This window comes from Lissotriton vulgaris, chromosome 1_1 (assembly GCF_964263255.1).
Source record: "Lissotriton vulgaris chromosome 1_1, aLisVul1.2, whole genome shotgun sequence".
NCBI classification, from domain to species: Eukaryota; Metazoa; Chordata; class Amphibia; order Caudata; family Salamandridae; genus Lissotriton; species Lissotriton vulgaris.
Window position 1 is genome coordinate 1,405,719,455 of NC_141685.1, and position 288,358 is coordinate 1,406,007,812.

Consider the following 288,358-nt stretch of genomic DNA (forward strand, 5'->3'; position numbering starts at 1 on the left):
GACTACACTGGACAGATCACAGCTGCGTCCACTTCAACTTCAGGAGAACCACGACCCACCACCACTCGCAACAGGTTCCATGCCGAAGCTGGAGCAAGATCACCGCCGACCAGCTCACCACTTCCCTCAGCCAAAACCCGCCCACCAACTCGACGGACCCCAACCAAGCAGCCCGCAACCTCACACAGTAGCTCACCAACTGCGCCGACGAAATCGCACCAATGAAGAACCCCCCCCAACAAACCTGGCAACAGGAAAGCCTCCTGGTTTACCAACAACCTAAAAATCTCCAAGAAAACCTGCCGCACCCTCGAGAAAGCCTGGAGCCACGACCAGACAGCAGAGAACATGACAGCCCTCAAGAACGCCACCCGCAAACACCACCAACTGATCCGCATCACCAAGAAGACAACTTACAAAGAACGACTAGACAACAACACCCACAACAACAAGGAACTCTTCAGCATCGTCAAAAAGCTCTCCAACCCCAGCACCTGCAACAACGACATCACGCCCTCGCAAGAACTCTGCGACTCACTCGCCTCGTACTTCCACCGCAAGATCGCCGACATACACAACAGCTTCGGTGCACAGAACACGCACCCAATCACCGAACCAGAGCCCCCCACCAACACCCTCTGTACCTGGACCCCTTTCAGCACCGAAGACACCACCCACCTGATTAACACCATCCACTCCGGGTCCCCTACCGACCCCTGCCCACATCACATCTTCAACAAAGCTGACTCCATCATCACACCCCAACTCCAGGACATCATCAACAGCTCCTTCGCATCCGCCACCTTCCCGGAGAGCTGCAAACATGCCGAGCTGAGCGCCCTCCTGAACAAACCCACTGCGGACCCCACAGACATCAAAAACTTCCGCCCCATCTCGCTCCTCCCCTTTCCAGCCAAAGTCATCCAGAAGACCGTCAACAGACAACTCTCCGCCTTCCTCGAGACCAACGGATCCCTCGATCACTCACAGTCCGGTTTCCGAGCAAACCACAGCACCGAGACCGCCCTCATCGCAACCACCGATGACATCAGGTCCCTGCTTGACAACGGGGAAACTGCTGCCCTCATCCTCCTAGACCTCTCTGCAGCCTTCGACACCATATGCCACCGCACCCTGATACAGCGCCTCAGCAATACCGGAATCCAAGGAGCGGCCCTGGAATGGATCATCTCGTTCCTCGCCGGTAGAACCCAGAGAGCCCGCCTCCCCCCGTTCCGATCCGCAGCCTCCGAAGTCATCTGCGGCATTCCGCAAGGATCCTCACTCAGCCCCACCCTCTTCAACGTCTACATGAGCCCTCTTGCAGCCATCGCTCGTCAACACAACCTCAACATCATCTCCTACGCCGATGACACCCAGCTGATCCTCTCCCTCAACAACAACCCCGCCACCGCCAGAGCCAACCTCCAGGAAGGAATGAAAGACGTCGCAGAATGGATGAAGACCAGCCGTCTGAAACTGAACTCAGACAAGACGGAAGTCCTCATCCTGGGACCATCCCCCTCTGCCTGGGGTGATTCCTGGTGGCCCCCTGTCCTGGGCACCGCGCCCAAGCCAACGGACCACGCACGCAACCTGGGCTTCATCCTGGACTCCTCCCTCACAATGACCAAGTAAGTCAACGCCGTCTCGTCATCCTGCTTCAACACCCTGCGCCTGCTCCAAAAGATCTTTCGATGGATCCCCACCAAAACCAGGAAGTCGGTGACCCAGGCCCTCGTCACCAGCCGCCTGGACTACGGGAACACACTCCACGCTGGACCCACAGCCAAACTCCAGAAAAGACTGCAGCGCATTCAGAACGCCTCAGCACGACTCATCCTGGACATCCCTCGCCACAACCACATCTCCGCCCACCTGAAAGACCTGCACTGGCTCCCAGTCAACAAGAGGATCACGTTCAGACTCCTCACCCACGCACACAAAGCGCTCCACAACACGGGCCCAAATTACCTCAACAGCCACCTCACATTCTACACACCCACCCGCCAGCTCCGTTCCGCCAGCCTCGCCCTCGCCTCTGTCCCACGCATTCGCAAATCCTTCGTCGGAGGAAGATCCTTCTCCTACCTGGTGGCCAAGACATGGAACTCCCTCCCCACTCACCTTCGGCTGACCCTGGACCATCTCTCCTTCAGGAAACAACTCAAGACCTGGCTGTTCGAGCAGTAGCGATCCCTCCCCCTCAGCGCCTTGAGACCCTTACGGGTAAGTAGCGCGCTTTACAAATATTGTTGATTGATTGATTGATTGATTGATTTTCTTAACATATAACAGATTCAACCTTACTAAAATTGCCGCTAGAGAATTCAACACAAAGATTTACTTACACAAGAACAATAAAATATAACACAAAGTAAGTATATAACTTCACCAATAACTAACATGAATTAGTGAAAAGTATTAAACTTTATAAAAGTGCAAAACATAGCTAACAAATGTTGCTTTTTTTTACAGCTTCTACAAAAATCGACAAATCACATCTAACAAGAACACTCCATCAAAAAAAAGAGTTAGTATATTTATTTAATTAAGAATAATTAAATATAAAACTAAATAATAAAAATAATAAAATGGATTAAATTTACAATGTATCTTTTATGTTTCACAGATTATACTTCACAATAACTCAACCCAAAAACCCCAAAACAAACATTACGTTCAGTAAAAAATACAAAATCAAAATAAGATAAAAATATAATAAAAAAGTATATAAATTAACCAACAAATAGACCTAACTGAAAAAATGATAAATGTATTTAAAAACAAATTATTAATAACAAATACTTTTCTCTTAACAAAATTCAACAAAAAACAACACCAACGAAAGAAACTTCACCAACTGCATTCAGTAAGTATATGCGGCGAAAAGCAGAGAAAGAAGAAAACACAGCTCCGTCAGGAATGAGTGAGTCAGCGGCTCACTCCGAGGGAAAATGAATAAGCAAAGCCTACGGCAGTAAGAGGTATAGAAAAACAGACACAGCCAGGCTTCCGATGCCGTTTTCACCTCGAACAAGGTTTCCACAGGAAGAGCGGCTTCGAAGGGGCATGGTCACGATCCAGGAACAGTGAGCCAATCAAGGGCTTGTTCCTGAGACGTGACTTTTAACCTTGGCTTAAGGGAGTGAGATTAAATGTTGTTTTCCACATAAAATTGTACAACATTGTATTTTAGTTAACAAATGCGCAATAAGGGATCTTGGGCCATATGTATCATAGTTCCGTTTTGCGATTTCTAAATAGCGATTTTTAAGGAATCGCTATTTAGAAATCGCAAAATGGTATGTATGTAAAAAATCGCATTTTTTTTGCGATTCCTTAATCTTCCTTATTTGCGAATTTGCAAGTTGAGAATTCGCAAATAAGGAATCATTTCCCATTCATTCCTATGGGCCAGGAGGCCCATAGGAATGATTGTGAAATGGATTTCATTTTGCGATTCGCAATTTGCTAATCGCAAAATGAGATTGATGTCAAGGGTGCAGGGGTGTCTCAAGGACACCCTGCTGCACCCCTGAAATCAGCATGTGTGTGCATATGGAGCACATACATGCCCTATGGGCATGTATGTGCGTCACATGCCACATTCAAAAATGCCAATTTGTGCATTTTTACAAGAAATCGCAAATTACCACCAATTGAAAGTTGGTGGCAAATTGCGATTTCTTAAGCTTAATTTGCTATAGAAAAATGCTTCATACATAGCATTTAAGGAATCGCAAAATTGCGATTCCTTAAATGCTATACCAAAATAAGGAATCGCAAATTTATGCGATTCCTTATGATGCGATTTTTTAATACTTATCAAAAAATGCAAAACAGCCTTTTGCGATTCGCAAAGGCCGGAATTCGCCGAATTCCGGCCTTTGCGAATCGAAAAAGGCTTGATACATATGGCCCCTTGTCACTATAATCATACAAGAATTGCACTAAAACATTCAAATCCTGTAACAAACTATTGAACAGGACACCTGAGGCCTGACATTTCTCCCACCCAAAGGACTATTTATTGGGAGAGGTTTCTCAGGATGAACGGCGTGAAACCGGCTAACCAAAACAAGTGCATGTACCTGTTCTGCAGGTTCCCATGATCTGCCTTCTGGGGAATATCCCGCCCAATCTATGAGATATTGCAGTTTGCCTTTGTGTCTTCGGGAATCAAGGATGCGTTTCACTTCATATTCAATTTCACCTTCTACAGTGTTTGAAGGTTTTGTTTGAAGGTTTTATATAACGCGAACAAGACCCTTGCGGGTATCAGAGAGCTTTACATGGCACAAGACAAAAACAGGTACAGGCATAAAAATGTTTAATATAGGTGAGTCCAATACAAGGTGCTCAATAATACAGACTAATGATTATATTACAGTAATAAGTAAGTAAATCAAGTGAATTTAGCCATGAGTATCACTTTCACTTCTTTTTAGGTCTCGCCTACTCAACGCGTATGCGTTGCATAGGAGGGGACCTCATGTAATCGACTTGCTTTTTGGGCCAAAAACGTGCACGCATTGCATTGCCTTCAATGGCAACGCGTGCACGTTTGGCTATTCCCTTGCGGGAGCGAGCTATGGCAACCTATGTTTGTAATTAACTTACAAACACATGGTGCCCCTGGCTCGCTCCCACGAGGAAATCACGCAGGCCCCCTCCTCTCTCCCCCCCTGCTGCCAGCGCGATGTGCATGCTTTTTTTTTGTCAGTTCTCCTGGGGCACAAGCAGGCATCCACCTCTGTCCTTTTGCTGCCAGCTGTAATGACAAAAGTGGATGCCTGCCTGTGCCCCGTGGGAACTGCAGGACAGCCGAGAATCTGTCCCAAAACGGCGAACTTTAAACCGATGCGATGCCACCATCCCCTTCATTGAAGCTACGGTCTGTCTTCGCTATAGGTGCGGTGGACAGGTCACCATGACATAGCTGCCAAGGTTTAAAATTGCCATATGTGAAATTTGTATAATTTTGGTGCAAATATGAGTGACATTTTAACAACTGAGTGACACCAAACCTGAAAATTAGGTCAGTTGCCAAACCCGGGAGATAGCGGCGCCAGCGATCACACCGGCTGTCACGGACCTAGTGTTACTACACTATGCTCCTTTCCAGCTGATTTATGTGACGTTGCTGTTGGCCGTGCTTAAAGTAATTTGTTTGACGGGCACACCAATCCACTGTTACCGGCGTGGCGCACTGCGGCTAGCGCCAAAAACAAAATTAAAACTCAACAACCAAAGTGAGAGTTCACTCATCCTGGCACTACTCACTTGCTTTGGCTGTTTAACGACAATTACAGGCCGCCTCGTCGTCACAGCTGCACGGCTCCTGAGACAAACGCCGGCCCGCATAATTACAAGGCGCATCAGCAGGCCTGACTGCACAGAGCGTGATGTTTACTCAGCCGCTGGCTGGTGGTGAGGTGGACCAGACGGTTCCTGTCGCCGCGGATGAGCCACTAATACTGCTGTGCAAGCAGTTACACGTGCTTGTTAAAATGTGAAAAAAGGCTTGTGAACAGCTGGTGGATATAAATATACTCGCTAGAAGGTGTGAAGGAAGAGAGTTACTGGTTTATCGGTTTGTTATTAGTCCTATAGCCCACACTGCAGTAGTGACCAGTTTAAAATTAAATACCTGTAGAGGTGAGGCAATCTTCAGCCTGTCTCCTCTGTAATCAACTGGTCGCTCCAGTGCCCCTGGTTGCTGTAACCACTCACCTGAACCCCACCCATCCCACTTTCAACCACAGTGCCCTGTTCCTTCTTCCATGCCCTTTTGCTACACACGTGTTTCCTGCCACTACAGGTGCGCTATTATGCGTGAGACGCTGCCGGCAGAACGAGAAGCTCTGAGCTCTAATCCTGGCTCTCCCCACTTAACCATGCTGTGTGATATTGGGCAAAACCATTTATCTGCACGTGACGCGGTTCTGTCACATGTCAAAACAAAAACGGAGTGGTGGATCAGATGAGGGAATATAGGGCCATATGTATCAAGCCAATTTTCGCGTTTGCGAATGAAAATTCGCTATTCGGAATGTATGAAGCAAAAGTGCCTCGCAAAACAAGAAATCGCAAAAAATGCGATTCCTTAATTTGCGAGCATGGAAAATCTGCAAATTTCTTGCGATTTCCTATTTTTGCAATTTCTCAGTGTGCGAAATTCGCAAACGGGAAATCGCAAATCAAGAAATCGCAATGGAATGTATGAAAAAATCGCAAATTGCGAATTTCAGAAATTCGCAATGTACAGAATCACAATTACCACCAAGTAGGAGCAGGTGGTAACCAGGTGCAAACTATTTAAGGAGTACCAGAATGCAACAGACTTTTTTCCACAATGACGGGGCTTTACGTGCTAGACAGGAGGATGCGACTCAGAGCTGCTGCACAGCGGAGGAGACGCCAGGAGAGGATATTCCGTGCGCGCATTACCCTCTACCAGTGCACTGAGGAGGACCCTACAGACTGGATGAAGACAGTATCCATGATTTAATTGAGGAACTCAGACCCTTCCTTGAACACCCCACACGCGGGACACATTCCATCCCCACTCACATCCAGGTCCTGTGCTCACTACACCTGTTGGCCCCAGGTAGTTTTTAGGGGTGATAGCCACAGCAGGAGGGGTGTCACAAAGTGCACTTTCGCGCTTTTTCCACGCGTTCCTTGATGCCATGGTACAGAGGATGAAACACCACATTTACTTCCCAAGCACCCCACAGGCACTAGACCAGACCAAGCAGGACTTTTACCAAATTGCCCAATTCCCCCACGTGATAGGATGCATAGATGGTACACATGTTGCAATATCCCCTCCCTCAAACAATAAGTACATGTTCAGGAACCGCAAATGCTATCATTCACTGAACATACAGGTGGTGTGTGATGCCAAACACATCATCACAGACATAGTTGCAAAATATCCAGGCAGCACTCATTACGCTTTCATCTTCCGTCACAGTGGGATATACCGTAGACTCACAAGTGGGGAGTTTGGCGAGAGATATCTACTAGGTAAATGCATTTAAACATAGTCCACATTTGTTCTGACTACCATGTGCAGTACAGTTCCTAACCATATCCATCCCACCCCACAGGTGACAGTGCATTTGCAGTCCAGGATTTCATTCTGATGCCCTACCTGAATCCTGCTAACGCTGGGGAGCGGCGATACAACAGAGCACACATAGCAACCAGAGGCACCATTGAACGCACATTCGGGATACTCAAGAGCAGATTCTGCTGCCTCCACAAAAGTGGAGGTGCACTACAATACAGCCCCCAGACATGTTGCAAGATAGTGGTAGCATGTGCCATGCTGCACAACATCGCCACCAGGAAAGGCACACCAGTGGAGCTGAGTGAATCCGAATCCTCAGACGTGGAGGGGCCTGGCCCAGGAGGTATGGCAGCTGGTGTAGCTGGTGCAGCAGCAGGGCGCCAGAGGCAAGATGAGATTACACACAACTATTTCTAGGTAAGAAAAAATGACACAATGCCATATCTTGTGTGTGTGACTGTGTTTTAATTCCTTAAATGCAGGATCAATTATGTCACACAGCCTGAATGCCAACTAGTCACACTCCATTTTTCATGCACATGTTATTCTCACAGTGCAAGACTGTAAACAGGAGTTAGTGTACAAGTCAAGTTTGTAGCTGCCCTCTCCCAGTGGTCACAAACTTAGCACCTCACATGCGGCGCTGGCGAGCTGAGGCCCCTGTTGGTTGCTGCACAGTGTTATCCTCATTAGACATTGTAGGCCTACTGTTTCGGCCACTACGGCGCCTCTCCATGATGGGTGGTGGGTTGTTGCTGCTCCTCCCTGACAGTGCGTCCTCTTCAGTGGGAGGTAGGACTCCTGGCCGAGTAGTACGAACTGCCCGCAGCTCGTCTACAGCAGATGTAACCTGCACCAGTGCCCTAGCTACATCTTGGCTACCGTGTGCCATCTCCCGCTGCATGTGTAAGCTGCGCCTGGAGAGGATATTGATGGCAGAGGCCAGGCGGTTCACGGCCTGTGTATATAGATCCAGGCAGTGCAGCTCTCGGCACCTAGCAGCACGGTCTGCTCGTAGTTCTTCACAGAGTGCCTACATGGCAACCCTCATTTCACCCGTCATGCCCCTGAAGCCTGACCTCACCTCTCTCTGTAACGATTTTATGTTTTTTGCTTGCAGGTGCTGCACCTGCAACATATGCATTTCCAGGCCGGCAAAGACTGTTCCCTCACCCGGATCTGCAGCACTGCTGGTTGTGCGAGGTCTGTGCCTGGTTGTGCCTTGTGGGAGTTGGTGAGTACGTGCACGGACTTCTTGCTGTGGCTGTGGGGGCTCGGAGTGCACATAGACATCGCTGTCATCTGCCTCGCCCTCCAATGGGGGTAGTGGGCTGAATACATGTCTGCTGCATTGCTTCGGAGGGATGAAGGGGCAGTCGTCCCCATCTCTGTTCACCTCATGCCCTGCGTCTCCTAAGTTTGGACGTTCAACCAATGTCCCACTGCCTGTAGGCTGTGTTGCAGATGGTGTTGTGGACAGAATAGCACACATTTATTAACTGTACTCACTTGCACTTGGCAATTAATACATTTCACAGTTTGGGATTACATGTGTCAAGTACTTTCCTTTCCTGACCTGCACATGCTATTGGGGACTCGCTGGCTGAAAATGCATAACTTTAAAGTTCATGTGACTACATCTCCCATAATGCATTGCTGTGTGTGCCTGTGTACCTGCTCTGGACTACAAATCTTTTTTCCTGCCCCTAGGTTGCTGCTGGGGGGTGTTTGGGGGGTGTCAGTGGTGTGATGGCATTCTTCTTACTCCACTTCTGTGGAGAAGCGTGGCTCAGTGGTTAGAGGCGGCAGACCCGGAAGCTGAGATCGGCCGTGGACCAGGGTTCGATTCCCCGCCTCGGCGGGTCTCGGGCTCAAAAATTCCACGGAGTCGACAATTCTCGCTCCGGTGCCTACTCGACTCACAGGGTCACACTCTGCGACTTTGGGCAATAGCTTGCTTAATCTCCACTACGGCCCCTCGCGGCGGGATGCCTGGCTTTCACCTTGTGGATACCCGGCCGGGATATCTCACAGGGGAATACCAGGACGGGTTCCCTAAGCAAGCGCCTTGGGACCCCTGGGTTAAAGTGCGCTATATAAATCGAAACACATTTACATTTACATTTACCTGGTCCAGATACTGGTTGCTCGGAGCTGGCTAGATCAGCCACGCCCATAACACTTTCTGGTAGCAGGGTCCCCTCCACCACTTCCTTCAGAGGTGTTGAGTCCGACACTGTTGAGGTCCCTCCACCGGTGCACCTGGACTGCTCCAGCCTGGCAGCCAACTTCTCCTTCGAGCGCTGGCGGAGATCATACCATCGCTTTCGAAGTTCATCCACAGTCCTGTGTGTCACCCCCACTGCATTAACTTTCTGCTGTATATCAGCCCAAACACACCTTTTGCGGGTCTCTGGCACCTTCAAAGATTTTTTGCCAAACAGTAGCTCATGATTGAGCACCATTTCCTGGATTACTGCCTCCAATTCAGCCTCTGAGAATTTCTGTTTTCTCTTCCTTGAACCTTCCCCCTGCTGCTGTGTTTCCTGGCTGGGCATGTCTCCAGTTTCAGCCATGTTGAGGAAAATGCAGAGTTCCCTCTCCACCACTCCTTCACTCTGACTCTGACTCAGCAAGCTGAGTTTCCAATTAGCAGATTTGCGAAATTCGCAAATTTGCGATTTTTTCCGTTAATAAATCGCAAAATTGCAATTTCTTATGGTTAAGGAATCGCTTTTGGGAATCTCACAATTAAATAGCGATTTTTACTGAATCCCTATTTAATTGCGACTTGTTACATACATACCAATTTGCGATTCTGAATCTGCGATTCGCTAAAAATCGCAAATTCAGAATCGCAAATGGGTACCTTGATACATATGGCCCTTACTGCTTTAGCAGTGAGGTTTGAAAAAAAGGATCAGTACCCATCTCCTCAGGTAGGTCTAGATTTTGAGTAAAATGAGAAATACATTTCTTTACTGGGTAGGGTGTTATATATCTGAGTTGAAGTATTCTAGGACCCTCTAATCTCAAATTTCTAGTGGCTAACCAGACTTGCTCTCCTACCTCATATGGTGAAGCAGGGCATCAGTGTTTGTCTGTCTGTTGTTTCATTACATCTTTGGTTCATTGTAATTCATTTTTCACTTTATCCCATATCTTTAAAAGGGTGTCATGATGTGTCTTAACAGCAGGTATGTCGATTAAGTGCATGGGCAGAGAGAAAAGTAGGAATCTGGGATGGTGTGCATTAGCGAAGTAAAAGGGTGATACCCAAGTGGAAGTATGTGTGGTGTTATTGTAAGCAAATTCTGCCAGTGGAAGAGCCTGAATCCATTCACTTGTGATAGAAGTTAAAAGGCAGTGCAGATGTTGTGCTACGGTCTGATTAGTTCTCTTGGTTTGACCATCTGTCTGGGGATGGTATGCCGTGGATAATCTATGATCAATGTCTAGAATTGTACACATCCCTTGCCAAAATCTAGACACAAATTGTGTCCCTCTGTCAGACACAATAACTGAGAGTATCCTGTGTAATCTTACTATTTGTTCAATGAATACAGTCACCAGTTCTTTAACCGTAGGGAGCTTTCTTAGTGGCATGGAATATGCCATCTTAGTAAGTATATTCACTTCAACAAAAATAGTATTACACCCTGGAACCATTTGAAGATCAGTAATGAAGTCATGCTTATGGAATGCCATGGTATCTGAGGAACTGATAAAGATTGTAATAAGCCTGCAGGGGCACAATGAGAAGCTTTTTGTCTAACACAGATAGTACAGGCCTCCACATAAGTTAGCACATCCTTAGCCATCTTGTCCAACCAAACCCACCTTTGGCATGTTTGTAAGGTCGTCTCTCCCACTGGATGTCCTGCTAAGGAGCTCTAGTTACACCATTGTAAAATCTGACTTTTTAACCCCGCTGTTGGAACTAATAACTTATTGTCATGATAGTATAGCCCTTCTTTTATGCTATTTTCAGGGTTCTCTAACCATTCTAGTGTAGAAATCTCAGAACAAGCCAACACCAATTGCTCCAGAAATTCAGCAGAATTTTCCACCCTTCCATCCCCTACTTCAATGATTTTCTGTCTCGGAATAATGGGAGGACAAACATCTGAATCAAACTTGTTCTCTTTACCTGATATAGATATGGAGTCCTCCTTTCCTTGTTATGCACCAGGACGATATGTGATGATGAAATCGTATACACTAAAAAATAGAACCCATCTCTTCTGCTTAGGTGAGAGTGCTCTGGCTGACCTAAAGAATTGTAGGTTTCTGTGATCAGAATAGATAGTGATAGTGTGAGGTGTTCCCAATGGATAGTGTCTCCACTCTTGAAAAGCGAGCTTGATTGTCAATAACTCACGTTCCCCTATTGTGTAGTTCTGTTCAGCGTGTAGAAGTGTCTTTGAGAAATAGGCGATAGGATGTAGACAACCAGTATTTTTACCCCTTGGTGATAAAACCCCTCCCACCGGAAATTGAAAAGCGTCCGCTTCTACGTAATAAGGTTGTGTGTAGTCAGCGTTTCAAGACAGGAGCGGTGGTGAATCTTTCTTTAAGTTTTACAAAGGCTTGTTCGGCTTCTTGGGACCACTCAAAAGAACTACCCATGCAAAGCAATCTGGTGATGGGACAGATTATTTTGGAGAAGTGATCAATAAATCTCCTGTAAACGTTTGCAGATCCGATGAAGGATTGAACCTCTCTCTTGGTACCTGGGCTCAGCCATTTCACCAAGGCTTCTGTTTTCTTGGGATCCATGTGGACCCCTTCAGAGGATATCACGAATACAAGAAAATCCACTTGAGAGGAATGGAAGGTACTTTTGTCTAATTTAGTGAATAATTAATTCTCTCCGAGTTTTCTTAGAATCTTCTTTACATGGACAACATGTTCTTGTTCAGATTGGGAATATATCAGTATATCGTCAATATAAATGATAATGAACATATCTAGGTACTCTCTGAGGATTTCGTTAACAAAGAAATAAAACGTAGCAGGGGCGTTACAAAGGCCAAAAGGCATCACACAATATTTGTAGAGGCCAAATTTAGAACGGAATGCTGTCTTCCACTCATCACCTTCTTTTATTCTGATCAAGTGATAAGCTCCTCTGAGATCAAGTTTGGTAAACACTTTCGCTCCCCTCAGTTGATCAAGTAACACAGAGATGAGTGGAAGAGGATATTTGTTCTTGATGGTTACCTTGTTAAGAGAGCGGTAATCCAGACAGGCACGTAATCCTCCATCTTGTCTGGAAATAAAAAAGATTGGTGAGGAAACAGCAGAGGTGGAATGTCAAATGAAGAGACAGGGAGAGACAGCGACAGACAGAGACAGATAGAGGCATAGACAGGGACAGGGCAGACAGATAGTGGACAGACAGAGAGACAGAGAGACGGAGAGGGAGACAGAGACAGGGACAGACAGACACAGGGACAGACAGACAGATTGAGGAAGAGACAGAAAGAGGCAGAAGACAGACAGAGAGACAGAGAGGGAGACGGAGGGAGAGAGAGAGGGAGGGAGAGAGAGGGAGACAGGGGGTGACAGAGGGAGGACGACAGAGAGAGGGAGACAGAGAAAGGGAGACAGAGGGATACAGAGAGAGGGGGCAGAGGGATACAGAGAGAGAGAGGGAGGGAATCAGGGGGAGACAGAGGGAGACAGAGGGAGACAGAGGGAGGGAGTCAGGGGGAAACAGAGGTAGGAAGAGGGAGACAGAGAGAGGGAGACAGAGAGAGGGAGACAGAGGGAGGGGGACAGAGGAAGACAAAGGGAGACACAGGGAGACAGAGGGGGAGAGAGGGAGAGAGAGGGGGAGACAGAGGGAGACAGACAGACAGAGGGAAGGAGACAGAGGGTGACAGAGGCAGGGAGCCAGAGGGACAGAGACAGTGGGACAGACAGAGGGAGGAGTGAGACAAAGGGAGGAGTTAGACCGATGGAGGAGGGAGAAAGAGGGAGGGAGACAGAGGAAGCGAGACAGATAGAGGGAGACAGATGGAGGTTGAGAGACAGAGATAGAGAGCGAGAGAGGGAGACAGACAGAGGGAGACAGACAGAGAAGGAGACAGACAGAGGGAGACAGACAGAGGGAGGAGGGTGACAGAGGGAGGGAGAGAGAGGGAGGTAGAGAGACAGACAGAGACAGGTAGAGACAGAGGGAGGAGACAGAGGGAGGAGACAGAGGGAGGGAGACAGAGGGAGAGAGAGGGAGGGAGACAGAGAGAGACATAGGGAGGGAGCTACAGAGAGGGAGACAGACAGAGTGAGTGAGACAGAGGGAGACAGAGGGAGAGAGAGAGAGAGAGAGAGAGAGAGAGAGAGAGAGAGAGAGGGAGAGGCAGAGAGGGAGGGAGAGAGGGAGAGGGAGAGAGGGAGGGAGACAATGAGAGCGAGGGTGAGATAGAGAGAGGGAGAGAGACAGAGCAAGAGATAGAGAGAGAGAGAGAGAGAGAGAGAGAGAGAGAGAGAGAGAGAAAGAGAGAGATGTGTGTATGCCGGGTCCGGTGACTCAGTGGACGAAGGCGTCCGCTGCAGGGCCTGTGTTCAACCTCATGGTCACGTTTTTTTTTTGCTCTAGCCCCGCCCCCTCTCCCACAGACCCCGCCCCCACTGGTGCGGCCCTCAGCCACAAACCACATTGCAAATTTGGCCTCCGAGAGAAAGTTTGTGCGTACCCATGCTCTGGAGGGTCAACAATTTGGGATAAAAGGTCTTTTAATTCATCGCATTTTCCTCTATAGAACAGGGAGGTTCTTTTATCCTCAGGCCAATGAGTCTCTGCAATCAACCGATTGAAACTGGTAATATGCGTGAGCAGATCCCTAGAGCCTTGTTTGAGGCCCAATAATTCATTGTCACTAGCCTGCATGAACGTGTGTTTTGCAAATAGACTACGCATCTTGTCTTGAAACAGATTAAAGTCATATAACATGGGGTCATTATTTTCATCCACGGCTGCTGCCCAACTGGCTGCATTGCCTATCAGATAGGATATGGCAAAGCAACTTTTGCAACATAATCAGGGAAAGAAGCAAACTTACATAAGAATTGGAGATGGCACTGATTCATAAATACACTGTACTTGGAACTATCACCGTTGAATCTTTCGGGCATAGCTAAAGGAAGAGGACTAGGTGTATGAACAGTGAGATAAACAGGTGGCACAATCTCCTCTTCTCTTGTAGGAGCGGTAGCATGGGCTGTAGGGACAGAAACATGTGCAGGCTGGATATAACTCTTCTTATTCTTTTGTATGGCACCAGTAGTTCTAGAATCTGAGGGTGTATGAGTTCTGACCTGTAGTAATTCAGAATGGAGACGTTGATTCTCTGCCCTTACCATTCCTACTTCTGATTGTAAGTCAACTAACGCAGAGGCTAATTCCTCTAAAGTGGGATTAAGTAGTCCAGATTGAAAGGCTGAATATAACATAGGAGAACAAGCTCCTTTTGTGTTCATCTTTGTTCAGGTGGAAGCGTATTCGTGGGCTTGGCTTTCTGTCACTCCCAGAATATCCACTAACCTGGGGTTTACCAGAATCCACAGGAACGAAGAGGAGTCCCCGTCGCTCCCAGAAGGTAGTGCCACGAGGAGGCAAAAAAAGCTACTCCAACATACACCACTCTCCTCTGAGAGACGGGGGAAAAAATTCTAGGGAAATCCCACACCGCTTCCACACAGCCACAGAAGCGGATCACATCTGGTGGTAGAGCATAGGAAATTCGTAAGTGTATGGGAGAGAACCAGACAACCTATTAGTACATTCTAATACCCCCTTATGGCTACTAATATTGAAATTCAGTGCAATTCAGGTATGAGAGACGATCCACTTACCCAAATCACTTGTCTCTAACTCCTTCCTAGAAGTGTTGAAGGTAGGAGTTATCATCACTCCTGGTAGAACAGTTATTGTCAGTGATAATAATTCTCACGTGTTGAGCAATAGTTTGGAAGGCTTTGAAAGTCCAAAATTATAATAACAAAAGGAACGCAATAATTTTTTGCCCAGAGAATTGTCTGATGAAAAGTTATTTCTCGTTGCGTAAGCTCCTGCTTACGACTGACACCATTAAATAGATAAGAAAGGGAGTCTTTAAACAGGTGCCGCTCCGACTCGTAAAAACTTAACGGCTGGGAGCACACAACAAGAATCCATAGTTCTCTCGCAGTGGAGAAGCCTCTTAAATCCAGAGTCGGCTAGTAAACAACAATGCCTGTCCTCTGCGGTGGAAGACTGAGAACGAAGAAAACTCAGGAACGGGTGAGTCAGCGGCTCACTCTGGGAGAAAAATGAATAAGCACAGCCTATGGCAGTAGGAGAAATAGAGGAACAGCAACAGCCAGGCGTCAGATGCCGTCTTCACGTCAAACAAGGTTTCCGCTGAAACACCGAACCCGAAGGGGTGTGATCATGATCCAGGAACAGTGAGCCAAGCATGGGCTTGTTCCTGAGACGTGACTATTAACCTAGGCTTAAGGGAGTGAGATTAAATGTTGTTTTTCACATAAAAACGTACAACGATGTATTGTAGTTAACAAATAAGCAGTATTTATTTATTAATTTCATTTTAAAGGTTTTATATAGCGCTGGCTAGACCCGGAGGTATCAGAGCGCTTTTCATGAGCATCAGATCGTAGTTACAGGTTACATCGTTACAAAGGTTACACAGTTATTAGAGCAAAGCAACATAGTTACTTGTAAGGTTGAGATAAACAATAAGCACAAATACGAAAGGGGAAAAGCAAGCAAGGGGAAAGATTCAGGGGAGAGGGAAGGAGCTGGGGAAGTAGATAGGTAATGAAGGCGGGAAAGAGGAGGGGAGGGTGAAGGACATTGCAAGGAAAGAGGAGTGGAAGGGCGACGGGGACGCAAACCGGTAGACGAGTCAAAGCAACGTCCAAGGTCCAGTAAGCTGTGATCCCAGGGGAAGTGGTATCACTTCCCTATCTCTGATGCGGGAGGCTCCCTTTACGCAGTTGACTCTCTCAGAGGGGTCTCTGAGACTCCAGGCCTACATACTGGATCCTTCCCCAAAAAGAGGAGAGGCAGTGCTTTGGAAAGGAGTGCCATACCATACCTCAGCTGTGAGGGGCTCCCTTGGCGCAGTGGACTCTCTCAAAGGGTACGCTGAGACTCCAGAGTATAAATATTGGATCTTTCCCCAACAAGGGGAGAAGGAGTGATTAGTCAAGGGCACAAAGGACAGGGGGCTAGGCAGAATAGCAGGTAAGGTGAGAGATTCAGGGGAGAGAGGATAGGAGCTAGGGAGGAAGACAAAGGGTGAAAGAGTACTAAATGGGAACAAATTGAATTAATGAGTTATTATATAGCGCTGGCTAGACCCGATGGAATCAGAGTGCTTTACATGCAAGAATTGCACTAAAACATTCAAATCCTGTTCCAAACTATTGAACAGGATGACTGAGGCCTGACAGGGGGGATTCATTTGAAGGTCTTGAGAAGTATGCTGAGGGTGTTGAAGCAAGTGGAGGACATTGATCTGGTGGTTCATGGTCAGTGAAGAGTTGAGTATGATGCTGAGGTTGCGTGCGTGGTCCGTTGGGGTGGGAGGGTTTCCAAGGGTGGGGGGCCACCAGGTGTTGTCCCATGCGGAGGGGGTAGAGCCGAGGATGAGGACTTCTGTTCTCTGCGAGTTGAGCTTCAGGCAGCTGCTGCTCATCCAGGATGCGTCGTCTTTCCAACCTTCTTGGAAGATGCGCCTAGTGATGTTGGGTTCCTTGGTGAGGGAGAGAATGAGCCGGGTGTCGCCTGCATATAAGACTATGTTGAGTCTGTGTTTTCTCACGATTGATGCGAGGGGGCCATGTAGATGTTGAAGAGCGTGTGGCTGAGGGAAGATCCTTAGGGTACTCTGCATCTGATATCTGTTTGTTCGGAGAGGAAGGGCGGGAGTCTTATTTTTTGTGTTTTGCTTGAGAGGAAAGATCGAATCCAGTCTAGGGCTGTCATGGAGTCTGGTGGCTTGTGTGCGGTGGGAGACGATGTTGAAGGCTGCTGAAAGGTCCAAGAGGATGAGCGCTGTTGTGTGGCCTTAGTCGAGGAGGGCGCAGATGTCGTCAGTGGTGGCTATGAGGGCGGTCTTGGTGCTGTGGTTGCTGCAGAATCCAGCTTGAGAGGTGTCTAGGATGTTGTCGATTTCTATGAAGTGTGCTAGCTCGGTGTTGACGGCTTTCTCTATGACTTTGGTGGCGAAAGGAAGCAGTGATATGGCTTGAAGTTCTTGAGATCCATCGGGTCTGCTGAGCGCTTCTTAAAGAGGGGTTTGACTTTGGAGCGTTTCCAGTCATCGGTATGTGGTGATCTAGTGGTCTCGAGGGAGTAGTTGATAGTTCGGTATTGTTTGGGGGCGATGGTGGTGCTGGCCCAGTAGAAGATGTGCAGCGGGCAGGGGTCAATAGGTGCTCTGGAGTGGATGCTTTTCATTGTCTTTGCAGTGTCTTCTGTGGTAAGAGGGGTCCAGGTGAGGAGGGTCTGTGGGATGGTGTCGCTGGGGGGGGTGGTTGTTGAGACGGTGCTGTGGTCTTAGTCTTTGAAGTTGTCGTAGAGCGTCTTGATCTTGAGGTGGAAGAAGGAGCTGAGTTTGTTGCAGAGGTCTTGTCAGGGAGGGACATCAGTTGTTTCGCTGTTGGGTCTGGCGAATTCTTGTATGATGGCGAAGAGTTCCTTGGAGTTGTGGGAGTTGGAGAGGATTCTGTCTTGGATTAAGTTTCTCTTAGTTGATTTGATGAGTTGGTGGCGTTCCGTGGTGGCCGCCTTGTAGGCGGAGTATGCTTCGGGGTTTTTGCTGTTTCTCCACATTTTCTCCAGTCGACGGCAAGAGCGATTGGATTTTCGGAGGTCATTGTGAACCAGGTGTCTTTCCTGTTGTGTCGTCTCGTGGTGTTCTGGAGGGGGGGTAAGAGTGTTGATGCAGTTGGCGATCCATTGGCGGAGGTTGCTCACTGCTGTGTTGGCGTCTGTCATAGTAGGGGGAGGAGTGCAGCTGATAGCGCAGGTGAGTAGTTCTTCAGGGACTTTGTTCCAGTTTTTGCGTGGGAGGCTTAGTGTGCGGTGAGTTTTGTGAAAGGAGAAATGTATGCAGTGATGGTCTGTCCAGAGCGGTTCTGTGGTGAGCCTGAAACAAATGTTGTTTCCTCCGGCGAAGATGGGGTTGAGTGGGTATCCTGCTATGTCAGGGGGTGGAGACAAATTGCTTCAGTCCTATGTTGGTAAGGTTCTCCAGGAGGGCGGTGGTTTTGGGATCGCTGAGGTTATCTAGGTGGAAGTTCAGGTCTCTGAGCAGTACGTAGTCCGAGGAGTTGAGGGCTTGGGGGGGGGGGGTGTACTCTGCAATGACATTGGTGAAAGGGGTGCGGGGTCTGGGAGGTCTGTAGGCGAGTGTTCCGTGGAGCGTCCTTCTAGGGTTGGACCAGATCTGGAAGTGGGTGTGTTGCATGAGGAGCGAGGCCTCATCCGAGTTTGTGGTTGTTAGTCGGAGGGATGGTACTTCTTCAGGATCTTGCACCCGTCGGGGATGGCGGTTGCGATGTCGGGAGTGGAGCTGGCGTTGGTCCAGGTCTCTGTGAGGAAAGCGACATCGGGAGAGTGAGAGTTGAGGAGGTTCCAGATTTCGACAGCGTGTCTGTGCAGGGAGCGTACATTGAGAAGGATGCAGCTCAGTGGCTTGTGTACGGTAGCATCCGGTGGGTTAGGGGTGGTTGTCTGGGTCCAGAGGTGGGTGAAGGTGCGGCAGCAGTGTCGGCAGGAGAGTCTCCCTCTGACAGCTGATTTTGCCTATCCCAGCATCAACTCAGTTGAGATTTCCTGGCATTGATGGAGGGACCGTGGCGTTTTTCGTCTATAGACCCACTAACATCTAAATAGGGCAGGTGGACCGCCACGTTGGCGAATGGGAAGATTGCCGAAAAAGCAACCGGGAGACCGATTCTGCTAAGATCAAAATCAGGCCCTAATACTAAAACACCTAAACCCCTGCTAGTCTCTGTATTTGTCAATTTGTCCCATTCACTAAACCCATTTTAGGAGTAGGTAAAGCTTTAAGGTCCCTAAGATCCTCGTCGGCTGTTTTCTATGTTGCTTCGTCCCATGTACTTGGCCCTAGGTGCTTTTTAACTATGTTTTTTTTTTATTTAAAACAATACTGTAATTAGCTACACAGAAAATGTGTCAGACATTGCATAGATAATACAATTTACATTTTCTATGTCTTTTTCGAAATATTATTGGGGCTCTTTAACACTCACTGCCTGTTGTGTCTGGACATCTGGATCGCATTGTATCTTATGCCAGACTGTAAAGGCCGCACATATATTACACACTCAAAGAAAATAAGAAGAGAAGTTTTTCTAAATGAGGTTGCAGGTTGTCATCTTTCTATTGTAATTCCTATTTGACAATGTTTTTAGTAACTTTATGTAAATCAACTATATTTACATTGAAAAAGAAAAGGGGGGGCCAATCGGCCCCCACGCAGGCATGGCAGGGCCCGGCCCCTCCCATATCCCGGCCCCTTCGTGGTGGCTTGTCCCGCCCCCTTGCCCCGGAAGTAGTTTTGTGCTTCCGAGCCGGGGGGGGCGGGGCCGCGACCACGAAGGGGTTAAGAGCCTGGGGAGCGCGGGAAGCGGCCTCTTTGTGCCCGCGCTCCCCAGGCTCGCTCATCGCCCCACCGTGGGGCTCTTTAATTTTCCCCACCCTCCATCCCCTTGGTTAGCGAATTGGGTAATGACAATGGTAGGTATACTGTTTAATGTTGTCACTTGATCATAAGAATGGTATGATTGCTGCCTCGGGCGTTCCCCCCCCCCCTTTCACAGGTGGGATGTGCAGGTATATATGCTTGGTGCTTCGCTGTGGTGTTCACTTATTGTCTCCTTAGGCCTTTTTTCCCGTTTACAGGAAAATGTACAGATGTAAATGTTGTGTGCTTTGCTGTGGTTTTTTAACTAATTCTCTCCTTAGGCCTTTTTTACCGTTTTACAGGAAATGTACAAATGTAAGATGTTGTGTGTGTTGCTGTGGTTTTTTAACTAACTTTCTCCTTAGGCCCCTTTTTCCCCTCTTAGAATAGCAATGTCGTATTTATTATGTGGGTCTGGCGGTAAGGTCATAATCGGTGAGCAGCATTTTAAGGTCCTTGGGGGGGGGGGGGCCCATTCACGAAAGGGCCGCCCGTCGGGAGGGATTGGTCTCTCCCAGAACTTCAGGGGCAGGATATGATATCCATTACTTAGAAGGGTGCGGGGGAGGGAGTCCACGCTTTCCTCAGGCTGGTAGCCACCCCTCACAGACACTATGACGTCATCAAGGTGCGCAAGTGTGGGCCCTCCTGTTATGGTTTAATGGAGTTCAGAGCGCACGGGGTGAAACGTGCCCTGGGTTGCGCATGCGCATCTCGAACGTGAGAGCGTAGCTGTAAAGGATCTGACACCGGTTAGCGACCTTGCCGTCCGACTTAATTGTTAGAATGCTTAATTTTCAGAATGTTTAGATTCGGTTAGGAAACACGCTGTACTAGATATTTGTTAAGGTTAGCCCATCTTACAATGTCAAAATCGATGTAATCTAATGTTCTGAAAGGTGCATTCAATAATTGTCAAATGTTTATTTTATTAAAATTTTCATTTTATTTTCATATTTTAATAAATACGGCCAGGGGTCCCTTGACCCCTGCCTTCCAAAGACCCATGTGTTGACTTGCTGAATTAAGTAATGCAATTTGTGTAGTAGGGAGGGGGGTGGCCGGTAGTCCCAGACCATGCAATTCCGTACTATAAAACGGTAAACACGCGCTGTGCCTGTAACATCAGGAAGTAGATTCTGAGATGCTAAAATGAGCAATTGATTGTTTGATCAACGTGGTGAAAGCTTCCTTCCTGGCAACAGCAGCACTTCCTCTACTACAAATGGATACAAAAAGCAGAACAAACAATGCAGACAGGCGGCTGACAGGCAGTCTCACCAGAGCACAGAGCACGAGACAGGGCCCAGCTATCGCTACAGATGTCCCTTCAGCTCTACCGGGTTGTCCTCTGCACAGGTAAACACTGCCGCGCGCACGTCTTCAAAGTGGTGCAGGGCCTCTGAAGCAGGAGGCCCGCCTGTGATTGGTTGTGAGAGAAGCTGCTGGCCGGACTCCGGCCAGCCACCACCGGACAATAAATGGTGCAAAGTGTGTGCTCTGAGGCGAATGAATGCGCGTCTGCTCACCCTCCAAGAGGGTAGGTAATGTGTGAACTTGATCACGTACGTGAGCTTATAAAGGGAGCTAAATGTAAAAGTCTGGTGGCAGGAAGCAGGGCATTGTCAACTTCCGCACCCGCCGCAACAGACGGCTCTGTTTATCGTAAAATATGTCTACGCTGCTGCGGCGCCCATAGGTGGTATATTGTGGAGTTTCACTGCGTCACAGAAATGTTAAATTATACTAACTTATTATGGTCATAGCCAAAGCCGGGTTCTTTGAAGTGGTTATCTGCATGTGAGAGTTTTGAAATGTAGCTGATGAAACTGGGAGTTCGTGTACCCTTCCAGATGGCGCTCGGTGGGTGTCATTTTATACTGCAAGACGTTTTAAATTACATCCTGCATGGTGAGTGACACCGCATTGATAATGAGGTCAGTGTTTGCGAATTAGCCGTTCTTGTTTTTGTTCAGCTGAGCCAGTCAGTCGCCTGGGACGCTCGTGGCAGTCTTTACCACACAGGTCGCCCATTCACTGCCTCCTAGGAAGAGACTAACCAAGTTAGGCAGTATGCAAGTTTGAAGTTTGACATCATGGCGGTTGTCATCATAGTGTACGACCTTAGGTAGCGTGACATTGCAAGTGGCATCACAGGAAGTGTCCTCACAAGAACTGACGTCAGACATTGAGACACCTTACACATGTAAAGCCGGTCCATCATGAGTACATTTAACAAACAAGATTTTGCTCCAGGTTGTGCCAAAAAAATGAGGTCTCAACGAATACATCAATTTAAATTTTTTGTTAAACTGTAACAAAGAAATTAGCAACTAGGAGAAACATGCCAGTAGATCTGTTAGGCTTAATTGGTTCCAAAGTCTGCATTTTAAAATATCTTGTGGGGTTAAGGCACCTGCTGAAGAGTCTTTGCGGCCCAGTAAATATCAGGAAACATTGACAAGATAAATCTTGGGGTTAACGCTTTTGCTGGAGAGATCTGTGTTTTTTCTAGTACTAGATTTGATTCAAAGTAGCATAGAAGGTTAATGCGTTTACCTCAAAGCACATTGGGCCTAATTAGTATGTCGGTCGGAGTTTCCTCTGAACATCATCCCTGCGATTTCGAGACTGACCTTGGGTGCGGTCGCAGAGTCCCATTTCCCTATCGGAGATTGTGAAGCAGTCAGAAACCGGCCGCAGCACAAGCTTCCATTGAGAAATGGGAGTCTCTGTAAATCCCTGCACCGTGTGGCAGGCACTCGGTGCAGGGATTTACAGGGGGGCACCATAGGCACCCCATCTGCCCCAACCGGAGGCCGTGGAGAGAAGGGGGCCCTGCTAGGGGCCCCCAAAGTCGCTTTCTGACAGGCTTTCCATGTTGGAAAGCCCTACATGGAAAGCCGGCTGGAAACCAACATCAGAATCCCTTTTTTTGGATTCAGACTGGCCGACAGGCTCCATGAGCCAGTGGAAGCCAGCCGGAATGACCGCCTGGTTTGAATTCCGACCGCTGTAAACGTAATACAGGGGTCGGAATTGAAACCAAGGATGTTGGTCGGAAAGCCTAATTAGGCCCGTTGTGTAACATGCATATGACAGATTTTTATTTTATGTAGTAGGTAAGCGGGATACTGCTTTTAAGACAGAGATCATTTTATTACTTACATTTCATAAATTGTAATCCTTCTAATATAGCACAGTGAGCTATGAAGGACATGTGACTCCTACACTTCTCACTATCTTATGTAACACATCTTGTACATTGATTTACACACCTGCATGATTTATTATCACTGTATAATGTATATGTCGCGTACAGCATTGGGATGAGTAGTGCTATAAAAGAAATAAAATAGTGCCATTTAAATTGTTATTTCTGCAAATACTGGGACAGACCAACACATCTGGCATTCTTACAATGCACGCATATTTCTTTTATACAGGGACTGAACAAAGTCAAAAGCATGCCTCCCTTAAGTACATGTAAACAGTGCTTAATTTGTAAAATTATAAGAACCAGGGCCCAAGGTAGTCACAGGTTACCTCACACTGTAGGGATAGCTTCCCCCCGGTGGTTTTATGGCTACATGCATCAACCAAAAAAACGGTCATAAACAGGCAGATTCGCAGAATCTGCCCCTTTGCAACCAGTATTTTTGCATTTGAGATACATCATCCCAAATGCAAAAATCGCAATTTAAGGAATTGCAAAATTTGTGATTACTTAAATTGCGATTGCATTCAAGGAATTGCAAATTACGATTCCTTAAATGCAATGCATTAAAGTAAAAAAATTGCGATTTTGCAAATATGAATTGCAAATTACCGTCAATCTAAGTTGATGGCAATTTGCGATTTCTTTGAAAAACGCACCAAAGTGCCTTTTTCAAAGTCCCATGTTACACACACTCATGCCCCTGTGGCGTGTGTGTGCACAAAATGTGAATACATTTTAATTTCAGGGGTGCAACAGGGTGTCCTTTTGGCACCCTTGCACCCTTGAAAGTGCATGTGCGGTACTTTCAAATTGTGCATGCAATTCCCATTCATTCATATAAGCCTCTAGGCCCATAGGAATGAATGGGAATCAATCCCTTAATTGCGACTCGCAATTTGCGAGTCGCAATTAAGGAATGTGTAGGAATCACAAATTTCTTTGCGATTCCTACATGCATAGCCAATTGCGATTCTTTAATTGCAATTCCCTAATAATCGCAATTAAAGAATCTCAATTGGCTTTTTTGATGCATGTGTACCTTACTTCCTTAGGTATATTAAACACCTTTTCATATTTATGAGCTCTGTTCCAAATTTGACAATGCCACCATGTGGAGAACTGTCATAATTTAGTGCCGGTGTTTAGAAACAAGTGCTGGTGCTAAGCACTGCAAACACCAGCACAAATTAAGCACTGCCTGTAAAGTGATAACAAGCTGTGTACCTTTGTTTTCCGCCCATTGCATTTGCATCTAAGTGTAAGGCTCCAGACCGGGGCACACTAAGATCTTATGGGCATAAAAGGAGGCCTCATTGCCCCTTAACTTCAGCCTTTATCTTTGGCCCAGCTGGAGGTGAAAATAAAAAAGAACCCCCTCTGCCTGCATGTTGCTGCTGGGAATGGAAAGCAGACAACATGCAGGCACTGCTAAACATGCCCCGGTGTCAGAAAAATACACTGGGACAAGTTCAGCATATTTCAGTGGGGCCCAACTTCTTGGCAGGGTGGACGGCTGACTCGTGCCCAGGCCCCAGGTGTTCTTAGACAATAGTCTAGAGATAACCCGATGGTGAATGAGCTTACTGTCTTGGTCTTTGCGTACCTTGAAAGTCATTCGTAGGAGTCAAACACGGGCTGACTCAACCTTTCATCTTTCCACTTTAGCTCAAAGGACAAAAACAGACCTTAATAATACGTATACTTGTTGTTTGCCTCTTGAGTTGGAGGTGCGGTCCTCAGGGTATGTTATTTGATGTTTTGGGACTATATCCCCAGTACATGATAAGCAGTGGAGCTGCTCTAATTTTGGGGTGGTGGGGCAATGTGGGGGTGAGGTGAAATAATAAATGCAAATACTTACCTGTCCCTGCGGCCACCACCTCACCGTGCTCGTCTCCTGGCGCTGGTCACTTTGCACAGGCTCCCAGGGAGCAATCACCTCACTACTGTCATGCTGGTAATACTATTTACCAGCATGATAGCAGCGCCTGTGATTGGCCAGAGCGGGCTGACTTGAAGTCTGCTCAGGCACAGGGAACCTGTGGTTCTTCTCCAACTCAGCTGTGAGTTGGAGAAACATAAGTGTGCATGTCTGTTTGGCAGGTCTAATAAGGTCAGTCAAACTGACATGCACACTTGCAAGAGCCCAACACACCTACCTAATGTGGCGCGATCCTTGTCTGGATGGCCCCACCTCCGCCCTAACCTCAACTGGCAGTAAGAAAAAGAAAATGATAATAAAATTGTTTTATTATCATTTTATTTTTTAGTGGGGTGACGCTCCTCTACCCTAACGGAGGAGCCGCTCCTGAGGTGCGACTTGTAAGCGGTTGCACTGGGACAAACGGGGTTGGTTCAGTCAAAACGTAACCAGTTGCAGATTATTTTTCACCACAACGCTAGTGTCCCAATTTATTGTTCTTAGAAAACTAAACATATGCAGATGCCCCATGTTCCCCCCTAAGGAACTAAAATATTAGAAGTGCTGAGCGAGGGTCTTCTTAAATTCTCACAGATTGCAGCTGTGGTCGGTCGGTGGGCCTGTACATTCGCTTCTGGGAAGACATTTCTTTGTCGCACGGGGGTTCTTTCAGAATCGCATGTTGTTAAAGTCAATAAGTCATAGAGTAAATAAAAGAAAGCAACAATGAGAATTTGTGCTTCAAAGATCTGCACTGTGCAGCATGTGATTACTTCTTTGCTCACAAATGATGGGTTAATACACCCTTCAAGATTAGAAATGACCCAGCCATCAGATCTTCAGAAACTTACTGAAAGGTCCTCAACTGCAGAATAAATTCTAACTTACCTTTGGATAACCCAGGAGTAACAATGATGCTTTTACCTAGCTTCCTCCTGGTCATATGTCACTGCCTCCTCTTATGGAGACGACCCAAAATCTACTTCTTCCATCTCCTGCGCTCCTATACTCATCATTCTATCTATGTGACACCTCTCCTTTACCAAGGATTGCCTCTTAACATTTATCTCATGTTCCTACCTACTTAGTCATACTACATTTCATTGCTTCATTTTCTTGACCAGTTGGGGCCCCTCTACTTCCTCTATTGATAGTATTTACACAAACATTGTCTTAACATATCCCGCTATTCAAAAATGTAAACAAAATACTGGTGAAGCTTTTGGGACTGATGTTTTCTAAATATTCCTATAGTTATTTTATTTCCCTAAGATTCTATGGGAAAGTGTCTGGGCTATATAAAAAAAATATTACATTAAATTGATTGAGTTTCCATTCATCTTTTGATTAGATTTATTGGTCCATTTTGAGAGGGTGACATCGGAGGTTGGTGGCAGGATGAAGGGGGACGGGAATGCATGCATGGGTTTATTATCTATTGACCTCTGTACATGTCAATGGAGGCAAAGTTAAATGTTCTTACCTGGAATATATGTGACATGGCAAATCCGGTTATGCATCATTTGGTCTATGCCTACTTCAGGCTACGGCACATACACATAGCCTGCATACAAGAATCCCACCGCTCAAAAGCAGAACTCGTAAAGGTGGTTAGGAAGTGGAGCGTTCAGGTATATGGGACTGGGAACTCAGTGTATGAGAGGGGAATCCTCATTTGGGTAGCCTCAAGGTTCTCCTTTATGCACAGCAAGCTGGTAGTCATCAGAGGAAACATAAATGATGCTAGAGGGGAAACTAGATGATAGACCTATCTCAATTGTAGTTGTCTATGCCCCAAATGTGCTGCAATTGCAAGCTCTTTGATACCCTAGCTCCAGCATTGCTCGGCCACACTCCCAAGCTTTGAGGATATGGACAGGGGACTTCAATTGCGTACATAGCATGGAAATGGAACAGTCGGTACCTCCCCTTCCAGGGACACAGGGCTTACGTGTAACATGGCACTTTCAGGAGTGGGCGGTAACAGGTCGGCTTTATGATGTATGGTGACTGGGGCAACCGGAGAACTTGGAATTCTCCTATTACGCCCGGGCCACCAGGTGCAGACTAGGCTGGACTACATCTTTGGGAACTCCAAGTTATGCAGAAAGTGGCTAACTCTGAATGTTTGGTCGAAACTTTGTCAGACCACAGCCTCCTGCATGTCTTGTTCCGCTAGGTAGGGATGTTTACCCTAATATTCACATGGAAGCTGCTCCAGGAAGCCCTCCAGGTTGCAGCTTTCCGCAAGACCATTGGCTAACACATACAACATTATTTTGAGGATAATAAGCGCTTGGTGGAGAGTAGGGGGTCAGAATGGAAAGCCCTAAAGGGGGTCATGAGGGGGCATTGTTTCAAAAACACATAGGGGGACAGATCAGTGCTACTCCACTTTTTGCTGACTCTGGAGCACCAGATGCGAATGTCTGACAGGGAGGCGGTGGCTGACCTGGGACCCCTGGCCCATCTCAAAATCTTGCAGAAGCAATATCGAGATGAGACACACCGGCTTAGTAAAATTGACCACGTATCACACCTCGCTAGGCAGCACGCGGAGCAAGACAAACCAGGGTGTATTCTGGCATGGCTGTTGCAGTCCGAAATCCTCAAAACTGCGATAGGGACGATTCACAATGCTAGTGGTCTCACTGTTAATACACAGGTTGAAATTAACCAGGTATTTGCAGACTGCTATGACTTGCTGGCTACCCTCCCAGGGGCCAGACAGAGACCAGGTTCCGGCTTATGTGCGGTCAACTGCCCTAATGCAGTTGAATCCACTACAGAGGCAGCATCTGGAGAAACCCCTACAACTAGAGGAGATAAAGTGCCAGGCACAGATGGGTTCCCCGTGGAATATTATGCTGCGTATAGACGGGCGTTTGATTCCAAGTTACTCAAGGTTGATCACAAGGCATACCGATGGAATATTGCCAGAATCTCTCCACAGTGCCCTTATCGTTGTTCTGCCCAAGCCTGGTAGGGACCCTTCCAAGGTGAGTTCATACCACCCACTGTCAATGTTGAACACTGATTATAAGATTTTGGGTAAGGTCCTCAGAAATAGACTGTTGCGTCTGTCATGAACACTGGTACATCCTGACCAAAATGGCTTCATACACCAGAGAGCAAACTTATACAACACCTACAGACTGTGCCACATTATGGGGGCCCGTGAAGGGGCTGTTGACCTTCCAATAGCGGTATCATTGGACATCGCAAAAGCTTTTGACACCCTGGGCTGGTCCTACCTGTTGTTTGTACTGGACGGCCTGGGCTGGGGACCTGAGTCCCTGGCTGGGTCAAATTACTGTATATAGCCAAGCGGGAAAGGGTGTAAATAGGAAAGCATATTTCATGCAGGTTCCCGAAATGCCGGAGCACCTGCCAAGGTTGCTCCCTATCACCCATAATATTAGCCCTGGCAATGGAAGTCCTTGCCTGTCTGCTGAGGGTGCAGGGACCAAGCTGTGGCGAAGCCGTGGGGAGGACCTGGCTCATGATATCCCTTTAAGCCGATGATGCCCTGATCTATGTCCATGACTATTAACGGGTGTTAAATGCAAAAACAACAGTTGATGGACAGAATGCAGAACAATGTCATACATTCACCCCAGTACAGATATCTGGGCGTAAATCCATTGTTGTTTTGCACTTCACACCACCCCAGTTCAGACATGGCCATATGCAAATCAGCCTTGCCCCTGTGCCTCAAGGGAACAGTCCAGCCCGAACTGCCAAGCCATGTCTTTCCTGGACCGGAATCAAGCATCCTAGGACTGGTTCTGGCTATCAGCCGTCTTCAGCCAGGATAGCTTGACTCCAGTGGTGTGGAGAGCATGGGACTCACGTCTGAGCATACCCATCCCACTCGGGGTGACAAATGCAAAAACAACAGTTGATGGACAGAATGCGGAACAATGTCATACATTCACCCCAGTACAGAGATCTGGGCCTAAATCCATCATTTTTTTGCACTCCACACCACCCCAGTTCAGACATGGCCATATGCAAATCAGCCTTGACCCTGTGCCTCAAGGGATCCTTCCAGCCCGAACTGCCAAGCCAGGTCTTTCCTGGACCGGAATCAAGCATCCTAGGACCGGTTTCTGCTTATCAGCCGTCTTCATCCAGGATAGCTTGACTCCAGTGGTGTGGAGAGCATGGGACTCAAGTCTGAGCATAACATCCCACTCGGGGTGACAAATGCAAAAACAACAGTTGATGGACAGAATGCAGAACAATGTCATACATTCACCCCAGTACAGAGATCTGGGCCTAAATCCATCGTTTTCTTGCACTCCACACCACCCCAGTTCAGACATGGCCATATGCAAATCAGCCTTGACCCTGTGCCTCAAGGGAACAGTCTAGCCCGGACTGCCAAGCCATGTATTTCCTGGACCGGAATCAAGCATCCTAGGACCGGTTTCTGGCTATCAGCCGTCTTCAGCCAAGATAGCTTGACTCCAATGGTGTGGAGAGCATGGGACTCAAGTCTGAGCATAACATCCCACTTGGGGTGACAAATGCAAAAACAACAGTTGATGGACAGAATGCAGAACAATGTCATACATTCACCCCAGTACAGAGATCTGGGCCTAAATCCATCATTTTTTTGCACTCCACACCACCCCAGTTCAGACATGGCCATATACAAATCAGCCTTGACCCTGTGCCTCAAGGAAACAGTCCAGCCCGAACTGCCAAGCCATGTCTTTCCTGGACCGGAATCAAGCATCCTAGGACCGGTTTCTGGCTATCAGCCGTCTTCAGCCAAGATAGCTTGACTCCAATGGTGTGGAGAGCATGGGACTCACGTCTCAGCATACCCATCCCACTTTGGGTGACAAATACAAAAACAACAGTTGATGGACAGAATACAGAACAATGTCATACATTCACCCCAGTACAGATATCTGGGCCTAAATCCATCGTTGTTTTGCACTCCACCCCACCCCAGTTCAGACATGGCCATATGCAAATCAGCCTTGCCCCTGTGCCTCAAGGGAACAGTACAGCCCGAACTGCCAAGCCATGTCTTTCCTGGACCGGAATCAAGCACCCTAGGACCGGTTCTGGCTATCAGCCGTCTTCAGCCAGGATAGCTTGACTCCAGTGGTGTGGAGAGCATGGGACTCACGTCTGAGCATACCCATCCCACTCGGGGTGACAAATGCAAAAACAACAGTTGATGGACAGAATGCAGAACAATTTCATACATTCACCCCAGTACAGAGATCCGGGCCTAAATCCATCATTTTCTTGCACTCCACACCACCCCAGTTCAGACATGGCCATATGCAAATCAGCCTTGACCCTGTGCCTCAAGGGAACAGTCTAGCCCGGACTGCCAAGCCATGTCTTTCCTGGACCGGAATCAAGCATCCTAGGACCGGTATCTGGCTATCAGCCGTCTTCAGCCAGGATAGCTGGACTCCAGTGATGTGGAGAGCATGGGACTCACGTGTGAGCATACCCATCCTACTCGGGGTGACAAATGCAAAAACAACAATTGATGGACAGAAGGCAGAACAATGTCACACATTCACCCCAGTACAGAGATCTGGGCCTAAATCCATCGTTTTTTTGCACTCCACACCACCCCAGTTCAGACATAGCCATATGCAAATCAACCTTGACCCTGTGCCTCATGGGAACAGTCCAGCCCGAACTGCCAAGCCATGCCTTTCCTGGACCGGAATCAAGCATCCTAAGACCGGTTTCTGGCTATCAGCCGTCTTAAGCCAGGATAGCTTGACTCCAGTGGTGTGGAGAGCATGGGACTCACGTCTGAGCATACCCATCCCACTCGGGGTGACAAATGCAAAAACAACAGTTGATGGACAGAATGCAGAACAATGTCATACATTCACCCCAGTACAGAGATCTGGGCCTAAATCCATCTTTTTTTGCACTACACACCACCCCAGTTCAGACATGGCCATAGGCAAATCAGCCTTGACCATGTGCCTCAAAGGAACAGTCCAGCCCGAACTGCCAAGCCATGTCTTTCCTGGACCGGAATCAAGCATCCTAGGACCGGTTTCTGGCTATCAGCCGTCTTCAGCCATACCACTCTCAATACAGCAAATCACTCACCCATACAAACATTCAGACACCCACACAACCCCTTACATACCCATTCACACATCCATACAAGCACTCACACATCCGCTCACTCACCCATATACCCATTCACACCGATACTTACTCTCCAATACAGCCACTCACACACCAACTCACAACCACTCAATCACTCAAACAGCCACTCACTCACCCATACAGTCACTCACCGAGTCATTCACTCATACAGCCATTCAGACACCCACTCAATCACCCATAGAGTCACTACACACACACGTAACCACCCATAGAGCCACTCACATCGCCACTCACTCACCCATACAACCACTGAGACAACCACTCACATACCTACTCAGAAATCCACTCACAGACGCGGCCGGCATTACTTGCGGGTGGGGGGCAGGGAGGTTTTTGCGGGGAGGGGGGTCACGCGGGGGTAATTTAATTGAAAAAAAAGTAAATTACCTTCCTGCCGGCCGGGTCCTGTGCCATCTCTGCTTCTGCTCCTGCTCTCCTGCCTCTGGAACAGAAAGGAGGCAGCCAGCCTACCACCCTTAAGCCAATCACAACACTGCAAGCAGCGTTGTGATAGTCGGGACGCCGCCCGGCCCTGTTCTCCATGTAGGCTGCATTGCAGCCTGCATGGAGAAGGGTAGAGTGCGCATGACCGGTTTGGTAGGCCCCAGAGGGCAATCAAACCAGGCATGCGCACTCAGGAGTGGGCACACCAGTTCTCCCATGTCCAGCCCTGCTCGCAGAGCAGCCCCGACCGCAACCAAACCCTTCTGCTATCTCGCAGTGTGAGAAGCAGAAACATAAAATGGTAGTTATTACCACTTTATGCTTCTGTTTCTCGCACTGCGAGAAAACAGTGGGCGATGCTCTTCCACCCTTGTGGAGGAGCCGCCCCTGCTCACTTACCCATAGTCACTCATGCATGCATTCACACACCCACTCAGAACACACATGTTAGATAGTATCACTCAGTAGGGCAACTAGTATAGTAATCTAACTTTTAGTAGTAGGTTAGTGCATATCTTTAAAACCCATAAACTCTTAAAAACACTTACTCTCACTGGACGATGTCATCAGTGATGTCATTTGAGATGTCATGAGTGATATCACTGAAGATGTAATATGTGAGGTCAGAATGTGGCCTAACGGCTAGGGCTGTTGACCTCAGAGCTGGTAAGTAACCGGTTGGAGTCTCGGCAGGGATGCTCAACATTATGTGAATCTGGGCAAAACACTTAATCTCCCCATGATTAACAAAACAAATGAATGTGTCCATCTGTAATGTAACTGGTGCTCATGTAAAGTGCTCTGATACCTTCGGGTCTAGTTTGTGTTATTAAAACGCCACAAAAAAAACCCATAAAAAAATAAGCAGTGCATTAAGGGGGCTTAAGTTATAGTTAGCTCAGGTAACTATAACTGCTGAATTTCAATGGTTTTGTATGAGTGAAATCTGAGCCTAACCATAACGTCCCTGTTTTTTTCAGTGAATTTCTAAGGTTTTTCAAATTCTATTTCCTAACTAGAAGGTCCCTTTAAACTTTGTTTTTTTAGGTGAAATTCTAAGGTTTTTAAATTCTATTTCCTAACTATAACGTCCCTACAACCTTTGGTGTTTTAAGTGAATATCTATGATTTTTTAACTAGTAGTTGTGCTTGCAGAGTGATGGAGAAAGGGAGCGGCCTCTGACAAGCTCTCAGGAATCCCGCTGTATGGGGCTTACTGGTGGTAACAGGAGGGCTTCTTGGCCCCCAAGGCCCCTCAGCATCCAATAGGACTTTATCCCCCAACCAGTAGTGCACAAGGAGGGGCGTTTGCAAAGTGGTGAAGAAAGGGGGCATGGCCGCCAAAAGACCTCTCAGCAATCGCACTGTGTGGGACTTACTCGAGGTAGCAGGATGGGTAGTTGGCCCCCAAGGACCCTCAGCAGCCAAAGGGAATTCATCTGCCAACTAATTGTGCGCCAGGAGGAACATTTGCAGAGTGGGAAAGGGGGCATGGCCTTCCATAACCTCTCTGTAATCCAGCTCTGTAGGACTTATTGGAGGTAACATGGGGTAGTTGGCCCCCAAGGATTGTACGGAGTAAAGTGGACTTCATTCCCCAACCAGTAGTGTGCCAGGAGGCTTGTTTGCAGAGTGGTGGAGAAAGGGGGCATGGCCTCCAAAGGCCTCTCAGCAATCCCGCTATGCAGGACTAACTTGAGGTAACAGAAGGGGTTCCTGGCCCTGAAGGACCCTCAGCATCTAAGGGACATCATCCCCAAACTAGTAGTGCACCAGGAGGCATGTTTGCAGAGTGGTGCAGAAAGAGGGGGCTCCAATCACCACTCAGCAAACCCTCTATGTGGGACTTACTGGAGGTAACAGGAGGGTGGTTGGCCCCTAAGGACTCTCTGCAGCCAAAGGGACTTCATCCCCCAACCAGTTGTGCTACAAAAGGTAAATTACTATACTTTGTGTACTGCTAATGAGTGATAATATTTATTTTTCCCCTCGAAAAAGGCCAACACCGAAACGCGTTGTGGTGCACGATAAATCATTGTATAAAGTCCCCTGGTGGACCGCTTTATCATTTCTTCCGGAGTTCTGGAGGAGATCGCGTGGTGAGGAAATTAAGACAGGGACTGCCGCCATAGCAGGCACCGACAACGCTGGACGGTGAACTGTGAATAGCAGTAAACAAAGAGCAATATATGTATACACATGGGTCCCTGCGGCGAACTACAGTATCCAGCATGCAACAGAGGAGCAGGCCCAGCGCAAGGAGATTCACACACCTGTGAGGCATAGAAGGGGCGTAACCACGTGACTTGGGAGTGGCCACAGCAAGATAAAACTTTACAGCAAAGAGCCCCTCAAAGGAGAACAAACTGAAACAGGCACTGAAGAGTCCCTTCCAAGGACGAAACGCGTCTGCCAAGCGTTTCAGCAATTTCCTTTCAATGCTTGCGCAACTTTATTCAAATAAAGCAGCTTTTCCAGTCCCCCGGAGCATGGTCACACTCTTTTCCAAGGCTTGGGAGAGAGATTGGTGTGTATATATATATATATATATATATATATATATATATATATATATATATATATATATATACATATACATATACATATATACAGTATATATACGGTAATTTCAATAAACAAGTCCAAAGTACTGTAGTGCGCACTCAGGCAAGGCACAGTAGTATTAAATCAAAATTGGGATTTAATAATTCATAAACCCTGCATGACGCATTTAGACCGTGTCACGGTCTTGTTCACAAGACCTTGAACAAGACCTTTACACGGTCTAAATGGTCATGCGGGGTTTATGAATTATTAAATCCCTATTTTGATCTAATACTACTGTGTCTTGCCTGAGAGGGCGCTACAGTACTTTGGACTTGTATAAGTATATGTATATATACGAAATTGGAGAAAAAACATAGAGATATATATAGCTACCTTGAATCTACCCTTAAGTTGGCATTGCAGAAAGCAAACAGTAGAACTCGTGAATCCTTGCTAGACCAGACACTTTACATCAGGTCTGGGAGTGTCCCTGATGATAACACTGAGGCACCAAGACTCATAACTGCCTATAGCAGGCAAGCAAGACAAATAAGATCTATTGTGACACAAAGGTGGCCGGTTTTATTAACTGACCAGGTGTTAAAACCTAGACTGCCTGATGGTCCCACTGTGACCTTTCGGAAGGGCCCTTCCCTTAGATCACATATCTGTCATGATTTTCCAGAACTTAGGAAGAAACAAGAGTGGATGAAATCTCGCTCTGGTTTCAAACGCTGCACCTCCTGCAGGGCGTGCAAATTTGGCAAAACTACTACTCAGTATTACACACCCTTTAGTCCTGACCCAATTAACATCAGGGGTCAGTTCACCTGCAAAACTGAGTTTGCCATATATGTCCTGACATGCACATGTGGACTTAGATATGTCGGCAGTACACGACAACCTGTGCATGTCAGGATTCTCCAGCATCTCCGTGCCATCGTGAACAATGATCCATCATATTCGGTGGCCAGGCATTTTAAGAGCAGTCACAAAAATGATTTACAATGCCTAACGTATTTTGTCATCGCCTCAGTGGACAAGCCTGTGAGGGGCGGGGACAGGGACAAGATGCTTAGGAGACTTGAGTCCCAATTCATTTTGGAATTAGACAGTAGATTTCCAAATGGGCTCAACAATACAGAAGATTTGCACGTTTTCCTGTAAACCTTTGTTGCTCAATATACTGATTACTGAGATGATCATCTGCCAGTAATATCCTTGGTTTGATATAATTTTTGTATACGGAATTTCTTTTATACACTTTATCATTTTCCCATTTTTCCCTATCACATATTGCTTCATGGTGGTCACCATATAAGCTTTTTCCCACTTTTATTATTTGGGTTACACTTTCTTACTTTATCTGGACATAGCCACATGGGACTATTTGTTAATGTCTGTTTTCTCCACCTAAAATTACATTGGGAATATCCTATAGTGGTTTATCTAATATTGATCCATTTTCTTTTTTAAGATACCATTTTTGGCCTTTTGCATTTCAAGCATTCAATTTCCTTGTTGCCATGTTATATAAGAAGACATATAGAACCCATTCATCTTGGATTTTATCCAATTGTTTACGTCTTTGCATTTTTTGCACAAATTGCATTTTTTTCACTTTATAATGTTTACATAAAAAGCATATATTTGCACGTTGCATTTGCACTTTATTAGGATATTAACTAAAAAATTGCACATGATTGCGTAATTTGCACAATGAATGGGTTTTATCCAAAAGATTGCATTGTTTTTTAATGGATTTTAACGTGGCTCTATTTGCTTGATTTTGCTAGCATTATATGCAATTATATTATATGCGTCGGATTATATTATGTTTGACACATTTTTTGGCCACTAGATGCACTTTATTATGAATAATGGATTCAAGTTATTCTTTTTTGATATTGTGGATTTTAACCAATTCAAAGGCAGTAGAAAACAACTGCTGGTATGATTGTTTGGAAAACAGACTTCCTAGTGCTCAGAATGGAGTATGTCCTCTTTTTCCATGATCACATGGTGTAATGTTTGAAAAAAAGAAAAAAAATTGTCAATTGAAAGAAAACAACTGTGAGGCACTGGGTATTTAAATGTGAATGTCGCATTAACTGACTGTCTGTGAGCAAGGGCGGATGCCCAAAACGCATCAGATTTTGTTGGACTCAAGCTTTTAATAAACTCTGTGCCTTTATCTACGTTGGATTCGTGTGGTTTTCCTGGGTCGATGGGAATGCGGAGCCTTTGGAAACTGCTGTTGCTGCATATATATATTCTTAAGAAGTCCTGTGTGTCCCTAAAATAGGAACTCAAGTCCTTTACTAATGGTGCTATGAAATTGTCAATATACATAGAGGTTTTCTCCAACAGGCTATCTATTGCCGACACTATAGGTCGTCCGGGCGGCCAAATTTTACTCTTATGCACTTTTGGCAAGTGATAGAATGTGGCTAATTGTGGATGTTCATTTTTCAAATTCGTCCAATCCTTTACATCCAAAATTCCCTTGTCCTTCCACTCTGCAATTAGAGTATGGAACCTCGTTATACTCCCAGCATATTGTTCTCTTTTGATGGGAGCGTAATGTTCTGGTTTTCTTAGTTGTGAGAAAGCCTCATCCTCGTATTGTTGTTTGTTTAGCAACACAATATTTCCCCCTTTGTCACTGGGTTTGATGACTATTTTCTCGTCATCCCGTAGATTTTTAATTGTGTTCCATTCCAGTTTGTTAAAGTTTCTTTTAGCACCATTAAATTTCCTTTTCTGTAGGTCCTTTAATTCTTCAATGACTACTTCCTGAAAAGTATCTATCGCATCATGTGTACCCTTGGGATTGAAATGTGATTTTATTTTCATGCTGCTCCTGCAGCCTTTCTGGACAATTCCCCCTTCTTCCAGGAATTGTGTTAGTGATTCCCTCGGATCCTCCTGCGAATTGGTATCTTCCATTAGTCCATGTGCTGTAATCAGTGCTTCCATATCAGTACCTACTAATGTATTTGTACTTACATCTCCATCTGTAGTCATTGGTGCTGTATCCTTGGGATGAAGTTTAAATATCTTCGTTAGCTTAACCTTCCTTACAAATTTGAAAAGGTCAATGCGGGCTTGTGTATAGTCAAATGCTGGAGTGGGGCAGAATGTTAATCCCAATTGTAATAAGCTGCTCTCTTTTTCTGTCAGTACCCTATCTGACAGATTGATGATTGTTTTCTCCGTCAGCTTCTTTGTATCATTGTTTGCTGTTACCATCTGCCCCCGCGTTTGCTGCGGGTCATTATCGGGGTAGAACGGCCCACCTCTGCCTTTTTTGCCCCTCCTTGTCTTCCTCTTGCCGCCGCTGGTGGATGGGTTCGTGGTGCCGGTCTTTGTCTTAGACCACGCATCAACTCGTACTCTTGAAAAAAAGTGTTTGAAGTGGATAGTTGCTCCTTGCACCGGTGTCCTTGCACCAAATCGTTTTCCCTGTTGTACAGATTCATCTTCGGATACCTCTGATTCCTCTGTGCTTATTTCCACAACAGATTGAGGTTGCTTTTTTGCCAATTGCTGATTCTGGCGTGGGACATCATATTTTTTCGCAAACGTTAGGATGCGGCCATTTGAGTAATCCTTCTCATCTCGAATAAACTTCTCCTGTTTCCTTATTTTGATTGTGTTTTCATAATCTATTAACCGCTGTTTCATCTGCTTGTGAAGTTCTTCACTTTTTTTCTCATCTTTATCCTCATTAATCTTTTTCTCAATTTCTTTGATTTCTTCCTGGAGTTTCGCTCTATCTCTCCATGCGTGCTTCACAAGAATTTTGAGCATTTGATGCGTTGTCCCTGTCATAAACTCCGACCATTCCTCAAGGAGTTCCTTGTTCGGATTTTCATACGAAGGGACGATAAATATTCTCAGCCCGCTCGGGACTCTACCGACTTCCAGGTATTTTTGGAGGCTTGTTGCCTCCCACCACTTACGAATCTCCTTTTCGTATGTTTTTTCCAAAGTGGCGAATAGATCTTTTAATGTGCCTGGTACATTCTTTTCTTTTGATTTCTCCTTGCTTTTCCCAATTGCTTTTAGGTCAAATAAACTGCCTGCTGCTTCCTCCCTTTCTCCATCCGTAAACATCTCTCAGGTGTGCACGCTATGATTTGCCAACACAGCAGAGAACTCAGATTTTGTTGGCTATACGGGATCAACCAGTGTCACAATAACGGAGTTGTTAACTCACCAGCTCCGCGTTCTGTCAGCCCTCGGAAGCCTCCTCAAGCTCAGTCCACGTGATGCCGGTATGCCACAGTCCTCCTCTCTCCGTGTTACACAATTGTGAGCGATGAATTACTGATAGACAAGGTCAAGAAAACAGATATGACATTGAGACTTACTACAAACTTCAATGACAAATCACCAGAGATGTTCCAAATTCTGCGAAGAAATTGGAATATACTCAAATCAGATGGTGTGGTGGGAAAGTCTTTATCTGACTACCCACTGGTAACATATCGAAGAAGTCATTCACTTAGAGACCACCTAGTGAACAGCCATCATGAAGTTAAGAAAAAGAAGAAAGCCCCAGTATTGGGTTTTTACCCATGCATGAAATGCAAGGCCTGCAGAAATTCCCAAAAGGTCAAGGAGTATGAGGTACCAGGAAGGGGACAGAAAAGACAAATCTCCAAACTACTGAACTGTAACTCAGAGTTTACAGTATACTGCTTGGTGTGTCCATGTGGCAAGAAGTACGTGGGCAGCACCACCAAACAGACCAAACTGAGAATCCTCGAACATATGAGGGCTATTAATTTGAAAGATCAAACCTATCCAGTGGCCCGGCACTATGAGAAGGTACATCAAAGCAATAACAATCTGCTGTCCTTCTTCATATTAGACCAATTGGTAAGAACAGAGAGAGGAGGAGACTGGGTCAAGAAGTTAAGAATGTTGGAGTCTCGTTATATTATCATGCTCCAAACTAAAAACCCAGTAGGTCTGAACAACGAAGAGGAAATGTGGGTACATTTACACTAACCCACACAACCAGAGCAGATAATACTGAATAGTGAGCCTTCTTTTCCATCCCCCCTTCCTCTTCTTCCCCCTCCCACCATTGATAATTGATAATGCTTATTTTAACTTTCCTGCTGTATTTTTCTCTCCTCCCTTTCCCCATCACCGTCCCACCCTCTTTTTTGCTCCCCTATATGTTTGGAGGAATGTGTCTATTCGATTAAGATGTGAAAGCCCATTCAGGGCAAAATAGTATTGAAAAAAGAGGGTATTATGAGGCACTTTCTGAGATGAGCATAGTTGTCCAAGATATTAGTAACGTACCGATGTACTCTGAATAAAGAGCTCGTCGTGTGACAAGCCCATCCAGGGCATGATATGTTGAATGAGGGTGGAATGTACACTCTTTCAAACTGAATATAGTGAACTTAAGTCATTGCTATGTAACAGTAAGATTATATGGTAATAACATATCTCGAACTGTGAGATTGCGGAGATAAAGAAAAAGGAAAAAATAGCCCACTCAGGGTTGTGTAATATAATGTTGGATTTACATGAAATGAATTATTCACTCCGCGTATTATTTGTTTAAAACTTATGCAATGAACTTAAGGCAAATGTGATTTAACATTTACACCGATCTGAGACGTTACAAGATGGCCGCCAAAAATGAATGAACTATTGTGCCTCTTTTTATGTTTACTTTTTAACATGTGATGTGTTGATGATTGAAAACTTTATTTAAATGAAAAAATGTCTCTGTCAGCCAGCACTGACGAAGGCGGCAACGCCGAAACGCGTTTGTTTGTTGACTGAGTGTGCGCGCGAAAATAAACTAAGCGCAGAGACAAAGAAAATTGGCTGGAGTGTCCTTACTTGTTGAACAGCTCGGGGATTCGAGCTATGTGTTTGGAGACATTTTACGCACTCCACCGTGCGTTAAGGAGGCACCTGGGAAAATGAGGAGCGGCAGATGGTGGATGTGAGTTGTGGATATATATATATATATATATATATATATATATATATATATATATATATATATATATATATATATATATATATCGTGTCCAAGGCTTCCTTTCCCAGTTAGAAAAAGATGAAGGGACGCGGCAGGGTTTCACGGGATTTTTCTATTGGTGTACGGCATGACACGTTTCGGCGGTAGCCTCATCAGATGCCTCCGTTGTTGTACTCCCAAGAATGTCTTCTCTTGTTTTATTCGTTATGCCCCTCCTCTGAAGTAGTGAGGGGCTCACCTGCACCGCATCTCGTACCTGAGCACTCCTCCCAGTTCATGGTTAAGGACTGCATGCTCCAGCATGCAGTTGGTTCTCAGCATGGAAGAGTGCTCACCACACAGCCAGAGTGTTTTCTATTCTCAATTGAGAGGCTGAGTTAGAGGGCTGTCGGCTTGGGAGGGTAAAACTGTGTCGAGTGATTGTTGATTCCTACCCCTGCGCTTCCAGCCTCGCAGTTCCTCCGTTGGCTCGGCTTGGAGACACCGTTAAAGTAACGTGTTCTCTCCGTGTATGTCACGGACTGTTAGCTGGCAGCAACGCCTTCGCTTCCGTCGGGTGCGGGGTGGTCTGGGTTACGCCAATGAACCCTAAACACTACCGGAAGACCACTTAAGGAAGGCTCCCCTCTGCGTGTCATTGGTCTCACGCTATTATGTCCAAGGCTTCCTTTCCCAGTTAGAAAAAGATGAAGGGACGCGGCAGGGTTTCACGGGATTCTTCTATTGGTGTACGGCATGACGCGTTTCGGCGGTAGCCTCATCAGATGCCTCCGTTGTTGTACTCCCAAGAATGTCTTCTCTTGTTTTATTCGTTATGCCCCTCCTCTGAAGTAGTGAGGGGCTCACCTGCACCGCATCTCATACCTGAGCGCTCCTCCCAGTTCATGGATATATATATATAATCGATTGGAATGACACTTTAAAAGAAATTGAACAACTGAATAGTGATTTGGAAAAACATGTCAACAAAGAGTCCATTAAAAAATATAGGGATGAAATTGATGCCCGGTTACTCAAGCATGAGGAAACTATAAGGACACGCAAGCAGTACAAATTCGCACGTGACAAGTGTGATTATGAAACTGGCAGGATATTCACGTTCGCACGCAAATATGACACGGTTAAAAGGCAAGTGCTGGCACCTAAGAACAGTGCACAGCCCACAATGGATATGCCCAATATAGAAAATTCAGAAATCAAATTTAGTTCTGCAGCAAGTAGTATTGACTCAGATGACCGCAATGCACGAACATCTAATCAAACTCTGATACCGACCAACTACTCTCCATCAGAAGAGCTGGGTTTTTTATTAGAGGACAGGCGCAAAACGCTTCGACCACGGACCCAGCAACAGCAAAAGAAAAGCGAAGCAGAAATAACAAAAGGCGCAAAGAAAGGAGGGAATGTAGGAGGGCGAGGATTCACAAAGAGAGGCAGGGGAAAGAAGTGGTAACTGAACCTCCCCAAAGTTTGTAACATAGGGGTCGCCTTTCTGATGTCACTCTATCCAAAGCCGAATTGCAACTGCTATCCCTTGGTTTGTCATTTTGTCCAAAGAATTCATTCAATTATGTGCAAACTCGCATTGATGTTTTTAAATTTATTCGGAAATTGAAGCTAAAGAAGCATTTCAAATTAGCCAATGTGCAAGATCAGGCCACCAAAACAATTAGGATGTTGCAACCCACTAGTAAATTCCAAGTAGCGGACACTAATGCATTAAGGTTAGCACAGGCCCTGGCTACAGATGATGAGAACGATGGGAGATCTACACAGGAGTATTTGCAAGCTATGGGCATAAGTACCAATCATCTGTGTGTTAGCCATTTTAAACCATCATCCACTTTCATACCACTCATGCCGAAGGATACAATAGATGCCTTCAATTACATTGTAATTGAAGATTTAAAGGAACTACAATGTGTTACTGCCAGAAAAGTGAAACGACACAAGTATATGGAAAAGCAATATGCAACCCTCATGAAGAAACTCCGAAACAACGCCAACCTTATAATAAATAAAGCAGATAAGGGAGAGAACATTGTTATATGGCCCCGTACAATGTACATGGAGGAAGCAAATCGGCATTCGAGTGATGAGGAATGTTTCAGGAAGAGCACTTTTAATGACATCAAATGCCTTAAAGAAAATGTGCACAAAGAACTAAATCAATGGAAGAGGGATGGATTACTGAGTAAGCAGGAACACAACTTCCTTAAAAATGACTTCCCAGTGACCCCCACCCTTTATTTCTTTCCAAAGATCCATAAACAAGTTATACCAACGCCTGGGCGACCAATCATTTCTGATCAGAGAAGCCTTCTAGGAGCAGTTTCCAGATATGTTGTCCACTTCCTGCATGATTTTGTTGAGAACTTACCTTCTTTCATAAAGGATACCGGACATTTCCTATCTAAACTTAACAACATTGAATGGAAGGCAGACTATGTTCTCATTGCTTTAGATATCAGTACCCTTTACACTAGTATTCAACATGCGGATGGACACAATGCTGTAAAGTATTTTCTAGATCAACGTAGTATTGTGTATAGACAACATAATGTTATGCTTTTAAGGATGATACAATTGTGTCTTACCAATAACTTTTTTCTTTTTCACAAAGAAATCTTTCAGCAGCAGAGGGGTGTCGCTATGGGGGCATGCTTCTCCCCAATCTATGCATGTTTACATGCAGGGGGGTGGGAGGAGCATGTCCTCATGGGGACACACAAATCACTTTTTGAATCAAACGTAGTCCAGTTTTGGAGATTTATTGATGATATCTGCATGATATGGAGGGGGACAGAGGAGTCGGCCAGAAACGTTGTTAGTACAATTAATGAAAATGATCTTAACCTCCAATTTACGGCAGACATAAGCAAAGTGAGCATACAGTTCCTTGATGTTGAGATTATGTGAAAGACAACGCAATCCAAACCAAATTGCAAAGAAAACAAACTGCTGGGAATGCAATTTTACACGCCAAGAGTGTGCACCCAGGGCACTTGAATAGAAGTGTACCTTACGGGGAATTCCTCAGAATGCGAAGAATATGTAGTTCTGATTTAGACCTAGAGGTTTGTCAAACAGAAGCGCATAAGAGATTCCTTGCCCGTGGGTACTGCCCAAAAGAGTTAGAGCATGCAAAGATCAAGGCCAATAGCCATAGCAGAGAGGAATGTTTGGCTGGATCAAGAAATAAAGACAGGTTGAGAGATAACCTGGATCCCACCACAAATCAAGAACAGATTAGCCTTATAACCACGTTCAACAAGGAAGAAAGGAAAGTGAGGGGGATCATTAAAAAAACATTGGCCATTGTTAAGAACTGATATCACCCTAGCTCAATTGCTACTATAAGAACCATCTATCACCTTTAGAAGGGCTCCCTCTATATGGGATGACTTAGTGAAATCAAGTCCGGAGGTAGTTAGCTCTAAGAACTGGTTATCGAGTAAGACAGGGTTCCACAAGTGCATATCATGCAGAGCGTGCAAATTTGGCGTAAATACTAGTGAATACTGCACTGCTTTCGATACTAATCCTATTAAGATCCAAGGACTATACACATGCCGCTCAGAATATGTGGTGTATGTATTGCAATGCACCTGTGGGCTAAAATACATAGGCAGCACGAAGTTGGAAGACTTCAACCGGATTCTTCAACTTCTACGGGCAATTGTAAACTCGGATGAGAGCTACCCAGTAGCCCGTCATTTCAAGTTGGTACATGATAAAAACTTGAATGACCTTAGTTATTATGAAATGAAATGAATGAAACTTATATAGCGCACGACTTACCCTGGGGCATCTCAGCGCTTGCTTAGGGAACCCGTTCTGGTATTCCCCTGTGAGATAACCCTGGCAGGGTATCCACAAGGTGAAAGCCAGGCATCCCACCGCGAGGGGCCGTTGTGGAGATTAAGCAAGCTATTGCCCAGAGTCGCAGAGTGTGAACCCGTGAGTCGAGAAGGCACCGGAGCGAGAATTAACGAGTCCGTGGAATTTTGAGCCCAAGACCCGCCGAGGCGGGGAATTGAACCCTGGTCCCGGGCCGAACTCCAGCTCCAGGTCTGCCGCACATGATATACAGCCATATGTTATGAAAGAAAAGGATTTTTTATATGAAAAAAATACTTTATGAAGATGTTTTGATAACAAACAAATGAACTTCATGAAATGTCTATTGTGCAATTTGTTTACTTTTTATGTATACGTCTACCCTATATTTATATTAAAGTGTATTTTTTTATATCATTTCAGTCCATTGCTTAAATCATTTTTTATATCAATTTTGTGCTATTTTAACATTGTTTATACAGTCAGCCAGCTTGTGTCTTTCTTCAGTCTGCCTGGGTTTTTATCCCTACAAGAAAAAAGCCTCTAACCCCTGAGCCACACTTCTCCTATATATCATTGACTCAGTGCCCAAGAGTATAAGGGGAGGCAACAGAGAGAAACAACTCAGGCAGCTAGAATCCAAGTACATTCTTTTACTAGATACAAGGATCCCAAAAGGTATGAATATGGGGGAAGACCTACACAAGACCTACACAATTTTCTTTAAAACTACTGGTAGGTTAAGTTTTATAACCTTTAAAATTATAACAGCTTTAGAGTTAGTACCCCACAGATCCCAATTGATTTCTGAATTTTAATGTAAGAATGTTTCAGCTGCCCAGTTGCACCAACTAATCTATACCTCTGGAACCTACACTAGGTATAGACAATGAACTTTATTACTCTAAGTGAGCTATGACAATGGTTTGAATCATTGTATCACACTAAGATAGGTAAATGGAAAGAGAAATAGAAATAAAAATGGAAAATGGAAATTGAAAAATTGAAATACCAACATAGGACTTGGCAATGTACAAATCACAGTTAAGATCAAGACAGTTAAGGGGTTTTCTACATATAATGCACTTGCACTTGAATTTATTTATATATATGATATAATATCTTTGGAGGTCAAACTATAATGCAATGAATTTTAGCAATTTGTCCGCTCATGCATTCCCGGTATCATACTAATTTTTATATGATTATTTTTTAGCCTGGAAGTTTGATATTCTATTTCAATATCATTTTATCTGAGGTATTTGCACTTTGCACTATTTTGCACTTAATCAATTCCTTGCACTAGCACTTTATCTTTCTGAGCAAAGCACTTTAGGCGTGACATGATGATATAGGATCGAGAGTAATGGATTCACACTAAGCAGTTAAGCCACTTGGCCTAATTTGTAAATAGATGCTATGTCGTGTCTTCATTGATTTGGAGAGAAAAAACAGGGCTTAGACACTGTCAAATATTGTTGCTGTATATTGCTAAATATGTTGTGGGTATATTTAGAAGAATTTTTAATTATATATATACAACGTATTTTGCACTGATAGATCCTTTTTAATACTATTGTTCATAGACATAGTATTTTGTTTAGTTTTATGCACCATGTGACATGCTCAGCCAGGAAATCACTATTTAAGCACTTTAATTGTATTCGAAAAGTCATGTGAACAAGGCTGCAGTGACGCAGCCGAAACGCGTCATGCTGGAGACAATCGGAGAAATAAAATAATAATAATAATAATAATACATTTTATAGAGCGCCTGGTTACACTGAGGCCAGTGTGTCCCCGCGCTATGATGTGGCTAGCAACAGTTAGTCAGGCATGTCTTCCCCTCTAACTCCTCACATGCGAGCCTCTCACTCTCTAATCAGAGGGAAGTCAAGTATTTAAAACCAGTGAAAAGATCCTGACAGAGGTATTTGCAGGGTTAACTGGCTCGCCACCAACAGCTATGGGGAACACATTCACCGCCCGCCTTCGCCGTAAAGCACTAAATATCAGATTCTATTGCGCCATTGTGGTCTGTACCTGAGTATGCTGCGGTGAATATGCTGTAGTTCAGGACTGGTTGGTGGAATATATCTATATATATCTATATCTATATCTATATCTATATATATATATATATATATATATATATATTGTTTACTTCTCACGGCTCTTTTCGGTGAAACCTCCCATGGTCCGGTGGCGCGTTCACGGCTGGCAGAGCCCCGCCAGCCAATTATTTTCCATACAATCCAAAATTAGACGCGCACTCAGAGGTAGAGTGAAACAGTGTCGCTTTATTTGCTGTTACGCGTTTCGGAAGCCAAAACTCCCTTGCTCACACAGCAAGTCGTTAGCTCTCAACCAGTTACATACACATGGCGAGATAGCCATAGAAACAGGACTGCACACATTTCATTTCATTTTGGCTGACATTTTGGAGTGTACTGTTTGAAACTTCTATTGTGCATAGTGTCTCATGTTTACACAACCATTTGTTAATGAACGTGATTAAATCAATACTTCTTTATACACATTTCCTTCGCCACAGTGGCTGCTTGTACAGTCATTATATCTAAACCTCTCTTCTTTCGCCTAGTGGCTTAATAAGGGTGCAATGTCTCTGGATAAAGCTTTATCTTTAAAAACAAATTAAAGTGCAAAAACGTGAACTATAAGTGAAAAATTTAAGGTGAAGAATTTTTCTACTTAGTGAAGAAGTCTTCTACTCTATTTTCGTGAATCTTCAGGGTGACAGGCTCAATTCCTCGTGAAGTGCACGTGATCCCTAATATTTCATCTCGATTTCGCCTGTTAGAGTAAAACAAAAATTTAAAATTACATTCTTATTCTCATTAAAACATTTTTACCAGCTTAGATGTTTAAACCAACATTCCTACATTGTGACCACCTTTGTACTTGTACATTTCTTTTTTACAGGATTCTTATTACATTTTATGAGTCATATAAATGAACTATCAGTTCCTCATGGTCGTTATGCCCATTCGGCTGTCTTGTTTCTAGTTCTAGAATCCATTTGGACTCTTTTTTCCTCAGCTGTATCTCTCTGTTACCCCCTCTTTGGTTGTATCTCACCTGTTCAATAGCAAAGTATGTTAACAGATTGCAGTTTGATCTGTGATACTGCGCAAAATGTCTTGCGACTGGGTATTGGGGGTCTTTATTGGTGATCGCCCTAAGGTGTTGCATCACCCTATTTTTGGCCATTACTGTGGTGCTGCCCACATATCTTTTTCTGCATGGACATTCTAGCACGTACACCACATGGGTGGTGCTGCATGTCAGGAATTGAGTTATCTTTCTTTTGGTTTTACCCTGGGGGAGTTCAAAGTCTTTTCTCATAGGGCTATGTTTACAGGCCTTACAGTGCCCACACGGAAAGAAACCTACCAAATTATGTTGGTTCCTATCTTTGTAGTTTGTAATGTCTCCCTTCGTGAGTATATCCCTCAGGCTATGACTCTTCCTGTAAGTGATGGCTGGTTTGTCACTTAGTTCAGGGCCAATGATAGGGTCGCTTTTAAGGATATTCCAGTTTTTTGTGATTATTTTTCTTACTTTGTGAGACCCCCTATTGAATGTAAGAATTACCCTGGTGGTCTCATTTTCTTGCATTTCCTTTTCTTTAGTTATTAGAGTGCTTTCTCTCGTTACATTCTCCATCTTTGCTAGGGCTCTATCTAGAACCCATTTGGGGTAACCCCTTTCTCTGAATCTCTGTATCATTACCACACTTTCTTTTTCGTACTCCTCTGTGTTGGAACAATTTCTCCTTGCTCTTAATAGTTCCCCATAAGGAATGCTCCATTTTAGGGTGTCTGGGTGGCTGCTAAGAGCATGGAGGACACTGTTGCCCGCAGTCTCTTTCCTGAACAGTTTTGTTCTTAAAGCCTCTCCTTCTGCCCTCACTTCTACGTCTAGATATTCAACCTTCTGATTGCTCTTTTGATGAGTAAGTTTTATGTTATACTCATTGGTGTTTAAAAGTTTCACAAATTCATCAGCTTCTGCATCACTCCCACTCCACACCACAAACAGGTCGTCTATGTACCTAAGCCATACTATGACCTTTTCAAATGCCTGATTGTATTGGGGGTTGTCTCTCATCTCCTCTTCCCATTTGCCCAAGAACAAATTCGCAAAGCTCGGCGCAAAGCTCGTACCCATGCAAGTTCCAGTAGTCTGCTTATACAATTCACCATTAAACATAAATACATTATTCTCCAAACATATTCTTATCATTTCCTTTAGCATCCTTGTGTGCTCAAGGTACATTATGTTCCGTTTACTCAGATAATGCATGCATGCTTCTATACCATGTTCATGTTCAATGATCGTGTATAATGCGTTTACATCCATGGTTATTAGTATGTACTCTGCTTTCCATCTTATAGTGTCAATCTTTTTCAAAAAGTCTTGGGTGTCCTTCACATAGGAAGGTAGCTCTTTCACGTGTTCCTGGAGGAAGAATTCCACATATTTAGACACATTTTCGTATACACTACCTATAGATGACACTATGGGTCTCCCTGGTGGTGTGAGTGGGTTTTTATGTATTTTGGGAAGAAAATAGATTATTGGTAGTTTAGGATAATCTATTTTCAGGAAGGTAAACTCTTCCCAAGACAAGAGACCTTCCTCCTGCCACTTGCTTAATTTGGACCACATGGTTAAGATGTTATTTTTATATACGCTGCCATTGCTTTTACAGTAATAATTTTCATTATTTAGCTGTCTTACTGCTTCAGCTATGTATGCCTCCCGATCTTGTATCACCACATTTCCTCCTTTATCAGCTGGGCGTATTATAATGGAGGAATCATTTGCTAGGGATTCAATGGCTTTCTTTTGTTTGGCATTCAGGTTGAAACCTCCTCCCTTACCTCTTGGGCAGTGCTTGTATTCTATGAGTGCCTTGGTAGTTACATCATGAAAAGTGTCTACATTATCGTGTGGGAGATTGGGGAAAAATACAGATTTAGGTTTAAAACTTGTCATGGCGGCTCTATCTGTAGTTAAGTTTAATCGTTCTGCACCTCCCTCCCTGGTTTGTGTTCCTATGGTATCTCCTTCATATACTAGGTCCTGCGCTATTTGGATGGCATAAGCGTCCCTTACCTCCAATGAGGGCTGACTAGGGGGTATGCTTTCTTGTGTGTTCCGATTGCTAGTGTTGTTTTTTAGAGCATGCCATTTCCTAAGTTTTAATTTTCTTATGAACCGAAACATGTCAATTCTGGTCTCACTGTAGTTAAATAATTCTGTCGGGCAGAATGACAAACCCAAACTCAAAGTTTTCTCCTCAACATCAGTTAATTCTCTACTCGATAAATTTACAATAGTTTTGTTTACCATGTCATTGTTCTCCATTACTGCTTCCGTTTCTTGTAGCCCCCACGCCTGGTTCCCATTGGCTCGCGTTCCACTTCTTTTCCTCTTCCTTTGTTTCCTTCTTTTCCTGCGTTGTTTGCTTCGTCCGATCCTCGTCCGGCTCCTCTTGCTTTTCCCCGGGGTCTCCCTCTCGTGCCTCTGCCCCTTTGTACTGGAGGAGGTGAGAATACTCCCGACTGCCGCCCCCTCTTCAGCGCTCGGAATTCGTCTAAATACGTCGGTTTTGATGTGATTATGTCCATCTCAGCAATAGTACTCGTGCTGTGTATCGATCCCTCCGTATCTGATCCATCTGCAGTACCTATGTCTGGTCCCGCTCCTTGGTTCTGGGGAGATTTGTTGGATGATGCGGGTTGTTGCATGTCATATAGGTGGTCATACTTCTTGCTGTATGTTAAAATCCGTCCGGAGTCATAGTCATTGCAATCTCTATGCAGTTTTCTTTGTTTTCTTAATTTTATGTCTTCTTCATACTGGACTAGTCTGGCTTTCATTTCTTCTTTGTATTTCTTTATACTTGTCTGATCACTTTCTTTACCCAGTTCTTCCTCTAGCTCCAGTATTTCTTTTAGAATTCGGTCTCTATCCTCCCAGGCGTATTTCACCAATATACACAACATTGTTTTGGAACTGCTTGTTGAGTTTTCAAACCACTCTTCAAGCATGCGTGGGTTTGGGGACTCGTGAGAGGGTGTTATATATATTCTCAGTCCTCTCGGGATCATGTTTTTATCTATATAGTCCTGTAGAGATACTGCCTCCCACCATTTAGATGTTTCATTCTTCTTAAGTTTTTCATATTTTCTTAGTTTGCCTATTAATGAGGTTTCCAACTGCTTCTGGGCACCTGCTTGCTGTCCTTTTCCTGGTGCTCTAGCCAATAGTGTCTGTGCAACGCGTCTGCGTTGTGCATCTTCTTCCATTCTTTGTTAGATTTAATTCCAACTTCTTTCAAAGTTTGTCACAACTAGGTTAGTTTGGCGCTGGTGAATAGCGTGATCCGAAACCAGGTTTGTAGTCACCTAGCTCCGAGATCGTGTGCTCACGTTTTACAGTCTTAGTAGATATTTTAAAGCGTATCTGTATCACTTTAGCCTCCCTCCGTAGTTCGGAGTTCCGGATGCCCCTTTTAAACAAAGTTCTTTCTTTAGAGATTCGCGCACTCGTGTCTTTTTCAATGCGCGTTTACAAGCGTGTAATTGTTCCTGGTCTTTGTGCCATCATTCACCCTCCGGTGCCCTTATGTTTTTGCCGTGCCTCTTGAACACCCGTCGGCTCCCCCGTCCTCTCGGCTTTTCCTTCAAAGGGCTTCGCGTCTCCACGCTCCGTCCTTGAGGTTCCGGCTTCGAAGTCTGGGCTTACCTTCAGCGTGTTCGCTCCGGCTTTTCGAGGGTTTGCTCCGCTTGTTCGTCTCTTGTAGGCGTCGATCCAGCCTCTGTTCAGACGACTTGCTTTCTTCAATACGGGCCGGCAGTTTCACTCGATTCAGCTGTTTACTTCTCACGGCTCTTTTCGGTGAAACCTCCCATGGTCCGGTGGCGCGTTCACGGCTGGCAGAGCCCCGCCAGCCAATTATTTTCCATACAATCCAAAATTAGACGCGCACTCAGAGGTAGAGTGAAACAGTGTCGCTTTATTTGCTGTTACGCGTTTCGGAAGCCAAAACTCCCTTGCTCACACAGCAAGTCGTTAGCTCTCTGGTTGAGAGCTAACGACTTGCTGTGTGAGCAAGGGAGTTTTGGCTTCCGAAACGCGTAACAGCAAATAAAGCGACACTGTTTCACTCTACCTCTGAGTGCGCGTCTAATTTTGGATTGTATGGAAAATAATTGGCTGGCGGGGCTCTGCCAGCCGTGAACGCGCCACCGGACCATGGGAGGTTTCACCGAAAAGAGCCGTGAGAAGTAAACAGCTGAATCGAGTGAAACTGCCGGCCCGTATTGAAGAAAGCAAGTCGTCTGAACAGAGGCTGGATCGACGCCTACAAGAGACGAACAAGCGGAGCAAACCCTCGAAAAGCCGGAGCGAACACGCTGAAGGTAAGCCCAGACTTCGAAGCCGGAACCTCAAGGACGGAGCGTGGAGACGCGAAGCCCTTTGAAGGAAAAGCCGAGAGGACGGGGGAGCCGACGGGTGTTCAAGAGGCACGGCAAAAACATAAGGGCACCGGAGGGTGAATGATGGCACAAAGACCAGGAACAATTACACGCTTGTAAACGCGCATTGAAAAAGACACGAGTGCGCGAATCTCTAAAGAAAGAACTTTGTTTAAAAGGGGCATCCGGAACTCCGAACTACGGAGGGAGGCTAAAGTGATACAGATACGCTTTAAAATATCTACTAAGACTGTAAAACGTGAGCACACGATCTCGGAGCTAGGTGACTACAAACCTGGTTTCGGATCACGCTATTCACCAGCGCCAAACTAACCTAGTTGTGACAAACTTTGAAAGAAGTTGGAATTAAATCTAACAAAGAATGGAAGAAGATGCACAACGCAGACGCGTTGCACAGACACTATTGGCTAGAGCACCAGGAAAAGGACAGCAAGCAGGTGCCCAGAAGCAGTTGGAAACCTCATTAATAGGCAAACTAAGAAAATATGAAAAACTTAAGAAGAATGAAACATCTAAATGGTGGGAGGCAGTATCTCTACAGGACTATATAGATAAAAACATGATCCCGAGAGGACTGAGAATATATATAACACCCTCTCACGAGTCCCCAAACCCACGCATGCTTGAAGAGTGGTTTGAAAACTCAACAAGCAGTTCCAAAACAATGTTGTGTATATTGGTGAAATACGCCTGGGAGGATAGAGACCGAATTCTAAAAGAAATACTGGAGCTAGAGGAAGAACTGGGTAAAGAAAGTGATCAGACAAGTATAAAGAAATACAAAGAAGAAATGAAAGCCAGACTAGTCCAGTATGAAGAAGACATAAAATTAAGAAAACAAAGAAAACTGCATAGAGATTGCAATGACTATGACTCCGGACGGATTTTAACATACAGCAAGAAGTATGACCACCTATATGACATGCAACAACCCGCATCATCCAACAAATCTCCCCAGAACCAAGGAGCGGGACCAGACATAGGTACTGCAGATGGATCAGATACGGAGGGATCGATACACAGCACGAGTACTATTGCTGAGATGGACATAATCACATCAAAACCGACGTATTTAGACGAATTCCGAGCGCTGAAGAGGGGGCGGCAGTCGGGAGTATTCTCACCTCCTCCAGTACAAAGGGGCAGAGGCACGAGAGGGAGACCCCGGGGAAAAGCAAGAGGAGCCGGACGAGGATCGGACGAAGCAAACAACGCAGGAAAAGAAGGAAACAAAGGAAGAGGAAAAGAAGTGGAACGCGAGCCAATGGGAACCAGGCGTGGGGGCTACAAGAAACGGAAGCAGTAATGGAGAACAATGACATGGTAAACAAAACTATTGTAAATTTATCGAGTAGAGAATTAACTGATGTTGAGGAGAAAACTTTGAGTTTGGGTTTGTCATTCTGCCCGACAGAATTATTTAACTACAGTGAGACCAGAATTGACATGTTTCGGTTCATAAGAAAATTAAAACTTAGGAAATGGCATGCTCTAAAAAACAACACTAGCAATCGGAACACACAAGAAAGCATACCCCCTAGTCAGCCCTCATTGGAGGTAAGGGACGCTTATGCCATCCAAATAGCGCAGGACCTAGTATATGAAGGAGATACCATAGGAACACAAACCAGGGAGGGAGGTGCAGAACGATTAAACTTAACTACAGATAGAGCCGCCATGACAAGTTTTAAACCTAAATCTGTATTTTTCCCCAATCTCCCACACGATAATGTAGACACTTTTCATGATGTAACTACCAAGGCACTCATAGAATACAAGCACTGCCCAAGAGGTAAGGGAGGAGGTTTCAACCTGAATGCCAAACAAAAGAAAGCCATTGAATCCCTAGCAAATGATTCCTCCATTATAATACGCCCAGCTGATAAAGGAGGAAATGTGGTGATACAAGATCGGGAGGCATACATAGCTGAAGCAGTAAGACAGCTAAATAATGAAAATTATTACTGTAAAAGCAATGGCAGCGTATATAAAAATAACATCTTAACCATGTGGTCCAAATTAAGCAAGTGGCAGGAGGAAGGTCTCTTGTCTTGGGAAGAGTTTACCTTCCTGAAAATAGATTATCCTAAACTACCAATAATCTATTTTCTTCCCAAAATACATAAAAACCCACTCACACCACCAGGGAGACCCATAGTGTCATCTATAGGTAGTGTATACGAAAATGTGTCTAAATATGTGGAATTCTTCCTCCAGGAACACGTGAAAGAGCTACCTTCCTATGTGAAGGACACCCAAGACTTTTTGAAAAAGATTGACACTATAAGATGGAAAGCAGAGTACATACTAATAACCATGGATGTAAACGCATTATACACGATCATTGAACATGAACATGGTATAGAAGCATGCATGCATTATCTGAGTAAACGGAACATAATGTACCTTGAGCACACAAGGATGCTAAAGGAAATGATAAGAATATGTTTGGAGAATAATGTATTTATGTTTAATGGTGAATTGTATAAGCAGACTACTGGAACTTGCATGGGTACGAGCTTTGCGCCGAGCTTTGCGAATTTGTTCTTGGGCAAATGGGAAGAGGAGATGAGAGACAACCCCCAATACAATCAGGCATTTGAAAAGGTCATAGTATGGCTTAGGTACATAGACGACCTGTTTGTGGTGTGGAGTGGGAGTGATGCAGAAGCTGATGAATTTGTGAAACTTTTAAACACCAATGAGTATAACATAAAACTTACTCATCAAAAGAGCAATCAGAAGGTTGAATATCTAGACGTAGAAGTGAGGGCAGAAGGAGAGGCTTTAAGAACAAAACTGTTCAGGAAAGAGACTGCGGGCAACAGTGTCCTCCATGCTCTTAGCAGCCACCCAGACACCCTAAAATGGAGCATTCCTTATGGGGAACTATTAAGAGCAAGGAGAAATTGTTCCAACACAGAGGAGTACGAAAAAGAAAGTGTGGTAATGATACAGAGATTCAGAGAAAGGGGTTACCCCAAATGGGTTCTAGATAGAGCCCTAGCAAAGATGGAGAATGTAACGAGAGAAAGCACTCTAATAACTAAAGAAAAGGAAATGCAAGAAAATGAGACCACCAGGGTAATTCTTACATTCAATAGGGGGTCTCACAAAGTAAGAAAAATAATCACAAAAAACTGGAATATCCTTAAAAGCGACCCTATCATTGGCCCTGAACTAAGTGACAAACCAGCCATCACTTACAGGAAGAGTCATAGCCTGAGGGATATACTCACGAAGGGAGACATTACAAACTACAAAGATAGGAACCAACATAATTTGGTAGGTTTCTTTCCGTGTGGGCACTGTAAGGCCTGTAAACATAGCCCTATGAGAAAAGACTTTGAACTCCCCCAGGGTAAAACCAAAAGAAAGATAACTCAATTCCTGACATGCAGCACCACCCATGTGGTGTACGTGCTAGAATGTCCATGCAGAAAAAGATATGTGGGCAGCACCACAGTAATGGCCAAAAATAGGGTGATGCAACACCTTAGGGCGATCACCAATAAAGACCCCCAATACCCAGTCGCAAGACATTTTGCGCAGTATCACAGATCAAACTGCAATCTGTTAACATACTTTGCTATTGAACAGGTGAGATACAACCAAAGAGGGGGTAACAGAGAGATACAGCTGAGGAAAAAAGAGTCCAAATGGATTCTAGAACTAGAAACAAGACAGCCGAATGGGCATAACGACCATGAGGAACTGATAGTTCATTTATATGACTCATAAAATGTAATAAGAATCCTGTAAAAAAGAAATGTACAAGTACAAAGGTGGTCACAATGTAGGAATGTTGGTTTAAACATCTAAGCTGGTAAAAATGTTTTAATGAGAATAAGAATGTAATTTTAAATTTTTGTTTTACTCTAACAGGCGAAATCGAGATGAAATATTAGGGATCACGTGCACTTCACGAGGAATTGAGCCTGTCACCCTGAAGATTCACGAAAATAGAGTAGAAGACTTCTTCACTAAGTAGAAAAATTCTTCACCTTAAATTTTTCACTTATAGTTCACGTTTTTGCACTTTAATTTGTTTTTAAAGATAAAGCTTTATCCAGAGACATTGCACCCTTATTAAGCCACTAGGCGAAAGAAGAGAGGTTTAGATATAATGACTGTACAAGCAGCCACTGTGGCGAAGGAAATGTGTATAAAGAAGTATTGATTTAATCACGTTCATTAACAAATGGTTGTGTAAACATGAGACACTATGCACAATAGAAGTTTCAAACAGTACACTCCAAAATGTCAGCCAAAATGAAATGAAATGTGTGCAGTCCTGTTTCTATGGCTATCTCGCCATGTGTATGTAACTGGTTGAGAGCTAACGACTTGCTGTGTGAGCAAGGGAGTTTTGGCTTCCGAAACGCGTAACAGCAAATAAAGCGACACTGTTTCACTCTACCTCTGAGTGCGCGTCTAATTTTGGATTGTATGGAATATATATATATATATATATATATATATATATATATATATATATATATATATATATATATATATATATATATATATATATATATATATATATATATATATATGAATATGAATATGAATATATATATATATATATTCACTGAAAAAACCATAGGTTTCAGCCACATTATAGTTAGGAATTAGCATTTAAAAAAACCTTGCAAATTCACTGAAAAAAAACATAGGTTTCACACATGTTATAGTTAGCTGGACATTTCACTCATACAAAACCATTGAAATTCCCCCGTTATAGTTAGTTCAGCTAACTATAACTCCCGCGCCCGCAATGCACTGCTGATGATGTCACATATTACATCACTCATGACATGGTCAGTGACACCACTCATGACATCACTGATGACATCTCAAATTACATTACTGATGACATCACTGATGACATCATCCAGTGAATGTGTGTCTTTCTGAAAAATTAATATTTTTATATATGTATATCTAAAGGTTGATGGAAGAATAAATGGGTAAATAAGTGTCTAAATGTTTTTTTTTTGTAAAATTGATTGTATAACTGACCTATTAAGTATATCTTAGTGAATACATGTATTAGCGAGTAATGTTTAAATATGTAAATATCTGTATCAGTGTCTCACTTTGTGTATAAGTGGCTGCATGGGTTAGTGAGTAGCTAAATGAGTGTCTATATGGGTTATTAGCTGGTTTTTTGAGTATCAGAATGAGTGTCTTTATGGTTTGGTGGGGGGTATTACTTAGCGCACAGATGCATGAATGACTGACTCACTGTTTGTATGTGTTTTGAAGACAGCATGTGTGCAGGACTGTATGGGTGGATGAGTGTGTGTATGGGTGTGTTAGTGAGTGAATGACTGCCTCAATAGTGTCTTTATGAGTAAGTACATATGTTTTAAACTAGTATATGTGAGTATTGAAGTATATAAGTAAGGATATATGACAGTGACAGATTGGAAGAGTTCCTGTACAAATAAGTATGTGTTTCTATAACTGATTGTTTAAGATATTAAGTATGTGTACGTTTCTGTATAAATAAGTGCAGTGGTGTGTGTAGAGCTGTATATGCAAGTAAATGGATGTTTGATAGTTTAATTGCATGTGTGAGTGTATGTGTGAATAACTCTATGTATAAGTGTAGGTGTGTAACAGGATGTATAGGTGTATGAGTACATGATGAGTGAGTACATGTATGAGTGACTATATAGAACTATTGGTGAATGAGTGGATGTGTATGTAGATTTTGGAATTACTGAATAGGTTGTTCTAACTGGTATTGGTATCTTCATTTTTTTGAAAATTTTAGGTTCTATTTTTGAATGTGTTTATCGAAGGTTATATTAGGGTTAGGTGAGGTCTGCCACTCTTTCACAAGGATGATGTCATCAGTGATGTCATTTGAGATGCCATCAGTGATGTCATGAGTGATGTCACTGAACATGTCATGAGTGATGTAATATGTGACGTCATCAGCAGTGCATTGCGGGCGCGCGAGATATAGTTAGCTGAACTAACTATAACGGGGAAATTTCAATGTTTTTGTATGAGTGAAATGTCCAGCTAACTATAACATGTGGAGAATTTCGCGAAGATTCGTCCACCAGCACCAAAGTTATTCCAAATAGAATGTTGAGGATTTCCTATGGAAACTAGGTCCTAACTATAACTACCTACTGTTGACCGCCAGTAGGTAATATATATATATATATATATATATATATATATATATATATATATATATATATATATATATATATATATATATATATATATATATATATATATATATATATTTATACGAAAACAAAGGAGGTTCCTTTTTCCCTGGCTTCAGGCGCTTCATGCAAAGTGCGTTACTCTCGCGGTTGAACCAAACCGCAATTATATGCAAAACACACCTTCGAAGGAAAAGTGTTCTTTTCCAAAGATTAATTTATTCTTGAATCATTATCGAATACCAGCATAGATTAACCCAGCGTTCCGGTATATTCATATACCGTGATCAAGGGGGCCCTCTAATCTCTTTCTGGCGACTGAAGAATAGTTCCCTGCGTCCCTTGCTGGCTGCTACCTAGGTGCGGACACAAAGACACCTGGACTCACCTTCACTATGCCCTGGTGGGACTCTTAGTCCCAGGGTGCATCGCTCTGCCCTGGCCGCTGCCTGACAGCCTAATTGACCACAGCTGCTGTTACTGGGGGAGGTGCTGCCATCGCGCTTAAAGCGCCGCCTTCCCCTACGCAACGCGGGACACGCGCGGGCGGCGCCAGGAGAAGCCCGGGACAAGGGCGGGGCTGTCTGCGGCCGTCAGAGGCCAGAAGAGGCCGGGCTGGGCCACCCCACTGATTCCTTCAATCCCGAACTGTAAATTCTCTTAATCTGGACTGCTGCATTTGGCTGCAGGGGGTCTGACAGTGGGTTATTAGTATCCAATTGAAAACTTTATCATGAACAAAAGGAAAGTGGGGGACAGGGTGGTGGGTACCCTTGACGCTTTCCTTATAAGAGCAGAATCGGTACTAATTCATGAGATTGAGGCTACTGAACCTAACACCAGATGTAGCTGCTTCCAATGATCACCCCTCGCCAAGGTCACCAAGCTTGCTCCCCATTAGCCCAGAACAGCCCACCTTACAGTCCCAGAGTAGCGTGAGTAGCCCGGCTATGGTAATGACAAGAGGGATGAAGGCTTTGGGTGGCATTAACAAAGAACCTCCAAACAAAAAAAGGAAGGGGCGAGGTGCCAAGATACAAAAGTCTCCTTTAGCTCCCTGTGGCTCGAGCGGGGTATTCGTTTTTGGTAATACTAAATCCAACGCTAACCCGCCTATGGATCTCACTACCCCTCCGTTGAATAGTAGTGACATCAGTACTATATTAAAGGAGCACCTTTCAGTTCTCCTTGAGCCGCTCCTTAAAAGATTAGACTTGGTTGATCTTAGACTATCAAAGATTGAAGTGGCACTGACACGTCCGATCCAAGCGACCCCGGTTCAGCCTAGTAAGCAGGTTCCAACAAGCGCTATTCCAGTTAGTGTTGGGGAAATCCACAGGAATCATGGTGGGGGGAAGGCGATTGCTCAGATACTGGTGGGAGGGGTTCACACTGCTGGGAGTACTACTACTAGGAGCATTCCGCTGTTGTTGCAAGTATCGATAAGACTCTGCCCAAACGAAGGCCCCTTGAGATAGAGGGTACATGGAGGCTGGATGAAAATGGTAATGATGGTCGGTTAGAGAAGCACCCCCACCTTCATTTGCCACCTGAAGCAACCCCTTATACAGTAATTTTAGCGAATGCCCCCCCCCTTGCTCAGGGTTCTTATGAGCATTGGTTATCCCTTAAAAATAAGGCCCTTCACTATTTGAATAAAAAGACTGGCATTGTGGATGTCCTACTACAGGAGTTTAAAATGGTGAGACGTATTGAATGGGTTGGACACTCCTCCAAAACCATTCCTGGAGACTGTGTGGTCCGGAGCTTCAGGTCACCTGGGTTGGTCCGTCATATTTTTGAGACGGTTGGTCACAACCCACTCGATAGGGCTACCATTGGCATACTCCCCCTTGGTTATTTCTACAAACAGCATTTGCAGCCTAGACTGAGGGATACTCGAGTCTTACAAGGGGATTGCCTCAGGCCCGATTTTACTATTCAGCTCAATAATCGTTTTGAGGCTTTCTCCTCACTCGAAGAAATTGATTGACTGGGGATGGATGCATAGGGGGGTTTAGCTAGAAGAGGCATTAAGGATGGTGTAGGGGTCCCTACGATGTTCGCCCACCACCCCTAGCAGTAGTTAAAGCCCAAACCCCTCCCCATCCTCCGGTGGCATTGGTGCCAGATAACAACTCTTTGGAAACAGTAGCTGTTATCGGGTGTTATGACTCTGCACTTCAGAAGAATCCCCTGTCTATCTCTTCATGGAATAAAGCGGGTTTGGAATCAAAGGTTGTATCAGCCGATTGTATATCCTTTATTGAAGGTGTAGATATTTGGGCATTTCAAGAAACATGGTCTCCAGAGACTGTGTTCCAGGTTGGTTTCTTAAATTTCTATAAACCTGCAATAAGGGGCCCTAGGGGGAGATCACAGGGAGGGTTAACCTGCTGGGTAAGGCAAACCGAGGGGATAACCGTCGATGAGATTTATCTAGATAGCCCAGATATCCTGGTCATTAGAGTTAGATCTACAAGAGGTCTAGGTCTACTCTTGTTTAATGTCTATGCTAGGGGCCAACTGGGTGGTAGGAGTTCTCAGGCTATTGCAGCCCTTGAGACGTTTTTAGTTGAAGGTGCACTTAATGCAAATGTAATTATTGCAGGAGATTTTAATACCTGCTTTGAGCCCCTGGACACTGAAGATGGCAGGCTTGGTGATGAGGTGGATGCGATCTGGGGTGTGCCACAGTTGGACTCCCAGCCCATTAAAAAATGGACCGTGGCAGCCCTCCAGGTTAAAGGAATGTGCCTGGAACGGGGTCTCAGGGCAGTTAACGGTAAGACAACGTCTGATGTCATGGGTGCGGTGACTTTTGATAATGGGTGTTCTAAAAGCGGCATAGACTACATTCTAGTGAATGTGGAGATTTGGCCCTTAGTTTTAGATATGGAAGTCAAATGTAGCCCGAAAGCGATCATAACCCCCTGGTCCTTACTCTGAATGACAGGAGTTTCTGTGGTACGCCCACTACGGAGGGGCACACATGCCCCGACCAAGTAATTCTGGCAAACTATTTGAGAAGGGTTCGATGGGCTAAGGTGGCCCTCGACGAAAAGAATGTGTTAGAGATTAGGGCACTAGTATCAGGGTCGCTAAGGAAACTTGAGGAATGTGGTTCACAAGAGGTCCTTAACGTTAAACTAGCTGGGATCCACAATGAGCTCTTTACTGGGCTGAAAAGGTTTTTTATTAATACCAAGCCAGCCAGGAAGGTTATTAAGCTAAAACCAAATTCATGGTATAATGACTCGTGCAGGCCTGCACATAAAGCTTTAGTGGTAGCTATCAAATCAAGGAATCACCCCAATATCCAACAGTCTAGAACACTTTATAAATCCACCTTAAGAAAGGCAAAGAGAGATTGGGATGAGGGGCGTTGGCAGGACCTGCTACTAGCATGCAAAGGTAGGAACATGACCCAGTTTTGGGACTTAATAAAATGGGAAAATGGGCAGAGGTCGATCATCCCAAACAATAATGTGGAACCACAGCAGTGGGTTGCCTTTTTTGAAGCCCAATTCCAGAGGGGCAAGGAAAGCGATGCCCCAGACCTGCATATTACTTCAGACGTGCCTCTGATATTTAGCACCAAAGAGGTCGAGGCAGTGTTGAAGATCATCCCAAGTGGTAAGGCACCTGGGTCTGATTGTATTCCAGCTGATCTTTTTAAGCAGGACACCGACCTCTGGATTCCATATATTGTGAACCTAATTAATTCTTTAGCAGGGGGAGCCCCAATACCCGCATCTTGGCTTGGTGCGGAAATCATCCCGATTTATTTGTAGGGTGATCGTTCCGTACCGGCCAATTATAGGCCAAAAAGCCTTATCGATGCCTTGCAAAAAACTGTAGCACGAGTCCTACTGGGTAGGTTCCAGTGTTGGATGTCTGAAGCGAATATCCTTTCCCCATTACAGGCAGGGTTTCGGGCCCATATGGGGACTTTGGATCAAGCCTTTAGATTTGTTCTGCTTTATTGGAAGGAGGTCCTGTTGGGCAGGGGTATGATCTTTGCTGCATTCGTGGATCTAAAATCCTTGTTTGATTTAGTTCCAAGATCTAAACTGTGGGATGTTCTACTTGGATTGGGGATGCCTAAGGAATTGGTTGCTTTTGTGGTAAGACTCCACAGTTCCAATTATGCCCAGGTCCGCTGGGGGAAACCGGGGGAGGTCACTGAGAAATTCACAGTGGGGAAGGGCGTCCGTCAAGGGTGCGTGCTGGCTCCCACCATATTCTCACTATTTATAAATGGGGTGGTGCAGTACTTCGAAAATTACCCTACAGAAGCGCCTACGCTAGCTGGCCAAAGGGTGCCCCTACTCATGTTCGCAGACGATACTTTGATTTTATCTAAGACGAGGCAGGGGCTTCAGCTAGCTCTGTCTCGTTTTGAAGAGTTCTGCTGAGATCATGAATTTATGGTCAATGTAGAGAAGACCAAATTTATGGTATTTAATGGGGCCAGGCCTGTCACATCAAGAGTTTTCATGAGCGGAAAACTCTTGGAGCAGACCAATGTTTTTACCTACCTGGGGGTTATCTTTGGTGAAAAATTGAGCTGGTCTCCACAATTGAAGCTACTTGCGTTGAAACACTCTCAATTAGCGGGAGCATTGATAAAGGAACACAGGCAATCACAGACTAAGCCGATAGCCCCCGTTGTTAAAATGTACTGCGCGGAAATCATTCCAGCAATTTTATATGGTGCTGAGATTTGGGGATTTAGTAATTTAACCTATCTAGCATTAGCCCAGAATTTTTTTTTAAGGTCAATTGTGGGTCTCCCCAAATCTACTCCGCGCATCCCCCTCCTATTAGACCTTGGCTGCCATGCAATTAAGGATATTGCACGGTTTAGGATGTTGGCTTTATGGAGAAGGATCTGGATTACTCCAGAATTACATTTGTTTGCAAGGGGCCTGATTGAAGTAAGGGGACTGGATCGCTCGAACAAGATTACATGGTTAACTAGTTTTAAAATTATGCACCCTGATATGGGGATGAGAGATCTGTGGGACAATCCAGAGTCTGCTGAATTCCCACCAAAAGTTATATACAGAGCAGCCTATTGGAACCTAATTAAAATTAGGAGGTATTCTGCTTTGATTAGCTCATCCTTGTCTAGAGATTTTTGTGAGCTTAAAGATAAACCTTGTATGGAAAGCTATTGGGATCTAATAACGAAACCCAGAGACCGCAAGCTTTACCACGAATTCCGTGTTGAGACTCTTCCGTTAAGGAAGTTTACATGTAAATGGCCTTCAGGTGCTGGAGATAAATGTCCATTCTGTCCGGATAGCATAGAAGATATTGACCACCTCCTATACGTATGCCCTGCTTACCAACAACCTCGTAGTATGTGGCTCAAACCCCTATGCAGAACCCTGGGAACTAGCTCTGGGCAGATTGCTAAAAGGCTACTGAAAACTGGTTGCAATGACCTTGCAGTCATAGGGGTGGCTAAGTTCCTGAGCTGGTCTTGGGCCCTTCGGGATACAAACGGGGGGTCCTAATAGCTCGTTATAGATATTACTCAGCAAAGTATGGTGTAAAATGGAAATTTACTGGTTTTTACTTTTTGTCGATTGTATATAGATGAAAAGTCTTGTGCGCGTGATATATTTAATCCTGTCTTATGAATCGTTCTTAAAATTGTAAATATATGTATTTATGTTTTTATTATGAATGGTAAACTTGTAATGACAGATTTTATGGTGTAGCTATGGTTGCGCCTAGCTGTACCTTGTTTTTATTATATCCTCTGTCTTTTAAGATGAATAATCGCAATAAATACTTTTTTTAATTGAATTGATCATGGTATATGAATATACAGGAACGCGTGGGTTAATCTGTGTTGGTATTCGATAATGATTCAAGAATAAATTATCCTTTGGAAAAGAGCACTGTGGATGTGCGGCTCTTACTTCCTTTGGAGGTTTGTTGTGCATATATATATGTGTGTATATATATATATATATATATATATATATATATATATATATATATATATATAAACTTATCTGATATGTATACATTTTTCGTTGTAAAGGCATGCATGGTAAAGACATATGCGTGGTTATGACTTGAGTGGTGAAGGCAATGCTTGGTAAAGGCATTGCGTGGTAAAGGACGCATAGTAAAGCATGCGTTGTAAATAAATAAATCCCTGCACATGTATTTTCAGGCATTTTTACCGGCCCAATAGTCTAACTTTGTATGGCCTTCATTATGAGAGGCCTGGTGGAGAACAAGTTATGGACCTGCTTGCCTTGCTCCCAGGCTATCCAAAGGTCAGTTGACTGACTTCCTGCATGGTCAGTTGTGACACAACCAGTTTTAGAAGCCTCACTGCAACTTCCCAGCTGCAACTGGACCTTCCTGTATCTGCATGAGCTGTGATGCTGAACTCTGCTGGAGTGAGTCCTGATCCCATAAAGGTGCCCCTGAGTTCCTGGACCCTTGACAGGCATTATTGGAAGCTCTTCCAAGTAGAGAAGGTGAAAATTTGAGGTTTGGGCTCCTCGCAAACTGGCAAATTCGGGCCGAAACTCTACTGCCCGTCACAACCGCCAGTGAACAGCTCCAGTAAGAACTGTTCTCCACGACATGGGCCCCGAATACCTCAACAACCGCCTCTCGTTCTACACTCCCACCCGCCAGCTCCGATCCGCCAGCCTCGCCCTCGCCACCGTCCCACGGATTCGCAGAACCACCGCCGGAGGAAGATCGTTCTCGTACCTGGCAGCCAAAACCTGGAACTCCATCCCCGCACACCTACAAATGACCCAGGACCATCTCGCCTTCAGGAAACACCTAAAACCCTGGCTTTTCGAGCTGTAGCAGCACCCCCCCTTCAGCGCCTTGAGACCCTCACGGGTGAGTAGCACGCTCTATAAATGTTTGAATGATTGATTGATTGATTGCACCAACTTCCACTACAACTGGCAGCACCAGGCTTACATTTAACTCTAAAGCAAGGAGAGCCCGCAATGACCACGAGAGCAACGCTCCAGTGATGTCCGGATCTGCGCGCAATAGCAATACCAATGCGATGCTTGACCTGTTCTTTGTACTGAAAGTCTCTTCCTCGTGGCCTCCTCCAATGTGAACAGAACTCTTTGCACCAGACTTGAGAAGGTAAGTATTCAGCTGACTAACCTGATCTCCATCACGGTCCATCATAGCCGGTCTGAACTTGTGACTCCTCCCACGAGGGGTCTAGTGTGACCAGATGACCATGAGTGGCGCTTTCTGCTTCTAAGCTCTATTTTCAATAAAAACTTTTAAAACATTCAGTTCTACTGATTGGGTTTTTGTTATTCCGGTATCTTTTTATTTATTACAAGTTACTCTATATATTTTGAATTGGTTTGGGATTGGATTTCCTTGTGTTGTGTATTCACTTCATTACTGTTTCTGTGTTGCATACATACTTTACACATTGCCTCCAAGTTAAGCCTGACTGCTTTTGTGCCAATCTAACAGAGGGTTAAACACAAGTTAAATTAGTGACAAGGATTGTGTTTGTTGTATGAGTAGGGATTTCACCTCCCTCAACCAATAATACAGTTTCTTACACTTTTCCTGTCTTAAGCTCTATTGGTTAATTAGCATTAGGTTGCCTACAGATGGCCCCCTGTCAGTTCTGCCTTTGATGAGCTGTGAAAAACTACTCCAAGAGCAGAGCATATGAACCTACCTAATTCGATCTCCTGTCTTGAAAAAGAAGCTTCTCCTTAAAACACATGTTGGCTATTCACGTGAGTATATGTAAGATTTAAACACAAACGTCAAATAAAGGATTGTACATCTTCATAAATGTTACCTAAAGACTTGCTGGATTAATGTATTCTGCTGAATTGAATGTTTTAGTAAAACCTCCCATGGGACGTTTTCAAATTTATGTAAAGACAACTGATAGGATGTGCATAAAGTTTTCTGTTAAGAATAATAATCAAATTAATTATCGTGCTATTGTGCAATTTCCTATCAAAGTGTGATTTGGAAACACAATACTTAACATTGGTGTGGCCTGTGGGATGACTATACGACTATTCTAGTTGTAGTACATTTCTGATGTTAAGATTCATTAAATGGTGCAAAAATAGAAAATGTAACTGCAAAAACAATCTAATACAATCCATAAGGGTGGGGATAAACAAAATAACAGCTCTTAGATAAGTGTTGGAGCAGCCAGCAGCTCTGGGCAAGTATGCGTTTTTCAATTCAGAGGAATAGTTTTATTTAGACTCATACTTCTATAGCAAATTGTAAGGCACTGATATAGATGGTGCTCCTATCAGAGTTACTGTATTTCTCTGTGAACGTGCCTATCCATCTGCAATGGACATTTTTCATTAGTCTTCAAACCCTTATGATTAAATTGCCCTGGTTGGTTGACTAGCTGCAACAAATGGTGAATGCTGGCATTACCATACAGTGTGAGGGGTGGGCTGAGGAGGGAGGCTTTCCAGATACAGATTTCGAGTTGTATTATTATGTCATTCAGGCATATTTCATATTCAGGCATATGTCATATTTGGCATCATCCCCTGTCTCCTTGCATCTGATCATGGAGAGTGATGTGGTGTTACCTGTTCCTTTCAGGCCAATACCGTGCACCCCGCTCAGTAGGCTGTGTTTTGAAAAAGATATGGGGCCCTATTACACATAGGCAGCACTTTCCCTGTTTGCGACACTACGCACCTCAAAGCAGGTGTGCCGTGCACAAACAGGGAAAATTGGCCCCATTCCATTGAATGAGCTGCCCTCAGGGGGACCGCAAAGTTGTGCTGCCCTAGGGGCAGCGCATTTAAGTGGCATATGGAGCGGCTTTCAAGCAACTGCCCTGTGTTTCACTGTGCAGGCGGCAACCCGCCTGCTCTTTTAAGAGGGGAGAGGGATCCCCTTGAATGTGCAGTGAGTGACTGCACCCTCCTGCACGAGGATGTCTAGGGGGTCCATGGAAACCCCTTTCATCACTTTAGAGGGCGCCAATTTGAAGGTGCACTGAAAGTGCACTACCTTTTTGTCACACACTTTCAGTGCGCCTTCTAAAGCCATGTTTGCCTCTGCGTCCCGTCTACAATATACAGCGCAAGCACATGGGCAAAGGGATTCCCTCATTTGCATGGGACCATGCCACCATGCAAATGAGGGAACACCCTCTGGGGATAGGGCTGGTGCTATATGTGTGCTAGAGCTGTCTGTATTAGCCATAGGACCCCCTTCCCCCTCCACAGGGCTGTCATTAGGTCACGCACTGACAGTGCGCCCCCTGACAGCTCCTTTGCCTCTACGCCTGCGTCTATAATACGGCCCAGGTGCAGAGGCAAAAGGATTCCCGCATTTACATGGGGCCATGCTCCCATTCAAATGAGGGAACGCCCTATTGAGAAAGCACTGGCACTGTATGTGCACCAGCGGTTTCAGTATTACAGAAGGGGGCGCACAAGCGTCTGCGGCCTCTTCTGTCATAGCAAAGTGCCCCGAGGCCATGCAAAGTGGGCTCAAACGCCTGTTGCGTGCACTAGTTATGTTGGGCCTGTTGGCTCATTGGACTAATGCATTCATTGCAGGAATCTTTGTTTTGCTGTATTTAGAGCTTTGCTGGAAAAGATGCAGTATAATGATACACAGAGGTACATTCAGCATATTTTCTGTGCATTTTATACCAGTCTTTAGCTGGAGTTAAACATTGCTGATGAATACTGTGAGGTCTCAGAGTAATTACTGTTGATGTTTAAATATGGTGGAATATTACAAATGTCTGGTAATCGAGTCGCCAAAGATTTTTACTACTCCACCTTATTTCCGGCAGGTTATCAATAGTGCAGCAACAGGTGCAGTGGAACAAGGAATACTCTGCATCCCCTTTTTGGTTGTATTCTACTACTGAACTAGGAGTAGGAGGGGCCGCTTTTCCTTGCTTGCACGAGGGTCCACATCACCCTTACTGTGTCGCTTATCAAAATCATTTCTATTAAGTCCATTTTCACTTCACCTGAGATTGGTGGAGGCACAGCACTCTGGATTATGCCAGCTCAGGGTGACCTCATCTATGCTCACCGGTCGTTGTGTGCTTTCACTTTAGCTGTCCTGCTTTCCTCTGAGCTTTGTAATTTTACTGAGAGAGCTCTCATCTATAGTGATATTCCCCAAACTGCACTACCCCTGCGCCTGAAACTATAACAAGGTTTTGAAAATGGTGCCTTCCTTATGACGTTTCAACTTTCTGGTCAGCAAAGAGGCAACACTTTCCAACCTTTCATGAAGTTCCCCTAAAAATGAACAGTTAATAAGGTAAAAGAGAAAATTATACAGATAGAGATGTATTGTTAAGTATACAGCATGTGTATTTAACAGTAATCATTAAATGCAAAAGTATCAGAATAAAAATAAAAATCATGGCAAAATGATTACATACAAAAACTGCAAAGATGACATCAAGAAGACAAACCACTAAGCGGAGGCCAAAGGCCTAAAGAGATTGCGCATGTGGATCACTCTCAGTGGTAGGTATATTAAAATAGAAGGCCTCAGGAAATATTCTTATCATATATGCGAATGCCCATGATTTAAATTCTTTGTATTTCGTTTTAACGTTAACCAAGTTTGCTCAAGATAACTATAATTTGGATAGAATCAATTTCTTAAGTTCTTCATCCCTGTGTGTTTTAGAAGCATATCATGTGATTTTCACCATTGTCTATTTGTTTAGCTTGCTTCTGGCATGGAGCAGGAAAACTGTGAACAGCCCGTTGTTTTGAGAGAAGAAAACAAACGCCGCAGAAGGAAAATGAAGCCCCACACTGCAGCCAGCCATTTATCGTCCATGGAACTCATCCAGATAGAATTTATTCTTCCAACAACTGATAAACTCACAAAGGCCCAGGAAACGATGCTTCTCGACGTCGCCGGGAACTGCACAGTGGAGCAAATGAAGGCTCAGGTCTGGCTGCGTGCTATCGAGACCAGTCTCAACGCAGACTTTTACCGCAAATTTTCACCGGACCTCTGTCTCCTTCACTATCAAAAGAAAGGGCAGTGGTATGAAATTTATGACCGACACCAGGTCATTCAGACATTGGATTGTATTCTGTACTGGAAGGTGCTGCAGAAAGACAAAGGCAGGATCCACGTTGTCCAGAAGCAGAGCACCCGAGACGGCATCCTGGAGTTCCAGAGGCAGCTGAACTACCTGATCGGCTCTGACGTCACCGACGTCAGCAACGTCCATGACGATGAGTTGGAATTTACCCGCCGTAGGCTGCTGACGCCACGCGTGATCGAACTGACAAAACGTGATCCCACGCTGTATTCAATGGACCCCTGGGTCACGTCCAAGCCGCTGCCTGAATATTTGCTGAACAAGATAATGACCAATAACATTTTCATAATCCTACACAAAGGAACAACCAGTCAGACCATCAAAGTGTCGATCGATGACACCCCGGACGTGATCCTGCAGAGTTTCTTTGCAAAAATGGCAAAAAAGAAGCTGTTGCTCGACATTTCCGAGGAGCGGAGTGAGCTGGATTTTGTGCTCCGCGTTTGTGGCAGAGACGAGTATATAATAGGAGACACTCCAATAAAAGACTTTCACTGGATCAGGCAGTGCCTGAAAAACGGGGAAGAAATCCACCTTGTTCTGGAGTCTCCCCCGGACCCGGCTCTAGATGAAGTTGTGAAGGAACAGTGGCCCCTCGTCGATGACTGCACAGGAGTCACTGGGTTTCATGAGCAGTTGACAATTGAAGGGAAAGACCATGAGAAAGTGTTCACAATCTCCCTGTGGGACTGCAACAGGAAATTTAGGGTTAAAATCCTGGGCATTGATGTGCCGGTGCTGCCAAGAAACACTGAACTTACTGTCTTTGTTGAAGCCAATATCCAACATGGGCAGCAACTTCTAGCTCAGAAAAGGACCCCTAGCAAGCCTTTCTTGGAAGAGGTACTATGGAATACGTGGCTTGAATTTGATATCAAAATTAGAGATTTGCCCAAAGGTGCACTCCTGAATCTTCAGATATATTGTGGCAAAGCACCACCATTGTCTACAAAGACCAGCCTGCAGCCACGCGATTCTGCAGCAGCAGACTACAAATACAAGAACCAGCTTCTGTATTATGTGAATCTTTTGCTAATAGACCACCGTTTCCTTTTGCGGCAAGGGGATTATGTGCTCCATATGTGGAAAATCCCAGGCAAAGGAGAGGAACAGGGCAGCATCAATGCTGACAAACTGACATCTGCCACAAACCCTGACAAAGAGACGTCTATGGCTATCTCTATTGTCCTAGACAAATATTGCCACCCTATTGCCTTGCCTAAGCACAGAGCAACAACAGACCCTGAAGGAGATCGGGTCCGCACGGAAATGCCAAATCAGCTCCGCAAACAGCTCGAAGAGATTGTAGCTACAGACCCACTTAACCCACTTACCCCAGAGGACAAGGAATTGTTATGGCACTTCAGATACGAAAGCATCAAACACCCCAAGGCGTATCCCAAGCTGCTTAGCTCCGTAAAATGGGGCCAACAAGAAATTGTTGAGAAGACGTATCAGTTGTTAACAAAAAGGGATGCTTGGGATCAAAGCATGTTGGATGTTGGACTAACCATGCAACTTCTGGATTGCAATTTTTCGGATGAAAATGTGCGTGGAATGGCAGTTCAAAAGCTGGAGACCTTACCAGATGACGACGTCCTGCATTATCTGTTGCAACTGGTGCAGGTAAGAGACCTTTTCAGAATATTAATTTCCACCCCCCATAAAAAAACACTATGATGCAAACATACCATGCCACTAACACATTACCAGTATTAAAATTACCGAATTTCCATATGTGCTGTGTCTGGTCACCATCAATGGAAAGTAGAGAACCTGAAAGAAAATATAAGTCATTGTACAATAGTAAATATCACAAGGCAGGCGGAAATTATAGTGCGATCCAGCAATAGTCATTTAGCTGTTGCCTAAAACAGATGCTACATTACTCAGGGAAGGGACTTTTTTACATTGAACAATAGTGTATTTGACATGGGCATGCCTGGCAGTGGTCCAGAGAGTTTTACAAAGGTCTATTCATAGTCTGAGATCACTTGGCTTGTTTGCCTAAATTGCAAATACACATACATGCGTCAAGCATTCTTCATAAAGCCAATGAGCTATGCAGATCATTATCAGGCTTGTGTTCAGTACTATCTAATGATCCTGCATGGCACCTAATATTTGAAATAACACATTGTATCTTTCCTCTATCTTTGTGATACTGTACTGTATGTGCATCCTTGCAAAGGTTTTAATCAACCAAGCAAATAAAGTTACTTACTATCATTGTGATACAAATGTCAGTCATGTGACAAGTCAGTCAGTCAGTCAAAATACTTTATTCGATAATTCAATATCATAAAAAGACAATGATGAACAAAATACAATCAATTACACTCACATATTTTAAATATATTAAAAAGTACAGCCAAATTTAAAAAACGTTAAAAATTCAAAAGCATTAAAAACGATCAGTTCACAGAGTGGTAACTGTTATGATAGGACACTTATTTAAAAAGACAATATATACAAAAAAGTGAATTTTTTATATGAGTACATTTAAGCACGAAGTTTCATTATCTTATTTCTCTCCCTCGCTGCCCCTAGCAAAAAACTAGCGACATGAGAAATAACCCTCGGGCTGTTTAGTAGTTGCAGGTATAGGAGTGCGGGCCTCACTTGAATGAAGCCTGCCTCCCTAAGGATAGGCACAAGAAACTTCCTCCTTGCGGCTAAATAGTGGCCACAGAACATTACAAAATGCATAGTGTCCTGCATTGAAAAATTATCGCAGGAACACGGCGGTGCCTGATCAGGAGTATTCCATTCCGTGAGTTGACCCAATGTTAGATAAATCAAATTTAAACGAAAACGCGTTAAAAGAAACCTATGATAGGGTTGATTCACTAAAACTAAGTAAAGTTCAGGGCCAGGGGGATTAGCAACCATAATAAAAGATCTAACAGTGCTTTTTCTGAGCTCCCTTTCCTCCCTTTCCAGAGACAGCATCTGTAACATAGTCTCCTTCGTAAATGCTATGTCCCTACGAATTATACTTTCCGGGGAGTGAAAAAGCTCAGGTCTTCCAATTTTCTGAAAGCCCTGTTTGACGTAGGACAACCACTTAATTTGTCATGTGACAAGATCCTGCTATCACTTCCTGCTTTTTGAAACAGTTTTATTGTCTTACGCAGGTAGCTTAAGCTCTGACCCAATGAACTCTACTTGCCACACACCCTGCTCGCTCAACGAGGGGGATTTCCTCTTGAATCAACACAGACACAGAAGTTGTAGTTGTGCAACATTTTGTGGAGCCCCCTTTTCAGAGACAGTGCTTTTGTCTGTAGGCTCAGAAGGATAGCATGCTTGAAAGCCAACTGTGTTTGTTTATTATACAGGATGTGTGGTTGCTGCTACACAGTTCAGTTGATTTAGCCCATGTTTCCAGATATTATAGACATATTGAGGTCCGGCCACAGACAGCTTCAGCTGGCAATGCTATCAATTCTTTAATAAAGTACAGCAAGTAGTCAAATGGAGAGACAACGTTGGATCTGGGTCATCCCCATTCAGCCACTGGTTTTCAGGTGTTTTTCTTGGTAGCCATTGCATGGACGAGCTAGTCATCAGGTCCATTGCATTTCGTGGATGTTCCATTTAAGTTCCCATTAGGTTTTGGCGAGGGAGCATCAAGTAGTCCTTTTTACTGCAGATGCACCATTACACACAGGTTGTAAATGAGACACAATGTGTGTGCTCTTTGATGTATTTGCTTTGCTAACACAACACATTTTCTTTGTTGATTCATAGCTTTTTTCCTACTTGGAGGTTTCTGACACTGTGATATTGATTATTCGCCCTTACATTCGGTTTCACATTGATGTCATGATAACTTGTTGTTGGACTTACAGCTATTGTCATAATGTAAACATTGTACTCACATAGGCTTTGATAAAGCTTTTTACATTTTTAATTCCACTTTCACAATTTCTGCTTTTTTCCTGATTGACTAAAGTCTGATCAGACTTTTTCATTGATACAAAAAGACAGTATATTACAAGTTTCTTCAAGTGTCTACAGCAATGCTATTACAAAAGGTTGTATATTTTCTGACAAAGTTACCTACCATTATGTACATCCTCCCTTGTGTGGCACAGATATAGCCATGCTTCACGAGGAGTCCAGTACCATGCAAGTGCTAGGTGTGGGCACGCCTGTTTAAAAGTCGTCTTTGATCTCTCAGTGAGCTTAGCCAAAATCACTGTAGGCCTGATTCACAAAGGGCCTCCTCACTCGTGGGGGAGGCCCGAGGTCGTGGAGGAGCCTCCGCACTCGGGTCGCAATGAGAATTCTCATTACGAAGATTCAGCCCTGAGTGCGGAGACAACCCCACAACTGCGGGTCCTCCTCCGCAAGTGTGGAGGAATTTATGAAGCAGGCTCTGTGTTTTAACACCCTTGCCACGCATTTGGGGTCTGAGTGCTTCCTTCTTTTCCTTTGTACATGTGCCACAGGAGGGTTTTTCCAGGTGCTTTTAATTCCCCATGCTTTGTGACTTTCTGAAGGAGTGGATACAACTGGCACATCCTGCAACCTTCTCAAATAGAACTTTTCCTTCTGCGCACAAGTATTTCTCCATTCCGTTTAACTTTGTTTCATTGCATGTTTCTCTGTGTGTTGCTGTGAAAATGGCTTGCTCTGGTTCGCTTTCCTATTAATTACTGCCACGCTTTAACTTGATGCTTCTCATATTGAAAACTCCTGTGAGATTCAGCTTTTCTCGCTCGAACTAATCAAATCTTTTTGGATGCTTCCAGGTTCTGTACGCAGGTATTTGCATTCACCAGACTTCAAAGCAGTTATACAATGGCAAAGGTATACTTCAGTTTGCTGTAGAATTGGATTTATTTGGTACTTACCACACTTGACTAGGCATTGAAGTGTTTGCAGCGAGCAACACGCAGTTCCCGAAACCAAGGTTAGATGTGAATAGGTTAGTAATATGTGCTACCTTGTCCTAGCAGAATTAGTTGTGTCACAGGTGTTATGTTTGTGATCTTCAGATCTCATGCATTAGTATGGGGGTGGTTTGAATATGGATAGATTAATTGAAGATGAGTATTTAATGGGAGATGTTATTGGGAAAGGTGGACATATGTGCCTGTTACTTTGATAAATTGGATAGAAAAGTGGGAAGATTCTGGAAAGCATGTTTGGGAGTCCATAGTAGACACAAAGGTATTGGTTGAGTCAGAACGTGAAGGGAAAGGAAGAGGTAGAAGTTTTTTTAAATGATTTTATACGTTACACATATATGTATGTATATATATATATATATCCAAACTAACAGGCACCCCATTGAAGAAATGGCCACACGAAGGTAAGTTCAAGCTCATCTTTATTGGCCGACAGCCTGCCAGCAGGAACCATTGTGGAGCTGCCATATTCAATTTGTGACATGCCAGAGGCGTTTCAGGTGTGACTCTTCCCTCAGTGACATTTCTGTAACAAACGGCGGCATGCGCTGCTGGGAGTTAGCAAAATAGTTCCAAAACCTCCCCAGGTTGGCGGAGCCATTCACATTGCATTGTTGGTGATGTAGTGTACTCCAAATACTTCCAAGTGGATGCATTGCTGCAGTCTTGTAAATGTCAGTAAATAAATGATGCAGCCTCCAAGGTGGGACCTGCCCTGCTTAGTGACTGCAAACCGGAGCTTTTGGAACAGGTTCCCCCTCTGTGTAGAGGCGCCAGTTCCTTCTTCGTTCAAACGCTATAGCACCCTTGTGGTGCTGTCGCAGACCCGCAGCAGCGGTGGGCATTTCTTCACAAAGCATGCAGCCGTTTGTTACCGAAATGCCACTGAGGAAAGGATCACACCTGAAACGCGTCTGGCATGTCACAAATTGAATATGTCTAGTAAAAGAGAGAGGGACCCCAGGACCAAAGGGATAGGGTTCCACAATTGACACAAGTCAAAATATAATTCCCTTTGGGCGAATTACAGTAAAGACATAAAAAATTACAAACACATAAAGATTTACCAATATCAGACCATAACAAGGAAGCAATAAAAATAAATTTAAAAAACAGTGAAAACACTGTTGTAAAAGTGGATCTGTACAATTTATTTACATACATTATATTTTGTTAAAAAAGAGAGGGAAACATATACAAAACGGAACACTATAAAATAAATAAATCAGACATTCCTATTAAAAAAGGAAGTACAGGAAAAGGACTAAATTCCAACAGAAAGCTTAGAATTTTCCTTAGTTTTTTTTTTTCTGTATTGCTCCTTGTGCATCGACGCGTTTCGGTAGTATGTTTAATATTTCACCACCTTCTTCAGGACAAATACAATACATGTTCCCCAATAATTCTCAGTTATTTTCTATCAATAAAATATGATCAGGGGTACTCTGCCTCCTTATCGGTTTCAACGAATATTCGTCCAGCGAATTTTCTTTTCCCAATTAAAATAATGTTGTTCTCATAGTGTGTTTCAGGAATAATCAAGCGACCACAACAATTACGGTCTGCGTTGTTTCAAGAATTCATATCTGACAACATGTGTCAGTATATCTGTGGATATATAAAACCGGGTTTCAAAGACCAATGAGAATATCTACTCCTAGTGGTCCGATATTGTCACGATTCACCTACCCCCGACCTCTGGTAAATCACTGCCGGCCCTGTCATGAGAAACGGAATGGGAAACTACATATCCCATGATCCTTCGCGCCGCGCGCTCCTATGACGCGACGCGACGCGACTAGGGATTATCAGGAAGTCTCGAGGAAGACGCGCTGCCGATTATTCCTGCTTGTGTCGTGGTTCGTGTACTTTGGATTCGTGATTCAGGATTCTTGGAGATCAGCGGAGGCAAGGCTTGGCTCGCGCTGAAGGGACACGCCGCGTTCAGCGTGTGGGTTCAGCGGTCCGTGTTTTCAGAACCTGTTTGTGGATTATTCTGGTGGGGCTTAGGAAGCGCCTACAACGTGGTGTTCTTTGGTGTGGTGCCGCTCGAGTGTGGAGTAACCTGGAGGGGCTTAGGAAGCGCCCGTGTATTACCATCATTCCAGCAACAGGTTTTCTCGGAATCGAGTGGGGCACTTACATTCCTAGTGTGTTTACAGAATCCGTTTGTTGTGTACTTTCAGGGAGCGTCTTGCTCCGGTTAGCGCAGGACACCTGGGTATAGGTGCCGCCTTACCTTTTCAGTACTATTTACTCACTTTAAAGCGCTTACAGAGCAGGATCTGTAGAGACGCTATAAACATACTGGAAGCTGGGCATATGATTTGTTTTCCTAACTCTTACCTTATAGGGAATGTGAGAGAGATCTGGGGGTAGTCGCGTCTTGCACACCCTGAGGTCATTATTCTAAGCATTTCCTCGGAGGAGAAAGACCTTTTGTTATTAACCACCGTGATCATTGTTTGTTTTCATTTATTGGTGCTCTGGGGCAACTTTAAGTTATCTTTATCCTACACAAGGGTAGGTGTTCATTGCTGACCTAAATCTTTCAGAAGTAAGGAAGGGAGGGAACCTGGGGGTTTGCTAATGCTCTCTGTATTATATTTTCCAGTAGTATACCAGGGGATATAGAAGCCGCCCTTAGATCCTTCCTGCATACAGGCATACCTGTGGGATATACAGGTGAGGTAACAGGCGTTTTGTTACGTAGTATATGTTCCAGTTTAGGGTTCTGTGGTACTTATCCCTTGTTTCTGTGGTTACAGGTTACGGTTACAAGTGCCCAGCTGTTCTCCTCCGGACACAACTTTTCCCCCGCTTGATCGCCTTAACAGTCTGGGCACATTTACAGTCAGACTTGGGTTGATCTAGAGGTGGGCCCCCTTATAGCATCGACCCCATCCTGAGGAGCATCCAGAACGGACCTGACAGAATAATCGGCCTAAAAGTTCTGCTCCTCCTGGTTGGGTTGATACAAAGAATGGCTACCTTAGATGAGGTAGTGGCAGCCTTAGGCTTAGTTCAGGCTGAGTTGGCCGCCTCTCGTCAGGAAACGGCTGCGTTGCAAGCACGAATGGATGCTATGCAGCGGAACCCGTTTGATGCAGGGAATCCTGCCTCTCAGCCAACCTCGTTGGTAGTAGAAATGCCTTCTCCAGTTCCTTTGGCTCCCCCCGAAAGGTTTATGGGAGATAGAAAGAAAGTGCAGGTGTTCATGACCCAGGTGATGATGCACTTCACCTGTAAACCTAAATGTTTTTTGACCAATCAATCACGTGTTTCCTTTCTGATCTCCTATTTAGGAGGAGAGGCAGCCCAGTGGGCTGTACCTATAGTCAGGAATAATGATGGGATCCTTTATGATTGGGACCTATTTAGAGCCGAATTTGAGAAAACATTTGATAGGAGAGCTGAGACCTTCTCAGCTGATAAGGAGTTGCTTGTTCTTAAACAAGGCAATTCGGATATAGTGACCTACCTAAATCATTTTAGGAGATTGATTGCTGAAACTGATTGGCCTGAAGCCAAACAGATGGTTCTGTTTTACCAAGGGCTCACAGACAATCTCAAAGATGTAATAGCACAAGTTGAACCCCAGCCTACCACATGTGCAGCCTTTATCGATTTGGCGTTACGCTTGGATCACAGATTGAGAGAGAGAAAGGGAGAGACTGGAAGAAGAGACAGAACCCTGGTGTTCGGGGAGAAACCAACTGGCGGGGATAAAGCAGAAGGGAAACCCGAACCTATGGACATTGGGGTGGTGAGAGCATCCCTCACTACAAGTGAAAGAGAGCATCGTCGCAAATATGGGCTGTGTTTGTACTGTGGGAAGAAAGGCCACTTTTTACGAGAATGTCCGGTGAAACCGAAAGGAGGACGCTATCGTACAGGTCAAGGAGCAGTATCCACTGTCGATAAGGGTTCGGAAAACTCCGATGCTTGAGTTCTAAGGAAGGGAGGGACTCAAGTGCACATTTCATCCCTTCAATAACCTAAGAAGAACGAGGGGGAAACCAGCTGTTCTTTGTGGACATTGAATTATGGATTGATCACGATCCTAAGTATGTTCGTGCCATGGTCGACTCCGGAGCGACAGGTTGCTTCATGGATTTGACAGAAGCACAGAAGTTGGGAGTAACCCCGGTGGATAAAACCGTTGTAGAAGAAGTGTTTGCAGTAGACGGTCATGTGTTGGAATCCGGTCCTATCACCCAACATACCCCGGAGTATGAGATGTGGTATGGGGGTTATCATAAGGAGCAGCTGTCGTTTAACCTCATCCATGCCCCGAATTATGGAATAATATTGGGACTCCCGTGGCTGAAAAAGCATGAACCCGATATAAAATGGAAAGAGCGATCTTTGGAATTTTCCTCCTCATATTGCCACGACCATTGTATCCAGGAGAATCCCCAACCATCTATGATACTGGCTGTTACTCACACCATTTCCACTGCCGCGGAAAAAGAAGTGGAACTACCTCAGTGTTACCAGGAGTATGAAGAGGTCTTCAGTAAAACTAAAGCAGAAGTACTTCCTCCCCATAGGGAATACGATTGCCGCATAGATTTAACACCAGGGTCTGTGGTTCCATGTGGTCGTATCTATGCATTGTCTCAACCCGAAACGAAACACCTGAGGGAATATTTGGATAACCTACTTGCGTTAGGATTTATCAGACCATCAAGGTCCCCAGCAGCTTCCCCTCTTTTCTTTATTCCAAAGGCCAATGGGGAATTACGCTATTGACTACAGGGCATTAAACACTATCACCACCAAAAACCAATACCCACTTCCTTTGATTCCTGTATTACTGGAACAAGTGAGATCGGCCAGGATTTATACAAAATTGGATCTTAGGGGAGCCTACCATTTAGTACGCATACGATCAGGCGATGAATGGAAAACCGCTTTCAAAACCAGGTATGGGCTCTTTGAGTATCTTGTGATGCCCTTTGGGCTATGCAACGCCCCAGCCTCATTCCAATTTTTTCTCAACGAGGTGTTGCGAGACTACCTGGACATCTTTGTAGTCGTCTACATTGATGACATTCTTATATACTCTAATGATGAACCGGAGCACATCCAACATGTGAGGCAGGTGCTGGAGGCTCTAAAACAAAACCAACTGTACTGCAAGTTAACGAAATGTGAGTTTCACGTCACAACTGTGGAATTCCTGGGAGTCATGCTCACTCCGTCAGGGCAGATAATGGCTGAAAGGAAGGTACGAGCCATTGTGGAGTGGCCACAACCCACCACGGTCAAGGATATCCAGAAACTTCTGGGTTTTGCTAACTTCTATCGGAGGTTCATCTCTCACTTTTTGGATCTGGTGGCACCTCTCACACGATTAACTCGGAAGAACACCCCTTTTTTATGGGGAACCGATGAGCAAACAGCGTTTAATCAGTTGAAAACCGCGTTCACATCTGCTCCAATCTTGGTTCGTGCTGACCCTAACCTCCCTTTCGTGGTAGAGGCTGATGCGTCAGAACTAGCGGTGGGGGCTGTTCTCTCGCAGAGGAGTGAAGATACAGGTCACCTACATCCCATCGCCTTCATGTCACGCAAGTTAAATCCTGCAGAACGCAATTATACTATTGCAGAAAAGGAATTGCTAGCAATAAAAGACGCCTTCACAGAGTGGAGGCACTGGCTGATGGGTGCCACGCACCAAATCACGGTTTATACAGACCACCGCAATCTCCAGTTTCTGAGAGCCGCTCGCCATCTCACACCCAGACAACTGAGATGGATGCTCTTCTTTTCTGAGTTCCATTTTATGGTCACCTTCCGTCCGGGATGTGACAACCGGAAAGCTGATGCTCTCACACGTCAAGAAAGTCACCCCACATTGATGGAGTCTCTTGAAACCAGCATCATCAAACCTCAACAGGTGGTAGGGATGGTCCATACGGAAGAATTCCTACACAAGGTCAAGAAAGGCATCCAGACCTTTGCTTGGAAGACTTGGATTCGGTTACACCCGGAATGGAAAATTCGTCAAGGGTTGCCAAGGAAGGGGTCTCAATTGCTTCTCCCCACTCTTGCATTGAGACAACAAGTATTTCAGTGGTGCCACAATCTACCATGTGCAGGACACACTGGAGGGAAGAAAACTCTGGAAAAATTGCTACGTACTTACTGGTGGCCCACCATCCGGCCGGATGTGTTTGCTTGGGTTCAACGATGTGCAGTCTGTTCGCAGGCCAAAAGCGATCATAGACCAACACAAGGGCTGCTACAACCAATGCCCACGCCTGTGAGTCCTTGGGAAAGCTTTTCAGTTGATTTTGTGGTGGGACTCCCTCAGGATCATGGAATGTCAGCAATAGTGGTAGTCGTGGACTATTTGACCAAGATGGGCCACTTTATTGCCTGTAGAGGGGTTCCCACAGCTAGTCAGTTAGCCCAGTTACTGCTCATACATGTTGTTCGGTTGCATGGCCTACCCAAGGTTATCGTGTCAGATAGAGGGGCACAATTCACCGCCAAATTCTGGAGGGTCTGGTGTGATCGATTGGGCATTGCCTCTTCCTTGTCCACCAGCTTTCATCCGCAAACGGATGGGCAGACCGAAAGGTTGAACCAGACCCTCAAACAGTACCTGAGGTGTTTTGTGGATACCTCCACTGAAGCTTGGGTGGAATGGTTATGGTCGGCTGAGGTAGCATATAATGACGCAATCCATTCCTCTACGTTGTGTACCCCGTTTTTCTGTAATTATGGGTTTCATCCCAGATTCGTCCCTTTGAGTGTGCCAGGAGTTGAAGCACCAATTCCACAGTTACAGACAAGATTGGTGCAGTTACGGAAGACTGTTAGGCAGGCCAGAAACAACCTTGTAAAAGCTAAGCTTAGGTACAAAGCTCAGGCCGATAGACATCGTAGGCCTTGTCCTGGGTACAAGAAAGGGGATTGGGTGTGGCTGTCCACTCGGAACATTCGTTTCAAAAGGTTCAGTGTTTTCAACCCCCGATTCATCGGTCCTTACCAGGTGATTCGTCATGTCAACCCCGTAGCGGTGAAACTAAAACTCCCCTCACATTTCAGAATACACCCTGTGTTCCATGTCTCACTGATCAAGCCTGCACGGGGTCCAAGTCTTACAGCGCCTGCGCCGGTGAGGGTAGAACAGGAAGTGGAGTACGAGGTGCGGCGCATCTTGGACTCTCGTAGAGTGAGGGGGAGGCTTCAGTACCTTGTGTCTTGGAAGGGTTATGGTCCTGAGGAAGACTCGTGGGAACCTGTGGGGGCGGTTCATGCGCCTAGACTGGTGCGGAGGTTCCATTTGTCACATCCTGGTAAACCTGGTGGCTGTCAGTGAATGTTGTGAGAGGGGGTGTACTGTCACGATTCACCTACCCCCGACCTCTGGTAAATCACTGCCTGCCCTGTCATGAGAAACGGAATGGGAAACTACATATCCCATGATCCTTCGCGCCGCGCGCTCCTATGACGCGACGCGACTAGGGATTATCAGGAAGTCTCGAGGAAGACACGCTGCCGATTATTCCTGCTTGTGTCGTGGTTCGTGTACTTTGGATTCGTGATTCAGGATTCTTGGAGATCGGCGGAGGCAAGGTTTGGCTCGCGCTGAAGGGACACGCCGCATTCAGCGTGTGGGTTCAGCGGTCCGTGTTTTCAGAACCTGTTTGTGGATTATTCTGGTGGGGCTTAGGAAGCGCCTACAACGTGGTGTTCTTTGGTGTGGTGCCGCTCGAGTGTGGAGTAACCTGGAGGGGCTTAGGAAGCGCCCGTGTATTACCATCATTCCAGCAACAGGTTTTCTCGGAATCGAGTGGGGCACTTACATTCCTAGTGTGTTTACAGAATCCGTTTGTTGTGTACTTTCAGGGAGCGTCTTGCTCCGGTTAGCACAGGACACCTGGGTATAGGTGCCGCCTTACCTTTTCAGTACTATTTACTCACTTTAAAGCGCTTACAGAGCAGGATCTGTAGAGACGCTAAAAACATACTGGAAGCTGGGCATATGATTTGTTTTCCTAACTCTTACCTTATAGGGAATGTGAGAGAGATCTGGGGGTAGTCGCGTCTTGCACACCCTGAGGTCATTATTCTAAGCATTTCCTCGGAGGAGAAAGACCTTTTGTTATTAACCACCGTTTTCCAGGAATGTGATCATTGTTTGTTTTCATTTATTGGTGCTCTGGGGCAACTTTAAGTTATCTTTATCCTACACAAGGGTAGGTGTTCATTGCTGACCTAAATCTTTCAGAAGTAAGGAAGGGAGGGAACCTGGGGGTTTGCTAATGCTCTCTGTATTATATTTTCCAGTAGTATACCAGGGGATATAGAAGCCGCCCTTAGATCCTTCCTGCATACAGGCATACCTGTGGGATATACAGGTGAGGTAACAGGCGTTTTGTTACGTAGTATATGTTCCAGTTTAGGGTTCTGTGGTACCTATCCCTTGTTTCTGTGGTTACAGGTTACGGTTACAAGTGCCCAGCTGTTCTCCTCCGGACACAACTTTTCCCCCGCTTGATCGCCTTAACAGTCTGGGCACATTTACAGTCAGACTTGGGTTGATCTAGAGGTGGGCCCCCTTATAGCATCGACCCCATCCTGAGGAGCATCCAGAACGGACCTGACAGATATAATCCTATTACATATTGTACTTACAACACTGTGAGATGATAGAGCCACGTACGCGGTACTGCTATAATCACTCTGCCAGGGTAAAGCTGGAAACGTTTTTTTGCCGTTTCCAGCTCTATCTACGAGTACGCGGGACGCTTTTGTTTGAGCGCCAAACGGGGTCTGCACACTGGTAATCTCACGTGTGACCTACGATGCGTCTATCCTGTGACAGCCGAATAAACAGGGATCTTTAACTATATACCCTGGCAGAGTGATTATAGCAGTACCGCGTACGTGGCTCTATCATCTCACAGTGTTGTAAGTACAATATGTAATAGGATTATATCGGACCACTAGGAGTAGATATTCTCATTGGTCTTTGAAACCCGGTTTTTATATATCCACAGATATACTGACACATGTTGTCAGATATGAATTCTTGAAACAACGCAGACCGTAATTGTTGTGGTCGCTTGATTATTCCTGAAACACACTATGAGAACAACATTATTTTAATTGGGAAAAGAAAATTCGCTGGACGAATATTCGTTGAAACTGATAAGGAGGCAGAGTATCCCTGATCATATTTTATTGATAGAAAATAACTGAGAATTATTGGGGAACATTTATTGTATTTGTCCTGAAGAAGGTGGTGAAATATTAAACATACCACCGAAACGCGTCGATGCACAAGGAGCAATACAGAAAAAAACAAACTAAGGAAAATTCAAAGCTTTCTGTTGGAATTTAGTCCTTTTCCTGTACCTCCTTTTTTAATAGGAATGTCTGATTTATTTCTTTTATAGTGTTCCGTTTTGTATATGTTTCCCTCTCTTTTTTAACAAAATATAATGTATGCAAATAAATTGTACAGATCCACTTTTACAATAGTGTTTTCACAGTTTTTTTAATTTATTTTTATTGCTTCCTTGTTATGGTCTGATATTGGTGAATCTTTATGTGTTTGTAATTTTTTATGTCTTTACTGTAATTCGCCCTAAGGGAATTATATTTTGACTTGTGTACAAATTGAATATGGCAGCTCCTTGATGGTTCCTGCTGGCAGGCTGTCGGCCAATAAAGATGAGCTTGAACCTAACTTCGTGTGGCGATTTCTTCAATGGGGTGCCTCTTTGTTTGGATTTAAAGGAGGCCCTTACCCCGTCGCGAAGAAAAGCCCATCTCTGCTGCAGGTCAGCGACAGCACCACGAGGGTGCTGTAGCGTTTGAACGAAGATGGAGCTGGCGCCTCTACACAGGAAAGGAACTTGTTCCAAAAGCTCCGGTTTGCAGTCACAAAGCAGGGCAGGTCCCGCTTTGGAGGCTGCATAATTTATTTACGGGCATTTACATGACTGCAGCAATGCATCCACTTGGAAGTATTTGGAGTACACTACATCACCTACAATGCCATGCAAATGGCTCCGCCCACCTGGGGAGGTTTTGGAACTATTCTGTGTACTCCCAGCAACGCATGCAGCCGTTTGTTACTGAAATGCCACTGAGGAAAAGGTCACACCTGAAACGCATCTGGCATGTCACAAATTGAATATGGCAGCTCCTTGATGGTTCCTGCTGGCAGGCTGTCGGCCAATAAAGATGAGCTTGAACTTACCTTCATGTGGCGATTTCTTCAGTGGGGTGCCTGTTTGTTTGGATTTAAATGCGGCCCTTATCCGGTCGCGAAGAAATGCCCACCGCTGCTGCGGGTCAGCAACAGCACCACGAGGGTGCTGTAGCGTTTGAACGAAGATGGAGCTGGCGCCTCTACACAGGGGAGGAACCTGTTCCAAAAGCTCCGGTTTGCAGTCACAAAGAAGGGCAGGTCCCGCCTTGGAGGCGGCATCATTTATTTACGGGAATTTACAAGACTGCAGCAATGCATCCACTTGGAAGTATTTTGAGTACACTACATCACCTACAATGCCATGCAAATGGCTCCGCCCACCTGGGGAGTTTTTAGAACTATTTTGTGTACTCCCAGCAGCGCATGCAGCCGTTTGTTACTGAAATGCCACTGAGGAAAGGGTCACACTTAAAACGCGCCTGGCATGTCACAAATTGGATATGGCAGCTCCTTGATGGTTCCTGCTAGCAGGCTGTCGGCCAATAAAGATGAGCTTGAACTTACCTTCATGTGGCGATTTCTTCAATGGGGTGCCTGTTTGTTTGGATTTAAAGGCGGCCCTTACCCGTCGCGAAGAAATGCCCACCGCTGCTGAGGGTCAGCGACAGCACCATGAGGGTGCTGTAGCGTTTGAACGAAGATGGAACTGGCGCCTCTACACAGGGGAGGAACCTGTTCCAAAAGCTCCGGTTTGCAGTCACAAAGCAGGGCAGGTCCCTCCTGCGAGGCTGCATCATTTATTTACGGACATTTACAAGACTGCAGCAATGCATCCACTTGAAATTATTTGGCGTACACTACATCACCTACAATGCCATGCGAATGGCTCCGCCCACCTGGGGAGGTTTTGGAACTATTTTGTGTACTCCCAGCAGCGCATGCAGCCGTTTGTTACTGAAATGCCACTGAGGAAAGGGTCACACCTGAAACGCGTCTGGCATATCACAAATTAATATGGCAGTTCCTTGATGGTTCCTGCTGGCAGGCTGTCGGCCAATAAAGATAAGGTTGAACTTACCTTCGTGTTGCGATTTCTTCAATGGGGTGCCTGTTAGTTTGGATTTAAAGGCGGCCCTTACCCGGTCGCGAAGAAATGCCCACCGCTGCTGCGGGTCAGCAACAGCACCACGAGGGTGCTGTAGCGTTTGAACGAAGATTTATTTATTTATTTATTTTAAGAATTTGTAAAGCGCAGCTGTCACCATTGCAGGCATCCTGGCGCTGATAAAATCGGAAGAAGCGGAAGTGATCACGGGGAGTGTGAGCTTTCAGGCGGCTACCTTGGGGAATAGCCAGGTTTTAATCCTTCTTCTGAATGGGAGGAGTTCAGTAATGTGCCTAATCTCCACAGGGAGAGCATTCCAGAGTTTGGCAGCTGCCACCTCAATGGATCTGCCTCCGGCTCTGACTTTGCTGAATCTGGGTACCACTACCAGCTTGGCCTCAGAAGATGAAAGCTGTCTGGTTGGAGTATACCAGGCAAATTTCGATTGTAAGGGGGCTGGGCCAGTTCCATGGAGAGCCCTAAAGACTATGCAAAGGGCCTTGAATTGTATCCTCTGTCTCACCGGCAACCAGTGCAGTTTGCCCAGAGCGGACGGCCCATGAGATCTTCTCGGAAGCCCCAAGGCCAGCTTAGCAGCTGCTGATTGAACCCTTTGGAGCCTGTCCAACAGGAACCCAGGGGACCCAAGCAGAAGGGTGTTACAATAGTCCAACCTACTGAGGATGGTACACCTTACCACATGGGTGCGAGCATGGGTTGGTAGGAGAGGCAGGACTTTCCTCAAGGAGCGAAGGATGGCAAAACAGCAGGCAGACGTCTTTTGTACATGCGTCTCCATACTGAGCCTTTGATCCAGCATGACCCCTAGATTGCGGACTGATTCCACCGGCCGTACTTTGGTCCCTGTTTCCGGGGGCCAAAAGTTGGTTGGAAACGGCCGGGAAATCTTAGTTCCGGCGCTAAAGAGCACCTCTGTCTTCCCTGCGTTAAACTGGAGGGAGTTGTCCTTTAGCCACCGAGACGTATCACGCAGACAGTTGTGGAGAACCTCCACAGATGTTGAGTCCTCACCTTCCAAGGAGAGGATCATCTGCGTGTCGTCAGCATAGTTGACAATCCTGATGTTAAAGCTTTTGATGAGTGAAATCAGAGGTCTGAGGTATAGATTGAAAAGGATTGGACTGATTGCTGAGCCCTGGGGCACCCAATGCGATATCAGAGTAAAAGCTGACTGAAAAGGTGGCATGGACACTGCCTGCTGCCTATCCTGCAAGAATGATTGGAACCACTGCAGCGCTGTACCTCTCACTCCCGCCTCAAACAGCCGCCTCAACAGAATCTTATGGTTCACCGTATCAAAGGCGGCAGACATATCAAGCAGGATCAGGTCGCTGCCTGCCTTCTGTCTGCACGCCTTTGAAGCTCGTCCATAGCGGTGATTAGAGCTGTTTCGGTTCCATGGGCAGGCCGGAAGCCAAATTGATCCCCATCTAGTAATTGATGACATTCCAGATGGTTGGAGAGAGTGTTGCTAACCAAACGCTCGAGTTTTTTGAGCAGTCTGGGTCTAGAGAAGGCTTTTTTAGCAGAGGAGATACTAACGCCCGTTTCCATTGAGATGGAACGGTACCAGTCACTAGTGATTGGTTAAATATTAGGTGGAGTGAGGGGAATAATTTGTCCTCAAATTCCTTCCAAATTTTAGGAGGCACAGGATCCAGAGGAGACCCAGATGAAATCCCTCTGGCTAGCTTCGTGAAGGCCTCGTACGTAAGGGGTGGGAACTCAAGTAACATTTCTTTTGTAGCCTTGGCTGGGCCAGTCATCCGGTCCCCAGGAGAACCAAGTCTAAAGTCGGAGGGAGGGACAAAATCCGGGGGAGTTTCCAAGTCCCTAAGGATGAGTTCAATTTTTTCCTTGAAAAATACAGCAAGGTTATCGCACAGATCTTGGGACGGGACGATAGCGTTCCTTGAACACTCAGGGTTAGTGACACTATTTAGAATGTTAAAAATGCTTCTGGAATTGTTGGTAGAGTTACAGATCAGAGAGGAATAGTATTCTGCCTTAGATTTTTTAATCAGGTTCTTATATGCTAGGACCTTATTTTTCCACACCTCCTTAAAGGTTTCTTTATAGTCACGTCTCCACCTTCTCTCAGCTTGTTTGCATCCCTGTTTTAGGTTTTTTAGATTGTCATTAAACCAGGGGGCAGAGTCCTTACCCTTACAGCTACGTGTTTTTAGAGGGGCATGAGCCTCAAGGACAGCTGTGATTCCAGTGCAAAGAGAGGTATCATTTTCCTCTATTTGCTTTTCCCCATTAAAGAGCTGCTCCATATGGAACACCTCACCAAGGGAGTGCAGACGTGCAAGAGCCCTCCAGTCTCTGCACTTAAATTCCCTATTCGTCGCAGGAACCTTGTGAAGACCACCGTTCATGTGTATAAAAAATTTAACAAGTGAGTGGTCTGTCCACTCCATAGGTAAGGTTTCCCCCATAGCCACCAAATAAGGAGCCGCGAAAACCAGATCTAGAAGGTGTCCCGCTTTGTGGGTAGCCCCAGTAACCAGCTGGGAAAGGCCGAAACTTTCGCAGGCTTGAAGTAAGTTGCAGAGACCCAATTCAAGGGCGCCATTGCGCCAGAGATTAAAATCACCAAGGATAATCAGCTTGTGATGAGAAAAGGCGATATTAGTCAGGGTAGCCAGTAACGCTTGTTACTGCTGAAGGCTGAACACCCCTGGCGGGCGATAGCATACTACCCCAGTGACAGTAGTCCCGGAGTGGGCCTGAATTAATAAGCCAAAAAGCTCAAAGCCCACAGTAGGGTCTAAAGCAAAGAACTTAATGCTGCAGGACACTCTAAAAATAACTCCTACCCCCCGCCTCTCCCATTAGGCCTAGGAGTATGAAGAAGTTTAAACCTAGGAGGACACGCAAATCCTGGGTCAACCAAACAATCAGGACGAGTCCACGTTTCCGTCATGAAGAGGATGTCTAATTCATGAGTTTCAATCAAGAGCTGGATCTCTGTACTGTGCTTAGGCAGGGACCTCACATTCAGAAGCCCTCATTTTAGAAGGTCGTCACTCAGAAATTCAGCTCGTGGGAGTGCCGTATGTAACAGAGTAAATGTACCTTTATCCGCATGGTGCTTACCAATTTGTATAAGTGTCTCTCTTGAGTAGGGGGGCCCAGAAGGTAGCTGACCAAGATCTGTTAAGCCATAACAGGCAGCATAGCTGGCACAAGGCGCTACCTTGGCGCGGACGGGCGCAGACGGGCTTGCCTTCGGCGCACAAACGGCGCGCCCGCTGCGCTCGTCCGCTGCGCTTTCGGAAAGTGCACATAATTTTTAGGGTGGAGGACGGCAGTGGGGAGGGCGTGGCCTCAGAAAAAGGGCGTGGGAATGGCGGCAAGAGTTTGTTGTGATTCTTCCGCGGCAGCGCTGAAATCCGCTGTGCGGCCTGGACAGGAGCAAGCTAGTGCCCTGATAGGGTGCCAGGAGGGGAAGAGGGGTAAGTTACAAAACACACAATAAGTGACTCTCAAATTAAAAAAATTAATCAGGTCGCGCTCCCGGCTTCCGCCTCAGGAGATCTATAGAGTGATTCTAAAAGGCGCTTCTACTCAGCGACTTTTGTATGGGCTCGGCGGTGGGCATGGCCTCAGGGAAGGAGCGTGGCCTCAACGAACGCCGAGAATGGCGGCAAGAGTTTGTTGTGATTCTTCCGCGGCAGCGCTGAAATCCGCTGCGCGGCCTGGACAGGAGCAAGCTAGTGCACTGATATGGTGCCAGGAGGGGAAGAGGGGTAAGTTACAAAACACACAATAAGTGACTCTCAAATTTTAAAAATTAATCAGGTCGCGCTCCCGGCTTCCGCCTCAGGAGATCTATAGAGTGATTCTAAAAGGCGCTTGTACTCAGCGACTTTTGTATGGGCTCGGCGGTGGGCGTGGCCTCAGGGAAGAGGCGTGGCCTCAACGAACGCCAAGAATGGCGGCAAGAGTTTGTTGTGATTCTTCCACGGCAGCGCTGAACTCCGCTGAAATCCGCTGAGCGGCCTGGACAGGAGCAAGCTAGTGCCCTGATATGGTGCCAGGAGGGGAAGAGGGGTAAGCTACAAAACACACAATATGTGACTCTCAAATTTTAAAAATTAATCAGGTCGCTCCCGGCTTCTGATTCAGGAGATCTATAGAGTGATTCTAAAAGGCGCTTGTTCTGAGCGACTTTTGTATGGGCTCGGCGGTGGGCGTGGCCTCAGGGAAGGGGGCGTGGCCTCAACGAACGCCGAGAATGGCGGCAAGAGTTTGTTGTGATTCTTCCGCTGCAGCGCTGAAATCCGCTGCGCGGCCTGGACAGGAGCAAGCTAGTGCCCTGATATGGTGCCAGGAGGGGAAGAGGGGTAAGTTACAAAACACACAATAAGTGACTCTCAAATGTTTTAAAAATTAATCAGGTCGCGCTCCCGGCTTCCGCCTCAGGAGATCTATAGAGTGATGGAGATGGAGCTGGCGCCTCTACACAGGGGAGGAACCTGTTCCAAAAGCTCCGGTTTGCAGTCACAAAGATGGGTAGGTCCCCCCTGGGAGGCTGCATCATTTATTTACGGACATTTACAAGACTGCAGCAATGCATCCACTTGGAAGTATTTGGAGTACACTACATCACCTACAATGCCATGCGAATGGCTCCGCCCACCTGGGGAGGTTTTGGAACTATTTTGTGTACTCCCAGCAGCGCATGCAGCCGTTTGTTACCGAAATGCCACTGAGGAAAGGGTCACACCTGAAACGCGTCTGGCATATCACAAATTGAATATGGCAGCTCCTTGATGGTTTCTGCTGGCAGGCTGTCGGACAATAAAGATGAGCTTGAACTTATCTTCGTGTGGCGATTTCTTCAATGTGGTGTGCCTGTTTGTTTGGATTTAAAGGCGGCCCCTACCCAGTCGCGAAGAAATGCCCACCGCTGCTGCCGGTCAGCAACAGCACCATGAGGGTGCTGTAGCGTTTGAACAAAGATGGAGCTGGCGCCTCTACACATGGGAGGAACCTGTTCCAAAGGCTCCGGTTTGCAGTCACAAAGCAGGACAGGTCCCGCCTTGGAGGCTGCATCATTTATTTACGGGCATTTACAAGACTGCAGCAATGCATCTACTTGGAAGTATTTGGAGTACACTACATCACCTACAATGCCATGCGAATGTCTCCGCCCACTTGGGGAGATTTTAGAACTATTTTGTGTACTCCCAGCAGCGCATGCAGCCGCTTGTTACCGAAATGCCTCTGAGGAAAGGGTCACACTTGAAACGCGTCTGGCATGTCACGAATTGAATATGGCAGCTCCTTGATGGTTCCTGCTGGCAGGCTGTCGGCCAATAAAGATGAGCTTGAGCTTACCTTCGTGTGACGATTTCTTCAATGGGGTTCCTGTTTGTTTGGATTTAAAGGCGGCCCTTACCTGGTCGCGATGAAATGGCCACCGCTGCTGCGGGTCAGCGACTGCACCACAAGGGTGCTGTAGCGTTTGAACGAAGATGGAACTGGTACCTCTACACAGGGGAGGAACCTGTTCCAAAAGCTCCGGTTTGCAGGCAAAAAGCAGGGCAGGTCCCCCCTGGGAGTCTGCATCATTTATTTACGGACATTTACAAGACTGCAGCAATGCATCCACTTGGAAGTATTTGGAGTACACTAAATCACCTACAATGCCATGCGAATGTCTCCGCCCACCTGGGGAGGTTTTGGAACTATTTTGTGTACTCCCAGCAGCGCATGCAGCCGTTTGTTACCGAAATGCCACTGAGGAAAGGGTCACACCTGAAACGCGTCTGGCATATCACAAATTGAATATGGCAGCTCCTTGATGGTTTCTGCTGGCAGGCTGTCGGCCAATAAAGATGAGCTTGAACTTACCTTCGTGTGGCGATTTCTTCAATGGGGTGCCTGTTAGTTTGGATTTAAAGGCGGCCCTTACCCGGTCGCGAAGAAATGCCCACCGCTGCTGGGGTTCAGCGACAGCACCACGAGGGTGCTGTAGCCTTTGAACGAAGATGGAACTGGCGCCTCTACACAGGGGAGGAACCTGTTCCAAAAGCTCCGGGTATCAGTCACAAAGCGGGTCCTGCCTTGGAGGCTGCTATCATTTATTTACGGATATTTACAAGACTGCAGCAATGCATCCACTTGGAAGTATTTGGAGTACACTACATCACCTACAATGCAATGCGAATGGCTCCGCCAACCTGGGGAGGCTTTGGAACTATTTTGTGTACTCCCAGCAGCGCATGCAGCCGTTTGTTACCGAAATGCCACTGAGGAAAGGGTCACACCTAAAACGCGTCTGGCATGTCACAAATTAAATATGGCAGCTCCTTGATGGTTCCTGCTGGCAGGCTGTCGGCCAATAAAGATGAGCTTGAACTTACCTTCTGGTGGCGATTTCGTCAATGGGGTGCCTGTTTGTTTGGATTTAAAGGCGGCCCTTACCCGGTCGCGAAGAAATGCCCACCGCTGCTACGTGTTAGCGACAGTACCACAAGGGTTTATTTATTTATTTATTTGCTGGTTTATATAGCGAATGAATCAACTCTAGCTGGAGTATCTCTGCGCTTTTGGAACCGGTAAAACAGAAGGCGTGAGATGGGTGAGTGGAAACTAGATCTCGTTTTTGAACAGTGTGGTTTTCAAAAGTTTCCGGAATGTAAGGTGTTCTTTACATTGTCTCAGAGACAAAGGGAGTTTGTTCCATAGACTGGGTCCAGTAATGGATAGAGCTTTACACCCGTGTCTGGTTTTTTTGGCACAGGGAACCACTAGAAGGAGATTGTTACTGGACCTGAGAGATCGTGTTGGGACATAAGGGACAAATTTCCGCTCGAGATAGGCGGGCCCCAGTCCATTCAGGCATTTGTGGATCAGGCTGCAAATTTTAAATTTGGCTCTTTGTCGGATTGAGAGCCAGTGCAGCTGCTCAAGGAGCGGTTTTGAGGCAGTTCTCGGGGGGGCGTTGAGAACAAGGCGAGCTGCCGTGTTCTGAATGACCTGTAACTTAGCCAACACCCCTTCGTTGGCAGAAAGCAACAGGCCATTGCAGTAGTCGATCCGACTAAGGATCAGTGCCTGAACAAGGGTTTTCCTAGCAGAGTCAGGTAACAAAGGGAAGACTTTACGTAATAGGCTGATAGTATGGAAGCATATTCCTGAAATGTAGTTCGCGTGTTGTTTGAGTGACAGATCTTGGTCAAACCGAATCCCCAGATTCTTCACGACCTGTTTGGGTTCAGGAACTGCTCCTAGGTCTAGTGGCCACCACTCCGGAGTCCATAGCATTTTAGCCTCCCCAAACAACATTACCTCCGTTTTGCTGACGTTACATTGAAGGCAGTTGGAGGACATCCAGTTTGCCACTGCCTTCATGCCTGAAGAGAAAGAGTTCCTGACATCAGCGGAGAGAGTCTTAAAAGGGAAGAGGAGCTGCGTGTCATCTGCGTATGATACGGGGATGAAGCCATACCTGCGCATCACTCCTGCCAGGGGTGCCACGTAGATATTAAAAAGGGTAGGGCTCAAACAGGAGCCCTGTGGCACCCCCTTAGAGATCTCTACTTCCGCTGAGCGATACGCACCCATGGTGACTCTCTGGGTGCGATCAGATAGGAAGCTCTTCAGCCAGTCAAGGGCTTTGTTCCTAATGCCAGCGTTCGACAACCGCTCGGTCAAGATGGTGTGAGACACGGTGTCGAACGCTGCCGACAGATCTAATAGAACCAAGATGACTGAGAAGCCCTTGTCCTGGTACATGTGTAAATCATCAGTGACAGACAGGAGGGTGGACTCCGTGCTATATTTAGGGCGGAACCCCGACTGGGAGTAGTCCAGGGCGCTAGCAAGTTCAATGTGTCCGGATAGGTGACGATTTACATGTTTTTCAATCAGTTTCCCCAAAAATGGTAGTAAGGAGATGGGTCTTAGGTTGGTTAAGTCGGTCCAAGGGGTGGCAGTGTTTTTCCTGATGGGTCTAACAAGGGCTCGTTTCCATTCCTTGGGGACGGTGCCTGAACTGAGTGAAAGATTCACCAGTTTTGCAATCGTTGGGCAGAGTTGTTCTGCTAGGACGGGTTCTGCAGCGTTTGAACGAATATGGAACTGGCGCCTCTACACAGGGGAGGAACCTGTTCCAAAAGCTCTGGTTTGCAGTCACATAGCAGGGTAGGTCCCGCCTTGGAGGCTGCATCATTTATATACGGACATTTACAAGACTGCAGCAATGCATCCACTTGGAAGTATTTGGAGTACGCTACATCACCTACAATGCCATGCAAATGGCTCCGCCCACCTGGGGAGGTTTTGGAACTATTTTCTGTACTCCCAGCAGCGCATGCAGCCATCTGTTACCGAAATGCCACTGAGGAAAGGGTCACACCTGAAACGCGTCTGGCATGTCACAAATTGAATATGGCAGCTCCTTGATGGTTCCTGCTGGCAGGCTGTCGGCCAATAAAGATGAGCTTGAACTTACCTTCTGGTGGCGATTTCGTCAATGGGGTGCCTGTTTGTTTGGATTTAAAGGCAGCCCTTACCCGGTCGCGAAGAAATGCCCACCGCTGCTACGTGTTAGCGACAGTACCACAAGGGTTTATTTATTTATTTATTTGCTGGTTTATATAGCGCTTGAATCAACTCCAGCTGGAGTATCTCTGCACTTTTGGAACCGGTAAAACAGAAGGCGTGAGATGGGTGAGTGGAAACTAGATCTCGTTTTTGAACAGTGTCGTTTTCAAAAGTTTTCAGAATGTAAGGTGTTCTTTACATTGTCTCAGAGACAGAGGCAGTTTGTTCCATAGACTGGGTCCAGTAATGGATAGAGCTTTACACCCGTGTCTGATTTTTTGGCACGGGGAACCACTAGAAGGAGATTGTTACTGGACCTGAGAGATCGTGTTGGGACATAAGGGACAAATTTCCGCTCGAGATAGGCGGGCCCCTGTCCATTCAGGCATTTGTGGATCAGGCAGCATATTTTAAATTTGGCTCTTTGTCGGATTGAGAGCCAGTGCAGCTGCTCAAGGAGGGGTTTTGAGGCAGTTCTCGGGGGGGCGTTGAGAACAAGGCGAGCTGAGGTGTTCTGAATGACCTGTAACTTAGCCAACACCCCTTCGTTGGCAGAAAGCAACAGGCCATTGCAGTAGTCGATCCGACTAAGGATCAGTGCCTGAACAAGGGTTTTCCTAGCAGAGTCAGGTAACAAAGGGAAGACTTTACGTAATAGGCTGATAGTATGGAAGCATATTCCTGAAATGTAGTTCGTGTGTTGTTTGAGTGACAGATCTTGGTCAAACCGAATCCCCAGATTCTTCACGACCTGTTTGGGTTCAGGAACTGCTCCTAGGTCTAGTGGCCACCACTCCGGAGTCCATAGCATTTTAGCCTCCCCAAACAACATTACCTCCGTTTTGCTGACGTTACATTGAAGGCAGTTGGAGGACATCCAGTTTGCCACTGCCTTCATGCCTGAAGAGAAAGAGTTCCTGACATCAGCGGAGAGAGTCTTAAAAGGGAAGAGGAGCTGCATGTCATCTGCGTATGATACGGGGATGAAGCCATACCTGCGCATCACTTCTGCCAGGGGTGCCACGTAGATATTAAAAAGGGTAGGGCTCAAACAGGAGCCCTGTGGCACCCCCTTAGAGATCTCTACTTCCGCTGAGCGATACGCACCCATGGTGACTCTCTGGGTGCGATCAGATAGGAAGCTCTTCAGCCAGTCAAGGGCTTTGTTCTTAATGCCTGCGTTCGACAACCGCTCGGTCAAGATGGTGTGAGACACGGTGTCGAACGCTGCCGACAGATCTAATAGAACCAAGATGACTGAGAAGCCCTTGTCCTGGTACATGTGTAAATCATCAGCGACAGACAGCAGGGTAGACTCTGTGCTATATTTAGGGCGGAACCCCGACTGGGAGTAGTCCAGGCCGCTAGCAAGTTCAATGTGTCCGGATAGGTGACGATTTACATGTTTTTCAATCAGTTTCCCCAAAAATGGTAGTAAGGAGATGGGTCTTAGGTTGGTTAAGTCGGTCCAAGGGGTGGCAGTGTTTTTCCTGATGGGTCTAACAAGGGCTCGTTTCCATTCCTTGGGGACGGTGCCTGAACTGAGTGAAAGATTCACCAGTTTTGCAATCGTTGGGCAGAGTTGTTCTGCTAGGACGGGTTCTGCAGCGTTTGAACGAATATGGAACTGGCGCCTCTACACAGGGGAGGAACCTGTTCCAAAAGCTCTGGTTTGCAGTCACATAGCAGGGTAGGTCCCGCCTTGGAGGCTGCATCATTTATATACGGACATTTACAAGACTGCAGCAATGCATCCACTTGGAAGTATTTGGAGTACGCTACATCACCTACAATGCCATGCAAATGGCTCCGCCCACCTGGGGAGGTTTTGGAACTATTTTCTGTACTCCCAGCAGCGCATGCAGCCGTTTGTTACCGAAATGCCACTGAGGAAAGGGTCACACCTGAAACGCGTCTGGCATGTCACAAATTGAATATGGCAGCTCCTTGATGGTTCCTGCTGGCAGGCTGTCAGCCAATAAAGATGAGCTTGAACTTACCTTCGTGTGGCGATTTCTTCAATGGGGTGCCTGTTTGTTTATATATATATATATATATATATATATATATATATATATATATATATATATATATATATATATATATATATATATATATATATATATATATTTATATTTATATATATATATATATATTTATAAGTCGTCACCTTCAAACGTTTCTTGAATCAAAACAAATGACGAAGAGCAGACACGGAATTAAGTTCAAGATTAGAGTGCTTTTATTTAGCCCAGCCTGTCCGCCATAACGCGTTTCGCTTCCCCTGAAGCTTGATCACATATATTACACACACCCGATTTGGCGTGCTTAAGCCTCTCGTCGCGGCAGGCGCTCAGCGGGATTGCCGCCCCCTCCAAATACACAACTCCTGGTATTTCAGCGTGATAGTTCCACAAAAACCAGAGCCGAGCCCAAATAGTGCTCATTGCAGGATTTTATTGGCACACGAAAAACAAACACCCAGCGCGTTTCGAAGTACACAGACTTCTTGCTCACTGGTGATTTCATAATGGCGGTCATTCTTTTTAAAGGTACATGATTCTGAATCAACAATGTGCATGTGATCAACAACATGGAAAAAATACTTTGTTGCAATGCATGTCCAATTTCAATAAAGTTGTAAAATATTCAACAAAATTGTTAAATGCAATTATAAAGACAACCCGCATGATTCAAGCTTTACAAATTAATATAAATCATATTGGGACAATTCAACATAGCGGGTCTAATTCGACTTCGTTATATAAAACCAGAACCAGCTCTATGCTGCCCAAGTGGGCAGTATTCTCATTTTCAGTGTTCATTTAATTCTCAAATGAAGCCCCAGTGGGCTTAGTGATCAGTCCTAAATGGTGAACTCGTCAATATCATAATTCATGCTTCCTGGAGTGTCGCCCTAGTGGGCTGATTAGGTCCAACTGCAAATATTATCTGTGAATTAAAGGGACAGTATGCAAACACTTTACTATAATAAACCAATTGATCACATATAGTGTTTAAAAACTTTTTTTTTAAATCTCACAGAATGGAAGTTATTTCAAAAGACAGCTTCTAGTTTCAATCATGTTTATCAAGCTTGCAAATGAACTGCTAACTCCTCCCCCAGATTATGACCTGTGGGGTATGTCGTGTTATATCGTATGAAGTACCGAGATTCCAGTTTCCGCAATTCCAACAATCTGTTGCCACCCCTCTCTTTCTTATCAACACAGTCAATCACATAGAATTTAAGTAAGTCAGGATTCTGTTTATGTTCTGCAGCAAACTGCCGCGCTAGTGGATATTGTGTATTTACATTCTTAATGGCTCTAAAGTGTTCAAGTATTCTTAATTTAGCTTTTTTCGTTGTCATGCCGATGTAAAATTTGTTACACGGGCATTGTAGTACATACACCGCATACTCTGTGTTGCATCCTAACCGTTTAGTTATTCTATGTTCAGCCTCGTCCTTTGAGATTTTTAAACTCTTGCACTTGTGGCTATTTCTGCAAGCCTTGCAAGCCTTGCATTTTTGCATGGAAAGAATCCCTTTATCAAATTGGTTTTGGAGCGTTCCTGAATTAAAGCGTTACTTAGTGTATCTTTCGGTAATTTAGCCTTCCTGAAGGTAACGGAAGGGTTGTCGCATACTACCTCCTTAAGATCAGTGTCAAGTTTGAGGATGTCCCAATACTTCCTAAGGCTCCTCCTAATTTCCCACGATTGACTATCATAGTGAGTGATAAATCTCATTTGCTCAGTATTCACCCGTGTTTTGGGAACAAGAAGGTCCTTCCTGTTCATTTGTTCCACTTTGGCCTCAGCTTGCTTGATTACTGTTCTGCTGTATACTCTCTCACTGAACCTTTTGCACATTGTGTTCCTCTCTGCTTCATACCCTGCTTGCGAACTACAGTTACGCTTTGCCTTGATCAATTCACCCAGTGGGATACTACGTATCAAATTCGGTGGATGGCAACTGCCAGCATGTAGCAGGCTGTTACCTGCAGTAGGCTTGCGAAAGAGAGTGCTTGTAAGTACACCATTAATCACTTCAAGATTAACATCCAAAAATTCCAATTTATTCTTATCTATGTGACTTGTGAACTGTAGATTCCATGAGTTATCATTAAGGATGGGGGAACAACCTTTCCAACGAAGGTTTTACAAAGCGGTACTGTTACCACACAACTTTTACAACGCAAGTCGTTACAACGACTTGCGCTGGGGGGCGCTCCAGGATAGTAAATAGTTTAATTTACTATCCAACTCCTTCCCTACTATCCACGGGGAATGGAGTTGGAATAGTAAATTAAAATATTTACTATCCAGCACCCCCCAACGCAAGTCGTTGTAACGACTTGCGTTGTAAAAGTTGCGTAGTAACGGCACGCGTTGGAAAAGTATGCGTTGTAACGTCGTACATCCTTAAGGATGACCTCAAATTCTTTTGCTTCCTCAAAGGTGCCTTTCCAGACGCAAAAGATGTCATCAATGTAGCGGACCCAGAGAACGACGTGGTCAGTGAAGTGGGAGATGTTATTCACCACTTGCTCCTCCCACCAGCCTAGGTATAAGCCAGCGAAACTGGGGGCGATGCAACTGCCCATCGAAGTCACCCGGGTCTGCTTGTACATTTGTTTGTTAAAGATGAAATAGTTATTCTTCCGGCATATACAAATCATGTCAATAACATGTTTGTATGGAGTAAATAGGAGATAGATCTCCCTTTTAAAAAGTGTTTACACGCATCAATGCCCAAGTCCTGCGGTATACTGGTATAAAGACTGGTTACATCAAAGCTAATGAGCCAGTATTCAGTTTTCCAAACCAACTCATTGATAATTCTTAGAAAATCAGAGGTGTCCCTGATGTAAGAAGGAAGTGCCTGAACAAATGATTGCAAAAAGTGATCAATATACCTTGAGGTATTCTCTAACAGGCTACCAGTGGATGAAACAATCGCTCTGCCCGGCGGCGCCTCAAGATTTTTATGCACTTTAGGTAGTAAATAAAGCGCCGGAATCTGTGGGTATCTACAAAGAAGATACTTGTACTCATCATGCTCAATCACCCCTTTGTCTCTCCAATCAATCAATTTATCGAAATACTCTTGTTTGGACTCATTGTGTTCATGCACATTAGCAATTTTGTAATTATCACAGTTACTCAATATATATATATATATATCCACAGCTACCCTTCTCTGTTGAAAAGGATGAGGGGACACGGCAGGGTTTCAAAGGAATTCTTTATTTTGTATTGGCATGACGCGTTTCGGCGGTTGCCTCATCAGATGCCTCCGTTGTTGCAGTCTGAAAGTTTTTTCTTTTTTTTTTTCTTTATATATATATATATATATATATATATATATATATATATATATATATATATATATATATATATATATATATATATATATATATATATATATATATATATATATATATATATATATATATATATATATATATATATATCAAACACAAAAGGTTGCCCCCATGGAAGTGCCTCAGGCAGGTTTAAATTGCAGATTTATTCACGAGATGCTGCAACACACTTTCAAAACAAAACGGGCCTTAAAGTCTTCAACCTGCTTGCCAGACGCGTTTCAAGTTTCCCCTTAGTCATTGGCATGTGGTTTTGGCGATGTCCTCAGCAGAAAACACAGGTGCTAGTCTTTATATCACAGAACCCTCCCCATTGGGCCTGGCTGCTCCTCAATTCAATTCAATTCAAGAAAATTTGTATAGCGCGCTACGTACCCAGAGGGTCTCAAGGTGCTTGGATAAGGGTGGGGAATTATTTGTCGAATATCCAGGTTTTAAGTTGCTTTCTGAAAGCTAGGTGGTTCTGAGTGAGGCGAAGGTGAGTGGGAAGTGAGTTCCAGGTTTTAGACGCCAGGTAGGAGAAGGATCTTCCTCCCATGGTGGTTTTGTTGATGCGAGGTACGGCTGCGAGGGCTTGGTTGGAGGAGCGTAGCTGGCGGGAGGGGGTGTAGAAGGAGAGTCGTGTGTTGAGGCATTCGGGTCCAAGTTCGTAAAGTGCTTTGTGTGCGTGGGTTAGGAGGCGGAATGTTATCCTCTTATTGACGGGGAGCCAGTGGAGGTTTTTCAGGTGACCTGAAATGTGGTCATTACGCGGGATGTCTAATATGAGTCTGGCTGAAGCGTTCTGGATGCGTTGGAGTTTTTTCTGAAGTTTTGCGGTGGTGCCGGCGTATAGGGTGTTTCCGTAGTCCAGTCGGCTTGTAACCAGTGCGTGGGTGACCGTTTTTCTAGTTTCGGTAGGGATCCAGCGAAATGTTTTTTTGAGCATGCGAAGAATGTTGAAGCAAAAAGATGAAACGGCGTTAACTTGTCTGGTCATTGAGAGTGAGGAGTCCAGGATGACGCCCGTATATATATATTCTCCCTCCAAAATGTGCACCCTGGCGTTCTGCCGTATCACCAGCGGTGCTGCTGATCCTGGGCATCCACAAGCGTCTTACCAGTATTGCATTTCCATTTCTCCAGTAAAGAAGGAGAGCGGCACTCCAGGCATATGGATCCCAAGATGTAATTTATTGAGAAACACGAGACTCAGTCAACGTGTTTCGGTTGTTAACATGCAACCTTGATAACGACAGGGAGTAACATCTTTTCATTGTGTTTATATTATCATATGATCATTAATCACAGAAACAAAAGAAGGTATATCGAAACTACAAAGTTAATTACAGTCACCATCTTAGAACCTAAAAATCAGTGAATGTGTTTTTTCGTAGTGCTCACATATATGTACAATAATTATAAATGTGTCATAGCCATTTAACACAATCTTCAGGGGACATGCTTAATAGTAAACAAACGGTTTATACGTCAACCCCAGCATCCTTATTGTCATATTCCAGGGACCAATTACAGAAACAAGTCAGATCTTAGGACAGGGTTTCGGCTGAGTGCTGGCTAATTCATTAGGTCACTGTGTCGGCATATAGTGTACTTTCGGGTACTTAGCATTATATCCGCATCCAATGCATTCCAGAAGCCGTTATAACACTGTTATTACATTTCTAATGTTCCAATACATTTTAACAGTAATTATAATTACTCCGTTCAAATATTGGCGAAACCACATTGTACGACTAAGCATATAGAAGGCAGAATAATCTGTGAATATGATAAACGACTCCATTGAGCCTAACATACATGAGAATCCAATCAAAGTTCTCAAGTGGGAGAGCCTAAACGATGCTCTGTGCTTTAATCTCGTTATAAATCATTAATAAACCATCCAAATGGGCTCCTGGCCAGGAAGGATTTAATCTGTCAAGACCCCGAACAGTAGCTGATACATTCAGCACAAGTGAATAATAATGAAAACCTTTGTTCAAATGTGTATATTCAAAACAGTGGAACCTCATAATGTCAAACTAACATAAAGCTCCTACATTTTAAACATACTTAGATTCAGAAGTGTGTATTTACGGTGCCAGTGAAAGTGCTAACAAGTTTGCAGGCATTTAATATAGGCCTATGTGCATCTCCTCGTTCATGTTAAGGCCATATGGCGGCTTGCTATCTAGCTCCAAAATGTAGTATGCTTCCAGCTTACAGAGTTCTTTCTCTCTATCTCCCTCTCTTTTGTTCCTTGGGATTTGAGCTATACAGCTGCACCTCAGCTTAGTGGAGGTAGTTGTGTAGAATTTCTCAAAACGTCGACTGGATAACTGCCATCATTGTTATTGACTGCTCTGATGTGATAGAGTATGCGTTTGTGTAAGGATATAGTAGTACTGCCCATGTCCAATTTTGGACATGGGCATTTAAGTACGTAATTACTCTTACGTGTCAGGTTGCCTCTGATTTTAATGGCTTTGTTAAATGGGGTTTTGATGTCAGACATGTCCTCTCCATGCTTGCATGCTTTACACTTTGAGCATTTACTGAAGTCCTCTCTAGGCGTGAGCCATGTTATCTTTTCAGTTTTAGCTTCAAAGGTACTTTTGACTGGATGGTCTGTTAATGATTTGGACTTTCTATATGTAATCTGGGGGCCATTGGCTACCGTCTGATTTATAATAGGGTCCTCCTTAATCTGATGCCAGTGTTTCTGTAGGGCATGTGGAACCTTTTGGTGTTCTAAGTTATAGGTGGTAATGAATCTGTGTGTCTGGTTCTCTTTGTTCTTCTTAGGGGTTTTTATGTGATCAGGGCTGTCTCCCTTTTCTGTGCTTTTGCTCTTATAGATGCTGCCTTCAATATACTGTCTGGATATCCTGTCTGTTTTAAGAGTGCTGTCATATGAGCTTCCACCTTAGTGTATTCTTTGTCAGTGTTGCATACCCTTCTACCTCTGCTGTATTCTCCGAAGGAGATTAAAGGGGCAGTGTGAAAGCTACCGATGTTGAGAAAAGTGTTCCCTGCGGTTGGCTTCCTGTATATGGTGGTCTCCAATTTCCCCCATCTACTCAAATCAGTACATCTAAAGAGTAATACAACAAAAATCCGGTTTTGGCCTATACTTCGCCTGCACACAGTTTATCCCTATTATTCCAAAATGTGCTCATCTCTTTGGGTCTGCCGAAAACACCCAGGCTTAAACACAAGTTTGAGGAGAACATTAAGATCCTACAATGTTCCTCTAATAATTTACAATGTTTATAAACTACTAATGTTTAGGACAAATGACAGTAGAAGACATTTAGTAGCCATACAATATAAAAGTCAGATTCTCAATCAGATTCTTTTTCATCTTCTTTTATTTTTTAATTTCATAATAATACAGGTGGACAGTTCCAAAATGTGCAACAGCCTACGCGTTTTGTCCCTTTTTTCTCATGGGACTTCTTCAGGGCAGCAGTTGCTCTTATGGGAGTTTATATGTTCAATAACACATCAAATGGCTCCTTGTGCACTTTTTCAAAATCTTAACAATATTTTCTCAGTCGATCAGGTGATTGTTGGGCACTTCTACAGCACAGTGCCCCGCTCTTTTTCCTACTCTCTTTGTGATCTGCTGCTAAGCAGTCCCAAGCTCGGGGTAATTGAATCAGAGTTTTCTCCAAAGTCTTTCAATCATCATAACAGATCTGTTCGGGATATCAGGTGACAGCGGACTGCACTGGTAACCAGGGGGCACTACACACCTTGGTAGTTTAAAAGGACATGTGAAAGAGTCTGTTGAAAATTGGGATATGATGATTAAATCACTTTCTAGAAGTGGAGCAAAATTGTTTTTACACAGAGGGAGCTGTATGTTTAGCAGCTCCCTATGTGTAAAAGCAATGCTGGCTCCCGCAGGAGGCAAGAACCCGGCAGGGACCGTTGGGCCCTTGACTCTCCCCAAGAGGTGTGCGTGGGTTCCCTCGGCGCACCCACAATAGAGGCCAGGCCCCGGGGGATGGGGTCCCCGGGGCTAAAATCAGCATTGGAGGGGGCTATGTGGTCCCCTCCCGTAAAAGAATATTTAAGAACAAAAGAAAAGCTGGACCCCTGGGAATGGCGTCCCCAGGGCTGAAATCATCCCAGTGAGGGGGGCCACGAAGCCCCCCTCCCCTGTCAGAGACATCTTAAGGATTATGGGGGCCCTGGGCTAAACGTATTTTGGGGGCCTCTGTTCAAAACAGCTTTGAAATTATGATCCAATTTTAGCTCTTTCATGCACTCTTTGGCCAGGTCACTGACACACTCATCCCAATTTTAAATGTGATAACATCTAATGTTCAGAGAAAGAAACGTTTAGTTGTAATATTTTAATACAGCAACAGCTCGCTAAAATTACTGCAAATAATCTCTAAGACACCCTCCCATTTCTCTTATGTGAGGTCCTGTTTTTATCTAAAATAAAAAAAATTTAAGGATGTTGCATGAAACATAAGACACACCATTTCTTTGCACAATATCCACAATAGACTGTCACACATCAACCACATTAAAAAATGAATAAAAGGAAAACGTTTTTCAAAAGAATCTATTTAAGAATTATTCAAGGTCATCAGGGCAGACGAGCTGGCTCTATCAGAGGGCCCTGAGGTCCTGTGTCAGAGCCCACTTTGCCTATGCCTTAAAATGTCTCTGTCCCCTGTTGAATTTGGCCAGGTCTAGGGAGGGGGGCCACGTGGCCACTCCTCCCCCATTTCAAAAAGGTCTGATCCGGAGTATGGGGTCCCCGGGCCCCAAATTTTCCCAGGGAGGTCCAACCCAATAAAAAAGAAAAATTAAAAACAAAGAATGTCGGCTGCAAGTTACCAGAGGCCCGCCCTCTTTCACCACCACTCTACAAATGCACCTCCTGGTGCACTACTACTTGGGGAATGACTTCCAGCAAGTCCCACATAGTAGAATAGCTGAGAGGTTATCAGAGGGCACGCCCCTTTTCTCCACCACTCTTCAAATGCGGCTCCTGCCGCACAACTGATTGGGTGATGAAGTCCCCTTATCTGCTCAGGGTTCTTGAGGGCCAATCACCCCTCCTCAGGGGTGTGGAATTTATTAAAATATCTACTTGCCCATGGGGCAAGTTGCTTCATAAATCTACTTGTCCTTTATCAAAATCCACTTGTCCCTTTGGTGCCATGTGGTTCGGCGACAAATTATGGCAGCAATCTCATTATATAGGAGCTTATATAGCCTCTCTGATAATGCCAGTGCTCATACCATAGTGGTTCTTGAATGCTGGCAATCCCTTTATGTTGCCACGTTTCTGCAGATCTACATACTGGGACTTAAGGTAGCCGTAATCAATGGTTCCTGGGTTGGAATGCCCTTGAAGTATGTGCAAATCTACTAACTTGCAAGTTTTAAGGGTTTTCAACAACTCTTCTCTAATCTTTTCCAATACTGAGAAATGTTGGAAATTTACTCATGACAATGGCAGACGTAAACCTTCTTCCAGAGTTGGGAAAAAAGTAGTTGATGGGAAAATGACCTTGCAAACACTCGGGTTTTCGCATGAGCAAATCTACACATGCAGATTTGCTCATGATAAACTGCAGTTCACAAATATTTTCCAGGAGTACATTTCTTGCCCTACTTCTATAAATTATTGTAAATACACGAAAGCCATATAGCTGCACTTAATGCAAGGACATATACCAAGGGTGCACTTTGAGACTTTCTTTAATAATAGGGCCCCTAATTTGGTCTGGCGTTAACCACAACCTTTTGTGTTTATTAAAATTCTCTCTCCCCCTCTGTATCGGCTGGCTTCACTGTGAGTGACAGCATTAAGCTCTTTCACACTGAGTATATTGGCACACAAAGTAGTTTTGTTCAGTGGAAGTAACTAATGTGGCAGTATGTGCTTTTTTAGACCAATTGTTTTGCTTTCGCCAATGTTTGTTATAATGGTGAGGGCCCGGCAGCTCTTACATCAAGAAGGCTTTACAAAAACCATGCCAAAACAAGTCACGTATTGGCAAAATTAAAAAGCTGACACTAATTTCAGACCTACTTGCTTTGCCAATGCTTGTTTATTTTTATGTTTCTCATAATCTTATTGAAACTGGTTTCACTAATTTTCCAATATGAATATTTTTGCGAAATACTAGCATGCATCAACACATTTTACTAAATGATGATGCAAAGAAACGGTACCTGAAATTTCACAGTAGTTTAGCTAAATGTATTTTTTTCCTACTTTCATTTTTTTAGGAACATTTTGTATTGAAAGCAAAGAGTCATTAATCTTGCTCTCAAGCTTCTGCAAATATTTGCATCTAATCAGAGAGCATTCTGGGAGCATTATGCATAGCCTCATATTGCTCAACTTTGAAACCGTGAGTACACATTTTTATACTGTAACCCATGACAGTACTGCAGTCAGAACTTACATGTACTTAAAGCGCTCACCCTAATAATAAAGGCACCCACCCACTCACTCACCCATACACTCACTACACACCCATTTACTCACCCATAGACCCACTCATACCGCCATTCACTCACCAATACAGCCACTGACACACCTACTTACTCACCAATACTGCTGCTCACATAGTATCTCATTCACCCACACAGCTACTAACACACCAACTTATACACCCATACAGCCACTTACACACCCTTACACACAAGAATACATACACTCACACAGCCACACACTTAATATATGTAAGAAGTAGTATCACTAAGTAGTAGTACTCCTAATATACTAATTTAACTTTTGTAGTAGGTTAGTATATATGCTTAACACCCATAAACTCTTAAAAACACTTACGGGCACATACGTTATATATAGCTCAGGTAACTATAACTGCTGAATTTCATTCTTTTTATATGAGTGTAATCTGTGTCTAACTATAACGTTCCTGTAACCGTTGTGTTTTTTTCAGTGAATATTTATATATACATATTACACAGTGTGGTCGCCACTGGGTAGTTATAGTTAGGATCATGAGTCCATAGGAGCTGCATTTTATCTGTTGGTAATAACTTTGGCGACATTCGACAAATTCGACAAATGGCAAGGGCATTTTCAGGGTTTAGGGTGGGTATTTCTTTTGGGATCGCAAACATACACACCATCAACCCTAAAAATGCCCATGCTACCCAAAAACCCATACCCACACTAAACCTTGAAAATGTCCTTACCACCCGAAAACCAATACTCACCCTAAACCCAAAAATGCCTGTGCCACCCAAAAACCATCCTCACCCTAAACCCTAGAGGGCAGCACATATAGAAGGAGGAAAACGTCTCTTGTGATTGTTTTTGTGCACAAAAATGATCACCCCTACAACACAGACACCATGGCGCAATAGTGCCTGCATTGGCGCATGGCAGCCCACTGTGCGCCAGCGTAGGGTAAAAGGACAGGAATGCGCCATATCTTATATCTCATATCTTCCTGCCCTTTTCTTTGATGCATGGCGGCACCGCGATTACTTGCAGCGCTGTCCTGGGCAAAACCTTGTAAATTAGGCCCTGGAGTACTATGTACGTTTTGGTAATGTACCATTTTTTGAAGTTATTCATACAACACACCACCAGAAACGTGCTTGTTTTAGCAGTGTTTGTCTCAAGATAAGTGGAAATCTAGCAATGTGCTTCTCGTATTTACATGTTTACCCAGAAATGCAGAGCCCTGTATGAAAAGCTCTTTTGAATGGAAACATGTTTTTAATAGAATCAAAGTGTTTTTATCAAACAACTGCGTTCTGTTAATCAAACCCTTTTGTATTTGTATTTCTTAGGCAGTGAAGTTTGAACCATATCATGACAGTGCACTGGCACGGTTTCTTCTAAAAAGAGGATTAGGTGTAAGTATGTTTTCAGAAGTTACATTACGTACAGACTTTTTCTGCTGCGTCATTATAAACGTGTGCTTAATTTGTAAACACAAAGTGGGACAGTGGCCCAATATTTACCTTTCGCTGCTGCAGATCATCCTCACTGCCACTGCTAGCTCTAACATGTCGATTGAGATTAAAGATAGGAGATTAATGGCTCATTTAAGTCTTGATGGGCAACCTGCCGTGTGAGCGTTGAATTTACTCTTCAAATGCAAAGCTAACAGCCTTGTTTTTTCGGCCTGCTTGGCCTTTGTTTTTCTTTTTCAGAAAACCTCCTGCAAAGTGGGGGTTGTTTCTGAAAAAGTCAACTGCCCTTACATGCAGGCAGTTTTCTTCCTGTGTAAGAGAGCCATTGTATTTTCCTGCCCTGGACTGCCATGTCTTTCATTGCGATCCCGGGCAGGGGAAATCCAGAGATGATCGACCTGACCTCACGAGGGCAGGTTGACCATTACTATGAGATGGTGTCCCTCCAGCAGACGGGTCACCTTGTGAAGGGATTCCGCTGGAGCAGTCAACTGAGGTCCTCAATGGCGACCCTGTGTTTCCCAACACTAAATGGGTTGGGGAATAGAAGCTTGTCAGGGTTTGAGCACTGCCAATTTGTGGCAGTACAACTTTCCCACACTCTAAATGAGCTCCCTAAACATTCAAGTCTTAAGTGATAAAATGGCCCAAATTGTTTGAACACATGTTCTGGACGAGTAAATTGAGTAAAACCAGATAAACATAAAGCAGACACAAACTTGTCTGTCAATTAGTAATTAAATGTAGAGCTTGCAAGTGAACTTGTAACAGTACATGCAAAACATCCAAAACAGGCATTTTTATAACACTTGTGATGTATATTTGACAGCCACTGCTGTAATATACACGTTCTAAAAACACATAACAAATTAAACTTCCCTATTCTCGTGCATGACATATTTGCAAATGTGTTAATTACCTTATTTTGTTGAACAATAACTGATCTTTGAATAGGCCCACCTCTGTGTTTTAGACAAAGGTTTCTATGTTTTTTGCTACATTTATCAGTGATGTTTCTTTACAACAAACGCTTGTATTTCAAGGTTGTATTTATTTATTCGCTCTAGCAGTCTGTGATCTGCTCATTAAAAAAGTTGCAAAGTTTTTCTCTTTTTATACTGATACACTTTACTCAACATCCAGGGTACCCACCCATCAAAATACGTTGTTATTGTGAGACATGAAACATCTGAAAACAAAAGTCACTTTGTTGGAAATTGCCATTTTTTGTGTGGTATTTGCCCAGATTTCTGCCTTACGTTGCTGAACTCTTTTTTGTTATAGGACTCTGTGCACTTTACCCCTGCTAACCAGTGGTAAACTGCTTATGCTCTCTGTTTTAAACATGGAAAAATTGGCATACACCTATTGGCAACCTTAATTTACTTATAAGACAATAGTATTTGGTAATAGCTATACCAAAAACCAACAAATTAAATGCTACTATTGGACTGCATCACCAATTGTGCCATCCACTACAGTAGCCATGTAAAGCATGTTTCCAGGCCTACCACTGCAGCCAAGGTGTGCAAACTGCCTTTTCGACCTGGCAAAATACAAATTTTACGATGCTTTAAACTTCCCTTTTAATACTTATAACACACCCCTAAGGGAGATCTTAAAAGTCCATTGGGCAGGGTGTATAGTATTTAAAAGTAGGGCATGCATATTTATTGTTTCCCTTGTCCTGACAGTGAAAAGCTTCCAAATTCATTTTTCACTCTGGCAAGGATGGCTCTCCCATAGGTTAACACTGCTTTACACTATTAAATGTAATGCTTAATTCAGTTTGGGACTAGCTAAAAAAGGATTAACTAGCTAATGTTAATGGTAACCTAAAACCCAACTTGGTGATAAAGTTGAATTTCATATTACTATTTTGGAAATTACACTTTTAGAAAGTTGCAATTTCCTACCTAAAAACAAAAGGCCTTCTTGCCAGTGTCCAACTGTCTCCTTATCCTTGATGGCTCTCCTGTGATGAGACGTGTATTGGTCCCAGGCTGTTGACAAAGGACGTTCGGTGTAAAGAGGATGGCCTGGGAGCTGTGCTCAGATCCTTTCTGAACATTAAAGGATGCCTACCATGTCACTGGCAGATGAAGCTTACACATAGGCCTGCCACCCTTTTGTCTCTCTAGTCAGGCTGTCTCCAAACCCAGTGAGAGGAGAAGAACTGTCCAGAACTGGTTTAGGGGTAGACAAAGGTTTTGCTCCACCCAGATGCTGGGCATAAAAGTGGACTCCACAGACCTCTCCTCAGAACCCTCCTGGGCCTGTGACGAATAAGATGAAGGACTGTCCTGCTGTCTGAAAAACCTGAAAAGTAGCCTGAAACTGCTTGCCTTGAACCCAGGACCCAAGTGTCTTCAAGGGTCATTTGGCTGTTCCTCTGTTTGACTTACAGGGACACTACATTATTCCATAAGCCTCTCTCCTTGCAATTGACCAACTGCCTATGTCCATCTAGACCTGACCTGTACTCTGCTACTGGTCTCTGCTGGAGTGAGTCCTAACTCCCAAGTTTTCCTTTTTAGGTTCTGTACCCTTTACTGTTGTTGGTGTTAGAGTGTCCTCCTCATGCCCAAACTACAAGTGCTAAAACGTTTTGCCAACATTTTCTACAAAGAACCAGCGGAAGACCAGGGCCTCCACCGATGCCTTTCTGGGTGGGACTTCAGGCTTTGAAAGCATGGAGTTTTCCCACCTTCGTCGACAACTGCCCTAGGACCCAGTGACGGCTCCTCTGCTAAGGCAGAGGAGCGTCGCCACACAGCTTGTAGAGCAGTTAAAAAAAATAAAAGGATAATAACAGAAGTTATTTCTGTTTTTATCATTTCTTTTTCAGCCAGGTTGGACTGAGCTGGGCTTCTGTGACATCCAGGAGGAGGAGTAGTTGCTGTACACTCCAAAGTGCTCATGACTGCTTGGACGGCCCACTCGGGCCCTCCCAAGCTGTCATGCACACTTTGCATGTTCCTCACTAGGCTGCATTACATAGCCTAGTGATAAACATGCACACCCACCCAGATCCTGTCTGAGCGCCGAGCTATGGCGCTCAGACCAATCACAAAGCTGTATTGCAGCCTTGTGATTGTTCAGGGGAGGGAGCCTGGGAGCTTTCTGGTTTGGGAGGGACGACATGACGAAAGAGAGATGGCTGCGGACTCAGCGAGAATGTAAGTATGTTTTTTAAAAACTTTGTAATGTCACCCCTCACATGTGTGTCCCCCTCACTCTGCCCCTCAACTTTCGTATACTGTCAGCCCCTTGCTGCTAGGACCCCGCTCTTCAGCATCACGCCGTCTTCGAGCTCTGATGTAGACCCAGAATGCAGCACCAACAACTCGTCGATGACCGCTTTTGCTCCAGAAGGTGCATTTTCCACCAGGATGAACCTGGTCCCTGTATACTACCAGCGAACAATTGTGGTCGGTCTTAACTTTTAACTTTGACCTAGCCTAGCCCATCCAGATACCCACAATTGGCGCTGTGTCTTTTTTGGCCCCATTAAATATTCATATTTCCGGTTCTGCGCATTAGATTTTTGTAATTTTGTTGTCATTTTATTTAATAATTTTTTGTCTTTTTCTAAATTGGTTTGGGATTTTTCTTGTGTTTTGTTTTCACTTTATTACTGTTTTAGTGCTGCATAAATACTTAACACATTGCCTCTAAATTAAGCTTCACTGGTCTGTCCCATAGCTATCAAGGGGTTGAGCACATTTTTATTTAGTGACTTTTGTGACTCACCCTGACAAGGACTGTGATTATTATTTGAGGTGGACTCTCATCCACTCCATCAAAATATACTCCAATTTCTTGCACACTTGAAAATGCATTTCTCAATATAATTTTCAACTAAAGAAATGTCTTAAAAGATTTGGATCATATTCTTTGGTAGCTAATGTATTGAATTCTGCAATCTGAGGATATTACTACAAAAACCCTAATCACAAGGTGCTTTGTACAGGACAGATTTACGGCTCTGTAAATTAGCATGCAAATTTTCTGTTACCGTGCAGAAAATCTGGCCCAGTACCATGCGATTGCAAGTTTTCCCTCACCCAAAAAAACAGATGTGAAAAGTATGTTCCACTTGGAATTAGACGGACGGATCCAAATTCTGTGACCTGCAATTAATGCCGTAAAAAGTATATGATTTATTTTGAGGTTCATTAATGGTATAAAAATTTATAACACATTATGTCCTTCCTTGTTAATATTGTCCTTCCTCATTAATGGTATAAAAATTTATAACACATTATGTCCTTCCTTGTTAATATTTATTTTAGATTTTTTTATTAAAAAAAACTTTATTGAGGAAATTGCACAACATATTACAATGCATTCAGACGAAAGGTCCGCAATCAGTTAAGAAAACCACATCTGTTACATACACTGTAGGGACAATCATGCATGAGCAGCCGGGTACATTACGTGGAAAAAAGCTGCATGGAGCGAAACAGGAAAGACAGGGGAACGCCTGGGAGAGTCCAGGTACTAGTGAGAATGATAGCAAGATATCATCATGTTAATGGAGGAGCTGTGCATCACAAGCCAGCCCCGACAACCGCTAGCAGAGGGCGTGGGAGAGGTCGTAGATGGCGAGGCAATCTGGCGCTGGAGATAAGAAATGAAGGGACCCCAAATGTTAATCGGTCTGCTGGTTGCCGGCACTAAGTCCCAGAATTCGGACAAAAGTGTCTGACAGCGAGCGGCGTCTTCTAGCCAAGCACTGACCTTGGACACAGACCTCCGTCCCCAGTGCATGGAGACCCTACGCCGTGCAAGAACGAGCAGCATGGCGATCAACTTGCGGCAGGCATCTGGGCAGTATTTCACAAAGCCTAAGAGGCACAGCAATGGGTCTGGCGTGACAGTCACGGAGGTGATCTCAGTGATGGCGGCACACACATCACGCCAGTAGGCAGAGACATTTGGGCATAACCAGGCTAGGTGGGAAGAGTCGGCAGCGGGAGCGGAGCATCGCAGACATCCGTCGCTAGGAATGAGGCCCATTTTGGTGAGTGTGACAGGAGAGCGGTATAATCTGTGCAGGTATTTAAAATGTATGAGGCGCAGGCAGTAATTGGGGGACAGGCGTTTGGTCTGATTGCAACAGTACAGCCAGACCTCCTGAGAGAGGTCGGCGCTCAGGTCCTCACTCCAGCCAGCACGGGCAAGGTCAGCAGTGGTCGGGGACGCCGTCAGCGTGAGGGCATGAAATCCTGGTGACCAGCTTGCGGGGGGAGCTGGACGTATAAGCAAAGTCAAGGGCTGCTATCGGAGGGGGGAGCTGAGGAAATGTGGGGTTAATCTCCCTGCAGGATGCTCTAAGTTGGTAATACAGCAGCATGTCCATAGGCCCAGACTCAGCAGCAAGGGTGATGAAGGTATTATGAGGGTAAAGGTCCGACACCGTGGCTAGCCCCAGGCGAGCTGCACATTTAACCATTCTGGCAGTCTGCAGAGGAGGGAATATTGGGTTGTGGGTGAGGGGTATGGCATTAGCGGAGAGCAATTCCTTGTTAATAAATGAATGGATGCCATCCATTATTCTATTCAAGGTAGTTAATGTGTTTCTTATAGCTCTTTCACAGTACCAGCTAGAAGGAATGTTAAACTGCATAGGTCTCCCTGGCATTCTTGCTGGGGCCTACATTTCCATAAGGTGAGAATAAGGCAGTGGCTCACCAACAAAGTGCTCGATTTTGCATCTGTGACCTACAGTTACCGAACATTTGCTAAGGTATGCAACACCATTGCATGACCCCTAGCACTATCCTCCCTACCACCCAATCCACCAAACTGGTCCACCCCTGTCCTCCTAATCCCCCCACCCTAGGGACGTCCTCCGCAGCAGATCAAGCCAGCCCCGCTAGCACGCACACCCCCCTCTCCATGACCGCTAACACTATCCTCCCTACCTCCCAATCCACCAAATCTGTCCATCCTTATCCTACTAACCCCCCTCCATAGTGAAGTCCTCCGCAGCAGATGAAGCCGGCCCGATAACAATCACATCCTCCCTTCCCTGACTCCTAGCAAAATCCACCCTACCACCCAATCCTCCATAACTCCCCGCTCCATCCACCCCAACTCTCTTACCCCTCCCCCCACATATATCCGCTCTCTGCACTCCAGAGCCTCCAAAATAATTCAAAGCGTCCACTCCTCCATCCTCGACCTAACAAACCTCCTCCACGTCGCCGAATCAGCCTTCGCAAACCTCATGCCTCAGCAATCTCCCCCGCCCATCCCTGAACTTCTCAAGTGCCCGCTACCAACAGCCTTAAGACATCTTCGCCTTCGCAAGCACACTAGCTGTCTATCCGAGGAGGAAATCCTTGACCTCGCCTGCTCATATAACCTTTTCCTAATCACCACCGATTCCCCTGATCTCATCGAAATCAAAATACTGGATATCCTTAAAGACCTCAACACAGCCCCTATCCCCCCCTGCCTACCTGATGCGAGTACAGCACACCCCATCTGCACGGTCGCTATCGACCCACACAGACTGGCCCCCCTCTGCAATAGAAGGGCGATCAGAAGCAATCTTGCACCTGTAACCCTAACTGCCTCGACTCCTACCACCACTTCCCTTCCCGGTCTGACGGAGCTCTTAATCAACTGCCGATCGGCAGTAAAGCATGCCGCCGATGTCGCTGCTCTCATCCTAAACAATAACACCGACCTAGCCATCCTAACTGAATCATGGCTCAATGATGCATCATCCCCTTGCCTCGACCTCTTAGTCCCCCCCAATTTCAACATTACCAGACTAGACAGACAGCTTAACAAAAAAGGTGGCGGAATTGCTTGCATCTATCGCTCTAACCTCCTTGTCTCAGAGCTTTTTCACGGATACTACTGATTCCTGCGAATATCTAGCCCTCTCAGTCTGGAGCAACACCACCCTCCTGTGCAACCTGCGCACTTTTTACCACCCCCCAGGCAATAACAATCAATTCACTGACTACCTCATGGAAATTATCACGGCTAAGATCTCCCCCAACTCCAAAGACATCTTCCTTGGGGACTTCAACCTGCACTGGAACGACCATAAAGATCCACATGTCAACGGTCATGAAAGACCTCATGGCTGACCTAGCCCTGACCCAAGCTTGCCTACTCCCTACCCACTCGAAAGGGGTTACTCTCGACTGGATCATCTCTAATGAGAAAACTGTCAAGATCATATCCACCGACCCCTGCGACTGGTCAGACCACCATGCCATCGCCTTTCTTCTACCCTGCACCCTCAAAACATGGGCTCCTCAACCAGTGCTCCCAAAACGCTGGGTCAGAGACACAAAAAACCTAGACCTAATTGAACTCGAGTCACGTTGCAAATCTGACCTCCCACCCCCTCCCCACATCACCTCGGCCAGTGACCTCACTACACTGTTTCGATGTCGAACATTTTGGATGACCTCGCCCCTCTTAAACTAAAAAGGACTCAAATCAAAGACAGAAACCCATGGTTCACTGGCTCCCTCAACAATGAGAGAAGATCCCTCCGTCAAGCCGAAAGAATCTGGAGACAGCACCCATCGGCAGATCACCTGAAACTTCTTCGCCAGGCCTGAAATGCTTACAACAAAAACATCCTCAATTCAAAAAAAGAGTTTTTCAGAGCGGAACTAGGAAATGCTCAGAACAGGCCTCGCAAACTCTTTGAGATGATCAAACTCCAGTCAAACAAACTATCCAAAACAACGAAAGAAAACCCCAAGTCTCTCATCTCCTCCGAAGATTTCTCCTCGTTCTTTGCAAACAAAATCATCACCATAGATACCGAACTCAAAGCTGCCTCACTCCCCCCACCAAACAGTGATCATCCGCCTCCCCCATCACTGCTACTGACACCGACCTCATCCAAGAATCTAGCGCACTGGTCTGAATTCTTACCCTACGATGAAGACTCTGTCGCAAATATCCTCTCCTCCTTAAACCCGAACAACCATTTCAACGACCCGCTCCCCTCGAACTGTCTTGCGATGATTACCAAATCCATTATTCCTTGCTGGACCGCGATAATCAACGCCTCTCTCCGGCAGGGATCAATACCAATCTCACTGAAAGCAGGACAAGTTCTCCCTATTCTGAAAAAGCCATCACTGGACCCAACCTCCCCAAACAACTTTAGACCAATCTCCAACATTCCCCTCTTGGCAAAAGTGTTGGAAAAGTGTGTTCATATACAGCTAAGTCGCCACATCAGCAACTTCCATCTACTCTATGACTGCCAATCTGGCTTCCGACCTGGACATAGCACTGAAACATGTTCCACGTTGTCGATGATGCTCTTCAAGCCCTGGACCAAGACAAAACTTGTCTCCTAATCCTTCTGGATCTATCCTCGGCCTTCGATACTGTCAACCACATGATGCTTCTCGAACGCCTCAAACTTAGGATGGTTTTAGACGGCACAGTAATCGACTGGTTTAGTTCGTACCTCCAAAACAGATCTCAGAGATTCCTAATCAACTGTGAACTTTCCTCCACCTCCATGGTCACGGTGGGAGTCCCTCAAACATCAACGTTGTCCCCCACCCTGTTTAATCTCTATCTAGAACCCCTTGCTGAAATCCTCCGCAATGCTAATATCTGCTTCCATATGTACGCTGATGATACTCAGATCTACATAAAAATCTCATCTCTTGCGGAATCCTCACCATGAATGAGGCCCTGAAGCTGACCGTCCGTTGGCTAGCCTCAAACCAACTCAAACTCAATTTTAACAAAACTGAGTTCCTTCTTATCTCTGAGATACAGACTTGGATCACAGCTATCACAGCCCTAAACTGTTCCCTGACCATAGTGGACTCTGCCAAATCACTGGGAATCACCTTGGACTACAACCTAAACATGCGAAACCACATCAACTCAATGGCCAAATCTGCCAGATTCCACCTGAGTTACCTATGGAAGCTGAAAACATTTCTAGCTACTCCCGACCTAAAACTAGCAGTCCAATCTCTAGTCATTTCTCGGTTGGAATATGGCTGCTCCACCCTCTCTGGTTTACCCAAGATCACTCTAGCACCTTTAAAAGCCTGCCTCAATGCAGCTGCCAGACTTCTTACGGGCTCTAGAAAATTTGATCACATCACCCCCCACCTGAAAGCGTTGAACTGGCTCCCTCTCGAGGCTAGGATTCACCTCAAGTTGGCATACATCACGCACAAGGCCGTACACACCAACTCCCCTGCGTATCTTGCACAGAAGCTCGCAATATCCGGAGGAAGCAGAAACTCTCGATCGGCAAATACCTTCCTACTCCGGCCTGCACGTTTTAAGAAAAAAAAATACAATCGCTCTTTCACCGGGTTTGCTCCAAGAATATGGAACGCTTTCCCGTCTGACATTAGAAGTATCCACTCCTTGCCACGCTTTAAAAAAGAGGCCAAATCCTTCCTCATGGCCAAATTCCTTGGCTAACCTGCTCCACAAGCACCGAGAGACTGATTTCCTTTGTGATACCCTGTTCTATTGTATGATACCCTGTGCTATTGTATGATCTTTGACTCTGTAAAGATCACTGTGTCAATGTATGACCATTTACTCTGGAAAATGTTCCTATATACCTTTTCACCCCCTTCCTCCTTGCACATTCCCCTTTGACTCCCTGCCTACCCTATGACCCCTGTTTCTGTATACCCCCCCCCCCGATTTATTGCTATCATTTTGTCACCAATCTTTCTGTATTACTCTTGAACCTGTAAAGCGCTCTGATACCCTCACGGGTCCAGTTCGCGTTCTATAAAACTTTCAAATAAATAAATAAATAAAATATTATTTATTTATTTATTCCTCATATTGCGATAACTGTATGAATACGGAGTATCAGGTATCTGCCTCTAGTTTCTTTCCGACACTGCCCCTCGGTCTCTCTTGTCTGGGGAGTTTTAATCATCCTCTTGATGATCTTTTAGAGGAGTTTCCTTTGCCCGTTACATACCATTACCTCTGATTTTGGAGCGAGGGGAGCTGGTCAACTTGACTACTCAACAAGTACCATACTTGTCCACCAGAAGATGTATCGCGTTAATCATAGGACTTGTATTTTGATCTTATTTGGGGTTTAAGAAATTTTCGAAGCTTTCCCAGAACTTAAATCTCTTACTTGCATTTCCCTTCCTGTCAAGTTTGTTAATTCTTATGGCCGAGTTCAACCAATCTGCATGGGTTGGGCTGGAAGACCCTATCCATTTAATACAAATTTCCCTCCTTGCAAGTACTATCAATACAAAAAGGAGATTTTCTTGCCCTTTTGTGAGCCCCCCTTCATTTCCTGAGTCTTCAATCCCAAAAAGGGTAAGGGTGGTACTTACAGTTAGTTGCTTGGTCAGGATAATGCTCAGGGTCTTACCAACTTCGTCCCAGAATTCTTTCAATTGGGGGCAGTTTTTGAACATGTGGATGTCGTCTGCTCTTTCTTCTCCACATTTTGGGCATTTCTTTATTCCTGCGTTCTTAAACTTGGAAAGCTTTCTTGGTGTCCAGTATGCCCGGTGAATGGTGTACAGATGGTTCCTTTTCAAGGCCGCGAATTTCAGAGTGGACCAGCATTTCCCCACGGATTTTTCTCAAATTAGGTCTAGGTCTATTAGTATGTCTTTTCCCCAAGTTTGTGTTTCTATGTTGAGGTTTGTATCGTTGGCCTTTATCAGGGCCCAATACCATTTAGCCACTTCTTTTGGTATTGGTGTTGTTTTAACCATTTCTTTTTCCACTTTTTCATTTCCGTTGTTGACAGTGGGTAAAGTCTTAGACCAGCTTAAGATTTGGTAATATTTAAATTTAGATAGTGTGTTGTTTGTCAACTCTTGAAGCTCTGACCATGCTTTCAGTTTAGATCCGTTTAGTATTTGCCCCCAATACTTTACGTTGGCTCTTTTTAGAGGGAGTGCTAGTGTGTCTTTAAAACATTCTGGGGTTCCTGGCGAGTTCCAAATGGGAGCCCATTTGCTATAGTACGAAATTTTCAGGATTCCTCTGATTTGTGCCCACATCTTTGCTGCGTCCCTTAGGATCTTTAATTTTATTTTTTTGAAGTACTTGGGGTGTCCGAACTTAAACAAGACATGGTCATCTGATTTTGTGATCGCTTGTAAGTAGCTCGGGTAGTTTTCGTGACTCTTTAGCAGCATACTGATGTTCTTAAGTTGGAAGGCTCTGTAGTACTCCACCAGGTCCGGGCTAGCCAGTCCTCCATCTTTCTTCCCCCTCCTTATTTTCTTCCAAGCAATCCTCGTGCTTTTCGCAGCCCATATGAAACTTGTGATGTCTCTCTGTGCCTGTGTTAGCACCGTTTTCCCAAACTCTAGTGGTATTGCATTAAATAAGAAAGTGAACTTTGGTATGATGGTCATCTTGACTATGTTTGATCTCCCAATCAGACTGAGTGGTAAGGAGGCCCAAGCCTCGAGCAGTTTCCTTACGTCTCCGGCTACCTTGGTCAGGTTGCGTTGCGGAATCTTTCCTATATCATGGTTCACTAGGATTCCTAGGTATCTAATTTCATTTTTTATATTGTGACTTTTAAAGCGAGTATTCCATGTCATGATCTCTGTTTTCGTTTGATTTACCAGGTACCCTGAAACTTTCCCAAATGCTCCTATAGTTTCTTCGATTGTATCCTTGGCTCTTAGGTAGTCGTCCGTAAAAATCATTAAGTCATCCGCATATAATGCGATTTTCTTCTCCCATGTATGATGTTTAAATGGAGTAATTTCTTTACTGTTTCTTAACTTATTCGCTAGCGGTTCAATATATAAATTGAAGAGCAAAGGTGAAAGGGGACAACCCTGCCTCGTTCCTCTGCTTATCTTTATGTTTTCCGTGAGACTTCCATTTATTAGAACCTTGGATCTTGGATCCTTGTATATTTGCTTTACCATATGTATAAAGTTTAGTCCAATGTTGTTTTTGACCATTACTTTCTCTAGGAAGGCCCAATTGACCCTATCGAAAGCCTTTGCGGCATCGACAGTGAGTATGGTGAGAGGAGTTTTCTCGTGTGTTGCAATGTCTATTGCAGTTAAAAGTTCTTGTGTAAGTTCATGCAGTTGCCTCCCTTTGATGAACCCTTTTTGATCCTGATGCAGCAGTTTCGGCAATACTTTCCCTAGCCGTGCTGCCATGATTTTAGTAAAGATTTTATAATCTGCGTTCAGCAGTGAAATCGGGCGGTACGACTCGCATCTGGCAGGGTCCTTTCCAGGTTTTAGGATGATTGTAATTATGGCATCGTTCCAGGAAGTAGAGTATCTTTTAATACCAAGTAGAGTTCGTTCGGTAGAGCGTCGGGCCCCGCTGCCTTTCCTTTCTTCAAACTCTTGATGGCGTCAGCCACTTCACCTTCAAGGACTTCTTTGTTCAGATCTTCTCTTTCATCCTCCGTAAGTTTTAGGAGCGGAATATCTTCCAAGTAGGAATTGATCAGCTTGTCTTGCGGATTTGTATCTTCCGTATAGAGTTCTTTGAAGAATTTCCAGAATTCTTGCCTGATGATATTTTCGTCAGAATTTTGCCCTGTTTGATCATTCTGAATTATACTTCTCACTTTGTTTCTGGCTAAGTCAGTTTTAAGTTTCCATGCCAGCCAGTTTCCATAGCCCTCGCCATATTCATGCTTTGCTAATTTGCTAGAGTCCCATTTCTTTCTCAGTCTTTCTTCCAAGACGCCTTCAATCTCCTCTTTCTGATGCTGTTTTTGTTGGAGAAGTTCTTGTTTCCTTACCTCTTCTTGTTCCATAGAGATAGCGATGTCTAAGGAATGAATATTATTTTCCAGGTCTGAGATCTCTTGCTTTAATTGCTTATTTTTACGAGCCCCTAGACTCAGGAGTTTGCCCCTCATAACAGCTTTAAAAGTATCCCATGTTATTTGTTTTGTGGTACCTATGGCGTTTAATTCAAAGAAGTTTTTTGTTTCAATTTCCAGTTCCCTTATTATCTGTTCATCTTGTAGCAAGGCTCTCTCTACTGTGAATCTTCTTTCCATTTCTTTTACTGTGACCTGTAGTAGTAGTTGCACAGCCGAATGGTCTGACAAATGGGCTGGTAGGTGAGATACTTTTTTCACGTTCCCTGTCAATTCACTGCTGACCAAAAAGTAATCAATCCTTGATTTGTGCCCCAGCTTTTTATTATGCAGGGTGAAAGGGTGCCTATTTTCTCCTTTTTTTCTCCAAATGTCAACTAGATCAAGGTCTCTTTTGTAGATCCCAATCCACTCTCTCATTTTTTTCAAGTTAGCCTGTCTCCCTGGTGGTGATCTATCTAGTCTTAAATCCATCACTAGGTTGAAGTCACCTCCCAATATTATGGGAGAAGTGGCTAATAGTAACTGCGAGTACAGTTTTCGCAGGGGATCAGCATCGTCGAGGTTGGGCCCATAATAACCTGCAATAGTAAGGGGAGTGTTACCAATTTTTACTCTGGCTATAGCCCATCTGCCTTTACTATCTACTTCTGTGGAGGTTACAACCGCTTTTAGTGATTTTTTAAAAATTATCGCAATTCCCCTGATATTGCATTGTTGTGTTGTGCATACATGGGAATCTACCCACCATAAGTTCTTGATTATTTGGTCCCATTCTTCTTTTAAGAGATGAGTCTCTTGCAGTATTATAATTTCACTTTTTGCAGTTCTAATGTATTCCAGGATTTTGTTCCTCCTACTCTTTGTCCTCAGGCCATTTACGTTCCATGATAATATTTTAACGTCTCTACTTGTGCTTCCCATTGGTTTTGTTCATGATCACTTTCGCACTTCTGCACGCGCATTGCCATTTTTTTACGGAATATAACTCCATTTTGTTTTTACCTATATTCTCGCAAATGAGGAATTTTTTGTTTGTTTCCCTATTTTGCTCCCCACCCTTTGTCGTGTAATTTTTATGTTTTCTTGGTTGTGTTTTAAAGTAGCCCTCCCCGGGGAAGCCTCCATCTTCTTTTCCTTCGGTTATCTTCGCAACCCTTTTAGCTTCCCGTCCCCGTGATTCTTGCCTTTGTACAATTAAAAAGAATTTTTTGATTGCCAAGCACCTTCGTGTTTTATACTTTGCACTTGATTGTGTTTAATTTATATATATTTTTTCCATAAGAGTTTGTTTTGTGATCTATTTCTTTACGTGGGTTCCCTTAGTTCAGGGGTTCCTCTGAACGCATTTGATCTTTTATTAGGTCTATGAGGGCTTTCACCTCTTCTGGCTCTCTCATGTTTCGCATTTTATTCCGCCACATTATGCGTAGCGATGGTGGGAATTTCATCTGCACCGTGGCGCCTAGTTGTTGCAATTCTGACATAAAATTTCCCAATTCCCATTGCCTGGTCTGGGAGGCCTTTGACATGTCGGACCTTATTCTAAAAGTCCAACTATCCTTGTTGTAAGTTACCTTTTTCAATGCCTCTCCCAGGATCCTATCTTTCAGCACATACGTTTTGAAGTTGACTAAGATCTTCCTTGGGGTTTTCCTCTCTTTGTTCTTTCCAAAGGGGTCTCTATGTACTCTCTGTATATCTTCTTCCAGTATTGTTTTATCCGCCCATGGGAAATGTTCTGCCAATAATGCCACTACAAACGTTTTAATGTCTTTGCCCTCTTGGTTCTCCGGAACATTCAAAATCCTGATGTTATTTTTTCTCGCCTGGTTTTCTAAGGACTCCATCTTTTCATTCATGATTTTATTTTCTAACCTCAGGGAGTTTATTTCCTTCCTATTCTTTTCAACCCTTTTGTCTAGGGCAACAACTTCACTCTCCACTGCCGTGACTCTGTCTCCCAGAGCGTTCAACTTGTTGTCTAGTTTTTCGCATACTTCCTGGATTTTGTCTTGTTTCGCTTCTGAGATGGAGAATTTCTCTTTAATTTCTGCCCATATCTTCTCAAGGAGTTCGTCTGTGTGGTTCTTCGGGGTTTCTTTATGACTCCCTAGCGAACTTGCATCGTCCTCTTCCTTGTCCTCATCTTCTGTTGTTATATGCGCTACTACAACAGAGGGCTCGGTGCCCCCCTCCGCCATGTGTACTTTCTGGACTTCGGTACCTTCTGCTGCTCCGCTTCCCTTGTTAGTTTTCCAGATATCTTCCAGACTCTTTGTTTCTAATGTGTTCTGTTAGAACTGGGGTTCTCTAGTTGGCAGAGGTAAGTACCTTAGACCAAATAGGGACCCTTGCTTCTAGTCAGGGTGAAGGAATACACACAGTAGATAACCTCCGCTCTCCCTCTAGGTAGCTTGGCGCGAGCTGGCAGGCTTATCCCCAAGGCAATGTGTAGAATAATTGCACTTTACACCACAATAATCCCCAATCCACCACAAACTGAGACCACACAGGTAAGTATATTTTTTATAAAAATATATAACTTTATCTAGTTTCAGGCAGTAAAAAAAACAGTAATACTATAATCACTTTTTCAGGAGAAGGTTGCACTTAATCTTAATGGTTGCTAGTAATTTCAGGAAGTTCTTATATCATCAAATGTCCCAAGTCCCTTCAACCAGTTATTAAAAATAATGCCACTGATTGAGAAATGATGCGCTCTAAAAACGAGCAGTCCAAACAATGCCACTGTTAAAAATATGCCACCATGATCCCCTGGCCTCAGGGACCACAAGCACTTCAAGCGCGTCTCACCCGGTTACTTGGAGGAGGGGGGACTTCTTTCCCCGTGCTCGCGGTGACACTGGGCCCCCAGGGGCACCTCGCGGGGGAATGCTCAGTACCGCTCCAGCCCGGCCGGTCTCAGGACGCTCTCCGCCCGCTCTTGGTCCTTCAGAGAGCAGCGGGGAGCAGAGACGGCAGGCCGGGGGCTGGAGCACTTGATAAGATCCCTCGGCGAGGTCAGGTCACTTCTTCCCGGGCCCGGCGGTGATCGCGGTGATTCTTCGGCTCTTCCAGCCGCCTCCGCCCAAGCAGCCAATCCCGTCGCGGCTCTCCAGGCGAGCCTCCAACAGCACCCGGGAGTCAGCCAATGGCAGTGCGGCTCCCGGGCAGGTAAACAATGACGCTCCGCTCCTTTGGCCAATCACGGCCCACCACGCTGATGACACTGCGCCGCACGGGCCAATCCCGTTGCGGCGTTAGTGAGGGGGCTCGGCTCCCTCCACCAATGGGAGCGTGGCGCCTTCGGTCTCTGGCGCTTCAGCTCCCCCACGCAAGGCACTTCACGTAGGGTGTTTCTGGCCCCGGGCCGCGTCGGTGACTTGGCGGCAAAGGGTTTTCAAGGGCGCTGGTCACGAATAGACCCCCCTCTCGACCTCCCCACCACGTTGGAGCGGGTTTCACGAGGGGAGGCGCCACAAGCCTCCAACCCTCACTGGAAATGTGCCGATAAGCACACCGATCCCTTCCTTACACTCCGCAGTCGAGTACCACGCGTCTCGGGTCACAACAGCACGATTTTGCAGCTGTTTTCTGACAAAGCTTTAGGAACCTTTAGCCCTGGGTTCCCAACAGGAGGCCAGCTCTTCTCAGGCCCTTAGAGATTCAGTTGTAGACACAGCAGAGTCTTGGCAGTTTCAAGTAGGCAGGGTCACAGCACACAGCAAAGTCCCTTTCTCCTCCTCAGCTTTCAGTTGCAACAGCAGAACAGGTCAGACCTTAGAGCACACAGCAAGGCAATCTTCCTTTAGTTCTCCAGCCGTCCTTCTTCCAGCAGAGGTTCCTTCTTGATTGTAGAATTTTAGAATCTAATCTTCTGTAGTAAGGGGTCCTTCCCTTATACCCCTGAACGCCTTTGAAGTCCTTTGTGCAAGGGGGTCCTTGGCTCTGGAATGTTTCTGGTGTTCTTCTTCCTGACAGCTTCAGGGCCAGAGGTGACAGTGGGCCGGCAGGGGAGTTAGCCAGCACGGTGGTCAGGCAGACACAGCCCAGCACTATCAGGCGCTTCTTCCTCCCCTTCCCCGGGCAACAGATGTCGCCTTTCACCCCTGGGCTGACTCCAACCCCCCTCCGGGGCCCTGCAGCTCCTGTCACGCAGGCATTCCCCACACAGGCCCAGGCACACAGAAAGGTTTATACAAAAGAACAGCCACTTTCTAAAAGTGCTATTCTCAACCCCAGGATCCAAAAACAACCTTCACTAAAAGATGTGTCATTTAATTCTGAGTTCAGGGATATCTTTCATTGATGTTCCATCTTGTTCCTATAGGGAGATAGGATGGGAACCAATGGGACCAGCCTCCCCATGTTACCCTAGGGAGCCTTACAGCCCTACAGCAGTGAGCACACAAAGTGGCTGCTGCTCTCCACCAGAGCATGTTACCTGCACTAGTACATGCTCTACCCTATCCATACACTGCACCCTGCCCAGGGGGGTACCTTGAGCCTTCCATAGGGGTGGCTGATGTGCACAGTCAGGGGAGGGTTAAGCCCAGCCAGTGGGGACACTGGCCAGGCGGACATGGCAGTCCACTGACTGCACACAGGCCCTGCGCTGGCAGGCCTGAGACACCATTTTAGAGCTACTCATGTGGGTGGCGCAATCTGCGCTGCAGGCCCACTAGTAGCATCTGTCATCACCAGCCCTGGCACACACAGTGCACTTTACTAGGGACTTCATGGTGATACAGATATGCCAATCAGGTATACCCAATCAATATGACAATTTACAGAGGGAGCACTTACCCTCTGACACTGATCAGCAGTGGCAGAGGGTCCAAAACATCTAAATCAGCAAAAACGAAATCCAGCACAGCATCAAAAATACATGAGTCGGGGGAGGAGCCTAGCTCGCGACCGCGATGGCCGCCTGATTCCTCGGCTCCGCTGACCCTGTAGCTGTCCTCCCGGTTTCCGCACTATCCTGCCCTCAACCAGTGTACTGCGTTACAGCGGCGGAACCGGGAGGCGAGCCTGATCACGTCGGTGTGTTTTGCTCCTCGATTCCGGCAGCTGAAGCTCCGGGACGCCTCTCCCCTCCGGACGCCGCATAGAACAGCCTGGGTCTTTGTTTGCGGAGGCGGCCGGCCCGGATGGTGAAGACGGCGGCCATTGTGGGACGGACGGTGCTGGTTCCTATCTCTCGCCGGCGGCGCTTGCATTTCCGCGACCTCGCTGCCTTTGATCCTGGGCACCGCCGCTACCGGCGTAACAAGGTAACTGGAATTCAGTCCCGGGACGGGCCCTCCGCTACATTGTTTCCCTTGGCGCCGTAGTCAGCGCCATCTTTCTGCCCTGGATTCTACAGCAGTGAGCCCGGGCTGCCGGTGCGACGAGTGCATCGGCCAGCGCCACTTCACGACTGCGCCGGAGTGGGGGAGGCAGCCCCAGCACCCCCAGTCTGTTTTTCACCGCAACTCGACCCGGCAGGGGACTCGTCTGCTCGCTGCGAGTGAGGAAATGCGACCAGTGGGACTGCCTCTCGTCTGCCATGTTCGGGCTCGGGAGGGGGTTGCGTCCCAGCCCTTTGAGGCGCCTTTGTCACTTAGAGAAGTACTGAGCGCCCTGGCCGACCTCAGGTCCGCCATGCGTACTGTTACCAGGGAATTGGTGGCCCAGATGGATGCCACCCTGCTTGCTGCCCCCCAGTCTGTCCACGTGCGGGACACTGCGCCACATCCTACAGCTGCAATTCATGGCTCCCTCGCCAACGTCGCCACTGACTCACTGCGGTCACGCGGCCCGGTCATTGCTGGGGTGCGGGCGGCAGCACCCCCCAAGGAGCGCAAACTCTCTGAGGTGGTGAACTGGCCTGAGCGACGCCGCGAGACACCACGCTTGGGGGCTTTCTTGAGGACACATGGCGGACCTCCGTTTTCTATCCTGGAACGGCCACTACCGGGCGGACCAGCTGCCCTTTGTGAACCACCGTGGGACTATGGATCCTTAGCTACGATTGCGGACCACCTGACTGCGTTTTGGATGGCCTTTGGTGCTTGTCCCCTTATTCAGCCGTGGTCCTGTTCTCCGCTCCCATTTTTCAAGAGGACTATCGTGCAGCTGGGTTGTACAGTACCACCGCCTCGCAGGGGACAGGGTTGAGGCGCCCCCTCCTGTATCAGGACTGTTTCCCGTTTTTGGACTGCTGGATCGCTGATGGACTGCCGGGGGTGTTGAGTATTGGTATCGTATGGGCCTTGGGGTCGGGGTAAGGGCGGCCAGGGAACTGTTTTGCTTGTGTTGGATATATTTTACTGGCCCCCCTCCGGCCTTATCTGACTTCTTTACCTCGCAGTGGTCCCCTTGTTTGTTTCCACCTTCCATGAGCTATGTTGTGCTGCCGGACTGTACCGTTCCACCGCACCGCAGGGGCCAGGGGTGAGGCTGCACCCTCTTGGGTTAGGACTGATTCTCTTCTGTTGCTGGGACGCTGAAGGACTGCCGGGGATTTAACCGTTGGTATTGTATTGGCTTGGAGTCGGGGTAAGGGCGGCCAGGGGCTTATATGTTCTTCGGATTGCAAATGCTTGATAGGCCCTCCTCCGAATCTCTCTTTTCCTTTCCTGGGAGTAATAGGGTATTGCACTCTTCCTTTCTCCCTGGGTTCAACCGTGATTTTCTTGACCTTCCTTTTCTCTCTTATGTCTCTAAATTTCGGGTTTTTCCGGGGCGACAGACACGTAGCTTGGGGGGGGGGTAGGCCATAGCCTCGGCATGCGTGTAGGGTGGGGGGTCCTTATTGATGTGTTTTTATTTCTATGGTGCCTTCTTTTTCCTTTATTGTTCCCCCTTTTTATTTTCGTGTTTTAGGGCCAGTGGTGGGTACTGGTGGTGGTTGGGCAGTGGTTGGGTGACACGTCCTGCGGCGTAACCATATCCTGATGTTGCAGTACCGTGCCGCCATTTTAGATCTGTTTTAGTGCTAGTAGTCTCTCCTGCTCGCCGTTCTCCTTTCATTATGCTATTACTTGTGATTTTCTGGATCCTTTCTCTTCTTTTTCTTGTCTCTATATTTCGGGTTCTTCTGGGGCGACAGACACGTAGCTTGGGGGGGGGGTAGGCCATAGCCTCGGCATGCGTGTAGGGTGGGGGGTCCTCATTGATATGTTTTTATTTCTATGGTGCCTTCTTTTTCCCTTTTTTGCTATCTCATTGTTTTCTTAGGGTCAGTGGTGGGTGCTGGTGTTGGATGGGCAGTGTTGGGTGACACGTCTTGCGGCGTAGTCCTATCCTGATGTTGCAGTAATGTGCCGCCATCTTAGTTGTGCTTAGTGTTAGTAGTCTCTCCTGCTCGCCATCACCCGTTCCTCATGCGATTGTCTGTACTGTGCACTGATCCGTATCGATTTCTGTCTCTCCTTACATATAAAATCATAAAATTAACCTCACTGACTCCTGCCACTCGGAGCACATCGATTTGTTGTAACAAGGACCGTATGCTTTTCTGTGCTGCCGTGCTACCGAGTGGACGTATCATTTGCCAATAAGCTCAGAATTGTGGTGGCCGGCCGGGTGGTTGTGGGCCCGTATTTGTACTGTGCAAAGAGCTTAATAAAGGTTTTCAAAAATAAAAAAAAAAAAAAAAAAAAATACATGAGTCAGAGGCAAAAAGATGGGGAAAAACCACGCCAAGGATGTCAGGTCTAACATGTTCTTTTTCTTATTTTTGTTTTTCCTCCCTTTCTTTGCGCTACCTGATCCTATTTTTTCAATTTGGGGAGGGGGCGTCCGAGGATTCGCTTTTTGCGAGGAAGAAATGTCCGTAGTTTTGATAGTCTCCTCTCTTTCTCCCCTCAGAGTTTCTGAAGAGGACTGTGCTTGCATGGGAGCTTGAAACTCTGGCTGCAACCCCTGCTGTTGAACTTTAAAGTAGGTTCTTAATGAGGGAGTCAGTTTTATTTTAGATCTCTGTGAGGGCCAATTTATCTTTCTCTGAGATGATCTTAATGTATTCTTTTGCTAGGGTTTTTTGCTTTTTTTTGCTCACTCTTGGTGAAATACCTTTGGGGTATTGCTCTTGCCTTAAGACGTTTCTGTTGCGCAGGCTGTAGAAAGATACTACTCGTTTATCCTGACTTTGTGCTTGCTGGGGCTCTAAAAGTTCCTTAGTTCCCACTTGATTTTTTTTGGCAAGGCTCTCCCCTAACTTATGATGTGCCTCCTCTTTGCCCTCCTTTGTTAATTTTGTAGACTTACTCATAGGCTGGTAGTTTGCAAGCGTCTTAGATTTCAAGTTCTCAGGGTGGCAGGATTGAGCGATGTGCTGGCTGTTTATGTTATTGTTTATGCTACTCTCTAACGTTGTGCTGTTTGCCTCGTCAGGTGTCCAAATCTTCTCTGTTAGACTAGTTTTGTCTAAGTCTATATCATCGTGTTTGCGGAGAGTTTCAGTTTTAGGTCTTTCAATGACCCAGCACCCTCATGTCTTTTTGTTCGTCTCCTTGTTCCGTGTAACCCTCTCTGAGCTCGCTCTGTTCGAGGCTGACTCCGCTCTGCTGTGAGCCTCAGAGTACTGGTGGAGGTCTGCTCTGACACTACCGCTCGTGCCCCGGAACTGAAAGCTCAGTCTTCCGGAGGCACGGCAGCAGCGCGACTTTGCCTCCGCGGCGGCGCTCCACAGGTCCGACTGCTCCCCCGCCCCGATGCAGCTCTCCGAGCCCCGTCCAAATCCGCCAAATCCGCCGCTCTCACCTGTGTCTGCGAGCGTCTCCCTGAGCCTCAGGCGGCATTCTCCACCCAGGAGAGTCGTTACAGCATCCAGCAATTCACCATGCGGCAGACACAGGACTTCCCTCGGTGCTCCACAGCCAGACGGGGAAAAAACCAGACCAAGGGAACACACCATCTCAAAAGGCTCCGCACTCAAGGTAGGAGGATCTACTGTCTCTAGCTTTCACTCTCATAGTACTCCATTAACTTTTTCTTCTGTGGGTGCTTTCAATCGTTGCGTTTACATCAGAATCACGGGTGCTCCGGGAGCTCTCAGACTGAGCTTCCTACCCAGCCGCCATCTTCCCCCCTAAATATTATTTTGCAAAAAAATATTCATGATACACATACATAGCAGTGAGTTTGGTCAGCAGGCTTCATTCTTTGGGCTGTTGAATCGCCATTCATATTTTTCTTCCTTCCACCACAGCATAGGGCAATGGGTCAGCCCACTTTACCCATTAGCTTCCTTTACTTTGACTGATTGCACAAAGAGTACCTTGTTCACATCTGCTTCAAAATAGTTCCTTTCTTTTCGACGATGTAGCTCTTTCAAAGTGTGCTGTTTAAACGTGTTTTGTATATTATCTTTAACAATATCTAATTATTTTGCTTGTCCTAAAGATGCTCAGTTAGGTCTTATTTTATTTTCTGTTATGTTTAAAGTTGCTGTTATAAAGTGTTTAAGTGACATCATGACATTGTAGCTGGTTGCAATATGAGTACTTGGTTTAGTAACTATTTCTTCTTGTCACCGTAAAAAAAAAATAATAATAGTAAAATGCATGGCACAACTGAAAAGTCAGTTCTTTTACAATAAAAAATATTTTTAAAACATAACCATTACACATTCATGCCAAGGCCAGATCTATTGGGTTTGCCCATGTTTTATTTGACCTTGGTACTGACAATCCTCGCAGCTTTCCTGGTTGTTTCTCGGAGGCTACTTGACTTTCTCATGTTCTTTCGTAGTCAGACCATTTTCTCTCCCTTGATAATATGGCATAAAATAGCTTTCAACAAACAGCTTGCATTTTGTATTGTGTATCTCAATGCCAGCCTCAGAAAATGCAGTCAACAATATACTGACAACACTCAACTGTAACGTTGAATGAGTTCAGTTGAAGACACCATTGCCTGAAGTCCTACCTTACACTCATCCGGTCATGGAGGTACACAGCTAACCTTATAGCCAGCCCCATTAATTCCTTTTCCTTAGCCTCATATCATTTGCAAACCTTTCAGGTGCACAGATCTGGATAACAGCAATGCTCTAAATGAATTCTGCTGACAGTAAACACCATGTGCCATGTCAGGAGAGACTGTATGTGAAAACATGGAGGGAAAATACTGTGGGAATAAAATATCGAGCCTTATACTTCGAGAACCAAAAGATAATGAAGGCAAGTGCTTGTAAGTATATATTTACTATTCTTAGCTCCTCATCTAGGTGCCTTGAAAATATATGTATATTTTCAAGGTATATATTGTTAAGCTAGGTAATGTAAACCTATGCATACCAATTTATGTTTGACTTCACAATTATTTTGTTCTTGATATTTAGGCCTCGATATTTTTGACCCACAATATTTTTTCCTCTATATTATGGTGGAAAGATTCAGGTGACTTATACTCATCAGAATATAGAATATTGCTGCAGATTCCAGCCTCAATTCTCCTTTTTTCATTGCTATCCATAGAATTCAGGAGAGGAAGGGGAGGCAGAAATTACCAAAAATGCAGGATCCCAGCATTCTGTATATTTCCCCAGTTATGTCAGAGACAATGCTTCTGGCTGACCTGTGAATTGGTCATGAGGCCCTGTAACTGGGCCTCAAGAGTTTTTCACCACTCATCTGGCTTAATATGATTTAAAATGGGTTATTTCGTGATAATGTTCGAAAACAAAGCAATGGGAGAAAGAACCCCAGTTCTCCTGTTAATTACTTATTAAATCCATCATGTTTTTTTATGATTATTACTGACGTAGCCTGCTAACATTTACCAGTCATTTCTACGACGTTCCTTAGGCACAGGTTTACCCCTCTTTGAATATATATTTAAATTCAAAAACATTTAGCAAATGTTTGTAATATTATGGACTGGAAATCTGTCATTTATTACAACATTTTCTGAGGATTTCTTTAGGGAAAGGTTTTTGCCCTTACCCCCTCTGCCGGTACTCGACGCATACTTCCATCCTTCTACCTAGGATTTTTAGGTGCACTATTGGACGTTACTTTTCCTACTCATTGTTTCAGGAGGAATGGCAAATGGCATTGCCGCAAATTCAAAATTATTTGTTGATTAGACACACCTTGCTGTTACACTTTGTTTTAACATGCGCCCATACTTATAAATGCATTTTTTTCCTGCACGTGAAAAACATGTACTCTAAGTGTTTTATTTTGTTGTTTATTTTTTTAATGCATGCATATGAAATTTGCCATCTTATCATTAAGTCGTTAGTCCAGTAGAGTATTAAAACTAAAAATTCTTAAAGAAAAATTTAATCTAGGCACTTTATAGAGCCAGACTACTTAAGACAAACACTTTTAATATCCATATTAAATTAATACTGACTACGTCTAAAGAAAAGAACCCTGGTGAATTTTCAGTTGGAAAAAAAACTAGAGGGTGTGAAAGTAGTCAGGGAAGAATTTGTAGAGCCCGTGATCTGTGATGTGACTAATTTCTCCATGTATTTTGCATTTCATTGCAGGATTGGGCTAACTATGGGGCTTGACCTTAATGTAAAAAAAATATTGAAAGGCATATTGTGTAATTACTGATATTGCACAGGTTCGAGGATAAATAAGTGCAACAAAGTATCTCGCAATGGCAATCTGATCTGGGATGATGTTACAGTAGTCTGCCTCAGCAGGTGTCTCATCCAGCGCCGACTGGGAACCAAAACCAGCCCTGGCAAACTGCTCGTCCGCCTCCAACCCCCCACCTTTCCGGTGGGGGGTGGGGACGGGGTGCGGCCGAGCTGTTTGCTAGGGCCGGTTTCAGCCGATTTTGTTACAGGGGACTGCTATTGCTGGCCCCCAGAAACAAAAAACGCCCCCAGGCGCCAAAACCGGCCCCAACACTGGCGGCCCACAGGGGAAACGCCTGGTGCCCGCTACGGACAGACCGGCCCTGGTCTCAACCATGCATTCCTTTAAACTGAACCTACTCAGGACCATACATTTTAAACAAAATATCTCGGTATGGACATCCCAGGGCAGTAACCAGGTGAGTGAACTGTGATGATAGGAAATACCAGAAAGAGACCTCCAGGGCTGTTCAAAGCTGCCAGCTTACTGGAAACCCTAAACTCAGGAGCGTAACATAGGCCCCCACAGCCCCCGCAGTGTGGGGTAGAGGCTAATTTCCAAGGGGCCTCTTCAGCACAGTACTTCAGCAGGAGAGCTCCTGATTCAGCCTGGAGGTGGGCACCTCCACGTACCTTGCAGGAGGTACTCTCTCAAGTTTAGTTACTCACCTTCATAAACTGCATGCCTCTCTAACACACTTCTTCCTCCATCAGGCTGCTAAGCGCTGAGTCTCATAACACTATGAGAGCGCCTTAGTGGTTATCACGCACAACATGGAAATACTTCCCACATAGGATCAAAACAAAGATAACACTTTCACACCCCTTACATGGTGTAGCATACTACCCAATTAGGTAAGCACTTCAGCATCCCATATAAGGGTAGTAAGTGATTTACAAAATGGAACTCAATAAAAACTGCACACTAGAAAGGGAGGAGCCTTAAGAGACTGAGATGAATGACATTGATATCACTGCTGATGTTTTTTCTGATTCTATTTTTAATTTAGAGTAAAAGAATTGGCCACTACTTGTTTTGGTTTCTGAGAAGCGAGATTGCTCAGTCCAAGCACTATCAGCAAAGGTTTGCTGTAATCTTAGAAGCGTATCTAAGAGGATGCGGAAAGGCCATGCTGCAGGACTTCACAAAGCAGGTTCAAGTTACCGAAATGCTGCACAAAGTTACCATGGAGATTAAATCTATCTCTGCTGAAAAGTATGACGTCACTTCCCAAGGTATGTATGTACTATGGTTTACCTCTGTATAGTGGCCAAAAAGAGTAGAGTTTACCTGTACATATTTCAATTAATGAAAATGACATAGATATATTTGTAAAACAGGGTACACATTTCCTATTCTATTAACTTTTTTAATTTAAATGTAATAGATTTTATGAATCGAGCAAATCTACTGATGCATAAGGATTTTCACATATACTAATTTTGTTCTAACGGTGCGTTTTAATCAAGTGCACTTGGTTGTATTTAGACTTCATGTTACCGCAAACAGAATCAGCCTTCGATATTTGATGGAAGCCTCACTACCATTTGGAAAGTGACCCTGGGACTTAAGAACAGTAAGGACTAAGGGGAATTATGAATGGAAATATAAAATTGAGGGAGAGAGGAAAAATGATATATAGGTTGAAAGGTAAAATATGTCTATTAGACCAAGTGATACAGAATTCCACAGTAAAAAAAAATAACGAAAACAGAGGAAGGAAAGGAAAAAAACAATAGCAAGAAATAGAGAGGATGAAAAAGTGGGACTCAGAATATGTGGAACCTTAAAATATGATGAAACATAGGTGGAACAAACCATGTCTTAGGTAGCATGGCATAATCCCAAGAAAATTGGCCAGGAAGCCAAGCCATATGCACAAATGTCTTCCGGATTGACATATGAGGTTTCTTAATAGTGCAGATTGTGACAGCAGGTAGCTTCATCCTCTTTCAGGAGAAAAGTCTTATCATTGGCGATTCAGGCCCACCTTGGAATTCGTGTCATGAAACGTTGAGTACTTGAGGATTTTTGGTGGCCAGGTGTTGATAAAGCCATTGAGTGTTTGGTGAGGGCTTGTGGGCCTTGTATACTGAGTGGCATGTCCCAGGTAACCACACCTTTCTTCCTTTATTTCCAGAGATGCATCTACTGTTCTGTGGTCGCAAGTAGCTTTAGACACAACCAGTCACATAAGTATTTTTGGTGACAAGTCAAAGTATACTATTTTGCTAATAGATTTTAGTCAAAGTGGGCTGAAGTTTTGTGAAAAACGTCTGCACCAAGCCTGTAACCCAGTTTATGCAGAAGAATTAAATGACGGAAGGGTTTTTCAATGAGATAATAACTGACTTTGGAATCAATTGGTTTCTACGGTCATGAAAACATTCTTATATACGCATGGCATCAAACACATTAAAACATATTTGTACCATCTCAGTATCAATGGTTTAGTAGAGTTTTCCAGCTGCATTTTAAAAGATCGGCTAAAGTTAGCGCTTGTTAATCAGTTCACTTGGAAGACAGTGGTGCAGGATATGCTGTGGGCGAAAATCTAGGTCCAGTGTGTCGACTGGTTTATTACCATTTGCACTTTTGACGGGTTGTGTACCTGGTTCCAATATTAAAAGAGAGTGGATAGACTGTTGTGATGTAATGTATCTTGTTTGTCCAGTGTGAATGATGTAAGGAAGAATATCCAGAGTGCTTATGAAAATGTGTGCAAGAAGAATGATTTAGGAGACATGGTTGTGGGGTGATGGATTAGGAACCTGGCCAAGTGGCAAGGGAGATGTCCAAGTTTTCAACTCCGGTATGTATTGAACGAGTTCTTCCTAGTCTGATAGATACCAGTGAATGTTGACTTTGGAATATGAACAAAGTTACATTAAAACCTCGTAATTAAGAGGAGATTGTTCATGATGATGTAAGGTACATACATGCAGAAAGATAGACACAAACCCGCATGTTATAAAGACTTTGTAATGGAGTGAGGGTTTGGTTCAGTCACCTTCTTCTGCTGTGCTTCAGCACTCATGCCCGGATGAACAGTATGATCGTAACGATTTGGGCTGTTTTATTGGAGTGCTCAATATCTGCATGTTATGTTTTGTATTTCTTTTGTCAAACAAATAAAAACGAGTTTACTACCATCCCAATGTACTGTCGTACATGTCTTTCACTCATGTCTCATTCAAACCATTAGGTTTTTTAAAAGAACCCACCAATGTAGTTGGTGGCATGCTTCATCATTGGGTTCCCACCTAAGATGTCAAATTCATCTTAGGTGTGCTATGATACCTGACTACTGCGGAGCTGGTTTCTTTTTGTGGCGTGGTGAATTTGTGAGTTAGGTTCAAAACTACTTTCAGGATATCCACCCTTAGAGGAAATATTTTAATTGTGGATTCCTTTGGTAGGGTTAAACACACTGGTAGTTGATGTGTAGTGAGAAATTAGTGATCTCTCTCATCCTAGTGTTAGGTTGACACGTTTCCGCCAAATACAAGTGCGGTTTGAGTCACAGTGCTTTCTTCAGGACCGAAACACTAGGAAAAACCCTAGTCAATGAACGCACACACACTAAGGCATGCCATCAAATAATTTCGTTTTTAAGTTATTAAGTTGAACAACTAAAAAATAATTGGTTCAGAATTGTTTTTTCTTGGCATCTTCACCATCTTTCATCTCTCTTGTGACCGTCCTAACTGTACGTGTATGTTTCTCTTTCCAGTAATAACTCAGCTCAGGCAGAAGCTTGAGAAATTGCAGGGCTCCCTCCTGCCCGAAAGCTTCAGAGTGCCCTACGACCCCGGAATGAGAGCAGGAGCACTTATAGTGAGTATGGCTTTTTGAACGTATTACACCCATTACATCTTAGCGAACACCTAGTGCTAAGTGCATTTAGTTATAGTGCCGATGACACAGTGAAATCATAATCTAACTCAACATCATCCAGTTCAACTATGTGAACTTTGTCATCTGCAAGTCAAGAATGGAGGAAAAGATGAGAGCCCCTCTTGTGCAGACATTTGCCACCTTGACAGTGAGAGTTTAAAGTATTTCCAGATAGAAGTAAAAACGCTTCAACACATGGTAATAGTAATAGTAAGTAATAGTAAATTGATACTTGTATAGCGCACTACTCACCCGCAAGGGTCTCAAGGCGCTTGTACGAATACCGCTGTGGAACCCATCCTGGCTTTCCCTGTGAGGCGTCCACTCCTGGGCACCCCCAAGGTGGAGGCCAGGCATCCTTAGCGTTGTGGGGGCCGTTGTGGAGATTAAGAAAGCTATTGCCCAGAGTTGCAGAGTGGGACTCCATGATTGGAATAGGCACCGAGGAGAGAATTATCAGGTCCGTGGAATTTTTGAGCCCAAGACCCGCCGAGGCGGGGCATTGAACCCTGGTCCCGGGCTAGACCTCTGCATCAGGGTCTTCCACTCTAACCATTGAGCCACACTTCTCCGCTATGGTGAATGAGCCCCTGTGATTAATGCAGCCCTCGAGTCAGCCATTGGTCCATCGCTTACCCTGTGGCTTCAGGTAGTTCTGCAGTTCGGCTGGAATGCTGGGTATTTGAAATAAACCGCAGGTGTTCAGAAAAAGCAGCTCATTCCCTAAATCTCCATCCCAAACATGTTTTCTCTCAGGACTTAAAAATGGAACTTGTGAATTCTGTTTGTGGTATTGTGTGAATTCATTTTTACAGGCAATTGCCTTGTAATTCTCTCGCAAGTAACGAAACTGGCTCTTCCTTAAAAACTACTGGTTTTGTTACGAACAACAAATATCGCCGCCCAATAGCACAAAAAGGGAGCCTTCTTCACAGTGGTATCTATCCCAAGAACAAAGAGCCTGATGAGGAAAACACTGGTTGCAAATTAAAGGCAGCAAATTGCAAACAGTATTTTTGCAACTGGTATTGAATTTTGTGACCCGATCTATGTACTAATAGGTCGGTTTGTAAAATTCCCATTCGAAGTGGATCGCAATTTACTCCAATTGGATTCCGCCACTGGGATCAGTAGACCATCATTTCTGTCAACCCATATAAACTAGTAAACTTTTTTTTTAAAATGCAGCCTGTTATCCTTAAAGGAAATGGGGTTTATTTAAAAAAGTTTCCTTTTCTTTAATGTTTGTTTGAGAGTTGGCTGTGGTCTCTTCCTCCACTTCGTACTCCTCAACAAACTTTATTTTTCAATTCACAAAGGGGAAGGGGCCCCTGGGGGAATGCTTGCAAATGCATTACCAACCCAACTCGAGGATTGGTAATTTTTTTGTGTCGTGCAAACGCATTATGGTTGCAAAACATTGATGCATCACATACCAATTCACAATCCCATTTTACGATTCATCACAAGTTTAGGACTCCTAAAATGGGCTTAATCCATAGCAAAAGCCTGTTTTATGGTCGGAAATTCAACTACTTCCAAATTGCAGCGTTTGCTCCTTCAAAATAGGTTTGTACATCAGGCCCAAAGTGTGCTGCTGCACACTCCTTGTTACAATATCAGGGCAGATCTCCTCCTAGGTATGCACGTCCTCATCTGCCTCTTCGTACACCACCCTGTCTATCTGACGCGACCTTGCAGGACACCGGAGGAGGCTTTGAACTCGAGCTTCATGCACAGAGGCAGATTATGTGTTCCTAAGGTCAATTGAGACGGCCGCCTGGTTATCTCATGAATAAAGAATGACTTACAACAGAAGCCTGCCCCATACATGCCTACCAGCGCGTGTCCATTGATTTTAATATACCCAGAATGAAGATTGACAGGCTAATGTGGTCAGCCATGAGCAGCAATGAGTGTTTACTGAAGATATCTTTACAGTAATGCCTGTGCAGCTTGACCTTTGTGCACTTCCGCCCAGTATATTTCTGTTATACTGTAGGGCAGTGGTTCTTAAACTTTTTTGACCCTTGGCTCCCTTGACCTAATTGGCAGTTGGCAGTGGCTCCCCACCATTTTTAGGTCTCGCCTGTCGATGCGCATGCGCATCGAGCAAGGCGAGAGTATTGCGAGTTATCCACTCTTTATCTACACTGCAAGGAATCGTGGCGATTCCTTGCAGTGCCCGTGACTTTTTAGGTCAATGCGCATGCGCATTAAGCTTATGCGCATGCGCATTGACCTTAAAAGTCACGGGCGCGTGCATGTCAGTCTTTGTTTACCCGCTCCGCCCCCTCCCGCCGTGTCTACTCTCCTCCCCCCTCCTCCTCCTACTCTCCTCCCCTGCCTGCCTGCCTGCCGCTCCGCCCCCTCCCCTTCCCGCCGTGTCGCATTTCTCCTCCCCCCTCCCCTCTCTTCCCTCCGGCTTTTTTTTTGTTTATTTTACCCGCCGTGTCGCCGTGTCTCCGATCCTTTCGCTCTCCTCCCCCCTCCCCTCTCTTCCCTCCGGCTTCTTTTTTGTTTATTTTACCCAAAATAATAGAGTAAAAAATACGGCAGTAAATCACTAAGTGTATGCGACCATTAAAACCAATCTAACGTCGGCTCAGGCGCTAGTGAAAAACAGGTTTGGTACACAGATTAAGAAGTTAAAACACGAACTTGGATAAAGAAACTTTACAAAAAATAAAAAGCACCACGTAGTTTACATAGAACAGAAAAATCATCAATAAAAGAATTTGCAAGCAGTAGCATGTTGCGTCAAGATTGTGCCGTTTAAAACACAAAGGAGGTTCTATCTTACCTTCCTGTTACTGTATTACGGCCGCTCTAACTGCAAGTCAGAAAGAATGCTCTCAAATGCTACTTCCAGTGACCGTAACTAAGAAAAATCCACTATCACTTTCCCTTTGAGTCACCAGGAAACACGCGCTTGGAATGAACTTCACTGCCCCTCCCACAGTTGCAAAAGAGATGCCAAATCACTTCCATGATCACGTGCTCCAATATCTGAGCACATTTCCCGATAAAGTCATCAACATTTGTACATGCCCTAGAGTTTAAATGTATAGCCTCCGTTCATTTTCTTACAATGTGCAGCTGCACATGAGCAAACAGGGGAGCCCCAGCATTTGTAGGGGTCCCCTGAAAGAAACCAATGTGATGAGCTCCCGCTATGACCAGAAAGCAGCTAGCACGAAGGGGAATGCAACAGTGAACCATAACAGAAGGTCATCACTCAGAACATACTACCTGCATTTTGGCTAGTTATAAAGTGCGTTACAGCATAACCCCTTCCCGCCGTGTCGCATTTCTCCTCCCCCCTCCCCTCTCTTCCCTCCGGCTTCTTTTTTGTTTATTTTACCCACCGTGTCGCCGTGTCTCCGATCCTTTCGCTCTCCTCCCCCCTCCCCTCTCTTCCCTCCGGCTTCTTTTTTGTTTATTTTACCCAAAATAATAGAGTAAAAAATACGGCAGTAAATCCATGACTCAAGGTTACACATACATTATGAAAATGACAATCAAGGGATAATTGCAATGTCAGCCCAAAACAGTTGGTGATCATAATCACTAGCTGACAGTGATCAGTGCATTACAAAATTTGGTTTTCACTAGTCCCAGGTGGCAAATTTAATTCCGCTCACAAAATTGGTGAAATTTGGCCTACCATGCGTTACTCTTGAAATGTGGGGTGCCAAATTCTGCCAATCGCCGCGTGCTGCAATTTTTCCCCTGTGAAGCACCAGAAATGTAAACTGGCGCTCAAGAGATTTGGCATCCCCTTGTGCAGTTTTCTGGTCACTAGGAGGACTTTTGGCACGATTTTGTAACCCAGGCTGTCACGAGCCGCCGCTGGTCCGAGTTCTGCTTCTGGAGTAGATTATGTAGTTCAGCGGAAGCAAAATCAACTCGAATGGTCACGTGGTCTTGTGCACTGCGTGCGCCATTCGCCCTGATTTTTTCAGCATGGAACTCAATACCAGCGCTAAATCACAGCACGAGCACCTGGCCATTTTCTAGCATCAGCCGGGGTTCATTTAAATGACAATAGACTTTTGATAGTTTTGCTTGGCTACCTGCTATTTTGTATTACACGCTCGTTGGGCTTGGACCTCCTTATGTGTTGTGTTCGATTTTTAACATCATTATTCTCCTTTTAAAATACACCTTTCCTTGCATTGGTTCTGTGTTAAACCTAATGGCTGTTAATTATATATTTTTTTCTACTTATTTGATTTTAAAATTAAATCGCACTTTCCTTTGGCTTTGACGTTTTTAAACATCAGCATTTGCACTATTTTTATGACACAACACGTAGCCATGAACCGGCCCACTATGGCATTGTTGAACACCCGAATGCGCTTGTACAAGAGAACATGGCATGCCGGTATCTCACTCACGTTTTCACAGGTCACACGTAATTTTAATATGAGACATCCCATACCGTAGCCACCCTCACTCACCCTCACCCTCACTCACCCTCAACCCCTCACCCTCAACCCCTCACCCTCAACCCCTCACTCTCACTCATCCTCACTCACCCTCAACCCCTCACCCTCACTCACCCTCAACCCCTCACCCCCTCACCCTCACCCTCACCCCCTCACACTCACTCACCCTCAACCCCTCACCCACCCTCAACCTCAACCCCTCACCCTCACCCTCACTCACCCTCACCCTCACTCACCCTCACCCTCACTCACCCTCACCGTCACTCACCCTCACTCACCCTCACCATCACTCACCCTCACTCATCCTCACCCTCACTCACCCTCACTCACCCTCACCCTCAACCCCTCACCCTCACTCACCCTCACTCACCCTCACCATCACTCACCCTCACTCATCCTCACCCTCACTCACCCTCACCCTCACTCACCCTCACCCTCACTCACCCTCAACCCCTCACCCTCACTCACTCACCCTCACTCACCCTCACTCACTCACCCTCAACCCCTCACCCTCAATCACCCTCACTCACCCTCAACACCTCAACCCCTCACCCTCACTCACCCTCACTCACTCACCCTCAACCCCTCACCCTCACTCACCCTCAACCCCTCACCCTCACTCACCCTCACTCACTCACTCAACCTCAACCCCTCACCCTCACTCACCCTCAACCCCTCACCCTCACTCATCCTCAATCCCTCACCCTCACTCACCCTCAACCCCTCACCCTCACTCACCCTCAATCCCTCACCCTCACTCACCCTCAACCCCTCACCCTCACTCACCCTCAACCCCTCACCCTCACTCACCCTCACTCACCCTCAATCCCTCACCCTCACTCACCCTCAACCCCTCACCCTCACTCACCCTCAACCCCTCAGCATCACCCTCACTCACCCTCAACACCTCACTCGCCCTCACCCTCACTCACCCTCAACCCCTCACCCTCACTCACCCTCACCCACCCTCACTCTCACTCACCCTCACTCTCACTCACCCTCAACCCCTCACCCTCACTCACCCTCACTCACCCTCAACCCCTCACCCTCACCCACCCTCAACCCCTCACCCTAACTCACACTCACTCACCCTCACCCTCACTCACCCTCACCCTCACTCACCCTCACCCTCACTCACTCACCCTCACTCACCCTCACTCTCACTCACCCTCACTCTCACTCACCCACCCTCACTCTCCCTCAACCCCTCACTCACCCTCACTCACTCACCCTCACTCACCCTCACCCACCTTCACCCTCACTCACCCTCACTCTCACTCACCCTCACTCACCCTCACCCTCACTCACCCTCAACCCCTCAACCCCTCACCCTCACACAGTGCAATAGGTCTCGGAGCATTTGAGTTAGAGCTTTTAGATTTGTTTATGGCTTTTTTTATTTGTAATTCTTTAGCATTGGCTACAGGAAACAAAAATGCTAAAGATTTACAAAAAAAACCCATAAACAAATCTAAAAGCACTAACTCTAATGCTGCGAGACCTATTGCATTTCCAGTGCTTGTTTACCGGTGGGCTGGGGGGGGGTGTAAGCACGACCTCGTCAGTTACCTAAAGTAATTGGGATGCAATGAAGGTATTATAATCATTCATTTTTTAACAGCACTGGCGAGATTAAGTGATTTGCCTAGATTAGAATCTATGTTGGCATTTGCGGAAAGTGTTTACTTTACTAATTGTCCCTCTTCTGCATAAGTACGATTTGTGCTTTTAAACTTTTACTCGCTCCCTGGAGCCCGCCTTTTCACAGTCAAATTATTAATCAAGCACCATGCTGATCTTCAGCACAACCTCCGTTTTACTCCTGTATCACCAGCATTATTTTTCCTGTAAAATTTACAGTAAAAATAATGTTGGTGATTCGAGTGTAAAACAGACTACACAGCCTTTCTATTTGGTACCCTGACTTTCAGTAGAACCAGCCATGGACTTCTAAGCACATGGGCCTTGGCACTGCATATTTTACAAATTAAGCACAGGATGGTTCCTTGCATTAGCATAGCTTACCTGGTTAGGGGTGGAGGCTGGGTTTCCATATTGCCCGAACTAGATCCAAAAACAAGAACTGTTGCCGTTCTAAATTGTGGTGGGGGTGGGGGGGCTCTTGACTGCAATTACACGTTTACTAGTCAGAAGCATGCTCCCCTTCCGCACATACGAAGAACGTGGTTAATAATCGGTAAGGAAGTGTACATCTCGCGGTGATAATATATTCCTGTGTCTTCGTAACACAACAAAAGGAGCGCTTACAAAGAGTGAGTGCTGTAAAAAAGAAACTTTGAACTTTCTAAAGTGACCTGTAATCTAAAATGCAAGAGAAACTGGCGGGGCCCGAGATGATGGTCTCCCGAGATAACCTGGCACTTTGTTCTCAGCAGTGAGAGCCATCGGTGGGCCTTCCTACCTCAGGGCAACTGCACTTCATTTAACATTTTTTTTAACCACTGCCTTGTTCGACAGTCATTCGATGCAAACTCGATCACCGTCTATCAGGCAGACCTGTTCTCTGCATTTCTTGTACGTAGCTGTGGTGGTCCGAGCCCGCTCTCGTTACAGGAGACTCTTTAATCAGGAGGCGGCGGCGAGCCATTCCAAGGCCCATCAAGGCGTCCAATTAGAAGTGCCAGTTCTCTCGGGCCAAACTATGTACTCAGATTATGCAGGGGACACGTAATTTGCACTACAGCTGACACTAAGTGGACTTTCCCACATTGTGAGCGCGGCGCCCCTGGCACCTCATAGCGGCGCACCGGGGTGCTGCGGCGCACAGTGTGGGAACCACGGCTGTAGGGGATGGAGAAGGGGAGCATTTGGATGGGCATCTCGCTTTTCAACATGTCTCAATGTTCAACTCATAAATCGTTTGAAATATGCAAACGTAGGAGAGGAGAAATATTATTATTTAAAGTTATAATAAGGCAACCCCTTATGAAAGAACTGTAGGTTCTCATGAGTGAACTTTTTTACCCATGGCACATATGGACTACTTGTTTTGATGACCAGTGGTATAATGCAATTGTATGCACCCCCTGCAGAATATGATGAGGGTCTCCTGAGTCTCCTATATCTCACAGATAATCAAGGGTTGTCGGTACCCGTGCACCGCAGGGGCTGCAGTGGCCTGTGTTACACCCCTGCTGATGGCCCTCGGAATCACGTGCTCTAGGGATCTTATGGAATTCTTCCAGAACTGCAAAGAATCACCATGCCTTGGAGGCAGGAGGTGTACATGGTGTGAATGTTATCAGAAGGAGGAGGAGCTCAAGTGCCATTCTCGCTCAAAGATTGGACTCAAAATCTACCTTTCCTTGAGATTGTCTGTTCCTGGTGAAATTCCTCCCTTAGTAGGTGGGATTATATGCGGACACCCCATCCAAGGGTTCACTCTTTGCATGCTAGTGCCTCTGGATTAAAAATAGAAAGAGAACTGGTGGTGTATGTGCAAGCCCTGATTTAGAACCACCATTTGCAGCAGCCCAGATCTCCTGAAAGTTGCCCCCCGAAAGGAGGCGACTTTCTGACTTTGCCTTTCACCCTGCCCACACTCAGACCCAGATTCTCAAAAGAATCATGGAATGCAGTGCAGAAGCCCAAAATGCTGTGCTGCGTTGCTTGACAGGGAGGGAACAGGAAAAAGCCATATCTACAGAGATGCAGCTGCTTCTTCCCCTCTCCCTAGCATCAGCGCTGATTTCAGCTGCGTGTGCCAGGCACACACCTTAGCATCATAGTGCTAGAGTGTGTGCCTGAGTCTATCATATTGAGAAAACCAATGGGGTAACCCAGTCACGTGCAGAACCCGGGGATAGGTACGTTATACGAGCAGTGGTTCTACCACGAAATGAACTTAAAACATTTCTTACTTTGTCCTCGCAAAAGGTAGGACTTCAGTCAATGATACAATAAGTCACAACACTGATTCTTTGAAAAGCAAACAACTCAACTAAATTGAGTGTGGTCAATTGTTATATTGAAAAATTATATTTGTTTAAGGATTTAGTGATCCAAACCAGGACAAATACACAATGAACATAACTACCAAAAGTAGTTTTTACACAATGGTAAAACACAAGTGAAGTGAATACAATGGTATTTTACATATATCACAATACAAAATATACATAACCAATAATACATGTACAACATAGATAGTTAGCACAGGGTCATGTCATCATTGGAAAACCCCTAACAAGACCTGTGATCTATCCGCTTAGCTGTGATAGTCTGGTTGAGCAACAACGCTTGTCATATGCACGTCGACATTTCGACTCCTTAGAACACGTGTGAGTATGAAAAGCATCCCCGTGGGGTCTTCATCAGGACTAAAGAGCAATGATTGTGTATCGCCTTCTCAAGATTGTCTCAAGGAATTGCCAAAATGGTTAACCACGTCTTCCGTACACGGTGACCTGTATGTCCAAGTACAGGTGTTTATTCGTAGTAGGCAGCCATATTTATTGCCGTCCTGGTAAGGATTTGTATAGAGTTGGAACTAGAGAAATTAATAATCTCCTCCTCAATTGTCCTTTATCTCAAAAAAACGATTAGCAGGTACTGGAAACCGACCCTTTTGACTGTTCTTGGTATATCTTATGTGAGGGGCACAGCGTGCTCTCTTAAAACTCCGGCGGCTGGCACACAGACTAAAATGGCTGAACGTGATCCCACAAACTCAGTGGGCTCTGGACTTAATTAAATAAACGGGGCCAGCGGCCTCTGTATTCGCATATCCTCAGGCAACAGGAGCAAACTTGCTTTCTTGAAACCTCTGGTGTCTCACTTCTTCAGCATACTCTGAGCAGCCATCGATTAATACATTTTTGCACGGGGAGTGCGAGCATACCAATACATCCAGCTGGTGCTCCCACTAACCATCCCTAGTGCCAGATTATCTTTAAGAACTTTAAACTAATGTTCCCTTTCCTAGGTTCCAATGAATTTGACATAAGTGCCAGGAATGAGTGGGGACAACACAGAGACAACCGCCCCTTTCGTCACACTATAATATGGTGGCGGCCGTATTCGGCACGCCGTTTACTTGGGTACACTAGCAGACACACAACAGGGGGCCGGTTAGCGACTATGCACGCTCAGACAGGCAGCCCCTCTTTTTAGCACCCTAATAGGGAGGGTGCTGTATTCATCCTGTCCAGTACGCAGACACATTAGCAGGCCCACTACAGCGGGCCAATCAGCGATTGTACGCACCATCCCTACGCCTTCATAGAAAAGCCTTGACCATTGTGTTATTCCTTTTATTGAAATACAGAATATATACATGGGTCATTATAAATTTTAAGATGATGCCCTTTAGTATCACCATTCCTTTGAGAATTGTCTGTAATGGCCACAACACACTCTAAGATGGCTGACACTGTGAAACAAACACTGTAACACACGTGTATGAAAGGCTTGCTCCGATTGGACCGTAGGCCCTCGCTCGTGCCACTCTATTGGCCATTTGGTAACCACTCCTCAACTGCGGCCTCTTATACCACACCTGACAGCAACCATGCCCATCACCAGTACTTTAAAAAACGGGTGCTCGCCTCTGCTCATTCCCGATACAGGCAAGCAGAGGAGGGTATGTCTAGAGCGCTCCCCTCGCAGAAACCACGTGAGTACCGCTGTGACTTTTCACATCTCACTACCCTTACTTTTTCTTATCCCCCAGAGGTCCCATTGGTCTCCTTGATGTACTGCATTTCGATTCTTAACATTGTTACTCTCTTAACAGTTAGAAGCTGTGAGCTACCATTTGCTCTTGACCTACGGGGCTTGATTAATTGATCCAAAGAGTAAGATTCTTCGCTTACACCTGAGGACAACCCACCACCTATGATATGCTTAATGTCTTCATTACAGACTTGATATATGTTGTTAGTTACACGTGTGTTCACTTGCCTGTCCTGTTTGTGTGCTTTTATGTTTACACCTAATTCACATTGTGGCGACTGATCAGCGCCAACATATGCATGAGCATGTGACACACTGGACCATATATGCCCGACATTAGTTCATTTTATGATTTTTTTGTTTCTCGTTCTATTTTAGCTTGGATGCTCATTTTAACTTTTGATCCAGGTTTTTTTAGGGGATACCTACACTACTTATCACCTCCTAGGTATGGGGTAGGGATCCTTTTTTAGGTCCTGAGGAAGTGCCGTGGATTTGGCCGGCCATTGGGCATGAAACAAGTCAACCTGACCACACCAACTAATTTATGCTATTTGGGCCGGAGCCTGGCTATGACAGGTGACGAGGTTACAGGGATTTGGAAAGTGGGATCTCTGAGCTGGGGAGCCTGCTGTATGGCACTACAAACAAATCCTTCCTGGAGCTCCATCAAACAAATGACCTCCACTGAAGTCAATTTTATCGCTACCTTCAAATCAAACATGCACTTTCTCCGACATCTCTGCTTTGCAAGACGTATCTGAGTACAGCCTGTTGGAGGCAAAGGTACTTTTAGCACCCCTCGCTGACCACAAAATCTTGCTGATAAACAAATCACTTGTGGTCAATATGCTGGACTCTTTCGGGTGCCTGCGGGATGCTTGGACTCAGAACCTAGGCCCACTCACAGATGATGACTGCGCTGGCATCCCCAAAAGAGGCGGTCATTGCAACTCAATGCCACATTATACAGTAAAATTACCAACATCTGGTCATTTTATAAGAGGGAGGTTATGAAGGATGAAGCTCATCACAACAGGTCTCTGCTTCTGAATTGGGGATTTTATTCACACAATCTGGAAATGTAATACACTCCAAAGTTTCTGGGGGGGCCGGCATGTCTGGAGGGAGTTCTGGAGTGGAGGCTCCGTAGGGACCCTAAATTTGCTCTGCTTCACATTACTTAAGACATTGATAGTGATAGATACCAGCTGGCCCTGCTGTATCTTTTACCAGCCAGAATGCTACCCCATTCAGTAGGTGTAATGTCCTGCTAATTCTGTAATTCTGACAATCACCGGGGCATTACTTACCTTCTCCCTTCTCAGGACCCAAAGGAACACCACACTTCAAAATACTTACCTAAGAAAGGAATAAACACTAACAACAAACTAAAGCTATAAGGGCATTGCCGAGGAGCTCGCAAATAATCACAACGCACATCTCTCCACCTCCGAGAGGATTCGGAAATCACAACGCACACCTCTCCACCTCCGAGAGGATTCGGACAACGCACACCTCCCCATACAAGATGATTCGGAAATCACAACGCACACCTCTCTACCTCCGAGAGGATTCGGACAACGCACACCTCCCCATACAGGAGGATTCGGAAATCACAACGCATGCTCCTCCTAACAATGCCTCGGGTAGAATAATTAGAATTTATACTTCCCTAGATGGGAGCGAAACAACTCTCCATCCACAATTACCTGCAGGAAGGGAAACTTGCCATCCTTCCGATGCGACAGCACTTGGATCAGAAAGGTCCTGACCTCCCATCCCAAGGAACACAAACAAATTATAATATGCTTGGGGGTTCTTTATTACACAATGATAGAATGACAAAAGAAAGAAATAATTAATATGTCACAATAGGCCTTCTTCACAATAACACCTAAGCAATTGCTAAATGCAATTAGCAAGATACATATAAAACATATGTGTATAAATGTATAGAACCTGAAAATTAAAGGGATAGTTAGGCAAAGACAGTTAGAATATAAGAATTAGTGGAACACCTCACCAAGTTCCGACACATCTTGCTTCCAGAGGGGGCTCGTCTCTCCGGCCTAATCAGGATTCTCTGCTTCACGATCATAGATGCACGTCTGAAACGTGATGCATCACAATACTGCCAGGATACCAGACTACCAGACTACCAGAGATCAGAAGCTCGGACACACTTCTAGCAAGTCTCACCTCCTTTTCCCATCAGTGGCTAGAAAGCTGTTACACTGGCTTCCTGTGGAGGACCGTATCCGCTTTAAGACTCTGTGCATGACCTATAGGGCATTAGCTAAAAACAGTCCCACTGGTGTAGGATCCATCTTGTCCCGCTACACTCCTGCTAGGAACCTACGCTCCTCGAGTAGACTTCTTCTGTCAGCCCCCCGATTCAGGAGAACTAAATGGGGGGGCAGGGCTTTTTCTACCCTGGCGCCCAAATGGTGGAACTCCCTCCCACTGGAACTAAGATCCCTACCCACTCTCCAGGCTTTCAGAAGGGCCCTGAAGACTCATCTCTTTGTGCAGGCCTATATGTAATGGTGATATGCCCTTGCTTATGATATACGTTGTTAGGCGCCTTGATGCCTTCGGGTTATTGTCTGCGCAATATAAGTTTTATTCACATCAAATCAAATCAGATTCCGTACCACTCCGTGCCAAGAACACAGCTTCGGCTGGCCAGGCATCTGTAATGACTTCAACATAGAGTGAGCACATACCTCCGGCAAGAACCTGTCCTCTCTGGTTTAAGAAGGGTGAACAACAAGTAGAAAGTAATACATAGCCTCTCACCCAGAGAGGTCAGAAGATGGCGACAGCTCAGAAAATGGAGTTGCTCGAGTATAGGCCTCAATTCCCGCAAAAGAGCAAAATTAGTATGCAAGAAGGCATAAGATCATGCAAAAGCCAATAGGCAAGCCCTGCCATTAAGCAAGATAAAATCAGAAACAGAATGGACATCATCAAGCCCTACTTTATAACTAATTTGTGTTACACAGGCCTACACAGCACTATATTATAACAAAATATACTGAGATGGTAGTGGGCAACGGTCATAACCGATTATTCATAAAAATATATCGGTCACTACAGTAGTATCAAAACATAAAAACAAGCATTGGTAATGCATCACTTTCACCTTTGTAATTAATAAAGAGCTGTTTTCATCAATCCTCATCCGACAGAAGGAAAGAGCTCCCTGACTGATAAAACAGGAGTGTAGAGGATGTGGTACAGCGGCCAGAGTGGCTGACTTGAGAGCTGGGGATCCTGGTTCGAGGGTTGGTAGTGCCGCACAACTTCCTGTGATTCTATACAAAGCATTTAGGGCCAAGTGGACGACCTTTTCATTTAGCGCCTTGCAATTTGTGACTCATTGCGGGTCGCAAATTGCGAGGTGCTAAATGAAATGTACAACAGTGTTATTACACTGTTAGGCAAGGCTCATTAATATTAATGAGCCTCTCACAATTTGCGAGCCCTTGGGACTGCCAGCCTTCCCAGGGATGGTGGCCTGCTAGGCTCAGCAGACCACCATGTCTGGGACTGCTTTTTAATAAAGCACTTTTTTTTAATGCAGCCCATTTTCCTTAAAAGAAAATGGGATGCATTTTAAAAAAAACAAAAAAAACATTTTCGATGCATTTTTTAAAGGCAGGCTGTGGTCTGGGACGACCGCCTGCCATAAAAAAATATTTTTAGGGACAGTCACAAAGTGGAAGTGGTCCCCTGGGGACCCCTTCCAAATTGTGACTGCATTACCACCCTCTTGAAGAGGTAGTAATTTGCGAGTGTTTTGCGACTGCTATTGAGATCATAACACATTCACACATAGCATTGCGGATGCAATTAGGAAGGGAACGCCCCTTCCTAATTGCGACTTACAATTCCTAAATAGCGAGTCACAAATAAATTGCGACTTGCTATTTCGGAATTGTACACGGCCAACAGTGATTTTGCATGGGCAAACAGGTTTGCAAACCCGTTTGTGTATTCAAAATCATGTTGTACATCTGGACCATAGTATCTCCGAATGATAAATTGTCATGTAAATATGTTGCAAGAGTAAAAGGCAAAACTTTATGCAAATATAGTTCCACCAAAGAAGATGTTAACAGTATTCCGGCTGTGGGAACTGACAAGAGAAGCAGACAAAGAACAAGCATTCGTAAATGCAGGAAAATATGCTACAGCTAATAGAAATGAAGGAAAGGTAAGTGGCAAGCTCAGGAACCAATGAGAAGCCAGGAAAGAGAGGAGGTGGGATGTAAGTCCCTTTTAAGTCTATATTAAAAACAATAGATTTCTCAAGCACAGCGCAAGCCCTGTGCAGGTGAAACCTAAACAGGAGAAAACAGTCCTGGGTGCAGGAATGCCAAAGACTGCAACAGGGTTGTTTATTAAAAAAGAAAAACTGGAAATTAACGAAGCCTGCAAATATTTAGAGAATCACCACAGTTTGAATGACCAAGGTTAGGAATGGTCACAAAACGTGGAAATTAATTAGCAATTTAAAAAAGCTAAATAAAATGTGAATTTATAATCTTTTAAGGTTATTTCTTTAACAGTGAAGGATTGTTTCCATGACACAACTGGATTCCAAAGGACACTTCTCGGTATGCAGCTCAGAATTTAAACACACTTCCTACAAGTATAGCAACTGCTCCGGAAGATATCCCTACCTATAAAAATCAGGCTAAGAATCCATCTACAGATGTTCTTAACTTACCTCCAGAAACCTGCCCATACGTTGTAATCTTAGCTGGTGTTCCTCCCCTAGAGAAAGACAAATCAGAATCATGGGAACAACTTAAAAACAAGAGCACTGATTGGCTAACAAAATATAAGGGCTTTGGGATGGTGAACGCCAATGAAATCCTAATGGTGCGACGTGTAGGTTGGGTGGGATCTTCAGAAAAGAATAGTTCAGGCGACTGTATAGTCGTGAATTTTAGACGTCCCCCCCCTGGTGAAATGGCTATTGCAAGCACAAGTCAATCACAATACTGCCCCAACCCATATACATTCTCTACTACTGGGCTTTTTTTACAAACCCCTATTGGGCCCCCATGGGCCAGGATTGACTATTGAATTACCAATCGACTTTTATAGCGGAGACAGCAGACCCTTCAATACCACGCTCAGTTGCTAGCGAACTTATAACCCCAGATTCGAATTTAAATGTTTTAAGTTGGAATATTGCACAAAGTGGGTTGATCTGGTTAGTAATTATGATATTTTGATGTTCCAGGAGAAGTGGTGCACAAGTGAATTGTTTTTTAGAAGGATTTGTGTGTCATAATAGTATTGTAAATAGACCAAAAATAGGCCGACCGTGCGGGGGATTATCAACATGGTTAAAGATATCGGCTGAGGGCAGCATAAAATCTGTAACAACAAATAATGCAAATTTCCAAGCCACTATTTATTCACAGGGGCTTTGATATGTTTAATCAATTTTTATAACAATGATTTTACGTCACTACCAAATAGAAAGAACTGTTTGAATTTAATGATGAACTGAATGACGAGCAGAGGTATGGCAAAATAGACGGAATACTCTTAGGTGGGGATTTTAATGCCCGACTGTATAGTGGTATTGATAACATCACTATTACCCCAGTTAGGGCGATCCCATGTAAAAGAGGGGAGGAACTTTGTAACTATTTATCCCCCCGTAATCTGATTAATGTAATGGAAAAGGTTGGTGCTAACCCAACTAAGGGTCTATTGCCTACCTACAGAGGACGTGGTTGCTCATCTATTGTAGATTATGTTTTTATATCATCCTCATTGGAATTTATTTTAGTAAAGTCTGAGGTTTTATGCATGAGTCAAGGTGACCATAACCCAATTTTAACAACTATTAGACTTTCCTCTAAATTCATTGCTCAAAAGGAAATAGGGGCTAAACATCTCGAGGCATCTTCTGACAAGCTCAGATTGATATGGAAGGGGATAGACAATAATGCCCTCTTTGTACGTATGATAAGAACGCATCCCGCACGCGTAGATATGTGTTTGTCAAGTAGCACCTCGGGTGGTGAGATTATTGAGGCTTTTATTGGTTTATGTATTGGCATTAAACACATAATCTCTAAACCTATTACTAATTTAAGCAAGAATCCCAGATGGTTCGATAGCTCCTGCTTGCGGGCTAATAGAGAACTGCGTGAAGCATTAGCGGCTTCACCCAGGGACATAACTCTAGTCAGTTCATTAAGAGCCTGTTACAAGAAAGCAACTAAGATACGCTCAGAGGAGATACTGAAAGAACGCTGGGATAATCTTGCCAGGGCTGCTTCTCTAAAGGATGTAACTGGATTCTGGAAGGAAGTCAAAAGTTTGAGGTCCATGGACACGAATATAACTCCCATAAGCTGTAACATATCTAGTGAGCTATGGGAGGAGCACTTTGCCAGAATTTATACTTCTCTCACAAAAACCTCCAGTAGTTATACCTGCTCCCCTGTCTAAAAGGTCGCTATAACTATATCTGAAGTCGAAGATGCCATACACAAAAGTCTAGGGAACAAAACACCAGGTTCGGATGGGCTATCAATTGATCTTATAAAACATGAACCGGACTTTTGGGCTCCCCTTTTATGTAATGTTTTTAATAATTTGCAGCTATCCCGAGCACTTGGTCGACCAATATTATTGTGCCTATTTTTTAAAAAGGTGACAGGTCTAGCCCCAGCTGTTATCGCCCAATTTCTCTGATAGACAATACTTTGAAGATCTTGGGTAGGGTTGTCATTAACAAAATTAGGAACTAGGCGGAAGACAACCATATTTTAAATTTTGCCAGCTGGGTTTTAGAAGCAATGTTGGAACTGTGGAACAGTGCTTGAATTTGAATCTTATTTTGGGGAAATATACGGTTGCACAAAAAGTTCCACTTTATTTGGGTTTTATGGATTTAACCTCAGCATTTGATTTTGTTAATAGATCGCGTTTATGGGAAATTCTTTTAAACTATGGGTTGGACGAGACATTGGTTTGTTTTTTGGCGGATTTGCACAGGGATCAGAAGGCACGGGTGAGGATAAGCAATGATGGGGAAGTATCTGGGGACATCACCATTGGCAGAGGGGTCAGACAAGGTTGTGTTCTGGCCCCTCTGCTTTTTATCCTTTATATAAATGAATTACACAACTCCTTATCAAAATTGTCCAGTGATGTACCCCAAATTAATGGGAAATTACTGCCTGTGCTTTTATACGCAGACGATGCGGTTCTTATGGGTTGCACTCCCAACGCATTTCGCACTTTAGTTACGGGATTTGTGTCTTTTATGGCGGATCTGGATCTTTGCACAAATTTAAAAAAATCTTATATAATGGCTTGTGGGCAGAAAAAACACTGTATTAAGTCCATTACATCGGGCAGCGAATTGTTAACATGCACAAGCACTTTTCCTTATTTGGGCCTAGTTTTCTCAGAATCAGGCTTGTGACAAGCCCACACGGCCCACGGTAGAAGTAAACTCACCATAGCGGTTAATTCTATTGTTAGCCTTCGGCAACCAAAACAATCCGAGGTAGTGGTACCATTGATACAGATATATAAATCGCAATGTGTACCAACGGCCACTTACGGTGCCGAAGTATGGGAGCATGTGAATTGTAGTGGGATTCAAATTGAAGAGAACAGATTCTGTAGGAAAATTCTTGGTGCGCAAATTTCATCCCCAAGTTGTATATGTCATAAGGAATTGAATTTACAATATGTGGAGGATTTTATCAGGTCACGCCCAGCGATATTTTGGTTAAAAATATGGCAGAATCCCGCAGCAATTTTAACAAGAAAAATATTCATAGACTGCCTTAAGTGTGACATCGGTGGCTGTATACCCTGGCTAGCTGCAGTAAAAAGTAGTCTAGCTAGCGTGAACTTGGAGCATATTTTTTCATTCCCACTAGCAGCGGAAGAAATAAATATAAGATCAGTCAGGGGAGCGCTTTACAACCTGTATCATTAAGAAAGACAGGACATTGAGCACCACAAACCATCAATTATTAGATATATGCCCCTTTTGGAGACACTGAGCATTCAACATCATATGCTACAACAATATCTTAGGAAGAATATAGGGAGATGGAAAAGGAGTTTACTCTACCGCCTTAGGGATGGCACTATAAAATATTCACTCTGCTTTCCAATAAGCTTTAATAGCAACTTGGAGCAACTGAACTGCCCCTGCTACATTGGTAGTAAACAAACTTTTTTAAATTTTTTTACTTTTGTAAATTCTATGTAAGATACACAAAACAGTACTTCGCTCCATATTTCAAGACACGGGCTATCTTGGATTTTAAATTAGCATACTTTGAAATTTTAAAACTAGTGATGATTTGATTTTCCGTGTAAGCACATTCCGTATAAATTTTGTAAGACGAGCAATAAATTCTGTAAGATGGCCTAGCGCAATGCCTTTATTACCCCGCTCATAACCAATATCTTGATGTTGTTGCAAGTAGTCCCAGTGAATAATTTCGGAATTTATCTGGAAGATATTGTTGTCTTATTGAACAATAATGTACTTTACATGAAAATTATTGCTGATTTTGCACAAATTAATACAAATCCCTTTTTTTGCACTGGCCTGACCGATTGCCCATTATCACACTTTATTCACAATCCTATGCTGTTCTGCACAAACTGTTTCAAACTTACATTTTGCACTATGCCATTCAAACTGCTAGATTTTAGGCCCGTCCAACTCCCTTTAATGTGATTTTATCTTTGTATTTTGTATCTGAATTAGATGATAATGTATATTTATATGTTTTAACATTTACTGTATCTTTATTGGTGGTGATGAATTGTACTTTTATGGATATTCTTTTCTGAATAAAGATTATTTGATTGATTGATTAAACACTCTTCCAAAATGTAAACAAGTAATCTCCAAAGTTTTCTGCGAGATATGGTAACAAGCTCCATGCAACAACAAAGCATCGCTTAGCAAGAGTGCTATGAACCTCGAGGAATTTATACTCGTCTACTTCAAAATGCGTCACAATTGGCAAATATTGTGAGATTTCTGTGGCTTCTTTAGAAATGTAGTTTCCTGCATTACACTCAGGCGCCTTTTGTAGTATGCAATTCAAAGACGTAAAGCCTCTCTCCAAGCAGCGCCCACAGTCTGCGTGAACTTCCAGCCCCTCCCTTTTAATGCCTGGAGGACCCTTGCACCGGCACCTCTACTGAGCACAGAAAGGAAACTGCAGACCCCAGATCATCACAGCAATGCTACTAGTTCCCCATTCAAAAAGGGGAACTTGAATCTAAACTGATTCGATTTTCAAGTCTAATGTTCCATGTAAAGATGTAAGGATTCTACAATGTCCTCCTCAGGTTATTTAAATTGCTTATATGCACCCGTTTCTGTATGGTCATATAGGGTTTTTATTTATATAGCAATTATAGGCTCTAAAGTTGATTATGACTGCACTGTTTTCATTGGTACTCCCAATGAAAAAAATGTCCATAATCTCCAAGTAATACAAACTCTGCAGCAGAAGCAGTGGCCAGTTGACTTTGAATGCAACCTCCACACTCAGGAGTCTACATTGCTTCCCTGCAGAAGTAAGAGATAGATCCAAAGACCTAGCACTGATCCATGAGGCCATGATTTACATTTTATTTATCATCATGCACACTGCACTCCGAGAGAAAGCTACTCTTGGACCCTGAGATGCTTTTGATATGCAAGCCGGTATCTTACTCAATTTTGGGATTCGAATGCTCTTGCTTTGGTAAGGAAGAAAATAATCCTCCTCCTTTTTTAGTCCAATCTCTCTTTCCACTCTTGGATACCATTTGTTAGAGTTTGTATTAGCTCTGTACAGGAATCCTGTTGATGATAATGAAAACATCACCTTAGCTGAGTTCATGGAGCTCATAACCATGATTTTATTGTACTTGGCGTTTGTATAGTGCCTTGCAGTCTTTTCAGTCCTCATTATGAGTGGCCCATTAAAATCCCTGTTATTTCCCCACTCCGAGATTACGGTTATTGGATGTTCCAGTGATTCCTGAGGCAGGGAAATAATGGGGATTACATATTTTTAGGAAATAACATGCAGAAAATGATATTTGCACACTGATACCCCGCATGTGCTCACCTGGGGTTTCACACAGAGGTGTCAAATGCTGTTAGCATCTGCAGTTTCTTTGTAGCTCCTGGAGGAAATCAGGAGCCTCAAAATATTCTCATTTGAGTACAACAGGTATGTGTCGTGGGGACACAGTCTCTGGTCATACAAATGGCTACACCATGTCCCTCTCTGAATGATCATTAATCAATCGGGGTGAGGGTGGGGGTGTCTCCATTGCCCCATTGTTGGAACGTTGCGTGTGACTGCCAGTAGATTGTTCGCAGGAGAAAGGGGAAACCTTTAGTTACTCATCTTTTAGAAAAGTTTTTACTTTGTATTCAGTAAATATGTCTAATAGTAATCTCTGTGTTTCACAAACTGTAATGAATATTACTGTTGAATACAAATTATTTCTTGTTGAATTTAATCCAACATCACTGATTAATGAGTGGTTTTATTTTCCCAGTCGCAAGTGCATTTTGGGCTTTACCCCAAGCCTTTCTTGGGGGGGGGGGGGGGGATAATTTTTTATCTCTGAAGCCAAAAGGACATGTCAGCTCTGAATTTTATGCCATCTATGCATTTTGTTACAGCATTTAAAAGAGCCCAGTGGAAATAGAGCATATATAAGAGCTGGGCCCTGTCCCCACTCCCAAGAGTACAGTCAGGAACCTGGGAGTACTTTTCGATCAGCAGCTCACTTTCAAGGGCCACGTTAACCAAGTTGCTGGAAACTGCTTCCGGGCTATTGGTATGTTAAGACGTGTCTTCCCCTACATACCGGACCATCATAGAAAGACACTTGTACAGGCTCTTGTCATCAGCAGGGTTGATTACTGCAATGGTTTGCTCCTCGGAGCAAACGAAGAACAACTCAGTAAACTGCAGGTAATCCAAAATACAGCTGCAAGGATTATCCTGAACGCCCCCCCAAGGACACCCTCACACCCCCTGCTGATGAGACTCCACTGGCTTCCAGTGAGGAAACGAGTCCAGTTTAAAACACTGTGTACTATCCATAAGAGTATGATAGGGGAGGGTCCTAAATACATGACCACGATTTTTCAGCCCTACGTTCCTGTGCGCTTTCTGCGCTCCAGTCACCAGCAGCTACTGCAAGTACCCAGAGTAAAAAAGACCAGACAAGGTGGCCGTGCATTAGCTTATGCCGGACCAATACTCTGGAACTCTCTGCCCCCGGAATTAAGATCTCTCTCCAGCCACCTGACCTTCCGGAAAACTTTAAAAACCTACCTATACCCTACAAATAATGCCCTGTAGTTTTCTTTTTAGGTTGGACACACAATTTATTCAGAACTCTCCCTGTTGCAGCAATAGCGCGGAGATACCCCTCCGGGGGTCTAGTCTGGCGCTTTACAAGAATATAAAATAAATAAATAAAATAAATAAGGTTGTGGTAAACTAAGGCTGTCTATTTCCTTTCTAGAACCCACTGAACAGTGTGTATCGTCCTGAACTGCACACTAAAGTACAAGAATATATGATTAGGGCTAAACTCGAATAGTTAGAAGACAGACAAAGAGAATGCTGAAGGAACCATTAATATTTTGAATTTCATCTTTAAGAGAACCATTTTTACCCATTCACTAGTTTCTATGATTTATGTTATTTTTCCTCTGCAAATGGTATGTGAAGACCAATGAAATCTGTTAAGCATGCTCAGTGGTGTATCAGTGAGTCAAGATTGACAAGCCAAAGGGAAACTGCTATGTCCTTAAATGATACATGCAATGAGCTAATACACACACACAGCATCTTAGCATTATTCTGTGCATTTTTTTTTAGATTTAACGATCCGCTCTTTATTTCTTTCTCTCTTATACGAACTGTTCTTATTCTACATTCCAGGTAGAGAAATGCAAAGTGATGGCCTCAAAGAAGAAACCACTCTGGCTGGAATTCAAATGTGCTGACCCCACTTCCTTGTCAGACGAGACTATTGGAATTATATTTAAACATGGTGATGACTTACGCCAGGACATGCTCATTCTACAGGTATTCATGTTCACGGTTGTCAATGATTGGGCATCATTATTGACATTAATAGGGTCAATATGTCATTTGCGTTTTTTTATTTTGCATTGATCTTCATCAGCTCCCACTGCTTCATGGTTACATTTATTGAATCATCTACCCCTCCATTTAGCGCATGTCAGAGGTCTCAGAATAATTTCATGTATTTCTGATTTAAAATTGGGACTTGCCTTGAAATAGCAGATCAGGTTTTCAGCGTATCCAAAATGAACACGGGTGAGGATAATGGAAATGCAATTAATTTCACCTGAGAATATTTTCATATTTGTTGGTCATTTGGCACAATAACCAAGTATGACTACTCAGTGTCTTGACACGCACAGCCATAAAAAAACCTTTAATTTCAGAATCTCCTTAATGCAGTTATGGTGTCACACATCTTGAATTCAATCAGCACTATTTATATTAAACTATTTAACATGTTGAGTGCACTCTCAAATTAAATGGCATTTGGAAGTGGATCAGCAAATTGCAAATGTCTTTTTTAACTGGATCATTAAATTGAATTGTGCGTCTTTAGGTTTTTCTTGGAGGACAGGAATTGGAGGAGACCTCTTTTGCAATGCTATTAGAACAGGGTCAAGACTGATCTGCATATAGCTGGGCCCAAACTGAGGAGCCATGGTGTGCAAAATACAGATGGATTGGGATACGGCCCAAGACATTACCAGTGGCTGAGATTAATTCCATCTGCCTCTTTTTATACTTCATTAAGTTCTATAGTGTTGGGCTGTAACTCACCTTATTTTGCACCATTTGGTAATTTATTCCTGACATTTAGTAGTGCGCTATACAAGTATCAATTGTTTTTTTTACAATTTAGTGAATCGTGGATAATGGGATGTGCGATAAAAATGAAATAGTAGCTTGAGGATATCCCTGGCACTAATATTTCTGATAGTGTGACTCCTGTTCACATCTGTCCTACCTTTCCTTCTGATGTGACAATTAAGTAGGACAGGGAAACCAGAATTACAGGTGAAAACCTTCTGCTACTTTACTGCAGGAAGGTTGCATTATGATATTTTAGACATTCTTAGCTCATGTTATTCTGACATACAACTGCTGAGGAGGTGTGGCAACAAACCTTCACTTGACAAAATTACTTGCACTGCATCTGGAGATCAATATGTTGGTTTGTCACAAAGGGGGATTGTGTTGCAAATAATAATTGTTTGATTTGTTTAGATTCTTCGAATTATGGAATCTATTTGGGAAGCGGAATCGTTAGACCTCTGTTTGATGCCTTACGGTTGCATTTCCACCGGAAATAAAATAGGTATGTTTCTAAAACTCTATCTGCATAAATGTATGCTGATGAGTTCCATGTTTGTTCATGAGTAAGATAAAAATAAGCTGAGAGATAATAGTGCACATGTGTATATGTTTTTGTATGCTAATTTGTTTATAGACCTCAGTAATGCAAGGGTTTCTAAGTACTTCACTCCAAACAGCAAAATACACTAGTGTGACATTAAAAGTTGTTTTTTACTGCAAAAGCTTTTCTCAATTACCAGAAAATCATGAAACTATCCTGGCAAATGGTTGATCGGAATTTTTTTCCAACAATGTGACCACAGATAAAAAAATTAGCAGCCACTAATCATATTATATAACTGTATGAAGTTTGTTTAAGACTAATGTATTTTTCAAAATATCGACACCTGTTTTTTATACTTTATAATTTGGTCTTCAAATGTCGTTTGTCGAGATTTTCTCTAGTATACACTTTTCTTACTTCTTATTTCTCCCATATGGGCTGAGGCATTTGGTTTTCTCGAAATGCAGAACTATTATTATGCATTTATTTTAGTGAAGAGGCCAAAGTCTGTACACATGGAGAGGGTTACATTACTGCTACACAATTTGCTTCAAATGCTCTGAGAGCACTTGCTCTATGTTTAGTTTTTCCAAAAGCTAATAGAGAGGTGGGGTGAGAAATTGAGTTATTGGTTGAGGGAATGAAACCCTTCTCAAGCAACAACCACAATCATCGTCAGGGTGAGCCACAAAAAGTCACTGAATTAACCTGTGCTTAGTCCTCAGGTATCTTGCTAAAAAGCAGTCAGGCTTACCTTAGAGACAATAAGTAAAGTAGTTATGCAACACACAATCAGTAATAAAGTGATTACAATAAACAAGAAAATACCACAACAATTTAGAAAAATAGAGCAAACTTTAATCAATAAAATGACACCAAAATGACAAAAATCCAATCAGTAGAATTGAAGTTATGAATTCTAAAAGATTTAGGTAAGTATAGTACCCAAAAGCGCAAAGCGCCACTCGCAGTTGTCTGGTCGTGCTAGACTGAGGAAAAGTCACAAGTGCAGCCGACCGCGATGGAGTGCAGGCTGGATACAGAGATGAGGTTAGTTCTGCAGAAAAAGTTACCTTCTCAAAGTCTGGCGCAAAGAGATCAATTTGTGGTAGAGAGGACCGTACGGAGCAGGGAAAGCGTCATGGATGGTCGTCGCTGCAGCACAAAGAGATGGATGGACGTTGCTGTAGCGCGAATATCCTGTCAGGGGCTTGGATGGTCATTGTTGGATCTTCGCACTGTGGTTACCATGGGCTGTCGACGCTTTAGCACAAACTGCAGATCTCGCATTGCTGGTCATTGCTGGCAATCGCTGTAGCACGAAGAGTTGGCTCCACCAGAGGTTCGCATTGTCGGGCATTGTGGGAAGCAAGATCTCAGTGCGATTCAGCCAATTCGTGGTCTTGAAGAGCCCAAAACTCCTTTGTGTTCCAAGGAGTGCGTTCCGATGCCAACCAAAGCCCCAGGTCCTGGGGAGGCACCTCTTAGGATTCAGACTCACTATTTGAAGAGGCCAGCAGGGCTCAGACATGGTCTAAAAAGGAGGTCTGGAAATGTTATATTTTGCAAGGTCAAAATGGCACTTCACACAATGGCCGCAATGGGAGGCCTGAGACATATTTTAAAAGGTGAGTGATGCAGGTACATTAGCAGCATTTAATTTATATGCTCTGAGTATATGTAGTGCCACTTTACTAGGGGTGCACAAGTAAATTCAATTGCCAATTGGGTGTAAGCCAATTTTACTATGTTTACAGGAGTGAGCCCTTTATCTCTGGTTAGCAGTGGTAGAGTCCACAGAATCCCAAGGCCAACAAAAACAAATTCAGGAAACAGAAGAAGGGAAGGCAACATTTTGTTTTTTTTCGGGGGGTGGGGGCACTCCTCCAAGGATGTCAGGTCTAACAGATAGTTAAGAAATTGGCAGAATTGGCAGTAAGGATAGGTGTTGACCTTCAATTTCATATGTATGCTTCATTGTGGAATGATACATATGTAAGTCTGGAATGATGCGCAGCTGGATGTACCTTAGGTGATTTGGGATTTGCACAGTGTGGCATGTGTGGGGCGATAATAAGTTGATCGAGTTCGAAGATTTTAGAAGGAAATTTGGCTTACCTGAGGAGCAAAACTAATACAGATTATTAAATAGGTGCTTTGAAGATTATTTGATTCAGGCTTGTGCTGCAGGTGTCCCTTAGCTGAACAGAATGCACTCATATAAAGGGCCAGTAAGGAAAGCTTGGGTCTTTTACAAACATTCCAATACTGAGGCATATTCAGATTGCATGATGTGGAAATTACGACCTGATAGAAGAGAATTAATCTAGCGGGGATCAGGAGAGGTTGGGGGATCTTTTTCCCTTGGTATAAGCCTGATAAGAAAAAATACATCCACGCATTGTGATATATAGACGTAGAGAACATTAAAAAAAATATTGATCTTTTCAGATGGCACCCTCACTCCTATCTTCTCTTGACTAGCCCCCTCTTGCTCTCCCCATTGCTGTTAGGGATGGTGTTCAGCGTCCATTCTGGTGTCACTTTCAAACCCTTGACAGTATGCAGACTACAGATGCTCACTGACAGCCACCTCGTGCCTCCCCACAAGGTGGCATGGAAAGCACACAGCAAAGGTTCATTGTAATGTCTCTTCTTCCACCATAAGCGAACATGACTGCATCCTTTTTTATTTAAACTTTATTAAGGTTTCAGATCAATAACTCTCGGTTGTTAGAACAGGTACTAGATTGACATGAAAAATCAATTAAAACATCAGATATAATATTTCTACCCTAAATAAAGCAATTACAACAAAAATATTAAATCTTTCAAGTTAATAACCTAAGTCTAAGGGGCCTGATTACGAGTATTGGTGGCATTTATTGCACATGATAAGACGCAATACAATGGAATATGTTGTTAATGGAGTGCGATAAATACCTCTCATTACCAGTTGTTGAAGAATAACATGCAGATTTTGGAGTTTAACACACCAAACTCTGCATGATACTGTATGGTTTTCCCCCCGTTAAATTTCGGCAGCTTGACCTGTGATAATTATTGGATGCATTAAATACCTATCAACTCGTAATTCTAGCCCATGCATAAACAGGGGTTTACGCATGGGATGTAAATTAACGAGTAACTTGTAACTAGGCCCTAATTGAGGCATGTATAAACAGTTTGTACCATTTAACCCCTTAACTACTGAGGCTTTTCTACTCAAGTGCTGAGTCTTTTTTTTGGCTATTTGGGGAACTTTTGCACTTAGACCTCCATGAATTTTCTTTCACATAAGGTATCCTTGCTATATTTGCATGCTTTTTTCCCCAACCTCAAGGGGATTCTAAGGGTACCCATAGTTAGAGGGTTTCCCTGGTAGAGAAAAAGAAAATAGCCAAATATGTCTACATATGGGGGTTTTGAGAAAAATGGGGAAAAACGTGCTGTGCAAGAACGTGTTTGGTTCAGTGAAAGATGTGTTAAAATCACCATCTTCCTCACTTTCTGAACCAAGTAGGACTGAATAAAAAGATAAAGATTTTTCACACAGTTGTGGTATTTTCCTAAGATGTAGCCCATTTTTTCCTAATTTGTGTGCTTTCATCCCATTTCAGTTTGTGATAAAACAGGTATGAAACCCATGGGCTACCCCAGAAAGCTGCACAATTATGAAAAGTAGGCAACATTCAGCATTTAGTAAGAGGTAGTTTGTGTAGATCTCTCAAAGTTTTCCAAAAGAAACTAACTACTAAGCTAAAAATTGTTCAGGAAAAAAGCAATTTGTGGCAACGTTTTTACCTGTAATTTTTTTTCACAATGGATATTGTACAAAAGCAATGTACAGTTATATCTGCTACACCCTTCTGGTAGTGGGGATATGCTGGGTTGTAGGGGCATCAATAACCAACAACAGAGATGCACCTTAAAATGGATTTTCATTGTATATAGAGTATAGATATATGCATATGGTAAAATACAAAGAGTAAAAAATGGGAATGAAGGTCACCTATGTATTTCTTAAATGTACACCAGAAACTAAGTTGAGGAGCAATGGTTATTTGTACATCTCTGTTTTTATGGGTACCCATGCTAGAATGTGATTCGGGGCCATTTTACAAAATGTCTTTTTTCTTGTATTACGACTTACATTTGGAAGCCACAATCGCAGAGAAATTCAGTTGGTAATATCAAATGTTCTAATATTCTGTGTTCTGACACATCCCCCATAAAAGCGGTATCCCACTTGTGTGGCTGTGACTGGCGCCTGTGACACAACATGCCCCAAAACATGATCTGAAGATGTCCTATTTCATCCAACAGAATCCACGCCTGTTTTCTACAATGTGGGTCGCTGCAGATTTTGGGCCCTAGCTTAGCCGCCACCCAGGGAAAGCTACCATACTGAGACATTTTTGAAAGCTAGACACCCCAGAAGTGTCCAGAGTGGTCTGACCTGTGTGGTTCTCACAATGTTTTATTACCTGGAAGCCCTTGCAAACCTCAGACTTTGACTACAAACACTCACGGTCCTCACATTTCAGTGAGGGAAAGTTCTGAAATCTTTTGGAAGCCATACCTTTCCTACAATCCAGCGTGCCAGATTTCTCACTATAAAAATGGTACCTTGCTTATGTGGGTGGGACTAGAACCCCTGATAGAAAATAGCCCACAAGGCAACATGAGCAGATTACAATTTTCCATTCAAACCAACCATTTTTGCAGCTTTAGATTTTCGTCCCTAGCTCAGACAAAACCCTGGGAAACCCACCAAACCCATGCATTTCTGAAAAGAGTAGTGTGGCTCACATGGATCCCAAACGTTTTCTTACCCACAATGCCCTGAAAAACTCAACAATTGCATAACATCATTTATTCTCCACACATTTGTTTGAGAGAAAGTTCTGGAATCTGCAGGGTCCAGGAATTTGCTGCCATCTGTAATTACCCCATGTCTTCTTATAAAAATGGTTGTGTGGGTTGGCCTCGTGCCCGCTATTGGAAATGGTGAGGGGTCAGAAAGACTTATGTGGCCGGTGGAGTGAGGGGAGCACTAGCCCATTGCAATTCCCCCACCCCCCAAACCTACTCCCTGGTATCTAGCTGGTACTTTGGGATTGCCCTCCTGTAGCACTCTCCAAGCAGGGATCCAATAGGGGGACATACCATTGGAAAATTGAGATTTTCCCCTTTCCAACAGCACCTCCCCCATGAAAAGTGGTGCTTGTGGTGCTGAGATATGCTTCCAAGCACCAATGCTGTGAAAGTTAAATGAACCAATCGGCTCATTTTAATTTCACTTTCTTTAAAATTACCTCAGCATGCCATCCACGTTGATTGTCATTTCAGGGGGAAAAAACGCAGGCTCCTGGGAAAGCCGCCTAATTTGAAAAATAAAAAAAGGAAAAGCTCTGGTGCAAGCACCAGAGGTTCCTTTACAGCTCTCCCCAGTATAGCCAGTGCTGACAGGTGCACTTGGGAGGGAATGCAGGTTTTTAGTCAGTCAATAAAACTTTATTTGGTTAGTTACAACCATAAAAGTATACACTTTACATGTTATCCTCCAGTTAAAAACATATGCAAACGATTCATAAACAATGTGACCCATTTTCAATATGCATAAAAACATCAGTTTCCTTTAAAATCCAGAGTACATATTATTGTTAAATGGTAAAAACCAAATAATTCATACATGACATAAAATATTTCCTTTAGGTCTGCTACCGTACTGTTATCCTTTAGATGCACAGCCTTTTAATAACCTCAGTGAACACATACGTTATTTACTCAGTGCACTTGAGAAACACTTTGACCTTACACATAAATTTCCCCATGGCACAGGCTATGTCTAAGTTCTCCATTCCTACTAGTAGGTCAACAGCTTGCATCCTATTTCTAATCCCATATATTTTAAAAATTGGACATAAAATCTCCTTTCTGATATCTAAAAATTCCGTACAATCAAGTAAGACATGTAAAATATCACATGGGGTGCCCAAAGTGCAGGTGCATTTCCCATTATAACCAATCTTAAAGTTATTGACCCCATTATTCATGTAGCAGGGATTTAACCCAATTCGTGCTTTTAATACCTCGCGTCGTAAGCGGTAGCTAGGTAACCTATCAACGTAAGGATAATGTTGATCTTTTTCCCAAACCAGGATCATATGTGACACTGAATTCTTCCGCGAAAGGTACTCCCTATCGTGTATACGGGACATATCCCGACCCAGTGCCCTAAGTTCCTTCTTGCCCAATTGTGGATGTCCAAACTGCGGGTCAAGTCTTAAGTCTAATACTCCATACGCTTCCCTTACTGAGGCTCTTATCTCTTTTGCCCAGGAACGCTCACTAATGGCAATTTCAGCTTTACACAACTGTGAAATTTTATGGGGAATTTTGTGGGGCTCTTCTGCTCCTAGGCGCTGCCAAAAGCGTACTAAGGCCATGCAAGCTGTTATGGCCCACGAGGTAATACCCAGCTCTATTCTTGCTGCTTGTACCATTGATGATTTTGGTAGCGAGAACAAGCTTTTTAGAATATTACCCTCTTCTTTATCCCAACAGGTTTTGCCACTTAAGTAGAGTACTTCTACCCCATACAGGAATTGAGGAGGGACCATTGCTAGATAGGCCTTTATAACCGGCCTGTCCGACATTTCTCCATAAATACTATTGAATCTTTTTAAACCCTTCACAGAGGTATCTGCCCTCATTTTTAAGCTTTGCAGATGGGTGTACCATTTTAAGTTCCTCGTGAACCACATTCCAAGGTATCTATATTCTATTACCCTCTCCAGAATATCTGATCCAAGATACCAACAAAACTTAGTTTTACTTCTTCCGAAACATAGAATTTTGGTCTTGTCCATGTTTACTACTAATTTTTTATTTAAGCAATATTCTTTGAACTTATTTAGTTTTCTCTGGAGACCTATCTCCGTCTGGTCCATAATCACCAGATCATCCGCATATAGTAAGCATGGTACATGGTTTCCTCCCATTTTCGGGCTAGCTCCTCTAACCTCTCTCAGTTCCTGAGGTAGGTCGGCTATGAACAGGGAAAAGAGTAAAGGGGCCAGTACGCACCCCTGCCTCAAACCATTTCCGATCTGGATCCTCTCAGTCAATCCTCCCTCCTTATCCAAAATTATCTGAGCCCAGTTTTCAGTGTGTAAGGCCTGGATCAGGGTCAAAAGATCATCCTGTATTTTATACTCTACCAGGGTTGCCCACAACTGCTCTCTGTCCATAAGGTCAAATGCTGCGCGGAAGTCCACGAAACAGCAGAATAAATTGCCCCTCTGTTCAATCGACTTCCGCGCAATGGACCAAAGAGCAAAGCAGTGATCCACCGTTGAGTGCCCTTCTTTAAAGCCACCCTGTTCTGGGGTTACTATCTGGTTATCGTTAGCCCAATCCTTTAGTAAGCCCAGGATTACCTTGGAGAATACTTTTTCACCTATGTCCAGGAGGTTTATTAAGCTGTAATTTTTAGGGGAGTTCACGTCGCCTTTTTTGTGAATTGGCCTAATGATCGCCCCTCTCCAACTATCTGGCAGAGTTTCTGTATTTAATACCCTCTGAAACATATTCGAGAAAAATTCGGCCCACCAATCTAAATTCGTTTTTATTACTACTGCTGGCAGATTATCTGGCCCTGCCGCTCGTGTTAGGTTTAGCCCCGCTATGATACCTCTAATGTAAGTTGGGGAGAAATACTGTTTCACCTCCTCCCTGACACCTTGCCAGTTATTTAATACGGTTTCCCCCCTCCTTGGCCATTTACCATAGATTTCTTCTAGATAAACTACCCACTTATCTTCCACAACTGAGCACTGCAAAGTCCCTACAACTTTCCCCGTGCATTCTTGTATTAATTTCCAGAAGCCTTTAACATTTTTATCAGGTTTTGGCACGGTGACAGATGCCAGAAATTAAATGGTTAAACTGGATTAAAAACAAAACAATCATCATGCTAAAAACACATCTTTTCCCTATAAACCAACACCCTTTGGAAGCATTCAACGTGCACCAGTTGCTGTTCCTACCACATCCTTCAATGGTGACCCAGGCTCTTTCCAGCTCTCAACTTGCACCTAAACTATAATCACTGTTACGTTGAAGCAGAATCTTGGTGAGTACATCATGTACATGTAGGATCCATTTCAATGTTTAGCAGTTAAACCATTGCCCACTGATGTTCCACGTCATTTTTAGCAGAAATGCTTCATTTGACATGCTGCGAACCCTTTCTGTTAAAATGTCATGCCAGGCTGAACTGCCATGTCATGGCAGCCTGCTCAATAATCGTTTCTGTTTTGAAAAGTTCAAAGACAGTAATATCTTTGTTTCACATGAGAAGAACAAAAGAAAATGCATTGGAAGGTCCCCCTCCCCTTCTAATGCACAGAAGCTTGTGGTTGATGGTGCATCAGCTAAATGTTTCAGAACCAAGTGGATCCCAACTCTTAAAACAGAGGGACACCACAGGTTTGGGCAGACTGGGCATCTGCTCGATTGTGGCATGCACCGCAAACCTGCCATAACGTAATTGACCCCTTTAGTGCTTTTTTTGGATTGCTCAATTACTATAGTAGATTTAGCACTTTTTTTCTTTTTTCTTTTTTAGTTCTTGGTTAGAGACAGCTTCAGCTGTATCCCAGCTTTATGTAATCAAAAACAATTCATAAAAAAATACATCCAAATATACTTACATTGAGATGCTTTGGGTCAGCCCTCTTGAACCATATCTGTTCAAGTGTCACTCAGATGTTACTTCTACATGCCACACTGTACAGCATGCAGCAATGGGTCAGCCCACTCCAACCAATGGCTGGCTCACAATTATACGTAATGGCATTTTCCCTGTTTGCATGTGCACATCCGTCTTAATAAGTGCACTTAATTGCTAGAGCTGGTGTGCTAATATTTTAATTGCCCAATATCTATTTTTCTTTTCATTATCTTTTTTAACTTTGTGTAGTCTTCCTTGTTTTTGAACTATGTTTTCAGGTTACCATAATTCAAATGTATGTATGTGTTGTTTGTATGTCGGGAACTTCGCCAACAGGCAGTGGAGCACAGTACATTGTCAAAGGCAAACTTAAAGTCAGCGAGTAATATGAGAGGAAGCTAGGGTTTATGTGGTTAATGCAATGTGATGTAGTGTTCTTTACAGAGGCGAGCCTTCAACTCTTTCCTAAACTGGAGAATTTTTGAGGTGGTCCCAGATCTTGGGTCTATAGATGGAACAGGCCTGTTGTCTTGTTTTTCCTTTTGAAACATCACTTTTTACTCTTTAGTGTGATGGTGTCCTAGTTGCGGGTATGCCAGAACCATCGGAGATGGTGAGCTTGCCTGCGAGATAAGCAGGTTGCTTGTTGTGATGGCTTGGTAATTGATGCAGCTGGTTTTGAAGATGGCGTGGTTTGGCAAGGAGAGCGAATGGAGTTCTATCAAGATGGGGATGATTTGACCATATGTCTGTCAGGCCCTGGATGAAACGAGCTGTGGCATGTAAAATATCTTTAAGGGGTGCGTGCGTGTGGTTTAGAAGGGTATGGAGTAGGGCATTACCACCATCTAGTGGCGAGGGTACAAGACTTTGAACAGCCATTCTAAAGCCACTCTCTGGAAGAAACGTTTGACTGTCTTTGAAAGAGAGAGCTGGTACCAACATGTCTTCGTGTTTTTGGGAATTTGTCTCTTAAGGGAGAGGTTGGTGTCCAGGGTGAGTACAAGTGATTTGGCATTTGGTGAGAGTCGAGGTTCAAAGCTGAGAAGTTTCATGTTATTGGGCCGGGTTTATATCGCATCTTGTTTGTTGTTCTTAGCAAATAATAGGAATTCTGTCTTCATTGGGTTTAGCTTAAGTTAGGTGCAGGACATCCAGGTCTAGTTGATGAGCACGTAGTGTTTTAGGTGTTGGATGTCAGAAGCAGAGGAGATCTTCAAGCTGAGTTGTGTATTATTGGCATATTGGCATAGTGGTGAACCTTGATGCTGCAGCCTGTGATTAGAGAAGCTTGCAGTTGATGTAAAGGTTGAAGATGGCAGGAGAGAGTAGGGGACCTTGGGAACAGCACATGTGATAGGGATCTTTGTGACCTGGAGGTGCCAATGTGCACAAATAGGTGTCAGATGGAAAGGTAGGAGGAGAGCTATTCAAAGCTATAAGTACCTTTCTGAAATCAATAGGAATGATAGTTTGCTGAGATTAATGCATTAAAACTAAAAAAAATATATATATACCTGTTCTGAGTGCACTAACTGACTAAGAAGGATCATACTGTACTATTGAAACTATATGTGCTATTTGATTAATTTTAACTTTTTATTGTAAGGGGTCATGACCAAGGTGGTGGTTGCTTAAGATGTGTCTTTCTGCTTCTCCACCCTCCCAATGCAGTAGCTGCTGCAGCGTGAACTCTGGCGACTCACTAGAGAAGACTCACCTAGATCCTGAGATGCTGATGTGACACAGGTTGATACACCTAGTCTGCCCTGGACAGTGCGGGCCGTGTCGTGCCTTGTCTGTGTGGGCTTTGCTCACTAAAGATGGCGGCCGCAGTGCCCAGGATGCTGCACTCAGAGCATTTGAACAGGGAGAGCACTACTCTACAACTTTAAGAGAGATGACTGGTACTCCCAGTTCCATAGGGCATTCCACTCTGATATAAGCCATACCCTCCCAAGCCCTGGATTTAGACAGAGGTCCTGGAGCAATTAGCTTGAAGAGTTGTTGTGAGAGGGCGCTTCCAGCCCTGGTATGGGCCCGAATGCTCTCCTTGATTGCAGACCTTTGATTGTGCCCAGGGACAGAGGGAGAGCATGCCCCCAATGGCATAGGTGGACGCCTGGCCCTCTTGGCCCCCGGTGGATGACTGCAGAGATGGACTTTCATGGGTGATTGCCCCTCTGGTGGCCTGTTGAAGTCCAACATAGTCTTTCCTGCTAGCGGTGTCTTAGGGGGTTGTGGGGGGGGGGGCTCCTGAATGGCATGGCTTTTTGCCTCAGACCAGCAGCGATGGCAATATGTCATGTGCCAGCCAGGTCTGGACCACTGGAGTGCTGAGGAAGATATCCTCCTGAAGTAGATGGTGGCCTTACTAGTGGTTGTCGTGGTTGATGGACCATCTTGTGTGGCCACCCGGAAACAGTAACCCAGAGGAAGGCTCTAACGCCAGGTACACAACCCTTCGTTGGTGGATTGGAGGCTTGACCTGTAGGGGTGTCCCTCGACTCACAGAGGGGCCCAGAGGACTGTGCCGCATTGGAGTACCAAAAGAAGATGTAGGCATACTGTGACTTCTGATATGCAACAGACCCTTAGAGACTTATCAACACCTGACCCTTGATCCTATCAGATGCACTTGGGGCATGCAGCTTTGCAATGAGATCCAGTGACTTCTGCCACCCTCTGGGTTTTCTTTATCAAACTGCTTCCTAGAGTCCTCATGGGTTCCGATTGCCTTCACTGTCCATTCTGGGTAGAACCGTAGCACTTTGGGGTGGGATTGGCAGGACTCTCTACCCCCAGTGTTCTTGTTGATCCATCTGAAAGACTGCTTCCTAAAGACTGCTCTGTCCGCATGGCCTGTACAGTTGACCCACTTTACCAAAGGGGGGTTGACTGTCCCCCCATTGATCAGGCTTCAATAAAGGCAAGAATGGCCACAACCTCAGAGGTCTGCTGACATGCTTCGCTACCAATCCACCCAAGGAGAGCTTCACCTCGCCACCTAGCATGACCCAGAGGCTGAAATAGAAGAAAATGTGCTGGTCACTGAGTATCTCTTTGGAGGCCCCTTATATATATATTATTCCAGTGAGCCGGTTTTTGATATCTTCATATTTGAAAATCAGGGTTTGTAAAAGCATTTACAGAATCTCCATTCTCTTTGTGAGCATGTTATCTGTAGTTTCTATGTGCTCCATCTTTACCTCTATGTCTAGGAATCTTGCGCCCACTAAGTCTACATCTGTCCTGAGAGTACCTATTTTGGTGCTTAGCTCAGAATTTAGATCAAATAGTCCTTTCATAAGGTAAGCTTTAATTTCCTCTCTCAATTTGTATTTGACTGCCTGTAATCTAGATAAGAGATCTGCTTTAGTGAACGCCATTTTGTCCTTGAGGGAAGGGTTGAGTTGCTTTCTGTCTACATGGTGAGCATCCATGTTGCTTCTATGCTCGAGATAATTTTCTGTGCTTGCGTCTTAGGAAGCATGTGAATTCAAGACTTTCTACCTGATTCCATCAAATTTGTCTTTCCCAGTGGTTCTATGATGGGGGAAAGCCAATTACTTTGTGATTTATATAATGACTATGTCTAAGATATGTTACCCTTTAGGCTACTGTCCACTCAGGATGAAGTCTGGTGTTCATTTTTATTTTCAGTCTTATTGCCCTCCACTTCACTTCATATGCCCCTAATTAAAATCAAAAATTGCATTGTCACCCAATAGAGGCTGTAGATTATGCACCACTCATTTCCTTAGATAGTCCCTCTATTCTTCCTTTGGCCTCTTCTTTCCATCCCAGGAATCATCCTGCTGTATCTCGTCATCTTTCATTTCAGGGCCTTGGGAGCGCAGCGTATGGTCATGCTCATATATCCCCACCTTGCTCTCAATGGCCACCACTATTCCCATTGTAGCCGTGGGCACCAGTGGGGCTGCAAACAGACATGTGGTCGCTGCCTACCTGTCCTTTCTGTTGGCGGCTGATCTCATATGCCCACAACTTCACCCTGCTACCGATACACTGGCTCCACCTGGTCCATTATGCAATAGGCAGCTCTGCATTACTACCATCTTATTTTCTCGGCCAACACTGATGGGTAGCCTCCCCTTTTTTGCTGTATACTTCCATCTCATTTAAATTCCGCTGTCGTCTTCTTTATTTATATTAAACATTTCCCAGATTGTGATACAGAATCACTAACATGCTCAATGATTTCTGTTCATCTACATAAAAGCCTTGTAGTGATTCACTGTGGCATCCTAGCCAATGCCCCAATCTATATTCTTTTTTTTAAAGATTATCCACATTAGGTTAAGATGTATGATGTAACACAATGTGTAACTGTTGATGTCTTTGTCAACTTCTCTAATACAAGACTGTGGAGCTACAATTAAAGAGGATGTTTTTTCAGAGCTGACCAGAAGGCGCAATATGGAACTAATGTATGGAACATGCATAATACCTGATCAGTCAGAGTTGGTTCACTCTCCTAAAGAATGCAGTGAAACTGTTCCTGACTCATGCATTCTTTTCGCTGACAAAATGTAGGTTTCATTCAACAGCCGATCCACACCAAAGTATAACAAAGGGTGTATCAATTCCAGCTTAATTTTGATTTTTAACTACCAAACACAGAAACGGGCATTCCCACGTTGTCTCAGGATTGACTGAGCTATATATCCACTCGATGCAGTCAGTGCGGTGGCCTGCTGAATAGTTAAGAAGCGTTCATAAGTGAGAATGAACCTCTGCTTTGTCCTAGCTGCTACAAAACACTACTGGATCATTTGTAATGCTCCATCAAAGCCACAAGACAATGCCTGACTCCTCCTTGCCATTCGACTGAAGCAGTCATTCTTTCAGTGCAGAATACCTTGAGGCAGAACGCGGACGAAGGGATCCACCAGGCTCTGGTGCTGTTGGACCTCTCTGCCGCGTTCGACACGGTCAACTACACCATCTTGGTGGACTGTGTCGAGCAGGCAGGCCTCAGGGGCCCTGCGCTGAGCTGGATCCGCTCGTTTATCACAGGCCGAACTCAATCGGTTAGACTGGGCTCCTTTACGGCTCCTACCATATCCACCATCTGCGGAGTACCTCAAGGTTCTTCGTTATCTCCCCTGCTTTTTAATTTGTACCTGCGCCCCCTTTTGTTCTCCCTCAGAAACGCAAAGGTAACCATCTTCAACTATGCAGATGATTTGCAGCTCATCTTTCCTCTTAACACCAAGGACTCAGTGGTAGAATTTCAAAACACCATGTCCCACATTCTGAGTTGGATGAGCTGCAATCATTTGAAACTTAACCCAGGCAAGACCGAACTGGTCTTGCCTGGACAGAGTATACATAGTTGGAATCCCAGCTTCTGGCCCTCCTGCATGGGTGCCCCCCCATCTAAGTTATCCTCGGTCAAGAGCCTAGGTATCTTCATCAGTGAGGATCTCTCCTTAAAAAAACAGGTGGGAGCAGTCGTGTCCTCCAGTTTTTTCCAGTTGAAGAAAATTTTAAAAATTGCCTGTTTCTTCTCTTCTGCCGCCCTCACTCAGATCGTCATCTCCCTGGTCCTGTCCAGATTGGACTTTTCTAACAGTCTCTACCTTGGGCTCCAAAAGGGAGAGCTTAGACGCCTCCAGCTGGTTCAGAACCAAGCAGCCAGACTTCTTTTGAACATCCCTAGGAGGCAATCAGTCAGACTTGGCCTGAAACAGCTACACTGGTTGCCAGTTGAGCAACGCGTGGCCTTCAAAGCGGGCTGTATTTTATTCAAGTCTCTACATGATATTGGCCCCCAATTCATCAGAGACTTATTCAAAAGATACAGCCCTTCCCGCAACCTCCGGTCCATCCATAAATCCCTCCTGATTGTTCCTCCGTTCAAGAGGAAGCGTCTTGGAGGCAGCTGCTTTGACCACCTTGCAGCTGCCTTCTGGAACTCTCTCCCCCCTCACCTAAAACTGAGTGATAATCTCCTCAGTTTCAGACATCTCCTGAAGACCTGGCTTTTTTCTCAGGCACATCACAGAGTCGCTTTTCTCTACTAATTGACTGACGCGCCCTGTTCCTTCCTACAGCGCCATGAAGCCTCCGGGCGTACGAGCGCTCAATAAATGATGATTAACATTAACATTAACATTAATCAAGTCTGTAATTATTATTTCCCGTATTGTTTATCCAGTGAGTCAAAATAACATCAACAATAGCTCTGTTTTCTTGTAGTTAAACAGTGATGGTGGACTGGGGTAGCCTTCATGGATCCCAGGATGTCTACATGCTACATCAATAGTCATAATCCAGAGCTCACTATCCTTGTATCTGGGACAGTCAAACTCAAAGGAAGGTCAGCAGAGGTGCATGTAACTTAGAGTTTCAATAAACAAACACCATCCGATCATCACAGTTAATATATATATATATATATATATATATCTTTTTTTACACTCAGGGTGTGTGGTAGCTCATTGATGCGCTGAAGCAACACATCAACTCTTTTACCACTTCTCAGTCAGATAAAGAAGATTATTTATTGCTCCACTGCCCAATTTCTTGTACTTGTTACAATATTATATTGTTTATTTCAACAGCAGCCTGGCTTGACAGTCATTGACATAGGCTGATATACAACGTATAGCATACCTACAAGAAGGTAGACATTCTAATGGATCACTGAACTTGTGGGGCCCATTTTGCTGTTATGAATTTAGATTAGTGTATGTTACTAGCTCAAATGTCATTATCTCATGTTATCACTATATCTGTCTCTGTCTCAACTAAAACTACATTAACAAATTCATTTTTAAATACATTCACCACTACCTCAGGACTACCCCATTGCCCTACAATCAGTCTTTCATTAAATTAAATTCCATTTAATGAAATGTTTTAATTATCCTTGAATTAACCCTAAGGGCATAATTTGGACGTTGGTCGGAAAGCAGTCGGAGGCTTTCTGACTGACATCCAAGGTTTGACTTCCGACCCCGTAATAACAATGTAGGCGGTCGGAAGTCAAACCAGCCAGTCATTTTGTCTGGCTTCCGACGGGTTCAACGAGCCTGTCGGCTAGTCAAAACCAGCACATAATCCCTTAGGGACGGCGTTTCCGCAATCGGAATTACGATGTGTTTCCCACAGGTTTTTCATGTCGGGCTTTCCGACATGAAAAGCTTGTCGGAAAGCGACTTTGGGGGCACCTAGCAGGTCTCCGGTTGGGGGCACTTTTGGTGCCCCCCTGTAAATCCCTGCAACGTATGGCAGGCACCGTGATGTACCTGCCACATGGTGCAGGGATTTACATAAACTGCCATTTCTCTGTGGGAGCTTGAGCTGCGGGCGGAATAATCTTTATTAGGTGGTCAGAACCGCCGACCTACGTTTGGTCGGTTCCAACTCCAAAACGCTCCGCCCAACATCGTAATAAGGCCCTAAGTGTAACCATAAAAATAAATCAAAATAAAGCATATAATTAGAACCTTTAACCTAATCGAAATTCTAATTTTAGTCCTCAACGTTTATCAGTCCAACCCTAAATCAGATCAAATCAAATTAAATTACATTGTATTATTAACGATAATCTAATCCTAATGCTAACTCTAGCCCTAAATTATTACAATGTAATTCAATGCAAATTCAACTATTAATTTTAACTCAGCCCTGCTACTATCTTTTGATTAAATTACATCTTATTTAAATAATTTGAACCCCAATTCTACCCTTAATCAATTTAAATTAAATTCAACCTAGCACATGATATACGTTCAATTACCTTGAAAGTAAATTAAATACTGTTTAACGTCCCTCCCCTCTAAGTCGTTGGCTTGTTTATAATTGTCCCTGCTGTACCTGTAACATCACAGAACCATCTAGTACAGTGCACACTAAAGATGTCCTTCCTACATCTTTTAAACAGGGAAAATGCCAGCTAGAATAAAGTTCACAATTCTCACATCCCTGAAAAAGGTTTCAATCTCTCACGCTCTAAACCATGGGCACAGGGATATTTCTTTTAAGGAACAACTCATATGCCCAGGGACGGTAAATAACTGAAAATAAATAAACATTTATTGATGTGAGGAAGACTAGGATTAGGATCACTTGCCCAACCTGTGGGCTATTGTCCTAGACCACAATGGATGTTAGTGAAAAGATTAATCTGTTCAAACGTCTCAGACAGAATCCCCCCTGGAGGAAAAGTACCAGAAATGCGTTTGTACAAGTGTTTTCATCATCCTGTTCCATATAATTTCAAGATTACACTGACCTGTAAATAATATGCACCACTTTCTTTTTAGGAATGATTGAGATAGTTAAGGATGCCACAACTATTGCCCAGATTCAACAAAGCACAGTGGGCAACACCGGTGCATTCAAGGATGAAGTGCTGAACCAGTGGCTGAAGGAAAAGTGTCCAATCGAAGATAAGGTTCGTGTTTATTTGATAGGCCCAACATATGAATTAATGACATTTTCTTTTGAAAATATTCATATTTTTGGTAATTGGAGACCGACAGTGGCCTCAAGTGCTACTTAGCATTTTTTAAATATATTTCAAAAACATTTATTTATTTAGTAAAAAGTTTATGCTGCATTTTGCATCAGTCTTCACTCTATACGTGGATTCACATTCACTCCAGTTATTTATGAAATATGCATGCCCCACGTTGATATAGAGAGGAGTGTGGAATTCGTATTATCTAAAGCCTAGGACATGTTATTCAAAGTCAGGAACAACAAATCTGAATATTTATTTTGTACACAAATCTAGTGGGGTCACCTGATGTACAGTACAAGTCCTTTGGATTCCAGTTTAAGGTCCCACTATATGTTTGAACAAATTATCTGCTGCTAAGGCACGGTATATGCACTGATGTGTATAAGGTGTTCAAAATGCTATATATGGTTCATTAAAGCACAGCTTTTACTGTTTGAGTGAGTGCTTTAAAGGCAGGCAGTGAGCTATAAGCTCAGTTTGTATTAATAACTGTGGTTCCAATATAAAAATATGTACGTATTTTCCCAATTTAATAGTATACACCTATTTATAATGCCCCCACAAAGCTCCTTTATTCTATGTAAATGAATGTAGAAGAGCGGAAGCAAGACCAGTGATTTTATTTTGAAAGCAAACAATATACCCAGATACATTTGCAGAACGGAGAAATGTTGCAGACAGTTTTGCTAAACTGTTGTGTAGTTTGCTTGCTTTCAAGAAACAATGGACCCTAAAATAGTTGCATCTTGGCAAAAACGGACAAAGATACAGACAATTGTACTCAGCTATATTGCACTTTTGAGGACACCTCTAAACACCACTTCTCTAAAGCATCATGTCATGAATCATATTTGATGCATACCAATAGTCCCTTATTACTCATGATGAACTGGAGTTTTACATCCTGCTAATTGAATTTCTATGAAATTATCTGGAGTGCTTTGCCGATCTTGCTTCCTGAATTCAGATAATGGTTTAATCATGCAAAATCTCACACAGAAGAAGACACAATCTATACAATTAATCCAAAATGTAAGTATTTTAGGAGACATTTTTTAGTCTAGCAACATGAGTGCCCCTCTCATTTCTAGCCTATTATCTAATTTTCATGAAAGTTCTTAAACTTTCCAGCCATATCCCCAAGTAATCTTATTTAAAGCATCAACTTGCTCTTGCAAGGAATGTGTCAGGATGAGTAATTGGGGGTGTAATGATGTGCCTCAGTGCCTCATGGGAACAGTCCAGTCCGAACTACCAAGCAATGTCTTCCCTGGACCGGAATCAAGCATCCTAGGACCGGTTTCTGACTATCAGCCGTCATCAGCCAAGATAGCTTGACTCCAGTGGCGTGGAGAGCACGGGACTCCCGTCTGAGCATACACGTCCCACCCGGGGTGACAAATGAAAAATAACGATGGATTTAGGCCCAGATCCTTGCACTGGGGTGAATGTATGACATTGTTCTACATTCTGTCCATCAACTGTGTTTTTTTCAAGACAATCATGCACTGCATCAACCCCCCTACGTGACTCAACAATTACTCACTTCCGCAGTAAAGTACAATGCCATCAACCTCTTTTTCAGTGAAAAAATACAGAAAATCGAACAACACAATGGCAACACCAAGCCTACTTCATCTCTTACACACACCCCTTCCCACAGGTCCTGCAATAATGAGCCTTCAAAGCCCTATCTCTAACAGAAAGTTGGAGGTGGAGGGTTTTGGTATATAGGAAGTAGTGGCGCACAGCAAATTTACGTTAGTGTATGTGGTTCGCAATGGTGAGTATGGTGCTACCTAGGAAGGGGAAACCCTTGAAACCCCTTAATATGTGTAGGGAAACCCTACAACAAACAAGTATAGCAAAATCCTGTGCACACATACATAATTTCCAGAAGACATGCAAATATCATGTGAAGCAATTTGTACCAAATTCTTGGGTGATGTCGTAATTTTTTTATTCTGATGGAAAACGCAACCGGCTGACACGTGTTTCGTCGGGGAAAAGTAACCCCACGACTCTTCAGGCCTTAGGGAAGTTGTCTAATGCCTTATGTCTGTGATAATTCCAACCCGGTAGGGCACAAGTCAAAATATACAGTTGAATCCAAGGTGATAAGAGTAAGGCGTCTGGGAATTGGATCTGCAGTGTTGCATGATCGGAATGTCGGTGATAATTCCAACCCAGCAGCACTCGATCCAGGTGAAAAAGCGCAAGTCAATCGGTCCTGTGAATATCTGAAATGTATGAGAAAACGGCTAAAAAACCGCAAGTAGAATATACGTGTAAATCAAAGTCTCTATGGTAGCGTACAAGGTGCTTTCACCTATTCGTCATGTATAGGTATATTCAAGGAAGAACACGTGTGCGTGTTCACCGTATCCGTTGAGATGCGAAGCAATGCGAACGTCATGGCGAACGTCATGCGAACTGCATGCGCTGCCAGGCAGTAGAAAGAATGAATTAATGAATCTGTTCTATTTGACTAAATAGATCAACTTCAAGTGCAATCTATGTTTTTTTAATCAACTGTTTAGAACTGAGAAGCTACCCGGGAGATTGTAACTCTTTATTTACTTCAGAGGTACTAGTTTTTACATTCGCAGGGAGCAACACTCATTACAGCTGCACCTTAATATGCAATTGGCAATGCACTCCCAAGTCTTATAAAGTGGAGAATTATGTGTAAACTATGATGTGGTACAATATATGCTGCACACTTACCACTGCATCTAGAGTGAAAAGATTAATTTATCTTCTGTTGTGTTAAGGAAGGGTTCACAGACTGCTACCTAATTTAATGTAAATCTAATTCGCACTGAATGAGAGAACTAAATTGGAGGAAAAACAAGTAAAAAAAATGGAAGGTAACAATCAATCATTGACTTTTACAATCAATCACCAGATTTTTATAGTGCTTGAGAACCGACCAGGCAACAAGATCCTGTCTAAAAGCAAGAATGACTGCGAACGACAGTAAGATACAAGCAGGGAATGAAGCAAAGATTAATTTCAATAAGTATCAACATAACCACCTTTGAAACATACAATCAAAGAATGAAAAGAGAAGATGGAAGTTTATTAGACAGAACAGAATGTGATCAGCAGAGTGAAGTGAATAAACCGATGTCTGACAGAATATCGATGACAAAAATATTGTGTGAACAGAATATCGTGTCAAAAGTATCAAGGAGTAAAATATCGAGAAGTGCAAATAGATAACTATAGATTTACTATTCCTAAATCCACATTTATGTACTTTACATAGACATACATATCTTCAAGGTTGTAAGACAGCCAGACTCGCTGTGGTCTGTCTGCCTCATTATGACTCACAAAAGTCGTTTTGGCGAAGGACCACCGGCTGCGCCAGGGAACAATCAGCAATGGCAGGGCTGCGCCACAATGTAACATGCTGAGTGGGACTGGCGCAGTTCCGCTCAGCATATTACGATTTCCGCCACTGCTAGCCATTCATGGCTGGAGCCCTGCCATGAAAAGGATGGCGGTGGAGGACCAAAGGGGGTCCGACAGGGCCTCCATGCCCCCCTACCATGGGGATACATTCAGGGGGGCACAACATGTGCCCACCTGTCTTTAGTCCACCCAATGTCGAGTGGAGCATGGACGTAGCCATCCATGCCGTCCTGGAACTTTTTAGCCGTTCCCATTGAGGTACCTGTATCCAGGCACCACCATGGGAAAGGCGAAGGACTGTCCGCCATACACAAGTTCAATTCATAATACGGTGGGCAGTCCTTGCGTGTCTTTGGCACAGATGTGCCGGAGGAAAGCCGGCACAACTGCGCCAAAGTCGTAATTAGGCCCATAGATGTGGAGTTAGGTATAGTAAAACGTTGTTTTACCATAGGAACTTACCTTCACAATATGTTTGTCCTCGACATTCTTGACATGATAATTTGTCCACACAATATTTTTTCCTCAATATTTTGTCCAAACACCGGGTGAACATAATTTGCTCTGAAGTCAGAGAAATACAAAACCACCATGATATTACAATGAATATCGGTAGCATGAACTTACAGCTGATCTAATGATGTACTTTGCATTTGGTTGTATTCTGTTTATGAAGAGAGATAGTGTGATGAGAGTTTGTGGTAGGCATTTCTTTCCAAGCAAGCTATAATGTTACGGAACCACAGTATGTCATGAAAGAATGTTCGGCTGCATGGAAGGGGGAAGTTATTGCCAGTTTATCTTCAATGTAGTGAGAGGTTGCCTCCAAGTGATTATACATAAATGTGTATATTCATCATTAAAGGAACCAAGTCAGTGGATGAGCATTGCCAAAGTAACGTTGTTGTTTGAAAATGTACCAATGCATACGTTCATTTAAAAGATCTTCATTGGTTTTCAGCATTCTCACGAATTTTGTTACATACATTTGTCTAATGTTGAACTATAAAAAATAATTTTTAGACAGTTGACCTTATACATTAGCCAATATCGTGAATGTAATTTGGCATTCAGAATATTTTGCAGATCACATACTTACCAGTTTGCATGAGCAATATTTATATTTTGAAAGAATCTATTTTTGTTCTTTACTTTTTTACCAAACATTTTAGGTTTTGGTAAAATCGACTTTAATGTGCTGCACTTTATTAAATCACATTCTCAGACCCCCTTCCGTTCAGTGTGTTTGATGGACATATGATTGGTTGTTCATATTGTGGAGACAGAAAGGTCCCTCCCATGGTGATGGATGTGCACCCCTGCCCAGGGTGCCCCATCAGTAATGATGTATGAATCCCTATTGTTGACTTTTCTTGTCACAGGCAGATGCAGACCATGTATATGTGCCATGTGATAGACCTGTCTCATGTTTTGCAGTCCTGTTGGACTGGGGGGGTCACCCAGAGCGCTACCCTCATAGCAGAACTGCATTTACCAGGCTTTAAGCTGCACGATCACGGAGGTGACAGCATTTTGTGTAGTGATCAATAGGAGTGAACAGGTCCCTTTTAGGTCTCTCCTGATCCAGAGAGCATGCGTTGCTCTGCAAGGCTTCTTGTAAGGACTTTCCACTTGTGTTTGTGCTTTTTACACGCCATTGGCCTTTGTGTGCGTCTTTCTAAGAAAGACAGCACGCAATTGGCCAAAGGCGGGTGCATGTCCCACCTTCTCTCTCCCCTGTCTCAGGGAGCTTGGAAGCGAGAAGCGGCCCGCACTGTGCCTTCTGCATTCCATAAATTCTTTGTAGTGCGCGCATGTGCACCACTCTAAAAGCCAGCTTTTAATGCTGTTCTAGAAGCACGGTGCTTGTAAACACGTACGCATCTTAATCACTCTAAGTAGTTGTGAAAAATGAAGCACCCTGGTAGGTCCTTACAATTTTTAAACAAACACAGCAGGATCACAGTCAACATACTGGAGCGTACACTATGAAACAAACAAAACTTACTGTCTTTGATAATAATTCTTCATATACTTTTTCCCCAGAATTGTTAAATTGTGTGGCCCCTTAAATACCAAATCATTTTTGTGTACCACTAAAGGATGAAATCCTTACCATAAATCTCTAATATGGATTGATCTCAAATTACACAAGCAGGCTCATAACCCTTCAGCTCCATCTTTCTGACTCTTCCCACATGCCGTTAGCCTCCTCCTGATGTTCCAGTCATTGCGCCCCTACCCGCAAGCAGCTGTTCCTCATCCGGACTCCGTCTCACATTGTCTCTTCAGTTTGTGACTGGGGCTGAGTGTGGGAAACCCCTGGAAGCTTCAGACCCATCCATTCTCGTGCAGACTGAGAGGGGTCTGAGGTATGCGGGAATGTGTACAGGGGGAGGCAGACCGTGTAGTTTAATGTGTGACCACATTAAAAGTTGACACATCTTTTGTCATTGAAATTGATGTGTGTGTTTGGACTTGGGTGACTGTTGGATTGCATTTCAGCGGCTAAACATTCTAATAATAGGTCAATACCAACCTAGAGAAATATAGGATGTGGTACACCGACTCCAAGTACATGCTTGTGGTAACTATACATGCAGAAGAGTATTTTTATAATTCTTAATTCCACATCTAAGCATCATCATGATATTGTGGATTCAATCAATATTGTTCCAGGCAGTTGATATTAAACAATAGTATTGTGACCAGTCAGTCAGCTACTTATTTTGGTAATAGGATACTCGTTTCTACTTGACAATCAAGAACAGGCCCATGAAGATTGTTTAGGCAGACTCCTCTCGGGTGACACCAGCCGTATTATCAGACACTAATTCCCATCATGTATTCTGTACTCACAGGGGCTTCTCTGCTGGGCTGCTGTTCCTTTAAGGGGATCATGTTAGCTAGCGCCTCACAGCAGGGCCACTGTAATGTTGATTGGATAGTTTACTCTTATCAGATGTGCTGCTTTGCTTTCTCTGTAATTAACAGGGTTTTGGTACAGATTCTAAAGTACCGCATGCAGGCTCAAATGGCTTCAGCCCCCCTGTGTGTGGCAGCCCGGACTGAGATAGCTTCCTGGGCACACACACAGCTGCACCTCAGCACTTCACAGGTCTTTAAAAGACCATTTGTTTGTCAATGAGTGTTAGAAGCCGGCGTTCCCGCATGCACCGTTGTTGTCAAGTGCGCCAACTTTGGACGTTAGGCCAAGAAAGGACACAGTCCGAGACAGCCCTGCTCACCCCCTTAGTAGCTTGACACGATCAGCCAGGCTTATCTCCAAGGCATGAGTGTTCAGTATGTGCAACCAGGCCCACAGCAATCCCAATAAAGTCTCCACAAATGGACTCCACACGAGTTTGTATAAAAGAGTATACTTTATATAAAAAGATATACGAAATGACCACACGTTACAACTCCCACATATATACACTGGGTAATATTGTTTCCGGTGGGTTGGGCAGTCCTAATCCCCAACCACCGCTTCTAACCAACAGTTACTCTGACTTTTATCAGTTCTCCACAGGTTAGGTACGTTGTATCACTAGATTAGCACATGTTGCAAAATACAAGGTATGCTGCACTACTTAACGATGGGTTCCTGTACAGTGCCACTGTGAAACAATGCAATGCGTAGCGTTAAGATCATGTCCTGAGTCAACACAAGATAATGCAACTCAGTTTGCTACCAGCATGCCCTGTTCAAAGAAGGAATACAGCAATGCGTCACATGCAATTACGTGCAGTGCGATAGGAAAACAATGCAATGCGTATCACCACCAGCATGCCTTGTGCAAGGAAGGAATAAGGTAATGCGTCACAGTGCAATTCAGTACAGTGCAGTAAACAAACAATGCAGTGCACTAGGCTATGCTCCTGTATCCTGTAAGAGAAACATAACGTAGTGCGTAGCGCACTAACCCCTGAGTTCATTAAGCACCTCTAGTGTCAGATGTTGTCCAATAGTTCGATAGTTTGTTAGCAGCAAATATGCAAAGTGTTATATGCAGAAGTTGTGCGACCGGTTGCCACCAACACGGATCAACAATGACACCCTAGTTCCACTCCGGGCCTAGCCCCTGGACTGCCCCATCCAGGACCAGCACGGACCAAGATCTTGGCCAAAGTAACAGGTGCACACAGCTGCCAGCAGCGAGAGGCAGAGAGATTGTCCCTCTGGGCCCGCACCCCGCCCCAGGCGAGTATCCACTTTACCTGGGGGGAATGACCCCACTCTCCTCTCCTGTCGCAGCGGCTTGGCCTCACTCCAGAACCTTGTCACCACGGGCAAGGCGCGCTTGGACCGGTAGTTCAGCTACTGCAGGGCTGCCTGTCCAGGCTGCCAACGTTCAGCGCAAACTCCTTCCACGAAGCCTTCCACACAACGCTGATGCTACCTCACGTTGCCTTCGAGGGCCCGATTACTTGGCCCTCCTCTCCAGCGCTGTTGGGACTTCATTGCTCCCTGGTGCTCACCGCTCTCAGGTACTCCTCACAAGCACCTCCAGTGGCACCTTCGACACGCACCCCAGCCGCTTCCGAGACTCACTCTGTCTCCTGGTGCACACAGTCTTCAGGCGCTCTCCACTAATGCCCGGGTCGCACCACGACACGCACACTGCACATCTGAGTCTCACCTCTCCTCCTGGTGCACACTAAGTACCAGGCGCTCTCCACTAAGGCCCTAGCTGCACCACCACACATGACCCGCGTGTCGGAGACTCACTTCTTCTTAGTACCCATGAAGTCCCGGCACTCTTCACTAGTCCCTGGACTGCACTGCAACATGCACCCCCTGCACGTCCCAAATCTCGGCTCTTTTCCACAATGCCCACAATCCACAGGCGCTCTAACACCTGTAGCCCCACCAAGACATGCACCCTGCGCGTCAGAGACTTGATTAGCTCCGGGGGCCCACGATCACCTTAGGCACCCCATCGGAGGTCTCAGACTGCCACAACACTGTCCCACCACCACGCCACTTGAGACTTCATGGAAACTTTTATGTTCCTGTGTTTCCGAACAGGGCGCCAGCTCACTTCAGGCACTTGGGGTACAGGACACAGCACACAGCAAAGTCCTGCTCAGGAAGGGGGGACACGACCCACTGCTGCGCCCCTTCAGTCTCTCCTTGGTCAAGAGCTACAAACTGCCCAAAAGCCCCAGATCACAGAACAAGGGTCAGGTGTCTACAGCAGCATCTTCAGCAACTCTTCCTGAGGCATAGGTTTTTTTCTCGATTGCGGACCGCTCAAAGCCGCCAGAGACTCGACCAGTCCACGGCATCTTCAAAGCGCTCCCAGCACTTCTCTGAATGATACCGAGACCGTTCTCGACAACATCATCAACATAACCAAAGTCTAGGGGTTATAGTTCTTCAATTTATAGCCCTCATTGTCTTTGAAGGTTCCTTGTGCTCAGGGGTCTCCGACCCCACCCTAAATCAGTCTTGTGTATCTCCCCCCATTGTCACCATCCTCTCTTTGATACTGGGGGCCTGGATCTTTAATCACTCAGAGGGAGATGGGTCTATTGTTTCATGGCTCTGCACCAGGCCTCTTCACCTCGCAAAGCCTCTCCTTCTGCCCGCTCCAGGTGCAGGGCAGGCTGGCACTCTTTCCACCCCTCCCTTGGGGCACGACCTTCCTCAGCCTTTCTCACCTCTCCCAGATCCAGACAAGCAAATTCACATTCTGCTGAGACACACAAAAAGGTCTAAAGCACAAACTCGGCTATTTTCTCAAACAGCGGTTTCTGGACACACAGCTACAAAACCATTTACCCAAAAAGATGCGTTATGACGCTGTGAGTTCAGACATACCAAACTTCACTGTTCCATTTCCAATTCTGGGAAAACTAGGCTAACAATACTACACCCAACCTCCCCCATTCTGCCCTATGGGCAGGATGGCCTTTCATCAGGGAAAATGAAATGGAGTATTTTCCACTGTCAGAGCCTAGCACCCACACTGGCACAGGTCCTGCCTTTTACCTACACTGCACCCTGCCTAGGGGTTTCCCAGGACGTCCTACAGGGGTGCCCCATGTGTTTGCAAAAGGGAAAGTAAGACCACTTGTCAGGACAACATGCTAATTTAGCATAATGCACGCAGGCCCTACACTAAAGACTTGTGTTCCCTCTCTGCGCATTTCTTTAGTACTAGCTCTGGCACACACAGTGCACATCACTTAGGGATCTTGCTAGTAAGGCAAATATACCAATCAGAGACAACCAAACACTACTACAATTTATCAATCAATCAATCAATCCATCATGACATTTGTAACGCGCGCTACTCACCCGGACGGGTCTCAAGGCGCTGGGGAAAGGGGTCCGTTGCTGCTCGAAAAGCCAGGTCTTGAGTTGTTTCCTGAAGGAGAGATGGTCCTGGGTCAGCCGAAGGTGGATGGGGAGGGAGTTCCATGTCTTGGCTGCTTGGTAGGAGAAGGATTTTCCTCCGGCGGTGGTTCTGCGGATGCGTGTAACAACGGAGGCGAGGGCGAGGCTGGTCGACCGTAGCTCGCGGGTGGGAGTGTAGAAGGTCAGGCGGTTGTTAAGGTACTTAGGGCCCAGGTCGTGGAGAGCCTTGTGTGCGTGGGTGAGGAGTCTGAACGTGATCCTCTTGCTGATGGGGAGCCAGTGCAGGTCTCTCAGGTGGCCGGAGATGTGGCTGTGTCGGTGGATGTCCAGGACGAGTCGTGCGGAGGCGTTCTGGATGCATTGGAGTCTTTTCTGGAGTTTGGCTGTGGTTCCGGTGTAGAGGGTGTTTCCGTAGTCCAGTCGGCTGGTGACGAGTGCCTGGGTGACCGTCTTCCTGGTTTCGGTGGGGATCCATCGGAAGATCTTTCGGAGCATGCGCAGGGTGTTGAAGCACGATGATGAGACGGCGTTGACTTGTCTGGTCATCGAGAGGGAGGAGTCCAGGATGAAGCCCAGGTTACGTGCGTGGTCCGTTGGCTTAGGAGTGTTGCCTAGGGCAGGGGGCCACCAGGAGTCATCCCAAGCGGAGGGAGATGATCCCAGGATGAGGACTTCCGTCTTGTCTGAGTTCAGTTTCAGGCGGCTGTTCTTCATCCACTCGGCGACGTCTTTCATCCCTTCGTGTAGGCTCGTTCTGGCGGTGGCTGGGTCGTTGGTAAGGGAGAGGATCAGCTGGGTGTCATCGGCGAAGGAGATGATGTTGAGGTTGGGTTGGCATGCGATGGCTGCGATGGGGCTCATATAGACGTTGAAAAGGGTGGGGCTGAGTGATGATCCCTGTGGTACGCCGCAGATGACTTCGGTGGCCTCGGATATGAATGGGGGTAGGCGGACTCTCTAGGTTCTACCGGCGAGGAACAAGATGATCCACTCCAGTGCCTTCTCTTGGATTCCGATGTTGCTGAGGCGCTGCACTAGGGTGCGGTGGCAGACCGCGTTGAACGCTGCGGAGAGGTCCAGGAGGATGAGGGCTGCTGTTTCCCCGTTGTCGAGCAGGGATCTGATGTCGTCAGTGGCTGCGATGAGGGCGGTTTCGGTGTTGTGGTTGCCTCGGAAGCCGGACTGCGAGTGGTCGAGGGATCCGTTTGTCTCGAGGAAGGCGGCCAGCTGTCTGTTGACGGTCTTCTCGATGACTTTGGCAGGAAAAGGGAGGAGCGAGATGGGGCGGAAGTTCTTGAGGTCAGTGGGGTCCACTGTAGGTTTCTTCAGGAGGGTGCGGATTTCAGCCTGCTTCCAGCTTTCCGGGAAGGTGGCGGTGTTGAAGGAGGCGTTAATGATGTCCCGGAGTTGGGGTACGATGATGGAGTCGACCTTGTTGAAGACGTGGTGGGGGCATGGGTCGGTTGGGGATCCGGAGTGGATGGTGTTCATCGTGCGGGTGGTGTCTTCGGTGCTGACCGGGGTCCTGGCGCAGAGTGCGGTGGTGGCGGACGTTGGTTCGGTGGTTGGGTTTGTGGTGGGTGCGCCGAAGCTGTTGTGTATTTCGGCAATCTTGCGGTGGAAGAACGAGGCGAGTGAGTCGCAGAGGTCTTGGGAGGGAGTGATGTTGTTGTTTCCGGCGCTGGGGTTGGAGAGCTTTTTGACGATGCCGAAGAGTTCTTTGCTGTTGTGGGCGTTGTCGTCTAGTCGGGCTTTGAATGCTGTCTTCTTGGTGGTGCGGATCAGCTAGTGGTGTATGCGGGTGGCGTTCTTGAGGGCAGTCATGTTGTCTGTGGTCTGGTCGTTGCGCCAGGCTTTCTCGAGGGTGCGGCCATTCTTCTTGGAGTTCTTAAGTTTGTCGGTGAACCAGGAGGCTTTCTTGCTGCCGTGTCTGCTGGGAGGGGTCTTCAGTGGTGCGAGGTCGTCTGCGCAGTTGGTGATCCACTGTGTGAGGTTGCTGGCTGCTACGTTGGGGTCCGTTGTGCTGGTGGGAGGGTTCTGGCTGAGGGAGGTGGTGAGCTGGTCGGCGGTGATCTTGTTCCAGTTTCTGCGCGGAACCTGTTGCGGGTGGTGGTGGGTCGTGGTTCTTCTGAAGCTGAAGTGGACGCAGCTGTGGTAGTCCAATGAAGTTCGGTGGAGTGGCTGAAGGAGATGTACTTGCTGGAGGAGAAGACAGGGTCAAGCGTGTGTCCGGCGTAGTGGGTGGGGGTGTTCACCAGTTGCTTGAGACCGAGGTTGGCGAGGTTGTCCAGCAGGGTGGTGGTGTTGCTGTCCTTGTTGTTCTCCAGGTGGAAGTTGAGGTCCCCTAGGAGGATGTAGTCAGTGGAGGGGAGGGAGTGCGGGCTGATGAAGTCTGTGATGTCTTCGCTGAATTGTGTGCGTGGTCCCGGGGCTCTATAGATGAGGGTGCCTCTGAGTGTGGTGTTGGGGTCGGTGTGTATCTGGAAGTTGAGGTGTTCGGCGGCGGTGAAGGTGAAGGTGTTGTCGAAGCTGGTCATGATGCGGATGGTGTTCTTGTGTCTGATGGCGATGCCTCCTCCAGTCTGGTTGACTGGTGATCTTGTATCCTTCCGGGATGGCGATGGCGATGTCTGGCGATGAGGAGGTGATCCTCCGGGGGTCCCTCAGGAAGGCGACATCTGGTGATGTTGTGTCGAGCAGGTTCCAGAGTTCGATGGCGTGTCTGTGGATGGAGCGGGTGTTGAGCAGGATGCACTTGAGGTGGTTGCTGCTGGTGCTCGGCTTGGCGGGTGCGGTGCCGGTTTGGAGGTTGGCTTGGTAGCAGGCGGGGGTTCGGCCGGCGTTGAGTGTGTTGAGGGTGGCGGCGTCGTAGGTCCGTCGTGGGGTCCTGGCGCTTGGCGCGGTCCAGGCGCGGACGAGCGCAGACAGGCTTGCCTTTGGCGCGCCTTCGGCGCACAATCGGCGCGTCCGCTGCGCGAGTTCGCCGTGCGGCCTCCATATGAGGGTCTGAGGGAGGAGCAGCTGGGAGGCGGGAGCGGGGTGGCGAATGGGAACGGCAGGGGGCAGGGCCGCAGGGAGCAGCGGCGGGAAGCAGCGGGCAAGGCAGGCAGCGGGGGACACAGAAGGCAAGGGGGAGCGGGGGCAGACATATAAAAAATACAGAAGGCAAACAGTATTCAACAAATACAGAGGCAAAACAGTAATCAACAAACTACAGAGGCATAGAGGGGAACGAGGGGTAACGCAGAATCACAGGCACAAAAATACAGAAGGCAAACAGTATTTAACAAATACAGAGGCAGAACAATAATCAACAAACTACAGAGGCAAAGAGGGGAACGAGGGGTAACGCAGAATTACAGGCACAAGTTTACCAGGAGCGGCAACAAATGGTTATACAGGGAACATCTGTACTTGCACTCTGATTAGCAGTGGCAAGTACCTACAGCATCTGACTTCACAGCTCTCTGTCAGGAAAACGGTCGGGGAAAAGCAAAAGGTTTAAGTGAACTTTAGCCTACAAGGCCAAGTCCAACAATGAGGCTTGGTTGTTTTCACCCCTTCTTAAAGCCCCTGCATCTCCACTCTCCCTATTGCTCGAAAAATTACCCCCCCCCCAAATTGTTTCTTAGCCCCCCCCCCCCTCTCCGAAATTTGACTCTGCTCGCTCTGACATCACTTCCTTCCTCTCCGTGTGTGAAATCTGAGCGTCATAGACCACCCAGTGTGGTGACAGATCCCAATGCAGTGTGTGCGGCACACTCTCACCCCCTTACGCTTGGGAGTCTGCGTCGGGCTCAGCACGTGCTCCCAGTTGTGTAAAACAAACACACACACTTACCTCTGCAACTCCTGGCCTGGTGCCTTTGAAGCAGTGAGAGGATTTCACCCTAGTGTGCGTTACCTTAGTGCTTTAAGTGTAAGTGCTGAAAGCAGGGATTTATGTGGGGCGGGTCTCAGATCCGGTAGTATTTAAAAACGGACATTGACACGGGCCACTTTCGGACCCTGGATTTATGTCCTCAACTTTACAGGCAAAAACACTGATAGATTTTTTTTAAAGTGCGTGTAAAATAGGTTAAGGTAATCTATTTTGTTCCTATTTATATTTCACATACTTTCCTTAATATTGCATTTCCTAACTGTGTTAGCTATTTACTGGCTGTTGTGCCACGATACGTTTTATAGACAGCATATCATCATTCTGGTAAGTGCATGCTTTGAATTGTAACACATTCGGGTGATTCTAGGACAACAGCTGAATTCAGGCTGAAGGCAGTGACTTTCACTCAATGCCTGTAGGTAGGTCAAAAAGGTGTTCGAGAACACCTGCACATCCAATCCTTGGCCTCTCTGCAGCGCGCTCAGAACAATCATCCGGTACGCCAGTTACATTTGTAATGCTCTGCAAATGTGTAGGCAAGGTGGCACTCTATGGACATTTTGATTTAAATGTTTAAGCTGCGCCCTGAAATGGGCAGGCCACACCCCTTTTAGGAAACTCACACTTATTTCTCCGACTTAAGACCCTATCTGAAAGTTAACTGTTGGTAACAGTGCCACAGAATTGAAGATGAGAAGAGCCCTGACTTTGGAAACACCTTCCTTGCCAAGTAACGCATCCCACACGAGGTTTGAAATATGATCTTTTAAGACTTGTCATTCTATGTAAACAGAGATCTGTAAAGCGCTGCGCAGCACTTTGAAGTTAACTATAGCATTGATGGGGTCTGTCTTTGTGAGCGCCCTTCCCTGTCCAGCGCTGGTAATGTGTGAATCTCAATTGTGCAACATTCATCCGTGGAAATAAAAATATGGAGAAAAGTCGTTAGCTTTGGAAGTCTATTGAGCTCTGTCTTTGAAGTCACGTTCTCAGTCACTGAGATACAAATCCATGGCAGGGTGTTCACCGCACTGAACATCTTTATAAAGGAGACATTGTGCAGCTTACAAATAGCACCACGACTGCTTCTAAAATGAAGATTCAGCGCTGGTGGTAACTGTTTACCTTTTAATTACAGGCATTGGCATAGCCAATAGGTCTCGCATTTGGAACCTTATAAGTATTTAGTTATGCAGCACAATACTTGGTGCAACAACATCAGCTGTTGCATGTCTAAACACTTACAAGGTCCCAAAGGCGAGACCTATTGGCTATCCCAATGCTTGTTACCTGTGTCACGAGAGTGAGCCTACAGGCTCACTCACTTAAAGTTCTGCTGTGTGCATAACTCATTCTTGGCCTATATCAGTTTGATATGTGGCTGTCTGCAGTTCATGCATGATCTTCTTGTGCTGGTTGTATGCATGTCTGTGAATGGTACAATACAGGGATAATGCAGTACTGTGCAGTGCTTGTAAATTGTCTGCATGTGCTGGTTGTATGTATGCCTACGAAAGGTACAGTACATGAAGAATGTAGTGATGCTTTACATTGTATCTTGAAGAGGCAAATGTGTCAGCTAGCTTGCAGACTGCTAATTTGCTTTGCACGGTTCCTCCTGGCTCCTTCTCCATCCTACGCTAAATGTGAAGTTGTGCAACAAATTAATCAAGCCCTGGTTGAATGCACATCATCTATGGGAAATGATTGCTCAACTGCTCTGTTTTCTGTATTTAATTAGCTGCAAGCTGCAGTGGAAAGATTTGTGTATTCCTGCGCTGGTTACTGTGTGGCAACATTCGTACTAGGAATTGGAGACAGGCACAATGACAATATAATGATAACCGAATCTGGTAAGGTTTTTAAAAGTTTTTCTACTTTGCTAAAGAATGTTGGAAATACTGTTTTTCTTTAAACTATGAACGATTTTATCCTTATGTCTTCCTTCTCGCACATGAGATGCCTTTTAGTATTGCTTAGCTGATAAAAAAAGACCCTTTAATGGCTCGAGGACTTACAGGATAGTTCGGAAATATGTAGTTGGTATAATACCTTTGTAGAAATAATGGGGAAAAAGCTAAAATTCGGATTCCTATTCGAAGATAACCTGCATGAAAGCTGCACGATGGTTGTTGGTGTTCTAAGTGAAAGCATGTATAAAGATTTTTGGGAAAAATCTTCTCAAATATAAGTGAAGAGCATGGAATCAAAGCTAACTTGCTATTCTCCAAAGACAATAGTTTGTGACTTGACCTTTCATGTGTATTGCTGATTCTTATGGATTTTTGTTGTGCTCCCTTTGTCCAACCGCCCTAGAATGCTAGCTGTTAGGGTATTTTTTGAGGATTCCGAAGGTTTCCTCACACGTGTAGCAACACTACTCGATGCTTGCCCAACTTTGTATTTACTGCAAAATGGGCTAAAACCCCTATGGCGGAAAAATGGCTGTGCCTGGCTTGGTGGCCCCTGAGGAGACCTTAGAAAATATCATGTTTTTTTGCCCCGCTTATACGACCAGTAGGCGTTGCTGAATTGTTAAGGATATGAAAAACAGACTCCAGCAAGCCGTTGATCTTCGCGCTCTCCCGATACCTGATGGCTATGTGGAGAACCAGGGCAAGCAAAATCATTTGTCTCCCATGAGCAGCAAACTTTATTTGAAACATAATATTTTCCCCTCTCCCAGAGTCTTCTCTTTTATCAACTGTAGCAATGAAATGTATTGTGTTTTACAGCTCAGTTGTAAAAATTGTGCATATGGCTGTTCTGTTTACAGACTGTTTTTATATGTATTTTGTTTTATATTTAGCATTTATATAATAATGATTTTTAAAACATTTTTTTTACTGTTTATTTATTTGCATTCATGACAGCTGAACCAAAATAAAGGTTTTCTGAACTGAGCTTAATGAGATGCCTTAGCTTCTGGTCACTGCTGACATGGTACAAAAAATACTAAAGACTTTCAATCCAATCTTGTGATTGTTGAGGGCCCTTGAGATGGCCGTTTCCTCCTGTTGGAGACCAGCAGATTCCCATCTCTCTAATTCAGCCGGGGTGACCTCCTTCTGTAATTCTCTCACACTTTCCATAGTATTATCGAACAATTCAGATTCCTCCACCCATCTTGCAGAGGACATTACAAACATAGCCGACATTGGAGATGGTGGTGATGGATGCTACTACCTCCTTCCTCAAACAGTAATTACCATCCACATCATGCTCCTCTGATACTTCTTCTGTGTCAGGTGTGTGTGGTGGTTTTATGGCTGTCAGGGTGCGAAGGTGATAGGGCTGCATCACTGTGTGCTACTGACACATCAGGGGTCGGAGATGTGCGTGTCGAAGTTCCTGCAGCAGTTATGTGGGACAGGCTCAGTGGCAGCAATGGCAAGATGAGGATCTGCAAGGCATGGAAGATCCCAGCTACATCTCGCTGGTGTTCAGCGGTGGCAGCCATACTTCCAGCCCGCATCTGCTCCATGGTCTCCATTGTCCAGCGCATCTGTGCCAACTCTGTGTTGTCATCACTTATGCCTGTCTGACTAGACAATTCTTGAATACGAGTAGTGGCCCCAGCAATGTCAGCCAAGGATTGTCAGGGAGCATGGTGCGGACAGTGGGTGTCCGTTACGGACTGTAAGTGGTCCCTGATGGGACTCTGACACCCATGTATGGCATCGAGTTTGGCTGCCATGAGCTCCAGACCCATCCGCAGACGATCAGCCATCTCCACCTGGCAACTCAACACACAGCGTTGAAATTCCATGTGTTTTTCGGGGGGTGTCCTGGGAGACAGCTGTGGTGGTGTGTGTCTCCTGCTGTGTGGTCTGTGCAGGTGGTGGGGTCACCTTGGGGCAGCTGGGCTGCCCTGCTCCTGAGGGTGGGGTGCGGAGGCTGTCCATTATCCGTTGGAGGGTGTCTGAACATATGTGCAGGTTGTCCTCTTCATCATCACTGATGAGATTTGTGGTCTGCTTTACAGTAGGTGTTGATTAGCCCTCTGCAATGTTAAGGGGAGATGCAAGTTAACAGAGTATCCCATGTATGTTGATGCTTTGCAGATGTTTACATACAGACTGCATGACTATGTACATTGTGACTGTTTTGGTGGAGCTGGCTATTTGATGGGCAATGTTCTTCAACGGTATGATGTTAGTCTGTGATAAATAGTCTATGATTTGACTTGAAATACCATAATGCAGCATTCCTCTTTAACATGGCAAAGAGTGGATCCTCCTCTTCAACCAGCTTATGGCTTATCAATACCCTGCTCCTGTTCCATTGTCTCATTGACAATTATGCACAAAATCTTAAAGAACACTGGTCCTCTTTGACTGATTTGGAAATCTCTGATTGTCAAACCATTTCTTTCCATGAGCAACAACCCTTTTGTGCAATTTGTCCGCTTTTTGTGAATGTTCATTTAGCTATTTTCAGAGGTTTTTTTATAGCATCACGTTGCCGCAATTTAGAATCTTGTGCATGAATATTTGGTGTCTTGGGTGAGTAAATTGTGTGAGGTATAATATCAGATCATATTGAGTCATTTCATACACTTGAAAACTCAAGGAATGGCAGAGATGTGGAGTACGCCGAGGATTGTGAATGGGAGGTGGTTAGTAGTGAGGATGACGTTGTTTGTGAAACTAACTAGTAGCTCAATGAACATAATAAATAATTCCTTTAAAAATAGCTGATCTTTCTTTTTTCTTTTTAAGGGAATCTTTTCCATATTGACTTTGGCCACATTCTTGGAAATTATAAGAGCTTCCTTGGAATCAATAAAGAAAGGGTGCCTTTTGTGTTGACACCGGATTTCCTTTACGTGATGGGAATCTCTGGGAAGAAGACGAGTCAACACTTTCATAAGTTCCAGGTAAAATCAAGTCTTTTTCTTTGGAATGCTTTGCAGGAGTGCACTAGACTTCTTTAGTTTACTAAGATTAGGTTAGTGACCACCTTTTGAGGTGCTTTTTTAGTCTGCATTCAACCTAAGTATGAATTTAGCAGCTACCTTCAGATCTACCAAGGAGTGGCAATGTTCATTATAGGCACATCCTATGCTCTGTAAAGTTTTTCCCTGTTATTATTATTTTATGTTTTAGGTTTAATCATTTTATTGTGGTTATTACAGCTGATAACGCATCAACAAGCATGACATAAAGCAGAACCATTTTCTAAAAGAACGCTCTGCCTCGTTAAAGTGTCTGCATCATTTGGAAACTTACAGAAACTACATTGCGATGTTCTCTAAAACTTAAAAGTTACATAATAGTAACATTTCCCAACTCCCCCCGCCCCAATCCCGGTACTCGAGGTGTGGACTTTAAATGTGTTGATGACAGGGAGATGTCTCCAATAGATTTATCTATGAACAGTAGAGGATTTTTTAAATGTGTTTAAGTATTGATCAGTTGTCTTTAAAAGGACATACTCTATGAGTCTGTTAGGTAAAACCTCAAAACTGAGGGTGAGGGACCCTCAATCTCTACAGGAACATACGATGTGCACTGAGACCTTATCTGCTGTTTCCTCCATTTCTACCAGTGGCCGCTGGTGGAATTTGAAACTAGTGGGGCGTAATGAAGAAGTTTCCAGCCATGTTTAAACAATGGTCCCCTCCCACCCCGACATCGTAGTATCGCACAACCAAAAACTGAACCCCAAACACATAAATCCTGAAGGCAAGTTTAAACTCTCACTCACTGCACATGCAAAACCCTTTGACTGTGCGGTATCTCATCCCGACAGCCAACCTGCAAATCCGAGGCCAAATTTGGTTGACAGCAGCTCCACCTCCCTGCTTCCTGCTTCCTGGCATTAGTAACAAGCACCGGCAAAGCCAGTCGGTTTCGCTTTGCAACACTTGTTTTATGAATGTAGGAATTGTTCTTTATACAGCGCAAACCTAACTGTGAAGCAAAAAAGGCGCTGCACATCTACAAGATGGTGTACATCACATGGGGATTACACAACTACATTTTACACCTATTTAGACACATGATCAAGTGATTTTCCCAGAATCACACAATGTTGTCTAGCGCCATGGCCAGGATTCAAGCCTGGGTATCCAGGGTCCTACGGCAGCAGCTCAAACTGCTCAGCTTGACTTTGATATTCTTTACAATTCCAAAAAGGTCCTCACATTGCATGTAGATGCAACACAATACATGAGCATACATACTTTACACAGGTGTGCACAAGCAACACATACCTGCACACAACTGCAGTCACTAGGCTACGGGCTGGTCTATTAACCAAGAAGATACCCAAGTAACTGGGAGAACCCTCAAACCTAAACCCTTACACCAGTCGCGGCCGGCATTACGGGCGGGTGGGGGATTCGGAAATGGGATTGTCGTGCCGCGGAGGGGATGGCGGGGCGGGAGGGGTTTAATGGAAAAAAAAAATATAGAAAATAAAAGTAAAACTTACCGTCCCGCTTTTGGTTAAGTCCCGAAACTCCCGACTCCCGCCGTCCTGCATTTTGAATTCCTGGCTGTAGCGCTCGTCATCAGGAAGGCAGCCTCCCTCCCCTCCATCAATTACAACGCTGCAATGGCAGCATTGTGATTGGTGAGGCCGCGCCCCACCTGAGTCATTTTCTCTCTGTATGCTCCAGCATAAATAGAGAACAGGGAGAGTGGGCGGTGTTGCTCGAGGGCAGGGGGGATTGGCTTGCCCACTGTTGTTCATACTGACTGTTTGGGCGGCCTCGAGCAGGACCGCCCACCCCCAACCAGGAACTTCTGCTTTCTCACCGTGCGAGAAGGCAGAAACAAATGGTAGTTATTACCATTTATGTTTCTGCCTTCTCGCACAGCGAGAAAGCAGGGGGGTGGCGCCCAAATGCCCCTATAGAGGAGCCGCCACTGATTTCTACTTGGGAAAGACTGACACGCCTGTGGACTCATTTTGGAAAATGTAGTCTCTGTGCAAGTCGTGAATTTGTGTTGCACTGCAGCTTCTTCTGTACTGAATTTGCACTCACTATTTTAGTGGCCCCTATTTTAGGGGATACTTTGTTTTCCATGGGGATTGTCCCTTCCAAATCAGGGTTTACCTGCCTGGCTCTGTGAGGTTCCAGTCATAAAACATGCTTTTACCAACTCATCACCAGAAGAAGGCATACAATACAGACTCATTTTGTAATTGCTGCTGAGGTTTTTGTATCATTTGCATCTTTCTGATGCACATCATTTGTAAGTGCACAATGAATAATAATTAGCAATATGCAGTAAAATGCCAGCTGCTATGTGTGTCTACTGCGTGTAGGGGTCAGCGTGCAGCTCTTTATTCTCTGTTACTCCCTGCAGATAAGAGATCCTCTGACAGGTTTGTCTGACTCCTAACACTCCCTAAGTAAAAGAGCGTAATTTGTTAGAGAGAGGAGTGAGAGACATCTGGCAGTTCTACTTTTCTCCAAAGATAGTGCAATATGTACTTTTCCTCCTGGGGCTTCCTCTTGGGACCCCTGCAAATAAAAAACAGGTAAAACACACAAGATGATGGACGGAATGTTGCACATTGGCAAAACATTCACCCCCAGTCACAGATCTGGGTTTAATCCATCGTTATAACAAACAAGCATTGGCATAGCCAATAGGTCTCGCCTTTGGGACATTATAAGTGTTTAGTTATCCAGCACAATATCCTTGGTGCAACAACATCAACTGTTGCATGGCTAAACACTTATAAGGTCCCAAAGGCGAGACCTATTGGCTATGCCACTGCTTGTTTTTCATATACCTAATTTCTAAATACAATCTTAAACTGATGAATGTCAAAACAAAAGCAAGGTAGGTGTAACATAACAGTAAGAGTCAATGACAAAGGTGAGATTAGAAGCAAATAAACTCTAGTTTACATGTCACGTATTTGAAAGGAATCCCCTATAGGTAGCCATACAGCCTGAATGACCATTTCAGCAAGGATATGTTCAAGGTATTGGCCATTGCAAAGTATGTCCTGCTCTAAATGCTTGATCCGGTCCACTCCCTGCACAAGGAAATCAGTGGGCTTGGTGGTATCATGAGGAAACACTCCTCCACAAGCTTCAATTTGAGACCATCCTTCCGCTGGACTCTCGACTCTACCACGGTATGCAACGCTTACAACGCGCGCGTTACCACGACCTACCATTACAACGCGGTCGTAACAACGAAAGTTGTTACCACGCATTGCGCTGGGGGGCGCTCAAGGATAGTAAATGATTTAATTTACTATCCCAACACATTCCCTACTATCCACGGGGACTGGTGTTGGAATAGTAAATTAAATTATTTAATTTTGCGCCCCCCCAGCGCAATGCGTGGTAACAACTTTCGTTGTTACGACCGCGTTGTAATAGTAGGTCGTGGTAACGCGCGCGTTCTAACGTCATACATCCCTCTACCACACTGGGGAGTGACCCTGACCCCAGATCTCCATACTTGCGCTAGAAGCAATTTTAAAGAATTGGCAAGATCACTCAAGGCACTAATCTGCTCATGGCGTCTCTTGGGAGGAGAGAATAGCTGCAGGGAAGGATGTAAGAGGTTAAAAGTGAAGGAACATCTTGTTGAAGTTGGTCACAGTGTATAATTCTCCCTCTTAGATCCTTCCCTGCACTAAGCTCAGCAGGAAGGTGGGTTAAATTCAGATACTTTCACCGCTGCTTCATTTCCTGGCTCTGCGACCGCTGACTCAAGTTTCAGTTTCCTCAAGGAGGTCAGCAGATTAATTCTATTCGGATATAAAATTGTAATAATGTGGTGTATGTCTTTTCTCAATGATTAAAGCCCTGCAGGGTGACTAATACAAACAAGACTATCCCAGTCAATACTATCTCCACAATACTCTGTGGATGATTGTGTTGGGTTTGCAGTGAATGCTGGTTGCTTCATGACATTTCTTGAATTAGACTACCCAGCATGCTGTGGAGTGCTCTACTTAATTATAAACTGTCCTGATGAGGACCGTAGCACTGAAACGCTCTACTGTAGTACAATTAGAATCACATGACCTCATCCACTTGGAATTTTCTCTAGTCTCTTGTTTATTTGTATACACACTTGTCGCCATATCAGGTTTGTTGCACCAAGTAATAACTGAATGATTTCTAAATCCACAAGAATTATTCACTTGAAATGAGTTTAATCTCACTTTAATGGAAACCACCAGAGTTTACTCGCCCTTGATTTTCGATATTCTTTTGTTTATGAAGGGAACCATACAATGGATGCTTGAAGCTAAAGTGATTGGGAATTAAAACGGAAGACATCGAACACCTCTGTCCATTAAGCACACTCAATTTTTAGTGTACAGTTCATGTTGGCCCGTGATTGTAAAGAGGGAGATTTTGCGGTGTTTTACCGCGGTTTTCCAAATCTGTCAACTGTTAAACAAAAAACTAGGGAAAGTCATAACTACCAAGAAAATACTACGATCCCAACAGCTGGGAAGGTAGGTCGGGAATCCTTCAAACCCTTAACTTGTCAGCAAGAGGAATTCTATCACCTCCTCCACAAGGATTACCAGTTTCGAAAGGAACACAATCTTTGCAGAAATCCATTAAGTCCCTCAACAAAGTTTGAAAAATCTCCAACAGTAACTGCATCGAATAAAGCCATGGTAAAATGACTTGGTAGAACGTGTTCAGAGAACTACATTTTTGGCCCCTCTGACTTCTCCCTCAGCTAGTCAGAGACATAACTACCATAAACTGTTTGATAAACCAGGTCAATTGGAAAAGAACTGAGGAAAATGAATCAAAAGGCAAATAGAGTGAGAGATATGAAAATGGTTTGTGAACATAAATCACTGCAGCTTCAGAACCAAAAAAATAAAACGAGGGAGAAATATGCATATATTAAAAAAACGTTGTTTGTTAAGGCTTACTCTGATCACAGGTAATTGTGGTTTAGAAAGACTGGGCTCCCAAGATCCCCAGCCTACCCATATCAACGCATTAACAGAAGCAGCTTGGTTAACAAATTTAACTAATAGGTACTTTCAGACAGCCTGTCCATCTCATTTTCATTTCTAAGGAATGAAGACCTACTAAATCCATTTACATTCCATCAATGAACAAGCATTGGCCGCGCGACCCGGCGGGAGTTGTGTTGCGCGCAAAAATTAATTTTTTTAAAACCCGCGAGTGGTGAAGCCAGTGGTGCGCGCACGCAGCATGAAAAAGTGCTGTGCACGTAGCAGGCCTGTGCGCGTTCTGGCAAGCTGGTCGCCACTTTGGGATCACTTCTCAAAGCTGCCCCTAAATGTCTCTCGGAGCAGCGCATGCGTGCTGACTCAGCAAGACCTAAAAACAGGTAACATGAAACAGCAGCTCATACTAAATTTAATTCATTATAAATGTAATTAAAGATGCGGGTCATTGCCATTGATGACTCCTTGAGGGCTGACAATGGAGAATAACAATTCCAACACCTCCCTGAAGCTGGAGACCCAGCCTCTCCCATCTGGAGTAACCGTCAATGCTTCAATGCCAGGACAGGCACAGCCTCAGCAAACCTGCACTTTAATATTCTGCCCAGCCCCTTGCCACACCCTTTGGCCAGCAGAAGTCTTGTATTCACTGCCTCCCAGCGTAAGGAGGGGGTGAAACTAAACCATCACTCATTTGGCTTCAAAAAAGGAATTTGTAGCATGACTTTTCTAGCTCACTGTCCTTCTAGCAGTGTGAGCAGCCTATTGCCAGTAAGGGCAGTCCCAGCACAGTGATCATTCGCTTGTGCAAAAAACAGCCCCTTGCCATACTAGGCCCGAGTAGTAGTAGTAGGCACAGTGAGTGATCACTTCCCTGGCAAAATCAAAAGACCCCGGCATAGTTTACAGACCTGAAATGGTTACGGCATTAACAGCTCTGACACCGTAGCAGTCCTTTGTCACATTAGCAGCCCTCTGGTACAAGAATAGCCATGCTCCACAGCATGGCTAAAAAGAATGGCAAAAAAATGTGATAAACCCAATAGCTCTCATGGAGGCGAGACCTACAGCCTTAGCTAATGCTCAGTGAGGAAAACTGGCACCGAAGAGAGGTAAGGCAGGACAACGTGAATACTAGGAGTGATGCAAGGAAAGCAGAGGAGGGGGGAGTGAAGGAGTTGCAGGGTTCAGTTTGAGGTAATTGAAGGTGGCTGTGTGGAGCGGCTTACGGGGGACGTATCAGGGTAGTAGGGATGGTTTGGTGAGAGGCTTGTTGCTACAGGACAGAGGAGGCTGGTGCACGACGGAGATGGTGATCCTCCCTTGCTGCTTTGTGCAAGGGCTACAAGGCCTCGAGAGCTACTGCCGAAGACCGAGAGCAAACCGATGACCTCTCCAGGAGCTACAGACTTAGCCATGGAGGCTGTCAGGATGGAGTGGGTGAGGTGGGTGTGCTCAGCTCTCTCCCAGGGCTGGAAAAGGCAAGAAGTGACCAGAAAAACAGGTCTGTCCACCGGCAAGAGCAATGTTGAAGAAAGTGCTTAGAACCATAAAATAAGTCTGTAACTACAGTGTTGGTCTACATGCACTCACACGTAGTGTTTCAATAAAAAGAAAAAAAGTAGCGTCCACTACCCAAGCAGTGGAAGGACACTCTCAGAGGAAGCAGTTCTTGGGCCATGCTACAGGGAAGGGACAAATACGTGAACAGGAAGTGAAGCCGGCATGCTCTGACCTAAGAAAAACAAGGAAATGAGAGTGATGATGAAACCAACCAATGGGTGGCCTCTAAGACCCCTGAAAGTAAACAAAATGTCTTGTAAGCGACAGCGTATGCCTTTTCTCAGGCGAGACCTAAAAAAATGCAGATCACCAGCAGATATAAATTCATCTATAGATACGCAGGCTTTAGCGCTGCTCTTTCTCCTCTTTCCTGCCTTTTGCAGGGACTGAAGCAGGTCCTTGCACAAGAGCTTGTCATTAAATGTAAGTTTGTTTCACACTTGCTATTGCTTGGCTCCTTATGGACTTCATAGGAAAGAGGCTTGTTAGCACACGCATTTAATAATACCATATCTCAAGTAGGGTTGGGCGTAACTAGGGTAATTCAGTGTAGCACAATCACACAGAACTACCTGAGAATACCGCGTGATTCCGCATAATTATGCATGAAGAGTAATTCTGCACTTAGCGATATTTCTTAGTGCAAAAATGCCTCCTCGCTTCCAAAATGGGTGTGAGAATGCATTTTGTATTAAGAAATATCATGAAATGCAAAAGAACACTAATAGCGAGCGCAAGCAGCTGCTTGTACTCGCTAAATCTGCTGTCAGAGTAGGATTTTTCTGCAGCTTACTCCCAGCATTTAGCACTATTTTCATAGTACAAAATGCCCTCTTGTGTCCAAAATCGGGGCGAGGATGGATTTTGTGCAAATGCAATAGAACAAGAATAGAGAGCACGAGCAGCGGTCTCGTTCTTGCTAAATGTGCTTTTGCAGTAGGATTTCCCTCCAAAAAATACTCAGAACTACACAAACAGGGGTAATTGTGTAATTGTCTGTAATTCTGTGTCAAAGAGTAACGCAGAATTACCTAAATGACTCTGCTATGGTTGAATTCCGCCCAGGTCTAATCTCAGGCCTGTCAGCTATGTTTGTCAAATTGTAGGAGGTGTTCATTCCGCAGTCTGTCGTATCATTCCTTACAGATGACAATCTGAGCGATTCAAAATAACTATATCCTGTACAGTCTCACATGTCTATGCATTACAATTGCATTACCAGGCTGTTGTCACAGCACAACTCTGAAATCACGAAATCTGTGTTCCCCTTGTTAAAGTCAAAAAGTCAAACTCCATTTCTCAAATTCACCTGCTATTTATTGCTTCATGCTAGAGTCTGATCTAAGATTTCCAGGTTGTTTGTGGCTCTTTTGACAGGTTCAGGGTTGTCTTCAATTGAAGCTGGATAGGAAATACTTTGTACTGATTCATGTTCTATCTCAAATAAACATCACTCCTTTAGCCTTTGTTTAAGGTGTCTCTGATGACTCCGCTTGCAGCCTTGTACCGGTCACTTCTGTCCTTAAGAAGAACAACTTAGAGGCCCCAGTGAACACTTGGGCAGTACCACACCTCACAGAGGTATCTGATTCATACAGTGCTAGTGGTGAAATAGGTCATTGGGTGGCCCCTGCGGATATCTGCATGTAACCTGGAAATATTAACTCGAACCTCCTATGGGTCGACAATGGCTGTTATCCTTCCAAGGTCGAGTCAGATAATTGAATTGCACATTATTTTAACGCAAAAAGCGTAGCAGGCTTTTTAATTATAAACTATTAGTATTATTATTATTATTAGTCTTAGTTGTAGTAGTATTAGCAGTAGTAGTAGTAGTAGAAGAAATACTACTACTGGTACCCAAATACATGAACAACTTTTGTGTTCAAAGAGACAACGCTTTATGGAAAAGTATTGTGCCACTCAAATGTGTGATGCACAATTTCTATGTTTGCCGTTTGCCTTGATGCTTCTCTGGTCCACAAATGGGACCTAGCTGCAGGCGGAGGGTCCGGGAAGCGGGGATGCACTGTGCAGCTTCCTGCAGCTGACCATCCAGTAATACTCGAGCTCATTTGTGTCTGCTTTTGGTGAAGGTGATTTCAAAGTTCACACACTTGTCTACCAGGTAGGACAAGGAACGATAGGTTCAAGTGTCTCCTCGAACCAAGAATTAGGATGGTTCAGCACAAAATGGCAAAGCTTTTAGGTTTAAAGTATTTTATTCATTATGACACACCAAGACAAATACACATCATCATAAAGTTTCCAGCAGCACCCAGGGATGTAACAAGTACAGAAGCTGACAATCACGAGCCACGACGGTGGCCCAACTAGGCTGGTGTAAGAGTGCATAGGTCCGGTGCGACACAACATTTCCATACAAACACCCCCCCCAACTGTCCCCACTCAACTCCCCCCCTCCCTCCCCACCCGTCGTCCAGTGCATTAGCATCGTCCCGTGTGCATAACAAAATCAAGAGTCCTGAGGAAAGGGGGAATCCCACGCCAGCCTATCAGTCCGGCGCCGGCGGGCTCGTGAGCCGCAGGAGGCGGAGGTATCTAGGGCAAGTAAGCTCTCTGAACTCCGTAAGCAACAGAGCATGGAACGGTTGCCACAGCTCATTGAATTGGGCTATGTCCCCAGCTACCATAAGGGACATTTTCTCCATACCCAGCACATGCCACAGCCTATGAAGCCAACCCGTGACAGTGGGCGGAGTGGCCGTGCGTCAGTGAATCAAAATATTCTGGCCCGCAGAACCCAAGGCAATAGCGATCTGCCTACCCCTCCTGGACTTCAGGGGATACATCAGATCATTCGGGAGCCCCAAGAGGGTATATGCAGGGAAGCGCGGAAGCTCAATGTTGAAGTGAGAGTCTATTGTATCCAACACTTCCGCCCAATAGGCGGTTAAAAGAGGGCAGTCCCATAGGATGTGTGTGAGCGTACCACGATGTCCACACCCCCGCCAGCATGTGTCTGCTTTACTGCGATCAAATTCGTGAATTCGCTCCGGCGTGTAATACCAGTAGGTGGTGACTTTAGTAAAGGTGTCAGTAAGGCCCACATGATATGCTGAGTGGCGTGCCCTGTAGGAAATCTGGTCCCACTCTTTAGGACTCAGCGCCCTCCCAAGCTCCCGCTCCCATCTCTCCCTCCCCGGGTTGTAAAAGTGTGTGGAGGGTAGCTGCAGAAACCTGTATAAATCCGTGATTAGCTTTGAATCTGATGCACGGGACACCAGCCATCTCTCACATGGCGAGAAAAGCCTGTCCCCTACTTCCCTGACCTGCGGCTGAAGGGCCCAATGTCGGGCTTGCATATAACGGTGCCTTTCCGTCTCGGGGAGAGAAAACTCCTGACGGAACTGCGTGAAGGGAATAACCCCTTCAGGACCGTACATGTGGCACAAAGCTCTACAACCTGCTTGTCGCCAGTGCGCAAAGGCGCCCTTCTCCATTCCGGGAGTAAAAGCCGGGTTATCTACCAATGGGGAGAGAGGCGACGGAAACGAGGTAAGATCATATTTAAGGCAAGTAGCATCCCAAACTCGCAAAGGCACCCTAGTGATGAAGGAAGCATACAAGTTCTTAGGCCGACGGGAGCGGTGCAAAAACGGAATCTCCTGCAGAGGCCTACCAGCCACCGCCTGGTCTTGGAAAAGCCAGTGCTTATCCGCCTCCCATCTGCACCATTCCACCAGGTACCGCAGTTGCGTCGCCTGAAAGTACTTACGAAAATCTGGGATGCCCAGACCCCCCGCCTCGGGAGACAAAAGAGAGAGGGCCCTACGCATCCTGGGCTTCTTCCCTTGCCAAATGAAACGGGCCACATCTGACTGCAGCTGCGGGATCCACCCAACCGGCGGCTGAAGCGGCAATGCCCTGAACAGATAGAGAACCTGGGGTAAGATGGTCATTTTAACGGCAGCAATCCTTCCCAACCATGAGAGAATCCCACGGTTCCAGCGGGCCAGCTCCTCTCTGATCTTTGCACCCAAGGCCGCGTAATTTGCCAAAACCATGGCCTGCAGCGTGGGCGCTATCTTGATCCCCAGATACGGTACTGCCTCTGAAGACCAAAGCAGAGGAAACCTGCCCTGTAAATATTCCCTGGTAGCTGGGTCCAAGGAGATATCCAGAGCCACCTATTTCCCTACATTCATCCTAAAGCCGGAGACTACACCAAAGGCAGCAAGCTCCTGTACACAAGCCGGTAGGGCTGTCCGGGGTGTATTTACTGTGAAGATGACATCATCAGCATAAAGGCTGATCGCGTGAGTAAACCCACCCATTCGTATCCCCTCCACGGCCGGGTTATCCCTGACCCGCTGGGCCAACGGCTCCATGTATAAAGCAAAGAGCAGGGGCGAAAGTGGGCAACCCTGCCTAGTGCCTCTCTCAATAGTAAAGGCCGTGGAGGTATAACCGTTCACACGGACCACGGCCGTCGGTTCTTTATAGCAGTTGAGGACCATGGTGCGAAACTTCTCCCCGATGCCGGCCTTCACTAAAACCTGTTCCAGGAAGGGCCAATGTACCCGGTCGAACGCTTTCTCCGCGTCCACCGCCAGCATCATCCTCTCCCCAGGAATCCTGGAGGCTTTCTCCAGCAGATGGACCACCCTTTTCGTGTTATCAACAGTCTGCCTCCCTGGGACAAAGCCAGCCTGGTCCGGGTCTACTAGGCCGGGCAGGTGAAGTGCAAGGCGGCTGGCCAAAATCCCGGTGTAGAGTTTCAGGTCTACATTCAAGAGGGATATCGGTCGGTAGGACCCACAATGTTTGGGATCCTTTCCAGGCTTAGGAATAACCGCGATGGAGGCCCCGAGGAGATCAGGCGGGATTGCACCAGGTTCTGCAAAAGAGTTAAAAAGGCGAGTGAGGATAGGAGCTAAGGTCACGCAAAACGTTTTATAAAAAAGGGCGGAGTAGCCGTCCGGGCCCGGTGCCTTGCCGTGTTTGAGTTTGGCAATGGCCGAGACCACCTCCTCTATGCTAATGTCCCTATTTAAATGCTCGGCCTGCAGGGCGTCTAGGGACGGCAAGGTAACCGAATCTAGGTAGGAAGATATGGCCGTCACATCCGGCGGATCCCCAGTGTAGAGGGTTTCATAGAATCCTAGGAACACCGCCGAGATGCGGGCATCATCCGTCTCCACATTTCCACCGGAGTCAAGGATCTCCTTCACCGACTGGCTCTGCCGTGCAGCCCGAAGCCTATTGGCCAGCAGTTTCCCGCAGCGGTCTCCCCCTGTGTAAAAGGCATGGCGCAGCCGAAGGGCCGCGTATTTTGCCCGGTCCATGTCCAAGGCTGCCAGAAGCTTCCTCGCCTCCTTCAACTGCCGCCAGATCCTCGGAGCCCCGGTCCTTCTGTGAATCAACTCAAGCTCCCGAACCCTGCCGGTAAGCTCCTCCCTCTTGACCTGTCGCTCTTTGTTTTCGGCCGCGGAGACAGACATGAATTCCCCCCTGAGGACAGCTTTCAAAGCTGCCCATTGCGTGGCCCGGGTGGTGTCGGCGTTGTCATTGTGAGCCAAGTAGTCACGGGTAACCTTCTCAATACGGTCCACCACCACCTTCCTATGTAAAAGGGTATCTCTGAGGCGCCAAGTTCTCGAAGGGTGGGCAGTAGGGGGCAGACACAACGAGGCCTCAACCGGAGCATGGTCCGATAAAGACAGCACTCCCATGTCAGTAGATGAGACCAGTGCCTTCACTGGGGTAGTAACTAAGAGGTGATCAAGCCGTGCATAGGTCTTGTGTGCATGAGAGTAATACGAGTAATCTCTATCTGTAGGGTGTAGATGACGCCAGAGGTCAAGGAGATCCACCTCCGCAAGCCGTGCCTTACAACCGGCCGAGAATTCCCCGACCTGTGGAGAGCGCTGCGCTGACCTATCTACAGCGGAATCGAAAACCATATTAAAGTCCCCACCAAGAATGATATGCCTGTCTGGCGAGGCAGTGACCTCCTCTACAGCTGACTGCAGGAACCGCTCCTGCTTGTCATTGGGGCTGTAAAGGGAGCCAATTGTGAACGTGAGGCCCCCCACTCTGAACCTGTGCGCCAGTAACCTCCCCTTCTGTTCAGCAAGCTTGTGAAGATGCACCCCCTTAAAGCGTCTGGCCACCAGAATTGCCACCCCCGCAGTCTTTGTGTTGCAAGTGGAAAAAAACTGGAGCGGGAACAGATATCTGCATGAGCATTTTCTAACAGTGAGAGCACCGCCCGCCGCTTGACAGGGTTGTTCAATCCCCTAACATTTAGAGGTAGGACCTTAAAAACATAAGGAGGCATAGCGGGCAGAGCGCAAGAAAGCATATGTACAGCGTGCGGAGGCCGGTGAAGGTGTGTGTACCCCCCACCACTCCGGAAACCAGGCAAGGAGCAAGAACAAGCACTCGGGCTCCCCGTCCCCCCCATCCTAGCAAACCTCTACCCACTGCGAACTCCAGTGTGTCCACCGGCTGTCTTAAGCATTGATCACCTCCCATACCCCGTTCCAACATCCACACCACGACCCCCGAGGTCAAAACCAAATAAGAAAGGACATCTGAAATATTCAATTCCTGTACCGTGCACTGGACGACCCCCCCATTCGCACCCAACACATACACCCCCCCTCCGCCCTCCACACCCCAACAGAACTGTCCCCACTCCCCCAACTCCATCCCCGCCCCTCCCAAACTAAGTGAAAAAGGAACCATTGTCCATGTCTGGCCTATGAAGGCAAGTCTATGGAAAGTCACCAAAGTGGACGTCCAGCCACCACGCAACTCCCGCTCTCCCCCCTCCCCCCCAGGCCCCCAAACCTGCGATTTCAATCAAGCGATGTCGATCTCCCCCCGGAGAGCTTCTCAAGCGGTCAACGCCACCTCCTCTGCCGCAGTTTCTCTGGCAACGTCACGCACTGCGCTATCCATTTCAGCCCGGATAGTGGGCGGGTCAGGCCTCGCTGAGGAAGCGGAGTGTCGGCGACCAGGGACGGTCTGCCAGCCGTCTCTGGTGATCCTTCTACGGCGAGGAGTAGGAGCCTCCTCATCAGTCGCTGTGATGCCCAAGACCGCACAAGTGTCCTGGAGGGAACGTAGCTGATGTAGTGTGCCATTCCAGCGGAAAACAAGACGGAACGGGTGCCCCCAGGAGTACTGAGTACCATGCTCCCGTAAGAAATCAGTGGCAATTTTAAAGGACTTGCGCTTCTGTAGAGTGACCACCGAAAGATCCTGGAAGAGTGACACACGGTGGCCCCCAAATTCCAAAGAAGGCTTGGATCGAGCTACCCGGAGGATTCTTTCTTTCAAGGGGTAGTCCGGCAGGTAGGCTAGGAGGTCGGGAGGGGGCGCCGATGATCTGCGTCGCAGGCCCACCCTATGCGCTCTATCAATCCTGATAGGGAAGTCGGTCGGTTCATCCAGAACGTGTCTAAACAGGTCCTGCAGATAAGCCACCGCGTTCTCCCCCTCCTCTGCAGGCGGAACACCCCGGACCCGGATGTTGTTCCTCCGGGAACGGTTCTCAAGGTCCTCCACATGCGACTGAAGATCGATTTGCTGGTCTTGAAGTCTAATCACCTCTTGCTGGAGCTGTGCGAGTTCTTCGGCCTGAGCATGTCCTGCCTCCTCCACAGAGGCCACCCACTCCCCCAGGTCGTCAACCTCCCTCCGTACCTCACGCACCTCTCCCGCCACCTCCTGCTTCAGTGCCTGGAAGTCCTCTCGGAGAGTGCCAAAGAGCGATTCAAGAAAGGATCTGGTGACTGGCGCTCCCCTCCACTCGCCCCCTGAGAGCTGCTCGACTGTCCCGGGGAATGCTGCCCCCTGTCTTGCCTTGCAGCGCTCCTACTTAGCATGTCCGGCAGGGTCCGGTCCCCTTTCTTGGATCCCTTGTTTCCGGCCATCTTGCGCGACGTACAGTGCTCCTCAGGTTCCACCAAAGACGTCGACCTCCGCCACCCCACCAGGCTGCCGGCCAGTCCACTCAACCAACCGACCTGGGCCTCCTATGTGCGTATGCCGATGCTCACCAATTAGGCACTCCCGCGCCGGATGTCTCTTAGGCTATCAGCCCCGAGAGCCAGACCCACTCCAGTTAGGGGCCACGAGCGGAGAGCTGTCCACCTGGAGCCAGGCGACCCCTCCAGGCACTCCAAGCCGGCTCCGTGCACTACCTGCCACCTCAAGACCACTCAGATGCCATCCAGTCCCACACAGGTCGGCCAGGAGCAGCGCTTCGCCGTTTGTGAGCAGCGCGTTTCAGGGTCCATTCGCACACACCACCAGGGCTCCTCGTCGCGATCCAACCATCAGCCAGCCTCCCAATAGTCCTGCACACAGGCCTGCAACCTCTTTCAGCCAATAATAAGGGATGGCCGGTAGATCGGCCTCTCGTCCACCACTAGGCCCAGCACTGTATCAGCTGCGTAGGGCTCACAAGTTGCAGCCGCAGCGCCATAACATGCCCCCCGCTGGATGGCCACTCGCCCTCCCGTCTCGCAGCCAAGGTCCACTTCACACTCCTATTGGGGGTAGCAGGGCAGTGGGGAGCGAGTCCTGGCCCTTTCCTAGGCCCTCTCACTAACGCCGCCGGCCAACTCGTCACCCGTTGCCTCCAGCCGCCCAAGCGTTCCACGCCAAGCAAGGCAGCCTCCGTACCAGTCCCCCCGGACCGCTAGACCGGGTCCGGCTAACGGCAACTGCAGCAATCCTCCCGCACACCAAGGAGCGTCGGCTATTCCACACCGGGCCCAACGCGGGGGAAGCCGGGGCCTCGCGCAGGCCAACTGCGTCACCGCAATCAGGGATGTTTCCCGCCCCGTCGGGCCTCTCTCCGCTCTCAAGCGCTCGTCCAATGTCAGGCTGCTGAGGGGGGGACCGCCGCCAGTTCAGCCTCCCGGCCAGGCAGGTCGGGGGCGCAGCTCGGAGCCTTCCGTGCGGCTCCCCACCCGGCCCGCTCCGTCTCCTGGGCCGGCCGCTCTCACCGCACCGGTCACTCACAGCCCTGGCGTCCGCGAACCGGAGCCCGCGGAGACCTCAGCTGGGCCCGTCCGAGATACTGCTCCGGCGCAGACGCGGCTCCTCTTCCACAGCCGCCACCGGGCTAGATCCGCTCCGTAACGCCGGCCTGGGGTCACTTCCGGCCGGAGCTCAGGCCCACGCCGGCTCGGTGTCCAGAATCCGGAGCTTGCCACACACGCCTCCAGCTCTGCAAGCGCCTCGAGATGGAGCTCCGAGGTCCCCCACCCCTTCCGCCGCCGATAGCTAGCAGCGGGGGGGGAGATCAGTGCAAATAAGGTCGATTAGGGGCCCGGGCTCGGAGGAGATCGCGAGGAGAGCGACCACTCACTCCGCCATCTTGGCCACGCCCCATGGCAAAGCTTTTAGAGGCTTTCCCACTGGTTTACTTTTTACCTCCACTGGTGTTTGTTGTGTGTAAGTATGTGAAATTAGTTCTGTGTTTGTAGTCTATAGTCAGTGGGAGTGCCTTGCTTGTTTGAGAATTAGAACACCAAATCTCAAACCCCACTCCCAATTTATTAGATTTGAATTAAGTGTCTTGTGGGCATCTGCCCCCAACCTCAAGTGATGTGAAAGAGTACTTTTGTCTTGCTGTAAAAAACATTTAATTCCCTTTGGCTGCTTCTGTACTGCGTTAAGTGTCACCTACAATTACTTCAATGACCCGCCTCTTCTCTTCCTCAGGAGGTCTGTGTGAAGGCATACCTGGCTCTACGTCATCATACCAACCTCTTGATCATCCTCTTCTCCATGATGCTGATGACGGGCATGCCGCAGCTGACCAGCAAAGAAGACATCGAGTACATCCGGGAAGCACTAACTGTTGGCAGAAGCGAAGACGAGGCCAAAAAGCACTTCCTGGACCAGATCGAGGTTTGCAGAGACAAAGGATGGACCGTGCAGTTCAACTGGTTCCTGCATTTGGTACTGGGGATCAAGCAAGGAGTGGAAAAGCATTCTGCCTAGAAATATTTCTTTGTGCAAACAATTTAAGATGTTTGTGGAAGGTCGATGTGTGATGGAACAACCACACACTTTCATTATTTATACATCGTTGGAATGGCCTACCGTAAGGCATTGTTAGCTGCAGGATACCAACTATAATTCAATTCACTAAAAACAGCAATGAGAGCAGTGCATAAATGTGAAAAAGACCTGTACAGTTTCTCACCTTTTGCCTGACCTGTTTTCTTCTAATGTTTAAATCGCCTTACACATAGGGCAGGACTGACGCAAAAAACAGGCCCGGCACCAAACTAAAAGTGGCCACCATTAACAAAGCAGATAGGTACCCCCATTAACAAAGCAGGTAGATACCCCCATTAACAAAGCAGATAGCTGGAAAAGTGACAATAGCAAGGAAATCAGTAGTGAAAAAGCGGCCAAGCTGGCCATAAAACCGGCCAATAACTGCTAAAAAAACAACCCACACACTGATCTGTCAAACTAGCCCATCGGGCACACCCTGATTGCCATATAGGCCGGTCCCACCCTTCTTACACACAACATGTCAGACATTGACACAGATATAGATGTGCACATGTGAGTTACAGAGACTTCATAATTCACAAAAGCCCAAGCATACGAAGCATACGCCAGGGAAAAATATGATTTTCTACCTTTTGTCCATGATACATGTTTGCTCGAACCTTACAAGTGTGGATTGTCCAAATTGTAGAAAGTCTACTGGTACTGAGTTTGATTAACTTCCATCATCACCTAAGTTACTCCAAAGCTTGACTGCAGGATCATGTTAGCTCCAAAGGACCAGGTGAAGCAATGGAGATGGGGTTTCAGACCACTGGTGGTGATGGTAGCACGTCAGAATCACTTTCCTCCAGGATCATCATTAGCGTGTGAACACGGTGACATGAGCCTCATAGTAGTGGCCTCCACTCTGTCTACAGAACACAAAAGGGAAGCTCGCCTGGCATCATTAATCCCACCCACCTTTCTGCAGAGCGGAAGACATGAAGGAGGACCACCACGGGTGATATGTCTCAAAGAGAAGGATTCAGGGGGCATCGGCTCATGACAATTAGAATCTGCAGCGGCTGATGTTATAAGATGAGGCACTGGAAGCAAACCCTCTGTTCAATCTCTGCATTTGGACATTTTTCACCCTACGTTCCAGTTTTATCCATGGAAATAAATGGTATTGTCTTGTTAGAGGTTAAGAAGGTCTCTGCAGGATCTTTCAAGTAGGAATGGCAATGCAGTGTACTTTGTAGAGTGAATTTGAATTTGTTTATTGCACAGTTAATAAAAACTCACAATTTTACACAAAGATTAAAATAAATTTAAAAGTCTTTTGACTATGTAAAACTTTTCCTAGCGAAAAGGATGTTGCACATAAATAAAGTCTCGAAGAGTGTGATCGGTTAAGTGAATCGTCCTGTTGATCGCTGCTATTGTTAGTTGTAGTTCTTGTAGTTATTAAGTAATTGCAGGATCTATGTTCCCCTGATTTAGTTAATTTTCGCTCAGCAGTCTTAATACTTTTATTAAGGGGTCGTATGAGAAGGTTACCTTTGTCCCAGTGCGGTTGGTTTTTCACGTCCTTGTTCTGTTTCATTTAATTTTTTGGCCACTATTTCGAAATATTTAACTGTTCTACAGTTTAACTGGGTTTCGTTGGGGTCGAAGCAGAGCATTACTGCTTGCCTACATGATCTTACACCCTTCTGGTTCCATAGGGGCCGGAGCATTGACCGCCTTATATCCTCAAAAGCTTTACAGATGCATATAATATGTATAAGGTCCTCCGTTGCAGATTGGCAAAGGCGACATGTGTTAGACGGATCGGGCCTTTTCCAAGGTTCCAGGTGATGCGCTATGGGTATGTTGCCTAGGCGCATGTTTAAGAACTTGCTTTTTATTTTTTGTGTAAGGCCCCTTAATAGATATTCTTGTGGCTTGATGGCTCCATAGCCTTCGAGCACTACCCATCCGTGAGCTCTCCTGGTCAGGGTGGCTCTATCTTCAAGTGAGGAGACCAGTTTTGTGACCTTTGTCACCGTTTTCTTAAAGGTCCCGAAGTCCGTACTTGTTTCCCAGAGCTTATTTAATCCTAGGCTCTCCAATGAGTTTATTAAGTAGGCCCTTGCTGGGGAGATTTCTTTGGCGTGATGCTCGGTCCATAGGTTCGCATTTAGCGATCCCTGCTCCGATTCTTTGATTTTGCGCCAACTTTTTACATATTGTCCTTTCCTCTCCACCGATTGTTTCAATAATCCGAATTCAAGACGAATTTGGGCAGGCGAGGAGTTTTTTGGGAGATGGAAAATTGCCCTATATGCATGACTGATGGTTTTGTCCAGAGTGCTTGCATCATTACCCCGCATTGATTCGCTGCCGTAAGAGAGCATTGGCAGTAGGCGAGCTTTGATTACCTGAAGAAGTGGCGCTAGTGTCCTGTCGGGAAGGACTTTCTGCAAGGGTCTTATTGATATTTGAAAGGTCATGCCCTTCCTGCGAATGGCATCTAGTTGGTGCTTGGAGGAGCCATTGCCCTCTATTATGACTCCTAGATATTTGTAAGAGGCTACCAGTTCTAGTCTTTGTTTGTCCAGATACCATGCGGGCTTCTGTTTTTTGTTGTAGTTCATTGGCATGACCTTGGTTTTGTCCAGGTTAATTGTTAAGGAATTTGCTTTGGAAAATGTATTTGTTTTATCTAGAAGGTTTTGAAGGCCGATGGGAGACCGGCTGATAAGGACCAGGTCGTCTGCGTAAAGCAGATTTGAGAGCGTGATATTTCCTAGCCGGGGTGCGTGTGATGTGACTGTTTCTAACTCTTCGGGAAGATCCGCAAGGAAGAGGTTGAACAGTGTTGGTGCTAGGACGCAACCCTGCTTTAGGCCTTTGCTGGTCTTTATTTTCCTCGATAGATGTGTGCCGGATCCCAGTTTTATTTGGAGCCATGTATCGGTATGCAGCATTTCCAGCTGCTGCAGAAAGGGGGCCGGGGATTCCCCATGCGCTCAACTTCCGCCATAGTTTGTGTCGATCTACATGGTCGAATGCGGCACTGTAGTCAATGAAACATACAAACAGAGAGCTTTTTGCCGTTTTTGCTGCGTCGGACAGTAGGGTTAATGCCATGATGTTGGTTAGGGTTCCCTGACCCGTCCGAAAGCCCGTCTGAGTAGCTGGAATGATGTTCTCTTTTGTTGCCCATGTTATTAGATCCTTCAAAATGAGGCTTGCGTAGTACTTCGCTTCTACGTCTAACAGGGCAATCAACCGGTAGCTGCTTGGGTCGATCCTTGCGCCTTTTTTATAGATTGGGCTTATTATCGAGCCTCTCCAAGAAGCTGGTATTTTTCCTGTTTCCCTTGCTTCGTGGAAGATTGGGGTCAATGTGGAGCACCAAAAGGCCGGATCCTGTTTATATAGTATAGGAGGGATCCCGTTTGGTCCTGGCGCCCCCTCAAGTTTTCCCTTTGAAATTTGTTTGAGGATCGTGTCTGTTGTTTCTTGGAGCGATAGTCCGGGTTCTGTTCTACTAGAATCGACTATCTTGCAGGTGGCATCGTTCTCTGCAAGAATGCGTGGCCCGGTTGTTTCCATGTTTGATGCTTGTTTTTCTTTTTCGGCTTGAATATAATTTTTTCCTAGTTGGAGGGAAGCTCCCTTTTCCGAGTTTGTCCCCTCGGCTTTCTTTATTGCGGGATCAGTTGTGTTAAAGTGAGTTGTTAAGTAGTTGGCCCAGACCGATTCCGGTATTTCAGAAGTAATACCTCTGTGGTTTGGCTGTTGGAGCCTGTGAATCATCTTCCAAAAGCTAGAACTATTCTTCTGCTTTGAGTTGTGTAAAATCTTTGCCCATAGATCTTCGTTCAGTTCCCGCTTCCTTTGCCAAGTTTTCTTTTGTAGCAGTGCCTTTGACCTGCGTAACTGCAGTTGAATTTCCGGGTTATTTGGAGCTTGCCGGAGCTGTTTGAGGATCCTCTTTATTTCGAGCTTAATATTTTTTATTTCTACTGTTGTTACTTTGCCAAACGTATACCTAGTAGTGTTCCCTTTTTGGTCTGTCTTCCTTATGGCATGTTTTTCTCCTAGTGCCGTTGTAAATTTTTCCCATAAGGTAATGGGGTTGTCTGGTGTATTATGTGTTTCCTGTATTATTGTTTTTGCACTGTTTGTAAGAGTTTCTATGTCCGAGATCTTGCATCGTATTCGTTTATAGTCGGTAGTATGTTCTGTGCACATACTTCTGATTTCGATGGCTTCGTTCTTGCAGGTTAGTGCTAGGTTGGCTTCTAGCGGTAAGTGGTCGCTCTGGGCTCTGTCGCCTATCTTGAAATCTTGTACAGTTTCATACAACCGGAGTGTAACTAGAATAAAGTCTAAATAGGATGATGCCAATGACGAGTGAAATGTTGGTACTGGAGGAATGTCCTCTTTGAAACGGCCATTAAGGGCGCGCAGGTTCAGTTTCTCTAAGGATTTTAATAGCCTGGATGCAGTGTTGCTCTGTTTGTAACTGTGGGGATTTTTTTGAGGAGGAATTTTCCAGACTGTGTCCATTTCTTGCGTCATCTCGTCGGTTGTCGGTTCACCGAATAGCTGGAGGTTGAAGTCGCCTCCCACTAGTATGTTTTCTGTTTCTTCGTCCTCCGTGAGTCTTGTTAGTTCTCGGACTAATTCGTTTGACCCAGACAGCTTTTTCTTGGGATGAATGTAGGTGTTGACTACAAGTAGCTGTTGATTTTCCTGAATTTTTCCTATTGTAATTGATATCGCCTGAATTGCATTCGGCGGAGTAAGGTTTGTAGTTAGTAATTTAATTTCTCCTATTACTGGTATTGAGGTGAAGATTGCCAGGCCGCCGGAGCAGCGGCCATAATGTGATTCCTTGCGGGCCGGGTGTATCCAAGCTGTGTATCCTTGCAGAGTTATTTCATTGGGCTCCCATGTTTCCTGGAGGAGAATCGGATCGAAAGATTGCAGGTAGTTCAGTGTTTCAGGATCCTCCAATTTGTCTCCTAAGCCGTTTATATTCCAACTACAAATTTTAAATTTGTCTTTTCTTTTGTTGGGACCTGCAATTTTGTCCACTGTAACTGGCTCGATTTGTCAGTGGAAGTGAATCAAGAAAAAAAGATTGGATTTTTTTGTCAACACGAAACAGCAAGAGGAATTGATGTCTAATAAGGCAACCACTGCTCGTGGGTGGAGCTGTGGTTGCTAGAAAGAACAATGTGTGTAGATGAGAGCACCCTTCTAGTCTTAGGAGCGGCCTGCACCATCTACCATTGTCCGGAAATATGTTGAGACAGGGAGGAGGACACGGGGTGACAGAACCCCCAGTAACAACATTGTGGGAGTTCATTCCCTTTACTTTCCCTAGATGGCACTCTCACCTTACACCTAAATGAACAGAAATCAATGTGGTTCTTAACTATCTTCTTTCAGTTCAAGTTCCTGAAATAAATAGTTTGTGTTTTAAATCAGAAGTTCAGATGCCTTATTTCTCTTTTTAAGTCATGGCGTGACTCATGTTTGGACTTTGAAAGTTTCTAAAGGTTTCTGCCATCTTGTCTGTAAAAGAGGTAACAGGAATCACTTTGGACTCATGCACAAAACAGATTCAATCTTAGTGAGTAGACTTAAGTTGGCAGGCCCGTTGCCCACGAGACAGGTAATGGTCACAAGCTGTGCACTGAATTTCTGCTACCTGCCTACCAGTCACAGGGGGTGCACAACTATCTGCCTAATAAACATTAATGAGGCAAATCACTATTTGCAACATGTGAAAGGCTACAAAGGGATGGCGACCTACAAGGAACAGCAGCTCACCACCCCTGTGTTTGTATTTCCAAACCATACACGTTTTTTTGTGGAGCAGACTGTGTTCCTTAATGGAAATGGTCTGATTATTAAAATAAATTTTTTGTCGGAAGGAGCAGGCAGGAGTCCCTCTGACCCTTGCTGCTTGCTACGGGTTGCCCCATGGGATCCAGAACAAGCATTGGCATAGCCAATAGGTCACGCCTTTGGGACCTTATAGGTGTTTAGCTATGCAGCATACTATCCTGGGTACTGTACCACAAGAGATTGAAGAGCTATAGGAAAAAATCCAGTGAGCTGGAAAGAGTCAATTAATGGGGAGGGGAAGACGGAGGAAGAGAGAAAGGTAGAGGAAAACAGAAATGAAGAGAAAGAGAGTTTGTGGGAGAAGGAAAGTATCAGGTGGGACTGATGAGATGCAAAGATGATAAGTGAATCGAATGCTCAACCTAAATAACAGTCAAGTAGTAGTAAGTGACCCATTTATCTACAGACAGACACTGTATCACAGGTAAGATATACCTTTTGAGAGAGGAAAGAATTTCTGTTTAGAAAACTGCTATACTGTACTTAATTCAGTTTACAATAGACCGTATGCTCCATGCCGTAGACAAATGGAGTGGACAGTGTTTCTTATATGACAAAATGCTTAGTAACTGAACAGAATTGGGACTCGTGCTTTCAGAAGTTAAGGATCGATTTTTGAGGTCTAATGAATATATATATCTTTTTTATAATTGATCAGTGTTGATGATCATGTGGTTTCAACTCCTGTCAAGTAAGTTCAGTAAAAGAGCACAGGGCGACTAAGCCCCAGGAGACAGTCAAGGTAATTCAGAGCCTACCTGAAAGTAATATGTACACAAATAGTGAAATATTGTATTTATGATATGCAAAACTGTTACACAGTCGTGCAAATGCCTTCCACCAACTTGATATTCAAAAGCAAAGGCATTAATTCCCCAAGGCATTTTGAAGCGGAATAAATATGTAATGCGCATAACTTTATTTGGACATACGAGCAAGCCGTAAAGTAAGAATCCCCGCCCCTTTATGAAGACCTATGGGAGATATTTAAACATGCAAAAAATATCGTTTGATGCTGTTCACAAGATAGAAAGTTTTGCTAGTGCTGGTATTTTAAGATACATTTTTCGGAATAATGAACTTTGTACCACTGCCTCTTTAATATTCGACTTACAGCAGGAGCGTAAGAGTAAAGTGTTTGGCAGACAATCAGCTGTAACAACGAGTATACTGGTTTTGTCTGGAGGAGCTGAAAGGCTCTTGACACAAGTTTCAAAGGACATGGACTGTTAGAACTGTGTGTAGAGTAGAATAAAGGACTTATTGATGAGTGACGCAAGGCTCAGGAATATGGAATAGGCTGGTAAACTATTTGCATGAGGCAAAGAAGCTACTGCACTGAAAAACAAGCATTTGCAATGCAATAGGTCTCGCATTAGAAAGTTTTGAGCTATTGGTGTTGTAAATACCAATATTTCTAACTAAGTTGTTTGTTTAAAAAATAGGAAAGTTTATAGGTTTGTCATTTAAAATGTGACACTTATAGCATTTGGAATGTACTTTCTTGTAATATAGAAACAATATATTTGGACTAGTGATGATGCTGTGGTGCTGAGTGATGTTGTGGTGAGTGGTGATGTGGTGGTATTGAGTAGTGTTGTAGTGATGTTGAGTCATGTTGTGGCAGTGCTGTGGCTGTATTGTGGTAGTACTGTGTTAGTGCTGAAGTACTGCAGTAGTGATGCGCAGTTGTGTTGTCTTGGTGCAGTGGCGGCGTTGAAGGATAATGTAGTGGTGCTGTGAGTAAGGCTGACGTAAACATTTTTTTTTGTATTGCGAGTACAGTAAAGCGTGCATCGCCTGCTTGCTCATGAATGTTAGAGGCACATAATAGAAGCTTTACTGACACTCTGCCAAACACTGGATGAGTAACGTTGCTGTAAAAACTCTTATTTAGATTGCGATTACAACAAAGGGTGCATATCTTATTGAAACTTGTAATTTTTTAAAACTGCATTGTCATAAAAGGTTTCAGATGCGTGTGCTTGCTCATAAATGTTAGAGGCACATAATAGAAGCTGCACTGACACTTTGTCAAAGACCACATGAGTAAAAGTGCTGTAAAAGCGTCCATTTAGATTGCGAGTACAGGAGAAAAACTAACTAATAAACTTGTTCCTTAAGCTAAACAAACGCGTTTTAAAACAATGCATGCACGTGCTTATACTTCGGCAAACACCAGATGAGTAAAAGCAGTGCCGGTCCTAGGCCTTCTGAGGCCCCGGGCGAAAGGGAAGATGTGAGGCCCCTCTAATTGCATATTGTGTCGCAAGAAGTGACATCACAGAAAGTGACTTCGCAGGACTTTTGATCTTAGTTATTTGTGGAAATATAGTAATTTCAGCTTCATTTTTCCACAAAACCAGAAATAAAGTTGGATAAATACAGATAAAATTGGCAACAAATAAATGTGGATAAATACAGACAGAAATGGCAAAAAGATAAATACCATAAAAGCGGGAGCCCTATTCATAATGTACCACATCATGCTGGAGAAAAACACATCTCACACCAAAACCCCCAAACTAAAGCTCCTAGGCTCACTAGGTTACTATGTTATTGGGTTTCTGCAGTGATTTGCCATGGAAATATATATGTTCACAACAAGTTAATTGGTGAGAATGTATGGCAAATCACCAACATACTCAAGCACCATGTGGCACACACTCATCTTTTTCCTCACGCACCAAAAGCTACAAGCAAAGAGGTGTATTTATGACATTAGTGGCCTTGGAACACCTGCTTAGCACTCATCATGTTCCACGATCAACTCTTATTCTACTTCATCTGCAAAGGATACATCATTAGATCCACGGTTCAATGCAGCTGACGCTGGCGCCCGAAGGGGAAGGCACAGTATTTCTCTATCGAGAGTTATTGAGCGTGGAAGAGGACAGTAGCAGTGCTGTAGCACGCACCCATTGTTGTATATTGCGCTGCAAGGCCAATATGGGCTTTGGGCACGATAAAACGCACTGCGCTGCAAAACATGATACACACTATAAAACGCTGCATGGTTATCAATGCATTGTTAAACTAGGCAGGGCTTGTGAAACAAACAAAACAATGACCTCTCCTGGTCCACATGCAAACCCTCCCCGCAAAGAATTTGGAGCATTCCTTGCCATGGAATCCGAGGCCACTCAACATAAAAGGGGGCTTGGGGACTATTGAGTAGAATGAGCAACGCTGACCCTCTTAAAGTACAAAGCAATTGCATTATGTTTTTATTGTACTGGTTAGACGAAAGTACCTTGGAATGCTTTCGACAAAGATGTACAAATCTGCAACACAACTGTTTCCGAGCTAGGGAAGGACAGTACAGAAGAATGGAGCATCTCCTTAGGTTCCCACAGCAAAACGCTACAAAATCTGTTTATAGCTGGGAACGGTGTGCTTGGCCTGTCATACTCCTGAGGTCGATAAAACGTGTACCATTTCTTCTGTGAAAATAAACATTTGTTACATGGCGCCAAGAAACTCCCGAGTGTGCTTAAGCTTTACAGATGCAATTTATTTACACAAGAAGGGATATTGTGGCGAAGGAAAGAACAAAATACAGAAAATAAAACAAGAAAATAAAAAGACAGTGAGATCAAAAAGAGAAAAAGCAAAATAAAGACGTGCAACCAATGAGAGAAAAAGAGAAACGGCAAGAAAGGCATAAACTGAGAGACAATCAGGTAAAGAAAGATGCAAATAAAGAAAACTAATTAAAATGGGGAAAACAAAGCGATCGCTCTTCCCGCTGTTTATTTTTGCATCGTGCTTTCACTTTAAAGTGAAACTGAAGTGAGATACAAAAAAAATAAACACGCAAATGGGGTGAACGCTGCTGGTGGGGCAGGGACCCTGTCCCTGCAGCAGAGACGGAGGGGGAGTAGGCATTAAAACTGCAGAGAGGGAGAGAGGGTTATCGGAATTGGGCGATTTTCTCGGTCTCCGAGCTTGTAACACGAGCCCAGCATAAACACATTTGAGCCATAAAATTACACAAGGTGCTGAGAGGAGAAGCTGACGCGAAAGCTCGCAAACAGGCCATGATGAGAATGCCGTGAGATTGTGTGACTCTTCTGAAGACAGTGCTGGAATATGGTGACCATGTGAAGTGCTCCGAAAGCTTCGGGTCGATTTTGCGCTATATAAATGTTAAGAAAAACAAATAACAGGCCGCTACGCAAGCCATGCATATCTTGGAAAGATGAGCGGCCCCCAGGAGCGCGAGGCCCTGGGCAGCTGCCCATACCGCCCATGCCTAGGACGGGCCCTGAGTAAAAGCGCTGTAAAAACATTTATTTAGATTGCGAGTACAGAGAAAAAAAGTAACTAATATACCTGTTTCCTTCAACTAAACAAACGTGCTTTAAATCATTGCATGCGCGTGCTTTTTGCAGGAAACTGTCATAGGGCGGGACTTCCGTTCTCTAATCGAAGCTTGCGCTCACGGAATGCTAAGCTAAAGAAGCAGCCATGATACAGAAGTCTAATGGTCGAGATTGCTGCTGTAATTTTATTTATTAGTCTCTTGCATCTTACTTTTGCACTCGTATTGAAGAATAAATAGCTCCTGATGACACTATCTTGCCTCTCGCATGTTTGCATGTCGTAAAACTACTTTCCGAAAATGCAAGCTACAAGATCGGTTCAAAAGTTTCTTACATGTTACTTATAAAATGCAAGCTTTCAGCGCGCCCAAAAAAACAGAACACCAGCACTATAACACGAAAGCTTGATGATGTAATTCTATTTAAAAGTCTCTTACATGTTAAATTCAAGCTCAAAAAACATAACGCCAGCACTGAAACAAGAAAATGAAAGCAAAGCTTGCTGATGTAATTCTATTTAAAAGTATCTTGCATGTTACTCATCAAATGCAACATTTCCGCGATAATAACAAAGACTTGGCACTGAGTAGGCTCTGGGTGAAGGGAAAAACTGCTGTTTCTTCTTCTTGATAAAAATGTTATTTCACCAGAGACTCAAAGAAGTATAAATATATTTATCACTGACAAAGCATGATTCCAGAGGAAACGCTGTTCCCGCCTCCCTGCTCGGGGCCGCGCTGCCATTGGCGGACCCCTGAGGCAGGAAGCCAGGCAACGGAAGAGAAGACGTAGGCCGGGCCAGAAGAAAGAAGGAAGTCCCGCCTGCTGCTGGGCTATGATTGGCTGCCCGACCGGATAGAGCAAAGAAGCCGAGTCCTCCCGCGGCCCGGGGCTCCTGTGAGCTACGGAGAGCCCCGGGGCCGCCCCAGAGAAGAGAAATCCTGCGTAGCTGGTGAGTGGGGTCCGGTGCTGGTGTGTGTGTGTGTGTATTTGTACGATGGCGGCGGCGGGGGGAGGGGGGTCTTTGTATGTGTGCGTGTGTGTAGGTGCGCTGCTGTGTGTGTGGGGGGTCTCTGTGTGTGCGTGTAGGTGCGCTAGTGTGTGTGTAGGTGCGGGGGGGGGTGTGCCTGTGTATGCGTGTGGCTGTGTATGCGTGTGGCTGTGGTGTGCGCATGCGTGAGTGTGGGTGCGCGTGCACGCAGCTGAATCCAGCCGGAGAGAAGCGCGTGGCAGTTTCTTGTCCTTCATTCCCCCGAGTCAGCTAGCTATAGTTCTCCACCTGGACCGCATCCTTCGGATGCGTGTTCCCAGGCTCGACCTAAAAAGGGCATGATTGAGAGTGGACAGCTCCACATGGGGGTGTGCTGCTGGGGGCACAGGATTGGGGGTGCTCGGAGGTCACGTCAGCGTGATGGTGGCTGTGAAGTGTTTGGGTGAGGTAAGGACGAACTGTGTCAGTGGGGCGTTCTTGGAGTGCCATAACATTGGAGAACGCTGTGCAAGTTGTGCGGAAGGCTGTGTGGCGGGTCAAGTACTAGAAAACTGGGCTGCCTGAAAGAAGTTTCGGGCGGGTCTGCCTGTTCAGGGGGTGGAGCCACGCAGGCCGGAAATGTACAGCGAGTGAACTGTCTGTGCAGGGACTTTCATCCTGTACTTGCGTGGAATGTCGTGGGGCTCTGCGGGGAGGGAGATGTGTTAGCTTGCATGGAGGTGCCGGGAGGATCGTGCTGTGCCTGCAATGATTGGTTATGTGCACACTGGTGCGGGTATTCCATGTAGGAGCTGTGAAAGGAACTAACAGGGTAGAGAGTTGAGGCTAGCACCAAGTGCTGCTTACGCAGTATGGATGAACTTCCCTGTAGATGACTGGCTGCATTTAATTATTTATTTATTTATTTATTTTAAAGACCTTTATTGTTTGAAATGCATGATACACAGGTGTCAGCTTACAACCCCTCAGGGCCAGCCGCGTGAGTCAATCATTATATACATATCGTCAGATTAACACAGCCTGAAGGCCGACAACCCTGGGGTTCGGCGGCGTAAGTTATCACATTGCAGCACTCCTCAATCAGCAAAACATTTAGCATTATAGATGTGTAGGTCTGTAGGTTTTTCTTATTTATTTTGTTCTAACAGTCCTTAGTTACAGATCTATGGTGGCACCCACCAATGCCGCCAGAAGGATAGTAGCTCTTTCCCCCTAATGAGTGTGCTGGGTAAATGCGTTGGCAAGATCCGCCTTCCAGGCGGGCTCGGGCATGAGTATTAGAAAATAAGGCTGTGTGGCATCGTGATTGCGTCAGAAAGCGAGTGTCTATGTAGGGTATTGTTCCTAATAGGAGAAATTGATGTTGACGGTGGTGTCCAGCTGGGAACACCTCAGCAGTGGCTGTCGCTCTCAAAGGCCCCATGATGCACTGTGTTCAGGAACTAACTGCAAAAGAGCTTGGTCAAAGAAAAGAAAAGGAAAGTGGGACCAGCACATCAATAAAACATCAGAACGATAACATGGAGAGTATGAACTATAGGGAGGGGGAGCGTGGGGAGCCGTATCCATGTGTTCTAGGGAAAGAATTGTGCTGTCATTACGTCAGCGTTGATCCAGCGGGCGGGTAGGGTGCTGTGTTTTGCGGTTCGTGTGTGTAGCAAGAAGATAGAGGGGGGGTCCGATCCCCACATGGCCGTACCGAGCTGTGCAGCAAATCATGGGTCATGAGGTAGTCCTCGGTCAGGGTGTATATCGAGGATGGGGCATACGGGGCGTGGGCGGGGGGGGACGATGAGTGTGTCACTGCTAAACAATCAAATACGCAACATGCGTCTTTCAGAGCGTGGGTGCAGCACAAGCGGCGGTCAGTGCAGGATGTGCAACTTAGCAATAATATGTGGGCGCGAGGGGGGAGGCTAAATGAGCAGGGAGGGCTGGTGTGTGCGGACGCGCCTCGTAGCATCCATTGTAGAGGAGGGCGTGGGGGCAGGGCACAGACCTCTTCACGTGATCCCCTGCTCTATGCATTTCTGTTGGAAGGAGTGGAGGATGTCATCCCACTGTTGTGCAATTGGGAATTTCCTAAGTCCCGCCGTCTCCTCTCGCCATAAGACTGTGCTCTCCGCTCGTGCCCTGTTTGTGAGGGATAAGCTCCAATGTCGTATGTGTGGGGGCGTGTCAGCTTTCCACCGCTTGGTAAGCAGCTGCTTGGCCATGATCAGCCCGAGATCCCAGTATGGGGCCTGTACTTTGTTCAGCTTAGTGCGTTTGTACAGTCCCAATATGCAGGACTCCCAGGTCCTCGGCAACCGTTCGCTAGTGCAATGCGTGAGCAGTGCCGTTAGCTCATCCCAATATTGCTGGAGGACAGGGCATAGCCAGAGCATGTGGAGAAGGTCCGCTCCTACCAGGGTGCAGCGTTTGCAGGCGGTGTCCGTGACTGAAAAGTATCTGTTTATTTTGTCTGGGGTGAGGTATGCACGGTGCAGTATGTAAAGCTGTATGATTTTGAAGCGGGGATTGCGCAGGATATTAACCGGTCCAACCAGCACCATTGCCCACTCTTTGTCTGTCCAGTCTCTCCCCTGGTCTGTCGCCCATTTCTCTCTCAGCTGCACGGTGTTGGGTTGAGTGTGAAGGAGGAGAGCCTGCGCTAGCCAGTGTACTATGTGGGAGCCGTTGCTCATAATGTGAAGGTATTGCATAAAGTGGTGCATGGGTAGCTCTACGGACATGTCACCCCAGGCGGCAGTCAGCGTGTGAACAAGGGGCGCGTGCAATAGGAATTGTCCAGCTGGGAGAGACGTATCCACCGCAAGGTTTGCGAAGGGGAGGAGAGCGCCATCGGAGTACAGGTCTCCCAGTGTTTCCACCCCCGCGGCCGTCCATCTGTCTAGTATTACAGTCGTGAGCGCCCCGGTTGCTGTCGGGGTTCCCAGTAGGGGGAGTACCGGGGCATATGGTATCGTCGTCCGGGTGAGACGTAGGCAGCGTAAGAAGCATCTGCGCGCTACCGCAAGATACAGCTGCGAGGGACGGGGAGTTCGGGTCAGCGGATGAAACAGCACATGGATTTGAAGCGGAGTCCATACAACAGCGTCGGTGGCGGTGTCTTCCAAATTTTTACCGCCCAGCCATCCCGACACCCACTGCATCTGCGCCGCCAGGTAATACAGTTCCATGTTGGGAACTGCCAGTCCTCCCGCTTCAGTAGGCATATACAGCTTCGCCAGCGCAATGCGTGGTCGGTCCTTGTTCCAGATCAGGTCACGAAGCAGGGCTTCAAGGTCCCGGAACACCCGGTTGGGGACGTAGGATGGAACATTGGCGAAATAGTACAATAGCCTTGGCAGAAGTATCATTTTTGCCAAAGCGACTCGGCTGGGGACGTTCAGCGGCAGAGATTTCCAAAACCCAATTTGCGACCGGATGGAAGCGATCATCCGCATTAGGTTCCCCTCTAATATATCTGCCGGGTTTCAGTATATCTGGATACCCAGATACCTGAAAGTTGTGGGATACCACTGCAGTCTCTCGCCACCTAGGTGTATCTCACTCTCGGGAGCATCCGGGTCAAAGGAATAGGCCCCTGATTTGGTCCAATTAACCTTCAAGCCCGACATCTCCTCAAAGGTACGGAAGATGTCAGCAAGGGATGCCGGGACATCAGTCAGATCTCGAATATAGAGGAGAAGATCGTCTGCGTAGAGTGATACCGCATGTAGGCCATCCGCCATTGGAATACCCCACTCCCCGCCTCGGGACCTGAGCATTGCGGCCAAGGGTTCCACTGCCAAGGAGAACAGCAGGGGCGACAGGGGCAGCCCTGTCTAGTGCCCCTCTGCACGCGAATAGAGAGTAGTGTACCAGTACGGACACGAACCTCGGGTTTGCGGTACAATAGGCCAACCATGGCTTCGTAATCGTCCCCCAGGTCGAATTTGTCCATGACTGCCCGCAGGTATGGCCATTCCACCAAATCAAATGCTTTCTCTAAGTCTAGCACCAGACATCCGGCGTGCGGCCATTGGTGTGTAGCGTACTCTTGGATGCGGAATAGACGGCGAATGTTGTAGGAGGTGTGGCGCGTTGGTACAAATCCATTCTGGTCTTGATGTACTAGGGTTGGCACCAGGGGGGCCAGTCTTCGGGCTAGCGCGGAAGCGAGGATTTTGTAGTCCGTATTAAGGAGGGCCAAGGGGCGGTAGGATCCCATTCGCTCGCCATCCCTGCCGGGTTTGAGTAGGGATATGAGGGTGGCTCATTAAGCGTCGGGGGGAGGGAAAAGTCTTCTGCGGCCGCAGTGTACATTTTTAACAGTTGGGGAATGAGGATGTCTTATAGAATTCAGCTGGTAGGCCATCCGGGCCCGGAGATTTGCCATTGGAAAGGTTAAAAATTGTGTCACGGAGTTCCTCGGGGTCCAGTGGTGCTCCGAGGTCATCTTGCTGTGCAGTCGTTAAGGTAGGCAACTGCAAGGGTGAGAGATACTCAGCTATGGCAGGCAGAGGAATACTCAGCCGGGAGCAATATAATCCCAAGTAGTGGTCCACGAACGCTTCATGTATTTGGCGCTGTGTGTAAAGCAGCCTACCTCCCTCCGTCTGTATTACTGATATGGGGATCGTGCGGTCCTCACGGGTTATCAGCCAGGTCAACAGTTTACCTGGCCTGTCACCCTATCGATGTGTGCGAGCAGAGTGAGCCGCAAAGTTAATGTTACGTAAGCGTTCAAGAAGGCGACTGTGTTCCGCCTTGGTCTCCGTTAGTCGATCATCTACAACTCCCACTGCGTCTCGTTCATGGTATAGCAGTTCAGTTTCTATTCGTGTCAGGTCAACCTCTAGCTGTCGTCGCATGTGTCCCTCTGTGCCCAGACAATGTCTTTGTGTTACCACCTTAAATGCGTCCCATTCGACCTGGGGGAGGACGCAGTGTCGGTATTGAGCTCAAAATATTGAGCTGTTTGCGTGAGGAGGGAGTCGCGAAAAGCCGCGTCAAGCAAAAGATCTGGTTGGAGGCGCCAGGTGGGAATAGGTGGGCGTGGACATTCCCATGAGCGTGCCAGTGTGTGGGGGTTATGATCTGAATGTGTGCGGCCCATATATTGCGTGTCTGTGACCAGCGGAAGAAGGTTAGTGGTGATCATGTATCGGTCTAAGGGGACATGTAGGGCATGCGCACCTGACCAGTAGGAATATGTTCGTGTTGTTGGGTTTCGTGTCCTCCATGCATCGTGGAGGTCCCATTGCGTGGCCCAGTTGATGAGGGCTTTGGTGGTGGTGTGTGTCTGGGTGCTGGCTGGTGGTGCGGAAGATCTATCTAGATTCACATCTAGGACACAGTTGTAATCGCCCCCTACGATCCATGGGATCCCATGCCAGGCCGCCAGTGCTGTTGAGAGGCGAGCAAAGAAACTGCCCTGGTCAGTGTTTGGGGAGTACAACGAGGTTAGCACTACCGGGTGCCCATCGAGTCTGCCTCGTGCCATGACGTACCTACCCTCTGTATCTACCTGTGTGTCCATGACTGCCCACGGGGTTCCCGGCCGAACCCACAGGAGCGCCCCGCGAGCAAAGGAGGAATACTCGGTGGCGTAAAGTTGTCCGCGCCATCTGTGGCGCAGTGCGTGCACTTCTGCTTTATTCAAATGTGTTTCTTGTAACAGTGCTACATGAAATTTGTGGCGTTTCAAGTAAGAATAGATCTGGTAGCGCCTCGATGGTGTGTGCATGCCCCTGACATTCCACGTACATATCTTGATTTCAGCCATTGTCATCGTATGTGAAAAAAAACACCCCCCCGCCACCCAGTCCCCACCCCTCAGATGTGAACCCCCATTGTTCTCTTGGTAACTCCCCTCCGCTCAGATCAGGGACAGGTAACATCACATGGAGGAATAACCCAGGTAATTCCCCGAGTGTGGGGGCGGGATAAAAACCATACAGTCCAAACAATGCAAAACAATAACAAATACCAAAAGGTCGGCTTCGCAACATGTCGCCGTCCAAACACTTTAGTGAGTTAAAGAAGCAATACAAAGCTAGAGGGTGGTAAGGGGTCGGCAGCAATAGCGATATTGTAGTATTGTTCACAATAAGGAAAAGAGGGGAAAAAAAACAGAGGGGGGGGGGGCGTTTGCTACCCACCCCAGGCCGTCGAAAGTCTGCCACGGCCGGCGGGCGTCCCCGGGCGCCAACCCACCTGGTTAAGAAGGGGGGGGGGGTAGCACGTCCGTTTACAGTGACATGTTGCAAGAGAAGTAGTGCGGAGGCACAGTTCAGTGGCAAGCAGCGATCGCTCTTCCCTACAAAAGTTACGACCCTGGCAATGGGAAAAGTGTCCCAGTGCCACCTGGCAAACGTGTGTAAAAGGAGAAAGGAGATACTCACTGCGTCTCGCCGGTGTCAGTGTTCGCAGAGATCACTCCCTCACCCCTCTCCGACAAGTCTTATGCAGATCATGGTGCGTTAAGGCCATGTCACTGAGACCAGGTGCCTTAAAGTTGCAAGTCTAGGGGTTCCGGAGGGTTCCCCTCAGTTCAGTAGGTCCGCCGTCTGTGGTGTGATGTCGGGGAGATCGGTGGACTGTTGAGAGTCCGGCAAACCATAGATGGCTTTGTCGTCGCTGGGGAAAGCCCTCGGGCTGGTGTGTGGTGCAGAAGAGGGTGCCGGGGAGCTGCTGATCTCCGATACTTTGCGCAGGGGGTCCTGCTGCTCCTGTAGGATCTGGTCCGCCGGGGGGGAACGCGCAGCCGAATCCTGTGAATGTCGTGGTGTGGGCGATCTGCGGCGGCGGCGTTGTCTCTGCCCTCTGGAGCGCATCATTGTGGCGGTGCCTTTAGTCGTCCTGGGCGTCCCGTCCACCCCGCCATCCAGCCAGGCCTCAACCTCTTCGGGATCAGTGAAGAAGTGCGTCTTGTCCTGTGCTACCACCCGCAGTCTAGCCGGGAAAAGGAGGGAATATTTTAGGCCTAGCTGTCTCAATCTGCGTTTTGCCGCCAGAAAGGAGTGCCGCTGCCGCTGTACCTGGATGGTATAGTCGGGAAAGAACATCACTGTGGCGTTATCAATCCGGATGTTACCAATCTTCCTGGACTCACGCAGGATAGTATCTCGGTCCCTGTAGTTAAGGACGCGGAGGATCAGCGGTCTTGGGTTGGAACCTGGGGGGAGGGGCCGTGTAGGGACGCGATGCGCTTTTTCCACCACGAAATAGGGCGACAACACACCCTCCGGCAGGAGGCCTCTTAGCCAGTCTTCTACATGTCCAGTGGGATCGGCCCCCTCCCATTTCTCCGGTATGCCAACTAGCCTGATGTTGTTCCGTCGTGCCCGTCCTTCCGCGTCCTCCGCCCGCTCTTCTAGGAATTCCACCCTGTTCAGGAGGTCGCGGACATGCTTTTCCGACTGACACACGCGGGGCTCAAGATCAGTCACCGAGCCCTCCAGTGTCGTGATGCGATACTGTAGTTTTTTATGATCGGCTTTTAGATGAGTAAGGTCAATCGCCACGTTATCTATCTTGGCTTCCAGGGAGGTGCGAGTTTGTTGAAGAGACGCTTCTAGGTGTTCCATGACAGCAAGGACATTGTCCAATTTCGATGCCACAGCGTCGGTAGCCATCTTGGGTGGTGATTTACTTTGCTTCCCCTTAAGCGATGTGCCACCTGTGCCCGTGCGTGTCCTTACTCCCCCAGACATGAGCAGGATGCGGCGTGAAAACGCCCCCCACGTATGATTAATGCGGGTCTGGAGGTTTTAGTCGCAACAGGTGAGGTTGCGCGGCCGGGCCGTCAGATCGTTGATCCTCGCGAGGGACACCAAGCCGAGCCCAGGGGTAGGTCACAATGGCGGAGTTGTCAAAGGCCCGCCACTAATATCCCATGCCTCGAGTGTTCGGACAACAATGTTCGCAGCCGCGTGGTAGTAGGGCCGCCATCTAGTTTTGTCCAGTGGACGGCTCAGCTGGTGGCAGAGTCCCAACAAGTGAATGTGCCTTTCCGGCCCGGTATTGTCACAGGGCAGCGCCTCGACACGTGGTGGAGATGCCTCCGGGTGGTTTTTCGCGTTTCTTCCACAGGCATACAGTCGTGGGCGCGGGTGCACCCCACTTAGCTATTGAGTGAGGCAACATGGGGGAGATCTCCAGGTGCCAGTGCCGCCGTGGAGGGGACCAGCTATCCGCAATCCCACTCGGGTGCCCAGTCTCCTTACCCCCAAAGGACGTCCTTGCAGTTGATTGCCAGCGAGGTCAGGTCGCTACTTGTGTCCTCCTCCAGCTTCACGTCGCCCCAAGGATCGACCATCCGACCATGCAATCCAGTAGATGGCCAGAGATTCTCACACTCCAGCGCCGCCTCCACGGGTGGTCGAAAGAAGGTGGATCGCGTCTCTGCCACCCCACGGGAGTCGGGGTCCAAGATAGCCCCCAGTACGTCACCAGCAGTTTGATGCTTGATGAATGTGGCACAGATACAGTCCACGAGAGTCCGTCGTAGGCAGGCGTCTTCTCTCCCCAGCCGTCCCCCAAATCGCCTCAAAGGCTGCGCGACGGCGGCAGGCCAGCGAGTGTGGAGGGGCCACCCAGGCGAGTTGGTCAGACGGCACCCGGGAGATCGCGCGGTCGGGCCCACGCGGTCGCCAAAGCCTCGGCCTCGCGTAATTGGGCGCGCCGGGGCAGGGATCGCTCAGTGCGGCTGTGGGCTCACCTCTCCTGCTGGAGCGGTTCCCGGTGCGTGAAGAGACGGAAACTCGGCTGGACTGTTGGTGTAGGTTTTCCCCGGGTCCGCCCGCATCCCCGGCCTGATCAGGATACTGGTTGCGGAGAAACGGCCTCGGGAAGGGGAGCTTAGATCGGAGCTCTACCCTTCCGGGTCCGTCGCCATTGCGTGCCAAGCCATGCCCTCCTCCTGGCTGCATTTATTTTAAACCAACAAATGCAGAAAACGAAATGTGACAAGAACGCAGCAAATATAGGTGAAGTGGTGGCGCATTAATTATCAAGCCATTCATGGAATGTTGATGGGTTGTGCAGTGTGTGTGGGAGAGCTAAGCATGTAGGACTGTAGGAGAGTGTGGACTGTGCACTGCTGGGACTATTCAGGATAAAGTTCCATTGATGGAGTCGTCCTGAATCCATTGTGGGTGACACAATGAATGGAGGGACGTTGGACGTGCACGCAGTTCAATGGTGGCAAACCATAGTGTGTTGTGGGGGATGCATGAAGGAGATGTCGGATCTAGATGTGCAGGAGATGGATTAATTGGGGGTGAGCAGTAAAAGACACAGGAGGTGAGGGCTGATGGCAAATTAGATTCCAGCATGTAGACCTCAGCCACCGGTTTAAAAGGCTTCGAGCTCACAGAACTCACTGGCACTGACGGGGTCGGCTGGCACTACGTAAAGTCCTGCATTCACTACAAGTAGAGGGGGTGTGAGCCCCAATCAAAACAAGCGCAGCCTGTTTTAAGGATACGGCAGCGGCAGCCCCAATGGATGTGATGTCAGCTCTTTTCAAGCACTTGTGCTGGCATCTACCTTGCGGAAGTGAACAGTGGCGCGAGAGCCATCTGTTTTCAATTAGCGCGCGCGCCGCTGCTCCCTTCCGCAAGGTGGATGCAAGCACAAGAACGAGTGCTTGAGAAGAGCTCACGAATTTCTAAAGGTTATTCCTAGAGCAGCGCATGCTTGCTGCCTAGGCGAGACCTAAAAAGAAACTGTCCATCTGTGAATCAGTTACCAGCTCTTTGAGGTGTCTGTAACTGATCATTGGTTTGTGACTGCAATTGCGCTCTTCAGCTATTGATGAACAGCTCTGCAGATGGCAATTAGGAGGGGATGCCCCATTCACACCTCCTCCTAATTGCAATTCAAAATGGATTGCAAAACCCATTTTGCAAATATGAAAGGCTTTTCCAACTTGCAAAATGGGTTTAGTGAATTGACAAAAACATTTTGCAGATGCAAATCAAGGGTCTGATTGTGAGTTTCGTGGACGGTTACTTCATCACAAACGTGACAGATATCCCGGTCGCTGTATTACGAGTTCCATTATATCGTAAAGGAACTCGTAATAGGGCGGACAGTATATATGTCACGTTTGTGATGGAGTAGCCCGCCTGCCAAATCATAATCAGGCCCTAGACGTTTTTGCAAATCTCAGGGTTTCAAAATGGCTTAGTACATTGGGCCCTACATTTGTTATAAATTCACTTTGTTAATTTAGTTAATGCCAACATCTTACAGGAGATCAACAACATTCGTATGCGGCCCCATTTTGAACTACTATCTTTCTAACTCTACTAGGATTCAGGAATGGATATACTGGATGTTGGACTGGCCCCAGAAGGGGGCTCGCTCCCTCCCCGCATGACAGAACCAGGACACCGACTCTCCAGAAGCTACCCCCAGAAGCACCCCGTAACCCGTCCCCCACGGGACGCCTGCCCCCGAACATCTCCGTATCACCGGCCCGGGCCACCGCCAGCACCATTGCCCGGGCCCAGCCGCCATCTTGGACACTGCACCACGAGGCCGCGTGGCCTCAGCTCGACCCTAACCCTGGGCCTGGCCAGGCCCCGACATGGTAATAGGTATGGTAATTATGGTAATAGGCAGAATATTCCATGGGAGATTGTAGAAAAGAATCACAAGCTATTGAATGAAATTGATAATAAGGTTTCAACATATTAAAAGTATATTTGAATAAAAGTGAAGAGGTAGTGGCTTTCTTAGAAGAAAAAGAGAGAATTTCTCTAGGAGACAAAGGTGCAAGTAAAATTTGTTCAATAACAAACCACAAAGGAGCGAATGAGGAAGGTGACCTAAAGAGCCATTTCTAGGCCTGTCTCAATCAAAAGGTCTTATGATAGGTCCAATAATCAGGAAAAATCGCCACATCCTCGATCTTGCCATTTTTAAAATGTCACATGGAAATCCTAGATTTTTTGTTATACCAAAGAATGGAAGAAAGGAGAGAATCCACTCTTTTGAAAAAGGCACAATAAATGTGTACCAGAATCATGGGCAATATATTTAAAACAAAATAGGTGACATCATAATTTTAATGGAATCAAGACAACCTCCCAAGAAAGGGAAAAGGATTCCAGGAAGATAGTAATTTGCCAATCCTATTAATTCCTTCTTTCATGTTTGTGTTGACCGAAACGTTAATAGAATTGGAGAACCAAACACATAAATATTGAATCTTAGAAGTATTCGATTTAATGTCAGCAGAGTCAAAAGAATGTTCAAGACAGAATTTCGCAATGGGAAAACCCTCTGATTTGACCAAGTTTATTTTGTATAATGACACTAAAGAGAGTTGAGATATTTCTTGGAGTAAGACAGGAATTGAAACAGTCAGGATTAGAGAGGAAAAGAAGAATGTCATCCGCATATGTGAAGAATTTTAAATATTTATCTTCTTACTGAAAGCCTGTTATTAAATTATTATTAAGAAGTTGTGGTGAAATACACACAAGGATGAAAGTAATTTAAGACTTTATTGAAATTCTCAGCCAGACGACAAAACTCCAGCACCATCAACAGTTCGCTCTCCTTCAACCGCCATCCAGGAACTGTTACGAATTGAGGGTAAGCATTAGAATATCCTTAACCAGTGGTTCTACACTTTCCTTGTGGGGAAACCCGGTCATGAGTTTACCCACGAGGAAAGAGCACAACACTACAGAAGTTTGGACAAAAAAGGCTCAAGAGCTAAAACAAATAAGATTGGAGATAAGGGACAACCCTGCCGAAAATTTCTTATTAAAGGAAAATATTGGGAAATTCGTCCAATAACCAATACAGAGGCTGTGGGTTCCTTATAAAGAAGAGATATAAGTGAGATACTATAAGGGCCAAATCCATGGCAAGTAAGAGATTCAAGCAAAAAAGTTCAGTCCACTCTTGTCAAATGCTTTTTCTGCATCAATAGCAACAGCAGCCAACAGGTAAGAAAGAAAAGAAGCTTTATTTCATACATTGAAAAAAAGTCTAGAATTATCTGGGACCAGTCTAGCTTTAACAAAACCGGATTGCTCCTTGCCTATCAGTTTAGGTAATACTGGTTTCATACACAAAGCTAATAACTTCGCAAAAATGTTATAGTCTACCTTTACAAGAGAAATTGGCCTAAAATGTTTGCACTGCATAGGGTCCTGACCATCTTTGTGGATAAGACATATAGTATCCCCCTGAAAGGTACCACCAGAAGAACCAGATGTATAAAAGCACCGAAATAGCTGTAAAAGTTAAGGAAGAAGAATATTTGAGAAGTGTAGATAAAACTCAAATGTAAAGTCATCCGATCACTGAGTTTTACCTATTTTGAGCGAATTGAGAGCTTTAAGCATTTCTGAAATTGATAGGTTGTGTTCAAGGGATGCAAAATTAAAAGAATCGTGAGGAGGAGGATTGATATGTTTTAAATATGCTTCTATAAGGGAAGAGTGAGCAGGGGCTTCTGGAGTATATAGGTTTTGGTAAAACTTCATAAATTCCTCAAAAATATCTTGATCTTTTGACAGCTGTTTTCCACTAGAAGATTAAATAGAATAAATTAAGGCACCTTGTTTTCAGAATTTTAAATAATTAACTAGGAGTTGTCCTACTTTGTTACAGCCTCTATAAGTTAGCATGAGTACGAAGTAGTATGGAGGAAGCATTGTCTGTAGTTAGTTTATTAAACTGAAATTTAGCACGAACGAGTTCATGTAGATTAGAACCCGAAGTATGGAATTAGGGCTCTCTACATTTGATATTGGATAATGAGAACTTATGTTGTTTCTTTAAAAAAAATAGAAAACTATTATAAAACCTCAAGCTGAGCTTTAAAAGTATCCCATGATAATTCGGGAGTTGCTTCGCAAAAAAACTCATCAGCAAAGGAAGTGAAAGAGGAAGAGAAAGCTGGATCAAGTAGAAGAGAATTAAGAAACCTCCACCTACCAGATTTGGGATGTGCTGGGAGTAGGTCCATATCTGTAATCACTGGGGCATGATCAGAAATAACAATATGTTCTGTAGTAGAATTAATGAGGTTTCATGAGAGTGATTTACTTACTTACAAAGATATGGTCTAGTCGAGTGAGAGTACCATTAGCTTTGGAATAAAAAAACTCTTTAATTGAAGGATTGCACAATCTGCATGCTCCTACTAGGTGGTTATGGGAAATAGTAAATTTAAAATGTGTATGTGTTCTATGGAGAACAAATCGAACTTGAGACTGACGGTCTATAAACGGATCTACAATCTGAGTACAATCATTGCCTAGAATGAAAAAATCATCATTAAATTGAAGACATTTCTTTGAAATGTTGGGCCAAGATAAATAATCAGGTTTGGTAGGCCCATACACATTGCAAAAAGTTAAAGCAGCACACATAGAAAGGAAAATGCCTCGTGTGTATGTTTTTGTGCAGTAAGGTGCCCCTTCCAGCACAAAAACAATGTTGTCTGCAACAGAGGTAGCCCTGAACCATGGTGCAAGGATGCCTATGTTGGCGCCAGACTACCATAAAGGTGCCAGCACAGGCAGAAAGGACAGAAATGCACCATATTGCTTAAATACGATGCAATCCTGTCCTTTTCATTTTCGCGAATGGCAGAGCAGCAAGGTGCCTTGCTGCACTGCACTACGCCAAAATGCCTCAGGAAAATAATTCTGTCTGCCCTTCCCTCGTGATGGCCCTGCAGTCAACACATTATGTAATATACATGGAACCTTTATAGTGGTAATAAAGGGTCATTCTCAGCTGTATCCTGTGTTGAAGCATGATGGGGTTAGGTTCTGATAGTTCACAGAAGATAGTCTTTCAGGTGTTCATAACATTTTGACTTCTGGGGACCCCCCCAAATAATCACTATTAGAATCCAGGGACTCCCTCTGAATCATTACCGGAAGCTGAGGACTCCAGTTTAAGAAATTTCAACAAATTGATCCTCAAACAAAATACACAAAATACAGAAAAAGTATATATCAAATAAATATATAAATGCTGCAATATTTAATAAAAAATTTAAAAATGAAGTTTTTTTTTTAGGTAGGTAGGAACTTTTCTAAATTTGTTTTATATTTTTAGATGACAAAGTGATATGCTAGAATCTATCATATCACTTTTGTGTTTTTTGCACCTAACGCATGCTCTCTTTTTGTTAGCATTTGAATTAAGGCCACCCATCATCCATATACTTTGCTTGTTGTACTTGTGCTGCTCCAACGACTCATGTGAAAGATACCAATTGAATTTTTAGCATAAGATTTTATTTTGCTATGCGTTTACAGAACAATAAAAAAAATTACATTTTGCTTCTTTATTTATATAGAAATTATTAATCTGCTAATTTTATTTCATTTTCCAAACATTCATGGACGCTCTGTGTGGGTGTTACGAACCCACAGAGGTCCACGAACCACAGATTAGGTATCGCTGGCCTGTGTGATAGCTGATATCTAAGTATGCTGTGCTTCAATTCGTGGAAATATAGTATTTGAAACGAAATTACCTACTATGAACAAATCGAGAAATCATGAGAAAAGGAAATAAGACTGAAGATACAAAAAACCTTTTTGTATAGACATTTCACTGCCTGCAGACCATTATTATACCACTCACAAGCCAGAGATTCCAAATGAAAGAGACAGACTCTCAAGTGCCATATGCATTGTTGATTAGGATCCCAGCACCCTCTGTTCTATTTGGGCAGACCACTACAAGCAAACAGAGACAATCTGTCTTCCAGCCTTCTCCCTCTATCTGAACAGACCGCTGTAGGAAAACGCTATGGTTTTAATGGTGTGCTTGGCATTCAACGTCCATAAAAGCTGGTGGAGTCACTATTGCACAGGTGACCTCAGCAATGGGCTTGAGATTTCTAGAAAGATATTTCTTCTGCCTTGTCCTTTTCGATATGAAGAAGATGTATTCTCATAGCTAAGGGCTTAATGTACAAAGCTTCCGAATTGCGTTAACCAAATTGTGATTTTTGGTGAATTGCAATTTGGTAGTCACTATCAGAATGTATGTACATTGGGCAGTGAAAATTAAAAACTCACAAGCAAGTTGCTTTGTTTATTCCAAACTTTCCTGTACCTTCCTTCCTTGGACCTACTTCTTTACAAAAATATAGCCAGCAAAGGGAGACCCGTCCAAAATGTACTTTATACCATGTTTATGCCAACGGCGGTAAATCCGGATAACAAATGTAGGTACTATATATAGAAAATCTATAAAAATAAAATAAAAAATAAAAAAAGAAAGAAATTGCATTTAGGGATTTCCTAAATTGCGAACAAAGTCGCAATTTGCGAATGCGCTCGCAAACGTGCACAATTGCTTCCTGGTTAAAGGTGATGACCCCACAAACAGGAAGTTGTGCACATCTGAAGCCAGGAAAGCAGCCAGACTGAGAGCAGAGAACTGCTATATTGGAAAAGTGACCTGAGGCCCACCAAATGGAACCTCCCTACTACAGGAATGGCCAACCAAGACCCGGAGAAGAAATCGCAAATTGACGTTCTCAGAAAAAGAACTTGAAATTCTTTTGGAGGAGTGCTGCAACAATCATGACCTCCTTTTTGGGCAGTCATTTATCACTGTGCCGAAGGCACAAAACCGCAAAATCTGTCAGGAGATGCAGCTGAAAATAAATGCTGTCAGTGTTGCACAGTGCTCCGTTGAAGAGATACAGAAGAGGTGGCACGACCTCTGGTCCTGCAATAAAGAAAAGGTCACAATTCACCTGAGTGAGTCCCGGGCAGCAGGAGGTGGACCCTCAACCGGATCCCCACCCATTACATGGAGACAATAGTAGAGACAACCCTGTAGCCATAGACAGTTGTTGGTTTTGCCAACATTGACACTCCTGCACCTGCACAATCACAAAGTAAGTGTGCATTGTTTGTAATTGTAACATTTATTAACTTAAAACTGTCTTCTACATGCATGTAAAATGTAAACTTATACAAACGTATTAGTACAGGATGATTCCATCGCTAAAGAACCCTTTATCGTGCATTATGGGACTAATAGTTAATAAGAAACTCACTGTAGTCAGTATCAGGCATTGATTAACGAAATTATTTGAACTAAAGAGATATGTTTTCCCCATGTAAAGACATTAATAGTATGTCCATTATTCAAACAGATGCACCTGAGGAAGACAAAGTATGTACAAATGTTGAGGGAGAAGAACAGGCACAAATGATGTGGAAAGATCCAGTCTTGTTGGAGAGTCAGCCCTCTGGGCCTCATGGCCCCTCCAGCAGCCCATCTTTCTCCAAAGAGCCATCATCAGTTCAGGATGAGGATGCCATCCAGACACATACTTTAATCATGCAGCCAGTTATCAGGCCTGACAGTTGTGGCTTACAGTGCGTGCTTGTAGGCGCTGTGATACTTCTCATGGAAACCAGCCTTCTAGGGCTCAGGCAGCTGCAGAAGATCAAACGTTGTCAGCTGGCTAGAGGATTCAATGCTGCAATTTCAGCTTCTGCAGCAGAAAAAAAAATGCAAATGGTGAACACAACATTGCAGACCATGCAGAAATAGATTTCTATGGGTTTAAATCCAGTGGCCAATCAGTAGGCAAGCAACCAGCTGCTTGCCTAAAATGGGCAACTTAATAAGTGCCTTAGAGAAATTATGTCTTCAGATGGCAGAGGACAATGCCAAACAAAGGTAAAGAGAGAGAAGCTGTGCTGACCATATGGATACATTAACAGGGTCTATTTAAAGGCTAGCTCATGCCACCTATATCTTTTCAAGGTGGACTGTAACGCTACAGGTAGAAATGGGCACTTTAATGGAGATATATCAAGGGGCCTCGGGCAGATTACCACTGAATCAATCAATCAATCAATCAGTACATTTGTAGAGCGCGCTACTCACCCGTGAGGGTCTCGAGGCGCTAAGGAGAAGGGGGTGTGCTGCTACTGCTCGAATAGCCAGGTCATGAGGTGACCTGAAGTGGAAGCCATACAGCCTGCCCAAATTGTAAGTGGGCTAGGAGCAGAGCTTCCTGACTGTGAGTTGTCTAGCATCAGCAGCATCTCTACCAAAGATTTGCATGAGTTGCAATGCAGTAGCAGCCGTACTCCGGCACCTCAACATGGTGGCACGTCCCATTAGGGACGCAGTCACAAAAAGCATTGAGGGGTGTAGATCAGGGAGTGCCTACATTTTTTTTTCATGTCACTGCTGTAACCAACTTTCATGATGACATAATGTTGCATTTTCTTGTGAAAGTTTCAGATTGTTTCAGACAGTTTACTTTGAAACATCCAACAAGTGTGGTACCATTTTTTTAAACATTTTGTGGAATCAAACATGACTTACCTTTAGAAGTAATGTGTGCCAATGTGGTACATGCGCCATCCCCCCTTCACTGCTCTGCTGCCATTTGTAGCCTTCTGAACTGGTGGCCCAGGATCTTCATCCCCTGAACCTGATTCCAAAACCATCATGTGTAAGCCTCTCCTTCTGGCAATATTGTGTAGGATGGCACACAGTCAGTCAGTCATAATTACTTTATTCGGTTCATATCAAAAACCATAAAAGTATACAGCATCCGAGGTCAGGGCCGAACTACGATATGACTTATTTTAAAAAGTAATATTCATAAAATTTGTATTCATGATAAAAACATACACTAATAATCATATTTACAAGAATATTTACAACCATTAAAACAGAACATTCCCAGATAGTTCATTAAAACCACTATGTGCAATTGATCCACTTGATTTTTTTTCCGAGTCTCATGGCTATTGTCAGAAAGTTTGCAATGTTAAACATTTCCCAGGTGTTGGACAAAACCGAAGGTACATAAGGGCAGGTTTGACTTGTCTAAACCCTTTATCTTTAATTAGGGGTACAATAAACTTTTTTCGAATTGCATTAAAATATCTACAGAAAAACATAAAGTGCAAGGTGTCCATTAAAGAAAATCCATCACAAGTACATAATTCTAAATCCAACGCCTTAGTCCAGCAAGGGCGTTTAGTAAGAAGAAGGTGGAATTTTTTTAACCTGAATTTAGTCAGTAAAAATCTATGGTTAGCATTGTTGACAATTTTCAGGTATAATTCTAAATCATTGGAATTTACCAATGGCTGATATGTCCTTACAGTGGGTTTGGACAGCTCCTTTTCTTCTCTATCCAATCCTTTAAGGAGCTTATATGTAGCCTTAACCCATTTCACATCCCCTTTAACTAAGTTAAACGGCTCATCAAATAATTTGGGGCGACCTAATAAGCCGGCAATTTTTTTAACATAGTTGAGCCACGGGATGGAATCACAATATTCCAATGATAGACAGTCCCTCAGGACCTCATGGTTCATCTTCAGTTCAGGGTTCAGCCAAACTGCAATCCATTTCAAAAGCGGTGCAACTGCTATCCGGTCTTCTAGATAGTCCACCCCACATTCTTGATGCACAATATAACCCAGGGTCGACTGTGGGACCGCTAGGATGGTTTTCAAGAACTTTTCCTCGGCCACTTGTAACAATTTTACATTCTCGAATCCCCATAAATCTGCACCATACATGGCTATGGAAACACATTTGGCATCATACACTTTAAGGACAGCCTGCAACGGTTTCACACCCAATTTACGCGAAAAACCAAGTACCGCTAAAATGGACCTGGCAAAGACGTTCCTTTTTGCAACCAGTTGGGGCAACCAGGTTGAACACTCATCAAAGATAACGCCCAAATATGGGAATCTCGAGACCCTAGACAACACATTTCCCTTGCAATGAAGTGTCATAATTTTTTTACCCTTAGTGCCCACCGCCATTACATGGGATTATGAAAAGTTAACACTAAGATCTAAAGCGATCATGAACTCATAAAATGCATTTAAAAGACGTTGTAACCCTACTACTGTGCGTGCTAGAAGGGCGGCATCGTCCGCATACAATAATGCGGGTATTGGAAACTTGCCTGCCCTTGGTATGTCTTTGCACGCCTCCCCTAACACAACACCCAGGTCATTAATATAAATTATGAATAAAAGGGGGCTAAAATACAACCTTGCCTGACCCCGTTTGTTATCTTGATCTTCCCTGTAGAGTTACCCTGACGGTCATATCTCACTGTGGCCGTGAGGTCCCTATGCAAGTCCGCTAGGAAATATACAATATTTTCATCAATACCTAGCTTAAGGAGCAGTCCCCATAATTTTGACCTGTTCACTCGGTCGAAGGCCGATGACAGGTCCATAAATGCTATATATAGCATGCCCCTTTTAGCTATAGTATATTTCCCAATCAGCAATTGAAGATTGAGGCTCTGACCAATAGTGCCTCTCCCCTTCCTAAACCCATATTGGAGGGCTGATAGTGTATTTGTTTCCTCCAATTTATCCGATAATTTGCACAGGACAACTCTACCTAGGACCTTTACTGCGGAATCAATAAGGGAGATCGGACGATAATTACCGGGGCCACCTCAGTTTCCTTTTTTAAAAATTGGCACAATAACAGATTCTGACCAAGTGGCTGGAATACCTGATTTACAAACTCTGTTAAAAACGTTAGTTAAAACTTTAGACCATATCGTAACGTCGGATTTAAATAAATCAGCCGGCACGTCATCAGGTCCCGGGGCCTTATTACTAGTCATTTTACCGATGGCTTCTGCCACCTCAGCCTCGGTAAAGAATAAAGTATAGGGATGACAGAAGGGGGAGCTTAAGACCTCCTCCCTAATTATCTCCCTTTCATATACGGACTTAAAATGAGTGAGCCACTCTTGCTCCTGAATACCACAATCCAGTTCGTTGTTACATGAATCAACAAAATAGGGTTTATTAACAACGAGCCAGAATTCAGCACTATTTTTAAGGACATCTATGGAGGTTAATTCATCCCAGGCGTCTTCTCTAATCTCCCGTCTCCTAGATTCTGCAGCCGCTTTACAGGCTTTCCTTAAAGAGGCCACTAATGACCTGTCGACTGGTTTACATTTCAGTGCCATCTTTAGTTTTCGGTTTGCAACTGAACAGTTATGGTCAAACCAACCGACTTCGCCGGAACCCTTCACTTTGCCTGGACGCTTTAGGTCGGCTGAGACCTGGATACAGATTTTATGATACGCCTCTATGACCTCCTCGTCCCTTGCGTCGGTGTCCATACATATGTGCATCTCCACACCTCTATTCATCAGGAGATTATTTAAAAAGTCTTCAGGGACAATTTTACACCATCTGATCTTACGTGCTTGATCAGTCAAGCAAATGTCTAGTTTGTCAACCCTGTTTTGTGGGCTCTCAGGTATCTTAAAAACATCTCTAATACTTAGGATTACTGGATTATGGTCGCTAAAATGTGACCAAACAGGAGAATAACTCTTGATATTACTCCTTAGTGTTATACTTTAAAAAATGAAATCAATGGTTGAACTACTACCATTTCCTTTAAAGGTGGGTATGTCTTTATCCTCCCCTGTGGGTAGCATTAAACCGTTGTCGGCCAAAATATTTTCTAGGAGTATCCCTGTTCCGAGTGCTCAAAATGGATGTCACCTTGTTCAGGGGGACCGAGAAAATCAAGTGACAAACATTTATCTGGGCACCCATGAATATTGAAATCACCCATAGGTATAATAAAACATTGATTCTCATTAAGTTCCCTATAATTGACAAGAAAAGAGTTTAGAATGATCAGGTGAGTTGGGCATTCTCCAGCTGCCAACCATTGCGGGAGCCGCTGGATAGAAATAGCTTAGATCAAAGGACAAGATCCCCCTTGTCCTATCCTGATTCTGGAAACCTCTGATGAACTCAATTACTCGAGAATCTCTGAAGTTCACTATAATGCAGTCTCCTGCTACATCCTTCGCTTTATGGCCCACCCAACTTACTCTCCTCACATTAATAATTTCCCTGTGTAAGTCTGGTCTAAGAGGTCAATTTTTCACCAACCAGAACATGACTTTATTTTTGAGTTCATGGTAGGTTTCCACCCTATCATTTTGCCATTCAGGAACCTCGGCTAATACAATAACGAAGGGGTAAGACTCCTGAGGGAGGTCAACTCTCTTTTGCCTACCCCTAGTAGTGTTTACTGCCATATTTGCCTCACCTGCCCCAGTGTTAATGTCTTCTAATCCTTTAGTCAGTTGTTGTCTGTTGTTAATTGCTGTGGCTGCTTCAGTTATTTGGCTTGCCATCTGAGGAGTCTTATTTGAGCTCTTATCATCCCCTGGCTTAGTGGAGTCATTAACAGCTTTGGGTGGCTTCTCTTTGGGGGCAATTTTCTGGTTGTTTTTGGTATTAGGCAACATATGTATATCAGTTGACATAGGCTTAGCCCCCCCCCCAACTTCTTTAGCAGTTCTGAGTTTGTTTGAGCAAGCTGCTGAAGAGTCTCTAACTGAGTGCTTATCCTGCTCATTCGCTCCGCTAATGGGAGGATCAGGGACTTCATCAAATGTTCAATTTTATCCAGCAGACAAACACTATCTGGCATATTGCAAGATACATTCTCAATAATGTCAGTGCTTGAACTATTATCTATTAGACCAGATCTCTCCCCCTGAGCATTAGTATTATTCTTAGAGTTCTTAGCCTTTGCTCTCGGTTTAGGTGCAGTGACTTTAGTCCTCTTCGTGGGCCCTCCCTTTTGCTGATCTCCACCCCTTTTACGTTTGTGCGCTAGTGCTGGTGTGCCTTCGGGGGTTTTATCTTCTACCAGTAGTTCATTTACTTGCCCTATTCTAGTTCTTGCCCCCCGTCTGAGTCCCCGGGTAAGCCATAAAGGAAGCCAGACTAGTGTCTGGCACACCTAAATCTGAAATGGTATGCAACTCCATATTGATCATGGAGGCGTTAACGTTCTCTGCGTGTAATTGCGCAGGGGACGCCGCGCTAGCAATGTTCCCAAATGAAGATCTCTTTTGAAACACGGGGTCAAGAGACAGTCGGCGAACTGTTAGGTCAATCTCTTTTTCCAAGGCCGAAGCGGCCCTTGTGATGAAGGCTTCAATAGGACCAGTAATATCTCCTCCACCACCCTTCTTACCGGTTTTAGTTCCTTTAGTTTTTTTTGAAGCCATTCTCTTAAATTAAATACCAGACTTAGAGGGCGTTGACAGTAACTTTAAGCTCAAAACCTAAACAATTTACCGGTAAACAGATATGAATATACACAAAGATAAGAACAAGGGGGGTGGCCCTGCCCGGTCTCTTACTCTCTCTGATGGGCTACCTAATAAATATCCTTTGCAACCAGTTACCACATGGTTTAAATTTGTGCTAAATTGCTTGTGTAAATGTGCCTTTTTGCGACCAGTCGCTATTTGCGACAGCCTCTACCGTACCATGTATGAATCGCAAATAGGGATTCTGTAATGAAAGTTTTCTATTTTGGGTCTCAAGAAATACTGAGTTGCAAAACAGTGGCATCACAATTTTTGGTTTGCAAATCGCTTTCGTACATCGCAAAAAGACAATTTTTCCATTCGCAAACCACTTTGCAACTGATTTGCAAGTTGCTATTTCTTTGTACATCTAATCCTACGTTTCTTAGCCCCTTAACCCCACATAAGATATTCATGCCAAATGTTCATCCTTCTGTTTTTTTCAACATTCTCAGTATTCCAGAGGTAGATTTCCTTAGCGCATGGGTCATCAAACTGGGGGGGGGGGGGGTGGGGGGGGTGGCCCCACTGGGGGGCCCTCAAGTGATCCTGGGGGGTGCCAGGCTCTGGCCTAAAAGAAGCTTTATGCTGATAACAGTACAGTGTTTTTAAGTATAAAAAACTGAGCGTTAGTAACCTGCTATGTCATGGACTTCACTAACATCTTTTGCCATTTATTTATTTCTTTATTGATTTTCAAAAAAAGAAGAAATAGGAAAGAAACAGAACGAGAAAGAAGTGCAACCTTCCTTGCGAGTACATCTCAAAATCGGCATCAGCCATGCTAGTACACCAAGTTACATCCAGACTAAACATTCAATGTCTATAATATGGATAAGGACAAAAGTCACGAAAGAGCCATGCCAAGGATCAGAACCCCAGGAGAAAGGAGAAAAGAGGGGTAGTCAAGAGGGCAGTCCTGTCGGTCCAAACGACCCTTATGGTGATTGGTTGTAAGTCAACCTTAGACCAGCTATCCTAGTAGCGTGGATACGAGCAGTCTTCGGGCTAAACTCTAGAGGGCGTGTTAAGCCAGCTGTTATACCATCACATACCCCTTGAACACCAAGTGAAAGGACACCACACAAGTGTTATGAAAATAAACAGTGTATTTATTAGAATCACAACAGCCCTGTACTCTTTATGAGGACAGGGTACTAAGCACACAACGAAACTCTTAGGAAAATACTTCAAGTGCACAATCAATACAAGTGCCCGAGGGCACGGAAAGTTTAGTGGTCTCGGGCGGACCCGATATGGCAAGTCGGAAGCGATAGGGACTCGGGACCCTTAAATAAGGAGGCTATGCGGGCACCGAAATGCCGAAGTTACCTAGCCCAAGGGCGGCGGCTGCACAGTCTTTACAGACGTCGGGAGTCCTCGCTGACGAGCCAGGAGCCGGAAGGAAGGAGTTGCTGGCCGGCGACCAGTGGAGATAGTTCGTAGAGATCCAAGCCTGGATCAGAGATGGATGACACCTGAAAGCAGAGGGGACCAAGTTCGTAACTACTAGCCAGTAGTCAGAGGGTACCAGGAGGGCACCGGATGATCTTCACCTCGACTAGGTGAGTGGGCGACGCTAGGCTCTGCAGTCTCACGGACCAGGAGGCGTTGTCGGCGACCCGGATGGAGGTGCGAGCTGTCCCACGAAGGTTGATGCTGTCGGCATCGCTGGGCCCAGGATTGGGGCAACAAGCCTTGGCAAATTAAGGGCCATGTGGTGGGCCTAAAATGGCGTCTTGAGTGGACCAGGAAGGTCCGGGGTGCTCCTCTCTCAGAAGGGAGCAAAGGCTAGTCTGGAGCAACCAGACCAGCAGCGTTGGTTGTCGGATGTCGTCAAGAAGGTCACAAGCCAGCGGCTAGTAACCAGACAACGTGACGAACAGCAAAGAGCAGAAGGGCCCCACGCAGATCGTGGAGATGCTGGGAGGCTGCACTTCGGTGCTGGAGCTGCTCAGGGTCGGGGCTTCTCGGACCCCAGAGCACTCACCAGAGGATCCCTCGGTGGTCGTGCTGGTTAAGAAATCGTGCAGGTCTTGATGATGGCCGGTCCCTCGAGGTCTCGTCGCACCCACAGATCTCAGCTGAGCTGACAATGTGGGTAGATGTCAGAGGTGCCAGGGAAGCCGGTTCTCGTCGAGCTGGGCAGTCGGATTCCTGAGGAAGGACTTGCAGCAAACCGCAGAGTTCTTAGATGGTGCCTGCGGATGCAGGGTGACTACTCCTTAGCCACAAGGGAGAAATCTTGAGAAGAGTCGAGAGTTCCTTTCGTAGAAAGTATTCTTGATTCAAAGATGATCTAATTTGGAAGGGTCCCCGCTCCTGCCTTTATCCTAAAGAAAGGGGTGGGTACGTGACTAGGTCCTGCCCTAGGGGTGGGACCAGAAAGGGGGGTGGTTACACCCCTCTCCCATGCCGGACTTTCCCCAGGTCAGGGGCTGGGGTGCCCCTGGAACTGGTTCTAGCCGCCAGATGCGTAGTGAGCACCGGGGTGCCACTCCGCAGTCACCTTCCTGTAAAGCCCTGCCTACCCAGGATACACAAAACCCTGTCTGGGATGGTGCGAGCACCGCCCCGGACAGGAAACCCTTTGACCAAGCTATCCTCGCTGGAAGGACTCCCAGCAGCAGGAGGTCAGACTCGTGTCTGTGGTGGCAGCATCCATCTTGTGGAGCTGAGGCTTCAGTTAACTTTAACCGGGGTTCACAGTTACGTACATGTCGTGTCCCTCTAGAAGGGTGGAATGCTAACCCCGTCGCCAGCATTGGTGAGGGGTCAGTATCCCGATTCGTATGACACCTTACTCGACATGTCTTGATAACGCGATACCGAAGTTAGCGATATGGTACGCGTTATCATGGAACAGCCATTGGGTCTTGGTTCCGCAAGCTGCAACCGGGCTCGGCTCGTGCCAGAGCCCAATCCACACGATTCCACGCACTCTGCCTTCAGGATTGTCAAGGCCTGCCATAGGAGTGACTGATAGGAATTCGGGTGTCCATTTCTAGGGTTAGATATAGGTATACTATATCCAAAGCAAAGGGTGGTTAAACCGCCTTGCCCCAGCTGTCGTGCAGCCAGTTGTGTCAGATTTAGATGGCCATCCAGGGGTGGCATAATACCTGCTTCAGCCCCTGGTAGGCCCTGGGTACACCGATGCCCTGAGTTACAGGGTCTGACAAGGCGGCCCAGTACCAATTGGAAATGTACCTAAGGTACATGGAATCCATTTTAGAGAGAGAGCAGTAGGCCTGGGGTCCTGATTGGCAGGGCCCCAGGTCAACTAAGTCGGAAAACCAGCAAAACACCAGGGAAAAAGGCGGGGGTAACCATAGTCAGGTATCTACCTTCCTACACCATTTATTTATTTCTTTATTGATTTTCAAGAAAAGAAGAAATAGGAAAGAAACAGAACGAGAAAGAAGTGCAACCTTCCTTGCGAGTACATCTCAAAATCGGCATCAGCCATGCTAGTACACCAAGTTACATCCAGACTAAACATTCAATGTCCATAATATGGATAAGAACAAAAGTCACGAAAGAGCCATGCCAAGGATCAGAACCCCAGGAGAAAGGAGAAAAGAGGGGTAGTCAAGAGGGCAGTCCTGTATAGGTGGAAGGGAGTGGGCACTACGGTGTGGCGCCAGGTTCTAATGTTCTGAGGTAATCGCACAGAGGTCCCCAGATATCTTTAGGACGGGATGAGGGGAATTGTAGTCTGCGTAATCTTCGCTGACTGTTTCACAATAGGACATGCTTCTGAGCCAAACAGGAGGAGCGGGGGCTGTAATACCGCCCCAATGAAGCTCTATTTATGCTTAGCCAGAAGATGGCACATGTAGACTAAGCGGCGTACGAGGAGTGGAATATCTCTGGTGTAGCCCGGCAGGGCCAGGAGTAGGAACGAGGAGAGCTCCACTTCTACCATGGCCGAGAAATGCGCGAAGGCAGCAGTCCAATTTTCCTGTATCACATCACAATGCATGTCCAGGTTAAATGGGCGAAATCAGCACAAGGCAGGTGGCATTTCATGCACGTGTCAGATCTGCTGGGATCTAATGTAACTACATCCGAGGAAAAGAGATAAGTATGATGGAGAAATTTGAAATGCAGTAGTTTGTGTGTATAATTACCAGAAACATATAAAATTTGCGAGCAGCAGTATGTCCACATTTTGTCTGTAAGAGGGACACCCAGTTTATCCACCCGCCGGATGCTGGCGGTGGTATCTGGCTCGAGGGAGATGCTGCAAGTACGGTATAAGCGGGAAACAAGTTGATGTCCATCTCTGTCAGTTACAAAGAGCGTCAAAGGAAAGAACTCCTCAGGAAGGAAATGGGAATGCAAGTAGTAGGGAACGCAATGTATTGTGGAGTCTCAAAAAGATTAAGCAGGTCACGAAAGGTATATCTTGCATGGGAGGTTCTGCAGCTGGGAAGACATCCCCATGTGAGTAGACAATAGCAATGGAACATTCACTGTGTTAGCTTTTCTCTGGCTAGTGAAACCAGGGACTGTCAATGAGGGTAAGACCAAGGGAGTACAGGAGACCCCCACCCAACAGCTGTCACAGTCTGCGCCATGCCCAGCAGGTCGTGGAGTCCGTCTGGATATCTTCGTTATCAAGTGGAATGCCCCGGTTACTTACCGGTAATCTTCATTACTCCGAGTCCATGTCTTCCTCGCCACAGTAATAAACATATGAGCCTCCGGCTCCACACAGAACTCCAAGTAAAATAAAAGAGCAGCGCTCTAGTCTCCCCTCCCTCCTCCCATATGGCCCCAGAGGCTTCCACCAATCACATAAAGGGACACATATCACGCAACTCAGCCTGAAAACCAAGCCGCAGACATGAAGCCACCACCAGGGCCGGGAGGGAAGGGAAACTATACTGTGGCGAGGAAGACATGGACTCGGAGTAATGAAGATTACCGGTAAGTAACCGGGGCATTACCTCCTCGTCCTGTCTTCCTCGCCACAGTAATAAACATATGAGCCGATACCAAAGCAATCAGCTTCATGTAAGGAAAACAGACCACCACATCAGTGCAGTGAAACATAATTTAATATACAGAGGCACAACAACCCAAAAAATGGACAACCTCTTAAGGTACCCCAGCAGTCAAAACAGAAGAGGCAAACGAAACAGAACCCCCACCCCCAATCTGGAGGCGGTAATGGGACATGAAGGTATGCGGAGAAGACCACGTAGCAGCCCTGCAAACATCCTCCATAGACACCCCTTTGAAAGAAGCCCAGGATACAGCAACAGACCTGGTGGAACGACCCTGAACAGGAAGAGATGGAACCACAGACACCGAAGCATAGGCCAAAAGAATGGCTTCCTTAATCCACCGACTGATCGTGGACAGGGAGGGCTTCATACCCTGACGCGACAAACCATAATTTACAAACAAGCAGTCAACCTTACAAAAGGGAGAAGTGCGAGAAATGTAAATCAGTAAGGCACGCCGAACATCTAAGAGGTGCAAAAGGGACTCCTCAGCCGAGGAGGGATCAGGACACAGAACCGGAAGAACCACCTCGGCAGACCGGTGAAAAAAAGAATCCACTTGAGGAACAAAGGTGGGATGAGGGCGCAAGACCACACGGTCCGCCAAAACCAACAAAAACGGGGCAGAACGAAGGAAAGCACCCAACTCCCCCACACGCCTGGCAGAGGCAATCGCCACCAGAAACACCACCATGAGAGTCAAAAACTTCAGGTCCACAGACTCCAAAGGCTCGAACGGAGCCAACTGCAAGGAACGCAAAACCAAAGGAAGGTCCCAAGGAGGAGGACACATGATAGGACGTGGCCGCTGGAAAGAAAGAGACTTAAAAAGTCGAGCAACCAACGGAGAAATGGAAACCAAAGGCAGGACATGAAATGCCCGAATGGCGGCCCACTGAGCCCGAAGGGTCGAGATGGCCAAACCCAACACAAACCCATCGTTCAGAAAGTCCAGAATGCGAGCTGGATCCAAAGAATCCAACGTCAGCCCACGATCAACACACCAAGAAGCAAAATGATCCCCATGCTTGGCGTTAGACTTAAGCGTAGAAGGCCTCCGTGACTGCTGAATGACACCAGCCACAGCCACCGAACAACCGCCACGTATCAGAGACTCCCTCTCAAGAGCCAGGCCCGCAGACCCAGGGAACGGAACACAGGCAGTGGAAGGAGAGGACCCATCAGAGGATACGGCACGAACGGCAAGGGCCACCCCGGAGACACAGCCAATTCCCTCAGAAGGGGAAACCAAGGGTGACGCTTCCAAGAAGGCGCAATCAGAAGCACCAACGACCCCTCCCTCTTGATCTTCTGTAGCACAGCCGGAAGCAGGGGAACAGGGGGAAAAGCATACAGCAGACCCTCCGGCCAAGGGAACGAAAGGGCGTCCACCCTCCAGGCGTCCCGGCAAGGCATAATCGTGCAAAAACAACGGGTCTGGGCATTGTCCTGGGAGGCAAACAGGTCCACAATCGGACAACCAAACATCATCCGCAACCTCCTGAACATCCACCTCGTGAGAGACAAGGAACCCATGGAAGGAAACACCCGGCTCAGACAATCCGCCACCGTGTTCTCCGCACCAGGTAGGTAGATGGCAGACAGGGACAACAGATGCTCCTCCGCCCAAGAACCAATCCGACGAGCCAGGCAACTGAGGGAGCGAACCTTGCACCCCCCTTGATGGTTCACATAAGACATCACAACCTGATTGTCGGTCCGGATCTGTACGTGGTGACCCCGAACAAGAGCCGAGAATTCCAACAGACCCAGAAGGACGGCCTTCAGTTCCTTGTAGTTGGAGGAACATGACAGAACCGACTGAGGCCAAATCCCTTGAGCCGCCGAAACCCCCAGAGTAGCACCCCATCCCAGCAGGCTGGCATCGGTAGTGACCACGCGGGTGGGAACAATCAGAAAAGGGCGGCCCTTGGACAGATGACCCTCGTCCAACCACCAACCCAGGACCACCCGAACCTCCTCCGACATAGGAACCAGAACATCCATATCGAGGGAACAGGGGTCCCAATGCGATAAAATGTGGGACACCACCGGGTACATATGAAGGCGAGCCCACGGCACCGTCAACAAGGAAGCCGACATCAGACCCTGAACTCGCAACCACAGGCTCACAGGATGATAAACCCCCACCAACAGGGAGCGAACAGCAGACATCAGGGACAAAACACGGGGAGGGGGCAGGAACACCATCCCCAACTGAGTTTTGAACAGAGCCCCAATGAAAGTCAATTCTTGTGCAGGAACCAGGGAGGACTTCGGCACATTCACGAGGAACCCATGATGCGTCAGGACATGGCACACCTTCAGGACATGCAACTCCGCCTTAGGAAGAGAAGAAGCAGAAATTAGAATGTCGTCCAGATAAGGAAAAACACAAACTCCCTCTCCATGTAAATGTCCAATAAGAGGAGCCAGAATCTTAGTAAAGATCCGTGGAGCAGAACAGAGTCCAAAAGGCAATACCTGGAATTGGTAATGACGACCCTGCACACAAAACCGGAAAAACTTCTGAAATTCCGGATGAAGAGGAACATGAAGGTAAGCATCCCTCAGGTCGATCGAAGCAAGGAAATCCCCCTGAGAGACCAGAGGAAGGATCAAAGGCAGGGAAACCATCTTGAACCGTTGGTGAGGGACGAAAGTATTCACCCACTTCAGGTCCATCACCGGTCGAAGATCCCCCGTGCGCTTGGATACCAGAAAAAGTATGGAATACACCCCCTTCCCCACTTGGTCGCAGGGCACAGGAATCACCGCCCTTTTGCCCACCATGGAAGCGATGCCGTCCAAAAGCGCCAACCTTTTCGCAGGATCTCTGGGACAAGGAGTGGCCTTGAAATAGTCTGGGGGCGTCTGGGCAAATCCAATGCGCAAACCCTCCGAAATCACGCGAAGCACCCATTGGTCCGACACAGTCTCGCGCCACGAGTCCATGAAGCAAGAAAGTCGACCCCCAACCGGACCGACACCAGGAGCGATCCAGTCAGGATTTGGAAGCAGGAGCGGAGGAGGCAGAAGCGCCGGAGAACCGGGACTTATCAAAGGAGGGAGCACCCCGGCCACGCCCCCGTCCACGAAAGGGCTGACTAGCCCGACCCCTCTTCGAGGTACCAAAAGACCGCTGGGAACCAAAGGCACGGAATCTGCCAGGACGGTCAGGAGCAAGCAGTTTACGGTCCTCCGCCGTCTTCTTCACCATGTCGTCAAGAGATGAACCAAAAAGTTTAACCCCAGAAAAAGGGATCTTCATGAGCAAGTTTTTCTGTGCAGCATCAGCCTTCCAGGAACGGAGCCACAACTGACGCCTCGCAGCCACAGAGGATCCGGCCGCAGAAGCAGCCGCCCCCAGTGAATCAAAGGAGACATCCGACAGCAGACGGACCTGCTGCTCCATCATCGCCAGGGTAGAAGAAACATCCTCCCCTTTGTCCAACAACTCCGACAGAGACTGGAAATCCTTGAGCAAGGACTGGATAGTGTAAGATGAATAGGCCGCAGCCCTGATAGAAAAATTTGCAGCCGCAAAAGTGCGTTTCACAGCACCATCCACCTTACGGTCAACCGGGTCCGCAGGAGAAGAGTCCTCCGATACAACGGACCCATGTGAAGACATGCTCGCCAACAAAGAGTCAACCTTCACGGAGGCAGGGTATTTCACCGCAAAATCCTGAAGAGGGTACCTCCTACTCAAGAAACGAGGAAAGGAACCTTTGTCCACATCCTTCCATTCATTCTCCAGGACCTTCAAAACAGAAGAATGGAGAGGCAAAGAATCAGGCTCAGGACGATGATATTGTGAAAACAGATCGTCTTCCAGAGGCACCACAGAAGCAGGAAACACCAAGTTATCGCGAATGTGACCCAGCACCTCCTTCAGGTCGTCACCCTGCACAAAGCGACCCCTGACATCAACCTCCTCCTCATTCTCACAATCAGCAGGAGCAGCAGCGCCATCAACCCTCGCCTTCTTCGCAGGAGGGACAGGCACCTGACCGCTTAAAGCAGCAGACACAGCAGAATTGATCATCTGCTGCAACATCTCCATCGAAGGAATTTGCACCCCAGAACCAGAAGCCACAGCCAAAGAATCAGGAGCACGAACATCAGATGACACATCCATGATAGCCAGCCACGTGAAGCAGTGCAAAACAAACACAGGAAAAAGGTAGAACAGCCCGTGAAAATAAGGACCAGAGGTTGCCAAGCAACCCCACAAACCCCACCTCGACGCATGCTCAAAGACTAAAAGCAGCCGGAAACGCCTCGCGCGCACCCATAGCCACAGACTGAGAGCGTGCCGAGCCGAGCCCTGAATGCGCCCCTGAAGTAGCAGAGAGCGAAGAGGCAGCAAACCATGCCGACACCAACCGGCAGCAGGTAAGACAACGCCCACGGAAGCCTCCGACCCCCACAGACAATGCCCCCGGCCGCGCAATGTCCGCTCAGCAGGACGCGCGGCCGGTAAAAGGAAATCAACCTAACGGCAGACAGGACACAAGGCGTCCCGGCCATACAGCGTAGACAGCCGCAAATGAACGCCACGTACGTCCGCTAAGCAGGACACGAGGCACATAGGCAGAAGCAGGGGGAAAAAAAAAAACTTACATACACACGCAATGTGAAAAACGGCAATACATTGCAAAAGTGAAACAAACACTACTTTCCCCCAACTAGATACCAACGGACTAAGGGAACCGCTAAAGCAGGAACCCAGCCCACTCACCTGACCAGCAGGGAACACAGCACTCGGAGAAGTGCAGAAAAAAAGAACAGGCTGAGTTGCGTGATATGTGTCCCTTTATGTGATTGGTGGAAGCCTCTGGGGCCATATGGGAGGAGGGAGGGGAGACTAGAGCGCTGCTCTTTTATTTTACTTGGAGTTCTGTGTGGAGCCGGAGGCTCATATGTTTATTACTGTGGCGAGGAAGACAGGACGAGGAGGTAATGCCCGTAGGCAATATTAGAGTATGCAAGAGATTGTGTAATAGGGCTCTTTCTGGTCTCAGATATAAGGGATGCAGGCATCCAGATGATACCAGTGGTAGGAGTACTGGCATTGGGCAACCAGATAATACAAATACAAACTGGTAATTCTGAAGCCAGCACGCTCATGAGGTAGAGTATACACGCGGACGGCCCCCAGTCCACAACAAGTGGAGGAGAAGGCCACATAGGGAGTGGAAAAAGACTGAGGCAGATGAATAGGAATATTAAAAAATAAGTATAAAAACGAGGAAGCACGACCATTTCTATAATAGATATACAACAGGCCATGGAAGGGGCAGTTTAATCCACTGTTCAACCTGGAAAGCAAGTTTGTCCAATGCTGGGCCGTAATTGAGTTTGAGAACGTGGTCTCAATCTCAATGGTGCCATATACCGAGATATTTAGTGCCATCTGCCGTCAAGGAAAAAGGATAAGCAGCTGGTGTCAGCTGTGCTGTTTTAGTCAATTGAAACAGCTCAGATTTAGCCCAGTTAATGTGAAGACCAGTCAATTTGCCAAATCGGACAATCTACTGTATCAAGGGGGCACAAGTTTTCACACAGATGGCGGATAAATAGCAAGATGTCCTCTGCATATAGGGAGAGCAAGAGCGGGTCATGGGTGAGCTGCAGCCAAAGGTGTAGATGACCATCCAGAATGTAACAGACCAATGGGTCCATAGTAATGATGAAAAGAAGGGGAGAGAGAAGACATCCCTGTCCGGCCCTTCTCGCTATGGGGGACAGTTAAAGAGAGGGTGCCATTAACACAGAGGCGTGCCGCAGGCTGGGCGTATAAAAGCATAATTAGAGAAACAAAATTCGAAGGGATGCCCAGTTTGCCCAGACCTGCTATCAAAAACGGCAGCTCAAAAGAATCGAATGCTTTCTCATCATCCAACAGCGCCACGACTGCAGGTGTGGATGGTGCAATCTTATTGAGAACAGCAAAAATGGTGCGCAGGTTAAGGGCGGTAGAATGATGTGGAATGAAGCCCGAAAGTACACGTGAAATTATGTGTTCCATTAGGAGAGATAATCTTGAGGTGAGAACATTAGCCCAAATTATATTGTCAAGGTTCAGGAGAGACGGGATGGTATGAAGAGCATAAGTGCTGGTCTTTTCCTGATTTCAGCAGAAGGACAAGGATAGTCTCATGTAGGGATGAGTGCAGAATGTCGGTGGCCAGAGATTCATTATATAGTGCTAAGAGATGAGGGGCTAGTATTTGCTTATAGGTTTTGTAGAAAGCTCCCATCAGGCTATCCGAGCCAGGTGCTTTCGAGCTATCTACCAAGTCAGTGGCTAAAAAGACCCCCTCAACGGTAATGGGTTCAGCCAGAAATTGCCATTGGTCATCCGTCAACCAGACCATCGTCACCTCCTTGAGGTAGGAGTATACGTCAGAGGGAAGGTTTGGGACTCGCAAAGAGTATAGATTCAGATAGCACTGATGAAGTTCTACCATGACATTTTTGCAACTGGACACTCGTCCAGATTGCGAGCATAGCTCAGTGAAGTAGATTTGTGAGTGGTTGGGTCTCAAACATCAGGCATGAGTCTGAGATGTATGACGTTACAACACATACCTTTACAATGCATTTTTTACAACGCAACATCCATTACAACGCATTCCATTACAACGCATGCCATGACAAAAAATTTTTTAAAACTACCTTTACAACGCATTCCATTACAACGCATACTACCTTTACAACGCATAACATTACATTGCATGTATGGTAAGTATTGGATAGTGTAGGGGTAAAAATTACTATTCTAACTCCAGGGGGTGCAACAGTAGGGTAAGTGTTGGATAGTGTAGGGGTAAAAATTACTATTCTAACTCCAGGGGGTGCAACAGTAGGATAAGTGTTGGATGGTAATGGTATGCGTTGTAATGGTATGCGTTGTAATGACTGCGTTGTAATGACATGCGTTGTAGTGTCATGCGTTGTAATGGTTGCGTTGTAATGTTATGTTATGTTATGTTATTTTATTTTGTAAAGCGCAACGGATGCCGCAGCCAAGAGGCGTCCCGGCGCTTAGGAGAAGGTAAAAAACACAACACGGAAGCTAGTGACCAGAAAAGACTAAGCAGTAGAAAATAAAAAGGTCTTCAAGGCTTTTCTGAACGGGAGCAGATCAGGAATGGAGCGAAGAGAGGCAGGCAGGGAATTCCAGAGAGCTGCTGCCATCACAGCAAAAGAGCGTCCGCCCATCCTTGCTTTTTTAAAACGTAGCACTACAGCAAGGTTAGTCCCTGAAGATCGGAGGGCTCTGGATGGCTCATAATTACAGATTAATTGGGACAGAATAGGGGGAGAAGCCAACTTCAAGATTTTAAAAGTTAGGCAAAGAGTTTTAAATGTAATTCTTTGCCCCACAGGCAGCCAGTGAAGATCCTGAATAGTGCGACGCACAGAAACAAACTTCGGAAGACCAACCAACATCCTGGCGGCCGCATTCTGCACCCGCTGGAGGCGAACTAGTTCTGCTTGATTAACGCCTAAGAATAAAGAGCTGGCGTAATCTAATCTAGCCAAGACTGTGGCCTGGACAATGATCTGTCTCGTGTCAGCATCAAAAAACCTAAAAATGGGTCGCAAACACCTCAGGGCACCAAAACAAGTTCCGGCAACCCGTTTAGTGTGGGCGGTGAATGAAAGTTTATCATCCAACCACACCCCAAGGTTCCTAACTTCAGCCACTGGGGTGGGAGCAGGGCCTAATTCAGATGGCCACCACTGATCGCCCCAAAGCTCACTTTCCCTACCAAAAATAATAACCTCGGTTTTAGAGGCATTCAGTTGGAGGCGGTTGTTCGCCATCCAGCCCGCCACAGCTTTTAGCGCGGTCTGAAAAGAGGCAGCATCCATGTTGGTCTCTCCATTAAGTGCCACCGCCAGCTGCGTATCATCGGCGTATGACACCATGGAGAGACCAAAACTATGGGCGACCTGAGCCAACGGTTGGACATACAAATTAAATAAGGTAGGGCTTAGGGCCGACCCCTGTGGGACACCCTGCAGGATCGGACGAGGAGCAGAAACAAAAGGGGGAGTGGATACTTTAAAAGTTCGATCAGTAAGGAAAGATCGAAACCACTCGAGTGCTCTCTCTCCAACTCCGGCCTCCTCAAGGCGATGGAGGAGGAATGGCATGCGATGTAATGGATGTTGTGTTGTAAAAGTTTCGTTGTAATGATAGTGCATTGTATAAGTTGCGTTGTAAAGGTTGTTTCACATGAGTGTCACCAGGTGCTCTCCCTCTCATAGCAGTGAGCCTTGGCATGCTTCCCCACGTAGGCGACCTCTGTCTGCAAAGTCTCACAATTTCGTCAATAAGGCAGAGCGTCGACCCTAGCAAGAAGTCCTATCTGCAGCTGCCCTTTCAACAATATCTCGCAAGGCGGATTCAATACTATGCAATTGTCTGCGTATGTCATGCAATATGCCCCTATGTTTAGAGATACATGCTCCACAAATGAATGCCTTAAAGGCTTCCCATGGTATGGCTTGTGTCTCTACCGACCCTAGATTTAGCTCAAAATAGTCGGTTATGGCTGTAATCATCACCCCACGGAACAATGCGTCATACAGTGACTCGCTCAGGAGTCTCCAAGTACGTTCCACACCACACTCATAGGGGACCTGCAAATGAAGGAGAACCGGACTACGGTCCCACTGTGGATGTGGCAGTACCGTGACCTCATGCAACCAGGGGTCCATATTGGCCAAAAGCAGCCAATAATTCAACCTGGTCCAGACAAAGTGGGGGCAGAATAGAAAGTGAACCCAGGAGTGGAGGGGTGGCAAGAGCCTCAAATAGCATGTGAGTGTCAATCAAATGCTGCTGTGCATTCCTCGCCCAGGGCTTCCCGTCCGTCTGTACGCTGGTGGAGACTGTATGAGTCAGTATGAGTAAGGTCACCCAACACTACATAGTCCACATCCTTGCGGTCCTTATGTGCCAAGAGGTCATGGAAGAAGGCAGGGTCGTCCACATTGGGGGCATAAATGTTCAACGACATTACCCGTTTTTCAGCAAGAATACCCTGAAGAAGGACGTAGCGGTCCTCAGATTCTTCAAAATGATCCAGCACTCTTAGTTGTAACAATATAAATATTATAAGGCAATTGCATAAATAGTGTTTCATTCAATTCCTTCCTTTATGGTAATTTTTGACGATAATTTTGGCAAGTAAAACTCTTCCCAGATTGGATAATTCGAAGGTTGACAGATAATTATATATGGTGACCGTTCTTGCATTTAAACCTGTAGCCTGGGCGTAGCACTACAGTCGGTGATATCCCATTCACCACCTTCGGGTTTTCAGCAGCATATAGAGAAACGTAGTTCCATAAAGGAAGGAATTGAACAACACATACAGTATTCAAGATAGGAGGCCAATAATTTTTATGCCCTGAAGAAGTCCGAGAGGACAAAATGCTATGTTTTTTTATATTGTGAAGAAGTCACAAATAAAGAAATGGAAATACACCTGCAGAATTGATGTTTAATTGTGCGGCAAAATACTATTGAATGAAACACTATTTATGCAATTGCATTATAATATTTATATTGTTACAACTAAGGGTGCTGGATCATTTTGATGAATTTTCTATTGTGTTTTCGGTTTTTCTTTGGCCCAGGAGTCTTAGGAGTATTGAGTCTCAGGTTCAGAGCATGAATAGGTTTATTCTACACTTTACATTACTGTTAGATAGGTGCAGTCCCGGTTGCTCCAGTCCCCGAGAAATCTCTGGCGCTGTACCGGCCCTCAGAGTCTAAATGGCTGGATTGAATAGTGAAAGGGATGCTTTTATGTATAAGGATACAGGTGCCCCAGGAATAGGAGCTATAGCAGGAGAAGTAGCTGTGTGCACCACAAAGCCGAGCAAAATGGCAGATTTTCATGGGAGGTAAGTGTGTCTCCTTCAGAAAGGCAACTCTGATGCCATGCCTATTCAGGTAGGACTGCACCTGTTTCCCCTTCCTGGTGGTGTTGATTCCCCAGATGTTTCAAGTAATAGAAGAGAGGTCAAGTGACCTGTTACCTTGATAGGGGGGTATGACCATGACGTAGAGAGAGCGTGAGAGGGTGACTTAGCAGTGCATGTAAGGGAAGTGTAGAATGGTAAGAGAAAGGCAAAAAGACAAAACCTTAAATCGAAACATGATTCTCATCCCCCTCCTAAACTGGGACATAAGGTGTCCGGTGAAACCCATCAACCCAAACCAAATACGAATGAAAACCCAACATCCAGTAAGTGGTGATCACCGTGGGGGCATATCGACAACACGGCGGGCAGTGGCCTCAATATGAAGCAATTGGCATGCAAATATAGTGATTAATCAACCACAATTATACTAAAACATCAGTTACAGAGAACACAGAGAAAAAGAAAACAAGTGTGTAGTCTGTAAATGGCACCAGGGTCCTGGCAGGAATAAAGCCAGCTTGCAATGAACAAGCCGAAGTGGAGCAGTCACACCGGTAAAGAGCGGTCAGGAGTGGTGGACCGCAAGCACCCCACAGTTCCAGACTTGTCTATGGCATAGCATACAGGCGAGGGAGACTTAGCCCGCAGGTATTTGCAAAAATCAGAGACGTCTAAAGGGGCATCAAAGATGTGATTTTTCTCCTTATGCTCTATGCGCAGGCGTGCTGGGCAGATCATCACTTACCAGATGTCCAGCTTTTGGAGTGAGTTCTTGACATCAATGAATGTACGGCGGGCAACTTGCACCATGGGGTTGAAGTAAGGGTAAAAGGAGATGTCAGCACCCTGATAAAGGGCCAGGCGGAGAGCAGTGTCCCTGTCCCTATATTTTAAGAGACTTGCAATAAGGAATCGAGGAGGAGCTCACTCCAGGGGGCAAGGGCCATGGGACCGGTGTGCACGCTCCAGAGCAAAAGTGTGGGAGAAGCTGGAGCGATGAAATAATTCAGCAAGTAGCTGCTCGATGAAGATGTCGGGCCGTCCCATTTTGGTGGTTTCTGCAATACCAAATATCCGTAGGTTATTTCTCCTGGACCTGGGCCTCGTTTTTGATTGCTACTTCCTTTAAAATGTGTTCCATCTAGTCCAGCTGTTTCAGCATACTACATCTGCGGTCTTCGAGCTCCGAGATTCGCTCCTCAGCACTATCTAATCTCGTCCCTTGACAATCCAAGTCCTCCCCCAACTTTTCCATGTGTCCAATGAGACTGTCGAACCGGGCATCCATTGCCTCGAAGCCGGACTTGTGCTCCGCCAGGATAGCAATCATGTCACGGGAGGCAGTGTTATCCATGTCACTATCCGCCATCTCCTCCGTGTCTGAATGGGACACTGTATCATTGGCAGGTTTTGAGAGACTGAAGGTCAGTCTGCGTTGCTTGGGATCTGAGCAGCCTATTGCCACAGTGGACACACGCAGACGAGTTGCAGAGCGAAGTGAGATGTAGCGAGAACAGAGAGGGCCCCCAAGTAGCCACCAGGACGGGCATCAGCAACAAGGAGGAGAGGAGGCCACAGACCCAACTGCTAAAATGGGAGAGGGGGTGCAAAAAGGGCTCCGCTAGGCCAGCCCCAGATTTGCTGCGACAACCACCAGAAAATGTCCATAGGAACCTCATGTGGGGTAGGGTTGGGGCTCAGGCATCCGCTGTAAGCAATCCGTGGTCCCCTGCAGCAGCGCTGACTGCCCCACTGGACTACAAGTATGGCCGCGGGGCCAAAGTCAAGCAGGAAGACAAATCGGCGGGACCCAGGCAAGAGGGTCGGCCACAGTAGTGGAGGAAGGAGGTGGGATCCAACAGGAGAGAGATAGCCCAGTAGGCCGCAAAGGGGAACTCATTGCATCATCCAGCCATGCTGTGCAGGCCAGGGCCGGCGCTAGGCATGGGCAGTATGGGCAGCTGCCCAGGGCCTCGCGCTCAGGGGGCCCCCCCTTCACTGTGAAATTAAACACTTTCACAGATTGCCCCCCTGCTCCACCAGGGCCCCCTCCCCACACAATTACAATACACATCAGAGATGTCTGGTGTCGACCGCGTGGTGGTATTCCTGGGGGTGGGGGGGAGGGACAGAGTGGGGAAGATAAAGCGGCAGGGCCAGCAATTAGGGCTCAGAGTGTCAGGGACGAGGCAGCACCTCTCTTAAGTACCGGCCATTCCCTGTCTGCATTTTGTTGCTAGGTGACAGAAGGCCCCATTGTTTCCAGGACCAGCCGGACACAGGTAAGGAGCAGTGGGTGAGGGGAGGAGGGAGCAGCCAGATCAACTGGTGCTGGGGCAGTGTTTTAAGAAAGGCCTTGTTACTGCTTCGAAGGCCATGGGGAGGGAGCTCCCTTTCCCTGGGCCTCAAAGCACTAGAGCAAGCTGCAAGGTACAGGTGTGGGGCCCCCTTTCCCTGGGCCTCTAAGCACTATAGAAAGCTGCAAGGTCCAGGTGTGGGGCCCCCTTTCCCTGGGCCTCTAAGCACGATAGAAATCTGCAAGGTCAGGGTGTGGGGGGCCCCTTCACAGGGCCTTGTAGCCACTACTCCCTCTTTCTTTTCCTTTCCTTTATTTGTTCCCCTGTGAAATGAATCCAAAAAAGAAAAACTTTTTTGCTGGAAAGGTCATCTTTTTTTGTGACATTTTTCACTTCCAAAGTGCAGCCTTGGGAAAGAGGGAAATAAAAAATTTTAAATGTAAAAAATTACTAAAGCAAGACAGAGTGGGTCGAAAAGGGGCCAGATTGATTTTATTCACACCCAAAACACATTAGTGCCACTACACAGAGTTTACCAGTGAAGCGCTACTTTTGTTTTCTTGTCTTTCTCTAAACAGCATTGTTTTCCCTGGGTGGGGAAGTGCACCATTTCTGTATGTACTGCAATACCTGCTTGATGGGCGGACTGGAAAATAAAGTGCATACCGCTGCTCTGTATTCACAAATGTGGTCTTTTTAAACCATATTGCTTTAGTTTTGTAAGGATATATTCAATGGGCATTGAAGCAGGTCCGTTCCGGCCCTGTAGTCAACGCCTTAACTTTTCATGCAAAAGCACTCATTCATTTCTGAATAAGTGCAAAAGCGTTAAGGTAACCATGTTGTTCCTGCTTACAATTCACATGCTTTAATTAATCTTACATTCCTTATGAGTGTTTGCTTTTTCCACTTTTTTTTTTAGGCAGCATATTGCTCTTGTCTGGTGCGTAATTTTAAATGAGTCGCCTCTAGGTGTTTGTAGCGGGGCACAATTGGGTTGTAGTTGAAAGCAGTGCGAGTTTCTCTCAGTGGGGTAGTATGGTGTTCAGTGGGGAGAGGATGTGGCACTACGGTCAGAGCTGCCGAATTTGGAACTGGGGAACCAGGTTCAGCCTTCATGACCAGTCCACCAGACCAATCTCCCTGAGGGAGCATATTTCCATGCTAGACCTTGGAAAGACCCGCACGACCTTAGAAGCCCTGGTGTCTTAGCACCAGCAGGTGAACCCTAGCAGTGGCAAGTGTGGGTCAACCTTGAAGGCCTATCTACCACAATCCCTATTGAAGCCCACCGCAAGTCTTTTGGGCAGGCCTACGAAGTAGCACACCCTAGAGCAACAGTCCTGCGATGTCACCTCTTGTGATGTTACCAAGGGCGGCTCCTTCACTAGGGTGGAGGAGCGACACCCCACTACTTTCTCGCAAAAGCGGAAACATAAAATGTTAAAATGACCATTTTATGTTTCTGCTTCTAGCACTGCGAGAAAGCAGAAGTGTTTCGTTGGGGGCGGGCGGGTCTGTTTTAGGGCAGGGGAGGATTGCCTTGCCAACTGCTAAGGGCGCTGACTGTTCGACCAAACCAGTCTTGCGCACTCTGGCCTTTCTCTATGTAGGATGCAATGCAGCCTACATGGGGAAAGTGGCCTCCCCATAGGCGTCTGGCTGGTCGGCGTCCTGATCAATCACAATGCTGCCATTGCAGCATTATGATTGGCTTAGGGGAGGGGAGGGGAGGGAGGCTGCCTGATTCCTGTTCTCCCCCCCCCTTCCGAACTCCCGCGAGACCCTCCACCCGCGAGTCATGCCGGCTGCGACTGGAAGATACATGCAAATTAGAGGGGCCTCACATCTTCTCTTTCGCCCGGGGCCCCAGGAGTTCTAGGACCGGCCCTGGTGCAGGCCAGTAAGCAGCAACACTGGCCCGCAATCCTCCAAGCAGCCGCTGCCTCCCCCTGCTGCACCCACAGTGGAACTAGCATGGCCCCCGCAGCAGCAGTAGTCCGGACAAGCGCACCGTCCAAGCTGCAACCGTCCACTGGAGACCCTGCAGAAAAAGTCTGCAGGCCACTGGGGAAGCACCCGGCACAGAGGAAGGCTGGAACAGGCTGATCGCCCGCACCAAGGCAGTAAAGGATGCAGGGTTCAGCCCCCCAGGTAGGTCGACACAGGGCAGAGCAGGCCATGGGGAGAGGGCGGGGCCCCAGTGAGCCCTGGTGGGCTCAGCCTCAGGCTCACCTGCGGCCCATGTCACAGCAGGGCCTCCGATGCTGTGCTGGGCCACGCTGTCCCCCGTTAGTCAAGTACAGCAGCCGGGGCTCAAAAACTTTGCTTTGGCAGCCCCAGGCATCCGGCTCCACAGTCGAGAGCATTGTTCACTGCAGAACGCAATGATGGTGGCAATTAATGATCGATACGGGGCCAGCGCTGCTGGAGCCTCATAAGGATGCAGCCATCTTGGTGGCGGTCACGGACACGCCCCAATGTTTGTCATTTATTTCTAGCTAGGAGTATGTGTCAAAATGGAAGGGACGCCAAATATTTTTCAAAACCCTCACCCCCATTTCTAATAATCATACTATGAATACTTATGTTTGGCAATCGTTTGCCAATTTGATGGCATTTTTAAAACAGCAACAGAAATTGACTGCAGTGTTTAAATAAGACTAGAGATATTTAAACATTGCCAATATAATAGAATAATTGTGAAATATTCTGAGGGGAGCCCGATTAAGTTTTTTTTCAACTGGTGGAGGGGCACGTCATTAAAAAGTTTGAAGACCACTGCCTTAGAGGAACATGAGAAAATTACTAAAATATTTTTCCGGGAGTGGGGGAAATTGTATATGTTTTTTCTAAAAGCGCCATCTTTCAGGAACAAGCAGCGGTATATCAAAAACAGTTTTCTGCAGCAATATTGTCATTTTTTTCTAAAAGGTAATGACTAATAGACCCTTTGGCAGCAAGGACATGTAAGGTATAAAGATGCTCAAAAAATACTGATTTCCAGAGCCAAAAACTGAACTGCACTTCACAATGAAATTTCATTGTATACCTAGTGTACAGCAATTTATCTGCTAAAATATAAAGAATGAAAAATAGTCATGAAGGAAATCTAGGTATTTCTGGAATGTACGTAAGATGATGAGTGTAAGAACAGTGGTTATTTGTAAACCCCTGAATTTGTGGGTACTCATACTACCATGTTGTTAACCTGGCACCATTGGCATGGATCTCTATTCCATTTTGCTGTTGCCTCATGTGTTTTTGCTGGTGTTAGATGCTTTGGGCACTGTGCCACTGCTATTCAGTGCAAGTGCTCCCTACTGTAAATTGATGTACTAATCAGTGGTTCCATGTTTGGCTATTTGGTTTACTTGTCAGACCCTAGTCTAGTGCACTTAGTGTGCCAGGGGGTGTAATCCAAATGCTGCTGGTGGGCCTGCAGCACTGGTTGTGCCACCCACTGAAGCAGTCTTGTAAAGTGTGCCTAACGTCTGCCATTGCAGAGCCTGCATGCAGGCTGGGACTGTCATGCTGACTGAGCAAGTGCACCCACTTCCCAGTCCCTAAACCTTCCCTTTACTTCATATCAGTCACCCCTATTGTAGGCCCAAGGGCAGGGTGCATTGTAAGTATAAGGTAGGACAAGCCCTGATGTGTGTAGCATGTCCTAATAGTGAATTACAGCCATTGTCCTTTTTCACTATTGCAAGGCTACCTGTTAGAGTTATTACATTTTATAATCCTAACTGTCTTAGAGAACATGGTAGAAATTCGAGTTTAGTATGCCTGAACTAAGAATAATAAAATACGGTACATCTTTTAGAGAAGTGTATTTTAATAATCTGTGTTTGCAAATACCACTTTTAGAAAGTAGGTATTTGCTTGTCTAACCATTCAAACCTGCCTCTGCTAGTTTGTGTATTCCTATGTCTGGTTTTGTGAGTGACAGGGCTGGGGAATTCCATGAGACAGGCTGAGTCACCCAGTGGTGAATAGAGAGATCTGCATCTAGATCGGAGGGAGGAGTGCACCTTAACCTTGAATAGGGCTCTGCCTGCCTTCCACAATGCTGGCTCCACCCCCTGGGGAGAGGCTGATGTCTCTGCCCTGCACACTGAAAGAAGAGAAGGAGTCCTGTAAACAAAGTGCTTCAGGACTGTACTTGCCTTCCACAATGCTGGCCCCACCCCCTGGGGAGCGGCTGATGTCTCTGCCCTGCACACTGAAAGAAGAGGAGTCCTGTAAACAAAGTGCTCCAGGACTGTACTTGCCTTCCACAATGCTGGCTCCACCTCCTGTGGGGCGTCTGATGTGCATGCCCTGCACTGTGAAAGGAAAGGAGAGGTCTGGTAAACAGAGTGCTTCAGAACTGGTTTGGACTGGGTAAAGGCCCCTCTTCCCTCAGAGAACAAAGGATTTCTGTGTATAAATATTGGGACCCTGATCCCATGAAATTTGATCACTTTGGACTACATGAAGAAACCTTTACTGAGGAGAGGAACCTGAAGAAACTGAGGGGATTGGCCTGCAGTGGTTGCCTTACTGCCAAAGAAAGGAGAAAGGAACTTTGTGTACTTTGCTTTCAACTTGTGAAGGATCTCCAAGGGCTTGGAAAAGAGCTGCCTCCTGCTGAAGTCTCAGGAACAACAGATTTCACCCCCCAGCTCCCCAGAGTTCCTTGGAAGTGCCTGCTGCTGTTTTGGGTCTTATGAGGAACTGCGTGTCGCAAGGAGCTGGAAGCGACTCAATCAGAAGAAGTGTGTCGCCGTCGCTGCTGCTACCGTCGCAACTCCGAAGAAGGAGGGTGTCACCGCTGTGTTTGTCACACTGCACCGCATCAGGAGAGGAATCTCGCAATGAGGTCGGAGCGTGTCGCCATCGCTGTGCCTGCTGTCGCAACTCCGAAGCCGGAGGGTGTCGCCGCTGGAACTGTTGCATTGCACCGCAACGACCAAGAGTACCTCGCATCCCCGAGAAGCGCGCCGCCGACGGAGCTGCTGCCGTCGCATCTTGAATGTCTCTGCTTTAGTTGTCGCATCGGGCGGAAGCTTCTCGCATCGTGGAGAAGAGCGTCGCCGCTGGAGCTATTGCCGTCGCATCATAAGGGTGTCACCGCTGCAGTCCACGCATCGAACCGAGTTTCTCGCATCCCCGAGAAGCGCGCCGCATCAGCAAGATCTTCACGTCTTTATTTCTTTGCACCTGACTTTGCCGCATTTCCCATCGCTGCGACAATGCTTGTTGTGGAAGCGCCAACGCAACTTAATTAACATTGATGCAGAATGTCGCATCTAAGAACTGAACTGAACTAAGCTTAAATCTACCATTGTAAAGTAATCATAGTGTGTATTTTTGTCGTTTATGGTCTTGTGGTAACTCTATATAAAGTCTACTTATTTTTTATATAAAACCTGTGTGGTGTCCATTTGTAGTTTTGTCACTGGGTTACTGTATGTGGTCACAACTGCTTAACTTACAACGCCTCTGAAATAAGCCTGGACTGCTCGCGCCACGCAGCCTAGAGGGTGAGCAGGGGTTATTTTAGGAGTGTAATCCCCTTGTCCTGACTAGAGGATAGGGTCCCTACTTTTTTTGTTCTATTTTTGAAAGATGCCTAATTCAGTTGTGATAGAGAGAGCAGAATCCATCGGCTCTCCTGATCTTGAATGGGAAGAAGAGAAATTGGAAAGCTACAAAGTTGCACAGCTGAAATTTTTTTGCAAAAGGTTCAATGTTCCCACCTCTGGGTTCAGAGTAAAGGAAGAATTCTACAAGGCGCTGAGGGCCTGGGTAGAAGCAAGGAAAACTCCTGTGTTTGAGGAGGATGACTTGGCAATTGTGTAACAAGAAGGGCCAGTGGGCCTAGGAGGAAGGAAAGTACCTTCCCCCGCATGTAGCAGTGCTTCTAACAAAAGCCTGTCTCCAGAGAAGTTGGAGGACAGAGAAAGATCAAGAAGGCATGAAATGGAGATGACCAGGTTCAGGGAGGATAGTCCGCTGGAATTAGAAAAAAGAAAGTTAGATCTTGAGGAAAGAAAATGCAGTTTGAGCATGAAAAGGTTTTGAGGAGTTGGAGTTTAAAACCAAAAGTTTAGCAGTTACTCCCTCTGGAAGCAGCATACCGCCAGTACATACAGTAAGTAGAGTGTATATTCCCAAGGATGTGGTGAAGGAGTTTTACAAAAATGACGATATTGGTCAGTGGTTCAGAGCCTATGAGGTAGCCATGTCTTCCCACGGGTCCCTGAGAGAGATTGGGGAGCAGGGTTGTGGGGAAGGTTCCTTAGTGAGTGGGGGGGATACATTGTTAGACCTGCCGTCTGAGGTCCACAAATTCATACAGCCACATGAAAGATGCATTGATGTCTAGATATGGTTTGACGCCTGAGCTCTATAGGCAAAGGTTCAGGAAATGCAAAAAGTTAGAAAACAGTACTTGGGATGAATATGTGACTTTCTTTTGCAGAGCATTGGATGGTTGGGTAAAGGGCAGCAAGGTTAATGATTTTCAAGGTCTCTTTGATTTTGATTGCATGGGAGCACTTGTCTGATAATTTTTTTCCAGAGCTGCGCCAGCATCTGATAGATAGCAAGCTAACTAACCCTAGGAAGCTTGCTGAGGAGGCAGACCGCTGGGTCAGTATCAGGGTCCACAAGGTTCACATGGGAGACTCAGCCGAAGGTTGGCAGGGTCCCCAGCAGAAGGGTGGGGGGGGGACAAGGGTAAACAGAAGGAGTTCCGCAAAGGGGCCCAAAGTAGTCCCCAAGGGAACGCCGTGAAAGGTTCCCAGCCTCCCCCTGAGAGAAAGCAAGGGGCCCAACAGGTAGTCCTGTTCCCCAGGGGCCCCTGAAATGTTACAAGTGTGGTGATCTGGGTCATAAGGCGAATGTTCCCAGGTGCCGCTTGTTTGGTAAATAAGCACCCACTGGTGCTCCGCCCCGGCAGATGGCTAGTGTAGCCTTGGGGGAGGAGATTAATGTCCAAGGTGGGGGGGTCCCGCACAGATGACCCTTGTCTCTTTAGGAGACTGTGAGGATGTCTCAGAAGCTCAGCTACCCAGGAACACTAAGAAATATGGGCAGCGAGTGACCGTCAATGGGCAAAAAGTGGAGGCTCTTAGAGATACAGGAGCCAGTGTGACAGCTGTCAGGTGTCACCTGGTGTCTCAAGAGCAGATTGTCACTCATGCATTTTGCCGAGTTGTTAACGCCGACAACACAGAGAGTCATTGTCCAATGGCTCAGGTTCCCTTTCAGTGGGGGGGAGGGGGGTCTCTGGTACTCTTCAGGTAGCTGTGAGACCCGCCATGCCTGTTGACTGTTTGTTGGGAAATGATTTGGAGATCTCCCCTTGGGAAAAGGTGGAGAAAACAACTCACTTGAAGATGGTTGGACTGCCTGACTGGGCGTGCGTGACCACCCGGTCAATGTCAGCCGGTAGGGATTCTCAAGAGGATCTGGAGACTGAGAGGGAGGCCCAGGACCCTGCCGAAGAGAGAAGTGGCAGGGGGCACGGGAAACCAGGCCCTAAAGTTCCCACGGCCCAGGAGGAGGTAGACCCTGAGGGGGATGCCCTAGAGCCTACCGGGGAGCAAGTAGCTGAACTGGGGGACCTGCCTGAGCTGACCAATTGGCAGCAAGAAGGATGCCCCTCCAGGGAGGAATTCTGCAAGGAGCAGAGAGAGTGCCCTTCTGTTGTTGGCTTGCGGCAACAGGCTGCAAGCCAGGCAGCAGGTGATCAGTCAGGGTCACATTTGATTTACTGGGAGAATTGTCTCCTATATAGTGAGCCCAAGGTTGCTGAACCTGGGTCAGCCCGTGTGTTGGTGGTACCCTAGAAGTTCAGAGCCTGCCTACTGAGGCTGGCTCATGATGTGCCGTTAGCAGGACATTTAGGGCAGGGCAAGACCTTTGAAAGACTTGTCACCCACTTTCATTGGCCCCAAATACGCAAGAGTTCTGATACTCATTGCAGGAATTGTCAGACTTGCCAGGCAAGTGGAAAGAGTGGGAGGAAGCACAAGGCTCCTCTCCAGCCATTTCCTGTGGTCAGTACCCCCTTTGAGCGGGTGGGGTTTGACATTGTGCGGCCACTGGACCCCAAGACAACCATGGGCAACAGGTTCATCCTGATCTTGGTGGACCGTGCCAACCGGTACCCGGAAGCCATACCTCTAAGGACAGTTACGGCCCGTGGTGGGACGAGCACTGATGGGAATTTTCTCCCGAGTGGGATTCCCTCGCGAGGTAGTGTCTGACCAGGGTACCAACTTCATTTCCAAGTATATGAAGTCCCTGTGGCAGGAGTGTGGTGTAACCTACAAGTTCACCACTCCTTACCACCCCCAAGGAAATGGGCTGGTTGAAAGGTTCAACTAGACCCTGAAGGGCATGATAATGGTGTTTGAGGAACCCATGAGGCGGAAGTGGGACGTCCTCTTACCATGCCTACTCTTTGCATACCGTGAGGTACCACAGAAATCTCTAGGGTTCAGTCCCTTTGAGCTTCTCTATGGACACCTAGTCAGAGGACCTCTGAGTTTGGTTAAGGAAGGCTGGGAGCAATCTCCCAGGAAACCTCCCCAGAATGTATATAGCTACATGCTGGCCTTCAGAAACCAGACTAGGCATTTCAGGTAACTCGCTGAAGCGAATCTGGAAGCCAGCCAGGAGGAGATGAAGCGCTGGTATGACCAGAATGCCACTCTGGTAGAGCTTCAACCTGGCCAGAAAGTGTGGGTCATGGCCCCAGTGGAGCCCTGTGCGCTCCAAGATAAGTGGACTGGACCTTTTGAGGTCGTGGAGCGCAAGAGTCCAGTGACCTCTTTGGTGGACTTGCAGTCTCCTAGGAACCCCTTGAGGGTCCTACATGTCAACCGCCTTAAGCCCCACTTGGAGAGGTCTGAAGTGGGCATGCTCTTGGCAACAGATGCTGGGATGGAGGAGGAGACCGAGCCTCTTCCTGACCTCCTGTCAGCCTCAGAGCAAGATGGGTCAGTGGATGGTGTTAACCTCTCTTCCACCCTGATCCCTGAGCAACAGAATGGCTGCCGCCAGTTGCTGGGACAGTGTTCCGATCTGTTCTCTTTAGTTCCTAGTGTCACAGATTGGTGCGTCCATGATGTAGACACAGGAGACAGCTTACCTGTGAAGCACAAATCTTACAGGGTAACTGACAGGGTAAGGGCTTGCATTAAAGAGGAGGTCTCAAAGATGCTTGCACTTGGGGTGATTGAGTCATCTAGCAGTCCTTGGGCCAGCCCAGTGGTCTTGGTCCCAAAGGCTGCAGCGCCGGGTGCCACACCCGAACTCCGGTTCTGTGTGGACTACAGAGGGCTCAATTCAGTCACGAAGACTGACACGCACCCCATCCCCAGAGCTGATGAGCTCATAGATCGGCTAGGGGCTGCACGGTACCTCAGCACATTTGACTTAACGTCTGGGTACTGGCAGATCGCCTTAACTGATGGGGCAAAGGAGAGGTCAGCATTCTCCACACCAGATGGGCATTTCCAGTTCCCTGTTATGCCCTTTGGGATGAAGAATGCCATCTTTCAGAGGTTGGTGAACCAGGTGTTGGTTGGGCCGGAGGAATTCAGTGTTGCCTACCTGGATGACATCGCAGTGTTCAATGCCAGTTGGGAGGAACATCTGCGCCACCTCTGGGAAGTGTCGATGGCGCTGCTGAAAGCAGGCCTCATGATCAAGGCGAGTAAGTGCCAGATTGGGCAGGGTACGGTGGTGTACTTGGGACACCAAGTTGGGAGCGGCCAGGTGGCGCCCCTACAACCCAAGATGGAAACCATCCTGGCTTGGGAATCACCCAAAACCCAGACAAAGGTGAGAGCCTTCCTAGGTCTCACAGGGTATTACAGGAGGGTTGTCATGGGCTATGGTAACATTGTTGCTCCCTTGACAGAGCTGACTTCGCAGAGGCAGCCCAAGAAGGTGATCTGGACTGACACCTGTCAGAAAGCTTTTGAGGCCCTGAAAGCTGCCATGTGCACGGCGCCCGTGCTCCTGGCACCTAACTTCTCAAGAGAGTTTATCGTCCAAACAGACGCTTCAGAGCATAGTGTGGGGGCTTTTCTGTCACAGATGAACGAGGAGGGCCTAGATCAACCTGTAGCCTTTATCAGTAGAAGGTTACTTCCACGGGAACAGAGGTGGAGTGCTATTGAGCGTGAGGCATTTGCTGTGGTCTGGGCACTGAAGAAGCTGAGACCATACCTGTTTGGGACTCACTTCCGGGTTCAGACAGACCACAGGCCCCTCAGATGGTTTATGCAGATGAGGGGTGAGAAACCAAAGTTGTTGAGGTGGTCTATTTCCCTACAGGGTATGAACTTTGCGGTGGAACACCGCCCTGGTACAGAACACGCCAACGCTGATGGTCTGTCCAGATTTTCCGCCTTAGTGAAGAGAACTTCCAGGAGTTAGGGTAGTTCTCCCCACTTTTCAGCTGGAGGGGACACGTGTTAGACCTGGCATCATTAGCGTGGTTCTCCCTTCTATTTTTGCTGTTGCCTCATGTGTTTTTGCTGGTGTTAGATGCTTTGGGCACTGTGCCACTGCTATTCATATCAGTCACCCCTATGGTAGGTCCAAGGGCAGGGTGCATTGTAAGTATAAGGTAGGACAAGCCCTGATGTGTGTGGCATGTCCTAATAGTGAATTACAGCCATTTTCGTTTTTCACTATTGCAAGGCTACCTGTTCTCTATTGGCCAGAATGGGCTGTTACAGTTATTACATTTTATAATCCTAACTGTCTCAGAGAACATGGTAGAAATTCGAGTTTAGTATGCCTGAACTCAGAATAATAAAATACATCTTTTAGTGAAGTTTATTTTAATATTCTGTGTTTGCAAATACCACTTTTAGAAGTAGGTATTTGCTTGTCTAACCATTCAAACCTGCCTCTGCTAGTTTGTGTATTCCTATGACTGGTTTTGTGAGTGACAGGGCTGGGGAATTCTAGGAGACAGGCTGAGTCACCGAGTGGTGAATAGAGAGATCTGCATCTAGATGGGAGGGAGGAGTGCACCTGAACCTTGAATAGGGCTGTGCCTGCCTTCTACAATGCTGGCTCCACCCCCTGGGGAGCGGCTGATGTCTCTGCCCTGCACACTGAAAGAAGAGAAGGAGTCCTGTAAACAAAGTGCTCCAGGACTGTACTTGCCTTCCACAATGCTGGCTCCACCTCCTGTGGGGCGTCTGATGTGCATGCCCTGCACTGTGAAAGGAAAGGAGAAGTCTGGTAAACAGAGTGCTTCAGAACTGGTTTGGACTGGGTAAAGACCCCTTTCCCCCAGAGAACAAAGGGTTTCTGGGTATAAATATTGGGACCCTGGTCCCATGAAATTAGGTCACTTTGGACTGCAAGAAGAAACCTTTACTGAGGAGAGGAACCTGAAGAAACTGAGGAGAGACTATTCCCAAGCTGAAGTGCTGCTTGGGGGATTAGCCTGCAGTGGTTGTCTTACTGCCAAAGGAAGGAGAAAGGAACTTTGTGTACTTTGCTTTCAACTTGTGAAGGATCTCCAAGGGCTTGGAAAAGAGCTTGCCTCCTGCTGAAGTCTCAGGGACAACAGATTTCACCCCCAGGTCCCCAGAGTTCTTTGGAAGTGCCTGCTGCTGTTTTGGGTCTTCTGAGGAACTACGTGTCGCAAGGAGCTGGAAGCGCGACTCAACGAGAAAAAGCATGTCGCCGTCGCTGTGCCTGCCAGCGCAACTCCGAAGGAGGGTGTCGCCGCTGGAACTGTCGCACGGTACCGCACTGGAGAGAAGCGTGCCACAACCAAGAGGAAGTGTGTTGCCGTCGCTTCTGCTGCCGTCGCAACTCGGAAGAAGGAGGGTGTCACCGATGTGGTTGTCGCACTGCACCGCATCAGGAGAAGAATCTCACAACGAGGGCAGAGCGTGTCGCCGTCGCTGTGCCTGCTGTCGCAACTCCGAAGCCGGAGGGTGTAGCCGCTGGAACTGTTGCATTGCACCGCATCGCCGTCGGAGCTACTGCCGTCGCATCTTGAATGTTACCGCTGTAGTTGTCGCATCAAGCGGAAGCTTCACGCATCGTGGAGAAGAGCGTCACCACTGGAGCTGTTGCCGTCGCATCGTAAGGGTGTCGCCGCCGCAGTCCACGCATCGAACCAAGAGTTTCTCGTATCCCCGAGAAGCGCGCCGCATCTAGAAGATCTTCACACCTTTATTTCTTTGCAGCTGACTTTGCCGCATTTCCCATCACTGCGACATTGCTTGTCGTGGAAGCGCAACGCAACTTCAGGTACATTGACTCAGAGTGTTGCATCTAAGAACTGAAGTAAACTAAGTTTAAATCTACCATCTTAAAGTAATCATAGTGTGTAATTTTGTTGTTTATGGTCTTGTGGTAACTCTATATTAAGTCTACTTATTTTTTATATAAAACCTGTGTGGTGTCCATTTGTAGTGTTGTCACTGGGTTACTGTATGTGGTCACAACTGCTTAACTTACAACGCCTCTGAAATAAGCCTGGACTGCTCGCGCCACGCAGCCTAGAGGGTGAGCAGGGGTTATTTTAGGAGTGTAATCCCCTTGTCCTGACTAGAGGAGAGGGTCTCTACTTGTCACAGGTACATAACTGTGCCAACTAGAGACCCCCAAATCTAACACATGTGATTCAGTCAGTTTGCAAAATGTCTTTTTTCTTGTACACTGGCTTACATTTAGAAGCCACAAGTATAAAGAGAACTATTTTGTAATGACAAGTGTTCTTCTATTCTCTATTTACACATGTCTCCAAATGGCACATCACTTGTGCAGGTGCGCCTAGCTCCTGGGACAGGAAAGGGGCCCAAATTCAACATGGACAGATGTAATGTACCCATTCAAAAGGGGCCCTCTTTTTGCAATGTGGTTAGCTGTGGATTCTGGGCCTGGGCTCGAACGTCACCTATGGAAACCTACAAAACCCAGACATTTCTGAAAGCTAGCCACCTAGGACAATGTGTCCCTGCCTTAAGGCACATCCCAAACACCAAAATCAAGCACAATACAGTAGATGAAAAATGTAGGATGGAATAAGTTAAAGGGTTTATTACAAAATTCAAAAATAAGCAACACAGAGTCAAGGCCTTGAAGACTCTCAAAATGCAGAGTTATATGGAGTATGTAAATTCAGAAATTTCTCTTAAGTCTCAATGGGCAGAAAAATCAGGAAAGAATTGATCGGTATCCACAAAAGAATAGGAAAGTCTTTTGGCTCACCCCCAAAACGATTACATATGAAATTAGAACTTTTGCAGAATCACTGTGGTGTGAGCAAATATATATTTTCTTCATTAAATCAGAGAACATTAAAAATAAACAGCACTTTACCATAACACCTATGCACTAGTCGACTACATGAATAATTATTCATTACCTTCTATGCTAATATCATCAGGAGATTTATGAACAGAACAAGATACATTTGCAGTGTCATGTAATGTGAGGCAATAGGTCTCAGTAAAGAAACAGAAGACATGGCAACAAGTTGTTTGTTACATCCAAATTGGGGTAATTCGCCTTGTACAGAACAAGATTATAAAGGAACTATCCAAATACATTGGAGTTTGTGTGCTGTGGAGCTTGTGGAGAGGGAATGTGCACCGAAATAAGCAAACGGTGGGTGACACAGATGACTTCGATCTTGGTCAAGGTGGTGTTTTGCACTGAAATGTGGTGGCCTAGTGAACATATATTATAAATCACATTTCTACACATAATAGAAAACTTGTTTCAAAAGCAGTTATATTATATCAGTATGTGCATGTGGAATTAAGTGTGAGATTGAATTGTTCTCATTGTTATTGATGTACAAAAATATGAATCCATGAACGTCTCTTACAAATCCCCCCTCTGAATATTCTATCATCACTAAAAGATAATTGATAGGAATTTATTAACCAAGAAATTATAACACAGTCGGCATCACTTTCTGGTATTCTCTTCCGTCATCTTAAACTGGTTGTAAACATGATATTTAACATCCATATCAACTTCCTCTTCCCATTTCCATTTTTGTGATTATCTTTCCCCCTTACCAACCACAATTTAAAACAGACACCTCAAAAAATTTAACAAAAGGACCAGAACAATTGCATCAATTATTAGAATAATTACAGGAGTTAGGATTAGCCCAAAAGTTCTACCTTTCAAATTACCAGTCCATTCATCAACCTTGTTAGAACCGTTCCCTGTCTCACTAAACCAGGAACCAACAATCATCTATTGGAATGTAGATAATAACTATTGTTATATGGTATTTTTTATGGTATAAAGGTGCAGAATTCCTATAGCTTAAGTACCTTGCAAACGCAGCCTTTCTTTGCTAGGAGAATATTTTGCGCTAACCACGCTTTAAGCAAGCCAGTTCACAAGTATAGACAAACGTCTAATTTTCACATCATTCATAGCCACATCTATAGGAGGAATAATAGCGCCTAATGTATCTAATGCTATCGGTCCAAATCCACGTTTTACTCTCCTCAAACCAACTCAAACCAACTCATGATCAATTCAACTCATATGATAGGCTCTGGGAAACAGTAAAGTGAGATACCATGAACCAACCCAATTATGTGGTAAATTGAAATAAGCACACGTAATAAATACCTCTGAGAATCGGCTCCCCGCGATACAGAAAATCATCATTTATACGACAACTTCTTTCACACTCACTTACTCCCACATATTCAACCGTTGCAATTTTCAAAGGTTCATAACACAGCATTCACATCTCACCCCTTCTTTCATGTTCCATTCTCACTCTAGGATTCTTTCATCTATACTCTTATCTTTATCTCAACTCTGCAATCTCTTTTAATCTCACTATTCTCTCGTATTCTTTAACAAATCCATGCCCTTCTTACTTAAGCTATACATAGTAATTTTATTTCCATGCTCTATTTGTGGAATTGTTTTGAGATACTTACCATATTTAAGGCCTTTCATCTTCAATGAAAAGCAGATCCCCCAATGAGATGTTGTAATCTGACAAATTGGGCAGAAAAACTCATTCTCGGTAAGCATAATAACAAATACAGTAAAGGAAAGACTACAAGAAATTAGAAGCTGTAAACAAGTTTCACTTTTACTTGAAGAAGCAGGAAGAAAAGTTCATAAGTAGTAGTTTTTAACATTCATAATTTCTATGACTTCCTTCAACATCCTAGCATGAATATTATTTTGAAATCCATTACCTAAACTTTCCCTATGTATCAGTTTGTTATGTTTCACTTCATTCTGTACTGTAGTTAATTCAGTCTTTGTGGAGACCTATCCCACCAGAATAAGTAGGCACAGTAACGGACCAACTAGGCCTATTAGTATAATTGTTAAGACAAGCAAATGAATAACTTTACAGAATTTTCTGCATTCCATTTTCTATCAAAACTAAACCAAAAATGATTGTGATGCTCCTAACGTTATCAAACATTTACTTTAAAACAATTAATTGGCTTTTCTTCTTATATCTTTAAAAACAATGATGAAAATAAAAAACTTCAAAAACATTTACTTTTAGCTTTTTTATCAGTCTTTAAAACTTTCAAGGTGGTTCTTCTTCTGCTGTTTCATTTTCAGGTTCACTTTTAAAGGTATATTGATAACGATTTATTAGACTGTAGATCTCTGGTTCTGAGTCTTATTCCTTCTCAAACACTGTTACTAGCTATACCCATCCAGGAGACATATACTTTATATTTGGAGTTTTCTTTCTCATGTATCTTTTAGCAACTGGTGACTCACTGTCATTTTGTTCTGCAATTAATTGAATTACTTTAGATTCTTGATTGATTGATAGTCTGTTGTGTTGCTAGTGCTTTCTTTTGCAACTACTTTTAAATTACTTATTTTCTTCAGCCCTTTTGTATCTATTAGCAACTACTGCAGTGCTGAACCTTCTTCAACCCCTGATGGACTTCTACTCTCTGATCAATGTTAACAGCACGATTTAGTAAACTGTTTTCTTCCTCTGGGGATTCTTGTGACTTGGAGTTTTTAGTTGCTTGCATCATAGACTACATCTTCTTGCTTCCACGTATGCGTTTTGACTTTAACATTACAACAACTCTGCACTCTGATCCTCACCTTGAAACAGGACAGCACTGCTGGTAGCTTTACCTGGGTTTTGATCTTAACTTGCATTGACCTAGATGTCGCTGTCTTATCCAGTTTTATCTTCAAAATTTTCAAACTTTTCACCCCCTCTGGATTTACGCTGTGAACTTGAACTTGACTCTGTTAATCAGTGATTGTTTTCACCACTTCTTCATCTGCGACCTTCAACCTTTCAGTGTGAGTGGTGTGGATCCGCTGTGGGATTCTGGCAGTTAGGATGACTTGGTAAGGGCCTTTCCACCTCTCCTCCAAGCAGCATTTCCTCTAATACGTTCTGACAACTACCCAGATGCCAGGACTTATATAATGACACTGTACTTCTTTTGTTGCTTCTGTTGCCCAGACCACTTGGCGAGAGACACATTTCACCATATCAGCCAGACCTTAGCAGTAATTTAGAACTATCTAGAGCAATGTCATCAGTAATTGAAACAAGTGCAGCTGAAGAAGTGTAATCTCATTCCTCCACCATGATCACTTTCTGGGGTGAAATACCAGTCGTTTTGCCAAGAGTATATCCAATGCTCATCTAAATGAGATAAGAGGAAGAGCATTTGACAATTTCAAACCAGTAGAATCACACATCTTGGCGATACGTTCTTGAGAGTTCCATTCAGCATCTCAACTACTTCGGAAGATTGAGGACGATAACTACGCTGGAACCTCCGATCAATTTGGAAGCAGTAGAAATCAGTTGTAAAATTTCATTTTTAAAATAGGATCCCTGATCCATCTCAATAGAAGTTTGAATGCCAAATCTCAGTATTAACTCACTTAACAAAAGTTCAGCAACCGTTAGTCTGTCTGATCTCTGGGTTGGATAAGCCTCAACCTATTTAGAAAACAAGCAGACATTCCCAAGAATATATTTCAAGCCATTGTAAACTGTCAATTCAATAAAGTCGTCTTGGAGTCTTGTAATCGGCCCTCTGATTTATCTATGTAGTTCATTATAGTATTAGTCCTTTATCCCCGATTATTCTTTTGGCAGGTCAAACAATCTTCAGCAACGTTTCTAAAATTTGTATTCTCCCAATATTTCCTAAACATCCTGAGCATTGCTTCCCTCCCTAAGTGAAAATTTCCATGAAAATAGCCTACCTTGGGATACAAAATTGTGTCTGGTACAATGTAATTCTGTTAAGGGGTAACATATATATTGTGATGACTTTTCTTGTAATCTAATTTTTCCAATTTCTATTTTTTATCTACCCTAGCTTCCTTCTGAAGGTCTCTCAATTCCCTTGGAGAATCTTGAAATAAACTCAACAAGAAATATTTGACATTTTCCAAATTAGCACAGAATTTACTCTTGATTAATCTTGTTCAGTTTCTTGAATCTCTGTTTCATCCTCAAGTGACTGTTTCATCCTCACGTGAACAATCTCTGGCCACCTGATCAGCGGATCTGTTTTCAAGAGTGTCACATCTTTTCCAGTCTTATGAGCAGCACATTTGACTACAGCAATCTCTTTTGCCTGCTGTATTGCTTTCAATAGATCATGTATGTAGAGGCTACATCTGATGGGAGCTCTGGAGGATGTCATAATCCCTCTTTGTGACCAGATTTAGCCAAAATTATGGACACTTCAAAACTATACTGTTTGTCTCTATAAATTGTCACATTTATGTTTTCTGACAAGCAAACAGTTCTTGTCAATGCAACCAACTCTGCCACTTGTGCTGAAGTTTCCTTCAGCAGATATGATGCTGCAAGAATCTCAGAAATGAATCTTTCTTAATAAGCAGCCTTAAATGATTGTTATGGTCTCTTTGACAAGAACTATAAACTACCAAAGTTAGATCAGCCACTGCAAGATGAATCTCTTTAATATATGGTCTTGGTTTGATACATAATTCTGTAACGTTGATGCAGTCATGCTCAGATTCATCCTCAGCATCTCTATCCCTGTTGTCACAACTTTTGTTCGAAATAGGAAGCAATATTGCTGGATTTATTGAATTGCATCTTCTGATAGTGATGTTCTCAGCCACCAGTATGACTTGCTCATGTTTGTCATATACTCAGTCCTTGTACATGTAGGCAATAGCTCAACAGAATGTGGAGCAAATACAATTAATATATGTCCCATTACAATACCTTCACTTGGTTCAATTTCAGTGCGAACAGCTGCAACCAATTTCAAACAACCAGGAATACTTAAAGCTACTGGACCCAACACAGCTGAAAAATAGACCAGAGGCCTCATGATCCTTCCATGCTTCTATGTAAGTATTGATAAGACACACCCACTTTTTTCGTGGCAGTTAAGGAAAAAGTTCAAATTATAGTCTGGCTGTCCAAGGGTGGGAGCATTACACAACCTTTCTCTCTATATCCAGAAGGTCTCTAAAGATTCTTCTACAAATGGCAGCGGATTCTTTGTTACTATCTGTAAACCTTATTACAGGTTTTACAAATAATCCCCACATTAGTGTTGATGTTACATCCCACAAATTGATTTTGGGGGGGGGTCTTGTCAGGACCAGATCTCCATCTGACCAATTGATCTGAAGGCGGAGACACATTGTGCTTGCAGTCCATTAAACCTAATTTGTTTGGTGACAGCATGGAGACTCTTTTTGAGCACTTGGGAGAAAGGAATATTGATAACACTGATCAAGACCGCCATAAAAGCAAGTTACATACAGTTGAGAGGTGCCTGGTCAGATGGAGTTTTGGTCCTCAGGAGACCAGCCAAAATCAAATTGTGGGTCGAAACATTGAAACTAATGTGAGGATCAATTGCAATAACTTCGGCATCTGAAACAGCATTTATGCTGTACTGATATGTTTGAATCATGGATACCTTTACTATATGTATGTATCATATTGTAATTGTTCCACTACCGCACTGATGAGCACTGTGTCATCTGCAATTTATGATTATATTGTTTTGGCAATGTTTACAAGCAAAAATAAAACTGTTCTTTTTATATGTTCAAAACATTGACATGAACTCTGACCTCATGGACTGACTGAAGTGAGTACCACAGAACAATTTGTTTTTGGTTCCTATTTTAACTAGGACATCTGCAGTAACCTGATTACAAATTTGTTTTAGGATTGGCGTCCACAACTTGAACTTCTGTTCCAGAGAGGGAAACATTTGGGACATCCACGGAACCAACTGGAGAACTGGTAGCTCCAGTGTGAATTTAAAAAAATGAGGTGGCTGTTGACTTCAACATTAATGTATGGCCACTTTGGTCTACCTCTAGGACTGTTCCAAGTAGGCAATCATCCTCCACCCATAGGCACCACCATTGTAAAGTATTTTCTGTAGAAAACTGAGGAAAAGCATTGCTCAGAATCTTTGTATTATGTTGGTACTCCACATTTTATGGTATTTTGTTTTTAATATTTTGCTGCGACACTGAGGCTGTAGGCATACTTCTGAATGGTGATTCCTGATCATGCATACCCAGCACAGAAGCTGGCTGTGCTGGGGCCATTGACTGTATGTCTGTCTGTATTTGGGGACCAAACTTGAATAAACAACAGCAAAGGTGCACCACACATTTCTGCAAGTAATAACAATATTATCAGATAAAAAATATCGCATAGAGATGATGTTTTCTTGTCTTTTAGTATTTATTTATTTCTCAATCTTTAACACCAAACAGCCAAACAGCCGACGCGTTTCGTCCCAAAGGGACTTCTTCAGGGCTGTTAATACAAGCATATATATACAATAAGAATTTTTATAAAAGAGTGAATGTTACATACGAAAAAATACATTACATACAAGTGCTAGACATACAAAACTATACACTTAATACTACACCAACATCATTTAAAAAGGCCTACATAGGAGACAAATTTCATCGTAGTAAAACTTAGTCAACATTAGGACTAATATACATGTTATTAAAAACATTGACAGTAGCGACGGCATGTCAATTTGATGATAAATGGGGAAGTATCGTGGATCAACCAGAATCCATTTGTCTTGTATCTTTAATTAGTTGAGAACACATATTTAATTCATCCTAGTTACTTTATAACTTATTTAAACTTTTTATAGTTAGGGGGGGTTTTGAGGAACAACCAGCCTGTTATACATTTGTATAAGGGGGGAAGAGGGAAAAAGAAAAGGAAAAAACAATACCAGTACCGGAATACGTCAAGATAAACACCAAGAATCAGTACCTTATTAGTTTGGAAGAGAGTGCTTCCAGATGTATCCTCTTAAGAGATGCTTTATACAGCTCTTCAGTCAGAAATAATGACAAATGCGTAATAAGGACTTGGGCCAACTGTCCTGATGCGACTCTGTTGGGATAGAAAAGTAAGCGAAAGACAAAAGAAGTAAAAGAGGGAGAGGGGCTATATTAATAACCCAGAAACAATCCTAAATAACATAAGAACATTTCTTAAAACTGATACACAAGGTAAGGTTAAGAAAAGGCAACTAAAGAACCAAACTTACTAACAAAAATAGTGTGTTTGGAGTAACGCTGTGGACGGTACGTATATCTCATGGAAGTTTGTAAGCTCCGCTCCGGTTATGGTACAATATATCATATGTGATCAAGGTATCTGAAAACAAGAAAGTAACCCAATGAGTTATAAGGTAGAAAACTGAAAAGGAAATATAAACCGACATGGGGAGCCCTCAATAGGAGAATCAAAACGTTCAGAAAGGTCAAAGTCAGTACGGAAGGATCGAAACCAGGATATTAGTACACAAAGTCCAAAAGTCAAACGTAGTTCACTGCCCACCAAAAATAGGTCGCTAGAACGTATTTGAACCACCTGGGAGGAAAAGGGTGATGAATCAATCCGACAGTCACTGGGGAACTCACTCTGGAATATAAGATCGTCTATATCCGGTTCGGTTTGAAAGCTTTATTCGAGTTATATACTCATAAAAGCACAACATACATTTAAATACATCACAATTAAATATTTAAATCACATTTATACAAATACATATTTATAAAACAGTTGTGCAAGCCTAATCAGTATAAAAAATTAACACACATTTAAAACAGTAATCAAATCACATTTGTAGAAAGAGCCCTCCGCCTAATGGACCAGGCCCACCCCAGATACTTAGCTATGCCCAAAACAACAGGCTCGTCAGTGGAGGTACAGATGATTCTCAATGCCTCAACACCACTAGATATCCCAAGGTTCTTACAAACTGGAGCTAACCATACCCTCCTTGGGGTGGCGTAGGCATTGCAAACAAATAGGAAGTGGCCCATGCTTTCATTGGCTGCCCCGCACGCTGGGCAGCACAGGGTGTTCAAATTCTTCCACCTGCCTGTTAAATATGTCAGGGGGAGGGAGCCAGATCTCAACTGGAAAAATAACTTCCTGTCCATAGGGACAGTTATACTGTCCCAGTACTGTTCTAACACGGGACACATTTTGATTTCCAGAAAACGACACCCCATCGAATCAGATTTTGTACCCCTCCAGAGCCTACCATCTATCCAATCCCAATATAAAGTCTTAAGGGAATCTTTACTTGGAAAAACTTCCCCCGTGGGATTGTCCCAAAGGTTGGAAAGACCAAGTTCACCTAACATAACCCTTAAGTGTTTCAACCATGATATTTTATGGAAGGTGTCAATTTTAATTATTGCCAGAAACCCATCTTCATAGTGCTTAATCTCGGGGGTGGACCAAAGGCGTCTCCAAGGTAAGATGGGACGCAATCGAGCTCGATCACTAACAGATCTTCTCCCAAGATCAAGGCTAAGCGGGATTAGTGGGGTGCTCTGGGGAAGTCCCGTAATTCCCCTGAGGAACCTGTTCTCTGCTATCTGTAGGGAGGTAAGCCTTTCAAAACCCCACAGCTCTGCCCCATATAGGGCCGACCCTATTGCCTTTGCATCATATACGGCAAGGACGGGTTTTATAGGTTTTGTTTTTGATTTTTTATGCTCCACCCGTAGTGCCCCCGAAATTTGCTGGTGTTTCAAGACTGCTTTTTCTATGTGATGAGACCAGCCTTGGCTATTTGCTATTTGTACCCACAGGTAAGTAAACTCCCTAACTACCTCAAGCTCGATATTATTCAGGTGTATCTTAGGGCGAGGTTTACATCCTGGGGAAAAAGCCATCAACTTGGTCTTACCAACATTAACTTCGAGGCCATGCTCCAGGCAGAACCCATCAAAGATATTTAAGGCACGTTGTAGTCCAGAAGGGGTCTTAGACATAATTAGTGTATCGTCAGCGAACATCAGGATAGGGACCCTGAGGCCCACTAACGAAGGTGCATCTACACTAGCATCCAGCATCCTGCCAACGATTCCATTAATAAATAATGAAAAAAGCAAGGGTGCCATTGCACAACCTTGGCGAACCCCCCGTTCGACTGGAAAGTCGACGGAAGATTGACCATTCAAACCACACTGGACTTTTGCGAAATTACTCTCGTGCAACCTCATGATTAGGGTGAGCAATTCTGCTGGGCTACCTATTTTATTTAAAACTGTCCAAAGCTTGCTCCTTGGGACTAAATCAAAGGCAGCCCGCAAGTCTACAAAGGCGACATACAGGCTGCCCCTGCCAAGAAGTACCGTCCCCCACCGCAACATAGTGAAACGAAACACCTGATCGACAGTGCTAGTAGCCCTCCGAAAGCCTGCCTGGTAAGGGGAGAGGGAATTATTCTCATCCACCCAATCCATAAGTTTGTTTACCACCATCTTCCCTATCACTTTTTGGATAGTGGCAATCAAACTTATTGGCCTGTAATTAGCCGGGAGGGACCGATCTCCTTTTTTATAGATCGGTATGATAATTGCTCCCTTCCATTGTTCTGGGACTAGCACGCCTTTTGCGATGGCATTCCCCAATAGGACCACATACCTAACCCACCTATTTTTATCATTTTTAAAAACATCCGAGGGTATCCCATCTAAACCCGGGGCCCTTCCCCCTTGTACAGAGCATATTGCAAATTCAACTTCTTTGGGGGAAAACAAATTATCAGTAGGAAATACGGCTGGAATCACTTCCCCCACCACCACCTCATTTGTCTTTGCATATTGGGGTCTAAAATAATTCACCCAAGCGGCCTCTGCAACATTATTGTCTGGTTTATTTGGGATGCCACCTCTACCCCACTTCACTATCTTCCAGAAAAGCCTGGAATCCTTGGCTCCAGAGGCCTCCTTTAATTCAGCCCAATACTTCTCGTCCCACGTTTTTTTTGCCAGGGAGATGCTTGCGTTATAATGCTTCCGTGCTGCACTAATCGCAGCCCTATCCCTATTTCTAATAGCACTACCCAAGGCTAATCTAGCTGCCCTACACTGTTGATTAAACCACCTGGCTGGTTTGGGATGTAGTGTACGATTTGCCTTGCGTGTTCTCATAAAATGAGGTCTTAGAAGGGAAAAGAGATTGTTGTGGATATCAGTAATTACCCTGGACCCTGGAACTATGGGACTTACTAACTCCATAGAAGCGAGAGCATTATCCACCTCAGAACTAATGAAGTCCATGGATTCCGCATTCGCCAACACACATGGCCATTTCAGTCTGCGCATATCATTGGCCATTTCAGGGAGTAAACCATCACTTGCCTGCAAATTGGACTGGGCAGACCTCCACCAGGTATGGGTCACACAAAGGGGGTTGTGATCACTTTCTAACCTACCCTTGATTTCCATGTCACAAACCCCCTGCCAAAGATTAAGACTACATATGACGTAATCTATCCTGCTTCTATTGTGGCCATTATCAAATGTGCAGACACCCTCCTTATCACCCTTTGTCCTCCCATTTAGAGCTCTCATCCCGTGTTCCAAACACATGGCATTTAGGAGGAGTATGTCCTTCGTCCAGCGTTTGACAGGAGCTAGATTCAGAGAAGGGACTCCCCATAGATTGTCCTCCTCCTGCCCCAGGGGATCATCAGTACTGTCTAGGGGTTCAAAGGTCCTATTTAAATCCCCAGCTACTACTACTCTATTTGCAAGGGACTTGGTTTGTAAAAAGGTAGACAGGGCCTCTAAAGTGGGGGAACTCCCGGTATTGGTACCTCTGGCATAAACGTTATACAAATCTGTCACACCCCACTTTTCTGAGGAAATTCGCAACATTAAGATGTCTCTGCAACCCAAATCCCACATTTTTATTGTAGTTTCCAAGCTCTGCTTGATCCAAACTGTGAGACCTCCCATTGGTCTGCCCCTGGCACCTCTGTTTGCTGGAATTGAGAAATTTAAGTAACCTGGAAGAAAGATGGGATCACAAGCCCATGTCTCCTGTAGAAAACACACTTCAAACCCATTAAAAAATCAATCCAGGTTTGTGACATCATCTTGCTACCCAGTCCTGCAATATTCCAAGATATGAAATTCCCTGCGATAGAACCATCTCTACATACTGTTCTTGTCGAGGGCGAAATAGGGAGGTTCATTGGGCTACCACCATGCCCTCCCCAATTTTGGTCTTTGCCCATAATATTATGCTCGACTCCTTGAGTGCCAGTGATACTTGGTGTGGGTAGTTCCCCACTCCCCTGATTTTGCATTAACTCCCCACTTACTTCCTCCACAAGTACAATCTTTTCACCAGCATTCATTTCGTTTGACACAACATTAATGTTCAAAGCAGAAACATTAAGGTTCCCACATAGATTCCAACAAGATGTACCTCCCCTACTATTCCGATAGTCAGACTTTGGTCAACAACCCCAACCCAAACCTTGCATGCCATCCAAAAAGTTATAGTTTAGGCCATTACTATGGTTTTGCCATTGTTATGGTGTAGTAGATGGAACAACCCCTACCGAGGGGGGGTTGTTAAAGCAGCTTAAATTCCTAGACACACCTACTTGGACACATCTTTGCCTTGGGTAAAAAAAGGTAAGATCAACAATACCAATTCCACCACTACTTGTGCCCCAGCCCTGCCTCGTTATCCAACCTGCCACCCTGGGGGTCTTGAAAATTGATGACAATACAGCCCCCCCAAGTTTTTGGGAGTATAACCAATCCAATCTGTCCTCCTAACCCCTATTATAAGCCAATCCACTTCCCCTGGTAGTGGTCTGTTTACCCTTAACCAGTGCATTACCTTATTTTTCAGCATCTGGAAGGTTTCTCTTTGTCCAACCAAAAGAGGTGGTACGTTAGTAAGGACCGCCACATAGGGATAGGAATCCGGGGTAAGATTCACAGGAGGTATCTTTTGAGGGGGCTTCGTTGGATAGGATAATGGTTGTCTAGTAGCTGGAGCAACAGGACGGAGTATAGGAATATTTGATGGTTGCTGCGAATTAATGAGTACAGCATTGCTTATTCTGGGACCGTTACTGCCCCCTGCTCCAACATTAGGGTAGGGTTTAGGAATGCTTGGTAGAGGCTGGGAATCATTCGGAACAGAAGTACTACTTTGTGGGCATTCTTTATTCTTACCCTTAGACACCGGGTCTGGGACCTTAGTTATTTTTTTCCCAGTACTGGTGCCAGGGCAAGCTAGCACAACAGAATTAGTCTGTTGACCTAGTCCCTTTCCCTGGGGCCCACTTGTAGTTCTGCCTATTGGAGATTGTATTTCGACAATAGGCAGATTTTTTACCTTCTCAATAGGTTCCTGCAGCTTTCTACTCTCGCTCATCCTAGGTTGAGATTTGATTAATGATTTAGTGGAGAAAAAGTTATCTAAGGTGGCCTGCTCAAAGTGATCCAATCGATTAATTAACTTAATAACTTGTTCCTCTATGGGTGTCAAGAGAGACCTTAGTAGCTTTTCCAACTCGGGTAGCAGTGAATGTATAGGGGATGAATTCCCAACCAACCCCGTCTCCTGGGGGTCATTGATAGTAAGGCCTGGACTCACTAAAACAACAGTTCCCCCCTCATCTGATGGTTCTCCACTTTGGCTAACCCCAATATGTTCCTTTTGGGTGTGCAAAAGTTTTGCGACTTTCCTAACTTTATTTGGAGGTTTAGAGGAATAGCATTTCCTCGGAGCGGTACTCCTCTTTCTTTTCAAGCATGGTTTTAATGGAGGCACACTGGTAGACACACTAGGTTCAACTATACAAGTTGGAGAATCAATGAGATTTGTAGGTGGAATTATAGGCATGGTGGAAATCTCAGATCCCAAGTTCGAGCCACCCTCAATCTCCGAAATTAGAGGAGAGGCATAAGGTACTTCAGATACAACGGGCAGGATTATGGACGACAAAGGGGTAACCAATGCCGGGAAGGCTTGCGGTGGCCGTTTTTCCACAGAATGTTTGAGAAGCTCAATGGACAGCCTACGTTCAGCACGTCTCTCTGCTAGGGAAATTTCCTTATCAATGTCCTGAGTAACGCGATTAAAATATT

At 45.5% G+C, this 288,358-nt stretch overlaps 1 protein-coding gene across 2 annotated transcripts; it reads left to right on the forward strand.

The window, feature by feature from the left end:
• Positions 1 to 21,057: 21,057 nt before the first annotated feature.
• PIK3CG (phosphatidylinositol-4,5-bisphosphate 3-kinase catalytic subunit gamma) lies at positions 21,058 to 216,748 on the forward strand. 2 transcript variants are annotated; one of them, XR_015310129.1, is made up of 12 exons: positions 21,058 to 21,165; positions 68,421 to 70,436; positions 106,776 to 106,841; positions 132,343 to 132,568; positions 135,067 to 135,170; positions 157,360 to 157,506; positions 158,734 to 158,824; positions 175,904 to 176,034; positions 191,515 to 191,626; positions 194,495 to 194,652; positions 210,972 to 212,519; positions 216,373 to 216,748. XR_015310129.1 is itself a non-coding variant. In XM_086967135.1 (11 exons), exons 2-11 carry the CDS (start codon positions 68,433 to 68,435, stop codon positions 211,251 to 211,253), a joined length of 3,321 nt encoding a protein of 1,106 aa, XP_086823261.1. In that variant the 5' UTR covers positions 21,058 to 21,165; positions 68,421 to 68,432; the 3' UTR covers positions 211,254 to 212,596. The 2 variants fall into 2 exon arrangements, 1 of the variants encoding a protein (XP_086823261.1); XM_086967135.1 differs by lacking the exon at positions 216,373 to 216,748 and having other exon boundaries at positions 210,972 to 212,596.
• Positions 216,749 to 288,358: the final 71,610 nt, after the last annotated feature.

Excerpts from the sequence above, each read along its gene's own strand:
- PIK3CG (XM_086967135.1), top strand. The coding sequence starts at position 68,433 with ATGGAGCAGGAAAACTGTGAACAGCCCGTTGTTTTGAGAGAAGAAAAC. Across the intron at positions 135,171-157,359 it reads TGAGAGCAGGAGCACTTATA|GTAGAGAAATGCAAAGTGAT; the intron begins GTGAGTATGGCT and ends TCTACATTCCAG. Across the intron at positions 194,653-210,971 it reads AACACTTTCATAAGTTCCAG|GAGGTCTGTGTGAAGGCATA; the intron begins GTAAAATCAAGT and ends TCTCTTCCTCAG.